Raw genomic sequence first — 288358 nt, 5'->3', positions numbered from 1 at the left:
AAATATAAATGTTTCTAAGCATTTAAATTAAAAAATGGCAAAATGTTTACTATTACAACTTTCTTCGGAGAATTTAAATATGTCAATAAAAAAAGGTATAGGGAGGGAAAAAAAACTCAAGGTCTAGTTTTAAAATTCAAGTTTTTTTTCACCGTTACTTACTAAATTCAAGGCTTTTTCAAGGCCTTGAATTTGATAATGAAATTCAAGGTGTTTTTCAGGTGTTCAAGGTGGCTACGAACCCTGAATTGTAATTTACGTGCTTGATTAAAAATAACTGATACAATTACAATTAATATATGCTTTGCTTTTTAAAATGTTTTTTTTCACTTGTTTTTAAACCTAGCCTTAGATCTCTAAACCCTAACACTACGCATGGGCGTAGCCAGGGGGGTCAAACCCCCCTCCCCCCGAAATGAATTCCCACCTCTGCGGGGGGGGGGGATCGGAATTTAGTGACTGATTTGTTCTTTTGATTTTGTTTATTTAAGGTGAGATTTTAATACTAAACCATCACTTGCCCCAGCACAGCCAATAGTTTTTTAGTTTAAAACCCCTTACCTGGGGGTTTTGAGTTTAAAGTCCCCTACCAGGGGTTTTTGCAGTTAAACCCCCCTCTTCTATAAAACAAAACAAAAAAAATGCAAACGACAATCCCCACATTCCAAAGCACAGTTAAGGAAGATTTTGTTTTTAAAACCCTCTCCAAAATTTACGATAAACCCCCTCTTTAATAAAAAAAAAGCAAATTACGCACTCATAATGTTATGAGCGTAGCTAAATGGGTTTCGACTCAGTTTTGAGTTTAAACCCCCCTTCAACGGGGTTTGTAGGTAAAAATACCTCTTTAATATTAAAAACGAAGCATATTATACACTAAAAATTCTTTGAGTGTAGTCAAAGGGGTTTTGAGTTTAAACTCCCCTTCAGAGAGATTTGATGCAAAAAATCTCTTCAATATAAAAAAAAAGCAAATACACAATAAAATTATTTGAGCGTAGCCAAGCCAATTAAGGGTTTTGAGTTTAAACCCTTCTCCTACAGGTGGCTTTTTTTTTAAACCCCACCAGATGTTTTGAGTTTAAAATCCCCTTACAGAGGGTTTTGAGGTGGAAAACCTCTATCTTCAATATTATTCTAAAGCAAACTACAGTTATCAAATTCTATGACCGTAGCTAAATGGGATTTTGAATTTAAAAAAACAACTCCAGAGATTTTTTAGTTTAAAACCCCCAGCAGATGATTTTGACGATAAAACGTTCCTTTTCGATATAAAATCTAAAGCAAACTACAGTCGCCTAACTCCAAGAGCGTATTCAAGAGAGGTTACACATTTCTACCAGTGGCGGGGCTCCATTAATAAAGTGAAGCCGAAATTGAAAAAAACACAAAATGTGGCTCAACAAAGATGGCTAAGACAGATTTTAAGAGTCAGTTATAGAGATCGGGTCTAAATCAAGGAAATCCTATGCCGAACTGGGAGTCGACCCCTTAGTAAGATTGTGACAGAGCGTCGCATGAGGTTTGCGGGACATGTTCTCCGACAAAATGAACTACGCATAATAAGAGTTGCGATGACATCCTAGTACAACTTGGCTCCACACAATCATGGAGGTCCTCAGAGCAGGTGGGAAGAGGCTTCAGACATTACCAGAGACAGATTTTTGTGGAAACAGCTTGACTGCTAATGCGCCGAACGGCGCGGGAGGGTCTAAGTCAGTAAGAATAGCACAATAGGTTTTTGAAATAAAACTTTTTAATAGCAGGAAAATGCACTGTAGATACCTCCGAATATGCATTTTGTTGGCTTTCAATACCAGAAATTGTTCTTGGTGGCGGTATTCCGCCCCGCGCTGGGGGAGCTCCTAGCGTTCCCCTAGACCCCCTTGCTAGCAATGGCGGGGAGTCTACAATTTTTCCACTAACTCCAGGAAGAACCTATTTTAGGGCACAATAAACGTCTTCCGAAAGAATGAAGGGTCAGAATGTAATAAAGATTATGTACACAGACACACATACATACATATAAATTAATTTTTTTCGCTGTGGGGGGGGGGGGGGGCTTAGGGTAGAGACAAAAATCCCCCCCCCCCCCCGAAAAAAAATCCTATAACCCTACGCATACACACACGTATTTATATAGTTGGTGATTTTGCTGAATTATGACTTACTTATTAACATTCATGTAAGAGTATAATTTTCACTTTTAGTACATGTTTAATAAATTTCATTTATTAGCGGCCCCCGTAAGGGGATAAAGCCGCTATTAGGTTTGTGCAAAATCCCCGTCTGTCCATCTGTCACACTCAGAACTCGAAAACTAGAAGAGATATGAAAAATATTATTTCACCATTAAATGCGGCTTGAAATGTTTAGGTGCAACGTCTACTTTTGGTTTTCTAAAAGCAAACCGTTTAATTTATAAAATTAATTATGCAAGCGATTTTTTCATAAAAATACACCAATTCTAAAACAATTACATAAATGTAAGGGAGGCAATGTTACAATATGCCAGTGATTCCCAAAACGGTCTATATAGACCCCCAGGGGTCTACGAAGACTTCCAAGGGGTCTACGAAAGTTAAAATGGGAATTGGGGGTCTATGAGATGTGCTCGGGGGTCTACGATAAAGGATCGCAATTCAGCATGTCGTGACTTTAATTTTGAAAATAGGAATTTTTTCATCCACACATTTATGATTTGTACCTTAGGAAATCCTTAAAATTTTTATCCTGCTGATTAAATGAAATATTGTTTAATTTAATAACTATATTTAAATAGTGTAGTTTTGTCTAGTTATAAATTTAACCAAAAGAAATGTTGACTGTACAGCGTTAAGTATTTGAAATTGAACTTCATTACTTCCTAGTCAAACAAGCCTGTGTTAATGTGCTTTTTTTATGATGCTATGAAACCAATTAAGCTGTAGGATCATTTGAGATGATGCCAGCCTGATAAAAAGATAAAAGTTTGCAAAACTTTCAAACACTCAAAGATAAAGTTCAGAATACACCACAAAATCTCTCCTTGACCTGATATTGAGAAGATGATGATTATAGTAAAATACTGAAAACCTCACACGATATTGATTTTTACCAGCCGTTGAAGAAATTGTAAAAAAAACTCTTACACAAACTTATATCATTAAAAGAATTTCATGTTTGGGTTTTGTGGCCGGTGTCTTGTTTTGGGACTCTTGATGAAGAATGCAATTTTGAAGACATGGTTGGCATTCTCTGTTGAGACTCCAAAAGGGATAATTACAATGGTCCCAATTTTAAGCTTCCGGAACATATATTTTCTCATTATAATGTGTACGGTTCTGATGTGAACAGTTATAGGTGGTCCTATTGGATAGTTTATAATAGGTTTCATCTTCCTTGTATATCGAATAAGAGCTTGTCCATTTCTCGTTTTTACAATTCACTATTAGTTTCTTCATTTCTTCCTGATAGAGTGCTATGTTCAAGTGTGTATTTGTTTTCTCACATTTGGCAAGTCAATCAGCCTTCTATTTCCTTCTATTTCAACATTGGAGAACAGTGCTCTTGATGTTGTTGTGCTTTACAAGGTCACACAATATGTTTTGTACAAAATCTTTGGACGCTCCTTCAGATTATGTGGATAATTACATCCAATCCCAAATCTCCCGGACGGGAGATGCGAGCAGGCAAGTTGACAACCGAACGTCAGTCCAGGCATCATAAATTGTTTTATTTAGGAGGCATCAGAGTTTGTCAAGCCTTGAAGGACTATTTTTTTATTGTTCAAGAAATAAAAATTAACTGTTTGGCGAACTTTGTTGATTCACTAGAATGGTAGCTGTTAGCTCCAGTCCTCCTATTTCTTCTTTGTGGTTGTCATGGAGCTCATTAGTTACAATGAACTTATTTTTTAAATTATTTTTTCGCCATTGGGTCATTCAATGAGTATTCCAGCTCCTCCGTTTGTGGTGGATTTCTGAGAACCATCCATGCAAACTCTGACTTATCGGTTGTTAGGGCGATGGATTTGTAGAAGAGTTCACTAAATTCTTGAGCTCTGTTGGAATATAGTCAAATATTTCTTTCTTCTTATGTAAATCTTTGCAAACGACATATTTCTTCTATCAACATATTTCTCTATAAAGCTGGCTGAGTCAACCTTGTCTGGTAATGATTTTTTTATTCAAATTAATATGGCTCAAAAAATCCACGAATAACTGCTTTTTGTGAAAACTTTTACCGTAATACTTTAGGCACATTAATCTTTAATGTTTTGAAGAACTACTTCATAAAACAACAAATCTGTATATAAAAAATAATCTCCGTAGCAACGGATGGTGAGCTTGCAAGCTTTAAAAACAAATGTCTCCAATGTGTTTAGTGATTGTATGCTGTACGTGTTAACCATAAAATAATGGGTTGAAATTTGGTTAGATATTATTTTAAACAAAATGTGTAATTTGAAATTGATGAATTTTCAAAAAGGCAATATAACTTAAGCAGGGGGTCTACGGAAAACCAGAAAACATGGCAAGGGGTCTACGAGATAAAAAAGTTTGGGAACCATTGCAATATGCTAACAAAGATGGACAATTGTTGTGTATTTTCAGTATCATTAAGTCAAATATATTTATAAAATATACAAGAAATGTTTACAACAAATATAAATGATAGTTAAAGGTGTTTTTTTCTGGTCAACTAGCTGCTAAAATTAAAAGAAAACATTTCTGTTTGTTTATAAAGGCTAATAATGTACTTTGTATGTAAATATCACGCACATTTTTTTAATGGACTTTTTATGCAACGACTTTCGTGCAGTAGCGTAACGTCGCAACATGTAATGGTGCTAAACCAATTCCTTAAACTTTTTTTAAAAATCAGATTTTATTTATTTTTTGTTAAGTTCCCCCATCCGAATAAAAGAAGCTTATTTTTGTGCGTTTTGTCTGTAAGTCGGTCTGTCCGTCACGATTAGATTAACAAATTACACTAAAGGCTATTCAGGAATATTGCAATAGTTTTAAGTATCTATAATAGATTGTTCCGGATGTTTTGTGAAAAACAAATCAATGCCAACGAATATTTGTTTACTCTTCTAACTTGTATTAGATTTTATTTCCATGCTTCAACGTTGCTATAGAAACTGATCTTTAATATATTGTTCCGGTTTTTTAATGTAAATAGCTAATAAATGCTAAATAAAAATATCTATACTGATTTATATTTCATTAACTATAAAGTTGTTCCGGATATTGTTTTATAAAAAATAAATGATGTCAAATAATTGTTTAAAATCGCATAATTGATTAATATTACACTTATATTCTTTGACATACAAAAATAATAATTTTCTCATTTACGCAAATTGGTTGTTCCGGATTTTTAAAGAAAAATATTTTAACTCTATTTATGTAAAATCGCAATTCTCTCTTACACTACATTTAAATTTCTAGCTAAAACGTTAGAAAATCTAATTATCGTTAATATTATGTTCCGATTTTTAAGGAAAACAACTTCCTAACACCAAGTATGGTTTGAAAATATCTCCATAAGGCTATGGTACATCTAATTTTCATAACAGACCATCCCACAAATTTAATTAACGGTATATGATTAATCTGGAATTCTTATTTTCTCTCACTATAAATATATAAATATCCGGAACAACCTATTATAGAAAATTAAAACTAATGCGATGTTTCGGAAGGGAAATTAAATTTTAATCAGATTTTCAATAGCTTTTAGTCTTTTTTGTTCTCGCTAATAACATGACGGACAGACAGACTGACAGACAAAACAAAAAAAGCGTCTTTAATCCTTATATATATATATATATATATATATATATGTTTACGTGTTTAATGACAAGCTTCTATAGATGCCTCGTTTCTCCTTAAAAAATACTTCAATGCAAGGACCAAAGGTTTGGAACTCCATTCCCATTGATCTTATACATGATATATATATATATATATATATATATATATATATATATATATATATATGTAGTCTAACTAGCCCATCAAATGAAATGCTAAAAGAACTCACTCGGTGCAATGTCTATGAACCCTCGAGAAGCTGCTCGTATAGAAGACATTTTTTAGTCTAACTAGGACGTGTGAAAAAAAAATAATTTTTTTCCTTTTAAGTCATATGGAGTATTCTTTAAATGAAATGCTAAAAGAAATCACTCGGTGCACCAATGTCTATGAACCCTCAACAAGCTGCTCGTATAGAAGACATTTTTTAGCCTAACTAGGACGTGTGACGTAATAGAATTTTTTTCCTTTGACGTCATATGGAGTTAATTCTTTAAATGAAATACTTAAAGATCTCACTCGGTGCACCAATGTCTATGTACACTCGACAAGCTGCTCGTATAGATGACATTTTTTAGTCTAACTGGGCCGTGTGAAGTAGTGGATTTTTTTCCTTTAACGTCATATGGAATAAATTCTTTAAATGAAATGCTAAAACAACTCGGTATAGTAATTTTATTAGACTTCGTAATGTGACTCGCATTTCAAAAAGACATAATAGCTAGATTTAGATCTAATCTTGATTTTTTTACACTAGAGCTAGATTTTTTACACTAGATCTAGATTTTATTTTTTTTTACACTAGAGCTAGATTTTTTAAAATTAGTTTCAGGTGTAAGTTCTAATTAAAATCATTGTAGAATCTAGATCTAGAATTTCTTGGTCTAGTTTAGAATGTTTGTTGTTTTACATGTTTCGGATGTTCCTTCAGAGTTGTAGTCCAAACCTCCCGCAGGACGACGGGGGATGGGAGCGGGCAGGGTTTGAACCTGGGACCATCGATGAATCCAAACGACAGTCCAGCGCGCAAACTGCACTACCAGGCAACCATGATTTAGACTAGATCAAGATCTATAATTTTAATTTCTAGACTTAAAGTGTAGATTTTTATTTCTAAAGTCTAGATTGTCAATATGTCAATATTGCAATGTTATAAAATACTAAAACTAATATACTATTAATTGATTATCTAGTGTTTTTTTTTTACATAAAACTTATCTAAATTACATCTACATTATCCCAAATATATATTTTATATCTAGATCTAGTAGATATAGATATTAAGAGTGCTAAATTAGAAGTTTCATTTAGGTAGATCTACATCCTCATTCTAGTTCCATTTAAATGAAAATTCTCAATACCAAAAGATTATCTAAAATCGCTCTTCTGACATATTGTACATATCCGGTAGTTGTCATTCCGTAATGTGTAGGTATATTATCAATAACAGGCTATTTGTTTGTAACCAGTTTGTCATTAGGTTAAGAGCAATGCCTGGTCGTTAGCACGCAGGACTGATTATCTCTACGTTCTCTGTTTCATACCCTGCTCGATGCCATCCTCCGACGACCAGCGGGAGATTTTACATTAAAAAAATATTTTTTTTTAACGCCAAATGAATCTTTGAAACATTATTACTTTTAACAATGAAAACAAAATCACGTCTTGAATATTTCTTGCGAATATGCGGATGCATAAGGGATCCGTCGCCCACGGGGACCGCCTTTGAGTTTGTGTGGCAACACAAACTCTCTTTGTAATCTTGTTTTGTTATTTGAATTAGATTTGAATGTCAAAAACGTGTTGTCTTTGCTTTTTTTTAAAGAGTAGTAAATAAACAAAAAACACTTTAAACAAAACTTTTCTAAGGGGAAGAATTCTAAATTTACATCAATATCTCTCAGTAATGTATAATTTATTTCCCCTTTTCGATATCAAACAAAGTAGATAATTACCAACATTTAGTTGACTAATTGGTTAGTTTTATTTTTTATTTATTCATGTTTTATTCGGAACAATAAATAAGTGTGTGAAGTTTGTCAAATATTCAATCTCACAACACAGTAGACCATGACATAAGCTTTATAAATAGCGAAATATTCAATCTCACAGCACAGTAGACAAGACATAAGCTTTGTAAACAGCGAAATATTCAATCTCACAGCACAGTAGACACAATGATATAAGCTAAGTAAACAGCGAAATATTCAATCTCACAGCACAGTAGACAATGACATAAGCTTTGTAAACAGCGAAATATTCAATCTCACAGCACAGTAGAAACAATGATATAATCTAAGTAAACAGCGAAATATTCAATCTCACAGCACAGTAGACAATGATATAAGCTTTGTAAACAGCGAAATATTCAATCTCACAACACAGTAGACAATGATATAAGCTTTGTAAACAGCGAAATATTCAATCTCACAGCACAGTAGACACAATGATATAAGCTAAGTAAACAGCGAAATATTCAATCTCACAGCACAGTAGACAATGACATAAGCTTTGTAAACAGCGAAATATTCAATCTCACAGCACAGTACACACAATGATATAAGCTCTGTAAATAAGGAAATATTCTATCTCACAGCACAGTAGACACAATGATATAAGCTAAGTAAACAGCGAAATATTCAATCTCACAGCACAGTAGACACAATGATATAAGCTTTGTAAACAGCGAAATATTCAATCTCACAACACAGTAGACACAATGATATAAGCTTTGTAAACAGCGAAATATTCAATCTCACAACACAGTAGACACAATGATCTAAGCTTTGTAAACAGCGAAATATTCAATCTCACAGCACAGTAGACAATGACATAAGCTTTATAAACAGCGAAATATTCAATCTCACAGCACAGTAGACACAATGATATAAGCTAAGTAAACAGCGAAATATTCAATCTCACAGCACAGTAGACACAATGATATAAGCTTTGTAAACAGCGAAATATTCAATCTCACAACACATTAGACACAATGACATAAGCTTTGTAAACAGCGAAATATTCAATCTCACAGCACAGTACACACAATGATATAAGCTCTGTAAACAAGGAAATATTCTATCTCACAGCACAGTAGACACAATGATATAAGCTAAGTAAACAGCGAAATATTCAATCTCACAGCACAGTAGACACAATGATATAAGCTTTGTAAACAGCGAAATATTCAATCTCACAACACAGTAGACACAATGATATAAGCTTTGTAAACAGCGAAATATTCAATCTCACAGCACAGTAGACAATGACATAAGCTTTATAAACAGCGAAATATTCAATCTCACAGCACAGTAGACACAATGATATAAGCTAAGTAAACAGCGAAATATTCAATCTCACAGCACAGTAGACAATGACATAAGCTTTGTAAACAGCGAAATATTCAATCTCACAACACAGTAGACACAATGACATAAGCTTTGTAAACAGCGAAATATTCAATCTCACAACACAGTAGACAATGATATAAGCTTTGTAAACAGCGAAATATTCAATCTCACAGCACAGTAGACACAATGATATAAGCTAAGTAAACAGCGAAATATTCAATCTCACAGCACAGTAGACAATGACATAAGCTTTGTAAACAGCGAAATATTCAATCTCACAGCACAGTACACACAATGATATAAGCTCTGTAAACAAGGAAATATTCTATCTCACAGCACAGTAGACACAATGATATAAGCTAAGTAAACAGCGAAATATTCAATCTCACAGCACAGTAGACACAATGATATAAGCTAAGTAAACAGCGAAATATTCAATCTCACAGCACAGTAGACACAATGATATAAGCTTTGTAAACAGCGAAATATTCAATCTCACAACACATTAGACACAATGACATAAGCTTTGTAAACAGCGAAATATTCAATCTCACAACACAGTAGACACAATGATCTAAGCTTTGTAAACAGCGAAATATTCAATCTCACAGCACAGTAGACAATGACATAAGCTTTATAAACAGCGAAATATTCAATCTCACAGCACAGTAGACACAATGATATAAGCTAAGTAAACAGCGAAATATTCAATCTCACAGCACAGTAGACAATGACATAAGCTTTGTAAACAGCGAAATATTCAATCTCACAGCACAGTAGACACAATGATATAAGCTTTGTAAACAGCAAAATATTCAATCTCACAACACAGTAGACACAATGATATAAGCTAAGTAAACAGCGAAATATTCAATCTCACAGCACAGTAGACAATGACATAAGCTTTGTAAACAGCGAAATATTCAATCTCACAGCACAGTACACACAATGATATAAGCTCTGTAAATAAGGAAATATTCTATCTCACAGCACAGTAGACACAATGATATAAGCTAAGTAAACAGCGAAATATTCAATCTCACAGCACAGTAGACACAATGATATAAGCTTTGTAAACAGCGAAATATTCAATCTCACAACACAGTAGACACAATGATATAAGCTTTGTAAACAGCGAAATATTCAATCTCACAACACAGTAGACACAATGATCTAAGCTTTGTAAACAGCGAAATATTCAATCTCACAGCACAGTAGACAATGACATAAGCTTTATAAACAGCGAAATATTCAATCTCACAGCACAGTAGACACAATGATATAAGCTAAGTAAACAGCGAAATATTCAATCTCACAGCACAGTAGACACAATGATATAAGCTTTGTAAACAGCGAAATATTCAATCTCACAACACATTAGACACAATGACATAAGCTTTGTAAACAGCGAAATATTCAATCTCACAGCACAGTACACACAATGATATAAGCTCTGTAAACAAGGAAATATTCTATCTCACAGCACAGTAGACACAATGATATAAGCTAAGTAAACAGCGAAATATTCAATCTCACAGCACAGTAGACACAATGATATAAGCTTTGTAAACAGCGAAATATTCAATCTCACAACACAGTAGACACAATGATATAAGCTTTGTAAACAGCGAAATATTCAATCTCACAGCACAGTAGACAATGACATAAGCTTTATAAACAGCGAAATATTCAATCTCACAGCACAGTAGACACAATGATATAAGCTAAGTAAACAGCGAAATATTCAATCTCACAGCACAGTAGACAATGACATAAGCTTTGTAAACAGCGAAATATTCAATCTCACAACACAGTAGACACAATGACATAAGCTTTGTAAACAGCGAAATATTCAATCTCACAACACAGTAGACAATGATATAAGCTTTGTAAACAGCGAAATATTCAATCTCACAGCACAGTAGACACAATGATATAAGCTAAGTAAACAGCGAAATATTCAATCTCACAGCACAGTATACAATGACATAAGCTTTGTAAACAGCGAAATATTCAATCTCACAGCACAGTACACACAATGATATAAGCTCTGTAAACAAGGAAATATTCTATCTCACAGCACAGTAGACACAATGATATAAGCTAAGTAAACAGCGAAATATTCAATCTCACAGCACAGTAGACACAATGATATAAGCTTTGTAAACAGCGAAATATTCAATCTCACAACACAGTAGACACAATGATATAAGCTTTGTAAACAGCGAAATATTCAATCTCACAACACAGTAGACACAATGATCTAAGCTTTGTAAACAGCGAAATATTCAATCTCACAGCACAGTAGACAATGACATAAGCTTTATAAACAGCGAAATATTCAATCTCACAGCACAGTAGACACAATGATATAAGCTAAGTAAACAGCGAAATATTCAATCTCACAGCACAGTAGACAATGACATAAGCTTTGTAAACAGCGAAATATTCAATCTCACAGCACAGTAGACACAATGATATAAGCTTTGTAAACAGCAAAATATTCAATCTCACAACACAGTAGACACAATGACATAAGCTTTGTAAACAGCGAAATATTCTATCTCACAGCACAGTAGACACAATGATATAAGCTTTGTAAACAGCGAAATATTCAATCTCACAACACAGTAGACACAATGACATAAGCTTTGTAAACAGCGAAATATTCAATCTCACAACACAGTAGACAATGACATAAGCTTTGTAAACAGCGAAATATTCTATCTCACAGCACAGTAGACACAATGATATAAGCTAAGTAAACAGCGAAATATTCAATCTCACAGCACAGTAGACAATGACATAAGCTTTGTAAACAGCGAAATATTTAATCTCACAGCACAGTACACACAATGATATAAGCTTTGTAAACAAGGAAATATTCAATCTCACAGTACAGTAGACACAATGATATAAGCTAAGTAAACAGCGAAATATTCAATCTCACAGCACAGTAGACACAATGATATAAGCTAAGTAAACAGCGAAATATTCAATCTCACAACACAGTAGACACAATGATCTAAAATGTTCTTTGGGCGACCCTTTCTTCGTGCACCCTCCATTTATCTTGAAGAATGACTTTTGATAGTTTTACAATATGACCAAACCAGCTCAGCTTTCGTTATTAGTAAAACCAAATTTACAAAGGTGTGCTGGCGAATTAGTTTTCTCTGATCACTTAAGAACTATATAGTTTTAATATAAATAACAACAAAAACGTTGAAAGTTAGATTAGTAGCACTAATTGGCGCGAACAAGACTGATAAGTACATGTAGATATGAAACATATTTTCTATAGAAAACTTAGATTACTGTCGTAGTCTTGAGGCATTGAAATATGATAGTGTCTTGAAACATTAACTCAAAGGTCTACATTGTTTAAAGCATGCATGAATGATAACTATGTCTCATAATATTGTTATTGGTATCAAAGATGTATGAGAGGAAGAGAAAGTAAGTTCTAACATGTTGATTCAATTAACTCCTACTTTCTAAAATCAGATTTGTTAGTGAGATGAAAACCTCAACCAATAGACTGTAACTCTATCTAGAAACGGTTGAAATCTCTATTGACGAGACAAACACTGAGAATGAATGGAAGTGACTGTGCTGAAACTCTCTCTGCTTTTTGTTTGATTGTATCACTTTCTATGAACCTTACATTTAAAAAAAAAGCGGGGCATACTCAATGCGCTTTGTAAAAACTTTTTAAAAATATTTTTGAGCCTTTTCATCATTTCTCTTACAAACAAATGCTCCCCATTTTTTTTTATTTCGGCGAATGCTGCTATTTTTGGACGCTTGGGGACACCGCGTGGGAAATAGAAAGATAGAAGAGATATAAGCACTAACGTAGTTTCTAGTCAGTCAGAAGTAGGTGTCTCTTATTCAACAAGATAGTTAGTCCTGATTGGCTCAGATGATTGCTAATATTAGGATAGAAGTCAAATGTGGGATTAATAATAAAAATAATAACATTAATCAATTGCAAATATCAGCCATTTCTAACTTTTCTGTCCGAGAGATACTTTATGGAAGGTTTTACATTGGTGACACAAAATGTAATCAACAGTAAATGTAAATAATAAAAATGAAACTGTGGTTAGACAGAGAGATCTAAATATCAGAGGCCAAAACCTTTGATTCGGGTTCTAGTTTTTGTGATGCTAGAATTCCGGGCCAAAAGTAAGTGGGGGTGCGATAAAAGTGGGCCGTTCCAATGGAACGCAACCGATGATAAAATTTACGGGCAAAAAGTTTCATTAATCGGGAGTCGGGCAAAAAAAAAAAAAAAAAAAACTATGTGCGCGAGAGGAAAGAAAAAAAAAAGAAAAACAAAAGGGGGAGGGGCGGGGGCTTTGATTTTTCAGAAAGTGGATAAGAGAAAGAAAAAATAAAGGGGGGGGGGTAATCTAATAATGCTGAATTTTTTTATTTACAAATAAATAAACATTTTCCCACATACATACATATATAAATATATATAGAATTTCTAATTTGCGAATGTCGTCGTTTTCTCTATATGCAGAAAGATAAAGTTAACATTGTTCATTGAATGACACCGAACAAAGGCATGACTAGTTAGACCACTTACAATGTTTACATGTTTAATGACAAGCTTCTATAGATGCCTCGTTTCTCCTTAAAAAATACTTCAATGCAAGGACCAAAGGTTTGGAACTCCATTCCCATTGATCTCATATATATATATATATATATATATATATATATATATATATATATATATATATATATATATATATATATATATATATATATATATATATTGTTATAAACCTGGTGGTGGCACAGATGGGGGTAGTGGTGTAAGTGTAGTCAGCCGACGCAAATCGCCCCAGGCCAGCGCTAGACGAGCGGTCAACCGTGACGAGTTACGACGGTCAGCCGAGACGAGTGTCAACACGGCGGTTCGGGAAGGATCGACGGCGGTCCGGGAAGGATCGACGTCGTGAACAGAACTCAGGAGTGTCACGAAAGTTGTAGTCATCTGACCACCTAGAAACGTCGAGCGGCGTTCTGTCCGGTTCGAGAAGGCCAGTAGGGACCCTATATAAGAGCGGAGGTGTCGCAGTCAAGACGGTTCACGGCAGGGGTTCAGAGCCCGGTTCACTACAGTCCGGTCGACTACAGCACAGTTCAGCGGTGTGGTTCTGTACGGAGCATTACGACGGTTCAGGGCGGAGTACTGTCAAGTACAGTTGAGACGACTGGCGTCTTGATCTTGGTCTGCGATCGAGTCCGACACAACGAGCCTAGTGTGTGAAGTCAGTCCTGAACTGTTGAACCCAGTGCAAGCCCAGAACGAGACGGAGAGGCCAGTGCAAGAGTTGATACGGCGGAAAGGTGTTATCGGAGAGATATTTGTACAGTATACGTGTTGCCAATTGTACAATATTGGCTGTTATTTATTCAACTATTAAAGTGTTACGTTACTTTGGAGCCCTGAGTTGTCAAGTTCTTTAAGTTGGTGGTATCCAGAGAGCCTGGATAGTGAGATTCGTAACAATATATATATATATATATATATATATATATATATATATATATATATATATATATATATATATATATATATATATATATATATATATATATATATATATATATATAGTCTAACTAGCCCATCAAATAAATTCTGCTAAAAGAACACACTCGGTGCACCAATGTCTATGATCCCTCGAGAAGCTGCTCGTATAGAAGACATTTTTTAGTCTAACTAGGACGTGTGACGTAATGGATTTTTTTTCCTTTGACGTCATATGGAGTTAATTCTTTAAATGAAATGCTAAAAGATCTCACTCGGTGCACCAATGTCTATGAACACTCGACAGCTGCTCGTATAAATGACATTTTTTAGACTAACTAGGCCGTGTGACTTAGTGGATTTTTTCCTTTGACGTCATATGGAGTTAATTCTTTAAAAGAAATGCTAAAAGAAATCACTCGGTGCACCAATGTCTATGAACACTCGACAAACTGCTCGTATAGAAGACATTTTTTAGTCTAACTAGGCCGTGTGACGTAGTCATGGGCGTAGCCAGGGAGCGCCCCCCCCCCCCCCCCGAAATGAAATCCCTCCTGCGGGGGGATCGGAATTTAGTGACTGATTTTTTGCTTTGATCCTGTTTATTTTAGGTGAGATTTGTATACTAAACCATCACTTGCCCCAGTGCAGCCAATGGGGTTTTGAGTTTAAAACCCCTTACTAGGGAGTTTTGCAGTCAAATCCGCCTCTTCTATAAAACAAAACTAAAAAAAAAAAGAATGCAAACGACAACCCCCAATTTCCAAGAGCATAGCTAAGGAAGATTTTGATTTTAAAACCCCCTCCGAAATTTACGATAAAACCCCATCTTCAATATAAGACTATCCATACATCAGTCACCAGACTATGAGCGCAGCCAAGAGGGGTTTTGTGTTTAAACTCCCCCCCCCCCTCTCCAGCGGGGTTTAGAACTAAAAACCACCTCTTCAATATAAAAAAAAAGCAAACTACACACTCAAAGTTCTATGAGCGAAGCCAAAGGGTTTTTGAGTTTAAACCCCCCTTCAGCGGGGTTTGAAGCTTAAAAATACCTCTTCAATATAAAAAAAAAGGCAAATTACGCACTCAAAATGCTATGAGTGTAGCCAAAGGTTTTTTTAGTTTAAACCCCCCTTCAGAAAGGGTTTGAAGCTTAAAAAAAATACCTCTTCAATAAAAAAAAAAAAAAGCAAATTACACACTCAAAATTCTATGAGCGTAGCAAGACAAAGACGTTTTTGAGTTTAAACCCCCCTCCTCCAGAGGGCTTTTTTTTTAAGTTTAAAACCCCTCCTGATGGTTTTGAGTTTAAATACCCCCATACAGAGAGTTATGAGGTTGAAAGTCACCTAATTCTATGAGCGTAGCTCAGATAGATTTGAATTAAAAAAAAAAAAAAAAAAAAGCGCTCCCCCAGATCTCTTTGCTGGCAATGGCGGGGAGTCTACAATTTTTCCACTAACTCCAAGAAGGACCTATTCTAGGGTACAAAAAACATCTTCCGAAAGAATGAAGGGTCATAATGTAATAAAAAAAAAAGCAAATTACACACTCAAAATTCTATGAGCGTAGCAAGACAAAGACGTTTTTGAGTTTAAACCCCCCTCCTCCAGAGGGCTTTTTTTTTAAGTTTAAAACCCCTCCTGATGGTTTTGAGTTTAAATACCCCCATACAGAGAGTTATGAGGTTGAAAGTCACCTAATTCTATGAGCGTAGCTCAGATAGATTTGAATTAAAAAAAAAAAAAAAAAACAGCGCTCCCCCAGACCTCTTTGCTGGCAATGGCGGGGAGTCTACAATTTTTCCACTAACTCCAAGAAGGACCTATTCTAGGGTACAAAAAACATCTTCCGAAAGAATGAAGGGTCATAATGTAATGAAGATTAATTATGTACACACACATATATATAATTTCATAAAAGGGGGGGGGAGAAAAAAATTCCCACCCCCCCAAAAAAATCCTGGCTACGCCCGTGATTCAAGTTACAATTAGTTTAATATTTTAACTCTTTATGTCTGTTATATTACTATAGCCCCTTGAGCCTACATTATGTTTATAAATAAATTATTATTATAATATTTAGTAGCGTAATGAATAACGTTTATAACAGGACTCTTCAAAACTACCTATTCAGTAGAGAATAAATGGGTGCAACGTAATGTTTATATGAAAACAAATCATATTCAAATTCAAACCCATAGAAGCTCTTCAAATCTCCTTTTTCATTCTCTATATTTCTTAGCCCTCCACTTCCTTGATCAAATCTCACTATACCAGATCCTACCCATTCAATGACAGGAAAAAAATTAGAGCCAGATACTACACTTTAAAATGGATAAAGTTTGAATCACTTTAAAATGGATACAATTTTAGCCAGTTACTACACTTTCACTAAATGGATACAATTTTGCTGTAAAAAAAATCAAACAAAAAAACAACACTAGATTATTTCTTACCTTTAAATGTCTCTATATTTGGTTTCTAGGAATAACTCCAAAATGCTAATCTGGAATCAAAATCAATGAAGATGCAGTCCCTTTTTAATGTATTTTATTGATCCTTCTTTTTGAGCCTCTCGTATAAGATTGTCCATTCAAAGTTCATACACACTGTTCAATTTTGGAAGTCCACATTTGGAAACAAAACTCTATAGAACTCAAACTCTACACGAGGAGAATCTTGAATTTACTTAATTGTAGAATTTGCGGATGTGCTGAAACAAATGCAGACAGATATAAATAAATGAATCTGCTTTTTCTTTAATAACATTCTAATTTATAAGGTCACGTTTTCCTCTAAAAGACTAGCAATAAAATACGATAAGAGAGAAAAAGAAAAAACGATGTTCGAAAATGAAACAATGATGAATATGACAATAAATCTATAGAGTCTATCTACTCATTCAAATGACAATAGATCTATAGAGTCTATCTACTCATTCAAATGACAATAGATCTATAGAGTCTATCTACTCATTCAAATGACAATAGATCTATAGAGTGTATCTACTCATTCAAATGACAATAGATCTATAGAGTCTATCTACTCATTCAAATGACAATAGATCTATAGAGTGTATCTACTCATTCAAATGACAATAGATCTATAGAGTCTATCTACTCATTCAAATGACAATAGATCTATAGAGTCTATCTACTCCTTCAAACGCGGAGTATCACTATGTACTTCCATATTGATCAAAAATCTTAGCGTAGCATTTAAGTTTGTTGTCGTTGAATACAAATTTCCGATTTGTGACTTTTTTTTACAAAGCTTATATCAACTCACTCTGTCTGTCTGTCTGTTAAAAAGTTTGTACACGTTATTACTCAGACACCCAATCTCATATCAAGATGAAATTTTGCACAATTATTTCTTTTACCTGACAACACAAGAATCAATTTAAAAAAAAAAATAGTTTTTAATATTGGTAATTAATTATTTAGCTTGTTATCTCGAACAAGGGAAAGAAATTGTACTTCACTGAGGTGGTGATATAAGCTGAATCAGTCCCCTAAAAGCATGAGATAGCGCTAAACACAAATAATTGGTCAAAATATTTCTAATCCCACAGATGTATTGTTGTTGGTCTAGATCTATTACAAATTTAATGACATGACTGATACAGACTAATTGATACAACGGCGCTTAATATAAGCTTTGTTTTCATAAGTATTTGTAAATATTTTTTAAATTTGTTACTACTAATTATTACTATTATTCACCCTCTTGTTCCTTGGTCCCATTCACGGAACGTTGTTCCAAATAAGCGGACAGCATTACACGTATAAAATAGGATTTGGTTAGCTACTTTAAGATTTGGTTCGAACATACATATTATACGAACATAAAGGAGGACGGCGTGAACCCCCCCCTCCCCCGAAAGCGCTATGAAGATCAACTCAGATGCCATTTCACTAAGGCAAAAGACATAGAGGAATGGAGAAAGACGGTCGACAAAACTTGCATGATGCCCCAACAGACTAAGGGATAGGTCAAAGTAAAAGATAAGGTAACGGTTAAGGGGGAAGAAACTGGTTGCAGTCCCTGAAAGAGACGAAGTTCGAGGGACACACACTAAATACTAAAAGAAAAGCCCAAACCTAAGACAAGCGCAGACGACAAAAAGCAAACAACGGCTTTTTCGACATCAGATGCGGCAAAATATGCAGGCAATGTGAAACACTGCACTCTTAATCTTTGGAGTCGAAGACAATGCCTTATTATAAAACTTATATCAGTTAACTCTTTTGGTCTGGTAAAAAATTTGTACACGTTATGTCTCACACACCCTATCTCAGATCAAGCTGAAATTTGGCACAATTATTTCTTTTACCTGACAACACAAGAATCAATACAATACACAAAAGAATTAACCAATTCGTTTGTTAACTATTCGTAATTAATTATTTTGTTTGGTATCTCGAACAAGGGAAAGAAATTGAACTTTACTGTAAAGGTCTCGTCTGAGGTTTAATGAACACAAAGAAATAGAAACAATAGATAACTATACAATCATCCATGTTCATACGCTCTTCGCCAGCAGAGTGGCTACCGTGTTGGCTTGAGAAGCCTGAAAAGGCTTAAGCTCACGAATTCGAAATACATTTTAAAAAAAACATCACCAGATACCCCGTTCTTTCTCCCCCACAATTTCCAACTGGTCCAGACAAATGATAGGATCATAGCATATTGAGAATGGAAAGATGTTTATTGTTAGTCTAAATGTATTAAAATTTAGTTACATGACTGATCCAAAATAACTGATAGAATCAATCTAGCTTTTTTTGTTAAAAAGTATTTTTCTTTTATTTTTGCTTGTTTTATATGTCTCCATTTATAAACAACTCTCAAGAGGGTAGATCAAAATTATTTTTTTTTAATAAAATTAATGCTTCTAAACAACTAATAGATTGTTCAATGTAGAATTTAACTGACACACTAGACGTGACTGAGATGTGTAATATTAATGTTCCAGTTCCAGTTGTGTGACACTTAGACCTTTTCAAAACATACCGTCAAACAAACAAGGCGGGGTTTGCCAAAGGAAATGTTTCTGTACCAGCATTTAAATTGAACGACCTTCTTTCACAGATATAGTTGAAACAGTTTATATTGTACGTCTCAAAATGCTTGTTTGAAAAAGCCTGTATGCAGACCTATGATGTGTCAATCGAGTTATTCCCTAGTGCAATTATTTCTACTACGTCTTCCAACTATTGTAGCTCCTCATTCAATCTTTTCATTGAAACCTACAGTAGTCATGGTAGAGTTCCCATGTATTGGTTGAGACCAGGCAGAAAGAAATGTCTTGATAAAACGTGTTGCAAAGCAGTTTATTGAGAAGACTTCGTTTTTATTTCTCCTTTTAAAGATCCAGGACAGGAGTGATAAATAGAACATGGCTTCTACCCATAATGTTTATTTCAGGACATACACCATTAACACGAAATATCAAAGAATATTTGAGAGTTTCATCCTAAGATTGAAGAGATCTAGTTAATGTAAGGCAATCTAGGCCTGAGATTGAAGGATCCATTTTCTTTAAGGCAATTTAGGCCTGAGATTGAAGGATCCATTTTCTTTAAGGCAATTTAGGCCTGAGATTGAAGGATCCATTTTCTTTAAGGCAATTTAGGCCTGAGATTGAAGGATCCATTTTCTTTAAGGCAATCTAGGCCTGAGATTGAAGGATCCATTTTCTTTAAGGCAATCTAGGCCTGAGATTATAAAGATCCAGCTTTATCAAGACATCTAGGCCAAAGATTCAAGAGATTCCACTGCATAAATAGCGGTGTCCATTCAAGATCTACAGATGTGATCATACATTTACATGTTTTGTAGAAATGCCGAGGGGGGGGGGGGATCTATATTTTATATTTGCTACAAAGCTATTGAACTTCTCTTCATCATAAAATTATTTGTTTTTGTGTGGAGTTAGGGTTATGGTTTCAATAATGTGTTGTTTTGTTATAAAATTTTAATAAATTGTTTTCAAGTTTAGAACTTAGACCTAATTTCTATTAAAAATTTTAAATATTTCTTTAAAAAATGAACGTCCTTATTCACTTCCAATGTAACAAAAACCAGTGAGGTAGGCTTATTGTTTGGTTCTCATTGAGATCTAGAACAGGGAGACGCAAACTGTAACAGAAAATATAAAGCACAGGATTTTACCTTCTTTATCTTTTGTTGTTAAGTTATCGACTAGATAAACCTCCGTTTTGTTTCGGTATTTCACGGCTATGCTATAAATCTAATTGTATGAACTATTAAAACTAAATGTCAATACGCTAACAAGGCCAATGTCATGTAATGACGGAATGCTACGAATGACCGACTAAACACGCGCACATTGTTTTCTCTATGCAGCCTTATAAATAGCTAACCACCGACACAGAATGAACGCAACACATACACACGTGCTATTTGTAAGGCACTAAAAATAGCTCGAATGAAGAAAAGCCAGTTGTAGCTCCTGTTGGCTTGTTCAGGCTTTAGATAATAGCCTCGACACCGATTGCAGTCACGGGATTTCACATTTTAAAAAATCGAATAAGTGAACAGAGTTCACCACCATAGTGACACAACAACTGAGTACACATCCATACCAACTGCTTCGAAAGCTACACAATGCGAGAGTGTGAGCACTTGCTGACCTAGTTTTTGAGTGGTTATAGACTTTCACTCTCTCTCACACACACATATTTTATATTTAGTGTCACACAAAACTTGGACTGAATCAAGCAGACAAGTTACCATAGTATGACGGCCAAATTTATAAAAAGATGTGTGGTGGGACTCGTGTTCCATCGAATAATGGTGGTGGTACATTTCAACAAAAACATTTTTGAGTTCTGCGACTCTCCAGTCACGTGGTACAGTTGTGTAATGTAAACACATGAAAAGGGGGGTCGTTGAAAAATATGTAAAGGGAGCTGTTTTTTTTTTTTTTTTTTTGTTTCTCTGAAGGACGAATATTTTTAACGCAAGACACTAAAGGTAAAAGGTCAGAAGTCCAAAATGAAACATTGTGTAGGCCAACATAAATGCTGGCTATGTTTTGAGTTTAAACATAGAGATAAATGCAGGGCATGGTTTGGAAAGTTTTATTTTTCAAATAACAACTTCAACTGACTTCTAAGAGACATTTTAGCTTCAAGGAAAGTTTTTTTTAAAAAAAAAGCTTATATCAACTGTCTGTGTTTATCTGTCTGTCTGGTAAACAATTAGTAAACGTTATTTCTCCCACACCCATTCTCGGATCAAGTTGAAACTTTGCACATTTATTCATTGGCAAAGACAATACATGAATAATTTTTTAAAAATTACCAATTAGTCAATAAATTGCTGGTAATTAAATTTTTTATTTGATACGAACAAGGGAAATTAATCATTCAGTATTCATAGATACGGCTAAATATGTAGGGTTTCGTTCCCTTCAAAAATTGATCACGTTATTACTTCCACACCCATTCTCAGATTAAGTTGAAACTTTAAAAAATTATTTATTGACCTAATAAAACATGAAATAAATTTAAAAAACTAACTTGTCGTCTTGTAGGTGCTAATGCATTGATAGTGCTGAGAAGTGCTAAAGTTGTAAACTCTTTCTTGAGATGTCAGATGTTACAAGAAATTACTGTGGCGTGCAGGGGATTCTATAGATCAGTGGTCTTCAACGGGGGCGATATCGCCCCCTTGGGGGCGTTTTCGAGATTTTGGGGGGCGCTGGGAGCCAAAGGGGCGGTAGAGGGGCGCTGGGCACAATAGGGGGCGGTAATGGGGCGTTGGACATAAAGGGGGAAAGAAAAAACTTAAGGTGCACTGAACAAAAGAAATGTTAAAATATCCTTCAAAATTAAAGCTGCCAAATTACACATAGACAAGCTCTAGTTAGCTTGCTTCTAATTTAAGAACAGAAACAACGCTAGAAGTTGAGTTCGGGAATCCCATTTTCTATTTTTAAATTTCTTACTCTTTTGCTGTAATTGTAGGGCATCTATTGTCCTTATATCTTGCGCGCGTAAACGTTTATGATTTGAGAAACAAACTAGGTAATACGCCTTTTAGATTATAGTTTATTTCATCTACATATGTTAATATATAATATGTAAATGTTAATTGAAAAAAAAACCGTTAAAGCTAACATTCAAATAGAAAAATTTTACCTTTTTTTTAAAACAAAAACATTGACAAAGTGTTGTTACGACAACTCGATGGTATGTAATGTCATATTGTTAAGAGTTTTAGTGTATTGCCACTAGATAAAAAGTATTCCGATGTTTTACTTTGAATGACGGCATTTTCAGATGAGGTTATATGAAACCAACTCGGTTTCACGAACAGAGCAATATCCAAAAATAACTTAAGAATGTTCATGAACAATTATAAACATCTACAATTAAACAATATATATATATATATATCATAAGACTTAGAAAAAGCTATGCATTTTTCTAAGAAGCCAATATATATATATATATATATATATATATATATATATATATATATATATATATATATATATATATATATATATATTTATATATATATATATTTATATATATATATATATATATATATATATATATATATATATATATATATATATATATACATACATATATATATATATATATATATATTGGCTTCTTAGAAAAATGCATAGCTTTTTCTAAGTCTTATGATATTGTTTGAAAAGTGATTAAAACTAAAATTATTTTTTTTTAACATATGTTACACAAAAAGACATTTTTAGCGGCCCCCGTAAGGGGAAAAAGCCGCTATTAGGTTTGTGCAAAATGTCCGTCTGTCCGTCTGTCACACTCAGATCTCGAAAACTAGAAGAGATATGAAAAATATTATTTCATCATTAAATCCGGCTTGAAAAGTTTAGGTGCAACGGCTACTTTTGGTTTTCTAAAAGCAAACCGTTTAATTTATAAAATTAATTATGCAAGCGATTTTTTCATAAAAATACACCAATTCTAAAACAATTACGTAAATGTAAGGGAGGCAATGTTACAATATGCTAACAAAGATGGACAATTTTTGTGTTTTTTCAGTATCACTAAGTCAAATATATTTTTAAAATGTACAGGAAATGTTTACAACAAATACAAATAATAGTTAAAGACGTTTTTTCTGGTCAACTAGCTGCTAAAATTAAAAGAAAACATTTCTGTTTGTTTATAAAGGCTAATAATGCACTTTGTATGTAAATATCACGCACATTTTTTTAAATGGACTTTTTATGCAGCGATTTTCGTGCAGTAGCGTAACGTCGCAACATGATCAGGTGCTAAACCAATTCCTTAAACTTTTAAAAAAAAAACGGTTTTTATTTATTTTTTGTTTAGTGCCCCCATCCGAATAAAAGAAGCTTATTTTTGTGCGTTTTGTCTGTTGGTCGGTCTGTCCGTCACGATTAGATTTAAAAAACTAGAACTCTAAAAGCTATTGAAAATCTGATTTACCCTTTAATGTTCCTGCCATAACATCTCAATAGTTTTAAGTATCTAAAATTGATTGTTCCGGATTTTTTTGTGCAAAACTAATCAACGCCAACAAATGTTTGTTTGCTCTTCTAACTTATATTACATTCAATTTCCATGCTTAAACGTTGCAAAAACACATTTTCAATAATATGTTGTTCCGTTTTTTATGTAAATAGCATATTAATGCTAAATCATAATCTCTATACTGACTTATATTTCATTAATTGTAAAAATGTTCCGGATATTGTTTTATAAAACATGAATTATGCCTAATGATTGTTTGAAATCGCATAAGGCTTTTAAAAAAAGTAATTTACTAGCATTGATTACTGAAAATTACTTTTTAGACATTTAATTTTCTTGTAAAACATAACATAGAAGTTTTGTAATCGATAAAGAAAGTTCCGGATTTTGTTTCTTACAAATCGTCGCCAGAAAATTCCGAATTTATTTAAAAATCTACTAACGCCAAATAATCATTTGAACTCCCTCTTCTAATTAATAAACAAATAATCTTCTCATTTACGAAATAATGTTTTTACGGATTTTTATGAAAAATATTTTAACTCACTACTCTCTTACAGTACATTTAACTTTCTACCTAAAACATTAAAAAATCTAATTATCGTTAATATTATGTTCCGATTTTTAAGGAAAACAGAATCCAAACACCAAAGTAAGGTATGAAAATCTCTCCACGTGGCTGTAGTACATCTAATTTTTATACGAGACCATCCAAAAAATGTAATTAACGGTATTACATTTATCTGAAATTCTCTTTTTCTTTTACTATTTATACAAACATCCGGAACAATCTATTATATAAACTTTTCAATTGTGTTCATACCTAAAAATTATTGCGATGTTTTGAAACGTAAAATAAAGGTTAATCAATTTTTAATAACTTTTAGTTGTTTTTTTTTTATATCAAGATAACGGACAGACCGACTGACAGACAAAACGCAAAAACAATGTGGCTTTGATCCTTTTTAAATAATATCTATTAGAACTCAGTGCACCAATGTCTATGAACCCTCGTTAAATATCTCGTGTAAATAAAGACATTTTTTTTATGGTACCGGTAATAGCCTATTGTGAGGTAATGGAATTTTTTTTCTTTGACGTCATATGAAAGGACTCTTTAAATGTAATGTTAAAAGAACGCACTCGGTGCACCAATGTCTATTAACCCTCGAAAAAATTGCTTGTATTAATGAAAACATATTTTAGTCTAACTAAGCCGTGTGACATAGTGTTTTTTTTTCCTTTGACGTCACATGGAATGAATTCTTTAAATGAAATGCTAAAAGAACGCACTCGGTGCACCAATGTCTATGAACACTCGAGAAATGGCTCGTGTTGATAAAGGTGATTTTTAGTCTAGCTAGGCCTTGTGACGTAGTGTTTTTTTTCCTTTGACGTCATATGGAATGAATTCTTTAAATGAAATGCTTAAAGAACGCACTCGGTGCACCAAAGTCTATGAACACTCGATAAATGGCTCTTATAGATGAAGGCGATTTTTATTCTTGCTAGGCCGTGTGACGTACTGTTTTTTTTTTCCTCTGACGTTATATGGAATTAATTCTTCAAATGAAATGAAAAAAGAACTCGGTATAGTAATGTTTATTAAGCCTCGTTATGTGACTCGCGTTTAAAAAAGGAATGATATCTTGATTTAGATCTAATCTAGATTTTTTAAACTAGATCTAGATTTTTATTACAGTATATCTAGATCTGGATTTATATTCTAATTAAAATTATTTTAGAGTCTAGATCTAGAATTTCTAGATCTAGTTTAGACTAAAATAGACTAGATTAAGATGTACAATTTCAATTTCTAAACTTAAAGTGTAAAAAAAAAGTGTAGATTTTCATTTCCAAACGTTTTGATCAATATTGTAATGTTTTAATATACTAAAACTAATCTACTATTTTTTTATTAAATTTAAATTTAAATTTACGGCAAATGAATCTTTGAAACATTATTACTTTTGACCATCGGATGGCTGCCTGGTCGTGCGGTTTGCGCGCTGGACTGTCGTTCAGATTTATGGATGGCCCAGGGTTCAAACCCTGCCCGCTCCCATCCCCCGTCGTCCTGCTGGAGGTTTGGACTAGGAAGTAATTATCTTCAACTCTGAAGGAACATCCGAAACGTGTAAAACATTTTACATCAAAATTAAATCACCTCTTGAATATTATTTGCGAATATGCAGATCCGACAGGGATCCGACTTCGACGGGGGCCGCCTCTGAGTTTGTGTAACACAAACTCTCTTTGTAATCTTGTTTCTGTTTGTGATGAAATTTTATTTCAAACTTGTCTAGTTCTGTAGCTTATAAAGACATATAGGGAACCATCAATGGTTGAACAATGGCTTCAAAAGTAATATAGAAATACAGAACATAACTATTCACTATTCACCTTGGGAGTTATGATACACAGGCAACATCTTAAGAAAAGTTTAGCCCGCAATTTCATTTCTATTTGAATCTAATTATAAAAATTGTAAATAAAATAGAAACCCATGCAGAAAATAATCTCATCCTTCAACAGCTTTGTGAAACAAATGATGACAAAGATGTTAGACTCTTGTTGTAAACTGAAGTTCGCTGGATTTCGAAAGGGGTTTGTTATTGCTCGTTTTGTTCAACTGTTGGCGGTGACTTAAAGCTGGCTAAAAAAATGGTTCTTCATGGTAGGAATCTAACGCAAATAAATGAAACCAACCTTCGACTGCAAGGAAAGAAATGTATTTTACAATTACACCTGAAAACAGTAGGCCCTAATTTTCCAAAATTTAAAAGGGGACTATTCTTAAGATTTGAAAGAAAGTCATAACAATCAGATTCATTTTTGTGTGTAATCACAGCAAATTAATTGACAATTTTTGTATACTGATAATATTGGTATTGTCTTCGATTCCGAAGAATACGACTGAGTTCAGTGTTTCACATAACTATGCAAACCCAGTTTCGACCTGCATATTTTCCAGAATTTTGTGCAGACAAAGTTGTTGTCTGCTGGCGGTCTATTTAAATTTTCTTTCCGTATTTAGCGCCTGTCTTCAATAATGGCTTTTCTTTAAGTCTCAAATGTTTGTCCCGAAGCTTTTGTGAGAGCTTTCCAACTGTCTCTCTCAGAGACCATCTGCTGCCAGAGAATGTTGCCAGTTACTTTCATCTCTGCCAGTGAGGCATCTTTATAGCGCTTACGGGGGCACCTCTGTTACTCCGTCCTACTCTAAGCTCGCCAAAGAAGATCGCCTTTGGCATGCGGTCGTCTCCTATGCGGGATAAGTGTTATTGACAGCATAAAAGTTAATAAAAATATGATATTTTGTTCAAATTTGCCTTCTCGCGCTTCTTTATAAGTGTTTTTCTTATAGGGGGGCACTGGCTGATTTTTTTTAAAAGAAAAAATACGAAAAGGGGGCGGTAGGCCAAAAAAGGTTGAAGACCACTGCTATAGATGTATATCTCTAGATTTAAATACTATCTTAGCGATTCAATAAATGAAGATCCTTTTAAACTCAAATACGGAACTTTAATACAAAACTTGGAATCACTATTTGTACAGAAACAAAACTGTATCAGATAAATAACTTTGTTTCAAAGTTCAATGATAAAAATATTCAAACTTACTACTAAATCTAATAAAATACAAGACTTTTCTCTACAAATTCTAACTCAAAACTAAAATACGTCCTATCTCTACAAAATTTACATTCCGACTGAAGGTTCTCGATGGCGCCTTTTCTAACTTTCAATTTGAAATTATTTTCTTCAACCAATCAAAATCACTTCCTGTGAGGTGTCACCTACTTGATTGACATATGTCATGGATATTTCCGACACCTGCAGTCGGTTATCCCGTACTTGCCATAGTTTATTTTAAATTATACTTTGGTTTATTAAATTGATACGTGACACAATTAAATGATCTTTCTCCGAGTGGAGGATTAGGACAGCTTCATTTCGTTAGCTTTTCTTCACTCAGTCGTTCTCTTTAGACCACTCCAATTTAGAGAGGAAGTTAAGATGGCTTGTCTTCAGAACTAATAAGTAGGTCTACCATCTATAATTGTCTCATAAGGAAAAGCCCAAGTTACTTTGTGATGTCTGTCCGTCTGTCACACTTAGATATTCAAAAAATCGTCTTCTATCACTTTTGCTTTTCTCGTGTTTGAAATAGATGCGAAGGCTACTTTTGGTCACCTGAATGTGTTTAAATTAATTATCCAAATATATTCACATTTCTGTAATCATGTTATTTGTATTTTACTACACATCTTTAAAAGAAGAAAAATCATAAAATAATATTTACAAAAAGACAATGCCTCCATCATACAACTGAAAATAAAATTAAAAAAAAAAAAGAAATTAAAAATTAAAAGAAAAATAGGTCAAGCTGGGTATGAAGCTTATACTTTGGAATCGCAGCTCGCTTTACCTACGTCTCTACCCATTAGGCCAGAGCTACTTTGTAGAATTGTAAATATTCATTGGCACTTTCATTCTATAGGCATCTAGAACTAGAACGAGACTGCTGATTTAGAAATATTAAAGTTTAGAACTAGATCTACTTCTAGATCTAGAATCTAGATGTAATGTAGTCTTATGTAGATGTAGCGTGGGCGTAGCTAGGAGTTTTTTCGGCGAGGGTGGTAATTTTTTATGTCACTAGTTCATACAAATATATTGTTATAACTCTGCCATGCGCACAGCCATCCAGGCTAGTGCTAGAAGGTGCGCACTGTGATAGACTAGATCTAAAAGGATGTCAACATTAGAGAGGAGAAGGATTTCCGCCCAAGTTGAGAGCCGAAGTGAAAAGACTGTGCCTAAGAAAGATGATGTTTTATGAACTTGTGATGTCGTGTAAATAAAGATATATGTGCCTCGTTGATTTGCCTCACTTAAGTTATTACAATATCTTTTTTTTTTTCATCCGGTATTACTATTGGTCTTTAAAAAAATGTCATACACATTGTTAAATGGTATTTTTACTATTAAATGTAATAATGTTGCACCGGATAGTACTTTTTTTTTATATCCAGCTGGAGCCGGATATGACCGGATAGTAAAATAGTATATCCGCCCGGAGCCGGATATCTACATGTCTTTTAAATATAGCTCGTCGTGTTACTGAAAATGATGTAAAATATGTAAATAACATACCTATATTCATATTTGTTATTACTTTTTTACCTTATTTTTTACAATTCTATTACAGACTTATGAACTAAAGTTGAACAACATTTATTAACGTATAACGGTGTGTGTGTCTGCTTCCGGAACTTGGCGTCTATAGCTTTATAGTACTTTATACTGATAGTTCTGTTAGTTTTGAGTGGGAATCTGAAGCGATGTACACCGATATTTACAGGTTTTAATTAGTCCATTACCGGTTTAAGACATTTTATGAACAGCCTTTTTATTGCTTCAACATTAGATGGTGCCGAAGCCTGTATTAAAGTCTAGTCTGTACTCTCTTTTTATTGCTTCAACATTAGATGGTGCCGAAGCCTGTATTAAATTCTAGTCTGTACACTCTTTTTATAGCTTCAACATTAGATGGTGCCGAAGCCTGTATAAAATGCTAGTCTGTAAGCCTATTGTTGAGATATAGGTCTAGATATAGAGATATAGATATAAGAGCATTAGAAAAACCAACTCTAGGGGAATAAAATATCATCCATCCTACCCAAAAGGTAACTAGACTGTGTATCCCACTGATTTTAACAACCTAGTCAGATAGACGTACACCCGTAGTCGGTGTCTGAAAATTTAGGAATTGGCAATTTATGCACCGAACATTGAGGCACCGGTAAATTTGGTACTTTTGACAAGTTGGAAAATTAGGAAGCGATAAATTAATTAGACACTCTTTAATAGTGACTTAAATTTTTAAGATGATAAAAAGATTAATGTATTTTCTTTATCCTTAAGGCGATTATATTTACCGTGAACACTCCCGATTCAACTATGTGTCTATTGTCATAATCTTTTCCTTTATAGCTGAGGTGGTAACATTTACTTACCTACCCTCACACTTGATTTTACATTTACTAAAGATTTATAAATTGCTGAATTTACATTAGAGAGAGGTAGCGATGTTATATATGATATATATATATATATATATATATATATATATATATATATATATATATATATATATATATATATATATATATATATATATATATATATATATATATATATATGTCACAATCATCAATAGTGCTGGTGTCACAATCTAAGATGGTGCCAGATGTTACGATTATACATGATTGTGCTAGGATAGATGTCACGTTGAAGATTATCTTGATCTATATCGCACTATCAATGACCGTGGTTGCCGAGGATTTAGAAATCGTCAGTTGATAAGATGATCATTAGAAGTTGCCAGTTGATAAGAGGATCATCTAGAAGTTACTAGTTGGCTTCTTGGTTTGGTATTGCATACGCCTCAGGCCACTTAGTAAAATAGTCAATCACCACTAGAACGTACATGTTTCCTCTCTGGGACTCAGGAAATGGTCCGGCTACATCGATCGCTATTCTTTCGAAGGGATTACCGACGTTGTATTGCTGCATACGTCCCCTCGTTCTCCTGTATGCACCGAACATTGCACACGCGTCGCAACTTCGACAACATTCTTCTACATCATCTCGGTAGCAGAACCAGTAAAACCGCTGGCGTACTTTTTCAAAGGTCTTGTTGACACCTAAATGTGACCCACTGGAATTATTATGGATTCCTTGCAACACCTCAGCAATTCTTACTTTAGGCAGCAACAGCTGCAAGCGATTGCGTGTCCCAGACCCTCTTGAGAACTCCATTGTCGATTGTCAGTGAGTCCCATTGCGCCCAATATGCCTTGGTAGCAGCTCCTTTATCAGAAAGGTGATGCCATTCCGGTCTTTGTCCGTCTTCCTTCATAAGCAGAATGGGAGCCAGATCTTCATCTTTTAACTGGTCTTCTCGGATTCTTTCGTCGGACCATGACCCACAAGCTTGTACTCCAAGACGTTGGCAATCAATGATAACTTCCTTTTCTTCAACCTTGCTGCAGTGTTTACATTCCATTCTGCAAGGTCGTTGAGACAGCGCGTCAGCATTCTGGTGAGTTTGTCCTTTTCGGTGCTGTGTCTGGAAGTCATAGGCTTGCAAACGTTCAATCCACCTGGCGACTTGTCCTTCGGGGACTTTTAAATGACAATAGCCATTGTAGAGCAGCATGATCTGTCCTGAGGATAAATTTTTGCCCATATAAGTATTTGTGAAAATGTTGTATGGCATCCACAACTGCCAGTAGTTCACGTCTTGTGACACAGTAGTTTCTCTCGGCTTTGGACAAGCTCCGACTGAAGTAAGCTATGACCCTCTCAGTTCCATCTACCTTTTGGGATAAGACAGCGCCTATTCCAGTATTGCTCGCATCGGTGTCAAGTATGAACGTCTCGCCTGGTATCGGGTAAGCCAGAATGGGTGATGAAACAAGAGCATTTTGAGGTTCTCAAAGGCTTCATGACATTCCTGTGTCCAAATAAACGGCCGTTTCGGTTCTGTCAATTGATGAAGGGCACTACAGAGGCTAGAGAAGTTTGGCATGAAACGTCTGTAATATGTGCAGAGTCCAAGAAAGCTCCTTAACTCCTGGATATTAGCGGGGATCGGCCATCCCTTTACGGCTTCAACCTTATCCGGGTCTGTGCTGACCCCCTCCTTCGACACGATGTGCCCAAGGTACTTGACGCTTCTCCTGAACAAGAAGCACTTCTTTGGATTCAATTTCCTTCCAGCGTTTCTAATTCGTTCAAACACTCCCTTCAGGTTTGCAATATGTTCCTCGAAGGTTCTGCCTATGACGATAATGTCATCTAAGTAAACAAGACACGTGGTCAAGTTGAGTCCTCTTAGCACATGTTCCATTAGTCTTTCGAAGGTGGCTGGGGCGTTGCAGAGGCCAAACGGCATAACGGTAAATTGCCAGAGACCATTACCAGCAGAGAAGGCCGTTTTATCTCTGTCCTCGGGATGTAGTCCCACTTGCCAGTAACCACTCTTCAGGTCAAGGGTGGAGAAGATCTGTGACCCAGCAAGTGTGTCCAATGTGTCGTCAATCCTAGGAAGCGGATAGCTGTCCTTGTGTGTGGCGTCATTTAATAATCTATAGTCGACACAAAATCGCGTGGATACATCTTTCTTCTTTACCAAGACGATGGGTGAACACCACGGACTGTTGGATGGTTCAACAACCCCTGCTCCCTCATTCGTTCTATCATGTCTATAGCTTCTTGGTGTTTTGCTAGCGGCAGGCGACGTGGTTGCTGTCGGATAGGCCTTGTGTTCCCTGTGTCTATTCTATGCTGGATCAGGTTTGTTCGCCCAAAGTCCATTTCATCAGATGGCAATATGTCAGAAAACTCTCTGAGGAATTGTTCTGCTTTGGTGTACTATTCTTTCGACAAGATCATTTAACTTCTGACAGAAGTTTAGTAACCTGCGGTTCTCTGGACTCGAGTCTTTCGTCGGGGTTCTCACTGCTACAGTTTCTTATCATCTCCAGACCATGGCAACCAGCGATGAAGCTACCTTCCCGTAAATGCTTCTCTACTGTGCCGAGGTTCATAATTCTTACGGGTACCTTTTGGTCTTTCCCAATTATTTATTATTTATTAATTTTATTTTAATTATTTCCCCGTTCTATCCCCAATTTCATCACCCGCCCCACCTTTTTCTCTTCTCACTAGACTGAGTGCACCACTTTGGCGATAGCTAGGCCGAGTCTTTCCACTTATCTCCCCTTGACCGGGGGGAAACTAAACACTCAGTCTCGTACTTTGGTCTTAGGCGCCAGATGTCCGGCTTTCCAGTCGAAGCCACCTTTGATGGAACACGCTTCATTATTTGTTCTACCCCACCCACGTCTCTCTTTGATCAAAGAGATCACTCGGATCAACACGCCCCTCGACACTCCAAGGTGCGACTCCCATCTCGAGTCAAATTCACCCACGTGAAAGATAATCTTTAGCCTAGGACATTTCCTGTTTCCGCCCACCTCTTCCAGACCGTTGTAAGGTAGAATAAGTTCTCCTGAACAGTCGAGTCTGGACTATTTCATTTATTCTTACTCCTAGAGGAATACCTGGTGCCTCCCTCAGGTGTTTGCCTATTTATCGGATCACTTGCCTACTGCTTTCTAGTATCACCTATTTACTTGGCGCTATCGGCTCTACTTGCCTGACTATTTGACTGTTCACTTCACTTGTCAACCTATTAGGCACGACGTCCGTATAGACCACGCGTCTGTGCGAGACGTCATAGCTCCGCCAGATCTCCGCAACTCACTGGACTTATCCTGTTAACTACGCTGCCCACGGCAGATCCGCTCTGCCCGCAGTACACGTGCCCACGGTAGCCGGCCACCCGCCCTACTGTGCCTACTACAGATATCAGCACTTTGGATTGAGACTTAACAAGAACTGAATCACCGGTGTCCCTCTACCCGCTAGAGCGCCACCTCCAGATGCAGTAACCTCAAACTAGGACAAAGCCAGCTGCGACCCAAGCAGGACAACAAGCTAAGTTCAGAAGACAAAGTGATATAATCTCTTATTAAGTGCAAGAGTGATGATTAAATATAGTATTGATTAGAGATAGATGCAAACCCTCCCCTTTTTATTCTTCTATGTAAATATTTATCTAAATAAATATTCTTCTATTTTAACTTTGTATCTCTCTTTCATTGCTTGTCTCGTTGCGTGCCTGCTCCCGATTTATATGCTGATGTTGGTGTGTGATAGCTTCAAAAATTATCATCCCCTAGACATTAAACAAGACAAACACACGTCAGACGCGAAAACCTAAAGATTACTCTGTCGGAAAGAAAGTGAGAGTTCGTCTAGGACAAACATGGCAGAAAGCAGTTGTCATAAAAAAAAACATGTATCACCCAGATCTTACATCATAAAGACAAACGATGGAAAAACATACAGAATAGATCAACGCTTTTTGAACAAGAGTTTCGATGAAAACATCTCTGGGTACTATGATACTGATGAAGACAATGAACAGCAAACTGTTGGAACAAACGAAACAGACAGATAGACCAACGTCTATAAAACTTGTACCAGTCAAGACAACCAGAAGTGGTCGAATTGTTAAATTTCTTAGTAGATATCAGTCTTAAGAACTTTAAAAGGAAGGATGTGATAATAACTTAAAAAGGAAGAATGTGCTAATATTATATGATATTAGGTCATTGTTTGTTGTTTATGTTTTGTGCGAAAGCAAAAGGATTTGACGGAAATAAAAAGTGAGTCTTCTATGTCTACTTTGATAATCACATTCTCCGTTATAATTATCATTAATTAATGTCTACAGTATGTTAATGTTAATATATCTGTGACAACAGAACAGATTCTGCTTCTAGTATCCATTCTTTCAGTTGTTGATTCAAAAAGGTTCTCCAACAGTATGATGATTTCGTCGAGATGCAAGGAAACTGCTGACGTAGCTTCTTTCTTGTATTACTATTTTTTTTCTCGGCTTCATCTTCTTTCAGTTTGGCCCATCTCTGAGGTTAATTTGGAAAAAAAAAGTTGAACAATTCATGTACAGTTCCAAAAAAGATGACAATTGTTGGATCTATCTCAGCAAAATGAAAAGTTGCCATGTTGAGAGAGTGATTATCACAGTTTAGAAATGTTGCCTTTGGATTTATGCCCAACAGACGTATTCGCAGGCTAAACAGACGGCCACTCATTGTGGCTGCGTTATCATAGGTTTAACCTTTGCGTCACGCTGTTTTGTAGCTCCACTCTGGTCAACTCGGCATGGGGGAAGTTATGCCATGATTGTGAAATTTCCTCTTACGAAAAGACATACATTTAGGTTTTTTGATTAATTTTCCCACCTTTGCAATTCACTCTTTTATCACTCTATAAAAACGGTTTGTTTGTTGTTTTTTTTAAGTTAGAAAAACATGTGTCCATTGGATTGAGGAAAGATGAATAAAGGGGTAATAACTCGAGTGTGAAGTTTAATTCTGAAATTATAGAAGCCAAACCCGAATAATGGACAATTCTAGCATTATTAAGAATAACTATTGGATCTGTTATACCCGATTCTGTAAATTTTGCTTCAAGGTTAATAAGCGTAACCTTAAAAAAATTCGCCATTTAAATCTATTATTAGTAAAGGTAGCAAGATACCTGGAATTCTCTGTATATCATATAGCTTTTATATAGCGCTACTTTCATGCTTATAGAATGCTCAGCGCGCTTTGGTCCAATCTCATTTGTGGACCAGTGGGGGGGGGGGGGGTATCTAGGAGTTGGTTTTCCGTGCTGCCTTTAGGCGCTCAGCAAACACAACCTCGAGCCCCCTTCTAGGTATCCAAGCCAAGCCAAGTTCAAGCGCACTTAGCCTCTCGACCACGCTTCCCATCATGTTTGATCTCTTTTAAAAGGAAAATAAATCAGCAACAAATCTATTAAAGATTTGCATTTCAAAATGTAAAACTAAAAAAACAACAACTTTGATCTCTGTGGGAAAAAATATTTTTAAAATGTCAAGAAAGTCAACGTACTGATAGACCTAGATCTAGGTTTAGTCTTTGTGATAAATTTAATCCATAAATGTTGAAAAAGAAGACACCCGTTGACACTATTTGTCAATCAAATATATTAATTTATGTATTTACAAACAAATTTCGGACACCCATTTGGAGGCCCCCCTCAATTGGGGCCCGGGGGTATCTTCAAATTCTCCCCCATCCCCCCTTAGCTACGCCACTGCCAATAGCTCGCAGCTTAAAAATACAATTTTCGTTAAAATTTAAAAAATTATCTTTAACATTAAGGTCGCTATAAAAAAATGCCTAATTTTCCGCCTTCTCGAAAAGTGTTCAATTTACTGGTGCCTAAATTTCGGGGTGCCTAAATTTCGGGGTGCCTAAATTGCCGGTACTTAAATTACCAGTGTCTTCATTTCCTAAATTCATGTAGGCCTCTACGTGTAGTGTGTAGGGTTTAGGATGATGACCACCACGGGATTTTTTCCTTGCGCATACGAAATAGTGTTTCATAACACTCGAGTAATTTCTTTGTTCTTCGGTCACTAGATCTAAATGAAAAGATCTGGATTAATTTCTTTTATGAAATTTTAAACTTTACTTGTAAGATTTTCCGTTAATTCAATAGAAAAAAAAATTAAAGTAACTTTTTTTCGAAAGGTTCAAAGCAAAAATGTATATACACACATTCTTTTTTTTACAATACCTCTAAATATTTCAATGTGATTTAAACTAACATTCATTAGTTATAAAACATGGTGTAGTCAGCCGTAGTGTACCGACAACTGAGGTTTATTAAACGGATTTCGCGGGGTCAAGTTTGGGTAAGGGAAGCGGATAATAAATGAAATTTAAGAGTTTGTATCAGAAAATACAATGCGACTATGCATTTTATTCATTCTTTACTACTTACAGAATTACTTTACGAGCCTTGCGTGTAGCAAAGTCATACAGTATATCATAATAATTCTTTTTATTACATAGATCACGCTCAATAGCAAGAATTACCAAACGTTTCAATCTATCTTTGAGAATTTTTGACCTCAAGTAATTCTTTATTAGTTTGAGGCGCGAGAAGCTTCTTTCACCAGATTACACAATTACGGCTAATGCATAATGCCGTTTTTATCTATCGCGCGTAGGATTGGAGTTTTCCATATTGAATGACACCCCAAAATGACAATTTTTGTCCACATATTTCCGTATGTTTTAAGGACTTTTTCGTATATTTTGCAATTTCGGGAGATTTCCAGGTGGGCGCGGGAAATCTGTTTTAAGTTATCAAATGGTTTAATTTAATAATTTATACAACTTGAATTAGCGCGGGTCCTATGAAAGTGCGGGACCCACTGAGGTCGCATTGGTTGCAGTCGCCTAAGATTGGTCCTGCAAAATATCGGCGTATGCTACGCCGCCGGTCGACTAGTATAATATAATTCAATGTCCGTCGTCCTGAGGGGTAGCAACGTTTATACAAGGTGCTTATGGTGTCAAAATCACTAAATCACGACTTCGGTTTGAGCTGAATATATAATTTTTTCTTCATATTATAAGTTGTAAATATATACCAGATGATCCATTGTCTAGCTAGATCTATGTCTAGTTTGTATGACAAATGACAATGGAGATATTAATTTTTATTTGCGAGGGGAAAGTCTTGTTGTCATTTGTACACAATTGTAGCTTAAAGTAGCTTCAAGAATATTTTTTTTCTTGTTGCCAATTTATTAAATTTTGTAAGAAGAATAAATCTTTTTTTAGTTTCTATTTATTGCATGTAATATGTTATTAATTTTGAATGTATGGATAAGGTTAATAATTTTTATTTTAAAAAAATTAAGTGTACGCTAAATGAATATATGGAGATGCTGTGGCTGAGGGGTAAAGCACTTGGAACCGGAAGTCCCGTGTTGGAATCCAGGTGAAGACTCTAGGTGTACCACTTCGGGGGCCGATTTTGAGTTTGTGTTTCCACACAAACTGTCTTTGTAACCTTGTTTTTTCTTGTTATTGTGCTAGAAACATCTTTCTCATTACTGATTTTATTGTGGAGAAAGATTTCTACAATGACAAAGAATTAGATCGAAGTGTATGACTACAGCTATATGGATTAGATTAGATAGAATGTTAATAAATGGTGTTAAACTTTTCCCCTAACGCTACCCTTCTTCCCTAGTTGCATGAATCAGCAAAGAAAACCAACGACTTGCATGACTAGATTGATCTAGGGACACGTGTAGGACGTAATCCTCTTTTTTTAAAGTAACGTCTGTATTTTATAAGATAAGAAGATAATCTAAGTCTAGACTCTAGACCAGGCATGTCAAACATTGCGTTCGCTTGGCCACTTTAAGAATTATCAAAATAATTCTCAGGTAAAATATAAACTGGAAAAAAAAACTAAAACGTAACAATCGTTGAACTGATTAAGTATTATTTAATGATCCGATTTTTTAAAACAAATAATGTTTGAAAAATTTATTTTAAATTGAATTAGATGTGGAAATTTCATTTATTAATTAACTTAGAATCATCTTACACCAAGAAAATGAGAGATGACAAACTACTTGAATAGAGAAATAGTTTAAAATGCAACAGTTTTTGTTAAACTAAAAAATGACAATGAGTCTGCAGTGAAAGCCAGCTACATTTTGTCAAACTTAATTGCAAGCCATAGCAAATTATTTATTGAAGGTGATTTTATTAAGGAGTGTGTCGTTAAAGCTGTCGAAGTAATTAGTCCAGAAAAGGTGAAAGCATTCAACGAAATAGCGTTAACTAGGAACACTGTGGCAGAGAGGATAAATGACATGTCAGTCAGCGTGCGTGTACAATTAAAGAACAAAATAGTTGATTTTGAATTCTTTTCATTGGTTCTCGTTGAGTTACCTGGTGTAACGGGCGTAGCCCAGTTGGCTATATTCATAAGAGACTGTGACAGGAATTCTATTATATTCTGTTCTATGCATAACACTATAACAAGAGAGGACATTTTGAGAAATTACAGGAAGTGATTTTGCTGTACTATTTACCTTTGGTAAAGCTAGCTTTGAATGTGTGTGTGTGTAAATGTGTGTGAATCTTTGAAATCAAAGACCGCATCACAAACCAAGAGATTAGAGACAGGGTCACTGGAGCGATTGGACCCCATGATGACCTGCTAACTATCTTTAAAAAACGCAAGCTAAAAAGCTATGACCATATTACCAGATCTTCGGGGCTCGCTAAGACCTTCCGTTAAGGAACAGTACCAGGAAAAAGGAGAAGAGGCAGACAGCGAAAGCTATGGGAGGATAACATAAAAAAAATGGATGGGGATGCCGTTGATGAGGTTCTAACTAAGGCAAAGGACAGAGAGGAATGGAGAAGGACGGTCGACGAATTTTGCATTGTGCCGCAACGGTCCAGCAGACTAAGGGATAGGTAAAGGTAAAAAAAAGCTAGCTAGTCTAGCAACGAATGGCGCAAAAACATGATTGTAGGATAGAAATGGTGTTGGTACAAAGCTGCTTGCAAAAATAAGAGAGACTGATGCTAATTTTAAATTTGCTCATTTTCAGTGCATCATTCACTAAGAAGCATAATTTGCAAAGCCATGACAGTTCCAACATGTACTAAGACAAGTTTCAGTCGCTATCAATTTTATTCTTGCCCGCCAATTTTCAATGTTTCTGGATGACATTGGACACGAATTTGATTATGTTCCCTACTACACAGAAGTCCGCTGGCTCTCCTGTCATTAAGTATTGAAGAGATTTTTTGCACTGCGTTAGGATATTGTATTGTTTCTGAACATGAAAGGTGAACCTGTTGAACATTTCCAAACTGACGAATGAGTTCAGGATTTTGGCATTTACAGTTGATTTCACTGGTCACGTGCAAGACTTGAATTTGAAACTTCAAGGTAAAGACAAAATTGTCACAATTGCTTGTAATGATGTCAAGTGCCTTCAAGGAAAGTTACGACTTTGGATAAACTAAATATCAATAGAAAACCTTGTTCATTTCTCAAAGTGTCAGGAACGAAAATGATTAAATACGACTGCAACATTTGGTAAATATGTCCTACACCTGGAATCGTTATTAGATGCTTTCAATAACCGTTTTCGTGACTTCTTTTTATACGAGCAAAAATGTTCGTTGTTTTTATCTCCATTTTCATTTGCTTTTGAAAATGTTGCTAATGTGCAACTAGATTTGATAGAATTGCAGTCAGATTCTTTGTTGAAAGGGAAGTATATAGAAATTTTTTACCTGAACGGTACGTTGAATTGCGGAAATTTGCAGCATTTATCTCTGTGAGCAGTTCTTTTCCATAATGAAAGCTACAAAAACACCTCACCTTTCGAGATTATGTGATTAAAATTTGTCATCAGTGAGGAAAGTGTCAGTGGCAAACAAACTTCAACCTGACATAATAAAATTGTATCACAGAAAAGATGTTAAGCATCAGGACAACGAAAATAATGCGTAATCAAAGTAATTTTTAATGAAGAAAATAGTACTACAAATTTAGCTAAGGGACAGGTATTCCATTAATTACTGCATTATATTTTATTGTTTCTAATTTACATAAAACTAGTAGGTTATGTTTTCCAACTGATTTTTAGCTGCGGTCCTTCAGGTCCTAGTAAGTTTTTCTATGTGGCCCATACACCTTAATGAGTTTGACATGCCTACTCTATACCCCCCAAAAAGTTTGAGAAGTTGTCAAAGTTTTAATTTTTTCTTTGTTTTATTTTTTTTTCTGGTAATTGGTAAACTTCTAGTTCAACTACTTTATTTTAATTTAAACTTAGTTGTAGCATCATTTTTAGTGGCCCCCGAAAGAAAAATGGCCGCTAATAGTTTTGTGTGATCTTTCCGTCCGTTTGTCCCGGTTAGATCTAAAAATTCCAAAGGAAATTGAAATCCGATATCGTGATATTTTAGATTATTTTTTTTTGTATTCTGAAAGCGAAAATCTTAATTTTTAAAATTCACTATGCAAGCAGTTTTTTTTTTTAAATCTACAATTTTTACAACTATTTATTATTAATAGTAAAAAAAAAAAAAACTAAACAAACACGGAAGACTATTTAGTAAGGTAAATGTATTTGCAGCATATTTTTTACAAATTTATGCAAACACTTTTTTTTTAATGTTAAAAAAAATGTTATTACTTAGTTTAAAATATTCTGTCACACAAGATACTTCTATTTGAAATAAAATGTTCACTTTTGTTTGAAAACAGAAAAAAACACATTTAGTATGCATATAAGTTGAATATAATTTTAAACAACAATTAATAAGCCGTAAAGTGAAGTGCACTGCGAAATAGATTCAACATAGCTCTTGAATTTAGTATTTGTCACAGATCTTTCTGCTACAGGAGTAGATTAATGTTAAGCTACAGGAAATGAAATCAATTTACTGACATCTGGAGCCGCCTTAAATGTTTCAAACGACAAGCTTTTTCTATTTGCTAATTAGCTCAAAATGACTAGTATGTTTAGAGGTTAAATTCACTGACTGATTTAAAGGAAGACAAAATGAGGAAAAATGACTTTAACTTGAGGGGATTTGATGTAGAATTAGAAGAAAGATTTCAAGACTTCGTAGTGAAAAAGATTTGTCCAATTTCATTCTGCTTATTAGTATGAAGTGTGAAGAAAATGCAGCTTGAAGTCATTAAAATTCAATGTAACAATTATCTTTAAAAAAAAATTCTAAATCTACCAAAATTATAGTTCTTCGAGGGCTTGTTGAAATTCATTATTTCTAGTTGAATATCACATACTCAAAGAATTAGTGCAATGTTTCCTTCTTCAAGTAGGTTTATTTATTTGTGCGAATTTTACTTCCAACAAAAAAACTTTGAGAAATAGAAATAGTCAGAAATAGTTTACTCTTAAGAACCAGATTATGACGAATTATTCTCAGTTTCATGCATTGCTTTAGCTTAAAGTTGATATTCTGAAATCTAAAACTAAATAAATGTATTTTCTTTATAAAGAAAATATAAAAATATAAGTTTGCCCCCGGTGCTAAAAAAGTTTGACCATCACTGGACTAAACAAATAAAGGGGAGGGGTGGATAGACCTGCACCGCTAGACGATATTACAGTGTACTTTTTATTATCCGATCAACTATCATACAGTGATATCGGGCCGGAGCCTAATATGACCTTATAGTACAAAAGAAAAGGCCAATGCAACCCTAAAACATTTTGAAACAACGATATCTATTTTGTTTATAATGCGAAGCGAAGTAAAATAAAAAAAAAATTTTGTCTAGAATTTTTTAATAAAAAAAACAGTATAAATAGTATATAGATCTCTACTGTCACCGATTAAGCTGGACTTCTCCGACCTCACTATGCAAATGCTATTTCCGGATGTTACTTCTAAAATAGGTCATGGAATTTCGTTAAATGTCTCACAACTCACAAATAATCTGACCAAAGAACTAGGTCAAAGAGTGTCAGGTTAAATTAAAAGCTTTTCAAGTTCAAGGTCAAATAAGAGCCTCATTATAATTCTGTTTAACGGGAGTTAACTAATAGACGATTTGCATCACGCACTAAATATTTTACAACTTTAAGTAACCAAAACGGTCTGTTAAGACAAAAAAAAAATAAATTAAAAAATTATTATCCTTTATGTACTAGTGAGCGATATATAAGTAAAAAAAATAAGAGTAAAAAATACTAGATCTAAATGTTTTAACCTTAAACCTCTCCTCCCCCAACCCCTTGGATACGCTCGTGGAATTTAGTAGGCTAACTGTAGTTTTGCTTTATTTTTTTTTTTTTTAATTATTAGGGTGATTGAATCTCACTGCCCATCCCCCCTCCCCTTTTTTTTTTTTAAATTATTTTGGAAACTTGCTGACTGTAGTTTGCTGTTCGATTGAAAACAATGGGCTATGTTGGACTAGTCCGTTTCGTTTCTTTGATTAAAAAGTTGAATCACAAATTGGGCCCGAAGTTGCTTTTTTCCTTATATATCTTTGCATTTTTCAGTTCTCTTTTCAAATTAAACTGACATTATTATGCTATAATTTTAAGTGTAACTGATAGAGAAAAAAATTCTGCACAAAAATACGGGTAGTTGGGATATAACCCGATAGAGGCTATAAAAATAAAAGACCTGAAACTAGCGCGTGAAACTACACATTTACAGTACTTTATTTGATGAGTATTTTACCCAAGATCTGTGTTGGCTTTTTAGGACTAGCTTATTTCAAGTACCCGGCATTTTCCGATACACAATTTCATACACAAATAATTGTTGAAAAAAAAATTGTAGTGATTTTAAACTTTAAATGATTACTTAAAAAGGTGTTACTCTAATCAATTTTGAATATTAGTTTGTTATGAATGTCACTGTTTATTTTGTGTCTGTTCGTTTCTTAAATTTTTCTTGAGTAAAGGGGTCGTGTTTTCTCCTAATGGGTATACCTGATTTCTCCAAGCAGCCTTTGTAGAATATTGGTCCTAAATAATGCTATGTTTATAAACGAAAAATCACATGGCTACATTATGATGAATGTACGTGTTAGTTCAATATATTTTATATTACTAGGTAACTATAAATAACCGCATAAATAAACGTAAGTTTCTTTTTTTTTTCTGTTAGACAAAGTCATATGGCAAATTTTTGTTTATATCCTAATTCTAAAAAGGAATAATAATAGAATTATACAGTAAAAGTAATCACTAAGTTTTTATTTTTATTTTTAATAGTTTTGAAAGTCTAACTGATAAGGTTACAAAGAGTGATTGTGTTTTTGCAAATGTACACAAGGTACAATATGAGTCAGTCAATCTCTTCTAATTGTTTAGCAATGAGTGTACAAATGTAGGCTTCGATATTTTTAGCCTGAATTTAAGAAGTTATAAACTTCAAACAACTCTTCCATAAAACTTTGTATTTAAAAAAATAAATGTATCCAATGCTCGAGATCCTGCTTGTATAATTAGGCCCTATATGAATCGATCCGGTATCAATGTATTAAGTAGCAATAAACGCACAAAAAAAATTAAATGAAAGAAGATTGAGATATAAATATATTTTTGTGACGGTACGCACCGGTACGGGGTACCGGCACCTTTTTTCAATGTCGGGAAAAATTATTACTTTTCTTGTATTTCAACGTTAATTGTTAATGTATTAGTAGTTGAAAGTTAGGCAATCTATCACTAAGTACATTATCTATTTTTTTTACAAAAAAACAACTCACTTTATATATGTATACTTTGTATACAGCTTACTTTCGGCCGACATGCCGTATTATTAACAACACCTATATGTGAAAGTCTGAATCATTTAGAGTGTTAGACAGTCATTATTTTAGACTAGATTTAAGTGGAATCTAGACCTAGATATAGTAGGCCTATTACTACAAAAAAATAAAAATAATCAGTCATTAGACATATCATTAGCATTTTATTATTAGGTCTAGGCATTGAAAAGTAAATCTATTAATAAACTATAATAGATCTAAGTCTAAGTACTAACTTATTAAATAAGTAGAAGTATTATAATGCATATTGTATAGATCTAGATTGACTAGATTATAGATAGATCTATAGATAGGCCTAGATCTTTAGCCTAGTAGATAAAGTATAGAGTATAGTAAATGTATTACATTATTATTAGATCCAAGTCATATGTCTATATCTAATAATTAATAAACTTTAGTCTTTAGTTATATCTTGACTATATTCTAATAAAAACTGACTATATGCATAGCACAGGCTAGACTCGGCAATCTAGTCTCAAGATAGAATCTATACTATTTTTAGATCTATTCGATTTTTATATATAGATCTAGTCATCTAGACTAAAATTAGATTATAGATCTAAATATACTAACGGAGAGATGATATGCGGTGTTAGCTAATAGCGTTGCACAAGAAACGAACCTGGGTTTTTCTAAACTCTAATACTTGGTATGTAATAGTAAAACAGCACCTACCTAAATAAATCGTAACTAGAAATCAAAAACCTATATTTATTGTAGTATATATAGGTCTGTGGTTGTATATTATATAGCCTTTGTAACTTCTTCTATAGAGAAATGCCTTTTGTAATTTCTTTTACTGAAAAATTGGGCTATTCGCGTCTGACACATATATAATTTTTATGTTCAGCAACAAAGCCCTTTTTCATCACTTTGTTTTAATTTTTTTTTTCGGAAAAAAAAAAACGAATTTATAATCATCACACATTTTAGACGTTTTTAAAAATTATATTTGTTTCCAATATTTTGTGTATGTTTTAACAGCATGACATGGGTGTAGTCAATATGGAGTGTTTGGCCAGTTGGTGGCAAAACCTCATCATCCCCCCCCTCAAAATAAAATACTTCTTCACACAATCCCCTGTTTTTCTACCAGTCGCTGGGCTTAATTAAAAAAGTAAAACTACGAGGAATCAAGCAACAGTTTTTAGTAAAACAAGAGCAAACTATAGTCAGCAAGTTTCCAAAATAAAAAAGGAGCGGTGAGATTCAATCACCCCTATTTAAAAAAAACAAAAGCTAAAGCAAAACTACAGTTACTAAATTTCTTGAGCCTTTACAATGGGTGGGGGGAGAGGTTTAAGATTCAAACCCCTTTCAATAAAAAAACAAAAACGCACAAATACAGTGACCAAATTCCAATGCCAAAAAATAAACACAACTTCCTACTGTTTTTTCATCTTTCTATCAGTTGCAGGAAACCATTAATAAAGTCAATTCAAACAAAGGCCTGAGAAAAAAACTGGGAAGGGTGTTGTTGGTATATATATTCATAACTACACATTTTTAACATGCAACAAACCCTGACCCCTTCCTATTTTACCAGCACGTGACGCTAGGGTAGCAGTCTCCATGATTGGAGAAGTGCTCGGTTCAAGAATCGGTCTACTTACAAGTTATAATTTTTGTCTTGTAAGGAATAGAGTGAGATATGCGCTCCCAAGGGATATTATCGAACTGTTTTGGTTACTGTGGTAGTTTTGATTAGGGTTACCAGACACACGTACACCCAAAATATGACAAAAGTCTTACAATGAGGACAAAAGTCTTACAATGAGGACAAAAGTCTTACAATGAGGACAAAAAACAAACAAAATCTTCTTAAAACGCTTATGTAACGGAAACTACTGATCATTTACAGCCATATCTATCAACACAATAAGATTTATTTCCCTTATTGATTTCCCTTATTGAAATTATGAACTAAATTAATTCATTACCAATAACTCATTGACTAATTATTTAATTGTTTAATTTATTCATGTTTTGTTAGGTTCAATAAATAAATGTATCATGTTTCAACTTGAAACATTATCTCAGGAGACGAAAGCCCACATGTTAATACCGAAGGATTAATTTCACTTGTTGGTATCAAACAAAGTAAAATCCCCTTTTAGACCTTTCGATCTATAGGGTCACCTGTCACAGTAGCCCACGTCTAACGAGGGTGCCATGTGACCAGTATCTCATTTGGTTAATATATGACTATCGTAATTGATGACAGGTTGACAATGATCTAAGCTAAGCCTCGACTGTCGAAGACGCAAAGATTCTTTCCTGGTTTAACATTTGCTTCAAAATAGTCTAGGAAATCAGATTTGGAAGTCGTATAACGTTTTCTGCTAAATGTCAACTAGCTGAACAGCTAACTCAAAATACCTCATTTATTGAGCACAGTCCTAACAAATGTAGAATAACTAAATTGCGTATTATTATTAAAAAATAAATACTTAAAAACAAATCTTATATCGAATGAGATTGATCGTATAATTAATTAGACTAACAATAATAAATTTGTTCGATTGGAAATAGTTTTTTAATTGTTTTTGTTAAGTGCAATTTTCATGATTATAGCAAGTTCAGTGCGCTTTAGACCAATCACTTTTGTGGACCAGTTGAGGGGGAGGCGAGTGAAATTTCTGTACTGTATTTTCAAAAGCAATTTTATTTTTCAAAAAGGGCTGCTCTAGTCTGAAACGGAACTCCATGTCTCGAGCCTCCATGATGGAAGTTCGACGTGCTAGCAACAGAGCTATTGAAGTCACTAGAAAAATAGAAGGTTTTATAGACTTTTGTTAGTTTAATTTTTTTTTATCTTCTTTAAGCTTAGTACGCTCTCAATATAAAACAAAATGAATCAATGACGAACATCTGATAAACGGATAAACGGATTGATTAATTCTATGTTGTGATCGACAAGGAATAATTGTGCAAAGTTTCAACTTGATACGAGAATGGGAAGTTGGAGAAATAACGTGTACAAAGATTCCAGCCAGACGGAGTTAAACAAGCTTTGTAAATATATATAATATCAGGTGACCGAGCCTCGCTCGGATGAATAATTTGTTAAGGAAGGATATATACCCGAAGTCATTTTGAGAATATTTTTGTACCAGGTGGCCGAACCTCGCTCTGTTAAATAATTTCGGAAGGTTATATACCCGAAGTCATTTTGGGAATATTCTTGTAATTACGAAAATGAACGATCGGATAAAGACTACTAATCTGAAGAGTTGTTTTAGTGTTCTGTTAGTTCTAATTGTAGGCCTAATTGTACATGTCGATTAAATTTAAAGTCCTCCTACAGTCTAGACAAACTACAGCTCACGTCCGTCTTATAGTTTTACAATCCATCTTTTGCGTAAAACTATTGTAGGCTTACTATTATTGTCTTGGAAGAAAGTCTTTGCAATGTAACTTCTCTACGTTATAGGGTAAAACATGCACTTAGTGACAAAGTAAAATGGCGCATTTTTTCTTATTAGACTTAAATCATGGCATTAGTTTTCTAAAGAAACGTTTCCGTGGGGCACCTCTGTTACGCCAAACAATATGCTCGTTACCCATACGGGTTACGTGCCCTGCCCAGCCTGACTGTCGGACTATAGGAAGTTCATACCGGCTTTTGCCATCCATCCATCCTAGTGGTGCTATGGCCTGCTTTTACACATCCATCCATTCAGATCTCTCCTGGCCCTAACTCCAAGCTTTTTACCGAGGTTTATAGTTAAATCAAAAGAGGCTGCAGTGTACGCAAACTCGTTGACCGCTAGATGGATATCATGTTTAGTGTGAGCAAGTAAGGCGTAGAGAAGTTGTGTTATGACTATTTCCTTTGTTTTGGTACAGGAGAGCTAGACACTGAAGCATGAACACATGGTAATAATTCACCAGCAAAATAATAATAATAATAAGGCTTGTCTTAGAGTCCGAAAATTAATAATAAGGCTTGTCTTAGAGTCCGAAAATTAATGAGGATTGCAGCTGTGACCTACATATCTTGCCACATCCAGGGCAAGCATAACCATTGTCCGCGATGCTCGATTAAGATTTTCTTTTAGCGTCTGCGTCTGTCATCGGCAGCAAATTTTCTTTTGGTCTCAAATGTGTATCCGCGGCCTTTGTATAGAGGGAATTCTTAAAGTCCGACAGTTACGCTGGACAGAGCAGTATCCTGTATGGGAGACGAATCTCAGACGAACGCATGCCAAAGGCAGTCTTTTTTGGTGAGCTAAAAAGTGGTCGACGTAACACCGAAACCCTTAAATGACCAGCTTATGGCGCAAACTTGACTTAGCTGACATAGAAGAGAGCACATGGTTGCATGCAACCTCAGAACGAGACAGCTGGAGGTCACCAGCAAAATAAACAACAAAGTAAAAGGTATCTACACCGCTCTACACAATTAAAGTGTAAACAACTTATTAAGCACTTAAAACACAATAACTAATCATATATCGGCACATTTAAGGCGTAGAGAAGTTGTGTTATGACTATTTCCTTTGTTTTGGTACAGGAGAGCTAGACACTGAAGCATGAACACTATAGTTCATAGTTCTATAATAAATCAATCTACAGTAAGATGGTGCGCAAATGTTTAATTAGGTCTATTGATCCTTTAAAACTCGTTATTGTTTGCAAAGACATATTTTAGTATACTGCGGTAAGCCTAGTGACGTAAACAGCGTTTTTCCCGTTTACGTCATAGAAAATTTTCATTCATAAAACATTCTAGCCAAAATTAATTTTTCGATAATGAGGCATTTTCAAACCGATATAACGGTCGACCTCGAGTTTTCCCGATGCGGCCAATGAGTTGAGAATTTTTTTCTCACTAATATGCACATACCTTGAAATTTTAAAGAAAATCGTTAGAGCCGTTTTCGAAATAAAATTTATATATATATATAAATATAAATATATATACATACATACATACAAGAATTGCTCGCTTAAGAGTATAGGATATAACACATTTGTGCAGTAAACTACAAACATATGTTGTCATCCGGCTAGATTACATAAGCGCTACTAGACTATAAAATACATAAGTGAGATCTACCTAGTCCTTTTATTCCCACGTTCATATTTAAGTAATAAATTGTGTTCAATAATACTGTATGAAACTTCGTTTTGTTACGAAAATAGAATAGCCTTGAAAAGCTCTGTTGCAAATTTGGGACAAATAAAGGAGAATGAAGTAGACCTGTACTGCTAATTTTTTTATTTTTTTTTTTAAGCAAAATAGAATAAATAGATTAAAATATCAAAAAGTAGCATATATCACATAATTTTTTTTATTCCCAATTTTTAATAATAAACTTCTTAATTAATTTCTGCACAAAAATTAAACCCATCCCCCACCCGAAGCTTATGGTCTGTGTGTGGGAAGGGGATAGAGCGTAGATGCAATGCTCGGTCACACATTCCAGAAAGGGGCGACATAATAGAAACATTGATCACAATGTAAATAATGAATACAGCCAGCAGGTCCTGTTGGTTTTAGACCTTTCATCCCCCCCCCCCCAAATCAGAACTATTAGGTTACGTCTTAATCCTTGTGTAGAACAGCAGGGAAGGGGACGGTGCGAGCTCTAGATCATCGTCAGGACTGTCACAGACCACGTGATCACTTGGCTACTACGTCCAAAAACAAACACATTTTTTTTTGGTTCATTGCTTACATTTTCAGAACTTTTTCCATATCTCCTATTGTGCTTCCTCTTTATTTTGGTACTTCATTACTAAACCATGAGATACCACCTGTGTGGAAGTCATCTATAATTGTACCTGTGCCAAAGGTTTCCAAACCGAAGGAAATGAATGACTATAGACCTGTTCACTTACTTACATTGTGTCTAAATGTTTAGAAAAATTGGTTAAAATGTTTCTTCTGAATGATCTTTGTTGTAAGTTAGACCCTTTACAATTTGCTTACCAAAAGGGTAAAGGTGTAGACGATGCCATCCTAAATATTTTAAATTTTGTCTACAAACATCTGGACTTACCGAACACTTATGTAAGATTGTTCTTTATTGATTTCTCATCAGCTTTTAACTCTATACAGCTTCATTTACTCATTGAAAAGATGAAAGCGTTGAAGATTAGTCCATACATAATACTATGGGCTAATGAAATTTTGACCCAGAGATCACAAAAGAGATACAAGACACCTATGGCAAAAACAAACAGACACAAACACTCTTTTGTTCCCCTGGCAATCAAATCAATTAAATAAGAACAATCTGATATATACTTTGTCATATGTAAATTATGAATGCGTCTGGTGTGAATGTACACTTTGGTTTCTTATAGTTAGGGCCTGTTACGTCTTCATATTGGATGAGACTCTTTAGACATGAAAACGACAAATCACAGTTTATAAATACTTTAATCTTTATTAATACTGAAAACACTTTCTTGTTCATATTCCTCCATTTTGGTTCTTCTTCTCCTTTCAACACGCATTCGCACCATTTCACATTTACACTAAGATGCGCACGTAACACCCCCCCCCCCCGTTTAACAAGTTCGATGCACATCGAACGTCCAAAATACAAATCACTGAATATATTATCAGACTATTCCAAGTTTTAAAAAATCGGTAACATATAAAACCATAATGTAATAACTAAACAAAATCTAACACAATGTCATGTTAATACCAATACAATTCCAACATTTTAACATGTATCTATAAGTAATCATATTTCTATTAATATAACTCCCCACTCATAATTTTATGCCTGTACAAAACACCATCATTCCTGTCGCAATCAAATAGTTAACAAACAAAGTCTATCTTGCTCCATGCATATTGTAACAACAATATTCAATTCATTACACATATATTTATTCATTGTAGAATAGAACAATAATTAGTGTCCATCATTCCTACCTTTTCTAATCATATCTATATAATTCTAACATTATTGACATGCCATCCTTTCCGCTTCCCTCCTTTGCAATGATGTCCCATTGTGATCCTACTACCGAATGTTCTAGCTGTACTGTTTTCTAGGCTGCTAATATCCCTCTCTTTTCTCGTATACGCCTCTTCACTATTGTACCTTGAATCCTTAATTCTAATTAACTGTTGACACTGTCTTCTAATATGCCCCCTTCTCCCACAATTAAAGCATAAGATGTATGGACTTGTACGTCTATATGTGGGTTTAAATCGCTTTCTCTGTACCACTGATTGCCTTACTTTACTTTGATTTGGACCCATTCCTATTGCATTGCTTTCTACCTTATCTGTTAATTCTTTCTTCTCGTGCTCTCTGCTACCCATGTCATCTGATGTATGATATCTTATGTCTTCTTCCACATCCCTATTTCTACCTCGCGTAGACATTATCACATAATATTTCTTCCAATTCTCAATCTCCCTTACTGAACATATTTTCACCCCATGAATATTTCCAATAATTAAATCTATCTCACCCTGATCTACAACACAAGCTTCCACTGTCCCCTTAAAATACGGTGTGTCTATACTAACTTTAGCAATCGGTAATTGTACAATATTCCCATTAAACATAACACACTTCCTAGATTCGCCTGTATATTCATGGTCTTCCACTAAATTCTTATTCACTCCAATAATAGTGCTCCCTGTATCCCTGGTGGTCTTGGCTGCCTTGTTCCCTACGAATGTCTGAAAAATCTCCAATGTTCCAGTATCAGATGACAATGATAAGCCTTGCTCTATTCTACCTTTCTCCCAGTCCTTTCTTTCCTGTCTGTTTCCTTGATATCTTCCGTTGCGGCTATCATTTTGTCTTTCATATGTACCACTTCTATACTGTCTATCCTGTGTCTCCCTTGTTCTGTGAGAGTTATTCTGTGTCTCACATGTTCTGTTAAAGGCAACTATTTCTTCTATATCACTGCCTCTAGATAATTTCTTCTCGGGATGTGCCACTTTATAAGCCCTTACCAGTCTTACTATGTCTTCTATGGATTTCGGTTTCCTCTCCAACAGAAATATTTTTAATTCCTCCTGACACTCGTACATCACTTTGTCCAGTATGAGAAATGTCTTAAGACTGTCAAAGAATTTTTCTACCTCAGCGGTTTCTATCCAGTTATCGAAATGGCTGCTCATTTTGTCCAAGAAGGTCTGCGGATCATCCTCTGGTTCTATCTCACAATTAACAAACTGTTGGCGATAGAAAGCTTCTGTTTTCCCGAAAGTTCGAAGTAGTTGTTCTTTCACAATGCTGTAGTTACCCTGGTTCATACATATTTTTGAAGGCACCTCCGCTGTAAATGATCTCGACAATAAGAATGTCCATTTGTCTTCAGGGTACTCCAGTTCTCTCATTTCTATCTCGAACTTCTTCAAAAAAATGTCTATGTCCATTTTGTCTTCGTTGAATATCAATCCTTTATATTTTGCCAGTTTATTCCCTGTAGAGTCACTCTTTCTTTTATCATCCTCTTTTCCTTGGTCTGTTTTTAACTTTTTCTCTGCTGTCTCTTTTTCAAACGCTAATCTTTCTCTTTCAATGGCGACTAATTCATTTTTCTTTTCCCTTTCAATTGCTACTATCTCCTTATCCTTTTCTCTTTCTCTTTTGTCCTCCTTATCTAATCTCTCCTTTTCTTTTTCTCTTTCCATCGCTAATCTCTCCTTTTCTTTTTCTCTTTCCATCGCTAATCTCTCCTTTTCTTTTTCCCTTTCTCTTTTGTCCTCCTTATCTAATCTCTCCTTTTCTTTGTCTCTTCCCATCGCTAATCTCTCCTTTTCTTTTTCTCTTTCCATTACTAATCTCTCCCTCTCCATCAACCTTTCTTGTACGTATTTTCTTAGTTCTGCCCCTTCAAGCTCCAACAACCTTCCCTCTTCCTTCAACGCTGCTACCTCAGCCTTGTCCGCCATAGTCTATTACTAATAATATCGAATCGAATGTTCTCCTGTCTCTAGATCTAGACTTTACTATCTCTACTGTCTGTTGACAGGAGATCCACTGTGTATAGAGGGATACGTGGGTTTTACCTTTGCGTTGGGCGCCACTTGTTACGTCTTCATATTGGATGAGACTCTTTAGACATGAAAACGACAAATCACAGTTTATAAATACTTTAATCTTTATTAATACTGAAAACACTTTCTTGTTCATATTCCTCCATTTTGGTTCTTCTTCTCCTTTCAACACGCATTCGCACCATTTCACATTTACACTAAGATGCGCACGTAACAGGGCCTATAATGTTTTTTTTTTGTTTGGTGTAATGCACAAATTGTAAGACAAAGTTCCATACGGACAATAAAGATTATTATTATTATTATTTATCATTATTGGAAAAAAAAAGCGGGATAAAATTGCCGGCGAAACTCATGTAACAGGTTGAATCCTAATTTCTAAATGCATGTTCCGAAAAACAAAGGTAATACATGAACTCAAGGGCATAGCCAGTTTTCAGTTCGTCTACCAGCCACTGAGATCCATTATTGAAATTAAAAGTAAATCTGCAAGAATTCGGAAAAAAAAACTAAAACAAACTACAATCACCAAAGTCCATGGGCGTAGACACGGGGGTTGAGCCCTCCATCAGTTCAGAGTTAATAAAACATTTCACATATTGATATGTTTTCCTACCAGTCGTTGGGTTCCATTTATACAGTGAGTGAAGAGCTGATAACCTGCACTCTTTGGGGGACAAGAATAGCAAGATATAGAAAATTCCGAATACAGGAAAAAACGCTCTGCCCCAGACACCGCTCAAAGGAAAACTAAGATCCCTAGTTGACAACGGAAGGGGTATCTGCTGTCATTTCATAAAACTTATTCTATGGTTAAAAAAATAGAACGGACTAGATGTAAAAAAAAATGTGTATATTATATTTATGTGTGTGTGTTGCATGTGTACACGCTAAGAAAAAAACTGTAATTTATTTTAACCCCCCCAACCCCGGAAAACAATTGTCTAATGCAATGATAATGCAAGATTTTGAGAGACAACGATTTAAAGTATGTCTTTTGTTAACTATAAGTGAAACGATTCATCACAGTACAACGAAATACCTGGTTTACTCTGTTATAGTAGAGATAATAATAAACTTTATTTTAGAGTTAATATCTTAAAATTTTGAGCTGATGTAGTTGTAACTGTGGTTTGAAGTGGTGTAACTTTGTAATTGTATCGGCTCTGTATCGAGAAAATGTAGAACTTCATAGTCGTTCACACTGTCATGCTTGAGCTTTAGTTTTGCCTACAAATGTTCAATGAATGGGCACATAGAGAAAGGTGCAGTCCCATATGTTTGATCAAACGTTCGAAAACAATCTTCCTGTCAAGGAAGGTGCGGGCCCATGGGTTTGATCAAACATTACATGCCCACATATTTGATCAAATGTTCTAAAACAATCTTACAGTCTAGGAAGGTACGGGCCCACATGTTTGATCAAACGTTCGAAAACAATCTTCCTGAATTGACTTTTTATCAATTAATTCGATGACCAAAAGTTTAGCTTCTGAAACGAAGTTAAGAATTGAAATTTCAATAATGTAGGCTAAATGTTTTTTAAAGATATCATATAATACCGCCACCTGAATAGTGTATTGGAATTTATAGTTTAATATTCTTTACAATTACATGCAATATCAGATAATGGCATGAATTAATAAGATCTCAACAGAATTATTTGAAAGGGCAACAAAACACGACTAGTTTTATCACAATGATCACTTGCACAGAAACTAGTGAGAGGGACTAGATCTACTTCTAGATCTAGGTCTTTATGTTCTTCTCTCTATAATGTGAAGTTCAACAAATGTTATAATCTGGAGTCATAGATCTAAATGGGTGCCTTTTTAAAAAAAATAGTTTTAATAGTAACTGTATAAAACTTGTTTTGAGAGAAAAACAAAATCAGCAGTCATGTTCCAGTATTCGCGCGTTTTGACTTCTAAATCGAGACCTATATATAGATCTATAAACCAGTGTATCTGAATTATCATTAGGACCACACCAAGTAAGCTAAACGTATTAATTCTCCTGACTTGCTGTGACCGTCCCTGATAGATTGGAATTGACTTACCTACGATCATTAGATCACCGTTAATCCCACATAGATTTAGGTATCGAAGAGTTAGTCCATTTTATTCGTATACACACAAACAAAGCTATTTGTGATTATTTAAAACTCTTCGCTCCGTACAAATGTGAAATAGGATATGAAGAAGACCGACACTAAAGACCCTTTACGTGTAGACCTGCTGTGCACGTATTAACAAGTGTTCGGTTTAGTAGAACAGTTGCCACAGTGTTGCATATGACTGTGTAGTTTTCTTTCACAGCGTCGCGAGCACTGTGTACCCTAATGGTGTGTTGTTCTGAAACCATTACAGGAGAAAAAGGAGAGGTGTAGAAGGGCAACACATTTAAGTTGATGTGGAGCATGGTCTAGATCTATAGTTTACGCGTCAAGATTTCTATCCTATTAGTTTTAATTGACACTGTATTTTGTCTTTCTTCTTTATTTTCCAAATAAAACGGCCAATCCTTGACCTTGTAACATCCCTGCATTAAAAAAAAATGCATCTGCAACAGTCGACTTATAGGATGACACAGATGTTTAGTGGACCATGTCCATTTAGCGGGTTACACATATAGCTACCAACTCTGAAGAATGAAAGAATCTGTAGCGAGTGGGAGATTTCCCTTCAGCAGGAAGGATCGTAGATTAAGACCGTACACACGAGTCCCTGTTATTAAATAGAGCGAGGTAAATCAAGCCAGTTGAAGCGAAAATGGCGGAGATAAATAAAATAGGCGAGTACCCAACTTCCCCAATGTAGGAGAAATGACAAGAATGGCACAAGAACTTTTAAGGGTAAAGTAGGCAATATATAGACATTCTTAAATGCCCATTAGGCGAGCATACATACTTATTATCAAAAAGGGGGAGGGAGAGTAAATGGGAGAGAGGATATCTAAAATCAAATACTAGAACGTCCATTTAAAAAATAAAAAAGGTTAGGTCAGTTAGGTGGACACAGGGATAAAATTGTACAAAGCAAAAAAAACACAAACACACACACACACACACACACAAAACAACGATATGTCAAAGGGCCTAATTTTTTTGAAAATACCTTAAGAGTTTTTCCTTTCTTATTCACTGATACAAAATGGTTGAGAAAAAACAAAAATAAAATAGGGCAGGGGTAATGGCAAATCTGCGCTGTATAGGCCTACTATCCTGTGCACAAACAGTGCTCTGTATGTTAAGCTTCTATTTAGAACCATTCGTAACTCACCTCTCCTCATAAATATGTTAACCTTAATACTGCATAAGAAAACTTAACTTATGAATGTAAGAAATAATGGGTTTACGTAACATTATATTTCGAAATGTAGCTTACCTGGTAAGCTATATAAAATGATAATAAAACCCAAATCTAAATGAGTAAAAATAATTAATAGTCCAAGAACAACCTTAATAAGTTTACATAGGACACTTTATTTAAACATTTTTGATATTTTTTGGTAGCGGTAGGTATTATAAAGCAGAACACAACACCTGATCACAAAGAGAGTTCGTGTTATACACAAACTCAGAGCCAGTAATGTATCCCCGTGCGCCCAGGAATCTCTACTTATCCACAGCTGTTTTTTTTCTTGAAAACATTTCTTGATTTAAATCAATGTGCTAGGCGATGTTTCGATTTCTTTCGCCGTCAATAACCAATGTTGTTACCCAAAGCAGTCCAAATAATTGTAAAAGTTTTTCTAGAGTTCGAATGTTGAAAGCTATAGTTGAAAATTATGACTAAGCTAGCATTGTGTCTTACCCCAAGCCAGTAGCTGGGGACATTAAAGACATCCGATCTAGGTACACTACTTTGCATTTGGTTCGAGGGCCCTTCTGGATCCGGCACACATCATCGTCAGCCTTGTCCAGAGGACATATTAGTGGGACAAGTTGGCAACACTCCACTTGCGAAGGTCCCTCATCTTCTGCATCAGGCTCTAGTTGACTTCCTTGACCACAATCAGGGCTTCTCTCTCTGGTCTGGGCAGCTGGACAAACGTCTGTTGGGTGCAGACCTTGCCAATGGGTTTCTTGGAGATTGCGTTCTCTCTGCGAAACTTGACACGTAAAGTTCTTGCCCAACATCGGTGTGCAGCCATCAAGATTTGAGTTACTCTCATCAGCACTGACAGATTTACAGATGTCTTTAATGTCCACAGCTAAAGGCTTGGGGTAAGACACAACGTTGTCTTGTTCTATCTGGCTGATGGAGGCACTCACATCAGGTACGTCTACAGCAAAAGCGTTGGTTGAACTAGTGGTTTCTTCATCTGTCTCTTTCTGCGAGTCACCCTTGATCACATTCTGAAAGCCAGCCAACATCTGTTCTTGAAAGGTGATCAAGAGCTCTACCAGATCGGGTTTGAGTTCAAAAAGGCTTGCCGGAGACGTTCTTTAAAAGTTTCGTTGTTCCTTTCGTAGTACTTCAGTCCTTGCCATTTCAGCTCTTGTTTCAGTTCTTTCAGATTCAGTTCATCTAGCAGTTTTACAGAAGCCATAGGAAATCCAACTTCTGACATCAGTGTTACGATTCTCTCTCCTACTCAGACTTCTGTAAACACTGCTAAACACAACAAAGCACATCTAACACATCAAGAACCTGACAACAAGTCTCCAAATAATCTGGTACTTTAATAAGGGTCAAATAAAACAGCCAATATGACACAATCGGCAACACAATCTAGCTCATATAGAACTAGAAGGAAATGAGAAGGCTGACACACTCGCCAAGAGTGGGAGAACTAACTCACTAATAAACTCTGCACTCTATCCAGAAAAATTGAAGAAATTAATTGTAAATAAAATAAATGAGAAATGGACGAGCTCTCATCCAAATCACAAAAAAGATGGCGCTTACTATAAGCTATCCCGACAAGACCAATGTCTAATCTTTCGACTCAGGACCAGACACAACAGAATGCGACAACACATGTTCCGGAAGCTCAAAATTAGAACCAGTGAAATCTGCCCATGTGGAGTATCACCAGAGAATGCCGACCACGTCCTCCAAAACTGCTCTCTTTACCAAGAGGTCCGTATAAGACATTGGCTCCAAATCACCCCAATAGAAAGAAAACTATATGGAGAGCTCCCTGATTTGGAAACCACTGCGCAGTTTATCTCATGTATTGGTCTAGTCATCTGAATACTCCAACATAACAACGAGAACGAAGAAAAAGAAGAAGAAGAAGGCAACACAATCAACTAATACAACGTTAGACTGTATATCACTGTACTAAACTCATAAACTCTACTGTCTCTTCCTGGACTCGTACGTTTCACTGGAGGACTGCACCAGGACCGACTTCATTAATTTTGCCTTTTCTTGTCCGTTTTTGTCTAACACCATCACATAGATCTCAAAGTTCAGGAGTGTCAATTTGGATTGTAAGCCTAAATCAACTTCCCTTCTCTCCCAAGCACACCCTTCATGAGACAAGAATATAAACCTCACCCCTTCCTCTCTTTATGGCACACTCTTTTCCAGGACAAAAATAAATCAGCAGTTGTTTTTTTTTTCTTAAACGGTGTGTAAATCTGACAAGTATTGAAGTATCTTTGTTTTTGAAGTGCACTTTGGGAATTTAAATAAATGCTATATTTTGAAATATTCATTATAAATTATTATAATCTAGCACAATGTTTGCATATTTATATTTTAAGAAAAACAAACTGTTTCCTGCAAAATAACAGACAAATAAAGATAACATTCAAATAATTTTTTCCCCTCTATTCAAATTTGACTTTATCTAATGTGTCACAACGTGTGTTGTGGTGCCAGGGATTTCACTTGAATTAAAATAGTTGAATAAATGACGATCTAGGATTCACAATAAAAGATTCTTTGTTAAAACACAACTCTGGAACTTTATTTAAATATAAAACGTAAGTACAGCTTATGTACAAGTTACAGATCAACAAGCACGAAAAAACATTACAAAGGCTTTTAAATCAGAGCTCTTAGAAAACGCGACTGTCTACTAGGAAATTCTTTCATCGACTGGCGTTCTTTCTACTCTCGTCAATTCTCTGGCGCTAACTCTTTTAAAAAAAATGTCTTTATTTATTTTCAAATTAACCAATAGATTTGCAACATCGTAATTACGTCTCGGGTAAAACCTGAGGCGCTGTCAAGGATCTAGATTTGTGGGGTAATTCCTGAGGCTCAGTCAAGGGTTTATATTTCTATTTACACACAAACTTTTAAATGTGAAATATACAAATAAATCTATAATGGCATCTGTAACATATTACCCCCCCCCTCCATTTAGCATTTGTATGGTAATAGAAATGCACATATGTATTAAAATATTTAAATATATATAAGATACCATACATGAAATTATAGAAAAATGGTTGAGGTAACATATGACAATGCTCTGAAAAATAAAGTCAACTTGAAGATAACATTTTTAAAAATGTAAATGCAGTGTCAGGTATATGAGAACAAAATTATTGATGACTTAGAACACCTGTTTCACTATTCAAGTGGTTATGAAAATGAGACAATATCAAAAGTTGTACAAAGCATAATACTTGAATAAATTAAATCTTGAATTGAATGAGTTACTTCTCTTCATGGTGCTTCATGATAAAATTAAAATATGACAATACAAAACTGATATACTACCACTGTGGAAGAAAAATATATACACAATTATGTAAAGAATTAAATACATCTGGAAAGTGTGTCAGCGAAAACATTCTCACGTCCAGGTAAATGTGAAATATACACAATTATGTAAAGAATTAAATACATCTGGAAAGTGTGTCAGCGAAAACATTCTCACGTCCAGGAATTGTCTTGACCTCAAATTGGTAGTCTGTGAGTTGTAGACTCCAACGAGTTAAACGACTGTTCGCTAACTTCTTTGAGTTCAGAAATGCTTGTGGTGCATGATCAGTTAGGAGTGTGAAATGAGCCCCTAGTAGATATCTGGAGAACTTGGCTATGGCCCATACAATGGCTAGACATTCACGTTCGATGGTTGAGTATCTGGTTTCAGCTGGTGACAACTTCCTGCTGATGAAAAATACTGGGTGCAAAGTCTCTTGGCATTTCTGTGAAATGTCTTGGTATTTCTGCATTAGGCATGCACCTATAGCTGAAGATGAAGCATCTGTGGCGAGGTAAAATTGTTTCTCTGGATTCGGAAGTTTGAGAATAGTGTCTCTTGAGAATTCAGCTTTAATGTTCTCAATAGTGGTATGTAACTTTGTAGACCATGGAATCTTCGTTGGCTGTCCTTTCTTAGTGAGTTCAATCAATGGAGCTATGAGTGCTGTGTAACCTGGTATGAAATGTCTGTAGAAATTACACAGACCCAAAATACTTCTCACTTGCTTTTTACTGGTGGGGACTTTGATGTCTAGTATGCGTTGAATAATGTTCTCTTGTGGTCTCAGCGAATTGTAGCTGACTCTATAACCCAGGAAGGATATTTCTGACATGGCTAGTTCTACCTTACTAGGCTTTATGGTAAAACCATGTTGTTTCAGTATGCTGAAAACTTCTTGTAGTCCTTTGATATGTTCGTTCCATGTCTTATGGAATATGCAAATGTCATCTATATATGACACTGTGTCAGAGCGATTGCCTAGTATGCTGTGAATGGCTCTATTAAAGGTGCTGCTGGCGTTGACTAGACCAAATGGCATGAAGTTGAAATGGAATAGCCCATAAGCTGTGGTGAATGCCGTAAACTGTTTGCATTCTTGTCTGACTGGTATTTGGTAATAACCTCTGGACAGGTCTATTTTGGTGAAGAACTTTGCCTCTGAAAATTTGGTCATAAGATCTTCAGGATTTGGCATAGGATATGAGTCGAGTTGGGTTATTTTATTCAACTGTCTGAAGTCGACACACATTCTTGGAGTTGTCGTTTGCTTCCGTTTGACAAGAACTATTGGTGCGGCATATGGAGAGTTAGAATGTTCAATGATTCCTTGCTCTAATAGTTGGTTAATTTCTTGTTTAAGAAAGTCTCTGTAGTGTACTGGTAATGGGTAAGGTCTTGCTTTTGTAGGCTTGGAATCAGTAAGTATTATATTGTGTTCCGTAATTGACGTTTTGCCTGGAACATGTGTAAATATGTCTGAATTTTCTTTGAGAATGGTAGTCAGTTCTTTCTGCTTTTGCGGTGTCATTGAATTGAGTTTGATGTCTTGCCAAAATTCAGTTTGTTTGGTAGTTGTTTGTGGCATATTGATGTGGTCAAATTCAGACGTGTCATTTTCATCTTCTTCTGGTATGACTGCAAGACATGATATGGCTCTTTCATTTTGTTCTGGGCTTGTGGTACCTTCTGTTATTGTGTTATATTTTTGTAACATGTTGACGTGATAGATTTTCTTTTTGTTGTGTATGTCTATCTCATAGTCAACATCTGTTATCTTTCTGAGTACGGAGAATGGACCTTGCCATTTGATGAATAGTCTGTTGCTTTTGTCTGGTAGTAACAGACATACTTGATCTCCTGGTTCAAATTGTTTCAGTGTTCTGTTTCTATTGACTCTCATTCTGGTATTGGAGTTTGCTATGGCTGTGGCTTCATTTGCTTTTTCACATGCAGATATGACTATGTTTCTGGTATCTTGCACATGTTGAAACGCTGTCTTGGTTTCTGAAGAGATTGAGTTTTGGCGAATAATAGCTTCTTTGAGGATTGCCATCGGTCCTCGTGGGTTGGCGCCATAAACCATCTCGAAAGGTGAGAATCCTGTGGTTTCTTGAGGACTTTCTCTGTATGCAAACAGAGCTGCTGGTAGCAATAAGTCCCAATTCTGCGGATTGTCGTGTGCCATTTTTGAAATGCACCTCTTCAAAGTACCGTTGAATCGTTCGCAAAGCCCGTTGCTTTGGGGATGGTAGGGCGTTGTGAACTTCCTCTTGATGTGGTACATGTTCATGAAGTCTTTGGTAATGTCAGCTGTAAACTGTGTGCCTCTGTCGGAGAGGATAACTTCTGGGAAACCAATTCTGGAAAATATCTCTGACAAAGCTCTGGTGATGTCAAGCGCTGTAATGTTGACTAGAGGTACTGCTTCTGTCCATCTTGTACATGTGTCAATCAATGTCAGGACATATCGATGGTTTCTTGCTGAAGCTACTGGCATAGGACCAATCAAATCAACTGAGACTTTTTGGAATGGCTTGTCTGTCAATTTCATATCTTGAATTGGTGCCTGTGATTTGTTGTTCTTAGGTCCTTTGACTTGGCAAATATGACATGACTTCACGTATTTCTTGACGTCTTTAATGATACTTGGCCAATAAAATTCTTTGAGGATTCTGGCTTTAGTTTTGACTACACCCATATGGCTGGCGTGTGGAATGTTATGTCCTGTTTCCAGTATTTCTTTCCTGTATTTCTGTGGCACTATTATTTGCTGAATGGTATTGTCTTTATGCATGGCATTCTTCACCAGGAGGCCATCTTGAAAATATGGTTTATTTGGTAGATTCAGCTGTTTGTTTGCTTGAGCCTTCTGATAAAGTATTTGCAATGTTGGATCTCGTTTCTGTTCTTCTTTGAAGTCATCATGTGTGAAATATGACTTGTCTTGATGGACTTCAGTTTGACCAGTTAGAGTTCTTGTATCATTGTTAGAGACTCTGGGCATGTAGTCTTGTTCTTCAAAGTTCAACAATGGACATTCGGGAATTGGAGGTGGACTTATGAGCGGTAGGGATGGGCTTGATGTAACTGGGGGTGTCCATGTTGAATGTTCTTGATTGTTGCTGGCTACTGGACTAGTAACTGGTTCTGTTGCATTCTGCATAACTTGCGTAACTGAGGTAGCCATGTGATTATTTTGGCTAACTTGTTCAGGTGCCAAATGTTCTTGTTGTCTGGACATGGATCTTGTCATTACTGCCAAACATTTTTGACCTTGCTCTATGGCATTTGTCCATTCAGTAAGTTCTTGAGGAGTGCATTCTTTAACTCCCTCTATGTTTTCAATGATTAGGTCCACTGGTAGATTGGGTGTTACTAATGCTTTTGTTTGACCACTGAAGAATGGTGTAGTAACATAAATGATGGCTTCAGGTAACTTGCTGACAGTTCCGTTGAAGGCAGTGGCTTGGACGTGGTTGCCTGTGAAACGGTTTGCGTGTACGAAGCGTTCATGTACTAATGTGGACGTGCTTCCGGTGTCACGAAGAACTTCCACCTTCTTGTCTCCTACAAAGCCTGGATAAAATTTGAGACCATTGGACTTTGCAATGACTGTCATAGTTGAATGCTCATTGTAATATCTTCTGTTATATGAGCTTCTGTCTGGCATATATTGTGGTCTGGAGTCCTGTGAATGACTTCTGTAGCGAGGTTTGTTATCTGGTTTATTATTTCCAGGTGCTTTGTTGAGATTGTATTGCTCTCTATTGCTATATCTTTGAGTTGGTGATGTGGGTCTATCAAAATTTTGATTTTTGGAGACTGCCTGTTTTTTCCAACATTCATGAGTTTGGTGACCCTTTTTATGGCAATATGAACATTCTGTGGTTCTGCTGCGGCATTGAGACGTGAAATGCCCTAGTTTATGACATTTGTTGCATTTGATTTTGTCATCTGACTTATATCTTGCATTTTTGTCTTGAGCAAAGCAGACAAAATTTTCTTCAACAGATGGTTTGACTGGCTTGTTTGGATAGGCTGCTTTATATTGTCTGATGATCTTGGTTAATGTCTGGATATCAGTAGGATTTTTCTCTATAATGTAGGATTGAATATCTTCTGAGTGAGCATGGGTGATGTTGTCGATAATAATATGTTGACGAAGAGCTTGGTAACTTTCTTCTATTTTGGCCATGGATACCCATCTATCAAACCACATTGACATATTAGCTACAAAAATTTGAGGATCATCATTTTGCTGTGGCCTTTCATTATAGAATTTCTTTCTATAGTTGGCTGAAGTTGCTCCGTATTGGCGCAGTAGAGCTTCCTTGATATCAGAGTAAGTGCTGCGTTCATTGATGGACAGTTGTGAGCAAATGTTGACAGCTTTTCCAGTCAATAGGGTGAGGAGTGAGCTCGACCAATGTGCTTCAGGTAGACCGGATGTTGTAGCTATTTCTTCAAATCTTATGAGATACGAGTCCATATTGTCAATGTTTTCGTTGAAAGCCGATATTTTGTTCATTAATCTGTATTTGTCAAACATATTTGAGTGACCTTGAGTTGGAATGCTTTCTTTATTTTCTTTATTTTGTTTTTCGAATTCCATTTTTTCTTTTTCATGTTGCCTTTGTTTTTCAGCTTCTTGCCTTTGTTTTTCAGATTCTTGCTCTTGATATTCTTTCTCTTCTTGGCGTTCTGCCCACAGGTCTGGCTTAGGAATTTGCTTCTCTTTTGCTAATTCCATCAATTCAAGGAGTCGTTGTGTTCTAGAACCGGAAGCCATATTTAATTTTTTTTTGTTAGTTTCTTGTATTGGAGCAAAATGTACAATATCTGGATTTTGGCTTTATCTCAGATATAATAATAATATAGTGACAAAGTTCTTGAAGCCTCAATTTGCTAATAATGCTTGACAGTAAAATTGTATTTCACTGGAGTCGTAAGCTTCGATATATAGATCTATTGAGCCGAGTACTTTTTTTACTGGTTTAACAGTTGGTTAAATCTGGTCTTCTGTTTACTTTGTGCCAGACAAATGATTATTTACTGGTCTTCTTTATAATGACTATAATGCCAGTTATTTGCTTTACTGGTCTTTTATATTGCCAGTTATTTGCTTTACTGGTCTTTTTTATAATGCCAGTTATTATGTATATTGGTCTTATTCCTTTGGCCAATTACATATATTAATAGATTTCGTGAGTTAGACGTAACTCTAACGAAAATCTTTATAAAAGAATTATCGATAACCAACTGACCTGTTAAACACAGAAATTCTGTCCTCCGTTAAATAAGAATGAAGTTCCTTTGAAGAGTTTAGAAATTGGTCCTAGATCTTGAATAAATTTCGTCAGAAGTTGTCCATAAACTTTTATTAGTCGGAGTGCCAGATGTCACAACGTGTGTTGTGGTGCCAGGGATTTCACTTGAATTAAAATAGTTGAATAAATGACGATCTAGGATTCACAATAAAAGATTCTTTGTTAAAACACAACTCTGGAACTTTATTTAAATATAAAACGTAAGTACAGCTTATGTACAAGTTACAGATCAACAAGCACGAAAAAACATTACAAAGGCTTTTAAATCAGAGCTCTTAGAAAACGCGACTGTCTACTAGGAAATTCTTTCATCGACTGGCGTTCTTTCTACTCTCGTCAATTCTCTGGCGCTAACTCTTTTAAAAAAAATGTCTTTATTTATTTTCAAATTAACCAATAGATTTGCAACATCGTAATTACGTCTCGGGTAAAACCTGAGGCGCTGTCAAGGATCTAGATTTGTGGGGTAATTCCTGAGGCTCAGTCAAGGGTTTATATTTCTATTTACACACAAGCTTTTAAATGTGAAATATACAAATAAATCTATAATGGCATCTGTGACATAATGTATTTCTTGCAAACTGACTGAAAAATATTTTTTGCACGCTATGTTGTAGGCGCCAATTTGTTCACGCTATTTTGTCGCGCTATTGTGTACACGCTACTTTGTCGGGGAGCCCATTCATTGCGCTTTATTAATGGACCCCTGTGACTGGTAGAAATTTGTAACCCCTCTTGACTTGGCTTATGAAATTTGGTGACTAGTTTGCTTTAGATTTTATATCGAAAAGGGAAGTTTTATAGTTAAAACCATCTGTGGGGAGTTTTAAACTAAAAAAATCTCTGGAGTTTTTTTTTAACAAACTCAAAACCCCTTAGCTACGCTCATACAATTTGGTGACTGTAGTTTGTTAAGGATAATATTGAAGAGGGGATTTTTAACCTCAAAACTCTCTGCATGATGGTTTATTTAAAGCCCTCTGGCTACGATCATAGAATTTTGTGACTGTAGCTTTCTTTAATTTTATATTGAAGAAGTCATTTTTAGCTTCAAACCCCGCTGGATGGGGGTTATAAACTCAAAACCATCTGGAGAGGGTTTAACTTAAAGCCCCTGGGGGGGGGGGGTTAACTCAAAACCCCTCTAGGCTACGCTCAAAGAAACCGGTGACTGTTGTATGCTTTAGAGGGGGTTTTATCGTTAAAAAAATTTGGAGGGGATTTTAAACTCGAAATCCACCTTGGCTATACGCTCATAGAATTTAGTGACTGTTATTTGCATTTTAATTTGTTTTTCACCCCCCCCCACCCCTTTTTAGAATGCGCTAGTGCAAATGATGATTTAACATCTCACCTAAAGTAAACTAAATTAATTAATTAAAGCAAAAATTCAGTCACAAAATTCCGCCCCCCCGCCCCGGTTTCATTGGGGGGGGGGGATGTTATATAAACATCTAGAACTAGATCTAGATTGCTGATTTAGAATTCTTAAAGCTTAAGGTCTAAATCTAGATCTACCTCTACATCTAGAGTCTAGTTGTCTAGAAATTAGATTTGCGTAAAAATCTAAGCAAAGCTTTGATAGGCCTTTAGAAGACGATGCGCAAAATTTTCCTGAACATTAATTTATTAAACTCTAGAAGCAATAAAGCCTTACATTCAGACATTCACGAAACCGATAGTCCTTTGATGTTGGATCTAGCTCTAGTTCTCTAGCAAAATGTAGGCCCTACATTTATCTATTTTTTTTTTTAACTTGAAAAAAATATAACGATCAAGGTAGAGTTTTCCCTTGTGGCTAACGAACAAGTAATTATTTTCTCAGCGATATACATCAACTTTTACATTTCTAAGAAAATCGTTAGAGTCGTTTTAGATATTAGTATTCAGCGAGGTTTCTCAGAAATCTCCATGAAATTATTGTAAAAAAAATTTTTTTAAATGAAAATCCTTTTTTTTTTCAAGTCAATACCTACTTTATATAACTTATAGACTTTATAAAATTCCATTAATAGTCCTTTAGATCTAGACTCATAAGACGATGCGCAAAATGTTCCTAAACACTAATTAATTAAACTTTTGAATAAATAATCATGAAATAATGTCTACACGCTTAAATACCCTGAGGCTATGACGTGAGTCCGTTCAAGATAACTATTTTCTCGTTTTCTAGCAAAATTAAAATTTATTTCTATTTTTACTTTGAAAAATTATAACGTTCGAACTAGAGTTTTCCCAGTGATACCAACGAGGCAGTTTTTTTTCCCGACGATATACAGCTACTGTATTTTTTGGAAAATCGTTAGAACCGTTTTCGAGATCCGTGTCCAGGTTTTTGAGCCCATCCACCCAGTTTCCGCGAAGGTATTAGTTGGATTGTAATCGTATTTTAATAAAAAATGTGTGCTAGTGGAAAAACCACCCAATGCAGTCGATACAAATTTTAATTAAGAATTTAGTTTGAAAACTTGTTAAAATTTGTTTTGATTTGGTAAACAAATATATGTCATTTATAAATCTGATAGGCCTATTAATCTTTTCAGGGCTAATGACAAACTATCTCCAGTTTAGATAGCTTAGAATAATTAACTTAGTCCTGTTTTATTTTGCTGGTTAATTATTACTGAACATGCTCTTCAGCTCGCGGTCAACCAATTTGCGTACTCTCTCGCCTCTTTTAATTTAACTATAAACCTCGGGAAAACAGATGCCATGGTTCAGAAACCACCCAATAAAATCTACCGTGCAAGATTTTAGACCCATTTCGCAACAATTAGGTTTAAGTGATCTTACCATACTTCAAACAATTGTGAGCTGTATGTGTGTGTATGCACTAGGGTTACGATTCTGTTACAAAAGCTGTAGAGTTATTTTCTTTACAAAATCAACTCAGTCTGTCTGATATAAAGTTTGTACACGTTATTTCTCCCACACCCGATCTCGGATTATGCTGAAATGTTGCTTTTTTTTTTCCTTTTACCTCAAAACACAAGAATCAATAAAAACGAAAACAAAAAAACACCAATTAGTTAATTAACTATTGGTATTGGTATCTCGAACAAGGAAAAGAAGCTTTACTAGACTGAATTGGTGGTATAAGCTGAGTTAGTCCCCCTTATAGGTCGCCACTCTAAATTGTAATGAACCATATATAACTTTATATTCTCTAGTCATAACAATCTCACTTGCAGAGTGATTTACCTGTCTGCCCGAGGAATGTCGTGAGCGATGAATTTGAATTCAGCACGATCACTTTTAAAAAAAAAATGCTTTTAAAATCCAATGACGAAAAAATCCGCCCAGATAACCCTTTCTTTCTATCCCCCCTCCCAACTGGTCTAGACTTGTGATAGGATCAAAACGTAGTGAGAAAGCTAAAAGCATGAAATAGCGCTAAACAAAAACAATTGGTAAAAATATTATTAATCGCACAGATGTATTGTTGTTGGTCTAAATCTATTACAAATTTAATTACATGACTGATCCAAACTAATTGATACAATTACACCTCGTATAAGCTTTTTTTAAAAAGTATTTTCGCTTAAGGGGAAAAGCCGCTATTAGGTTTGTGCAAAATGTCCGTCTGTCACACTCAGATCTCGAAAAAAAAAAAATTATTCCACCATGCGATGCAGCTTGAAAAGTTTAAATGCAACGGCTACTTTTGGTTTTCTAAAAGCAAACCGTTTAATTTATCAAATTAATTATGCAAGCGATTATTTCATATACCAATTCTAAAACAATACATAAATGTAAGGGAGATAATGTTCCAATTTTTTAACAAAGAAATACGATATATGTGTATTTTCAGTATCACTAAGTCAAATATATTTCTAAAATGTATAAAAAATGTTCACAACAAATATAAATATTGGTTACAGGTGTTGTTTTTTTCTGGTCAACTAACTGCTAAAATTAAAAGAAACATTAATGTTTGTTTATAAAGACTAAGAATGTACTTTGTATGTAAGTATCACGCACATTTGTTTAAAATGGACTTCTTATGCAGCGACTTTCGTGCAGTAACGTGACAAGTAGCAGCAAGACACGTAATAATCAGTTCCCTCAAAATTTTTTAAATAATCATATTATTTTTTGCGCTTTGTCTGTCGGTCGGTCTGTCCGTCAGGTTTAGATAAAAAACAATAACTCTAAAAGCTATTGAAAATCTGATTTAACCTTTAATGTTCCTCCCGTAACATGTTAGACACCTTATTTATAGTTTAGTTATTTAGCGACGCACCATAGAAGACGCATATTGAACGGGACTAGTGACGTTTGGGATATGTTGGGTTAGAGACCGGAAAATCAGTTAGCGATAGAATACTCCAGGGTAACGACGTGTTTAGTGACAGAGACTTCTACTGTGGCCTTTTATTAGAATAAATCTATGTGAAGTTGTTCATCAGTGTTGACTACATCTCTTCACTAGTTAAAACCGATGTTTCTTTGTTTGTCTGGCTTGTTGTTCAACTACACGGAATACACCCGAACAATTACACCCAAACGCCTGCAGAGTAATTGCGTTGAAATTCAACAGTCATCCATAGTTGACCTCAAGACAGCCTGAACAAGCAACATCACAGTGGCGACCCCGAACCTCGACGCCCGAACATCGAACCGGACCTCGAAGCTGAACGTTTACTCAGGTGAGGGTCGTGCACTCGAAGATATAAAGTTTCATCGGAGTACGGCTGAACACAGCATCATCGCAGAGTGACTTTGTTCTAGATCTACATGCAGTCGTCGCCTATTTGATCGTACGTTCAACGAGCCGTTAACTCAGGGTGACCTTCGTCAGGACAGTAATCATCGTAACGTCTGGTCTACTCAACCAGTATATTATCAACGCCTGATCTTCGTATGCCCAATCGACCTACAACCAGAGAAACCGTTCATTCATAACGGGTGAGAGATCGTTAGTGAACCTGTTGGACATATTTTTTCTTCGCTTGAGAAAACAGTCGTAGGAGCCACATCGAGTATCAAGTTTTACCTCGTCAGTTTTGAGAAGGACAGTTTGCCCGCTGTCAGAAGCATTGTGAGTACCGGTACTACAAGTTTGGTAGCTAACTAAATCGCTCTGTCGTCTTACCCTTTGAGAGATTCTTGTGGAGCAGTTTGCTCATTGAACCGGTTGCTTGCCACTTTTATAACGGTCACTGTGTTTAACCTTTGGAAGGTTAGTGAAATCGTATTTATCATTGCTGAACATTGATCTATTTAGTATAAGTTAATCTAGACCATATCTAGACTTGTTGATATTGAAGTAGTGGAAACAGCTACATCCACTTAATTTTGTTGAAAACCGTTAATCGTATAACGGAACGTCGTCGGAGGTGACCTTGGTCTCACCTAGTCTACATTGGACATTTTGGTCTAGTGAAGCAGCATACAACAGCAAACTTCGTCATACTACCAGAGTAGCAGCAGAAGCAGTGAACTATTTTAGAGAACCGTTATTCGTCAGCCCAGATCAAGTCATCGTCAAAGTCGTTAATCGTCAGCCCAGATCAAGTCATCGTCAAAGTCGTTAATCGTCAGCCCAGATCAAGTCATCGTCAAGAAATTCGTTATTCGTCAGTCGTCCAGATCAAGTTGCCGTCAAGAGACTGTTATTTGTCAGTAGTCGTCTACGCAAATCAAGTCGTCGCCAGGAGAACCGTTAACCTATTCGTCAGTAACTGTGTACACAAAGTCGTCGGAACTACACATACGGTCATCAACAGTCGTCGAAGAAACTGAAACATTTTGCTGTGGCATATCAGGACATCTGTGGCATTACGTGGGATACTCGACACGGATTGTATCCACTGGTAGCACCGGAGAACAGAGTCAGAACTGGAAGAGAGGCAGTGGAATTTGTTGTGATCTAGCATATTCGGGAGTCCGAACAAAGGGATCTTTCTTATCAAAAGCTAAGTGCCATTTTTCTTATTAGTATATGTTTAGATTGCCCTTAGAAATAGATTTTGTCTAAATTTGGTATGTTAGCCTGAGTAAAATTCAGGTGGTGGTGAAGCCTTAAAACCCGTTCGGGGTAGAAGACATAATTTAGATGAAAAGCTATATTATACGTTTAGGGTTGTGATTGTTTTGTTTGTGTAAACGTCATATCCGTTGTTGCTTAGTTACTTCGTGACGTTATCAATGTATGCCATATTGTCATATCCCAACCCATAGCGATAGTCTCATTTAATTATTTCATTTGTGTATATTATTTTAAATTATTTATTTTTATTAATTTAATTAGATCTGTATTTTTTTTTCACTTAATGATAGAAAGTACAGGTAGGATTCTTTTAGTGTAAATCAGACTAAAATAATTTTAGTTTGAGCGGTTAAAATCAAATATGATTTTGCCATGAGAATAATGCCGAAACTGGCATCGTAGTCAAACACTGTCGTCTGGCTAAATTTAGATCTACAAATTTTTATACATCTATTAGGTACATTTAATCATCTAGACTCTAATTTGAGAATATTATTATTAATTGAAAGAGGAATGAAGGTAGTACATTCTAGATATATATCTTGTTGAAGATATATTTGACATTGTATAAACATATTTGTTTCATATGGTTAAATAGAACCATAATCTACTCTAGTCTCTAGATCTAGACAGTCTTAGAGTCTACTGAGTACTCTATAGTAATAGACACTTCAGTCACATCAAATTTTAAAATTGATCATAGTTATTCATACTAATTATCATAGTGCTCTTGATAACTGTAGATCTAAATGGTATTATTATATATACTATAATATACTAGATTTAAATTTGTGTGATACTAGATCTAACATACAGATCTGAATATAACTCAGACTAGATTTACTCATTTACTAAATCTATAGATAGAGACATAACACTTAAAACTTGTATAAAAGTGTGTAAAAAACTTAAATATAAAATAAGTTTAAAGTATAGCCATAATCAATATAGGCTAATTAAAAATATATAAATTTGGGTGAAAATAAAATACAATGGCTACATCATCATATGTGGACCTTAAGGAGATTAAGGAAACAGCTATGCAGGATGGAAAGGCTATGGAGTTAAAAGGAAAGGACTTAGCAGATTATGTACAGCAAGTTGTGAGGGAAGAAACAGAACGTCAAAGACAAGAGATAGAAAGACAAGAAGAACATCAAAGACAAGAGATAGAGAGACAAGATAGGATCAGAAAGGAAGAATATGAGAAGCAAAAAGAGGACCAAGAAAGGCAGAGAGAACATGAAGCTAAAATGGAGAAGATGAGATTGGATGCAGCACAAGCCAGAGCTCAAACTGAACAAGGAAATAACACAAATAACTCAAATAATTATACCACTCAAAGAGACAACCCTAATTCACAAACATGGCTAAAGAGAAAAATACAAAGTTTTGATGAACAGAAGGATGACATTGGTGATTTCCTGAAAAGATATGAGGCAAAAATGTCTACATTTAATATGCCTGAAGAAGAATGGTCTGAAATACTGATAGACTTTGTTCATGGTCAAGCTCTAACAATATGTCAAAATCATGACCATCATATTGATGATAGCTATCAGGTTTTGAAAAGAGAGTTGTTGAATGCCTATGGTCATAATGCTACAACTTTCAGAAAGAAATACTTTGACAATATACCATCATTAGGAATAGAACCCCAAACTACCATTAATATGGAAAAGGATTTTTTCAATAAGTGGGTAAAATTAGAAAAAGTGACAAACTCTTATGAAGGATTAAAAAATTTTATTCTAGTGGACAACTTTGTAAATAAATGGGATCCTCAACTACAATCTTTTATTAGAGAAAGAAACCCAAAAACTATAGATGAAATAACAGAGATAATGAGAGTATACAAAAATGCCTATCCAAATAAACCATTTTCTGATAGGGATAAGAGCAAAGTAGATTTAATAGGATACACCAAAGAAAATGTTGATAGAAGTAGAAATAGAAACAGATCAAATAGTGGAAATAGAAAATATAATGAAATAACCTGTTTTAAATGTCAAGGAAAAGGTCATATAGCAGCTAACTGTAGAAGAGGGAATAGTAGGTCTGGAAGTAGAAATAGATACAATGAACAAAATAACAGTAGATATAGGAGTAGAGATAGGAATGACAGGGGAAATTATAGAAATAGGAGTTACAGTAGGGAATACAAAAATAAAGGTACAGATAGGGTATATTTCATGGAAGGAAATAGGAACAATTTTGCAGTGTACCCAGGGTTTGTAGATAGAATTCCGGTGGAATTAATCAGGGATTCAGGTTGTAACACTTTGGCAGTAAAAACTAAATTTGTCAAACCTCATTGGTATAAAGGGTTTACTAGGAAAGTAGAATTAGCAGATGGCACCGTAAGGGAATTTTAAGCTATAAGGGTATACATTGAAACTCCATTTTTCACTGGTTATTGTGATGGCATTGCAATACCAGAAATGAGATATGATATGTTAGTAGGAAACATAAAAGGAGTTAAAGAATGTTCAAGAAAAGAATTAGAAGACTGGCAAAACAAATACAAAAACATAAGACAAAATCATGAAAACATAGAAACACAAAATATAACAAGTATGGTAATAACAAGATCAATGGATAAACAAGATGAGAAACAAGAAAATACAATAAATGTAATAAGTAATGATGAAGAAAAAGAAACCAGTAATGTAATACAAATAGAAAATACAGATGTTAAGGAAAGAGAGATAGAAAATGAAACACAAAATAGTCTTGAAACACAAATATCTCAAAGTGAAAAAGAAACAATACCCACATTTGCATTAGAACAAATGAATGACAATATTATTGGGAAAATATATTCAAGAGTATTAGATAAAAACAATAATAATCCAATGGAGAAATTTTGTATAGAGAATAAAATATTATTTAGACAAACAAGTAATGATAACAAGAAAATAAAACAACTTGTCTTACCACAGAAATATTGGAAAGATGTTTTGATCATGACACATGATAATAATTTAGCAGGACATAGGGGAGTAAAGAAATGTTATAGGAATTTGTCAAAACAAGTATTTTGGCCCAAAATGAAAGCAACAATCAATAAATACATAAACTCATGTGACATATGTCAAAAGAGATCTAACAAAAGCCTAGTGAATAAAGCACCCATTCAAGAAATGGATGAACCTACAGAACCATTTCAGAAAGTATCTATTGATTTAATAGGTCCTTTAATTCAAACTGAAAATAATAACAAATACATTCTAACAGTAATAGACATGTTTAGTAGATACCCAGAGGCAATCCCATTATCAAATACAAGTGCAGAGAATATCATTAATGCCATAACTCAAAAAGTAATTACAAGACATGGTATACCTAAAATTATATTGAGTGATCAGGGATCTCAGTTTAAGTCAGAACAATTTAAGAAATGGACTAAACAATACAATATACAACACATATACTCTTCAGTTTACCACCCAGAGAGTAACGGTTTATGTGAACGGTATGGTGGTTCATTAAAAAGATCACTAACAAAAATAATTCAGAATAATCAGAACAAGTGGGATCATTACATTAACTATGTACTATTTGCTCATAGAAACAACATCCATGAAGCAACACAATTTTCACCATATGAAATAATACATGGAAGAAAACCCAGAGATGAATTAGATGTTTTTAAAGAAAATCTAATAGGCAATGAGAATAAATTAAATAATGACAGTGAAACAACAATCACAACAGAATTGAAAGAAATATGGACTCAAGCATATAACAACAATAAGAAGTACAAACAAAGTGCTCATGAGAATCTAAATAAGAAAAGACAATTGAAAACACTAGAAGTAGGAAACAATGTATTAATATTAATAAATGACCTGAAAAATAAAATTAGTAAACAATGGAAAGGTCCATTTAAGGTGATAAAGCAAATTAGTGATGTGAATTATCAAATTGAAATAAATGGGAAAATTAAAACATATCACATAAATAATTTGAAACTATATCATGATAGAGAAGATGAGTTGATACAAAACATTCAGGAGGAAATAGAAAATACATTTTCAGAAAGAGAAGAATGCTTGATGATAATAACAAATGAAAATCACAATGAAAATGATACTAAGGAAATACCTGTAATAGAAACAAAAGAGAATCAAACTTGGCAAAAGATTAATCTTAATAATTTAACTAAGGAAAAGTCAAAAGATATAACTAAAATAATACAGGAATACAAAGAAATTTTTTCCAGCATACCAGGAAAAACAAATATTATTAAACATGACATTAAAGTAACAGACCCAAAACCTATCAAGCTTAAGCCATATAGAATACCGCTACATTTACAAGACAAAGTAAAAAAAGAAATAGACAATTTACTAGAGTCAGGTATAATTGAACCATCAACATCTCCTTATGCTTCACCAATTGTGATAGCCAAAAAGAAAAATGGAGATATACGGTTATGTATTGATTATAGGAAACTTAACAACATCACAGAATTTGACCCATATCCAATGCCAAATATAGAGGATATTTTACATAAATTAAATGGAGCAAAATTTTTTACTAAATTGGATTTAACTAAAGGTTATTGGCAAATACCTTTAACAGAAAATGCAAAACCTTACACAGCATTTGTAACACCATATGGTATTTTTCAATGGAATTATATGAGTTTTGGATTAGTAAATGCACCTGCCACATTTAATAGAATGATGAACATGATAATTGGAAACAAAGAAAATGTTATTTGTTATTTGGATGACATATGTATTTTTAATAATAGTTGGGAGGAACATTTGGTAGATGTAAAAGAAGTGTTCAAAATAATAAAAGAAAGTGGACTTACAATTCAGGCAGAAAAAGTAGAAATAGGATTGGAGGAAATCATTTTCTTAGGACATAAAGTAAATAACAACATGATTAGCCCTATTGAAGATAACATAAAGAAAGTACTTAATATTGAAATACCTACAACAAAAAGACAAATTAAAAGCATATTAGGAATAGTAAATTATTACAGAAAGTTTATAAAGAACTTAGCAGAAATAGTGAATCCATTAAATGACTTACTTAAAAAAGGAAAACCTCAAAAAGTAGTCGGTAATGAGGAATGTGTGAAAGCTATTGACAGAATTAAAGATGTTTTTAGTCATGAATTAATATTAAGACTACCCGATAAAGACAAAATATTTTATGTCACAACTGATGCATCTGGTAATGCTATTGGTGGTTGTCTAATGCAGAACTATGATAACTTACATCCTATATTATATGTAAGTAGAAAATTATCAGAGGCAGAGAAAAAATAGTGTCATTGAACAAGAAGCCTTAGCTGTAATATGGGTAATTACTAAGCTAGAGAGTTATCTAATAGGAAGGAAATTCATATTATTAACTGATCATAAACCTATTCAGTATATACAGCAAAAGAGCATGAAAAACAGTCGTGTTTATAGATGGTTCCTAGCACTACAGGAATATAAATTTGAAGTGAAAGCTATTAGTGGATCTGTGAATATTGTAGCTGATCTATTGTCTAGAATGACATTGAAATGAAATAATGTTGTAAATAAACTATGATTATATTGAGTATGTAATATATATTAATATATTGGCACAACTTATATGTTATGGAAAAGGGAGATAAGTAAATTTGATGTTAAGCATTTGAAAGTAAGTATGGATATTTTTTTTGTGTGAATCATTTCATATATCATTGACGAAAGTTAGTTCTATGGAAAAGGGTGAGTATAAAAGAAAAATGGACAAAAGCGTATAAAAGGGTAGTAAGGAAAAACTTATTGAATGTGGAAATAAAGTCTATAATTGTTTTTTTGAAATATTGTATTTTATCAGATTACTGCCAGTGAAGAACATTTGTGAGTGTATGACGTGCCCATAAGATGCCACATTTTCTTTCATGATGAACTGTGTACTAATGAAGATGATTCTGGAATGTTATGAACATTGACATGAATATGAGGAACTGTCTGGTCAAGATGAAGATGTCAAGATTTTATGTTTGTTGTCTTCCCCTTAAATTGAAAATGCCCTTGTAAGACTTGACAGTAGTGGAAAAATATTGACATATTTTTTTTTCAAGGGGGGGAGGAATCTGTTAGACACCTTATTTATATAGGTTAGTTATTTAGCGACGCACCATAGAAGACGCATATTGAATGGGACTAGTGACGTTTGGAATATGTTGGGTTAGAGACCGGAAAATCAGTTAGCGATAGAATACTCCAGGGTAACGACGTGTTTAGTGACAGAGACTTCTACTGTGGCCTTTTATCAGAATAAATCGATGTGAAATTGTTCATCAGTGTTGACTACATCTCTTCACTAGTTACAATCGATGTTGTTTTATTCTATATGTATTGTTGTTCAACTACACGGAATACACCCGAACATCTATACCCAAACGCTTGCAGAGTAATTGGTTGACTTCAAGACAGCCTGAATAAGCAACATCACAACATGCACTATTTACATTAGATTTTTACCAAATATTTAAATTTTTACTACCTTTACTATTTTAACTGTGAATAGACCTTGATTTTAATGATATGACTATAGAATCTGGCCCTTGTTGTGTAGAGAGAGAGTAGTCCTTAAGGGACTGCAGGCACGACATGGCCTAAATTGTGCCTCAAATCAAAATCAAATCCTATAGTGCATGATTCCTAATTGTACTTTAGGGGTACAAACCTGTGCGAATATGAAAGGGGAAAAATGGATTGGTCTACAAAAGATCGATTCCATCTCAGTCTTAATTTGGATTATTTTTCTAGAAAAAAAAAAGGGGGGGGGGTGACATTTTAAATTTGGCACGCAGACGGCCACCACCCTCGTGGAGACCCTGAATTTCTTTATCAATAATAGGTTAATTAGTTTGTAACCAGTTTGTTATTAAGTTAACAGCAATGCCTGGTCGTGCGGTTAGCGTGATGGACTGATTATCTCGACGGTCCCGGGTTCATACCCTGCTCGCTGCCATCCACCATCGTCCAGCGGGAGGTTTGGACAAGGAAGTTAATTATCTTTAACTTTGAAAGAATATCCGAAACATGTAAAACAGAAAAAATTATTTCTTTTACAACAGCAAATAAATCTTTGAAACATTACTTTTAATTATCAAAATAAAATCGTCTTGAATATTCCTTGCAAATAGGCGGATCCGACAGGGATCCAATGGGGCCGCCTCTGAGTTTGTGTGATAACACTAACTCTTTGTAATCTTGTTTTTTGTTAGGTTTTTCTTTTTCATTTTATGTTAAGCCATTTAAAGTTAAGCTGTGATTTTTAAAAAATTAAAAGTAAAATTCCCATTTCACACCTTGTGATCTTTAGGTCATCTGTTTCTTTGGCCAATGGTTAATGAGCAGGGTGGCATGTGGTTAGTGCAATGACCAACCACCTTTACTTTCCCAAACTAAGTCTGGTACATATTAGATACATATCAGATGACTACTGTTTTACTAGACATGGTCTTATCATTGTCCAACATTTTCACAAATGAGAAAATATGAAACATAATTCTCCTGGCTATTGTTATGGTCAAGAAAAGTCACATTACACTTTATTCTTGACAAAGAAACTTCTTTTTATTGTGAACAAGAAGTTTAAAAAATAAAAAGATAGCAAAGAAAAAAGAAGACAAATTCTGTTCTTCTATAGTTGACTCCTACAATACTTACAAAGAGTTCAGTCATTTTAGTTCATTTCTGTAATCTTAACAGAATAGCACATAATTATATGGTATGTCTTGGTTTTTAAGGAAGGTCCTTTCTAATTATAATCATTGTTTGTGGTTAGGACTAAATATAGATGAAATGGAAACAAAAATTCTGACTATTTTTAAGTTACTTGTAAAACTGTAGAAATCCCCATCAATATCTAGTCAATAGAATTTATGTTCTAGACATTCATGACTCCTTATTGTTTTTTTTTTCTCTTGTTAGTTAGACAGCTGCCTTTAAAATGCTAAGTATTGTTGTTCTTGCCAACTGTCCTTCAATGTAAAGCTAACAATCAAACATCTATAAAAAGAAAACCACATTTTCTTAGAACTCAAACTAAACTGCACCAGTACTCATAATTGTCCTTGAACAAAATGTTCACTGCTACATATAAAGGTGTATGGTGCATGTTTACACACTGCTTAATACAGATCTGACATGGATTCTAGATGTAAAATCTAAAAAGATTGTTACACAATCCTCAATTAAGAAAGAGTCATGTGATAACTGATGATACTCCAGCTAAATCAAGTTCTTTGCACATACAAAAAAAAATAGCTTTCTAAATACAATTAGTTAATAATCAACTGAATTTCTCACTTGACCTAAATAATTGTGACTATATGAATAATAGATAGAGATTTACTGGTGTAATGTGCCATGGTAAACTATTCTAAAAAGAAACACAATAAACATAAGGGAAATAACGATGGACCAAAAAATAGTACCTAGATAATAATAATAATAATCTTTATTATCCGTAAGGAAATTTGTCTTACAATTTGTGCATTACACCAAACAAAAAACATTATAACTATAAGAAACCAAAGTGTACATTCACACCAGACTCACTCATAATTTACATGTGACAAAGTTTATACCAGATTGTTCTTATTTAATAATTTGATTGCCAGGGGAACAAAAGAGTGTTTGTGTCTGTTTGTCTTTGCTATCGGTGTCTTGTATCTCTTTTGTGATGGTAATACTCCATATTTTAATTTTTTTATGTACAGCTTATAATTTACAAACCCTAAATGATCTGTAACTAAACACCCTAGTCATGCACATTATTGCACATAATCATTTGTAAAACTTTTCTTTTCATTTATGAACATTACAGAATAAGGTTTTGGGATATTCTGTTTAAACATGTATGCTTTGGCATAGAAAACTAATCTGCATGCATGCACGTACACACAAAAGTAAGATCATGGTCTGAATTACTTTACATATTTTTTTTTATTGTGATGTCATTGTTTAAATACATTGAAATCAAGAATATATATTTACTTTCAGAAAACATCAAAGGATCATATGTGATAGTTTCTCTCCCAAGGAATGTTTAAGAGTAGTTTTAACTCTATTCACTTGCCAGAATGGTTTGTAAAAATATTGTTTTTTGTTTGGTGTAATGCACAAATTGTAAGACAAATTTCCATACGGACAATAAAGATTATTATTATTATTATTATTGTTTTACATTATGTTATTTATTATGTTATATGTGATTGAGTTGATTCCATGAATTTTAATGATATTTGACTTTATAGTTTGTACCTACACATCAGTCTCACATTTGAATGAAATTGAAAAAAATCATTTTGCCTTTATTATTTCAATATTGTGGTAGTATTACCAACATTCTTTCACACAAAAATGTTTTAGAAAGACCTACAACTACTATATTTGTTTAAAAAATAACAACATTCTATTCATTTAGCAATTTAAATAAAAGTTTTTAAGTACCATTTTACCAAACGTACATATTGTACACACAAGTCTCCTAGTTATAATAAACAAATATTTATAGAAATAAATAAACCTATAATACATATTTCTACATAAATTGTGGTTGAAAATGCCAGTCTCTACAAGAAATGTGTACATGGACCAAAAGATGAACTTTATATTACAGTTTATTTACAGGTTTTATAAAATAAAGCTAAGCCAATGCTAGTGAATGTCATAGCCATAGTAGTCATCCTCATCGTCATATGCTGAAACTAAAAGAAATATAATAGGCTAATTAAAATTTGCACTTATTCAAAACATCACATTAAAAATGTACGATAAAAACTATTAGAGAAGCTATGAGAATAAAAAAGAGACCAAATACTTTATACATAATTTCATAATGTTTTACTGGGGAAGGTGAGTCAATAGTTAACAAGGAAATCTACTTAACATGTAGAGTCAACAGTAAACTCCTAATGTTGTACAATGTGGTAGGAACTTCTTTTTTTAAACTATTGAATAAGAAGAGCTCTTCATGAATTGGAAGCTAATTTCTTTTTAGGGAAAACCTGATGTTTATATCAGCTCTTTTCAGTAGTATGTTTTTCAATAAATTTTTTAAACAAAACTGCTGATTCTGTAATGCATCAGGGCAAACCATAGAAATGGAATCTTTGGGGCTTTTTTTTTTTTTTTGGTTTCCAATCTAAATTTCATTAAAAGTACACATAATGTTAAACTAGATTAACTCTATCTTTTAAATATTTTTTTCTGTATTATAGCTTATTATGACAGCTAAAGCAATTTTAAAAAATCAGAAATTAGGGGTTAAATGTGTTAATGGTACAGCTGGTGTCAATTTTAGCTTTCATGGTAATATATTTAATCAGAGAACCAAGATAAAACCAGATAGAACCCTTACCTTCCTGACTTAGTAACTGACGAGCACTGAGTATTTTAGCACTGTCTTCATCCTCATCATATTCATCATCTTCATCCTCCTCATCTTCTACATCCTCTAGACCATCTTAACAAGAAAAAAAATTAATTTAAATTAATAACAAATGGTAATATTTAGATTCAAGTTTCTTTGATATTGATAATAAGATTTAAGTGTTCAAATCTGCCAGCTATTGCAATATGTTAAATAAAGAAAAGGAAAAAAAAACATTGACAATGTTTCCATCCTTTCAATTACTGCTGTACTTCCCTCAGATGACTGCTTGGGAAAGGGGTGGGGGAGAAAGAAGGGGGTATCTGGGGTATTCAGTGATAGTTAAGGCTGAGCAGGACGTATGATCTTTAAGCCCTCACAGCATATGTCCTCTTCCTATGACTATTTTAAATGAGCAACTTGTGTCTATGTAGCTTGGAATAGTTGATATCACTGAAAATGTGAAGATATTTGAGACAAATTTTACATGATCAATTTAATGGCTAGTATGTTTCAGACATTTCATTAGAAATGGAAGATTATTTGTCCTAGTCCAAACATTCTCCTGCAGGAAAAGAGTGATGATTTGATAATACACAGTCCAAGCTACTATAAAGATCAACAGCTAATAATAAATGACAGACTAACCATCTTCTTCTAATGGTAACACAGAAGAATTCTGGTCAATAATAATGACTGGCTTCAGTTCTTCTTGTGTGGTGATTTTTGGTTTCTTCTCTTCTATTTCTCCCTTATCTTGTAGTCTAACTCTCTTGTTGCTTGGTTTCTACAAATAAATACAAGAAAAGCAAAAATTTTAAGTCTAGAGATTTTGTGACATTTTTTGCATCCACTTCTTATTTTCTGATGGAATGATTAAAGAAAAGTGAACACATTTTTTTGGACACTACTGTAATAACTGAAGGAGGCAACTCAAAGAGGCAATGATATTTCTTTACACAAGGACATCACAGATACGTAAAACATGAGCTCTTCATGAGCTCTAGACTAGGGCAGAACTTGTTCTCTTCCTTCTAATGTCAACATCCTTCTCAGTCTAGTCTCTAATAGTGCACACCATCTGCACTATCTTGGATGGCGGTGTGCAAGACAAGGTTATAACACAATATTATGAAGCTGATTTTATATTTTTGTATATTATATATTATGCAGTTTCAAAGAAATACAAAAGAGAAAAGAAAACTTTAAAAAAAACAACAGTTTTATCAGTGTCAGGTCTGGAAAAATATGGTAGGTTAATTCTGAAAAAGACAATACCTTATTATTCTGAGCCGAGTTACAAAATGAGAAAGAACCAATGGTTCTTGAATAGAGGTTTCAAAGTGCAGTCAGTACAATTTATAAAAAAATATGGTCATAATGCAGAATGGTTCACTAATAAGTTGTGACAAAGATACTTTGAAAAAATGTAATCATAAACAAATTTCTGGTTTCAAGGTTTCCTAACAGGATATGCCATTTCAGATGCAATTTAAATATTTTCTTTGTTAGCTGCAGAATGTCTAGCAGAATTTATTAGATTTATAAAAAATTTCTTGTTACTAAAATGAAGTTTATTTTAAACCAAATAATTTTCTCTAAAGCAATCAGTATTATAAGAATGATGTACGGTTAAAATTACAGCATTAAAATACATGTTTGATGTACCTGATAAACATTGTTTTTTTTGCTTACAAAGCTTGTATCAACTCCCTTTGTTAAATATTTAAAACTTTTTCTTATTTTTAGCGGCCCCCGAAAGGGGAAAAGACACTAATAGTTTTAGGTGGCCTGTCTGTCCTGTTTATATCTCAGAAACTAGAAGAGAAAACGAAAATCATGATTTTAGATCATTCAAAGTTCTGATGCAATGGCTAATTTTTTCTATTCTGAAAGTGAACCATCGAATTTTTTAAAATTATATATGTAAGCTGATTTTTCAAAAAATTACACCACTTTTCAATGAAAAACTTCAGGGGAAGTAAGTCTTTTAAAAAGGTCACAGACTTCTTCATTAATAAATCAAGCTTCATTCATAGATTTGAGCATTGGTACAAAAACAGTTGCATCTAAGGTCACAATAGAAAAAGTATCAATGGATTATTATAAAATAGATTTTCCATTTATTTACTAACTCATGGAATAGAATACTGATTTAAATGTTGCTTTTAAAAACAATTTTAATACGAACTTCATTTTAGTTATAAGTTCAAAAATAATGAACTACTTTTGTAGCGCGCAGTTTTGACATAGGCCTATCCTCATTATAGGGGCCTACACTTGACAGTCTAAATAAGACTAAATAGAGCCCAGATCTAAATATATTTATAATAAATGTATTAAATCTAATAATTTGAGCAAAATTTTAATTATTAAGGCAATAACTGATCTTCTGACAGCTAAAGGGTGTAGATGTATTTATTATGTAAATAATAGTATTACATTAAGAAATGAATCGAATATGAACAGCATAGTTCACCATGGGTAATGGCATTACCCAGCAACAAAACTTACAAAGGCCTACTATTCATACATTGGCATAGGTCTAGTAATTTTAAGATTAAATGTGTAAATTCATAGAGTTCTAGTCTAGATATAGTAGATCTAGAATTAGATTCAGATCTAAAACTAGGTCTAGAGATCTAGCTAGATCTTAGTCTAGTTTGTATGACAAATGACAATGGAGATATTTATTTTATTTTTGCGAGGGGAATGTCTGGTCCAAGTAGGCTACTTCAAGTCTTTCAAAGTCATTTCTAGTTAGCTCATACCTAACTAAAATAAGTCAAGACTTTTTTTTCGTGTTGCCAATTTATCTAATTTTGTAAAAAGAATAAATCTTTTTTAGTTTCTCTTTATTACATGTAACATGTTATTTATTGTGAATGTATGGATAAGGTTAATAATTATTATTTAAAAAAATATTAAGTGTACGCTAAATGAATATATGGAGATGCTGTGGCTGAGTGGTAAAGCACTTGGAACCAGAAGTCCTGTGTTCGAATCCTGGTGAAGATTCTAGGCAGATTACTTTGGGGGCCGATTTTGAGTTTGTGTTTCCACACAAATTATACCTTGAGTGTTTTCTAAAAAACTGACATGGCACCAAAACGTCATAGCATCAAAATATTCAAAAAGATATAGATTTATTTCTTTTTTTAGAGCAAGAACTATTATGATTGTGCTGTTTGCATGTGCAAATAAGACTACTTTACTCTGTAACACTGTCTTACCCTACATCTAGAGCTACATTTCTTCTAGACCAAGATCTAGAATTTAGAATACACAGAATTGTTACTGAATTAATTTGAGGAATTATTCACAGACTTTTTAAAATTATAAATGTACTTGATCCTCTTTAAAATCAAAAGATATGTGTGATTATTTGTGGAACTTGAGTATTTTTTCTACGATTGTTTCATTTTGATTTTGTTTGTAGATTAGAATAATTACATTTTTAATGACAAATAATGCACATACAAAAATCCCACTAAATATATCCGCAAACAAAAAAAAATTAAGATTAATCAAAGAAAATGAACAGAAACACAAACACATGGATGCCCAAAATGATGAGCTTCATTCATTAAAACCAACACAACATAAAAAACATTTTGATGTGGATTTGCATAACAAAATATTTTGGGAAAAACAGTTTGACACATAAAAAAATATATATATGCCAGCTTTACATACTGGCTACACCAGTTAATTTGTTCCAAGGCTATACATTTGTTTAATTTAACCAGAAAATAACTTTTTTTTTTAAACTTCGAATAAGTTCCAGTATTTGGATCAAACCAACATTTTGAATTGCTTACATAATTTTCTATACTGATAAGGTCAAAACTAAAATTTCAATAAAAAATGCAAAATAATCGTACCTTAACTTCATTGATCTCTAGACCTGACTTCTTCAACCTTAAAAAAACAAAATACAAATGTCTAAATAATAAGACTGCAAACATGTCAGCATACATGTAATAAAGGTTACCACTTAGTATTATTATTATCACTGACAAAAACTGACAAAGTGGTATTTTGTAGGAGATGTGTGTGGGCAATGATTAATAAAACTTAAAGACAAAGCGTGTAAATTATCTATTTATTCATTGAAGGCAAAAGCTACCTGTTATCCTTTTGTACTTCCTTGACATTATCATCTAATATTTCAATAGGTGTTTGAATGACAGGTTCACTCTGAGATGGAAAAGCATCTAGTGTATTAAGGACATTGTAGTTGATCTTATCTGAGAACTTCTTTTCTCTCATGTCTTTTTTTAGTATCTCCATACACTCCGCCAACTCTGTCTCTAAGTCATAGCCACCTTTTTTTTTCTTTTTTTTTGTCTTGGGCTAAAAAAATATAATATTTACAAATAATAACATTTAAAGTAATTTAAATAATAAAAAAAATATTTAAAATACATCATATAACAGCTCTGTATTAAGTTTAACATTGAAAACTAGAATTTTTGAGTTTGAAACTTTAGTGCTGAAGCAAATATTGAATAAAACCGACATATATCTTAAAATAGCAGCATTCACATACAAATTCTATATCAGAGTCAACACATATTGAAGCCCATGGTTCTTACAAACAAACAATTACCCTGTTTAAATTTAAATACCTGCTGACAGAGCATTCCTCGATTGAATAATTTATTATGGAAAGATGATTACTCAAACTCATTTTAGAAACATTTTTGTAATGAGCGATTGAGTAAAGACTACCAATCTGAAGAGTTGGTAGGGATTGAAATAGAAAGTCTCTAAAGTCCCCCTAAAGTCTAAAAAAAAACTGCAGCTTATGTCGTGTCATTTTACATCACATCTTTTGCGTAAAACTATTGGCCTATTATTGGCTTGGAAGAAAGTCTTTGCAGTTTTACTTTTCAAATGGTTACATTCAGATATTTAATATTGCAATAAGTATATCCATTATGGCTTTAGTATGAAACATCAAGTGATGCAAAATCTATAGGGTAAAACGTGCACTTTGTAACAAAGTAAAATGCAATTTTCTCCTAAGAGACTTAAAAACATTCGATAGAAGCTTTTCCGTGAGGCAACTTTGTTACACCTACCACCTTTCAGCTCACTAAAAAAAAGATTGCCTTTGGCATCCATTTGCCCCCCATATGGGATACATGACGTGCCCAGCATAGCTGTTGGACTAGGACTTTAAGAAGTCCATAACAGCATTCGCAACAACATTGCTATTAGTAGTACAGTCTTGCCCCTGTATGTCCATGATGGAGTGCAAACATCTTTGGTGAAAAGTGTTCAAGAAGTCTGAGTTGGTTTCTATATTGTCTCCATGTCCTATATAGAGGAGTTGAGAGAACCACAACTTGGTAGACACTGATTTTTGTAGGCAGGCGGAGCGATTTATTTTACCACACTCTCACTTAGAAAGCACTACTGGCCTAGATCAGATGGTTATCAACCTCCCTTAAAAGCAATGCGTAATTTGCTTCCCAAAAATGTAAAGTGGTCTACCACGTTAAGAGGGTGTCCTTCACTGTTATCTTTGGGGATGAGTAAATTTTATTGGGTGACTTCTGGAACATGACTTCTGTTTTTCCAAGGTTTATAGTTAAACCGAAAGAGACGGCACCGTTCGCAAATTCCTTGATCGTGAGCTGAAGATCATGTTCAATGTGAGCAAAGAGGTCAGCAGCTGATCTTAGCAGGATGTTATAAAGAAAAAGTAAAGGATATTTTGTGCAACCAGGTACCAAAGTAACATCTACTTAGACCACGTGAATCTCCATAAAATATCTTTAAGTCAGTATTGTCATCGGGCCTCTGGGTAGTGATGCAGGAACTGTGGTTCGAGTCCTCCTTAGGGCTCATTTATATTTTACAATATTTTATTTACCTTCTTCTCTCAATAACCTTGTACCTTTGTACTGCTATTATATGTTAGATGTAATGTTTATTCATAATTTGTTTTAGCACTATGTTTGCGCTGGATGTGGCAAAGTATGTAGGTCGCAGCTGGGACAGCGTAGCCATGGGAAATACTGCATTCCTCATTAATCTTCGGACTCGAAGACAGGTCTTATTATTACTATTAAAAACTTTAAACTTCATTTATGTTTCAGTTCAATTGCTACCACTTCTTAGCTATCTATATATAATTTATTAATGTCATCTAGTATTGTTAGAAAGAGATAGATGCAATTTAAATTAGGGTCTTTGTTAGAAGCCTCGGGCTTCAATATGCGTTGTCCCTGAATAAATAATTGTTTGCTAGGACAATTATGGAGAAATGAAGGCAGGCTCTAGGAGGGGTGCGACCCTGGATAGCGATGTAGAGGCCAGGTTACAATAATGACTTAGAGACTTAAAAGATCTTTTACTAGACAATGCTGACATATATGTCATCCTGGCATATGTCGAGTTTTGGCATATTTTTTTCACCTTCTTTCAATAACCTTGGTACCTTAATGCTTCTATTATATGTTACATGCCTTTTGAATTTCAGTAGTCTTCACAAATTTTAGCTGCTCAATACTCACATTTTTTTCTTTTCTTTTTGCTGTAGCTTCTTCTTTAATTCTTCTTTTTTCTTCTCTGTCTATAATTACAATAAGAAATAGAAAGTGATCAGAAACAAACATTTATTTACAATTTTTTATTTCGTTTGCACTATTGAGAAATATAAAGAATCCCAATGTCATCAATTTTCTATTGCAAATGTTAGTTAAAGAATGCTGAAAAAAAAATGTTTTAGTAATATAAACAGTCTATTATACCTCTGACAATTTCCATATGAGCCCCAAACTCTAAATCAAACCATTTAGCTTTGTGACTTGCTTCTTCTTCAGTTACTATCAGCTGATCAATGTATTGAAAGAAAATATTTTTAAAAATTGAACATGAGATATACTTAATTTTACAATAGCAAATTCTGTTATTTACAAAGACCAACTGTTTAGCCAGCCTGATCTCTAAACACTTCCTTTATTAAGCTCCTAAATTTACTTCATAAATTGGTAGCTCAACAAAAGGTATCATGTTTCCAGTTTAAATCCTGTTTAGTAAAGTCCTGCAAACTTTGTCAGATACTTAATAAATATTAAGATAGTTAATGATTGTACTGGCCACAAGCACTAGCCATTCATTGAAACATTCAGGGACTTATGTACTTACCTCAGACAACTGACTATGTGGGTGAGTAAAATAAACTCACATGGGGGGGTTGAGTAACATAAACTCACGAGGGGGGTTGAGTTTGTATCCCAACTCAAGCTGAGTTGTGTTTGCTGAGAGCCTAAAGATAGCCCAGAAACCTTATCCCAGTAAGGGTTGGTTCTGTAAGGTTGTTATTGCCAGAAGTCATAGTTGATATAAGCAAAATGCTTCCAATGGCATGCATCTCAAATAGCTTCTGACAACCAGCATAACTCCTAGCCTTCATGTGTTGCTCAGATTTTGAGTTCGGTGGAACTGCTAGCACTGACAAGCAAGCAACTGGCACCAAAACCAGTAAGCTTCGAGCAGGAGAAGCTATTTTAGTTTTGGCTGACTACCCACCTTTACACCTATTCCTTAGTCTGTTGGACCGTTGGGGCACAAAGCAAGACCGACATTCTTCATTCGTATGTCTTTTGCCTTGTTTAGAACCTCTTTCAATGGCAGGCCCGTCCATTCTTTAATGTTGTCCTCACATCACTTTCTCTGTCTGCCTCTTCTTCTTTTTCTCTGAAGGAAGGTCTTTGCGAGCAATGAAGATCTTGTAATATGGCCATAGATTTTAAGCTTGTGTTTTTTTACTATAGTTAGCAGGTCATCGTGAGGTCCGATTGCTGCAGTAACCCTGTCTCTAATCTCTTGGTTTGTGATGCGATCTTTGAATGTGATACCAAGGATCCTTCTGTAGCATCTCAATTCCATTGCTAGGATCCTCCTCTCTAGCTCTGCAGATAAGCATATAAAAATGTGGCCATGACCAGGGAGCACATCAGTCTAATTTTGGTGCCGAGGGTTAAGCTTTTGTCTTTCCATATTATTTTATGTTTTGAAATGGCTGCTGTTGACTTTGCTATTCAGGCCAATAGATCGGGTTTCGTTCCCTCATCTGAGACAACAGCTCCGAGGTATTTGAAGCTGCTAACACTTGTCAGCTTTTCACCTCCAACACTGATGCCGCTTTTAAAGCCCTGTTGGAAATTGGTCATAATTTAGTGTTTTTTTTTGGCATTTATTTGCATACTATATGCTGCGGAAGTCTTGTCAATGTGCATTACCAGGTCAGCTAGTTCTTTTACTGTCCCTGCTAGGCCATTAATGTCATCTGCGAAGTGCAAGTTAGTAATTCTTCTTCCTCCAATGCTTACAGTACCTTCCATTATCCTTTTATTGAAGAGTGTTGGTGAAAGTAGGCAGCCTAGTCTTACTCCAACTGTGGTAAACAATAATATAAGGGACTGGTTCAAAACCACAGTTGGACTACCCACCTAGAAGAAGGAAAACTGCCTTGCGGCTATACCTAAAATATAAAAGGATTCAGGAGTCAATCCTGAAAAAAAAATCAGGAGCTGGTCACCTTAACCAGCTTGTGCTACACCCTGGCAGAAACTGAAACTATATCAGCACTTACTGTTCCTTTGGAGACATCAGTTGCCCAGACTTTCAGCTCATTTTTATGTATGTATATATAAATACATATCTATATATATAATTCTCTCAAGAGTTTGGACATCAAGTAATGGAAAGATCACTCTTTTATTTCTGCAAGTCGGACGACGAGTTACCCCACGTAATCTTAAGAGGCGAAAAAAAAAAAGGGGGGGGGGTGAGGAACAAGTAGTATTCACCCGTCACTAAATAGCTGTGCTTAACCATTGTGACCAAGAAGTCATGGAAAGAGAACAAGTAATCTACTCTGTCACTAAATAGCAGGGCTGACTTAACCATTGTGGATTTCGCGGGGCCCAGCTTGGTAGAGATACGGATAATAAGTGAAAATTAAGAGTTTGTATTACAAAATATATTCGTCTTTGCATTTTATTCATTCTTTACTACGCATAGAATTACTACACTTGCGTGTGGCGAAGTCATACAGTCATAAGAATTCTGTTTCCTACATAGATCACGCTCAATAGCAAGAATTACTGTATGTTTCAATCTATCTTTGAGAATTGTTGACCTCAAGTATTCTTCATTAGTTTGAGGCGCGAGAAGCTTCTTTCACTAGATTCCACAATTACGGGTATTGCATAATGCCGTTTTTTTTAATCGCGCGTTGTCCATATTGAATGGCACCCCAAAATGACAATTTTTGGCTATATATTTCAGGAGATTTGTATGAGTTTCCAAAAGATTTTAATAATTTCCTGATATTTCCAGGACTTTTTCGTATATTTTGCGATTTCAGGAGATTTCCAGGAACTCAAGGTAAATCAACAGGAGACAGCAGGAAATCCGTTATAAGTTATACAATGGTTTAATTTAATAATTTATACACCTAGAATTAGCGCGGGTCCTATGAAAGTGTGGGGCCCACTGCGGTCACATAGGTTGCAGTGGCCTAAGGCCGGTCCTGCAAAATAGAGGCGTATGCTACGCCGCCGGTCGACTAGTAGGAATAAATCTTTTAAGAGTATAAGATTTAGATGACATTCTATTAACTGAATATTTGTGTATAGTACAAAAACTGATGATGTGACAGTGATAGGGTAATCCCTCATCAGGCAGAGACCAAAGAGAACGCTCGAAGGATAGCAACCTAACATAAAAGAGGAAAAATAAAAATAAATTTTAAGTTAACTTTTCTTGTTATGTAACAGTATTTTTTTTTTAATTTCATTTTTTAGAATATTTATGGATATTAGATTTTAAAAAATCTTAATGGACAACTGATAGTTGTCAATTAAAATATCAAAATTCACTAAATAACCACTTTTCCATAATGTCAAACTGTAACTATTATTTTGAAAGGCTTAAATTTAATATCTTTATCATACTCCCACACAATCACAGCTAACAAGGCTTCTGATAATATTTTCTGTTCTAATAAAATCTTGCAAGTTGATCAGGAGTGTAAATAGCCTGAGAAAACCCTTTACTTAGATACCTTGATGTGTATCTCTTTTTTTAAAAGGTTTTCACTATTTCAATTTTTTTTTTTTTATAATTTAACAATATAGATTCTCTAGATGAGTATTAGTAGTTGTTTTAGAGTCTAGAAGTAATCGATTTACATGAAATCATTTGTTTTAATCAGTTTTGCCTTAATGGTAGTGGATAATTCAACCTAGGTTTAACTATTAAGAAAAAAATCAATTTTTTAATTTTAAATTCTCTTTATCACCTTATCAAGTTCCTCATCATCAATACCAGTCAAGTCTAGTTCCCCATCTTCAACAACATTAGAGTTTTTTGTTAAGTCAACTTCACCAGTTGGACTGTGTGACTGCTGGGGCTCGTCTACTATCTTTCCACCTGTCAAATAAAAGCATTAACCACTTAATCCAGAAGCACAAACTGCTTAAAGTTTGTTTATAAATTGTGTATTTGACATTGCTATAAAGATATGATCTATCAATTACAACCAAAGTACCAACAAAGAAGCTCCTTCTAATTTTATAATTGCCTATTACATAATATTGATGTGAAAAAAAAAAACAGAATGCTTTCACCTCTTAATGATCAAAGAATTTTTTAAGTGTACCAAATAATGATGTATGATGTCAACAGTAAGCCAAAACAGAACACTTACAAGAGTTGCTAGTTTCTGTGGTACAATCAGCAGTCAAGTCAAGACTTTCGTTCACATGATAACCTTGCCCCTCTAATCCAGACCACTCTCCTTTAGTCAAATCTTCTTGAGCAATTTGCAGGATAGTCTCCTCATCTATAATCTTCACTGCTTTATCTACATCTGTTATACTTTCAAGGGCATCCTCTACATACAAAATTCAGAAGTTAGTTTAAAAAAATAAAAAGCTGAAACTATAGTATCTCAACCTACATGTACAGATCTTTTTGGCTGGGTGTAATTTGGCACTGCTTTGTACAAAGAAAGAAACTCAACAGTTATGCTGGATTGTTTTTCATTGATTTTTCATCAACTTTCAATAACAATACAAATTCTTATTGAAAAACTTCCTCTATGTGCATTTTAGTGTAACAAAAACAGATTTATGGTATCCCTTACAAGAGTCATAGATGATCTAGCAATTGGCATGCCTGGTGTAGTGTGAATGAAAATAGTCTGCATAAAAACTACTTATGAGCAAAATGTTACCTTTCTGTACAATTATATACATATTTCTCTATAGATTGTATCAATGCAGCATTATAAACCAATATCAAAATTACACTATCCAAAGCAGGGCTGAAAACTATTTTAGTATATGAAGTTATATTGTACATACATCCAACCATATGACTTCAGAAAGTCCTGTGCTGAAGAAAACTACTTTATTGCTGACCAATGGGATTGTATAATTGATCAATGATGATTAATGACTCACAGTTCAATTCTTTTTCTTCATTGTTCTCATTATAATGTAGGAGCATTCAGACGCATAGACCAATATATGAGATAACTGCACAGTTGACCAATATATGAGATAACTGCGCAGTTGTTTCCAAATCAGGGAGCTCTCCATATAGTTTTCTTTCTATAGGGGTGTTTTGGGGCCAGTGTCTTCTTCAGCCCTCTTGATAAAGAAACAGTTCAATTGAAGGCAGTTGTATTTGTTATATTGTATGTATTATTGAAAGCAATGCTAATTGCTGATCTCAATTTCACATGTAATGTTTGAGTGAAACTGTGGCATGAACATGTATTTTATTGACTATTGTTTTAATGTTTGTTATGTGTAATATACAATTGTAAGACACATTTTTTAAAAATTTAATAAAGATGTAATTACAATTATTATATATTGGCTTGGTTTGTTGAATGCTTCATTTAAGACCAATAATTTCCTTTAATATAGTCAACTCAGTGGCGTAGCAAGGTACCAGTGGGCCTGGGTTCAAGAATATGATTGTGGGGCACCCTCCCCTACATTGAGTAAAACAAAAACAAATCAAACCATCAAGTAAGCATCAGTACATTTAAAAACAAAACAAAACATTCTTTTGTTGGCACTACTTTCTAGAAGTAATGGAGTCATTCAATGCACTTCTTAGACGCTTACTTAAACTTAGGTCCTCCCGTGCTGTTCAACCCAGAAATCGGTCTCAAACAGAAATCAATCTCAATGGTAAACGTCGTGTAGCTTTTTTTGCTATATCTATTTTAGAACTATAATAACACTAAGTAAATTATATAAGGATTGATACATTCAAATTCTTACAGTCATTAACTTTGTTTTCAATTTTTTAAAGTACTTTTGTGGCAGGACTGAACTACACATAATAAAATAATGGATTATTTACCCAAAGTTATTGGTTTTCTCTTCAAGGATTTACTGATATTTTTTTCAAATTTGTTCATCTCCTTGATCATAGTGTCTGGTATTTCTTCCTTCAACTGAAATGTTGACAATAATATAAAACAGTTTACATTCTATGTACCTTATAAAAAGACACAAATATTTCAGTAAATTACAGAAGTTAAAAGCCTTTTCCTTACTTGTGCCAATTTTGCTTTTTTTTTCCCTTCAGTGAAACATGGGGGATCCTGTTCTTCCTCTAAATCAACATTGTCAAACTCTTCAATAGTTAGTTGAGCAGATGGGGTACTCTCAAATTCCAGCAATCTTAACAAAACACAATTACCAATTATTTCAACATAGCAAAATACAGATACCAGCTAGCTAGTTATAAATGTAGTCCAGCTTTGATTAAATTTTTTTATTTATGTGTTTTCCAAGAATATTTAGTTGGAATGTTTCTAAGACCCAAAGAAATTCAACAAAGAAAAAAAAATATTGCAACATTAGTATGCAGTTCATTCTAAAGAATTTCTCATTCCACAACACCATCAAGATATCAGATTTTAGTTTCAATAAGTATGTTTGCAAAAAGATGAATGTGGAAAACTTGAAATAACAAGAATGGTGCTGGTACAGAGGTGCATATTAAAAATTAATACTAGCAGTTGACAGCAGTTTGGATATTTATTTTTTCATGTTCATATTTAAGAACCTTATACTGATTTTTTTTTCAAGCTTATTATATATGGAGGATTTTTGAAGCAGCACTTACAGAAAGTGAAAGGTGCTATGCTAAATTACCTTTTTCTAACAGTACTCTCACATACTTTGACCACTCTTATAATCTGATCAATAGTCCTGTTAAAGTTGTGCATTCTCGATGAGATGAGTAGTGCTAGAAATATTTAAAAAAAACAGTAGATTACAGCAAATTTAGAATTATTTGAATAATTCAAGTACAAATGAAAAACAACATAGCCTTTAAAAAAGACATTAAAAAGAAACTAAAGCATAGCATATTTACAAAAAATATAATAAATGAGCCAAAAAAACTGTGCTGAGTGAATATGTAAAAAATATAATCAATAAGGGGGAAAAAAATCTGAAATCTAAATACAAGAAAATGAAAACAATAAGAAAAGGCTCATTTAAATGACAAGATCATTTAACTCAGAATGATACAGCAAATGAAATAATTACTTTGCATCAAGATCAGAAGAAAAATGCCCCCTACTTAACTTAAGATTTATGGTGAACATAAAATATAAAGTCAAATAAACATATGAACTGGATGGCATCCTACTTAGATTGCTCAAACAATGAATTAATGATATAGCCACAAGTATTCAAATACTTACTCATGTCTGAATATCAAAATCATTATCAACTACATAAACATTATCTTTAACAACATCAACAAGGCTATAAACAATTTTGATACTATGAGTTTGATAGATGATTTCTCAAACTGAGAAAATTACTGATCAGTTTCACTTAACAAACATAATATGTAGCAGTCATCATGAATAACAAAGATAAACATAATGTTCTAATTTCATGAATTTAGGAAATTTGACCATATGAGATTCAAAAATAGGTATAAAACATCATTTTCACATTGAAGAGACACATTCTGCAATTATCTCAGTCTGTGCTGACCAAAAGCACTGTTGGAATTTGAGAGGCGGTTGTCTATTTCTCTGGACAGTGGGGCATTATTGGACACTGTGCAGCCTAGATAGGTTAAGTGATCAACAACATTAGGGAGATGGCTATTAACATTTATTTGTGGATCTGGATTAGTTCACATTAGGGACTTCTGAAACATGACCTCCAGTATTTTTAGTTTGATGGACAGTCCAAACAAAGCTGCAACCTCAGCAAAGTCATGTTCAGTGTGAGCAAGAAGGGTGCAATTGTCCACATAGAGTAGATTAAATATGTTACCATCAGTGCGTAACCTGATGTAGATGCCCTCATGCAGGCGTCACCTCATTTTATTTATCATTGCTCCTAAGAAAATTGCTAAGAGTGCCAGAGCTTGCACACAACCCTGCTTCACAACATTCACACTGACTTTCAGAAAGCACACTGCCTACTATAGAGTATCCAGGCAAAGATCTTACCCACCACTGACAGTAAGATAATGCCACAGTCATAGGAGCAGTCTGATTTGTCGCCTTTTTTGTACAAGGATATGATTGTAGCATCTTCCAGTTCTGGCTGGATAGTAGATGTGTGTCAGTATAGGGTGAAGAGGTCTGTTAACCTTTCTGTGAGAGCAGCACCACCCTATATTAAAAACTTCTGCCAGGAGTTTTATGACTTTTGAGCTTCCCGATTGTCATTTCAACCTCAAAAAGTCTTGGATATTCGTTGAGTTCCATTTTTGCTATTTCTTGTGGGATTTCAGTAAGAGATTCCTCAGACACAACATTTTTTCGCTAAAAAGAAAGCTATATTTCCCAGTTAAGATAGTCTACTATACATGGTTATATTTTATTTTGCTGTTGAATTATCACAATGTGTTTAAGCTTCAAAGTCTACTGTCCCATACATAAACAAGATTACAAAGAGAGTTGGTGTTGCCACACAAACTCAGAGGCGGCCCCGTGGGAGACGGATCCCTTACGCATCCGCATATTCGCAAGGAATATTCAAGACGTGATTTTGTTTTGATTGTTAAAAGTAATAATGTTTCAAAGATTCATTTTTTTAATGCAAAATCTCCCGCTGGTCGACGGAGGATGGCATCAAGCAGGGTATGAAACCGAGACCGTAGAGATAATCAGTCCTGCGCGCTAACCGCACGACCAGGCATTGCTCTTAACCTAATGACAAACTGGTTACAAGTTAATAGCCTATTATTGATAATATACCTACACATTACGGAATGACAACTACCGGATATGTACAATATGTCAGAAGAGCGATTTTAGATAATCTTTTGGTATTGAGCATTTTCATTTAAATGGAACTAGAATGAGGATGTAGATCTACCTAAATTAAACTTCTTATTTAGCACTCTCAATATCTATATCTACTAGATCTAGATATAAAATATATATTTGGGATAATGTAGATGTAATTTAGATAAGATTTATGTAAAAAAAACGGTGGCCCATCAAAATAGCGCGGACAAAATAGCGCGAAATTTCCCGACAAAATAGCGCGGACGTATATATATGTGTATAAAAGTACCGGATTATTAGTAATTTGTATGAATATTGCGAGGACAACTATATTGATCGCCAGAGACGAGACCGCAGAGTGACTCCAAGATTTCGATAGCATAATGGAATGTTAGAGATCGTGTGCAGGACAATCTACCATGAACAAAAAATTCAGTGGAGAGAAAGTACCATGCATTTATCTCACTATTGACGGTCATCACCCTAATGTGTACAAGTTAATCTCTCACTTCCTCAGAGAACAGAGAACAATTTAACTGACGACTTGAAGATATATTGGCAATGTACGGAAACAAGCCAGTGATGGAATTTCTACGTGACATTTCCTATAATTTAACTTTGTTAAAGTTTGTGTGTGTGTATAAATAAATTTGACACGTGTCTTTGCGTGTTTTTACAGTACACTTTTATAATGTAAATAAATGCTATATTTTGAAATAATTCATTTTACCTTATTATGATTTTTGCTTACTTATGTTTTAAGATATCTAAAGTGTTTTCTGCAAAAAGACTAAAATATTTTTTTTTTCTGCGCTATTTTTGTCGGCGCTATTTTGTTTGCGCTATTTTGTCCGCGATATTTTGACGGGGTACCAAAAAAAACAACACTAGATTTAATAGACTAATTGCAATATTAAATTTTAAAATAGTAGATTAGTTTTAGTATTTTATAATATTGCAATTATAGATCTTGATCTAGTCTAAATCATGGCTGTCTGGTAGTGGGGTTTGCGCGCTGGACTGTTGCTTGGATTCATCGATGGTCCCAGGTTCAAACACTTCCCCCTTGCCATCCCCCATCGTCCTGCGGGAGGTTTGGACTACAACTCTGAAGGAACATCAGAAACATGTAAAACAACAAACATTCTAAACTAGACCAAGAAATTCTAGATCTAGATTCTACAATGATTTTAATTAGAACTTAAATATAAATCTAGTTTAAAAAATCTAGCTCTAGTGTAAAAAAAAATCTAGATCTAGTGTAACAAATCTAGCTCTAGTTTAAAAAAAAATCTAGATCTAGTGTAAAAAATCTAGATTAGATATAAATCTAGCTATTATGTCTTTTTAAAATGTCACATTACGAGGTTTAATAAACATTACTATACCGAGTTGTTTTAGCATTTCATTTAAAGAATTTATTCCATATGATATCAAAGGAAAAAAAACCCACTACTTCATACGGCCTAGTTAGACTAAAAAATATCATCTATACGATCAGCTTGTTGAGGGTTCATAGACATTGGTGCACTGAGTGAAATCTTTAAGCATTTCATTTAATGAATTAACTCCATATGACGTCAAAGGAAAAAAATTCCACACGTCCTAGTTAGACTAAAAAATGTCTTCTATATGAGCAGCTTCTAGATGGTTCATAGACATTGGTGCACCGAGTGTGTTCTTTTATCATTTCATTTGATGGGCTAGTTAGACTAAATATATATATATAAAAGGATTAAAGACGCTTTTTTTTTTGTCTGTCAGTCTGTCTGACCATCTTGTTAATAGCGATGAAAAAAAAAGACTAAAAGCTATTGAAAATCTGATTAAAATGTAATTTCCCTTCCGAAACATTGCATTAGTTTTAAGTTTCTATAATAGATTGTTCCGGATGTTTATATATTTTTAGTGAGAGAAAATAAGAATTACAGATTAATCAAATACCATTAATTAAATTTATGGAATGGTCTGTTATGAAAATTTGATGTACCATAGATGTACCATAGCCTTATGGAGAGATTTTAGCTAGAAAGTTAAATGTAGTGTAAAAGAGAAGTGCAATTTTACATAAATAGAGTTAAAATATTTTTCATAAAAAATACGGAACAACCAATTTTCGTAATTGAGAAAATTATTTGTTTTATTTATTAGAAGAGGAATTTCAAACATTTATTAGCGTTATTTGATTTTTCATATAAAATTCGGATCATTTTTGGCGATGATTTGTAAGAAAATTAAAGTAAAGTAGGTAGATTTCTTTTTCGAAACAAAATCCGGAACATTCTTTACTAATTAAACAACTTTTATTATGTTTCGGCAATAAAATAAACTGTAAAATAAGTCTAAAAAGAGATTTTCAATAATCATTTCTAGTAAATTACTTTCTTATTTTAAAATCCTGAACAACATATTGTCAATATTTTTGAAAAAAATAAAGTCATTTGACATAAATTTGTTTTAAGTTAAAAATTCTGAACAATTGATATTGATAAATAAACTATAGTGACGTAATGTCAAAGAATATAAGTGTAATATTACTCAATTATGCGATTTCAAACAATCATTAGACATAATTTATTTTTTATAAAACAATATCTGGAACAACTTTATATTTAATAAAATATAAATCAGTATAGATATTTTTATTTAGCATTTATATGCTATTTACATTAAAAAAACGGAACAATGTATTAAAGATCATGTGTTTATTGCAACGTTTAAGCATGGAAATAAAATCTAATATAAGTTAGAAGAGCAAACAAATATTCGTTGGCATTGATTTGTTTTTCAACAAACATCCGGAACAATCTATTATTGATACTTAAAACTATTGCAATATTCCTGAATGAAAAATTAAAGATTAAATCAGATTTACAATAGCCTTTAGAGTTATTTGTTAATCTAATCATGAAGGACAGACCGACCAACAGACAAAACGCACAAAAATAAGTTTCTTTTATTCGGATGGGGGCACTAAACAAAAAATAAATAAAATCTGATTTTTAAAAAAAGTTTAAGGAATTGGTTTAGCACCATAACATGTTGCGACGTTACGCTACTGCAAGAAAGTCGCTCCATAAAAAGTCAATTTTAAAAAATGTGCGTGTTACTTACATACAAAGTGCATTATTAGCCTTTATAAACAAACAGAAATGTTTTCTTTTAATTGTAGCAGCTAGTTGACCAAAAAAAAACACCTTTAACTATTATTTATATTTGTTGTAAACATTTCTTGTACATTTTATAAATATATTTGACTTAGTGATGCTGAAATTACACAAATACTGTCCATCCTTGTTAGCATATTGTAACATTGCCTCCCTTACATTTACGTAATTGTTTTAGAATTGGTGTATTTTTATGAAAAAAACGCTTGCATAATTAATTTTATAAATTAAACGGTTTGCTTTTAGAAAACCAAAAGTAGCCGTTGCACCTAAACTTTTCAAGCCGCATTTAATGGTAAATTAATATTTTTCATATCTCTTCTAGTTTTCGAGACCTGAGTGTGACAGACGGACATTTTGCACAAACCTAATAGCGGCTTTATCCCCTTACAGAGGCCGTTAAAAAAGGAAATGGTCATAACACAGCTTCTCTATGCCTAAACTTACACTGAACATGATATCCTACTTGCGGTCAATAATATGCGTATGCTGAAGCCTCTTTTGGTTTAGCTATAAACCTTAGTAAAACAGAAGTCATGTTCCAAAAGAATCACTCAATAAAATCTACTCAGCCCAAAAGATCACAGTGAATGTACACCCATGGTAGACTACTTTACATGTCTGGGAAGCGTAGTATCAAATGACGCATTGCTTTTAAGGGAAGTTGATAAGCGTCTGATCAGGGTTAGTCGTGCTTTTGGACGCCTACAAGTGAGTGTGGCAAAATAAATCACTCCGCCTGCCTATAAAAATCTGTGTCTACCAAGAAGTGGTTCTCTAAACCCCTCTTTGAGGATCTGAGACATAGGTACTTTACAGAAAACAACTAAGACTTCTTGAACGCTTTCGCCAAAGATGTTTGCACACCATCATGAATATATGAAAGGCAAGACTGCACTACAAACAGCGATGTTCTTGCAAATGCTGGTATGAACTTCTTATAGTCTGACAGTCATGCTGGACAGGGTGATGAAAATAATCCAAAGGCAATCTTTTTTAGAGAGCTGAAAGGTGGTCGGCATAAGAGAGATGCCCCACAGAAACATTTTTTAGAATACTAATGCAATGCTTTTAAGTCTCTTAGGAAAAAATGCGCCATTTTACTTTGTTACAAAATGCATGTTTTACCCAATAACGTAGATATTTTGCATAACTTGATTTTCGTACTAAAGCCATAATGAATATACTAATTGCAATATTAAAGGTCTGAACACAACAATTTAAGTAACACTGCAATGTCTTTCTTCCAAGCCAATTATAGGCCAATAGTTTTAAGCAAAAGATGCAATGTAAAATGACAAGACTTGAGCTGTGGGTTTACTATATTGTTGGGCAACTAACAGAACACAAAAGCAGCTCTTTAGATAGTCTTTACCTGATCTTTCATTTTTCGAATTACACAAATATTCCTAAAATGACTTCGGGCGAGGCTCAGTCACCTGGTACTAGCACTAATGTAAGTGTCAAAAACATTTTGATCATTCTTACAATAAAAAAAATTGTAAGGTAAGATAATGTCATTCTCTAGTGACTCATAAACTCTAATAATCATGGAAAATTTAAACTAATATGTGTTCTCGTTTCTAGTATGACTAAAATTAGAGCAAGAAATTCCTGTGACATTATCTCATGCCAAGACAAATCAAAATTTTAAAAAGTATATATATATATATATATATATATAATATATAAAGTAGAAAGTAAGGCGTATGTATGTATTGTTATGACCCTATTGGCGGCGCAAAAGGGTTAACTATAGGCTCAGCTGACACACACGTGAATCACTCAGGTCAGCGGGGCCATAGACAAGGGATAGTACTACGATTACACGCAAATATGACCAATGTTATGGTCATGTGATCGAAAGCCTGCGTGTACGAGTGACACAGTGTGTAGGAAAGCGGCAGTTCAAGACCGGAGAGCGTCGAGACCGGGACTGTTAGTCGGCCATGAAGTCGGTCCTGGTTGAGTCCTCATGTGTTGATGTACAAGTCCAGAAAGAGAGACAGTAGAGTTTTGTACGGTGATGTACAGAGTGACATTTTAGTTGTTGATGTTTGATGCCAATTGTCTAGTATTGGCTGTTATCTACTTATTCATTCATTATTAAAGTACCAGATTATTTGGAGCCTTGTTGTCAAGTTCTTGATGTGTTGATGTGTTGTGTTGTGTTTAGCAGTGTTTACAGAAGGCCTGATTAGGAGAGAGAATCGTAACAGTATGTATGTATGTCCCCGTATAGAAATGAAAACCGTTTGACCAATCTTGATAAAACTTGGCAAAAATGTTCCTTGGGTACTAACTTAGACCGTAGTGTATGTATTGTAGCCCTAAAACAAACTTAAGACCCTCAAAAAAAAAAAGTTGACCAGCTCTATGAAAGCATTATAACATCATCGAACTAGGCCATGTTTACATGATAAAAGATTGAAAGGATCTAGATCTAATTTTAAAAACTACACTTTACGCAGTTTTTTACTTTGACACATGAAAATACAAAATATAGTTCATTGATTTCATTATTTAATAAAATTAACCTTCAAATTTGTGTTTCAAAAGCATTTTTTAATTAACATGAACATATTAATTATAGTCCATTCATTTCATATTTTAATCAAATTAACATTCAAATTGGTTTTTCTAAAGCATTTTTCATGCATTCGTTCGCTAAAGCTGCGAAGCAGTGTTAAGATATATTCTAATAGTTTCATTCATTTGCGTACATCTAATTAAAAAGGTCACGCATGCGCAAGTGCAATATTTAACTCTAGATCTAGGTCTAACTCAAGATCTACTTTATTCTTTAACACATGAACATACAAAATTAAGTCTATATTCATTTCAAATTTTAATCAAATATATGTAGGCCTACAAGCAAATGGTTTTATTTGAAAAAATGGATTTAAGTAAGTCGATTAGCTATTTTGACAGCACAATTCATATTATGATACTATTTTTACATTTACATATTCGCTTTACTTATAACATTATTATTTCGATAAATTGTTTACAAACCACTCTCAATGTCTCATCGACAGTAATACGCAAACAAAAAACCAGCGGGCCGCGGGTAATATATGACTAGTGTATATAAATATATATATACATATATATATATATATATATATATATATATATATATATATATATATATAAACATTTTAAAGAATACATTTTTTACATTTATAATAAAATAAATTGTAAAATTTTTTTTTATTATTTTAGCTCAAACCGGGTATCAAATTCATGATTTTGACAATGTCAGTTCTTTGTACGAACAATGCTACCCACTAGGCCAGTGGGCAATGCATATGCTAATAAAAATTTAATGGTACTTTTATTGTATAGACATCTAGAACTAGAACTTCTCGATCTAGTATCTACATGTAATCTACATTAGATTTAAATAAAAATAAAAGAAAGCTTAGATAATCTATCAATAAACTGTAAACAACTTTATTTTAATAAACAACTTAGTTATCGGTATACTGTGGATGACTATGCCATATTTTTAAAAATTGTTTTTCTCCTAATAACTTATGAATGTTACTTAAAAAAAATAATGGAACATTTTTTACCCTTTCCCATCGTCGTTTTGCCCGAGAAAGAATCTTGATTAAACGAATGTATATAGATCTACTAGACTTTATAATATTCCAATGAAAGGCCTTTTGATCTAGATTTAGAAGATGATGTGGACAATTTTCCTTAACATTAATTTATTAAACACTTGAAGCAATAAAATCTTACATTCAAGAACGCAATAGTCCTTTCAGAACTGATGTCTTGATCTAGATCTAGTTCTCTATCTAGCCAAATTTACATTTATTTATTTTTGATAAATTATAATAATCAAACTAGTTTTCCCCAAGCTAGTAATTCTTTTCTCAGCGATATACATCAACTGTTAAATTTCTAGGAAAATTGTTAGAGCCTTTCTGAGATAAGTGTTCCAGGTTTGATTGATTTTGATTTGGGCACATCGGCACAATTTAGGCCTCAAGGGCCACTCTCCCTCCACACAACAAGGGCCAAATTCCATAGTCAAATCATTAAAATAGTAGAGGTAGTAAAAATTTAATTTGGTAAAAATCTAATGTAAATAGTACGTTTACAAATTCATAAATCAGATCTGTGTTCCAGGTTTCATGTGAATTTAATTTTGTGATTCAAAGATATAACTATTCTCTTTTTAGATTTATTTAATTGAAGTGTTAAAAATTTCCATTTGTGCATTAATGATCTTTGCTATATATGCGAAGACAAAGAGTCCATTATTTACATCTAATCAATGCAACTTGAGATCTACACAATTCAGAATAGCACAAAGCAAAAGTAAGTCTTGTCAAAGTCAGGTGAGGTATTACATGGCAACTACTCAAGGATTTTGAGAACTTCTAGTGTACAATTTACATAAACAAGAAAATGATATTTAAATGTAACAAACTAAGGTTGGTTTTAAAATATGCAAAAATTGATTACTGAGTTACCTGCACCACAAAGTCCAGCTGGACGACGGCCAGTGTGCATCCAATCTCTCTTCATCCTAGCTACCAAGCGAGATGCTGATTCCACCACTCTATTAAGTTTATCTCCAAAATGTAGTTGATTAGCAAAACGTCTAATGTAAATTATAGGATCTGTAGAAACATACAAATGATTTTTGTTTTTAATTAAAATCTATTGATAAATGATCATTATTTATAATATAATCATGATCAAAAGCAAAATACTATTAACAAAAAATGATTAACAATATAAATATCATAAATAAAATAACATACCAACTATTCTGATATTCTGTGATAGTTCTGTTGCAAGCTGTACAAAGATTCTACCCAGTACATGAACATTTACCTATTGGTTGAAACAAGAGAAAAGATGAGACTTTTTACTCTAACATTTTCTTTTATGCATGAGCAATAATCCTACTTGGTGAAGGTCATTTCATCCCCAATTAAATATTTTCTTTTTTCATTATTTAATTGTGCTGTTAAGGCTTTGACTTTAAGCCCCCATTTCATCTAATATATAAATACATGGGCGGACTGGCTATATGGGCAAACGCCCGGTGGGCCAGTCTGGTCGCAACCAAAGAAAAAAAAATTTCAAATGCAGACAACTTAAAAAAAAAATGACAGCAGCGAGACACAGATGCCCGAACACGTTTTTTTTTTTTTTTTAAATAAATAAATTATTATTACACTTAATTTTGTTTGAAATTCAACAAGAATTTTTAAAAATTTACACTATACACTGTAGCCTACGTATTATCACTTGCAAAATGTTAGAGCGTACTTTTTGCTATGCACGAGCGGCATGAACTTCAATACAGCTTTGATGTCTTCGAGGTTGTGTTTGGCCTAATCATTTTTCTGGTCAGCATGGACATTAGATGGTACTCCGTTTTTGGTGGTTCTTTCCCTCCCGTGTCTTTTGATGGTTCCATTTCCAGTTAACGAAAAATCGGGATGATAAAGGTTAAGTTAGAAAACATTAATATAACGCAGAAAGAAAATTGGGGCGATAATTAGCTCTTTAACATATACATTGGATACCAGCACATATAGAACTAGAAGGAAATGAGAAGGCTGACACACTTGGCAAGAGCGAAGAAACTAATAGTAAATAAAATAAATGAGAAATCGACAAGCTCTCATCCGAACCACAAGAAAGATGATGCCTTTTATAAGCTATCCTGACAAGATCAACATCTTATCTTACGACTCAGGACTGGACACAACAGAATGAGACAACATGTCCTTCAGAACTGTTCTCTTTACCATGTTTTGATTGACAGCAGTTGCCCACTTCGCAACGACCTGACGTAGTTCTGATGGAGCGGGTGGCCGTTGTGTTCCAAGATTTTTTCGATTTTTCTTAGGCACTTTTGTTCAAAAAGTTCCTTTAAATGTGGTAATGCTGTGAGTGTAATTTTTGATGCTTTTTTATGATGTTTTCTAGATGTCGCAACAGTTTAGATGAGACGTTGCCTTGCCAACAAGTTATTCCGTATGTTAGCAGATTTTGTATAGTCGAGCTGTAAAAAGTCTCAAGGATCTTCTTGTTTAGTTTAAAGCTATTGAGTTTGTATAGAAAAAAGAGTCGCTGGGCTGTTTTCTTTGTCAGAGTTCCAAGGTGGTCTTCCCATGAAAGCTTGTTGTTGATGATAACGCCTAGATATTTATATGCCTTTACTTGTTCTATAGATGTAGTGTTTATTTGCAGTTCACGTATAGTTTGTTTTTTTCGTTCTAAAATCCATTATAAGTTCTTTAGTTTTTGTGACATTCAGTTCTAGAAAGTTGTTGGTGCACCAGTTTGTAAACTCTTCTATCGAGCTTCGATACTGAGTTTCATCTCCTGAAATAAGACTGACTATGAGTTAAACTGAGTCATAGATGCTTCTTATGTCATTAGTGTAAAGAGTGTACAGTACAGGAGAAAGTACACAACCTTGTGGAGCACCCATACATAGTACTCGAGTTGACGATTTGGTGTTGTTGACTTTAACATACTGAGGGCGTTGGGTTAAAATGTTTAGAACCCATGCTTGTAAGTAAGGGCTTACATTTAAGTTAGTCAGTTTGTTTATCATTAGATGTGGCTGTATGGTATTGAAAGCCGAGGAGAAATCTACGAAGAGTACTCGTGTTTTGGGTATATTGAGATGCTTATAAAGCTGGTCCAAAAGCAATAGAACGGCATCCTCGTTTCCTCTAGCTGCTTTGTATGCAAATTGGTGAGGGTCTAGGCTGTTATTGACTTTTGCTACAAGTTGTTTAAGCATATATTTTTCAAAACATTTCCTTTAATATGTGTGTAGCCAAGAGGTGGGGGGTTCAAATCATCACTTACCTCAGACCTCATTGTCTAAAAAGGAAACTTTACTTAATGCCCCAGTGCAGCCAACTTAAGCAAACTACAGCCACCGAATTTCCTAAGTGTAGCCAAAAGGGGTTTTTGGTTATCCTTCCGCTTCAATATGAAAACTAAAGCAAAACTATAGTTACCATTTTCTACCAGTTGCTGGACTCCATTAATTAAGTGCAGTGAATAGTAGATTTGGTTTTTGAATTTTTTAGCGGAAGAGTAGCAAGCTAATTGCACTGTAGATACCTCAGAATATGTATTTTTAAAGCTTAAAATAACGGAAATAATGCTTGGGTTCGGGGCGAACAGCTGGGGAAGCTCACAGCGCTTCCCCAGTCTCCCTAGCTGGCGTGTACTGTCTTTTCACTAATTAAAAGAAGAACCTATTCCAGGCTAAAAAAAAACGCCAGAAATAATGAAAGGTCAGAATGCAATGAAGATTAATTACATACATATACATTGCAGAGGGGGTAGAAAAAAATCCCCCCCCCCCCAAAAAAAAATCATGGCAACGCCCATGATATGACATGCCATTCATTTGTGGGCCAGTTCATATGGTAATGCTCGGTCCGATTTTGATACCCAGTCCGCCCCTGTATAAATATGATTATGTAGAATGCTTTTTGATATTTTTTGACATGTTACTAATGCGTTTATAGTGTTTCCTCTTCCACTTTAAATTCTTCATGAGAAATCTTATAATATATTGTAAATCTGAGTGTGTACTTAGTTATAGTGCTTCTGTTGGATGTGAGGGATGTAATATTATAATATTATCCTGCGCATGACGTAATGTTCAATGGCCAAGGTTTATCATCAAAGGCCAAGTAGTGGAAATCTTTTGAGAGATAGAAGTGCGATTAGAATAATAATGACCGTGCCACTGATAACTTATCACCAAAGGCCAGGGTGTGGTGGAAGTACGACCATGTTTCACTTTATTTTATTTTTCAATCGCTCTTTCTTGAAATTGGGCGCGCCATTTTTAGCCTTGAAATAAGGTTTTATTTTTTTTTTGCTAATAAAGGCTGACTTTACCCATATCAGAATAACACTTTTTAAAATTACCTCTATATTTATACATAAATTTTTATAGTTTATAATGGCATTTAATTTTTATTTTATTCTTATCGAATGTGTTACACTTTTTGACATTTAAATAAAAATAAATATTGCTGATTTCATGATTTTAACAATTACTATTTTTAGATAAAATAATCAGATGATGAAGTGACCAGGGTATGAAATGACCAGGGTATGAAATGACCAGGGTATGAAATGACTGGGGATGAAGTGACCGGGGATGAAATGACAGGGAACCAAAATTTTGTAGTTTTCACAAAAGGGATCTTCTTTTTGTATACAAATAGTTCAGGGTCTGGATGGTTTCCCCTTAGATTACAAAAATGCATGCTAACTGTTTTGGAGTCGGAAAATTTAAAACCATTATCATTTGCCCAATTTTGAATTTTATTTAAACATAATTGTAATTTTCTTTCTAAAAGTATTCATGTTTTTGCCATGTGTAAAAAGGACAAAATCATCAACATACAGAGAGCACTCTATGCCAGGGGGCAGAGCCTTTATAATGCTGTTTAATGTTAAACAGGGTTACTGAGAGAATGCTGCCCTGGGGTACATCCATTTCCTGGTCATAAGTGTCATAAGTGGAGTTGCCCAATCGAACCTGAAATTTCTGGTTCTTTAGGAATTCCCTCACAAATCAGGGAAGGTGTCCTTTAAGCCCCATAAGCTCCAGGTCACGTAGAATGCCATGTTTCCAGGTTGTATCACAGCCTTTTCTATATCGAAAAATACAGCTACTAGATGTTCTCGTCTAAGAAATGCATTTCTGATGAAAGCTTCCAGCCTTACCAGATGGTCAGTTATTGTCCGCCACTGCCGGAATCTGCACTGGTAGTTGGAGATTATTTTATTTCTCTCAATTTATCATCCTTTCCATGGTTTTGCAGAAGCAGCTTGTTAGTGCTATTGGGCGGTAGTTAGCTGGGTCAGACCCCTCTCTTCCCAGTTTAGATATCGGTATAACTGTGGCTTTTCTCCAGCTGTTTGGGAAAGCACCTGTTTGCCATACACAGTTATAGATTTTTAGCAGGGTTGCCATGAGGGTTCGGGAATATGCTTGAGGAACTGATAATGGATTTCATCTTCTCCTGGCGCTGTGTCATGTGATTTGTCCAGCGAGTCCCTCAGTTCTTCAAGTGAGAATGGTTTGTTATAATCTTTATTGTTCTCTGATAAGAAGTCAATGGGGTGTCTTTCCTCCCTTATTTTAACTTTTTGGAATTCTGGCGTGTAGTGTGCAGTGGATGATTTATCTGCTTTTGAAGATGCAAGGCAGTCAGCTAAATCTCTGGGGGACGTAACAGTTCGTCCTTGGTTTTTCAAATGCCCTATTGTATTTGATTCTTTCTCTTTGATTCGCCTTACTACCTTCCAAACCGCTCTAGCAGAAGTTTTGGCATCCAGACTTCGCTCTAGCTATCCTGAATAGCTTTAGATTTTTCTGGGAAGGGTTCTTTAGAAATGCAGCCAGCCATTTTTTCCTATCGCCAATAGCACTTTTGCAAGTTGTGTCAAACCATGGTTTGCTAGGCCATTTTGGATTTGCAGAGGTTAGGGGAACAACTTTCCAGGTAATATCAAGTAGCTTGCTTGCAAAGGTATCAGCTGGATTCTGTTCATTAAGGATATTTTCTGTGATATCCACGGAGCATCTTTTTTGGAATTGTTTCCAGTCTGCTTTGTTCAGCTTCCACCACTGAGGTCGTCCCAATGAGGGGAGATTGTTAGCAATGATGATTGGGAAGTGATCACTTCATCGTAGATCATTGCTTACTGACGATTTAAAATCGTCCAGAAGTCCGAGGACACATACGGTGAGGTCAATGCATGTGAGAGATCCAGTCCCTGGGTGCAAGTAGATCGGTGTGCATCATTAAGTATGCATAAATCATGTTGGAGGAAGATATCCTCCACCATACGACCTTGTGTCAGTGTTGCTCGACCCCCACTTAGTGTTATGGGCATTGAAATCCCCAAGAATTATATAGGACAGAGGGAGTTGTTTTATGAGGTTCTCCATGTCTGTATGGTTGCCCTAGCTGCTACGGCCTAAAGTGTGGTCTGTAACTCTCCGCTCTCATGGGGGACGCTGTCCTTCACAAGGATACAGACTCCACCTGATGCTCTCTCCGCATCCTCAACAGTCCTGCAGTAAGTGCTATAGCTTTGGAAACTGATGTTATCTTTCAGTAATGTTTCCTGTAAGCAGAGAGCTACAGGAGTCTCCAAGTCCATCAGTAGCTGCATTCCTCATAATTGGACTTGAAGCCTTTACAGTTCCACTGCATAATCCTGGAATTCATGGCTTGTTCTAAATAACCTACTTGGAGCTATTAGGCCTTGGGAGGCCCCCAGAGTGGTTTCCCTTTATTCCAGTCACTTTGTATTTTTAGAATTGGGTTTGGAAGAAGAGGACACCCCCCTTTTCCTCCTCCCTCACTTCGGGTAACTTCTTTGATTTGATTTCTCCCCTTAGGGAGATGGTCAACCTCTAACTCACTAGAGATTGGGATGTCTGGCTGGGTTCTCTGAGGAGAACCTGAGTCAGACATAATGTCTCCGGGTTCTCCTGGAGTGTTGGTTTTGACATGCTGCTCAGTCTCCATGCTCTCATCAGCGAGCACAGAGAACCTGTTCTTTAGCATGACAACAGGGCTTCCTTGTCTCTTTGGAGGTGTCTTCATTGGTGGTGTTTTCTTCTGAGCTGGAGGAGCTGGAGGGGGTGGTGGGGTTCAATGTGTCCGTCTGTGTGGCTATGGATTTCCCTATCTTAACCACAGCCTGGGCGTAGGTCTTGTCAAGCCGAATTGGCCATTAGGTAGGACCAATACAGCCGATTTTGCCTGGCTGAAGGTACATCCATTTCTTGCCTTGTACTCCTGCAAAGCAACCTCCTGTTTCCACAAAGGGCAGTCCTTGGAGTAGGCTGAGTGGCCACCATGACAGTTTGGGCATTTGAACTGGGCTGTGCAGCCCTTGTCCTCATGACCCTCTCCAGCACATCTGGCACACACAGTGTTCCTCTTGCAGACTGCCGCACCATGTCCATAACCCTGGCACTTGAAGCACCTAATGGGGTTAGGTATGTAGGGCCTCACTGGAACTCATAGGTATCCTGCCTTCACATACTCTGGCGGTGTCCTAATTCCGAATGTGAGGATAATAGTGGCAGTTTTGACCTCCTCACCATCCCTGCACCTGGTAATGTGCTGGGCATGGGTGACTCCTTCAATTCCCTTCCATCCACTATTTCCTTCTCGGAACATTCCAGCAAGTCTCTAGAGCTGATTACACCTCTGCTGGTATTCAGACTCTTTATGTGGCATGACTTCCACATGGAGATCACAGATTCTTCTGCATCATAGAAGCCCATCAGAGTGTATCTTACTATCAACTTCTGCGAGAAGTTCTGATGACTTGTGCAGCTTAGATACACTCTTGGGCTCTCCCACTACTGACTTCAGTCCCTTGTAGATGAGAAAAGGGCTCATCTTTGTCAGGCTTTCCCCCTCTTCTGTGCACCTGATGGCCAGGTAGTACAGCTTCTTGTGGCCTCCTCCTTTTTCGCCTCTAGTTTTTTTTGGGGGTTTTTGTCCATGGTCATTAGTAGTAATTCAGCACCTGTGCTCCCCACCCATCATCGAGTCCAACAATGGGATGGGCCATTCGGATGTCCAGAATGAGCCTGCCAGGGCTACACTGGTGCTATACTCAGTCAGCTGCTGCATCGGACATGTGTCCGATACAGCTGCTCCCTGATTGACCCTCCAGCCACTGCCCTCCTGCATAGGTTGATGACCTATGCTGGTAGCTCAGCGTGACAACCAGTTGACCCTTAGTGGGCCATCTGGGCCTCAGGTCTAGAAGAACGTAGAGCCAATTACTGTATTGTGGTAGTTTATCCTCGGATAGACACCTACTCAAATACCAGGATCTCTTTATCCCCCCTTACCCGTTTCAGTCCACTGCAAACGGACTGGTCTAAGACATAGGGAGATTTTAAAGTTAAGTAGACAGAGTGATGGGTAATGAAGGCAGACTGAGAAAGAGGAGGCAGACACAATGATAGAAAAGAAGTAGGGCACTTTTGAGCTCCAAAAGTGCTAAGGAAAGAGGAGCGCAGTTTAATGTCATGTCTCGGGATGCCCAAGTTGGACAGAAAAGCTGCTTTTAGATTATGCATTGTCACTGTCTGAACTATTAATCTTACAGAAAGATCAAATATGAAATAGCATTCCCCATACATCAGGGGATGTTGGAACTTAGTTATTTGTATATTTTAAGAAAACCAGGTTTCAATTCTATCTTGAAGTGCTAAAGAAACACTAATCATTTTGAGTTAAATCACTAAATTTGTAGCATCAATCAGGATTTGTACTCATAATCATGTTCTGCGACATGACATTTTGCACCATTTAGCCATTACAATCTTTATCCAATATTAGAAAATTAGCAAATGTATTGGAGATAATTTTTACTCTTTATAATAAGCTGACAATAACTTTTATTTAATTCATTTTTATCTAAATACAGTTTTCCTAAAATGTAATATTAAAAGAATAGATTTAAAATAATTATAAATGATAAAGTTGTGTTGTTATCACAAAAAAAAAAGCATATTGAATGCTAACAACTAACCTGTATTAAATCACTGAAATCTATTAACATCAGTACAGAGAGCGTTAAGGCTTACATTTACTAAAATACAACCACAGACAGTTGATAAATATAAAAAATAGTTTTAAATTAAATAAAAATGTTATGTATGCAGCTAGTTATGTAAGCCTGATCATAAGCTTAAACAAAACTACATGAACATTGTTTAAAGGATATATTCCAGATCTTCACTGCCTCCAGGATCCACTCTGCAAACAAGATATAGGCATGAGGCCAGAACATATTCCATCTTTCTTCCACTTGTGAATCTATGAGCCACTGCCAACTTAAAGAAACCAAATGCTGTTTCAATGCTACTGTGATGCATTCGAAGCTGGCTGCCTATTTCCTTTAACCGTCTATAACCTAGGCAAATATAAACAATAATATTACTACAAGAAAATTCCAAATAAAAATAGATAACAAAAGTAATTTGTGTTTTTACATTAACTCATAGGCCATCCACTATTTGGTTAGCAAAGCAGTTTAAAAAAGGCGATTTTTTTAAATATTAGCATGATGGGTTAAATTTACAATAGTGCTTTCATGTTTTTTTTAAGGTGAATATGTAGCTAGTGACCTAATGTAGTAATAGTTTTATTTTAAAGAACTAAGATGACATTTGGGTAAAAGAAAAAGTCAAAGGAAATATTCATATATGGAATCAGAAAATATGTATGTTGCACTGTCAAAAACCACAATCTTCCATACAAAATGTACATGTAAAACATGATTACTTATGATTACAACTGGTGATATTAATGCTTGTCGCCTGCCTAAACTACAATCAGTGTTACTATGTCAACAAAGAGCTGGGTGGATTGTGATCACCACAGGAGTACTGGTGATCTACATACAACTATTAAACAACACAAGCTGCCTTAAAACTAAAAGTTGTATTAAAAACTGTTTGTGCATAGGTGCCTACAAGGCAGATACTTAGAATTTTTTACAATTCCTCTTATCAGCTTGCAAATTCTTCAAGGGAACAGGAATCATAAAAAACCTGAACAGGTCTAACTATTTTCTTGGAAATTTTGAGTTTATGTATATCTTTGGGAATAGGCCACACAAGGAAAACTCTGGTTGACTATTATAATTTTTCAAAATGTAATCATCTTAACATTAAATTTTGTCTGGAGATGTGTATCTTGAACACGTCAGTGGAAAGTCCACCTTTTAATTATTCACTAAAGAGTTAAATAAACAGACTTCAGGAAGTAAAACATGTTCCTATTTTTTAAAATCTAAAATTCATGAGTTATTGTGAGCAAAGTAATCGCTGTATAAGTTGTATAAAAAGGTATTGTCTTTTAACAAAAGTTAGTTTTTTTTTGTTTTTCTTGTTATGTATCGGAGATGCCTACATGGCATAATGGAAACGAGTATTTCCAGACCTGAAAATATGTATTTTGAGGGGCAAATGTGTATTTTCCTAATTATAAAGAAATATATTCAGGAAAGACTAAAATCATTCAAGCATGTAACATACACGAAATGCAGCAATCCAAATAATTAACATAGCATAAAGTTAAATATAAAGTTAAATATATAAAATATGACATTCTGTACATTTTTCAAAATATTTACAAATTTAGTATTTGTCCTAAACTTTTCTTATCTCCCTTATCCATCACAGTCAACGGCAAAGGAACTGGTCTAAAATGTAGGGGGAAGTGATATGCTAGAATGTTGCTATTCTTGTCACTTGGCAATGACTTTATGATCATAGTAACACAACAGAAAATCTTAAGCCAGATGCAATGGTTTGCTTGGCTGGATAGGTGACATCTAGTTTTGTTAATGGGCGATTTCCTTACAAGGTTTGCAGACACTGGAGATATTTTAACACATTTTGAAAGCATTCACATTTTCTTCTTTCAGATCATTCTTTGCAGAGTCAGCAATGAAAGCTTAATTTGGCATCCTCTACAATCACTAATAAAAAAAATTGAAGATTTGTTTTCAGATAGATAATCCTTATTAGTCATTGAACTTGTTCGCAATATAGAATCTGGGCTATTGAGTCTGCTAAATATATAAACTCCCTAGCTGTTATAAGATAAAGCTTTTTATTCTGGGTTCTGATGTTTGAAGTTTTTTTTTAGAAAACATGTGTTGAAGGAGGGCGCAAGGAATCAAGAATTGGATGCTTTTTTTTCTGCATAAGCAAAAACATTTCTTTTGTAAATAAACTCAGCCTTCAATGTCCCTGATTTCATGTCATAAGTAATGGTAGCTATAGATCTGTCTACTTTATGTAATTCTTTGTCATGCTATTTCTTCCAATCTGTCATTCTTAATTTTTTATCTCCCAACTTTGGTGGTTTAAAAAAAATCAAATTTAGATCTAGAGGCAGCTTCATTAACAGTTGATAGGTTTTAATATGCATATGCTATTTAAAGGTATTTTAACAATCCTAAGGCATTGTAGGCCACTGTTTGAATGTAAAATACTAGATCTAGAAGTAGATCAATATAAAGTTAGAAAAGCCATTTTTTTAAATTTTAGATTCCATAAATGATAAGAAAGGAAATTAATACATCTCTTTATGAGATGGCAGAAGTTGCTGCACACTTTTGAGTATATCTAGATCTAGTTACTGATATCTAGATATAGATCCTAAACCTACTAGATCTGTCTAAATCTAGATCAATAATTAGATCTACTTTGATCTAGATTAGTTCTCTCTAGCACACCTGATCATATCTAGATCTAGAAAACAAGACTATTCTAAATCTAGATTTACCTAAATTTGTGGTGTCTGTCACCCTAAATCTTTTTAATGCAATCCTAGATCTATAAAAGTCTAATAAATCAGAACAAAACAATCAATAAATTCCCAATAAGTTTAGATATACAGTCTAGAAATAAACTGACACAATGTAAGGAATTCTGTTTCATTTGCATCAGTAAGTTCTAGATCTAGAAATTAATTTAAATCTTCGCGAGCGAAAAAGGTATATCTCATAATATAGAATAGTCTATTTCTGGGCATTGACACACTTATATATATATAAATCTATATGATAGCAGCAACTTTTTTTTTATTTTTTTTTTTTGCTTTTGCAGGGGAAATGCATATTTTTAGATGATAAACCATACTCACAAATTGTTATGTCCATTTGCTTACAAAGTATGCAAGATGCATACCTGTAGGCATCTATGAATGTTACTTGAACAAAATTTTTTAAAATCAAATTGTAATTTCCCTTCAATGTAATTTCCTCCCTTCCATAGCTATTTTTGGTGCATATCAGTACATGATAAGACATATGAATTGTTTTAAAAATGATGTATGTATATAAAAAAAAAAGTTTTGAAAATTTAATTTTAAAAACAAAAAGGTTTGAGAAGATTAAAAGCAGCAGTTGCAACTTTGCATGCTATAGAATATGAAGAAATTGAATTCTCAAAAGCAGTTAGTTTTTGAGATTTAACATAACAGACTCAAAACAAAGAGCAGCTTTTCCTCTTTCTGGAAAGCTAAAAAGAAGTGCTAGCTGGGACATGTTTATTTTACCATTTTCTAAGGTCAGCTTCCTAGAATCTTCAGAGCTGAAACCATGACCATAAGCTCCACGGAATGTCTGTGCTCTTGAACCTGTCATTTAAAAAATTTGTGTTAATCAAATTTTTTTAAAGAAATTTTTAAGTAGCTAAAAAAAAAAAAAAAAAAAAAAAAAAAAAAAAAAAAAAAAAAAGAAGAAAAAAAAAAAAAAGGAAATTGCAGTATTTAACTGCATTGCAAGTACATTGTAAGTTCAAGAAAAAAAAATGTCTCGAAAATAGGCTGTGATATACTAACTTAGTATGAAAGGTGTTGAATTGTAAAATGCAATATTGAAGAACATTGAAGTAAAATTTGCTTTTTCATTTTTTTTTTACTTCAGATTGCTAGTTGAGTCTTTTTTTAAATGCCTTGCAGGCGATATTAAGCTTAATTCCATTATATATTTATACTGCTAGCAACAACCCAGCATAAATGACTCAGTGCGGCAGAGTGGAGAAACTGATAAAAAACATTATTTTTTCATTGCTTTACAAAAGAATCTATAGCTCAAATGAAAAAAAGATGGTTAGAGGAAAAATACTGCTAGGACACACAAGAGTGATAATCATACAAGCATTTATAAAATCATAGCAAATTAAGAAATAAACCTTTTTAATTAGAATGAAATGCCACATTTTTATAATGTCTCTAAAAGTGGTCTAAGACCTGACGGAGATTCCATTTCATTTGGTTCAAAATAAACCCACGCAAATATGATATTAATGTAATATTTTTTTTAAAAGGTAATATGTGTTCAATGCCAATGCTGCTAATCTTTTATTCTGTTTATATGGTAATTTTTCTAAAGAAATATGCCAATGGCTTATTAGTAGGTATATATGGCTCACTATGAGATATTCTTTTATTTTTTTATTTATATTTTTTTTAGTTTGGATTTTTTAAATGAAAAAAAAAAGATTTAAAAACTAGTCAAGCAGTTAAGATAATTAACTCTATCAAAAAATAAATTTGCATGTGTGCCCTATATAAATATGTAAATTGGTTAACTCCTTTTATTCCTTGAATCTTGACAATGTTGTTTGTTTGTATTGTTTACTTAAAAAACAACAAAAGACGTTTTTTTTAAAGTCATCTAACTGGCTTATCAAGCAAAATTTGCCGTTTGTCCATTTTTCTTTAAATAATTGTTGGCCAGCAAGGAATTTTTTAAAATTATTGACCGTGAAAAATTAATGAGAATATGAACCAATATAAAGAGTTATTGTACAGAATTTGTATTTTATTTGAAGACTTAAGAGACTTTAAGGAGCACAAAGCCCAAAACAACTTCCAAAAAGAAAAACAAAAAGCAAAAAAAAACTTCAATTGTAGAAATTATAAAACCACTTTTTTTTTATCAGAATAAAAGAGATTTTAATATATTGTGTGTAAGAATAGAAAAGACATCCATATGTTCAAATTTTCTAAATGAAAATAGTGAATGCAATAAAGCCTGAAGTAAAGTGATGGTTTTCTTTTTTTAACAATCATTTTAAATATCTAAACTACAAAATATAATTATACTTATCTTCTTATCTTATATAATACAGACGTTACTTCAAAAAAGAAGATGATTACGTCCTACACGTCATGCATTTAGTCATGCATATTAACCAATGACTTAAATTCTGCCAAGTCACTGGTTTTTCTGGCTAGCTTAGGCAACCCATTCCATGCTCTAATAGCACTAGGGAAGAAGGAGTATTTGTACAAATTTGTCCTAGCATATGGGATGAGGAATGTGCCTTTATCTTTGTGTCTTTCAGAGTATTTTATTAAATTTTGTTTTTGTATTTGAAGATTATGGTTCAGTGTTTTATGTATAATAGCTACTTTACTTTTGAGTCTTCTGTCCTGAAGGCTTTCTAAATTTAGTGATTTTACTAAAGGTGTTACTCTAGTCAAATGTGAATATTTGTTTGTTATGAATCTCACTGCTCTATTTTGTGTCTGTTCCACAGTCAAATGTGAATATTTGTTTGTTATGAATCTCACTGCCCTATTTTGTGTCTGTTCCAGTTTCTTAATGTTTTCTTGAGTTGAGGGGTCCCAAACGGAGGATGCATATTCTATTATTGGCCTAACCAAGGTTAAATAACATTTTAGTTTTATGTTCTTATTTGATTTATAGAAATTTCTTTTAATAAATCCTAATGTTTTGTTTGATTTTTTTATAGTTTCATCAATATGTGGATTCCATGACAGTTTTTCATTTATTATAACACCTAGGTATTTTGCATTTTTAGTCTGTGTTACTGGTTTGCCATGAATAAGATAAGTGGAATTAATTTGTTTTAGTTTTTTTGTTACTCATAACAACTGACATTTTTCTGGGTGGAAAGACATGCTCCAATTTGATTCCCATTTCTGTAATTCATCTAATTCTCTTTGTAAAATATCTGTGTCTTGTGTTGTTTTTATTGTTCTATATATTATGCAATCGTCTGCAAATAATCTGACTTTTGTTCCTGAAGTAATGCAATTCGGTAAATCATTTATGTAAATTAAAAATAGTTGTGGACCCAAGACTGTTCCTTGAGGTACACCTGAGTTTACTGTTATCGGTGTTGATTTAGAGCCATTTATTATTACAGTTTGTTCTCTCCCTATCAGAAAATCTTTAATCCACTGATGCAGTGGACCATTAATGCCGAAATATTTTAATTTTTTAAGCAAACTATGGTGGTGAACTTTGTCAAAAGTCTTAGAAAAAACTAGTAAGATAGCATCTATTTGTTCACTATTATCTAAACCTTTTGAAAAATCATCCCTTAGTCCTATTAGTTGTGTTTCACATGATCTATGTTGGTATGGGGTGAGGACATTATGTTTGTCTAAGTGGTTTATGATGTTGCTACATATTATGTGTTCTAGGATTTTACATGTGATGCTGGTAAGTGATACTGGTCTGTAGTTTCCTGGGTCAGATAGGGGGGTGACATTAGCTTCTTTCCAGTCCTTTGGTACTCTGCCCTGGTTAAGCGATGCCTGAAAGAGTATTTTGAACACTGGTGCTAGCTCAATGCTTAGTTCTTTGAGTAATCTAGCTGGAATACCATCAGGTCCAGACGCTTTATTTGGTTTGGTGTTTGCTAATAGTTTTTGAATTTCATTTTCTTGTACTACTATATCTTCTATGTTGTCTACTTGGTTCAAATTAAGTAATATGTCTTTTGTCTCCTGGGGCTGAGAATGCTGATGCAAAGTATTTGTTTAGGATGTTTGCTTTAGTTTCATTATCATTATGTATTATGTTATGTTCATTTTTAATGGCGCTATGCCTGTTGTTTCCATTTTCTTAGACTTAATGTATGACCATAGGTTTTTGTTGTTATCTTTAGATATTACATTGTTTATGTATTCACTCTGCAGCTGTCTGCTTACTTTTTGGGTTAAGTGTTTAATTTTTATATACTTTTTGTAAACTCTTTCTGCCTTAGTTTCTTTAAATTTTCTATATAGGTTTTCCTTCTGTTTACAAAGCTTCTTTAGTCTATTATTAAACCAGCATTTATTTATTTTGTTTCATGTGTATTTGGTATATGATTTTCTATAATGCTTTTAAGATGGTTTTTTATGAAATTCCATAGGTCATTGACTGGTTGGTTAATGTCATTTTCTAATAAGAAAGTTTGTTGAAAGTTTAATGCAGCTTGGTGTAGTTGTGTTAGGTTACATTTATTCCAGAGTAAGATTTTTCTTTTGGGTTTTGTATTTGCTACTGCTTTTATCTGTGTATTTTTATGATCTCATGTAGGATTAATGCCAAAATCAATTAATGGTTAATACAACTGTCACCACCTCAAAGTTGGTACCACAAGTTTAAAACCACAACATCAATACTTAGTGAGCTAAACTCACTACATTTATGGATTTTAGAGTGAATCAACTTAACCTTCTGAATCCTGGTTAAGACTGGGATTTTTTATTTCAGGAGCTTCGGGCGCCTCTGTGTCCACCCAGCTCTAATGGATACCTGACATTAGTTGGGGAAAGTAAAGGCAGTTGGTCATTGTGCTGGCAACATGACACCCTCGTTAACTGTAAGCCACAGAATCAGATGATCTTTACATCATCTGCTCTATAGACCACAAGGTCTGAAAGGGGAACTTTTTTTTTTACTACATTAATTTGTGTACTATAGTGGATTATGTGGTGTCTATGAATAAATATATATATATATATATATATATATATATAAATATTTCAACATCATCATAATAAATGTCTTGTCTGCTACATGAAAAGTTGCTCAGTCATTAAAGTAGATGTCTGAAAGTTTGATACAAGTTATATCGTACGGTTATCCATCCTTACGAATGGATTTGGATTTTGAATTTTGGGACATTGGCACAATTTAGGCCATGTCATGCCCATAATCCCTCAAGGGTTACTTTCCCTATGTTGGTCAAGTACTAAGAGTTACACAACTGAGGTATTAAAAATAAGGTCCACTCACAACTCAAATAGTAAAATTCTTAATAATCTAATAAAAATCTGTTGTTAATATGTATATAGTTATAAGTACTTTGATTTTTTTTTATTTTTTTTTATTTTTGATTTTAGGCACATCGGCACAATTTAGGCCATGTCGTGCCTGCAGTCCCTTGAGGACTACTCTCTCTCTAAACAACAAGGGCCAGATTCTATACAGTCATATCATTAAAATCAAGGTCTATTCACAGTTAAAATGTTAAAATAGTAAAGGTAGTAAAAATTTAATTATTTGGTAAAAATCTAATGTAAATAGTACATGTCCACAAACTCATAAATCAGATCTTCGTAGATAGCCCCACCTCCCGGATAAAGCCCAGTACCCTCCCAGGGTCGACGTTATCAAATAGTGCTTTTAAATTAGTGGCTCTGAAATATTTCTCCCTGACATCCTAATATCTGGGGCAATCAACGAGGATATGTTCCATGGTGAGGCGAGAGTCACAGTACTCACAAAGTGGGGGCTCCTCTCTCTTCAGTACAAAAGAGTGCGTGATGTAGGTGTGGCCAATCCTAAGTCTGGACATGGTCGTGCTACCACGCCTTGTCAGACCCTTAGATGTGGGCCGCCACCTGACATCCGCCACAATCTGCCTGAGTTTACAGTGAGTCTCAGCCTCCCATCGGTTCTGCCACTCTCAATAGGTGGTAGAGGCAATACTTGATTTGATTTGATTTTGATTTGAGGCACATCGGCACAATTTAGGCCATGTCGTGCCTGCAGTCCCCTAAGGATCCCTCTCTCTCTAAACAACAAGGGCCAGATTCTATACAGTAATATCATTAAAATCAAGGTCTATTCACAGTTAAAATAGTAAAGGTAGTAAAAATTTAAATATTTGGTAAAAATCTAATGTAAATAGTGCATATTCACAAATTCATAAATCAGATCTTTGTAGATAGCCCCACTTCCCGGATAAAGCCCAGTACCTTCCCAGGGTCGACATTATCAAATAGTGTATTTAAATTAGTGACTCTATAATATTTCGCCCTGACATCCTGGTATCTGGGGCAATCAACGAGGATATGTTCCACGGTGAGGCGAGAGTCACAGTACTCACAAAGTGGGGGCTCCTCTCTCTTCAGTACAAAAGAGTGCGTGATGTAGGTGTGGCCAATCCTAAGTCTGGACATGGTCGTGCTACCACGCCTTGTCAGACCCTTAGATGTGGGCCGCCACCTGACATCCGCCACAATCTGCATGAGTTTACTGTGAGTCTCAGCCTCCCATCGGTTCTGCCACTCTCGATAGGTGGTAGAGGCAATACTTGATTTGATTTTGATTTGAGGCACATCGGCACAATTTAGGCCATGTCGTGCCTGCAGTCCCCTAAGGAACCACTCTCGATAGGTGGAAGAGGCAATACTTTGTCTCAGGTCCGAGTAGGGAATTTGGGTTCCTGACACCGCATGATTTAGGGCTCTCTTTGCTTCTCTGTCTGCGGCTTCGTTTCCCTCAATGCCAACATGGGAGGGGACCCAGATGAAGGTGACATCCCTACGGTCAGCTGTTATTTGGTCCAACAGCTTCAGGCTCTTATGTACCAATGGGATGTCAGTCTTCATCCGCCCCAAAGCTTTCAATGCAGATTTGGAGTCGGAGCAGATTATAAATTTCCTCCTTTCTGATGCTTTTACGGCCATAAGTGCAAGCAATATTGCGTGCAATTCGGCCGTAAAGATGGAGCAGCCATCGGGGAGTCTACGGGAGATTGTTTTGTTCCGAAAGGAGCAGGCACATGTGACCTTTCCCTCCATTTTGGATCCGTCTGTGTAGATGGTGCCACAATCTCCGTAGCTCTCCTGCAGTTCCCTAAAGTGGACTTGTAGTATGCTTGGGTCTGTATTTTCTTTTTTGAAATTGAGGAGGGATAAATTTAATTTGGGTTTATTCATTAGCCAAGGAGGGTTCTGAGGGGTTTCTATTTTAGAGATTTGGTAAATGGGTGGGGTTAAATTTTGGATGGGTTCTCTCATTCGAAGGCCCAACGGCTGTATGACGTTAGGCCTTCGATTGTATAATTCTACCTCTGTGGGGTTAAATATGGAGTCAAAAGCAGGGTTCGTGGGGTTGGATTTTAGCTTGACTATATACTGCATTGCAAGCTTTTTCATTCTTATATCCATGGGGAGTTCTCCAGCCTCCACATGGAGACTTGGGATAGGTGATGTATGAAACGCGCCGAGACAGAGACGCAGGGCAGCATTTTGTATTGGTTCCAGTATTTTTAGGTACGACTTCCTTGCTGCTCCATATATTATGGATCCGTAGTCTAGCTTGGATCGAATTAGACTCCGATAGAGCAGCAGCAAGGTATCTCTGTCAGCTCCCCAGTCCGTATGGCTGAGTACTCTTAGTATTTTTAATGACTTTTGGCATTTCTTCTTAAGTTCCTTAATGTGGGGGAGAAAATTAAATTTGGAATCTAAGGTGAGGCCTAAAAATTTTGTAGTTTTCATGACAGGGATCTTCTTTTTGTGTATAAATAGTTCAGGGTCTGGGTGGAGTCCCCTTAGATTACAAAAATGCATACTAACTGTTTTGGAGTCTGAGAATTTGAAACCATTATAGTTTGCCCAACCCTGAATTTTGTTTAAACATAACTGTAATTTTCTTTCTAAGGTGTTCATGTTTTTCCCATAAGTAAGAATGACAAAGTCATCAACATACAGAGAGCACTCTATGCCAGGGGACAGCGCATTTATGATGCTATTTATTTTAATGTTGAACAGGGTGACTGACAGAATGCTGCCCTGGGGTACACCCATTTCCTGGTCATGAGTGTCAGAAGCGGAGTTGCCCACTCGAACCTGAAATTTTCGATCTTTCAGGAATTCCTCCACAAAACGGGGGAGGTGTCCCTTAAGCCCCATAAGTGCCAGGTCACGTAGAATGCCATGTTTCCAGGTTGTGTCATAGGCCTTTTCTATATCGAAGAATACAGCTACTAGATGTTCTCTTCTGAGTAATGCATTTCTAATATAAGCTTCCAGCCTTACCTGGTGGTCAGTTGTTGTCCGCCCCTGCCGGAATCCGCACTGGTAGTTTGAGATCACTTTATTCCTTTCCAGGTACCAGACCAGCCTACTGTTAATCATTCTTTCCATGGTTTTGCAGATGCAGCTTGTTAGTGCTATTGGTCGATAGTTAGCTGGGTCAGAGCCGTCTCTTCCCGGTTTAGGTATCGGTATAACTGTGGCTTTCCTCCAGCTGTTTGGGAAAGCGCCTGTTTGCCACACACAGTTATAGACCCCTAGCAGGACTGCCAATGAGGGTTCGGGAAGGTGCTTGAGGAACTGGTAATGGATTTCGTCTTCTCCAGGCGCTGTGTCATGTGACTTGTCCAGCGATTCCCTCAGTTCCTCAAGCGAGAACGGTTTGTTGTAGTCTTCATTGTTCTCTGACCTGAAATCAATGGGGTGTCTTTCCTCCCTGGTTTTGACTTTTTGGAACTCTGGCGTGTAGTGTGCAGTGGATGATTTTTCTGCTATTGAGGATGCAAGGCAGTCAGCTATTTCTCTGGGGGACGTGACAGTTCGTCCTTGGTTTTTCAAATGCCCTATTGCATTTGATTCTTTCCCTTTGATTCGCCTTACTGCCTTCCAAACTGCTCTAGCAGAAGTTTTGGCATCCAGACTGCCGACAAAACTTCTCCAGGAATTCCTTTTGGCTGACCGTATGGTTTGTCTAGCCTTTGCTCTAGCTATCCTGAATAGTTTTAGGTTTTCCTGGGAAGGATTCTTTATAAATGCAGCCAGTCGTTTTTTCCTATCGCAAATAGCACTTTTGCAAGCTGTATCAAACCATGGTTTGCTAGGCCGTTTTGGATTTGCAGAGGTTAGGGGTACAACTTTCCTGGCTATACTTAGTAGCTTGCTAGCAAAGGTATCAGCTGGGTTCTGTTCATCGAGGATATTTTCTGTGATATCCTCGGAGCATCTTTTTTGGAATTGTTCCCAATCGGCCTTATTCAGTTTCCACCGCTGAGGTCGTCCTAATGAAGGGAGATTGTTAGTAATGATGATTGGGAAGTGATCACTTCCCCGTAGATCATTGCTAACTGACCATTTAAAGTCGTCCAGAAGTCCGGGGACGCATACGGTGAGGTCAATGCATGTGAGTGATCCAGTTCCTGGGTGCAAGTAGGTCGGTGATGCATCATTAAGTATGCATAAATCATGTTGGAGGAAGATATCCTCCAGCATACGACCTCTTGTGTCGGTATTGTTGGATCCCCACATGGTGTTATGGGCATTGAAATCCCCAAGGATTAAATAAGGCCGGGGGAGTTGTTTCAATAGGTCCTCCATGTCTGTTCGGTTTAATGGAGCGCCTGGTGGTAGATACAGGCTGCAGCAAGTGATAACCTTGTGAAGGGTTATCCTAGCTGCTACGGCCTGTAGTGTGGTCTGTAGTTCTACCCTCTCATGGGGGATGCTATCCTTCACAAGGATACAGACTCCACCTAATGCTCTCTCTGCATCCTCAACATTCTTGCTATAAGCACGGTAGCTTCGGAAGCTGATGCTATCTTTCAGAAATGTTTCCTGTAAGCAGACAGCTACAGGAGTCTCAGAGTCCATCAGTAGCTGCATTTCCTCGTAATTGGCCTTGAGGCCTCTACAATTCCACTGTACAATTCTGGAATCCATGGCTTATTCTAGATGACCTACTTGGAGCTATTTGGCCTTGGGAGGCCCCCGGAGGGGTTTCCCTTTATTCCAGTGACCTTGGTATTTTTATTCTTGGGTTTGGATGGAGAGGAGGACAACCCCCTTTTGGGGGAAGTCTTTCTCTCTGGAGAGGGGAGATCCCTCTGGTTAGAGCGGAGGTTATTTCCTCCTCTCTCACCTCGGGCATCCTCTCTGCTTTGATTTCTCCCCTTAGGGAGTTGGTCAACCTCTAACTCTGTAGAGGTTGGGGTGTCTGGCTGGGTTCTCTGAGGAGAACCTGTGTCAGACATGATGTCTCCGGGTTCTCCCGGAGTATTGGTTTTGACATGCTGCTCAGTCTCCATGCTCTCATCAGCGAGCACAGAGAACCTGTTCTTTAGCATGACAACAGGGCTTTCTTGTTTCTTCAGAGGTGTGTTCTTTGGCGGTGTTTTCTTCTGAGTTGGAGGAGGAGGAGGGGGTGGTGGGGTCAATGTGTCCGTCTGTGTGGCTATGGATCTTCCTATCTTAGCAACAGCCTGGGCGTAGGTCTTTGTCAAGCCGAATTGGCCATTGGGTAGGGCCAGTACAGCCGATTTCGCCTGGCTAAAGGTACATCCCTTTCTTGCCTTGTACTCCTGCACGGCAACCTCCTGTTTCCACACAGGGCAGTCCTTGGAGTAGGCTGAGTGGCCAGCTTGACAGTTTGGGCATTTGAACTGGGCTGTGCAGCCCTTGTCCTCATGACCTTCTCCAGCACATCTGGCACACACAGTGTTCCTCTTGCAGACTGCCGCGTCGTGTCCATAACCCTGGCACTTGAAGCACCTCATGGGGTTAGGTATGTAGGGCCTCACTGGAACTCGTAGGTATCCTCCCTTCACATACTCTGGCGGTGTCCTAGTTCCGAATGTGAGGATAATAGTGGCGGTTTTGACCTCCTCACCCTCCCTGCGCCTGGTAATGCGCCGGGCATGGGTGACTCCTTCTATGCCCTCCACTATTTCCTTCTCGGAACATTCCAGTAGGTCCCTAGAGCTGATTACACCTCTGCTGGTGTTCAGACTCTTCTGCATCTTAAAAGCCCATCAGAGTGTGTCTTGCTGTCTACTTCTACAAGGAGTTCCATTGATTTGTGTAGCTTAGACACACTCTTGGGCTCTCCCACTACTGACTTGAGTCCCTTATAGATAATAAAAGGGCTCAACTTTGTCAGGCTTTTTCCCTCCTCTGTGCACCTAACCACCAGAAATGATGGCCAGGTGGCACAGCTTTTTGGGACCTCCTCTTTTTTATCATCAATTCGACGTTTCTTGCCCAGACATAGGTCTGGGGCAAGTAGTTTTGTGTGTGTTTTTTTGTCCATATATATTTTTGTTAATTCGGCACCTGCGCTCCCCACCCGCCATCGAGTCCGACAAGGGGACGGGCCATTCGGATGTCCAGAATGAGCCCGCCAGGGCTACACAGGTGCTATACTCAGTCAGCTGCTACATCGGACATGTGTCCGATACAGCAGCTCCCTGATTGACCCTCCAGCCACCGCCCTCCAGCATAGGTCGTCGACCTATGCTGGTAGCTCGGCATGACCAGCCGGTTGACCCAGAGCGGGCCATCTGGGTCTCAGGTCTAGGGGAACTTGGAGCCAAAGTATTGTGTTGTTGTGGTTTATCCTCAGATAGCCACCACTCAAACACCAGGATCTCTTTATACCCCCTTACCCGTCGCAGTCCACGGCAAACGGACTGGTCTAGGACGTAGTGAGAATTTAAAGTTAAGGAGACAGTGTGATGATCAATGAAGGCAGACTTAGGAAAAGAGGAGGCAGACACAATGATAGAAAAGAAGTAGGGCACTTTTGAGCTCCAAAAGTGCTAAGGAAAGAGGAGCGAAGTTTAACGTCATGTCTCGGGACGATATAAGTACTTTGTCCGATCTCAACCTCAATTTTAGTAGTCAAAGTAGTCAATCCCACCTTCAGATAAAGCCCAGTATTTTCACAAGATCAACGCAATCAGTGTTTTGAGGTTCTAAAATATTTCTCTCTAACATCCTGGTATCTGGGGCAGTCAAGGAGGATATGCTCTATGGTGAATTAGGAGTCACAGTGATCACACAGTGGAGGCTCCTTCCCATTAGAACAAAGGAGTGCTCAATATAGGTGTGGCCAATCCTAAGTTTGGACATGGTCTTGCTTCCAAGCTGTGTCAGTCCTTTAGATGTGCACCAATGCCTGACATCTGCCACAACCCGTCTTAGCTTGTTGTGGGTCTCAGCCTCCCACCAATCCTGTCACTCTCGGTGGGTGGCAGTTAATATATTTGATATTTTGAATTTTTAGCACATCGGCACAATTTAGGGCCATGTTGTGCCCATAATCCCTCAAGGGTTATTTCCCCTTCATAGGACAAGTGCTAAAAGTTACACAACTCCAATCACAACTCAACTACTAAAATTTTTAATAATGTAATAAAATCTGTTGTTAATATGTATATATATATATGTTTATAAGTACTTTGCCAGATCTCCACTTAAATTTTAGAGGTCGACCCCACATCCCGGATAAAGCCTAGTATTTTCCCAGGGTCAATGCAATCAGAGTTTTGAGGTTATCTCTTCTTAAATATTTCCCTCTAATATCCTGGTATCTGGGGCAGCCAAGGAGGATATGCTCTATGGTGAGATAAGAGTCACAGTGATCACACAGTGGGGGCTCCTTCCCTTTAGAACACAGGAGTTTGTGATGTAGGTGTGGCCAATCCTAAGTCTGGACATCCGTAACAACCTGTCTTAGCTTGTTGTGGGTCTCAGTCTCCCACTGATCCTGCCACATTGTCTCAGGTCCCAGCAGGGATGCTTCATTTAGGGCTCTCTTTGCTTCTCTGTCTGCCGTTTCATTTCCTTCATGAAGGAGACATCCCTATGGTCAGCTGTTATTTGCTCTAAAACCTTTAGGCTTTTATGTAACAATTGAATGTCTGCCTTCTTCTTCCCTAAAGCTTGCAATGCAGAAATGGAGTCAGAGCACATGAGGAATTTTCTCCTGTCTGATACTTATACAGCCACAAGTGCAGAACTTGGCAGTGAAGATGAGCAGCCACAGGGGAGTCTACGGAAGATAGTTTTGTTCCTAAAAGAACAGGCACATGCAACCTTTCCATCCATCTTGGATTTGTCAATGTAAATGGTGTCACAATCTCCATAGGTGTCCTGCAGTTCCCTAAATTGGACTTGTAGTGTGTTAGGGTTTGTATTTTCTTTTTTAAAATTAAGAAGGAATAAATTTAATTTAGGTTTATTCATCAACCAAGGAGGATTCTGAGGGATTTCTATTATTGAGACTTGGTCAATGGGTGGGGTTAAATTTTGAATGGATTCTCTCATTCGAAGGCCCAAAAGCTGTATGACGTTAGACCTCTGATTGTATAGTTCTACATCAGAATGGTTAAATATTGAGTCGAAAAATGAGTTTGTGGAGTTGTATTTTAGCTTGACTATAAAATGCATTGCAAGCTTTTTCATTCTGATGTCCATGAGGAGTTCTCCAGTCTCCACATGGAGACTTGGGATTAGTGATGTTCAAAATGCACAGAGACAGAGCAGCAGGGCAGCATTTTGTATTGGCTTCAATATTTTAAGGCACAATTTCAATTTCAAGTGCTCCATACATTATAGATCCATAGTCTAACTTGGATCAAATCAGACTCCCTTTTAGCAACAGCAAGGTATCTCTGTCACAGTACTGACAGTGCTCTAAGTATGTTTAATGACTTTTGGCATTTCTTCTTTAGTTCTTTAATATGGAGGAGAAAATTTAATATTGAATCTATGGTAAGGCCCAAAATTTAGTAGTTTTAACAATGATCTTCTTTTAGTCTAAAAATAAATCAGGGTCTGGATGAATTCGCTTAAATTACAAAAATGCATGCTAACTACTCAAATACCAGATCTCCAAAAGTGCTAAGCAATGAGGAGTGCAGTTTAATGTCATATCTCGGAACAAACCATCATAATGAAGCCTACAAATACATTTATAAACCTGAACCAAATGTCACACATATAAAACACACCGGTCACAACAAATAATTAGTAACTTAGAGGCATCAATTTTAAGTGAAATAAAATGCCTATGTGAAAATAGTGCTTAAATTTTTATCAGTTCAGCTTTTTAAATAAGTTGGAATTCCAATTTACATACTTTAGTCATAGTTCATGTATAGTATAAATTAATTTTTATAAAAATCATAAGAAAAAAATGTATAGAGAAAAGAAACATTGAATGACGTCCATTAATATGTTGCCTTTTAATGAGACAATTTTTTTCATTCTGAAGACTAAAATTATTTTGGAAAGAAAAAAATTATTATCCCAATCCAATATCTATTAGTGAAAATAAAATTAAACAAATAAAGAAAAAAAAAGACATCCATTAAATTATTGTGGGTGTGAAAAACAACAGTTGTTTTATATCTAATAAAAAAAAAACATAAATTACAAATACCATCATTTGAGACAAATTGGCCAATCACAGAAGCCCCTCCAGCTGCATTCTCTTGATATTGTACTTCTGAGACAATAATTTGATCCTCTAGAACTGTACCACAATTAGTACACACTGCATCTCCTCTGACTGGATCAGCATCAATTTCTGTACATCCACATTGTGAACATGCCCTAGGCATTTTTAAATATCAGGTATCTGAAAAAACAATTATACCCAGTTTTTTGTTGTAAAACTACTAACCAATAATTCAGATAATAGATTTGTATTTGTAAAACTCTTGAAGTAAACTAGTAGCTATCGTAAAGTATAGATTTCTTAAAACTAAATGGGCAGTATATGACATTAGGGATTTGTATATTTTGATAGTAATTTATAAATTAAAACTTCATCCCAAAGAATAATTTAGAGTTTAGGATATTGTAAAAGTATTTTCTAAAAATTATGAATGATTTAAATTAGCATGAGAATCTGGTATACTAGAACGGATTGCGCCAAAAAACCCAACAACATAGAGCCTATATAAGATTCATTTTGTGTTATTGTTTTTTCATTAGGAGGTGTGGGGGGAGTAGGGGAAAAGTCATACAATAATTCACAGGTCCAAAGCATGTTTGTGTATGTGTGTGGTTGAGAGACATTATAAAGTGGCTGATTCCAATTCACCTAAAAAATCTAAGAGGGAATGCATTATGATGAGCAGGAACAAAAAAAAGGGTTCCGGAAAGAGAGAGACGTAAAGTGAGATATGATAATAATAATAATAAGGCTTGTCTTAAGATCTTCGGACTGCAGTATTTCCCATGGCTACGCAACCCTAGCTGTGACCTACATATTTTGCCACATCCAGGAAAAGCATGACCATTGTCCGCCCGTGGTGGGTTAAGATTTTCTTTTCACTGTCTGTGTCTGCCCTCGGCAGCGAATTTGGTCTCAAATGTGTAAACAGAGATAAAGACACAGTCAAAATGAATGGAAACAATTAATACAAGTAAATTTATGAATAGATCTATATATCGTCTAGATCTAGAACTAAGAATCAAAACAATTAGAGTTATTGTAAATGATTATTAAATGTCTTGTTAGAAGGGGATATTATTATGTATTTTAAGTTCACCACAGTAGTTGAGGTGTTTTATGATATGAGTTACAATTAAAGGGAATAATTAAAACTTTTTTTTTAGTGCTTAACTATCTTTTGTTCCAGTTTTTCTATGTTTATTTTCACACATTTTCTCTTTCTTTATTTTAGATCTAGATTTGGAAAAGGTTGAAATAAACAATAACAATTAATAAAATTGAATGAAAAGATCTACATCTACTTTTGACCAACGTACGTGTATAGATAAGATTCAAAGAAGAGTGTGCTGTGTTTAAAGCTGTAAATTACTCGCCTTTTGAGTAAAGGATGCAAAAAACAAAAACAAAAAAGGGTGAAATTGATTCTAGATCTAGATCTATATTATTATTGAAGAGATCTAAATCTTATATAGATCTATCAGTTTCATATTTCTCACGGCTATGGCCAAACTTTGACGAACAATGCCCCGCTGCCGGAAAGAAGAGGAAACCCTGTCTCATATTCTTGTTGACTGCCTGAGACTTGCTCCATCTTGAGAGGTCTGGGAAACCAAAAATTCTTGACATGTAAATTTTCATGAAAAGCTGAATCTAGTTTCCGTAGCTTGTTTGGGTAGCAAATTTTTCTCAGACCGGTTCTGCTGACTAGGTCAAAAGCTTTGGTCACATCGATCCCAATGCTCTACCGGAGGACTAATCCTTCCAGCCTTGCTATAAATTGGAGTTCAACTCAGGTCACATTGATAAATGTTATAAAGAGGGGCTGTTTTTGTTCTCTGTTCTTCTCCTGTAGCTGCTGCAAGTACAAAATCAAATCTGTTGTATATCTACCTGCCCTAAAGCCACACTGTGACTCAGGATAAACTAGTTCCGACACAATCTGTAGCCACTTTAGTATTACTCTTGCATAAGCCTTTCTGACTATGCTCAACACTATTCGGCATCTTCTTTTTACTTGCCCTCACCAGTGCTTTTAAATCCCTGGAAGATGGAGTATGCATCCACAATAGATCTAATGGAAAGCTTTAGAACCTGGCTCATTTAAATGCCAAAACAAAAAGACAGTGTATCTTGATTGGGAAAATGCTGTTTGACATAAGATGCAGCATTTACATCTCATTCACAAGAAAGATTACAAAGGCTAATAAATGCTTTGACAGATGCATGTCAAGAGTTCAGTCTTACAATAAGACTCACCAAGAATGAATTTCTGGCACAAGATGTCACAGAAACATCCAAGATACATATTGGAAATCACACCCTTACACTGGTGCAGGAATTTACCAACCTGAGATTAACTATCACCAGTACCCTAAATTTAGACACTGTGTTGACAAAAAGAATTGGAAAGGTTTCTGCAGCAATGGCATAACTCCAATTGTGTCTGGAAAAATGAGAAATTGACCAAAGCAACCATAAATGTTAGTCTACAATGCTTGTTTAGTGAGCACTTTTCTATATAGCAATGAGGGCTGGTCAAAATGCTATACATGTATCAAGGAGCATAGATTGTTTTTATATGCGCTGCCTGTAATGCATAATGTGCATCTCCTGTAGGAATCATATCTCCAATCAGGACATTTTCAAACTGGCCAATAAGTACAGTACCAATGCTCTTTTGACACAGAGAAGGCTATGTTGGCTTGGATATGTCACCCACATGCCAGATGGAAGAATTTTTAAAGACATCTTCTATGCTGAGCTTGTGGAAGGAGTTAGACCCAAGAGACTAACCTACAGAGATATCTGCAAGCAAGACATGAGAACTTCAGGCATAAATGAAAGTATGTAGGAGGAAATAGCTCAAGATTGGACAGCACGGAGACAGACTGCATGCTGGTACAAACCTCAAAGAGAGAAAAAGAAATTAAATTGCCTAATTCAAGAGAAAGCCCTTAAAGAGATACATTCACATGCAAGAACTATTGCAAATTTTGCAGCTCCAGAATTGGCTTGATTAGTGACACCTGATTCTGCCCCGTCTCAAGAAGAAACTAAAACAATGACTAATCTGGGCACATCCATCGTCTTTCAAGACATAATGAGCCATGATATAGAATCTATCGAGGCGACAGGGCACGCTCAAGAGTTTGGACACCATGGAAAGATCACTCTTTTATTTTTGCAACTCGGACAGAGGGAGTTATCCAAGATATTTAAGAGGCAAAAAAAAAAGAGGGGGGGGGGGGGGAAATAGTATTCATCTGTCACTAAGTAGCAGAACCGGACTTAACCATTGTAGAGCCCTATGCGAAATGGATTTCGCGGGGCCAAGTTTGGATAAGGATACGGATAATAAGTGAAAATTAAGAGTTTGTATTAGAAAATAAATTCGTCTTTGCATTTTATTCATTCTTTACGACGTACAGAATTAATTTACGAGCCTTGCATGTAGCAAAGTCATACAGTACATCATAAAAATTCTATTTCCTACATAGATCACTCTCAATAGCAAGAATTACCAAATGTTTCAATCTATCTACGAGAATTGTTGATCTTAAGTAATTCTTCATTATTTTGAGGTGCGAGAAGCTTCTTTCACTAGATTCCACAATAGCGGGTATTGCATAATGCTGGGTTTTTTTTTATCGCGCGTAGGATTATCGTTTTCCATATTGAATGACACCCCAAAATGACAATTTTCGTCTATATAATTCAGGAGATTTGTATGAATTTTCAAAAGATTTTAATAATTCCCGGATATTTCCAGAACTTTTTCGTATATTTTGCAATTTCAGGAGATTTCCAGGACCTCCGGTTAAATCGACAGGAGTAAGCAGGTAATCTGTTAAAGTTATAAAATGGTTTCATTTAATAATTTATACACCTAAAATTAGCGTGGGTCCTATAAAAGTGCAGGCCCATATGTTGCAGTGGCCTAATGTCGGCCCTGCAAAATCGCGGCGTATGGTACGCCGCCGGTCGACTAGTCTATCTATACTAGTCATAGTGACTCATTGTATAGAACGCTTTAGACTATAGATCAATATAATAACATATAAAGATAGTATATTATAGATTAAATACATAGATCTAGGTCTAGAGCCTAGAGTACAGTTACAGTAGATTATTCTAGACTTAGACATAAAGTAACTACTCTAGTAACTAGAGTCTGGATTCTAGACCTAGGTCTAGAGCCTAGGGCCTAGAGTTACAGTAGAGTATTCTAGACATAGACACAAAGTAACTACTCTACTAACTAAAATTAACTAGACTTAGGACTTAATGTCAACCTTAACATCAACAGCAAGGAAAGTGGATTCCAGCACACAATGAATTAGAAGGCAATGAAAAAGCAGACATACTCACCATAGTGGCCAAATATGGAAGAATGAACAAACAAATGAAAATCCCTCTCTACCAAGAAGAAATGATGAAAATAGTAGAGTGTAGAAAAAATGAGAATTGGACCAGCTCACATCCCAATTACAAGAAAAAGGACACCTATTATAAGCTATCTCGACATGACCAATGCATAATTTTTCGACTCAGAACTGGACACAACAGAATGAGATAACATATGTTCCGGAAGCTAAAAGTCGGGACTAGCGAAACCTGCCCTTGTGGAACATCACCAGAGAATGCTGACCATGTCCTTCAATGCTGCATACTATACTATATCAAGAGACCTGAACAAAACTCTGGCCCCAAAACCCTCCTATAGAAGAAAAACTATGTACAGAGAACTGCCTGATCTAGAAACCACTGCATAGTTCATCTCAGATAGGATTACTGATCTGAATAGAACCCTCTTGATTCATTAATGACAGTACCATACTTTAATTACTTACATACTATCTAGTCTACTCTATGTCTACTAGCCAGATCTAGATCTATAATAATTTATAATTCTATTCTTACTTAATTCTATAAAAGACTATAGTTATAGTATATATATATATATATATATATATATATATATAAATATATAATTATATATATAATATATATATCTATAGATAATATTATTATAATATTATCTACATTGATTCGAGCAAACACCAATGCTACTGTAGCCTACTCAGTAACTCTACTTTACTTAGTTAAAGACTCTACTAAACTAGATTCCTAAATGACAAATACTTACTAACTTACTGCTAGTTAGAGACAGTAGAGAAGGATAAAAAAAATATTAAAAATAAAATGCTAAAAATAGATCTAGTAAATAGATTTTTTCTAGATCTAGATTTAAAATTTAAAAGATGAAATTTCAAAAGACTCAATCACTTTTAACAATCTTATTCTTACTCGAGTCAAGTGAGTAAGTTGTCAAGTGAGTCAAGTGTATCGATTCGAACTAAACTCACTATACAATAAGAATATAAGAGTATACTTTATTAATTTTATACTAACTAAAAATACTAGGTTACTAGACAAGTGACTAGATCTAGAATTGCTAGATTAGTCAAAATCTACTGATTCTAAAAAAAAGTGCACTGAGTACCACTCACATCAAGTGATGATCAAGTATGATTAAGCATATAATATATATAAATATAAATTATATCATATTGATCATATTCATTATATTGAGTCATTAAATTTTTTTTTATTCATATATATATATAATTATGATATCTAGAAAAGATCTATAAAGTATAATACATTAATACTAATACTATTCACTGAATTCAGCCTCAGAGGCTCAGTATTGACAATGAATTATTGACAATCATATGGAGATGGTCATGGACGTCATGGTCAATATAATGGATATGATCCGATAAAGTTGATAAAGCGATATGGATATGACTGATATTCAGTCATCAGTGTTATCAGATATGGCATAGATCCGATATAATCTAGATCTATAGACTCTAGTCAAGAATTCTAGATCGAAGTACAGAGATATCTCTAGACTAGAGACCACTAGAGTCACTCTAGAGTCTAGAGACAACATGTATAATATATAAATGTATATAGGTATGTGCTACAAAAAAAATTATATGTACATATCTATGTATCTTGATCACCGATCTATATAGATCTAAAGATATTGAATATTTTCATACATGGAGGAAAAACTATAAATAGCTAGCTTTTTTGGTGTTTCCGCTGCATAATCAAAGATGTTATTCCGGAAGCGCTATCCCGGGACGCACATTTGAGGCCCTCAGAAGGGGCCGGGCGTTGCCGAAGACATGCGCAGATGACGAAATGAAAAAATAATGGCGTAGTCTGTAATTAATCATTAATGTGGTAAAATATTCAGGTTGCAACTGGGGTCGCGTGGTCATATAAAGTAGGCCTACTGCACTCATTCTTAATCTTATAAATTCCTTTTTGAATATTAAGTAAAAAAAACAAAAACTAGACGGCCCCCATCGAAGTCATCAATGGACCATAGTCTTGTTTTGATCGTTTAAATTGATAAAATAGTAAAATATTGTTATAACCCTAGTGACGGACTGAAAGGGTTAATGTTAATGAAAAGGCCTACTGACACACATGATTCACACAGGTCAAGGGCTGTTGAACAAGGGACATTACTGCTAATGCACGCAATATGACCAATGTAATGGTCATGCGACCAAAAAGCCTTTACAGACGAGAGACTGTGTTAGAAAGGACAGTTGAGTCCAGGACGCAAGGCAGTAAGGAGGACAGTGTGCTACAAAGTGAGTCCTTGAAAAAGTAGCTGTACGAGTCTAGAAGTAGACAGAGAAAGACTTGTAGTGTTCAAATGTGTTAAAGCATTTGAATTTGATGTAGCCAATTGTGTTGTATTGGCTTTTCATGTATTAGTCATTAAACCGCCACATTGTTACTTGAGACTTGTTGTCAAGTTATTGTGTAAGATGTGCTGTGTTGTGTTTAGAAGTGTTTACAGAAGGCCTGGTAGAGAATATCGTAACACTGGTGTCAGAAGTGGGATTGCTTATGGCTTCTGTGAAACTGCTGGATGAACTAGATCTAAAAGAGCTTCGGTGTCGTGGACTGAAATGCTTTGAAAGAAACAATGAAACTCTTAAAGAACGCCTCCGACAAGCTTTGCTGGACGATGGTGAAGATCCGGACACCTACATGTTCGAGTTAGAACCCAATGTTGTAGAGCTCTTGATCACCTTTCAAGAACAGATGTTAGCTGGCTTCCAGAATGTGATCAACGGTGACTTGCAGAAAGAGACAGGTGAAGAAACACGAGAGGAGACCAATAGCTCAACCAACGCTTTTGCTGCAGACGTACCTAATGTGAGTGCCTCCGTCAGCCAGACAGAACAAGACAACGTTGTGTCTTACCCCAAGCTTGTAGCTGAGGACATTCATCTGGCAATATGCCAGAGCTGATGAGAGGAACTCAAATCTTGATGGCTGCACCCAGATGTTTGTCAAGAACTGTGCTGACGGGGCCGCCTCGCAGGGAGGGTGCGAGCACCGGAAGACTTATCAACAAAGTCTTGACCAAACCGACGTTTGTCCTGTAACCAGTATCAGCAAGAGAAGCGCTGATGGTGGTGTAGCAGATGGACTTGTGCACATAAAACGTTACCCACTTGCCCCACAGACATTTCCAGACACACTTGAAGATTATGCAGTGTTTACAGAAGTTCTGATAGAGAAGATCGTAACAATATCATTTAGCGATTTTTTTCACATAAAAGCAAACAGGATAACACTTCGTGTTTGATAAGAATCTTCTAAATCTTCTGGAATAAGTAGAGATCCAACTGATCACCTAAAAGTAGAGTAGAGATCCAACTGGTCACATAAAAACAGAATGGAAACCTCCCAGACAGTGTCGGTGGCACCTGGTGCGGTAGCTCAGGGTGTGATCCCTTCCCATCAACTTTCTTCAAATATGTTCCAATAAACACTATTGCTAATTAGTTCTTTTTGTTGAACAAATACAGTGAGCTGATTACCTACTATTATTGATTTTTACTTAAATGTAAAATGAGTGTATTATATAATCCCACTGTTTATGTCATTTATTCAAATGTTATTGCAAATTTTATAATGATATTTAATTAAAATTAGAAACAGACTTAACATCACCTGAACAGGTTACTTTTGTTATACTTTAAGACAGAAGTAGTATAACGTTGTGCTTTGACATTTAAACTTAAACTACCATCTAGACGTGTCTAGGCATGTTTGGGCATATATTTAGAGATTTTAATATAATTATCTTTTTCGATGTGTCTGCTTCTGCCTAGATATAATTTTTTTTTCAACTTGGTTGTCATCCTCAAAATGGTTTCACCCGGTGCGACCGCAGCCTTCGCACCCCCCCCCCCCCACCCCCAGGACGCTACAGCTCCAAGATACGTACCTCTCCCCAACAATGTCGATTACTATTTAAAAAATTAGCCCGCACAAATAAAATCAACCGATTTCCCATGCGAACAGCATAGTGCACTATTACCCACTAAAGCAGGCCTACTAATCCTGATTCCTGATCATAATCGCTCTATCTACTTTATAGGTCTAGACTCGAGTCTAGACTATAGTGTATATAGGCCTACTATAGCCTATTATATAGCTCTAGAATATAGAATAGGCTATATATAGAATCTAGAGCTAGAATAGATCTAGAATATATCTAAAATTAAGAGCTAGACTAGATCTAAATTTCTAGACTAGTTCTAGATGTCTAGATATCTAGGTCTAGACCTAGATCTAGTATCTAGCTAGACTAGGACTACTCTAGATCTCGAATCTAGACTAAATCTAGAATCCAGGCTATATAAAGGGGCCTATTTAGAATCTAGACTAGAATCTACACTAAACCTAGATATATAATCTAGATCTAGAATAGAATTCGTATGACTTTAAATCTTAAAATTACTAGATCTAGAGTTAGGCCAATATTATGATCAGGATTATATAGAATCATGATTTATCATGTAGATCTAGATTCTAGTAGCCGTATTCTCTAACTATTTTCCATAGTCAGTGATTCTCGGTGGACACTATCAAACGCTTTTTTGAAGTCCACGAAACTGAGCGTTATTATATTATGCCGTTGCTGGTACTCAAGACTTTGTTCTATGATATTTCGTAGAACGAAAATCTGCTATGTACATGATCTGCCTCTTCGGAAACCTGCTTGTTCTTCTCTGAGCCTTTCATCCAGTGGCGTAGCTAGAGTATATGATGCCTGGTGCGGTACCTCATCTTGATGCCCCCCCCCCCAAAAAAAAACAATAACATTTAACTAATTAATAACATTGCAAAACCTTACTTTTTTTTCAAAATAATATGTATTCATTAATCAAATATTGTTAATTCTTTCATGACCTTAATGACCTTTCATGACTGCAGCATTATCATAGCCTTGACCCCTGCAGTCCATTATGTCTAAGCCATCCAAACGCAATTTCTCTAGAATCATCTCAGCGATTCCAGCATCATGCGTGTCCTTTGTGTCGATGAAGTCAACAAAAGGCTCACGAACCTGCGCCCCGTCATTCTCCATGACAACATATATACCGTAAAATTTGGGAAATTTGATCCAGCTCTGAAATGTCAGGTGTACTGTCAAAAATAATAGAGAAATATTTGGCTTGTTTTACTTGCTGTATGATTTGTTTTTTAGCGTGATCCCCCAATATTGTAATAAATTCATTTTGTATTTGTGGAGACATATGTATGTATTCGGTCTGGAACAAAGCTTAGTTCGAAGCACATGCTCCCTCAAGAGTGGATCGTACTTTGATAGTAATTTTACTAACTCTCCAGGTTTTCGTCTCTTGTATAATCAAATCTTGGGCCTTGTTGTCAATATTGTTCCCTACTCTCAAGCAAACTTCAAGTTCCCTCCAAGCAAGCGATGACTAATTGTGAGCTCTGCTAGTCTCAAGTTTTTCTATTTTCGAGGATAACCTTCACCACTCATTGAATCCATCTTTGGATTTAAATGAAGATTTGGTACTTGATCTTGTTGAGAAGAATGTGCATGGGAAGCAAAATAAGGATTCTTTTTTTTTTGGGCGAATAACACATCCACTTTCTAAGAACTTTCTCGCCGTTTGACATTTGCCGGAAAAACCAAGCCTTTGAAAGCTTTCTAGCCTTTCCTTTTGCTGATTCTTGATGTATATACGCCTCTCCGAATTGACTGTCCATACGCTGAACTGTTTCAGATCCTTGAGTGAGAAGGGGTATGCGAATATTATCTGTGATGACATCAGGCCAATCTCCAATGTCGTTCAGTCTAGAGTTTATTATCCTGCTTTCTGTATTGTTTACACTGTCTGATGGTTCAGCTTCTTCAGTATGAATTTTTGAGGACATGCTTGTGTGCTGTCCTTTAGTCTCTAGAACCTGCGGTATTGAAGTATTTTCTTCTTTTCACGATGTCGGCCTCATCATTTTTTTCTGGATTCAATGATAACCGTCTCATCTTGCTTTGTTGCTTTTTAATTGTTCAGTTAAAGTTCATACCCATTAACAGCTCGCCTATAGTCGGTGGACTCTGGCAATGATGTGACTTGAAATTGTCTCGATGCTTCTTTAGACTACAAATTTAAGAAACGCACCTCACTGCGGTCAAAGAAACTGCTTTATGCGGATGACATTGTCCTCTGGTCAACCGGCAAGAAAGCCAACCAAATACAGGCGCATTACAAGCAGACCTCCTCGTATTGCGACAAATGACAGATTCAGATAAACGTTGCCAAAACGACCTGGTCCCTGTTCAGCCTACGGATCGACATTCTTAAGGCTCTATTCGAGCTTCAACTCGGTGGGCTGCGACTCCAACGTGAAAACACGCCAAATATCTAGGGGTAACCCTGGATAGAAAGTTGTCAATGCTCCAGCACGTCCAGGAAGTTGAAAGAAAAGCCTCGGAGAAGTTAGCGTTACTAAGAAAGCTGGCCAGCACAAAGTGGGGTGCCAAAGCTTACATGCTACGCACATTGTACTTAGGGGCAGTCAAATCACAAATTGAGTACAGCTCAAGTATATGCTAGTAAAACTGCCCTCGAATCACTCGACCAAGTACAATCACAGGCACTAAGGTTCATTTGTGGCACCTTTCGAACAAACCCAACAAACGCTGCTGAAATCTTAACAAACGTGGCCCCTTTACATTTAAGGAGGGAGAGGGCGATACTTACAGCCTATGAGCGCTATAAAAGGGGCAACTCTAGGCTACCCACCTCAATATTAGTGCGACAGTGGAGAGAGAGGAACCGCATAAAATGCGATCGCTCCTCCACATTGCGGCCAATTTGTCAAAATCAGCTGGGCTCTCCACTGACAGAATCCCAATTGGAATAATTAGTACTTGCCCTCCGTGGAGGAGAAGTCGGCCCACAAATAAGCATGTCCCTTATAGGGCAAGAGGGAGCCACCAAGAGGCGATTAGCACCTGCCATACTCCAAAACTTGGCAACAGCTACACTAAAGTCCTACCCATCAGATGCCATTTTCTGTCATACCGATGGGTCGGTAATAAGGGACCCCGATAGATCTGGGTATGGGGCCCTTATGGTCTACCCAGACCGGACAGAACCAGAGATGCCGATTTCTCCGTCTGAGCTTAAAAGGGGTTTTGAGGCGCCAACCAGACTAGTTAGTCTTGAGCATTGTTCATCATTTTGTTTACGTTACAGTATTACAATTAATTATGAGCTTGCGTTCCCAGAGATATTTTTATATGTATTTTTGTTGTATAGGTTAGATCTATATTTATATACTTTATTTGTATAGGTTAGTGTCAGATTTTATAATTGTACTCCCGCATATTTATATAGGTTAGTGCGGGATAGTATAAAAGTGATGTACTACATGCTGTCTTAAAACAGTTCAGTGTACAGTTGACCAGTGGTCAGTACCATATCTGTCTGTGTGACAGCTGAAGATCTTTGGTCTGTCGTCTAATTATTTTATTATTCTGTACCTGGCACGGCCTGTAAGTTTGCTATTACTATTGCTTTTAGCTGCTGATTATAGCTGCTGTGTTACTGCTGCTATTACTCTGCTGTTTTAAACTGCTTTTAGCTGCTGAATGTAACTGCTGTTTTAACTGCTGTGTTATTGCTGCTGTAGAGTGTAGATCTAGGCTAGGAAATCTAGTGTTATTTTCATAGTTTGTTTCTGTAGTGTTGCCTTAGTCAAGCTTATTATAGTGGCTTAGTTATAGTCTTGTTCTGTTCTTATTTATCTTTTTGTTTTATTTATCTTGGGGGAGCTACCACCTTCTACCAAGCGCGTCCCCAGGTGGCGGATAGGGGAAAGACCCTTAGATATAAGGGTTAGCTGTGAATAGCAAATAAACAGCCGCGGACCAACTGGTTTGCAGTCATGGAGGATGAGGTGAAGTATTCCAGTGGTTAGAATATTTACTAAAAACATCTCAGAAATCCAGGGAAATGATTGCAAAAGGCGAGTATAGGGCGCTCTAACTCTAAACCCGGGTAGATGAAACCCGTTAGCTAGGGATAGCAGTTCATCTAGGAGAGAAAACTCCGAAAATAAACACCTGCTGCCTTGCAGATGATCTTGGATGATCAAAGGCTATGGGAGCACACCCAGAAAGAAAAGCAGGCTGAAGTCGGAGTCAATGGGCCTCCTGGCGCATAACACATTGACACGCAACCTCATCTATGTTGGAGTTCAGTAACGATTCTAATAGATGTGGCGTCCTGCCTGTGGAATCCCGCCGCGCAGGTAGGGGGCCGGGCTCTCCGCCTCGAAGGAGCCCACACAAGCGAGACCAAGAGGCCCGTATAAGACATTGGCCCCAAATCACCCCAATAGAAAGAAAACTGTATGGAGAGCTCCCTGATTTGGAAACCACTGCGCAGTTCATCTCATGTATTGGTCTAGTCATATGAACACTCCAACATAACAATGAGAACGATGAAGAAGAAGAAGAAGAAGTTTTATTTATTTTGAAGTAAAGTTTCGTTATCTTGCTTTCATTTAGTTTAGGTTAGTATGTCTGGTTACTTAGGCGACTCTAGCCCCTTGGTCACCATACCGAGGTGCACAGATTGAGCCCACCCAGTAGCGCTAAATCTGACTACTGTTTAAATAATTTAATGTTGAGCAGCAGAGAATAGGTCTCTCCCACTCGCGCCTGCCTGACCTGCTCACATTTTTGGTGTCTTGAGTGGCCAGATACGCATATTTTTTTTTTTTTGGGATTAGGATAGATTAGGTTCGTGTTAGAGTTCATTGATATGAAGTAGAGCTAGTGGAAGTAGATCTAGGTAGCTCGATTTCCGCGTATAAACACCGGAAGTAGTATTCCATTTTTCCTTTCAAAGTCTGCCTAGGTCCAAAACGATTGTATTTTGAATTTCATAGTAAAATTAAAATTTCTTAATTTTTTGTACAAAATTTGTGCTCAATGTAACCTGGAATGTTGATATTTTTAAAAGGAATGTCCCGATTACGCCAGTGTTGGCTTGTTTTTATTTGTTTGAAGATCAAATGACTGCATATTTTTGTTTTTATGTTTGTCAATTGAATTAGTCCACTTGCCAAGCTATTCTCAACCTAATTCAATTAAAAAAACGACTTACAGTGAAGTCTTCTCGATTCACTCAAATTTGTGACCAATTATTGATAGTTGACATTTTCAGCACTGAACACTATATTTTATGACAGAGTTGGCAGAAATATTTTTATCCATGAAATCAAGAGCTTTGTTAGAACATATATACAGCCATCACTGTCAGTACACATTTAAATCCTTCTCAATCAGCCCCCTATTTATAACCATCTATGATTTGAATATTTTCTTTTTAAAAGCAATTGATTAATCTACATATAAAATTTAATATTTTTACATAAGGTTAAATATTTTTCTAATTATTCCAATTCAGTCAGATTGTCTTTCTAACAGACGTGAAAACAACCCTCCAAAGCTTGCAAAACTCTTGATTCCCCTTGTATTAAAAACCTCAGAACAGCACTTACAAAGCTCAACAACAACAGCAAAAAAACTGTTATTCAATGGATACCAGCTCACATACAACTAGCAGGAAATGAGAAGGCTGACACACTCGCCAAGATAAAATAAATGAGAAATGGACGAGCTCCCATCCAAATCACAAGAAAGATGACGCTTGCTAAAAGCTATCCCGACGAGACCAATGTCTAATCTTTCGACTCAGGACCGGACACAACAGAATGCGACAACACATGTACCGGAAGCTCAAAATTGGAACCAGTGAAATCTGCCCATGTGGAGTATCACCAGAGGAACACGTCCTCCAAAACTGCTCTCTCTACCAAGAGGCCCGTATAAGACATTGGCACCAAATCACCCCAATAGAAAGAAAACTATATGGAGAGCTCCCTGATTTGGAAACCACTGCGCAGTTCATCTCATGTATTGGTCTAGTCATATGAACACTCCAACATAACAATGAGAGCGATGAAGAAGAAGAAATTCCTATTCAATACAGTATAGGATTTGATGTGATCTATTAGGGTAGTTCTGTATAATTTTAAACAAAAATTCTTAGTTATCTTTTAAATTAGTTTGTACCACTAGTAATATTCATAGAATTTAATCTTTGTTTTCATCACATAATGATCAACTACTCTAGATAAGTTATTATAATTATTTTACTATTACTATTATTATTATATTTTACACTATTAATTTAAAGATTTTTTTTATTAACAATATTATATAGCTATTATTGTTTTATACAAAAATATAATAAATTTAATTAAATTTTAAAGGCAATACTATGATAGTTTTTTCATATTTAGGTGAAAGATATCAAGGACCCTTTACATTCCATTAAAAATTGCTAGATTCGCAAGAGTTGCTATTTAACTCTCTGATGAATGCTTTTGGTTGTCCTCTAATTAATTATTAAACCATGATATCTCCTATTAGTAAACTCCACTTAATTTTTAAATCAAACTCAGTCTACACTGGACATACTAATGAGACAGTTTCCTCATCCAGACCTGCCTACCGTTACGCAAAATCTCCCAAAAAATGACCGTCAGTACGCAAATACACATTGAACCCGTCACGTTACGCATTTCGTATCCTTTTTTTTTTTCCTCTCTTGACTAGCTTACGAGCGGTCACGGAGGTCACGCTAAGCCGTCCTGTTGGGGGGGGGGGAACAGAAAAAGGTGGGGGAACACATTGTGTCCAGATCTATACGTTGATTGGTTCTTAAAAGCAATTAGGTTTAGTCTAGAAATGAAGAACGCGAGAGTGAGGGAGTGGCGGGTTGGTACCGTCAGTTAGCTGATACACCAACGTGAATTTTTTTTTTTTGTAAGTTCATTAGTAGAAATTAATTATGTTTAATCCCTGATTCCCGTATTTATTTCTATAGAAAACAAATATCGAAGTGCTATCAATTCAAAACACATTGAGTGACATTGTAGATATCTAGTCTAGATCTAGAATGTAGATAACATTATTAACATGTTATACAGGAATAGATCTAGCTAGAGTCTAGCTAGTCATGTGCTTACGTTATGTCATGATTTTCTACATTACTCTACTCTACAATCTAGATCCAATTTAGTTGTAGTATGATTTAGATTGACTAGATCTAGATCGATAACTATACTACCATCTAGTCTAGATCTAGACTAGATTCTTAGTCTTAGTATAGGATAGATCAAGAATGAAGGTAGGCCTACGAAAGTTTGGAGTAGACCTACGTTTGTAGCGGATCAACGGCATCGGTAACACTCTTGAGCCCAGATCTAGAGTAGATTATATTCATTATATAGACATAGATCCAGATCTAGTCTAGATATCATCTCTATTGTCGTATTGATTTAGATTATAGATCTAATCATGACATCTAGATCTAATATATATATATATATATATATATATATATATATATATATATATATATATATATATATATATATATATATATATATATATATATATATATATATGACAAAATAGTGGATCGCGTAAGTGTTACGCATTCTGGTGCCAAAATACGCATTATGACCATCAGCGTTACGCATTTGGACTTTTTTTGGTAGGCAGGTCTGCATTACTAAGGGATATATCAGACTCATCAGTGGGTACAAAATGAATGTGCTTCACAACACAATGCTTGGGCTGAAAGAATCTGAAGTTTCTTAATTTATTATCATGAAAAGCACCAAATGCTAAAGTGGCTATTTTTAGATGGTAAGACAAAAGTCAAGGGCAACAACTTTCATTATCTTTGCACTAAAAGAGAGATGAGCCAAACACAAATTTTCATTTTGTTTATTGAGAAAAAGATTTGTGGAAATTATTATGGATTAATTAATTGAGAGTGGACAGATGAGAAAGAAATGAAATGGCAAATGAAATAAAAGCTGCTTTCAAAGACAATGGTGTGCCAAATCCTCAAACACATGTTTTGATCAAAGAAAATATATTGTTTACAAAAGCAAATAATCTAAGAATCTGTGACATTCGCAATATCTTTTTGGGAAAAATATGAGGATGATGCTGCGATTATATTTATTCTTTAATTGTGATACTATTTTACATCTCTCTAAATGTATTTTAATTTTATTTGATTGATTTGCTAATGAGTGATAATTGTAAAGTTTATTTATTATTTATCTCCGAAAACGGATGGAGAAAACTCACGCTCTAGCCCGCAGGAACATCAAGATCATCAGTGACTAGGTGAAGACAAGGTACGACAAACGGGCCAATGCCGCTGGGTTTCAGGAGAACGATCTGGTGTGGCTTTACAACCCACAAAGACGAAAAGGCAAGTCCCCAAAGCTTCAAAAAGACTGGGAATTGCCCTACCGAGTGATAAAAAGAATCAACGATGTTGTGTATCGAATACAGAAGAGCCCAAGGTCGAAACTGAAGGTCGTCAACATTGACAGACTCAACAAGTACTATGGTGAAGCTGGATCTGCCCGGGACGGACAGATCTAAGGAGGGGGCAGTGTTATAAACCTGGTGGTGGCACAGATGGGGGTAGTGGTGTGTATGTGTAGTCAGCCGACGCAAATCGCCCCAGGCCAGCGCTAGACAAGCGGTCAACCGTGACGAGTTACGACGGTCGGCCGAGACGAGTGTCAACAAGATGGTTCGGGAAGGATCGTCGTCGTGAACAGAGCTCAGGAGCATCACCCAGAATGGTCGAGCGACGTTCGGTCCGGTTCGAGAAGGCCAGCAGGGATCCTGTATAAAGAGCGAAGGTATCAGAGACCAGTCAGTCACAACTTCCCGATCTACAGTTCGTTACAACGGCTGAGTACAAGTCCGAGACGAGACAGAGAGACCAGTGCAAGAATTGATACGGCGGAGATATATTAGTACAGTCTTGTGTTACGTGCTGCCAATTGTACAGTATTGGCTGTTATTTATTGACATTAAACTATTACGTTATTTTGGAGCCCTGAGTTGTCAAGTTCTTTAAGTTGGTGGTGTCGTTTGGTGCAGTTTGCAGAGAGCCTGGATATTGAGATTCGTAACAATATATATATATCTAAACTCAACAGGCTAACGGGAGATTAACCTTGTGTGGCAAATAAGTTGTATTTTTTTAAAAGATATATATACGCTTATAGATCGTCCTTCGTGATCGAAGATGAGCACATTTCTCATTTCCTATGGACTCGAAGATGACTGTAAAGTCAAATCCTCGCATTAAAAAGCCGTCCGCATACCTGACAAGGGTGGGTTTGGTCAGTTGCAGATAGGCCTGCATCTTCTCTCAGCTTTTTGTTGGTTTGGCGCTTTTTCACGCTGGCCACTCTTCTTGCTTCAAATCTTGATATTCTGATACTCACAGCTTCAAACCATGAGGAGCAATCGAGAGAGTGCTTCCCAGCCGTGAATGTCGATATCGCATTCCTTGAAGGAGCTCCTAAGAGTGTCTTTGTAGCGCTTGTATTGACCTCCCTTAGAGCGCTTTTCTGCACACAACTCCCCGCACAGAAGGGGAGATAAGCCACGTGTAAAGAATTAGACAATAAGAATAAAAAGATAATTAAATGTTAATGTAAAGATTATATCAAAGACTGTATGTATAAGAATTAATTATTAAGACAACTTTGTATAGGATTTGTTAATTAAAGTTGTCTTAAAGTTTTTATTGAATTATTTAAACAATTTTTTTCGCATGTTTTTAAATACCAAAATATATGTTCATGAGACAATTAGTTTTTGTTTTATTAAAATATTTCTATTGATTGGAAATACAATGTCAGTGTTGGTTAGAAGTTACAAAAAAATGTTTAAAAAATTAATAGATATAGTTCAACATTTGAGTTTTAATCAGAATCATGAGATGTTAAAATCTGGTTTACTTTTAAAGAAATTAATGAATAAAAAAGTGAAATCAATTAAGAATATCAATCAATCAAAGATCATAACAAAAAAAGATATGTTTAAAAGCATTTCTGAAAGAATCTACAATGAAACTAATAAGTAACACTTTTATAAATGCTGCTCAACTCTCAATGTTTCAAATTAAACGTAAATAAAAGTCTATACACAATACTATAAATCTATATATTAGTATCATCATTCCATAGATTATGCTAGCGACACTCAAGAAAATATTGATGATGATACAATTTAAAGCAGCTCTTCCTTATTAAGCTGCTCTGCTTCATCAACAGTAAGTACTGTTAGCTGTGTTACATTTGGACCAAGCAAAGATATAGCATTACTTTTATAAGCAAACATATGGTTGGTAATCTGCAATTTTAAATGAAGCCATTCTTTGAGCAAACGTGGTAAGGTATCCCATCCTTCTTTAGTTACCTTTTTATTTTTGTACACAGCATGCAAACAGAGCCTGGGAACAAAAAGTGATCACATATCAGGGGTAAAATTAAAAGAAATAGGCTACTCAATAACTAAAAAAAAAAGTAATTAAAAATAATAACATTGAAATTTCGATGCTCTAAAAATGATGAAGGAATCTTTCCAGTTCCTTCCTTTCTCCTTCAGAATATTATAAAAGATCAGGGGCGAACTGGCCTTGTGAGTTCCAAGCCTCATCGTCTATAAAAGAACTGGTGCAAACTGGCCTTGTGAGTTCTGGGTATATTCCAAGCCTCATTGTCTATAAAAGATCAGGGGCAAACTGGCCTTGTGAGTTCAGGGTATATTACAAGCCTCATCGCCCCCCCCCCCTACTTCTGAGTTGAAATGTCTTGTTGAGAAAGACAAATAGACTAACTGGGATGGAAGACTGCCTCCAGTGGTCTCCCACAGTTCTAGCAAACAAGCATTGCACATAGGGAGGATGAAAGAAAGGTGACAATAAGGAGCGTACCAGGTGGCACACACACAATATCACCCTGTTGCAAAGCAGACATTTAAAAAAAAGATACCCAGACATTCTTATGTACGTTTATATTATTATTTTTTTTTTGGTTACAACTAATTTTTGTAGAAATGCTAAGAAAATATCACAACTTTACACCTTCCTTTTAATCGCTTGATTAAACAATGCTTTCCCTTATGCATTAGCACATGGGTTTCAACACTGATTTGATGCAAAGAACTGGTGTCATTGAGATCATTATCATCTTATCTTATAAATTACAGATGATTTTACATTTCGCCTATACATGATGATGTTGACATTTGATGCCATTTTGTCCCATTTTCAGCTTTCCCCTATATTTCAATAGATCCATCAATAATGTTATTGAAAATTGTGAATGCTGTGTAATTAAAAAAAAAAAAATTAATAAATAAATAATATGAATTAGTTCTTACACAAATCTGCAAATGACCAAAACTGACAGATAAATGAGAGTGTTATGCTTATGTCAAATATGAGACATACAAATTAGTTTTCTATCCATTCACTAGAAGCTTCACATGTGACAAAAGGCCAAATTAGATACAATGGTGACTTATCTGACTTATCTGATCATTTCCCCACAGGGAATGGGGTAAAGCAATGCTGAGTACTTGCCTATACTCTGTTTGCAAGAAGGCATATAATTTACTTATAAAATACTTGTAAAGACACAAAGATAGAGGCACACTCCTTATTCCATACCCTAAAACAAAGTCGTACAAGTGCTCCTTCTTCCCTAGTGCCATTGGAGAATGGAATGGGTTGCCTGAATCAACCAGGAAAACCAAGAATTTACAAAGTCTTAGTCATTTGGTTAATATGAATAGATTGACACATGAAATGCATAGGACGTGCATAGGACGTACTTATCTTCTATTTTGAAGTAACGTCTGTAATATATAAAATAAATCTGTTTTCAATAACAAAGCTTTAGAGTTTCTTCAATAAATAAACTCTCTGTTTAATTCTGTTACATTTCTTGAATTAATTAAAAAAAACAACAACACTAACTTTATAATGTCATAATGGTGACTTAACATTAACTACTAAATCATCTATTGTAACATAAATGCATTTAAAAATTTTTAATTATGCATTTTTACAAAACTTATATCAACTCTGTCTGTCTAGTAAAAAGTTTGTACACACTAGTTCTCACATATCCATTCTTCGACAAAGTTGAATTAACTATTCATTGGCATAGACAAGACATGAATCAATAAAAAAAATTAACCAAATAGTTAATAACTGATAATTAATTATTTTGTTTGATACCAACAAGGGAAATTAATCCTATAGTATTAAAAGATACAGTTAAATATGTAGGGTTCCATCCCCTAGGATAATTGAACACATTTAGTACTTCAACACCCATTCTTAGATCACGTTGAAACTTTAAACAATTATTTATTGTACCTATTGTATTGTACCTACCAAATCATGATCAATTCATTTTAGTAATCAATAATTTATTGAAAAAGGGTGATAATCTCTACCATACTGAGAGATATTGTTGTAAGTACAGAGTTCTTTCCCTTAGATTTTTTTTTTTAAAAAGGACTTTAAACAAAATCTTGTAAATATTACTGTTTATATTGTTTCTCTATCCACTAGTTCTTAATATTATTCTTATAGGCCTAACAGTATACCCAACCTTTTACTTGATTTATTTAGAGCATAATTTATTAAGATTTCAAAGATTATTTAGCTCTTTCAGTGCAAATCATTTTGATAAAAAAAATAAAAAATTTGAGTTTTCCAGGATGAACAAAAATTTTCAAGGGGGGTAGACTTACTATAACTAACATAACTTTTTTACTTTATTAAATAATCTAACATATTTGATTTTAACTTAAAGAAAAATAAATTGGCTACAAAAGTATAATAATTAAAATAAATTATTTAAAACATTTTTTTTTTCATTTATTTTAAACTGATCATGGAAAATGAAAAATTTCTAAAATTTATTGAAAAATCAATATACTGAAAGATTTAACCTTTTAATTAATCATTTAATCTATAAATATTGAAAAATCACAAAACTAAACACATTTAATCCACTAAGAAATTGTATTATTTACATTTTTCGGGTCCCGGGAAATAAACTAAAAAAGAGGAACCATTAACACAATGTTGTCTTTTTGAAAGAAAAAATGTTGGTACTCCATTGAATTTACTACCAAAACAAAGAAAAATCACTCCCTCATCCGGAAAATAAAAAAAAAAGAGAAATAAAAAATTTAACATAAAAAAGATAGTGAAATAAATATTATAAACCAAGTTACTCGCTGAGTATAACGCTGCACTCACCAGTACTAGCGAAGTTACTCACTGAGCGTAACGCTGCACTGAAAGAGTTAAGATATGAATATGAAAACAAATATTTACCTCTCCAGTGTGAATGGAGTTCTTCTAAGTACAATCACCTGGTCACTGGTGATCTATTTATGTTGACATGCACATGTTGAGACATAACAAAATGAAATGAAAATGTTTGTGTACATTTTAAATGGTTCTAGTAGTTATACAAACAATTCTGATAATTTTGTAATACTATATTACACTATCATGTTCAGATAGTCCAGGGATAATGTCATAACCTATCACTAATCCAGGTCTGTTAGTTAAGATGAGATCTAATGTGTTGTTTAATCTGGGGCAAAAACATCTGGACATGATGGTATTCCAGCTAGTTTGCTCAAGTAACTAAGCTACGAGCTAGTACCAGTGTTCAAAATACTTTTTTCAGGTATAACTTAATAAAGGAAAGAATCAAATGTCCCCTATTTAAAAAAGGAAAAAAATCTGATTCGGGAAACTGCGGCGTACCACTACCACCTTATCGTAGTTGCAGCATGAACACCATGCTCTACCAAGGGTGTCGTACTGGTTGCTCGCTACGGATGGACGGACCAGCAGCGAGTGTTTATGTCAAGCCTTCCCCCCGTATGTCTTAAGGGCAATGGTAATAGAAACAGAAGGCTCTCCGAAAAGCAGATAGCGCTGGACACCAGCTCGAAGGTTAATAGGGTTATCCTGGGACTTGGCTCATTTGTGGGCCTCTCCAATGGGCAAAGCTGGGTTGTCTGGTGTGGCCTTCCAGGACTTTGTTGGGCGACCTGGTTGAGCCCACAAACTAAACTATAAATAGCCTATCGCCTTTAAGGTAGTAGAGGAACATGCTGTTCAATTAGCACTTCTGATACTAGGGATATAAAAAAATCCATATGAAACCCTCCTCTTTCGACATACAGAAAGTGGAGCTACACCAAGGCTAACTGGCTAGCTTACAGTGGGGAAGACTGTTGACCCTCGTAATGGACCACTGCAGGGATGCCTGTACTGGGTTAGACCTTCAGGATACCCCGAAAACTTGGAGCTTTTTACGAAATCATGAGGCCAATGATATGGCGTGTACAACCACCCGATTATTCACGCTAAGTGGGGATTGGGCCTAGACTGACAAAATAAAAGGCACTGGAAAGCTACAAAAGGGGGGAACCAAGGCTAAGAACCCACAGAGTTGTAACTCATTGGAGAGAGAGAGACACCAGATCCAACGGAAATTTTCATGCACATTGCGACCAATTTCAGCGTGGAAGCTGGATTCTCCACTGAGCAGCTCCCAATCCGTAGGCACATGCTCCGCCTGAAGGTGTGTTAACACTTAACAGGTAGGAGAGGCAACAAAAAGACACACACTCCAAGACCTTCTTAGAAAAATGGCGTTAAACACATTAAAGACACACCCAATGGATGTCATTTTCTGAAGGACCCCATGAGAACCGGATTCAGGGCCTACATCAATTATTCACATCTTAGTCCAACTGTTTTTGGTGTTAATTTAAAGCCATTTATTATTACAGTTCTCTTCCTACTACGAAATCCTGAATCCATTGATGTAATGAACTATTAATGCCAAAGTATTTTAGTTTTTTTAAGCAGGCCAAGCGCTGAACTTCGTCTACTAAAATTGCATCTATTTGCTCACTATTATCTAATCACTTTGAAAAATCATCAAATGATCCTATTAAGTGAAACTAATCACTTTGAAAAATCATCATAATCCTATTAGTTGAGTTTCACATGACCTATATTTCCTAAAGCTATGTTAGTATGGAGTGAGGACATTATGTTTATCTAAGTGATTTATGATATTGGAACATATTATGTGTTCTAGAATTTTACATGTGATGCTGGTGAGAGATACTGGTCTGAAGTTCCCCAGATCAGATTTTTCTCCTTTTTTAAGTAGAGGTGTGACATTAGCTTCTTTCCAGTTCATCGGTACCTGCCCTGATTTTGTGATACCTTAAAAAGTATTTTGAACACTGGTGCTAGCTTGTGGCTTAGCTTAGAGTAATCTAGCTGGAATGCAATCAGGTCCAGAAACTTTATTTGGTTTTATGCTAGCTAATAGTTTTTGGATCCCTTTTTCTTGTACATTAATATCTCCTATGTTTTCTACTTGGTTTAAATTTATTAATATGCCTTTGTCTCCTGGGGCTGAAAATGTTGATGCAAAATGTTAAGAATGTGAGTTTAATATCATTATCGCTATGTGATATCTTCACTTTTTAATAGGGATACTCTTGTTTCCAATTTCTTTAATATATGGCCATACATTTTTATTGTTATCTTAGATATTTCTTTATCTATGTATTCATTCTGCAGCTGTCTGCTTTTGGGTTAGGTATTGGATTTTAAGGTACTTTTTATGGACTTTCTTCCTTAGTTTCTTTAATTTTTTAAAATAGGTTTTCTTTCTATTTGCAAAGTTTCAGCATTTATTTATTTTGTTTGATGAGTATTAAGTTGGATTTTGATTTTCTATAATGTTTTTAAGATGGCTTTAATGTTTTACACAAATAGTGTACTTGGGATAAAAATACCTAAGATGGAACAAAGTAAAAACCTTTTGAGAAGGCAGCAGATTACTTGTTTACCTTAATTTGCAATAGATTGATATGGTTGTCTATGAATTTGCCAAGTGATTCCTGTATCTATTTTTAATAATAACATTTTATGGTATGTGGAATTTTAGGAGAATATTGATATGGAATAGTACAGGCCAGTGGTCACTGGTAACTAGTTGATCTGTAAATGCTCTTGTACTATTTTGTGTAAATTATTGCTTAGATTAGTTTACACTAACCAGATTTTGGAGAATAAGATTAACTAGCCAACCTTCTGTGTAGCATACACCGCTATTTAGTGACGGGTTAACACTTCCTGAAAGACACATTTGTCTAAATGGGTTGGTTTGGGCATGTCTGGAGAGCAAGGAAGGCGCGGGTGCAGGCGGGTGGAAGGAGGGTTAAAGAGTTGGCGTGCGTGTATGGTGTCCCGCATGGTTGGGCAACACAGAGAATTATATATACAGACAGAAGATCGCTTGTTCTCCCCCCCCCCTATTTTTTTTTCTGAGCCGCGCTCTCTGTCGCCGCGAAAGTTATGTGGAGTAACTCTAGTCTAGGCTTGCAGAAATAAAAGACTTTTTCATCAAGGGTTAGAGTCAGCGTGCGTGCATGCGTGGTGTCCCGCATGGTTGGGCGACGTAGAGAATTATAAATACAGATTTAGAGTCAAGTTTATTTATTAGAATAAGTGTATTTCTTGCTTGTTATTTTTGTCTATTTTTCCTCTGGCATTGAGATGTGGATATACTTAACCCAGAGTGTGACTGTTAATATCTCCATAATCAAAATTCTTCAATGTTAATAATTACTTGTATATAGTCATGCTGAAGACTCTTATCTGGTCGACAGTAATAGCACAAGATATTTAGTATTCTCTCAGTAATAAGATTTGATTTCTTTTTACAGAATCTGTTGAATTAAATTTCATTGAATTGTGATACCATTTTTAGTTTGGATACTTTATTTTGTCTAATCTTCTCAGGAAGATGTGTTTCTTGGTTGTTGTTTTTTTTTGTCTATAATTACTTCTTATCCATAACTTACAAATACAAAAATTAACCAAATAAAATACTCAGAAAGATACTATGATAATAACAATAGACATGATAAAATTAACTCATGTGTAAAAGAATGTTTGTAAATCTTATGATCAAATAAATATTTCACACCAAAACACACAATTTTACCAATCTTTCTGTGTCCTCCAGAATGTTACTGCAACAACCACCATAGATTAAAATATCCCCATACATATTAAGTGATGCACTGTGCCACAATCTAGGTTGACCTGTGCCATGCACCAAAAGAGTCCAGGTAAAAGATTGCACATCCAGTAACCATAGATCATCTTCAAAAATAGAAAACAAAAATAGTTTTAAAAAGTTACAATATTCTCCATTATACAGCTAACCAACCTTTATGACTTTTGTAACTATTTGAATCTTAATAACTAATTAATAATAGAATTTTAAAAAATGAAACATTTGTTCAAACCCCCCCCCCTCCCCAATCCCCTGAAAAAAAAATCTAGTTAAACATTTGTATAAATCTACTCAGGATAAATAAAATTTGAATGATAGGCCTACAGAAGCAGACTAAGAAGATAGTGACCAAAATGAATGTCTATTTATTTATTTAACTCTTTAAACATGAATAGTATAGAGTTCTCCTTTCAGATCGTGTGCAATATAGGGCAGATAATGTTAAAGTCATCTTCTTCTTTGGCCAACGGTTAACTAGCAGGGTGTCATGTGGCCAGCACAATGACCAACCACCTTTTCTTTCCCCAACTAAAGTCAGGTACCCATTAGAGTTGGGCGAACTCAGGGGCGCCCTAAAAATCCAGAAATTCAAAATCCCAGTTTTCACCAAGATTCAAACCCAGGACCCCAGGTTTGGAAGTCAAGCGCTTAACCACTCAGCCACCAGGCCCCCTTTAATCGTGAATACGTATGGGAATACCTCTAGAAGTATGTATGTTCAAAATATAGAATATAAATATTTGATTATTATATTTTAAAAAATCATAACAGTCAAATCAGAGTTTTCCCTGTGAGGCCAATCAGCAAGTAATTCTTTTCCCAAAGATATACATAAACTGTTAAATTTCTATGAAAATTGTTAGAGCTGTTTTTTGAGATCCAAGTCCACCCAGGTAGATTCCCCCATGAATTTGCAAGCTAATAAGAGGAATTGTGAAAATTGTTGTTTATAATATGCATTACATCCTTTAGTATATAGTACTATCCTTAAAAGAGAAAAAATAATTTACAAGATAACATTCAGTCTATGTATTAATAACTTTAACAAATATACAGATGTGTAAATAGGAGAGGTTATTACAGGCCTGAGCATTTAAAAAAATAGATGGAACAAGAAAAAAAAAAACTTCTTAAAAAACTACAGTACCTCCTTTATACAACTTATAGAGTGATTATTTTTCTATTAATAACTATATCTAGATTGATAAGAGGATGCCCAAAATGCTGCTTAACATTAATTTATTAACCTCTTTAATGAATGAGTAAATACCCATATAGTCCATTGTCAGAACTGAGTTCTGGTCAGCCTGGGTCTCCTGTTAACTGTAGAGGAGAAGGGGGGCAATTCAGGATGTTGACTTCAAAACTGTTATTGTTTTGGATTGTTTTACTTGGTGAGATGTTTTTTTGAATGGAATGTAACTCATAATAAAGGAGTGGGTTTTGTTCCTAGTCCAGGACAGTTGGACTTTTTGGATATAGATAGAGTTGAAGTGTAGACTCTAATTATTTTCTGAATAGTCATTATTCATTCTATGGGATATTGAGCTGTTTTAATTGATACTGGATATTTCATTTGTCTGAACTGAGCCTGTATTATAGTACAGCGTGATGTTTTGGCAACGCCGTTTTGGCGACAGGGCGTTTTGGCGCGAGCCGTTTTGGCGCGAGATATCATTTGACAATAATTTAATAAGCACGTAGCTTTTTTTTAATGAACCCTTGAATTCCAGCGACTTAGGCAAATAACCATGGTGTCTATGTATACTTAACTGAAAGTATTTTCAGAAACATGGTACATGTATTATATTTTTACTTATTAATAGCAAGTGTTTGGTATGTATAGCTGGAGATACCATATTATATACAGTCATTAAATAAACCAATGATAATGTAAACAAATAATTGCATCAATTTTTAGTCTATCATCGTTTCATTTTGTTTTTAATTTTAAAGTAATATCTTAAAAAACTTTTTTGAAAATAAAAGTGTGCCTCTTAATAAACACACATACACAAGCCAAAATGTTTATTTTTAAGAAAATGATGTGAAAAACAAACACACATTTACATTTAGTACGTGAAAAATATGTCTTAAGACAAACACTCATGCAAAACATAGATATGAATAATTCTTTTAAAAGAAATAATACAATAAACGTACATAATGTATTTCGCGCCAAAACGGCTCGCGCCTAAACGACCTTCGCGCCAAAACGGCGGCGCCAAAACGTCCTGCTTCGGTAATAAACATGTTATATGTCTGTGAATTGGCATTCTGAATCTTTATTCTGTCATTATATGTGTCATTATGGTATTGCCCAGGACTTGGGTACATTTAGTAATCAGCATTGAAGTACACATACGTATATTAGAGAAGAAAAAGAGCCTTGACAAGATAAATATTTTCTAGTTCTCTAGACAAATTTTTTTTAATACTTTGAAAAATTATAAGGGTCAAATAAAGTTTTCCTTGTGTGGCCAACGAACTAGTAGTTCATTTCTCAATTATTTACATAAACTGTCAAATTTCAAGGAAAATTGTTAAAACAAGATAGATGTCCAGAGTAGTCCGAGAAGGTTACAGGAAGAGACTAGTTGAATAGAGGTATTGTAATATAAGGAAATAGCTCTTGCCTCACTTTCCTGGACTGTGTATTACTCAAAGAGATTAGATAGATAGAGATTCTGCACATGTTACAAAAGAACAGTATTTATGAACTAAGATGTGCTAAAAAAGGTTATCCTTAAGGGTGATAGTCAACTTCCTGAACAACTATTGTTATAGGGAGCTATGCAAGGGAATGTATGCAGAAAAAGGCAAGGACAGACAAGAAGACTTAATGCAAAGTTGAATCATGCCTATATGTGACTGGACTTTCAAAACATGTGCACAAAGGAAAACAAAAGTGTTAAAAAGGTAGATACAGATAAAATGATCAATTCAACTTTAAATAGCAAATACATAATTTTCACCTTAAAGGGAAACTCCAATGGTTTTTCAAATTTGAGTTACTGACATATTTAAATTCTGTGTAATAAGTTGTAAAAGTAAACAATTTACCATTTTTTATTTATATGCTTAGAAACATTTATATTTAATAAATTAGTAAGTAAATTCTAGACATCTAAAAAAAACCCCGGAGTTCTTTGAGATTTTGTTTTTAGCTTAGACAAACCTCACTTCCCTCAACAATACTGAAAAGGAAACCAGATTTAACGAATCGTATCGCTTTATTCTTACAGTAGCTGTTAGGCTTAGTGACGGCCTAGTCCAGAGCTATGGTACAGTTATATATATATATATATATATATATATATATATATATATATATATATATATATATATACATTCTGTGGCATTTTACGTCTCGAGAGATGATCTTTTCCCTTTGCAACTTCTTGTGTGACTAAAGAGGCCAATCCTTGATACACAGCTGCGATCGCAGGTTGGGCATATATAGGCCTAATCATCAGGTGCTGTTGCATTTTCACCATTCTTTCTGCTTCTGTTGTGTATGACATCTGCTATCCGTGACCCTTCCTTTATGCTCGCTCTCCATGTGGATCTATCCAGTGCCACCTCTTCCCAGCTGCCATTGTCGATTTTGAAGAGCTTCATGTCGCGTTTGCATACATTCATACATCTAAAAGCATTAGGATAACCAACTCGAGAAAAAAAGTAACATTTTCATCTTAGCCCCTCCCTGTCCCAAAAAATAAATAGATCATGTGTCTGACTGATTCTAACAAACTGGTCAGTGTAAGACTATTCTAGACTACGTGTAGTTGGTTATGACAAGACAATCAAGCGATAGTGTTTGTTGTGTGTTGAGTGGTAAGGCGAGAAAATATGCACTGCCGTGGTTAGTCAAGCATGTAAATCTACTTTTAACACAAATTTTTTTCTTTGCTTACAAGATCTAGATCTAACAGCATAGACAAAGATATATTTCTTTTACGAAAATGTAAACTTTACTGTATGGTTTTCCGTTATACAGTAAGTCAATAGATTAAATTAATAGGTTTGTGTGACATCACACATATAAACCCGATGAAAGTCTGACCGTTTTGGATGTGCAGGAAAATTACGTCATTAAAACATCAATTACTAAGTTATTATTGCAAATAAAAAAAAAAATAATAATATAGGGCCTATTTATTATCTGTAAATCAAAACACATATTATATAAAAAATTGTCAAAACCATAGGAGTTTTCCTTTAATTAGTAGACACTGAGTGAGTAACCTAACCTTGAACACTGTTTACTACCAAGAAAAGTTGCCATTAGTAAGACTTAAATGTAGACCTACCTGTGGTAATAAGAAAGGAGAAACAAGCAAAATATAAAAATCCTTCTTTAAAAAAAAAAACAACAAAGCTTATCTAAAGGGGAAGAACTCTGCCTTTAAAACTATATCAATCAATAATATACAAGTTATTTCTCATATTTGATATCAAACAAAATAATTAATTACAAATATGTTGGCCTCCTTCAGTTGTAACGACTATGGTTAATCTCGTAGAACACTTTTTCATGTGACTGTGAGCCCTGTTTTGGAGAGAAGCTCCCGTCCAAATATATCGCAATAATTAATTGACTAATTGGGTATTTTTTATATTGATAAATGTTTTGTTAGGTAAAAGAAATAATTGTTTTAAGTATCAATTTGATTGGAAAATGCGTGAGGGAGAAATAGCAGTAACAATTATTTAAGGGGACTAAACCCAACAAATTTGTGAGTGAATACTGAACAATTAGTTTTCCTTGTTGGTATCAAACAAAATAATTAATTACCATTAATTAATTGACTAATTTGTTACTTTTGAAAAATTGATTCATGTCTTGTATATGCCAATGAATAATTGTGCGAAATTTCAACTTGATTTTAATAGGTGTGGGAGAGAAAAAACGTGTAGACACTTATTACCTAACAGAGACAGAGTGTGTTGATATAAGCTTTGTAGAAATTAGCTTGTTACCTCAGATCCCATGTCTCTAGTAGAATTGACTAGTATAGATAGAGCTAAGTCAGCAATGTCTTCTTATGTCATAATGTGTTCTCAGCACTAGACTTATGAAAATAGTATCAAATGAAAGTAAGCTGACGGTTGAGGTTCATAGTTTCAGTTGATTAGTTTAATTACTAGTTTGGTTTAACAAATTTATTTTATCTGATTTCAATTCTGTGATTTAAACATACATATATGATTATTCACGTTGGATGCATTAATTAAAATCATTTGGAATTTCTACTCTTGTAAGTGCACTTTATTCATGTAGTATTTTTGTAGTGTACACATTAAGATAAAGAATAAAAGCAAAGAAATTTCTAAATATGCTAAAATATATATATATATATATATATATTCCAGTGTGTGTGTGTGTATGTATGTGTATGTGCAAAGAATACAAAGGGAACCAAATTTCAAACCTCCTGAAAAAAATCCTAGCCAAGGCTGAGACTACATACAAACAAGCAAGGCATAAAAAATTTAAAAAATTTATATAATCCAAATAAGAATAGAAGTATTTATACAGAAAGATCTTATATTTAAATTAGAGCCACACTTGAAATCACAAGACTCAAATTCTTCTCTTCATTATATACCTTAGCAAAGGGGTGGCCAACCTTTTGCTTTGGTGCGCCAATTTTTTTAACTTCTAATTCAGATGCACCACTTAAAATTTAACAAGTTTTCAGTCCTTTAAAGTATGGTGATTTGTACATATTTGGTTAGTTATACATATTTGTGTACATTTGTGTAAAATTTGGATACATCAGCTGCGTGGAGAGGGGCGACAACGTTCCGACCACAGCTAATGCCCAGGCATTCATCTCACCAAGATGATCCATAGTCGCTTCGCGACTGAAGGAGGCCATAGAGAGAGACATATTTGTGTGTAGTAGAGGAAGGGCTTTAAGAAAAAACTTTGCTTATTAGTTTGAATCTATAATAGACTTGTCCTTCTAGACTTTGTTCTTTTAAATATGGGAATCGGATTATATTTTTTTTTAATGAAAGATAAACAGTTTCAACTTCATTTTGAATCAGTGATATCATTTACAAAGCTATAAATCAATGTGTCAGTTTAAGATTTACATCATTGAGATGTCTAGTATCATCAACTAAAAGTGCTTAATTAAACATCCATTTTTAATCACACAGAAAAGATGTCTTTTCTTCTGGCAGAAAATCATGTGTGATATTTTTCAGTTTCCCAAATCTTCTGAGACCTTTTCCTCTAGAAAGTTAATGCACCTCATAATAAAAGGTTCTTACAAATCACAGTTTTCTCTGAATTCTCTTTTTCCTAATTTTATTTAAACATTTCACCATAAGATGCTACAAGTTCAGCAATGATATCTCAGAAGTGGATAATATAAAATTATTTTAAGCAAGATTACAGTAACTCTACCAGTCATTGATGGCTTAGTTTACCTTAGTTAACATTTAATTGATGATTTGCTAGACATGACTTTGCTTCCTCAAATATGTCTGACCTTATGGTTGTTTTTCCTACTCTAGAGATTTTTTAGTGTAAAATCCCTCAACAGATGATCTTGACGATAAAACTTTCCTTTTCAATATAAAATCTAAAGCAAACTTTAGTCACCTAATTCCAAGAGCGTAGCCAAGAAAGGTTACAAATTTCTACCAGTGGCTGAGCTCCGCTAATAAAGTACAGTGAATAGTCCGCCAAAATTGAAAAAGACTAAATGTGGCTCAACAAAGATAGCTAAGACGAATTTTATGAGTCAGTAATAGAAAACGGGTCTCAATAAAAAAAATCCTATGCCGAAGTGGGGTAAGTAAGGTTTTCACAGAGCATCGCATGAGGTTTGCGGGGTTTGTTCTCTTCCAAAATGAATTACGCATAATAAGAGTTGCGATGACATGGAGGCCAATACGAGGAAAGCGCAAACAGGGACATCCTAGTACAACTTCACGCCACACTTTCATGGAGGTTCTCAGTGCAGGTGGGAAGAGGCTTCAGACATTGCCAGTGATAGATTTTTGTGGAAACAGCTTTCCGCCCAATGCGCCGAAGGATCTTAGTTAGTAATATATAATTTATTTTTATCGGGGGAGGGGGGGGGGGGGGCCAAAAAAAAATGTCTACGCCCATGCTCTAGATATATTACAAATTTAATTACATGACTGATCCAAACTGATTGATCTAATTGATACACTTAATATAAGCTTGTTGTTTTTTTTTAAAGTATTTTTTGCTTTAAATTTATCTTGTTGTCTTACTAATCTGATGTAACAAAATACAGAAATTACAATGTTTCATTGTAAATAAATAGTCATTGAAAAAAAAACTTCTACTATTCTACTATTTTTATAGATAAAACCAAAAATTCAAAGAATTACAAGATTAAAACATAACTCATTTATTTTTAGTATCATTTTATAGAAAGGAGAAAATTATATATATATATATATATATATATTATTTTTTTAATGGACTAGAACATTGGTCGGCAAACTTGTCAGCTAATAGAGTTCAATATAACAAAGTAAAGAATTGAGGTTAATTCAAAGAGCCAAGCCATTTTTATTTTAAACTTAAACTTTATTATTAGAGACTTTTTATTTTCTTTATAATATAATAATAATAATCTTTATTTTTATCCATAATGAAATTTGTCTTACAATTTGTGCATTACACAAAATATTATAACTATAGTAAACCAAAATATACATTATTAATTTTTAATAAGTATGGCAAAAGAATAAGAATTTCTCTTTAAAATATTAGGTAAAAAGGGGTTATTTGTTTTCAAATGAAATTACTTATGGATTTAAAAAGTTGTGCTTCCATTTCCCTGTAACATATAATTAAACTGATTTAGATAAGAAATAACATCCCCAATGAAATAAAACTTCTCAATCCACAGATCATACATGAAGTCTGCATATGCATAGTGAACACTCTTCTCAAGAAGAAATACTTTTATTTCAGTAAACAATAAAGCTAATCATTTTAAATCTGACCTCTCAATGTATTAACTTTGCAAATTTCTTTTGGAAATGTCTGTGCACATGGTGCTTCCTAATGAATAATACAATGATTGGTAAGTAGCGCCTATCTTGTGATCAATTTTTTTTTATTTCAAAATAGGGACAACCCCATTTCTAGCAAGTCATTCTTTTTGCTCCATCTTTTAAAATTGAGACAATTAATTTTTTCTAATTGAATTTGATGTTTTTCTAAGAACTCAAATAAAAATGGCTATATTTACTTCACAGGTTTGTCTTTTGAGTTGCAATAGTAATAATAGTTCCTCTTTAGGGCCTTTAGTGTAGATAACATCTCAGTAAAAATGCATGTGGCTCTTCTGTTAACACCCTTTGTTTCAGCATGCATGTGAACAACTACAGATGCTATTGCTGTTTTCTAAAAATGTGCCTCCCTCTTTTTTTGTATGCTTTCTGTAGACTTATGTTTAAAAAATGTCAACTCGTCTCTTACAAGGCAAGATAAAAATAATATTTGTGCATGCATTTATCATTGAAAGAGATTTTATCCAAGGCTAAAATTAGAAAAGAAGCAAGATGATAGACAGATCTTGTATAGTGCCTCAACTGTTCAACAGACTAAGAGATAGGTGAAGGTGAAGTTGATACATTTTTTTTTAATTCCAGAAAAAAAATAAAGCAAACATCTCACCAAGTGGAACATTGTCATTACTGAAGCCTCCATACATAATTAGTTCTGACTTGTTAATAGCAGTCATACTGTGCCAGGATCTTTCTATAGGGAGATTTCCTCTACAATATTTGCTATATAATAAAAGAAAAAAACAAAATTTAAAACATTGGTGATAAAAGGAAACATGCTTCCACCAAGGTTTTATTCTTCCATTTTTTTTCACAATAGGTGTGCTGAACCAGCTTCTTTTTAAGGCTCTCAGAGTAAATTTCCTGTTTTAATTAAGGGCAACATATGTTGACGTATGTTTTACATCACAATAAATAATTTTCAAATAAAATTAAAATTAATCCTTAAGATTACATTAGTATGCTTGCAAATCTTAGAACTAATCATAGAATTAGAGAGGATAATCCTAGCAATGGAATTGAGATGCTATAGAAGGATACTAGGTATCTCCTACAATGACTGCATCCCAAATCAGATTTAAAACAGGATCATAATGACCTCTGATCAATGTAAAAAAATGCAAAAAAAACTTTATGGCCATATCCCTAGGTCTTCAGGGCTTACAAAGATATTCTTTTGGAGAAAAGTACCACAAAAAAGAAGAATAGGCAGACAGAGAAAGACAACATTAAACAAGGTTACAAAGACAGTTTGTGTGGAAACACAAACTGAAAATCGGCCCCTGAAGTGGTCCACCCAGGTAGGTAAAAAGGCAGGTTTCAATATTATCAGAATGAAATTCTATCAAAGACAAATGACAGAAAATAATGGAGAAAAATGATTGACAGATCTTGTGTGGTGCCCCAGCAGACCAAAGGATAGGTAAAAGTGAATGTGAAATTAGATGTGAACCTGGCCTAACTGATGTCTTATAATGAATATCTAATTGATCTAATTGTTTTGTAAAGGGCCAATCTCTTATTCCTCAAGAATAAAACATTTCTGTAAAAAAAAAAAAATCCCCCCCCCCCCGGCCAAAAAATTTTTTTTTTCTTTGATTAGATGTTCTATAACAACTGCAACTGATCTAAATGGGACGGACGGATGGACAGACAGGCCACACAAAACTAATAGCATCTTTTCCCCTTTCAGGGGCCGCTAAGAATGGATGGACCAGTCATTGAAAAATATTCTATTTAAGGAAAAAGAAGAGGCAGACAGAGAAACTGATGGGAAGACATTTAAGAATGAATGAACCTGTCATTAAAAAAAATTTTGTTCAAAGCAAAAGACAGAGAGAAATGGAGAAAAACAGTTGAAATATCATGGTTCAAAAGACAGGTGAAAGTGAAAAATAGAAAAGACAAATATGAGATTTAAGCTTTGAAAAAAAAAAGGAAGTAAAAATCCCCTATGTTGTCTATGTTTCTGTAGCCCACAGTTAATGAGGGTGTCATGTGGCTAACCACCTTTATTTTTCCCTAACTAATGTTACAGCTGGGTGGACTTATAGACGCCCTAAAGATCCCAAAATAAAAAATCAGAGTCTTGACCAGGATTTGAAATTGGTTCAGAAGCCAAGCACTTTACCACTCAGACACCATTTAAAAAAAAGGGTAACAATAATTGTTCTTACACTGGCAAAATGTTGATTTTGCACCTCAATTTCAGAAGTGGGTATTGCAGATCAATAACATTCTATTTATCACAAAACTATTAATGCGATTTGTGTAGAATTGAATGATTAACAATGACATCAATGGTTCTGTAAAATTTTGATTTCGAAAGTCTTCTCTGCATCTTGAGTAATTAGAATTTGATAGGAGTGAAAACTTAATTAATCTTAATTACTACGACACTGGCTATGAGCCTCTAGTGGTCATGACACCAGGTTCATTGAACTCCTTCGTGCCATGGATACTACGCCACTGTCCTCAATGATTGCAGGATGCTCAGAAACGATATCATGTATGGCTATTAAATGTATGTCAAGACGGATAAGTCACAACATGAGGGAAAGAATCTAGGTTAATTTTATTAATGAAATGAATGGACTATATTTTGTATGTTCATGTGTTAAAGTAAAAAACTCTCTTTGCGAAGAGTAGACCCATTATCTTAGATCTAGGCTTAGAGAGATTTTCTGCACATGCATGACCTTTTGGTCTTGTCTCATGACATGTGTTATATGACCTAGATCCATGAAACAGTAATACTTTTTTTTTTAGGGTCTTAAGTTTGTTTTAGGGCTACTTTACATATGTTACTTTTCTAGTTAGTATCCAAAGAACATTTATGCCAAGTTATATAAAGATTGGTCAAACAGTTTTGATTTCTATTCAGGACATACATACGCCTTACTTTCTGCTTTATATTATAAGATAGTAATACACATAAGTAAATATAATTTTATTTAGTTTCTTTTAACTAGACTACAATGAGAAATTAAAAGATGCAGAAGCACTGTGCATAGTTATCATATAAAAGTGTTTACACGTAACAGCAACACAGGATCAAAGAAACTCATAATCCACTTGAAGTCTGCTCATTTTTTAAAAATATTTTCATTAGTTTAGTCTTCAAAGACTAAATGTGGCTCAACAAAGATGGCTGAGATGGATTTTGGGAGTCAGTTACACAGACCGGATGTCAAACAAGGAAATCCTATGCCGAACTGGGAGTCGAACACATAGTGAGGTTGTGACTGAGCATCGCATGAGGTTTGCGGGACATGTTCTACGTCAAAATGAATTACGCACGCCAAGAGTTGTGATAACATGGAAGCCAAAACGAGGAAAGCGCAAACAGGGACGTCCTCGTATTACCTGGCGACAAACCTTCATGGAGGACCTCAGAACAATGGACACCAGGTGGGAGGAGGCTTCAGACATTGCCAGTGACAGATCATTAAGGAGACAGCTTGCCGCCCAATGCGCCGAACAGCGCGGGAGGACCTAAGTCTAAGTAAGTCTTCAATATAAATGTAAAAATCCAAACAACAATGTTCAAATCAGTTGTCTTAATTGATATAATGAAAGGGTAATACAAATAAGATCTGTCAATCAACAAAACAAATCGCAACTAGCACTACTGTTTCTTATTTATTGAATTTCCAAACTCTTTCTCAGTCTATCCTTCTTATAAATTATCTAATGTTTAGAAAAAAACAATGTGAGACCCACTGATGCTTACCAGACACCCTAAAACCCATAGGAGGACAAAAACAGACAAAGTGTTATAAAGGAGGACAGAAAATAAAAACAAGACAAAGTTAACTCTAAAAACTTGACTTATAAAATATTTAATGAAAAATGCTGGTTGATCATAAGCTGTAAAATTACATATTATGTTTAGCACATATTTTTCTGATTAAGTGACGTTTTACACCAATGTATGGTTCATGCAAAAAAAAAAAAAAAGTACATATGGAATTCCATATCCTACAAGTTTTCTTTTCACTGTGGAATGTTTTTCTATCTTTTTTTTTTACCTGGTAAATAACCAAACACCTTATTTTAAATTTAAAAATTTCTAACATAAACCACAGAGTTGATTATACAGTTCAATTTCAAGGCGACTTTGGTTTGACTTAGGTTATAGTACACAACATTGTTTTTTTTCAATGGCCAAATCTGTGTCAAATATTTCAGACTAAAATGAATTGCACTGAAACCTTGTCTAACATAATAAATGAACTTTTGTTTTCTAGGATTAGTAAAACAAAATGTTTTACCAGCTTTTAAATCAAGATTATATAGTTAAGTGGTTCCTTCTTAGTTATTGCTTGGTTACATATTCTTTACTTTCACCTTTCATACAACATAACATGAAACATCTTTTATATCACTTATTTACCTAGCACAATAATGTTGTACAAAGCATACACACTTAGACAATCTTTATTAAACAATCTCCACCCTTAAAGAACAGAACTAAATTATTTAGATTACTAATCATATTCAGATAAACTTATATTATTAATAAAATACTTTAGATCAACATTTTATAGAATGCCTAAGCATATATATGTTTGTATCTATCTATATTATGTATGTATGTATGTGTGTCGATGTGCATGTGTGTGTGTAGGCTATTCTAGAGAGATTAATATTAATCTGAGTCAAACACAACAGAGTTGTGTTCAATTCATTGTAAATCTGATTGTTCAACTTTTTTTAGTTAACTTTGAAGAGTTTATAATATGACACCATCATCTGAATATACAGCTGCAACACCAATTGTTTGTAAGGTCACAGAAATGTTTTAGTGAAATATCATCAAAGAAATAGCTCCATATTGAATGTTGCCAAAAATCAGACTTATGCTTAGTACTTTGCCAAAACAACTGAGCTAATGTTGGTTTTGAAAGAACAAAACTGAAACATAAGAGCAAAAAGAAAATGTTGCTGTAAGTCTGTTTCTATTGGCAAGAAATAATGTGTACCTTCCACTCCATGTCTGGGATTCTAAATTTAGGCAATGCAGATCATTCATTCTTTGAGTCTGATGACGCCCTCCAAACAAGTAGACTGTACTGTCAACACATACAGTAGAGTGAGCTGCTCTACCTTTAGGTTTGTTTCCCTAAAACAACATTTGTTGAAATATACAAATAACAATTTTATTTCATGACTATTAATTTTAATATTATCTCTAGAAAAAATCTAATTAATATAATGGTATACCTCTGCCATGCGCATCGCCATCCATGGTAAGTGCAGAAGGTGCGCACTTCTAGAAACCAGACTAGGAAGTATGTTTACATTAGGAAGAAGAGAACGATTTCGCCCAAGTCAAGACCCGAAGTGAAAAGACTGTGCTAGAGATAGATGTTGTTATAATGTATTTGTGATGTCCTGTGAATAAACATCCCTGCCTCCTAGAGTTGCCTCCCTTAAGTTATTACATTTGTGTCAGAAGTGGGATTGGGCGACTCAACAGAGGGCTTAGGTAGGAGCTTATTTAAAATGACATCTATGAAACGGCTAGATGAGCTGGAATTGAAGGAACTGAAAGTAGAGCTCGAGTGGAGGCGTCTGAAACGCTTTGAAAAGAATAAAGACATTCTTAGAGCACGTCTTCTGCAGGCTCTGGCTGATGAAGAAGAGGATCCGGAAACATATTTGTTTGTGGTGGATCCAGTCTATCCAGATATCGGTGACTTTCTGAAAACTATGAAATTGCTACAAGACATATTTGACTTGATGCGTGAAGAAATGAAAATAATGGTGACCATGATCAGGAACAAGGTGGATGAGATTGTATTGAAAAAAGAAGGCCAAATAGACCCAAGTGATAAAATGGTGTCGCAATCGAAAGAAGGAATAGACTCGTTAATGAAGGAGCAGTTACCTGGTCAGGACTGTGGCTGCACAAACAGTGGTGATGGAGGCGCTGGGGATTGTAGCGCCGCCTGTGACTGTTGTGGGTAAGTCTTGTGGGGGTGACTTTCAAGACGAGAAACTTGACGACGATTGCTGCGACGATCATAACGGGATGTTTCGAATCGAAATGAAAGAAACAAATGAAGAAACTAGGGAAGTCTGCTATGTGCCTGAAGCTTTTGTTCCTAATGTATCTGCAACAAGTACCTCAATGAACAGATCAAAACAACGTTGGCTGTGCGTCCAAGCTTGCTGGTGTGGACTTTAAAGACCACTGTTTATCTGTCGGTACTTTTGACGAGAACTCAAACCATGAAAGCTTGAAGACCGTTGCTGATTCGTTGCCTTGGATGTCATCGGGTGAAATTGTGAATATGGGCCGAGACAGAAACAACAAATTTGACTTTGCCTGCGGCATAAGAGAGAACTCGATGCTTGACAACTGCATCCAGGCGATTGACAAGAATTGTAAATGCGACGTTCAGCGGGGACAGTGCCCATGCCAAGAAACCCAGCAACAAGGTCTGAACTTAACAGTCATTTGTACTTCTGCCTACAGCAGTGAGAGTGACTTGAAGGATGGTGAATCGATTCCAGCAGAACCTGATGCAGTGGTGGATGAACATTCGCTTATGGAACATTACAAGAGTGCTTCATGGACATACCTTACAGAAAACTGTACAGATGGCTTCGTGGGCCACAGGCTCCCTGCCATCAGTGGCTCCCACCGATTGACCTACTCCTGAACTGTCAAACCTCCAAGGCACTGTTTCTTTTCGGGACGAAAAGCGCTAAGAAGGGGGCAATGTTATAACCCCGCCATGCACACCACCATTCAAGATAGTGCAGAAGGTGTGCACTGCCAGAAACTAGACAGAAAAGGATGTTGACATTAGAAGAGAACGAAGTCTAGAGAGCCGAAATAAAGATGCTGTGTTCAAGGCAGATGTCGTATGTGTTTGTCATGTCTCCGTGTAAATAAACATTTATATTTCGTTGAATAGCCTACCTTAAGTTATTACAATATCATGACTATTAACATATCTCTAGAAAAAAATCTTATTAATATATCTCTAGAAAAAAATCTAGAAATCTAGTAAAATCTATGTTAATTTTATGATACAAGAAAAAAAAATATGGGGGAATTAAATTTTAAAAAGAAAAACAATATTAAGTGTAATTGTATCAATTAGTTTGGATCAGTCATATAATTAAACTTATAAATGATCTAGACCAGGGATGGCCAACCTTTTGGTTCCCAAGTTTTTTAACTTCTGATTCAGAACCGCCACTTAAAATTTTACAAGTTTCAGTCTTGAAAGTATGGTCATTTGTACATATTTCATTTGTTATTAATTTTTGTGTATAGTAGATGAGGGGATTAAAAAAAAACAACAACTTAACATATACAGTCTTTCTTTGTTAACATTTTTAGTTTGCATTTACAATTTTAATTTATTACTTCTGTATGACCTATACACTAATTATAATTTCTGAACACTGATAGCAATTTTAAATCTAAAAAATAAAAACAAACAGGCAATATATTTTTCAATATGCATGTCTTTCTCTAGATCTTTATATTAAGAGTTAATTTCATGACCTAAGTTTATTTTTGATCATTTTCAGGCATGAAAATGTATGCTGGAATCTGTAACTTAGAGGCATAAGCAAGATTACAGTTCCAGTAACTCTAAAAGTCATTGACGACAGCTTAGTTTACTTTAGTTAACTTTATTTAATTGATGATTTCCTAGACGTGACTTTGCTTACTTAATTATTCTGACCATCTGGTTTTATTTAGACTACTTTATATTGACTTAAGACCAATAAGGTCTTTTAAAATGTTGTAATTATCTTCATTTTTTCTAATAACCAAAAGCTTAAATAGGTAACATAAAAAATAATGAAAAGATAGAGTATACATATTCACATGAAAGATCCGATGCAAACAGTTACATTAAGCCATCGTGTTCTTTGTTTTTTGGTCTGATTAATTTTATAAATATTACAGTCAATTTGGGCGTCTTAGTAGCTAGTAAATTAAATTCCTGTCAAACTTTTTTTTCTAAAAATTCTTTATTATCTTTTTTTGCAAACAGGCATGCTTTTTCTTTATTTTTTTTTTGTCTGAGTGCAATGAACCACTTTTGGCACATGTGACATAGGTTGGCCACCCCTCATCTAGACTAACAATAATGAGTCTGTGCAATTAGAAATATTTTTACAGAATCTTTTTTTTTTTTTTTTTGTTTAGTACAATTTCATGATATTAGCTTTCTCAATGTCTTGTCAGTTGGGAAAAGATGGGGGGAGGGGGGGGGGAGAGAAAAAAAAGGGTGAATATTGGGTGAAGGTTATTGTGATAGCTTTTAAAATGGCTCCTCACTAATCACTGTAACAACGGAATGTTTCATAGCTATCTATTGTTAATTTCAAACTTTTATATGACAACCTAACTCTCTGCAAAAAGTATAAAGGGAACCAAATCAGCTTATACCGCTACATCAGTCAAGAGCTATTTCTTTCCCTTGTTCAATACAAATAAAATAATTAATTACCAATAATAAATTAATTAATTGGTAAATTTTTAAAATAGATTCTTGTTTCATCAGAAACAGAATTAATTGTGCAAAGTTTAAACTTGATCCGAAAATGGGTTTGGGAGAAATAATGTGTACAAAAGTTTTACTAGACAGACAAACAGAGTGAGTTGATATAAACTTTGTAAAAACCAGCACAAGACTATTTTGATGATGAAACATTTTTAGACATTTTTGTAAAGTTCAAAGTCAATAACATAACTTATCTTGTGGATTTTTTCTTTGTTTAATTTTAGTAACATTAAACTAATAATCATACCTTGCATTGAACCAAAACCCATTCAAGTTTCTCTGCATCAAAATACAATAGTTGATCATTCCAACCTCTATTGTTCTAAAAGTGAAAATGAAAGTTCAGTCATCTCAGCATTATTTTTGTATATATACTGGTATAGATTAATTATTGTAAATTTGTTAAACTGACTTTACAATGTCTTGGTTGAATCAACACATGACCAATAAATGACAATACAGTTTAACTTCATTGCAACAGCTTTTCCAGTACATCTTTATGTACATTGTGTATGTTGCTTTTTTGTTTGTTTGTTCTAGAAACATCCCTGGACATCAGTTATCACTACAGTCAGTATGACAGTGAAAAAATATCATCAGGCACGATAAAATAAACTTCATATTACATCTGATAAAAAAAATAAAGTCATTGAATTTTATATTATTTCTTTTTAATATACAATGAGTCTTGTGTGGCGCCATGTCAGAAGTGGATAATTCCTAATTTAAATTTTAATATTAAAACAGATGTTCAAATTAAATTAACAAGAAGGCTTTAAGATCCTTGCTTAATAATAAGAAATCACTTTAAAGATAGTATTACAAAGTATATAAAGAGTTTACTCATGCTACAAGATCATCATTGTTCATATTCATGTAGTTCAAATATTCAAACAGTAGATAACTTCCTTTTGGAGCTGAACCATTGGCTAGCCCCCCTTTATTCCATGAATATTCCAGTCACAGCCAGACTCAGATGTCCTTTACGCTTCAACATAAGAGCAACAAGCAAGACCAAAAACTTACTTCAAATGCAGGAATTTTTCTAAAAAGCCTAAGGACCCCTCCACACACACACACTCCCTCACATTCATACAAACTCAGACATTTCCTCCTAATTGGCTACCTGTTAAAAGTCAACTATTGGAAATAATAAATAGAGAAACAGCAGGCACCTGAACATTTTACAACTTAACATCCTAAGTTTATGGAACAAGATAACAGAACTCAAACATATGGGCATGATGCACACATAGTGCTCCTACAAGAAACTAATCCTTCCAAATGGAGTTCATCTCAGGTCACTGGCAATCTCTGAAGCCTCTTCACACCTGGTGTCCACTGCTCTGAGGTCCTCCATGAAAGTGTAGCGCCAAATTAAACTAGCATTTCTCTGTTTCCACTTTCATTGTGATGGCCTTCATGTCATTGCAACTCTTGGTATGCGTAATTCATTTTGTCAGAGAACATCACTGCTACGTATGTAATACGAATTTATAATGTAAAGTCTAGTCTACCCCCCCCCCCCCCCAATAACAAACCTAGTTCCCTCGTGTGACCTCTAGAGAGTGCTTACGTCCATCGTATCTGACTTGGGGTCACCTATCAATCAATGAACTCAATGTGATGGGCTAAACAAATAAAAGGGGGAGGGAGTTGTTCATCTAGAAATCTACCTGGTTACCTTAGAGGTGTGGCTCTTGTAGTCCAGCCCCCCCCCCCCCCCCCCCCCCCAATAAAGATTAACTACTAAGTAAACAAACTCAGTTCCCTCGAAAGGTGTATCCACTAGAGAGTGTCAATACGCGGACATTAAACCTACGTCCATCGCATTTAACTTGTGGTTACCCGCCCATAAAAAACTCAATGTGATGGACTAAACAAATAAAAGGGGGTGGGAGTTGTTCATCTCTACCTCTGGAGATATACCCGCACAGCTAGACAGACGTCTGGTCAGCATGACGTAGTCAAGGAATGTAGCATTTTAACATGTTAACTAACTTACTCAAAGGTCAAGACAAATTGAAAAAAGTGCCAGCCATTGTTGCTCTGTATGTAAAGCGCATTTATGATGTAAAGTTTCATCTCTATTTATATTAAGTTATTAACACGCCTTGTCTTTATAATAAACGATGTTTGGTGCATATTCATAATGGCTCTATTTTTTAAGCACATTATTTTGTTTTCATATAAACATTAATACATTCTATAACAGACAGTAATGGAACGAGGTCCACTTTATGCATATTAAATTATGTACTTTTTACTATCCGGTAGTGATATCCGACCGGAGCCGAATAGCACCGGATAGTAAAAAATGCCGGATATTCGGCAGAAGCCGGAGCCGGAGGGACTATCCGGTGCACCCCTAGTTTATAGTGTTTCCTCTTCCACTTTGTATTCTTAATGAGAAATCTTATATTATATTGTAAATCTGGGTGTGTACTTAGCTATAGTGCTTCTATTGGATGTGGGGGATGTAATATTATAATATCATCCTAATCAAAGGCCAGGATTTGGTGGAAGTAGTGAAAAATCATTTGAGAGATAGAAGTGTGATTACAATAATTATGATCATGCCGCTGATAACTTATCATCAAAGGCCAAGGTGTGGTGAAAGTACGACCACATTTCACTTTATTTTATATTGCTCTTTCTTGAAAATGGGCGCGTCATTTTTAGCCTTGAAATAAGATTTTATTTTTTTCTAATAAAGGCGGAGTTCACCCATCCTCGGGATATCATGTCGCCTGTATAAGTTTTGCTTTAATTCCTTTAAAACATTAACGTGTTACAATTTTGTCATATAAATAAAAAATGAATACATTAAATATTGCTCATGTCATGATTTTTAAAATTACAATTTGTAAGATAAAAATGATCAGATGATGAAAATATCAGGGGATGAAATGACCGGGGATGAAGTGACCAGGGGATGAAATGACCGGGTATGAAGTGACCAGGGATGAAATGACCAGGAACCCAAAATTCCACCCTTCCCCTGGGGGGAGGGGGGGGGTGTCATGGACAAGAACCCCCCTGGCTACGCCCATGTTCAATTACCACATTAAACAAAGTCAAGAATAGCAGTTAACCTCCCCCTTCTAGACTACCTACACTAATACATGACAAAGAAATAGAAGATATAGTAAACAAATTTAATCTACCATTCCACTTCCAACAACTATTTCATAGAGGACCTAACTTTTAGATCAACTGATATTATCAACATCTCTAGACACACATTTCTTGAAAACATAGGTAGTGACCACAGGCCTATCCTATACTCTTAAGCGAGCAATTCTTGTATATATATATATATATATATATATATATATATATATATATATATATATATATATATATATATATATATGTATATTATTTTTTTAAATTTTTTTTTTAATTTCGAAAATGGCTCTAACGATTTTCTTTAAAATTTCAAGTGTATATTAAAGAGAAAAAAATTTTCAACTCAAATAGACATCGGTAAAGCTCAAGGTCGACCGTTATTTCGGGTTGAAAATGTCTCATTATCGAAAAATCAATTTTGGCTAGAATGTTTTATGAATGAACATTTTGACATCAAAGGGAAAAAATTTGATACCGCTTACATCACTAGGCTCACAGCAGTACACTAAAACATTTATTCGCAAACAAGAACAAATTTTTATGAATCAATTCGCCTAATTCAACATTTGCACACCATCTTATTGTAGTGTAGATTGATCTATTATGAAACCATGGAAGAAAAATAATGAAATTAAATTTGTTGATGTATGATTAGTTATTGTGTTTTAAAGGCTTTAATTGTGTAGACCCGTAGGTAGCTTTTACTTTGTTATTATTTTGCTGGTGAATTATTGCGATGTGTTCAAGCTTCGAAGTCTCCTGTCCCACACCAAAACATAGGAAATGGTCATAAAACAGCTTATCTATGCCTTACTTGCACTAAGTGAACATGATACCCAGGGCCGGCCCAAACATTTGAGGGGCCCTATGTGAAATGGATTGCGCGCAGCCCAGTCAAGGTAGGGATATAGATAATATGTGAAAATTAAGATTTTGTATTAAAACATTTTATTTAATGAAAGCTGACGATGCCATTTTTTAAATCAGAATTGACATTTACCTTATTGATTGACACTCCAAAATGACAATATTGTCTATTTTAAGGACATTTTTATGAGTTTCAGAAGATTTCCAGGAGCTCCTTGAAAACAAGGAGACCACGGCAACCCTGTTATAAAATATAATGGCTTAATTTAATAATTTACTCCTAGAATTAGCGCGGGGCTTATCAAAGTTCAGGGCCCAAAGCAGCCGCATAGGTTGCAGCGGCCTAACGCGGCTCTAATGATATCAAGCTCTCAGTCAATGAATTTTCATTACGCTACCGCCTCTTTTGGTTTAGCTATAGACTTCTGTAAAACGGAAGACATATTCCAGAAGTCACCCAATAAAATCTACTCAGCCCCAAAGATCACAGCGAATAGGTATCCCTTAAAGTGGTAGACAACTTCACATATCTGGGAAGCATAGTATCGAATGACACATTACTTTAAAGGGAGGTTGATTTGTGATCAGTATAGATTTTGTATAACTTGATGCTTCTTGCTAAAGCCATAATTAATATACTAATTGTAATATTAAATGTCAGAACATAACTATTTTAGAAGTTACACTGCAAAGACTTTCTTCCAAGCCAAAAGTAGCCCAATAGTTTTTAAGTAAAAGATGCAATGTAAAACGCTACGGCCTGAGCTGTGGTTTTCCATACTGTTGGGGGGACTTAAGAGACATTATATTTTAATCACCATGTACAATTACATTGAGAATTAACAGAACAAAAAAACAACTCTTCAGATTGATAGTCTTTATCCGATCGTTCATTTTCGTAATTACAAAAATGACTTAGGGTATATATCCTTCCTTAACAAATTATTCATCCGAGCGAGGCTCGGTCACCTGGTACTTCTTCTTAAAAGGAAACATGCAAATTAACTAGATGGAATTGAAAACAAAATCCAACTGGGAAGCACATGAAACACACAGCTGATACAAATAAATCACATCCAATGCATTTGTAGTCTTAGCATTTTAGAAGCAGCCAAAAAGCACATTCCTTGAGACAAAAATTAAAAAATAGAAACCTTCTTGAACACCTGATTTAACTTAATTAGTAAAAGAAAGAAAGAAAAGCTAGGAAGACAATAAAATAAACCCTAATAAAGAAAATAAGACAATCTACAACAGGTTCAATGGGCTAATTAGGTAAAAAAAAAATTGAATCAAAGAATGTGAACAACAATATCTTAACAAGGATGTTCAAAACAAAATTCCTGGACCCTACTTCTTTCTAGCAAGAAAGAAGCAAATAACAAACCCCCAGCCTGTAAAAAGCTTGAAGGACTAAAAACAAAAACTTTCAAAAAGCCGAAATCTTCAATAAATAATTAATACTTCGGTAGCATCAACAAGGAACAATCAACACTGTGTTGGTTTTATAGCCCACAAAGAGAAAACTAATTGCATTATAAGCTGTAAACCTGTTAACAACAGGATAATTGCCATACAATTTGGAGCTAGAACTCTCAATATAATTATTATTCAAGTGTATGCCCCAACCTCGGATTATGAAGAGGAGGTAGTAGAGAACTTCTACAATGAAATATATGACTGCATCAAGGAAGTTCTGAAAAATCATTATTGACTGGGAGATTGGAACGCCAGGATAGGAAAGGATGCATTTGAGCAATGTGCAGGAACTACTGGACATTTTGGATTAGAAGAAACTAAAAGAGGAATGAGGCTCTTAGAGTTTGCCAGCAGCTATAAACTCACTAACACCTTATTTCCACACAAACCATCCAAAACAACTATGTGGCATACACCAAATAACAAAACGCACAGTCAGATCGACTATATAATGTTTCCTTTGAGGTTTAAATCAAGCATCAACAAAGCAAAAACCAGAACTTTCCCTGGAGCGGACATTGGCAGTGACCATGACATGGTTTTGATGACTGAAATTGAAATTAAAAAAGAATCGCAAGCCTACAAACCCACGCATTAAATAAAACTTTGAAAAAAAATTCAAAGATCTAAACATTGATGCCACCATGGGAAGGAATTGCAGCTCTTAACTTTGCACACGATGACATTGACTCACTTATAGATAGTATCAATACAGTATTACACGAGTCAGCTTCTGAGGTCCTACGATAAAAGCAACGGAAAATTAAGCCATAGATCACAAACAACATTGATTTATGTGATGCAAAAAGACAATTAAAATAGAAAAAGAAAGTCAATCCCTTGCTGGTAGAAGAGTACAGTTCAATCAACAAGGAAATATGTATGAAAATGAAGTCAGCTAAAGAAAAATGGATCAGTGACCAGAGCACTATAATTGATAGTAGCTTGAAAGTTGGCAATAGCAAAAAAGCATATGAAACATTAAAAGCTTTAACCAGCACAAGACAAGTTAAGAACCACACTGATTTAAAACAATGATGGAACTCTTTTGACTGAAGAAGCAGATGTGCTTAGAAGGTGGACAGAATATTGCAAAGATCTGTATAACTCAAGAGATAAATTCCAACTACAGTCTAATCAACAAAACACCTAGGGACAACAGAAAACTTAAGCAAGGCTCCGATTCTAGAGTCAGAAGTAGTAGGAGCAATAAAATCACTTATAGGTATAGGTGGCAAGTTGCCTGGAACTGATAACATACCATTAGAACTTTTAAAACATGGAGCTCACATATAATTAAATGTTTCAGGACAATCTGTCAGAAAATATGGGATGAAAAATCATGGTCAAAAGAATCAATCATTAATTAATGCACTGCCCAAGAAAGGAAACTTGAGACAATGAAACTGGTAGACAACTTCATAGACTTCAAAAAAGCTTTTGACTGGATTAGGCATGATGGCAATTGATGAGGGAGTTCAACATAGATAAAAACATTACTGATGCAATCACTGCCCTATATCAAAATGCAAATATCTCAGTACTTCTGAACAACCAAATTGGAGAAAGTTTTAGGACATCCATAGGAGTGCGGATTAACAGCTCTTTTTAACTTATTTCAGGAGCATATTATGAGGGAAACTCTCACAGCTGAGTACCACCAATTAGGTGGTTATGAACACATGGGAACAAATTTTTACATTTTCACCTAAACAGAATAAGCCTCACTGGGAACACCCTTATGGACCTTTCTATCATACACTCTCTGAATGCCTCAATTCAATTCACCTGACATACTTTTTCTATGGCAAGGACCATGCATAACAAACACTATACAGCAGTACAGAGCAGCTGAGAACAATCAACTATTTTTCCATGGCACAGATGGCAAAAGACCTTACATCTCAGGATAAATAGCTGGCAAGATGAAGGAGAAGAATGAGGAATCCACACAAGGGTTTTGATATATATATTATATATATCTTACCAACATTTCCAGTGTATATTTATCATATTCTTCATTCCAAAGACAATTGGTTGGTCGTGAGCCAAAACCACCAAAACAGTATATTCTAAGGAATAGAGAAAAATGTGTATTACTACTGCTATTATACAACTACATGCTATATTTTAATATTTATATTTATTTTCTAGCAAAAAATCTTTGAAAAAAAAAAGTATAACTTTAATTACAAAGTACCGGTACATTTTATTTCTGCCTTAGCACAACAGAGAAAAAAAAAACATCATAGAGAATGCAAGAGTGAATGAGAGCTAGAAAAAAAGAGAAAAATAGAGAGAAATCTAATTAATTTGTTATTTATTAGTTTGGCCCATGGTTTTACTAATCATTAATTTTGAGCCTCAAAGAGAAAAATCTAGTAGAGATGTACAATTATACTGTATTGTCAGAAACAATCTTGCTATTTACTTAGAAAGTACAGAAATTTAGTATTAGATGTAATGATATCAAAATTAAACTAATGTAATATATGTGTCTTTGTCTAGCAATAACAATTTTTTGGGAAATAATATCAACAAAAGTTAGGGCCTAAAATGTATCAATCCCCTGTATGTACTTTTAATGTAAATAAATTAAGCATGCAATGAGAATATAATATTAACTATATGTTACTAAGTGAAGCGTATATTGGTGAAAAATTTGTTGGTGAACCAACTGCCAGTGAACAATTTATTGTGTGAACCATTTGTCAGTGAACAAGTTGTCGGTGAATGATATGTGGGGTGAATAAATAGTCAGGTGAACAATTTGTTGATAAACTAAATGTCTGTAAACAATTTGCTGTGAAACTCTTTTTTACGTTCACATCTATGAGTAGCGTTGATACAATCTCACAGAGTAAGGAACAAGCAAGTTTTTGTAGTGTTAAGATCTTGCCTACTTCGCAATAACTTGAAGTAATTATGATGGAGTGGAATGCAGTGGGTCTTCTAAAATTCTTCCAACTTTGCTAAGACATCTTTGTTGAAATAGTTCGTTCAAACTTTATAGGATAGTGCATTTGGTTTTTGACGCTCTTTTTATAAGACTGTCCAAGTGAGACAACAGTTTAGATGACTTGTTACTTTGCCAACAAGTTATAGCATATGATATAAGATTTTGTATCTTTGCACTGTAAAAATTGTAAAGTAAAGAATGTTCTTTTGTAATTTGAAGCAGTTCAGTTTTGACTAGAAAAATAGCCGCTGTGTGACATCAAAGTTTCATTATTGGAAAAAAAAAGCTTCTCACAAACGTATGAAGATGCACATATTGTACCTATTCCCTGAGCATGAATATTAAATATGGAAAACTTGATTTCAACTTGCCCTAGTACAACCCTACTTTTGTAACATTAAGAAATAATTGCTAGAGATGATTATTACATTGAAGGTCAATTAATCCAGGATGTAAGTCTAGTTTTCTTTATTTACAATCCACATAATGGCATACTGAAAATATCTACATCTTTTGCAATAACACTGAAATCTTGAAATCTTCTGTCAAATTTACCATCAAGTTGCCCCTACTTATCTAGATCTACACAACTCCTAAACTGGTTTCTTTCTCAACAGTCATTGAATTTTATCTGGTGATTTTTTGCTAGCAAATTGGCAAACCTTCTTCCAGATAAACCTCCTTCCACCACTTGTCAACAAAAGTGATTGAACCATAGCGCACTGAAAATGCGTATAAGCATGTCAGTGTAACATTTATAAGTTCTGGTCATCAAGGTAACGTTTATGTATTGGTGTGTGTGAGTGTTGATAACGTAATTTATATTAATGAACTTGTCCTGTTTTCTCTTGATATTTCATTATTTTCTGCTAACGCGAATGTGGTGTAGAGCTTATAACTTGAGTAGCACAACAGATATTAAAATTCACTAAGTAACACACTTGTCAGCAGACAATATATTTTTTGATCTAAAACAATAATAAATAGGTGATTCAGCCATGAAGGCACAATATATAAGTGAATAATAGTTTCAAGAACAAATTACAAATCCAACGTAGGAATACACTTTATAATAATACTTAATAATAATCTACTGCTTACAACAAATAACTTAACTATATCATGCGTCCTGCCTCTCAGAGGACCAAGTAACAACTGCCGTTCTACCTCGTGTTTTCAACTCAGACCGAGATCTTTTTCCACGTGAGAAGAACACGAAATATTATAAGTGATCACAAGTCATTACCTGTCATAAGAGTCTCAAACGAGGCTGTGAAAATTAGTCTAGATCTATTTAAAATTAATTACATGACTGGTTCAAAATAATTTATGCAATTTCACTCAATATAGGCTTTTATTTGTGAAAAAGGTCTTTTTAAAAATTGCACTTGTTATTTATTTTCTAAGCTTATATTAAGCTTGGTTCCCTACTACTCTATAATTTAAACGATCCTTTGAAATTCTGAAGTAAAAATATAATTAAAATTTATATATTTAATTATTTCCCTAAAATTTTTTAACATTTTTGATATGACCCAAAGGATCCTAAAAGAGGTTTTGGTTGCTATGATACAAAAAGAACATGTTTTACATATGTTAATGAATCGACCTGTATACATGACAGTGGTAAAAATCATTTGTTAAATAGATGTGTTTATAATATGAATATGTATATTTAAAATAATTAGTTTTGTTTTATCTGATATAAACATTTCATATTTAAATCTTGTGTGAATGTATATTTTGGTTTTCTATAGTTATAATGTTTTTTTTTGGTATAATACACACATTGTAAGACAAATTTTCGTAAGGATAAAAAAGATTATTATTATTATTTAGGTCAACCTTATCCACAAATCTTCTACAAACCAGACACATAAAAAATCAGAAAAAGAGCTCTGTTTGAACAAATTTGTTTATTGAATATCAGATTTCTTTTCAATGAATTAAAGCAACTAAAGTTGTCTGACAATCACATCAAGAAGTAAAAAAAAATAGATAAGTGTATAAAACTGACCTATTTCTGTAGACCCATGATGAAGCTTTGTCTCGTGGAGATATTAGAAGTCCTGAAGGGTTAAGTTTCTCCCATACGAGAGTAACAAGATTCAACCTATGTATATCATTAGTGTCCCCTTCAAAGACATGACCACACAGTATGTACCAGAATGGCCAAATTAATGCACTTATGGCACCTGATCTATTCTTTGGTATCAGTCCTCTAGTTTTTACACAGGTCCTTATTTAAAGAAAAAGAAGATTTATTGATAACAGTTTCTTGATAACAGCTCTGGATCTATAACAGTGCATCTACCAAGGGCCTTACCCTCCACAACATCTAATTCAGTCTTAATGCTAATTAGTTTTATCTAATATATATCAATTTCCTAAGGTTCATAGTCTTTACTAGGCGAGTTTGCTCAATAGGTCACAGCTCTTATTTGTAAGTTAGTTGGTTGAGTAGATGAGTACTTCTATAATTTCTCTCAGCTAACTTACAAATAAGTTCTCTCATTATTTATATTATAATTTCAGGTATTTGAATGTAGGCAAACAACATGGTAGCAAGGTCTGCCCATTGATATCAGTTTTTCAACTTAGTTTTTCTGAATGGTGCTCTAAAAAAAATGTTACAGTCTGGTAAAAGTACAAACTTTGTGCCACTTTTATTAATGTGCATACTTTATTTACAAATAATATTGGCTGAACATGACTTCTTTTTTATTCTGAGTTTGATAGACCAAATGAGGCAGTAGCTTTAGTTTGTCTGCTCAGTGTTTGCAAGAAGGGCCAATCATCCACAAAGGAAAGCTCTCTGACAATCATCTATTAAATTTTGGTATTGTATTGGTATTGGAGAGTAGGTGCTGTAAGTTAGATAGGTTGCCATCAGTATGGACTTTATGGCTTTGTGGAATTTGACATAGATGCTAAAATACAGACACAACTTCATTTTATTTAGCATTACTCCAAAGAATATAGCAAAAAGTGTTGGAGCAACTACACACCCCTGCTTTACACCACTTTCTACAAAGAAATGAGCTGATAAGTGACCAATGATAGATTAGTCTTTTTTCAATGAAGCCAGAAGAATGATTTTGTGGAAGTATTTTGTAACATTAACTTATCCTTCTTTTCAATAACTTATTTCATTTCAAAAAGATATGACATAGCTGGATTAGTAGAGCTGAAAGATTAATTAATTTGATTTTAGAAAGCTTAAAATAAATATAAATTTCTGAAAAAGGTTTGACAAACCTATTTAGGTTTTCATTTCTGAAGGAAGTCATTTGTTTTTAAATTGCATTAAAAAAAATCTTTTTATAATTAAAACTACAACTAATCTTCCTTCCCTACTCCTTGGTATGTATTTATTATTTAGACAAATTAAATAAATACTGTAAATACCAGATATCCATGTCCAGATTGTAATTCCAAAGTAGATCTTTTTCACAGTAAGTTGATCCTAGATTAGGTGTATCCTGTTAGAGATAACAAATATAAGTACAAAAAAATAAGGGACAGTATATGAAACTGCAACAGAAATTAAAATACATTTTAAAAAGTTGCTTAAGAGAAAACAGGAACATTCTTACAATAATGTATTAATATTTAAAATTGTAAAATATTCATAGCATATTTTTTCTGAGGCCTTCAAATGGTTTTAAAAATGTTTAGTAATGAAGTTTTAAGATTAACTAAACTTATATGAGCACATATGTATTAGCACTTCTGGCCACAGATTGGTCCAATCTTTGATGTTGTATAATAAGCTTTTCTACTGATGACTTTGTCTACATAATCTTTACTTTGATGAACTGAGACAGTGAATCATGTACCATCATATTTCTAACTGCCAAATTACAATTAGAGTAGTAAAGTGAAAAAGTTTATTTTTTTAATGAAACCATTCCTTCTTAGTACTATAATACCTGAATTTTTTTTATCTACACCATTAATCCACAAATCATCACAAGGGCTGATTATATTAACAGACTTTTCCATGTATCTATATGAATTCTTTAGACATTTAAGAAACAGGGAATGGAAAAGTCTCTGGAGTTTAAAGGTAATTTTTCAAACTTTTTATTCATACAGCAAAAAATGTCATTTTATCAGAGATTATTTGGTCATAACTATTGATACTGTTTAATAAGAGATTTTTGCTAATATTACATGTGTGCACTTTTAGTAGCCAATATAGTATCAGTAGATGCTGATCAAACTTAATGAATGGTAAAGATCTCTTTGGAAAAATACTTATTCACATACTACCAGTACTTGAAAATTAAATATGTGCTCCTGTCACCACCTCAAAGTTGGTGCCATACAGTAGGACACCCTATTTTGATATTTGAAAGTAATTCAAAACACCCATGTTTCTAAGAATGAATACTTTTAACCTTGAGCTATCCAGATTTATTACAATCATACATTTATCCTAATGCCTACAATGTCACCAATGACCATCCAAAATAACCTGGTGACAGTTTCGATGTTTCTCAACTGAACCTTCTTATGTAATCATATATCATTGTATCTCACTATACATTTTATATGGGATACTTGCAACATTGCATAAAATTAGAGATACTCACATTATATCCTCCCCAAATCAATAGTTCATCATTTATACAAACTGCATTGTGACCACATCTTTCAGGACAAAAGAAGACATCCTGTTCATGTGCTGACTGCCACGTTTTCAAAGAGCGAAGACTTTTAAGTTGCAATGCCATAATTTGAAGCTATTAATATGTCTTTTGTAGTTTGACAATATTAGGCATGATGTGTCCATAATATTTTAAAAAGTGTTTACAGTTCTCTAGAAATAAAAAAAAAATCATTTTAATAGCATATCTAATTATAGAAGTAATTGTAATGTTTGCATAGGCATTTTCTTGCTTTCACCCACTCTCCCCACAGTAACTCGATAAAGAAAATATATGTACAGGCAGTGATGGTTCCTCCATGGAACGAGATGCTACAGTATAGGAATATGAAGTTTGTCCCCTACAAAAGATCTTTTAAAATAAATCTTGATGCATGTCCTATATCTTTTCACGTCCCTCTTGTCAGCTTGTCATGCTCAGCAAGTCAAGAAATCTGATTTAAAGGAAGCGTGTTTGAGAGAAAGCCCTTCCAAGTAGGTCTTCAAATTAAAAAAAAAAACATGTATATTAAGTAATTATTCTAAAGTAATAAATTACATTTAATACATATTTAACTTTGTTTTTTATAAAGCATTAATTAGTCTAGCAAAGATCTGAAAAAAAAAACAACAACACCATTGCTACTATACTAAAATACTGTTTTTGTGTTTGCAGTAGAAACAGGGGGGCAGTCAAGTGGCAATACTCAATCAGGTACGAATAAATAGCTATTATAAGTAGAATATATTATTTAAATTATTAACTTATTATTTACAGAAACTTGGAGAGTCACTAAAACAAATATGGAAAAGCTCCAGACCTTTGTTAACAGATGCCACGCCAGATATTAGGAATTAGGTGGCCAGAAAAGATAACTACTATCGATTTGTGGGAGAGAACTAGACAAAAGCCCATAGCCCAAGACATCACAAAAACGAAAATGGAGCTGGATAGGACACACCCTGCGAAAACCAGCTACCAATGTTGCAAGGCAGGCACTTGACTGGAACCCACAAGGAAAGAGGAAAGTGGGCAGACCCAAGCAAACCAGTCATCAGTGAAGCTGAGGGCACTGGAATGACATGGGAGCAAATGAAGAAAGCTGCTCAGAAGCGAGTTCGGTGGAGAGGTGTGGTTGCGGCCCTATGCTCCCCTGGGAGTGCACAGGATTAAGTCAAGTATTTACACAAATTGTTTAATCCCTACACATTGTCGCAGTTACTAAAGTAACTCCATACGGTAGTCAGGACAATCAAATGTAAATAATGCCGAGTTCAACACGTTTGATGACGTCATTGTGTTTATTTTCCTCCAAGTATTTTGTTTAGCAGGTTTTGTCCCTTGGTTACTGCTCATCAATTTTTTGACTAATACTCACACGCTACTAGTGACGTAGTGGACGGTCTGTCTATCTCTTTTCCATCTTGTAGTCTAGAGACAAGACGTCTTTTGAGGGAGCTCTGATTTTCGCCTTGTACTTCAATACTGGATAGCCTTATTGTTGTGTCTTGGTTGATAATCAGATTATTCTTGAATTGGATTATCTTGACCCCTGTGTAGGGTGAGTTTAATTTTCCCATTGAATAATTATTCTATCTGATTCGATCGTAGTTGTTATTCGATTTGTAGATTAGAAAATTAGAAGACTCCGTTCTTTTATCTTTCTACAGGGTCTTATTTTAGGTTTTAGTTTCAGGCTTCAGATTGGTTCTAGCCTTGGACTATTGAACTAAGTTTTCATCTTGGAGTTCTCTGTCTGATGTGTGGTGGTAAGGCGGAGGGTACCGTTACAGACTTCGGGTGACTGTATTCAGACCTGTTGTTGGATTATGAAGTTCCAGCCTTTGATGGTATTGTGACCTGCGCTGTGGACTATTGATGAAGATTGCTCTACGCGTATTGTTAGTTGTTATTTGGACAACTACCTAGGCATACTTATTGAGTTATTGAAGTTAAGTGATTATATTATTTGTATTGAAATAGCCAATTACTTGGGATGAATTAGAGCATATTATTTCATATCAAGTATGTATATACCTTATTGTTAACTCACCTCATTATTATCATTCATACCCTTACCTTTACCTATCCCTTAGTCTGTTGGACCGTTGGGGCACCAGGCAAGATTTGTCGACCGTCTTTCTCCATTCCTCCCTTTTTTTTGCCTTGTTCAGAACCTCTCTCAATGGCAGGCCTGTCCATTCTTTAATGTTGTCCTCCCATCTCTTTTTCTGTCTGCCTCTTCTTCTTTTCCCTGGCACTGTTCCCTGAAGAAAGGTCTTTGCGAGCCCCGTAGATCTCGTAATGTGGCCAAAGGTTTTAAGCTTTCGTTTTTTCACAATAGTAAGCAGGTCGTCATGAGCTCCGATCGCTACAGTAACCCTGTCTCTGATTTCTTGGTTTGTGATGCGGTCTTTGAATGTGATGCCTAGGATCCTTCTGTAGCATCTCAATTCCATTGCTAGGATCCTCCTCTCAAGCTCTGCATTCAACGTCCACGACTCACAAGCATATAAAAATGTGGCCATGACCAGAGAGCGCATCAGTCTAATTTTGGTGCCGAGGGCTAAGCCCTTATCTTTCCATATTATTTTAAGTTTTGAAAGGGCTGCTGTGGACTGTGCTATTCGGGCCAATAATTCGGGTTTTGTTCCCTCATCTGAGACAATAGCTCCGAGGTATTTGAAGCTGTTAACACTAGTTAGCTTTTCACCTCCAATACTGATGCCTCTTTTAAAGCCATGATGGCTATTGGTCATAATTTGAGTTTTTTCGGCATTTATTTGTGGTTTTGAACCAGTCCCCAATATTATTGTTGAAGTACACCGCACTGGTGGCCTCCTTGTAGAGGTTCTGGATAACTTTGATTATGTTTTTATTAATGTTGTACTTTTCCATTGTCGCCCAGAGTGCTCCGTGCCATACTCGATCGAAAGCTTTCTTGAAATCAATAAAGACATGAAAAAGATTCTCTTGGTGTTGGAGATATTTCTCACAGAGTATTCTGAGGTTTAGGATTTGCTCTGTTGTGCTGCGACCTTGTCTAAAACCTGTTTGTTCTTCTGATATGATGTTGTCTGCTATCGGTTTTAGCCGGTTTAATATGATTTTTAACAGTACTTTGCTGGGATGACTTATGAGGCTGATGGTGCGATAGTTTTGACAGAGTTGTAAGTTGCCTTTCTTTGGAAGGGTTATTATGAGTGATTGGGTCCAGGGTTTGGGCCAATCTCCTGATTGCCAGATCTTGTTGCAAATCATATAGAGTGCGTTTATCATAGTTTCTCCTCCCGCCTGAAGAAGTTCGCCAGGAATGTTGTCAACTCCGGCCGATTTTCCCTTTTTCAGGGCTTTTACTGCTGCTGCTACTTCCGAGCGAAGAATCGGATAGTCGTCAATGTTGGAAACTGTCGGGACATTTAGTATCTCTGGATCTCCTGAGATTTCAAAGTTATACAACTCTGAACAGTATTCCGTCCATCTTTTCAACACATCTTTGTCCTCGGTTAAGCATTTGTTGTTTTTGTCTTGTATTGTGTTGGTTCTTCCATGCTTTGAAGTAGTGAGGTCCTTTACTAATTGGTACGCTTTTTTGCTGTTGTTTCTATTAAGTCCCTGTTCAATTTCTTGACACTTATTCTCTATCCACTTTTTCTTCGCTTCTTTCATTCCCTTTCTAATCCGTTTGTTGACGCTTTTGTATTCTTGGACATATTTTGGGTCGGACAGCTTTTTCCCTTTAAGCTCCCGTCGCTTGTCACAGAGTTGGAGTATATCCTCTGTTACCCAGGGTTTTTTGGGCGGGCGGAGCTTCCCTAATATTTCCAGGGCTGTATCTGTGACTGCTGTGTTTAGCATATTGACTTGCGTATCGATATCCTGGTCATTGGAGCCCAAGATGTTGAGGGCTGCAAAGCGTCCTCCTACTTGTGCCTCGAATATGGCAGCTACTTGGGGGTCTTTCAGCTTGTCCAGGTCAAATTTTATCCTGGTAGGTCCTTGTTTTGTTACCTTTTTTAGGTGTACTTTAAGGGTCGTCATAACAAGGTCATGGTCGCTTCCAATGTCAGCTCCAGGAAAACTTCTTGTTTTAGCTGTATGGATGCTTGTCTTAAAACGCTGTTGCACCATGATATAGTCGATCTGGTTGTGGTGCTCTCCGTTCGGACTGTGCCATGTGGTTATACGCGATTTTTTGTGGCATCCTAGTGTGTTAGCCAGTAAGAGATTGTTGTATTTCGCAAATTCTAACAGTCTTCGACCTCGTTCATTGGTTGAGAGGTTACTGTATTTTCCACAAGTGCCTTTCCATTCATACCCACTCAGTGTATATAATTCATTGTATTAAATTCATAATTTTATTTAAAATCATCATACACATTGTTTATTACTTTATGCATAACTGAATGTGTATGGTGTGACTGTCGGGCTGAGCTCGGGCCTAAATTTATTACAAGTTAGTAATTAATATCAATAAAACAAGAAAAATCAAGATATTTAATTCTAAATTAACTGTAATACCTAGACACATTTCGCAATATATACTTTATTAATACATGAACACATTAATTCATAGTAATAATTCATCAAAGACCTGACACACATGAATTCCTTGCCTGCCTCCATAAGGGGTTGAGTTGGGGAGACATTCAAACAGACACCATTCTTTTTTTTTTTTGCATCATTAAATTGACTTTAAGCTACAATAGAGGCCAAAAAATTCATAAAATTATATTTCTTTGAAAAAAAAGAAACATCATGAAACTAATAAAATTCAATGATGCAGGTCATACACACTAAAATTTCATTTTGATATATTAAAACTTTCAACTAGGAGGCTTTTTTAAATATCGAAAATAGAAAATTAAAATAAGCTTCACCTGTACCAACGCCTATTTGACTGTTTGGGCTTCACAAATAATCTGTTGAGCAGACCCATCACCTGCTTTTTCCTGCGATCTTTAGGGTCTAATATCCAGTTCAAGAGACTAAGTGTCATATAAAAAAGTGCTCATAATCATTGCTTTGGGAGTGCTGCTAAGGTCTGGGAAGTTTCAGTGATTGCCTGTTTTAAACATAATGCAAATTAAGTTAAGACTTATAATAATGAGTCAGATTAGATTTTAGAACTTTAAAGAGAAAGAAAGAATGATATAACTTTTTATGTTGATGTGTATCTTACACAAAAAAAGGGAAACATTACAGAAAGTTATAACTGCAAATTCTATGCATATCAAATACAAATTGTACAAAGAAAGTATGACAAAAGAATTATGGTTATTATACTGATAATATTCATAAACTTGAGAGAGTAGAAAGCTATGATATTGCACTGACTACTGTTGCAAGTTTTGTGGGCATGCGTCTTGTTTGTTTATTTTACAAGTTTTAGACATTTCTTCTGAAATAAAGATTATTACATCCTAGTTCAGATCTCATGCAGGACAGCAGGGGATGATGGCAAGTTGGGTTTAAACTCAGGATCATTGTAACAACAGTCTGAAGCACAAATCCATACAAAATACAGCCACCCTTAATTGATAGCGAGACACAGCATGTTTGTGGTCTAACATGTTCAGGTTGATTGAAGTCATTTTATTTCTAGATTCAATGCTTATTTATAGTCACATATCAATTTATAAACCAAAGTCTAGTTTAAAATAAACTTAAAATATTTATGTCCAGTACGTGCAAGTGTCAAAATTTCCCATGTCACATCTGGTGACATCTTGACTGCTAGTGCGGAGTAATTTGATTGGTTAAAGGCAAGTGTCTAGGGGAGAGGCTAAGGAAACACGGAATCTTGAGTTTTCAGTTGTGGAGAAAATTTCATAGAGATAAGACGTATTATAGTTTTGAGTTGTAACTTGCAGTGACCAGTCTTGTATTTTATTAGATCTAGTATTAATCTGAATATATTTTATTATTAAGCTTTGAAAGAAGATATTCATCTGATACAGTTTTATTTCTGTAAATACTGTACATTGTTGTGATTTCCAGTTATTGAATTTTTTAAGTTCTGTATTTGAATTAAAAGGATCTATTGAATCTCTAAGACATATTTAGATCTAGAGATACATCTACAGAATCCCCGGCATCACAGTTACATATATATATTAGCACCCCTGACGAATTTTGGCAAAGATCAACAACGAATTCAACTAACAAGAGAGAAACTTACAAACTGTGACATCTGGCTCTTTAACTGTGATATTTACTATCTAAGACTAGAGATGACAGGTGTCTAAGCATCACATCCCCAAGAAAGAAAGGATTCTGTGACTTGGAGCATCTAATAGATCATTACTGGATCTAGATTTAATGATCTATTATTATTATTATTCTAGATTTAGAGTTAAGGGATAATGGGTTCAAGAGCCCAACTACCTATAAAATGCTTCCAGTGCATTGCTGCCATATCTAAACATAAGAAAGGCTTTGGAAGACAACCCTGAAGTAAAAATCAGAAGCTGACAACCCTCAGGCAGCTTGCAGCACACAATATATATACCATAATTAATGTCCAGGCTTTCATTTCGTTTTCTCTACAAGACAAACCAATGTTGATCTGCGACTGAAGGATACCAACTGAATATTTTTGTTTAAATATAAGGCAGCTTGTGGCCCACAGTGCTACAGCCTGGCAGAACATGGGAAGCAACTGACCCCAAACTGTATTGGAAATTTGTAGTTTCATTTGGACACATCAGGTCTGTGGAGAGGCTTACTCAGGGCAGGCTTACAGCTCTTTTTCTCTGACCCAGGAAAGGATTTTATCCAGGATGAGGAATCGACTATTCACCATTTGCCTATATATGTGCCACTGCTCCCTACTGAGATACTAGATCTAGATTCAATCTACATGTTCATGATGTCAGTTCTCAACTTCCACTTCTTGAATCTGATTTACACTAGATCCATATACATTAAACTAATATAATGTAAATGTAGACTCTGTATATTATGATATGATATGATGTATATATAGGCTATATTATATTTATAGATATATAATTCGTAGATATAGGCCCTAATATATAATATATATATAATATAACATATACATACATATTATTTATATAAATCTAGATTTAGATCTAGGCACTAGTTCTTTAGCAGTGGAGTAGCAAGGTACTAGTAGGCCCGGGTTCTAGTCTAGAATATGATGGTGGGCCCCTCCCCCCCCCCCTTTACAAAATTATGACAAAAGCATATCTAGAGGTCTCAAATGCATCAGTGGATTTAAAAAAAATGTCAACCATTTCTATGTGGGTAGGTTTATCACCTTCTGAAAGTTATAGTGTAATGACTCTCAATTAAATTACAAATTTTGACAAGTAGGCCTAATTAAATTGCCTCATGACACTAAGCACTTGTAATTTACTGTATCTAACTAATACTACTTCTTAAATTAAAAGTAACTAGATCTATCAGAATCTATCTTGTGTTTTATTTTAACAAACAAATGTTTTAATACAGATCTAGGTCTATATTCTCTGATCCAAGTAGATGAGTTACTAAGAAAAGTATTTTGTAAACACTAAAACTTTGATTTAAAAAAAGCAGAGATATAATTATTATATAACAATATGATGAATGAATGGCTTAATAAAAATACATAAAAATACATAAGAATTTAAAACATTTAAATTAAATTCAACACATTTTTTCCAACTTTTTAGTGCCCTCATGGGCCCCTATTCCTATTCTATTGGTATTGGTCATGGGCCAGGTTCATTGAAATTGAACCCCTTCGGCCAGTGGCGTAGCATCCATGGTGCGAAGGGGCGCAATGAACCCGGGCCCACGACCATTAGGGACCACTGCGCTTGGGCCCATAACTCTTGACTTGTTGAGAACTTGGGGGTGACACCAAAGTGAAAAACTAAAATAGAATTTAAAAAGCTTCCTCAAAATTTCCTGGACGTTGTATCATATCAACATTAATATTAACTTCAAAACCAGTGTTTGAAGCTTTAATGTAAGGATTTGCTTTGAATCAGGTTTTGTAAATTGTACTGGTGGCTAGCCCTAACCGTGAGTTTAGGGTGACAATCGTTTCCATATTGTCCCATTCTTTTTTTTTCCTTGTCTGTTCATAAAACCATAGGATGTATTACAGGAATGGAGGGAGATGGGAAGAGTTTGGTTAAGAAACAGGGATAGTCCTGATTGTCACTAATTAAAATTTTGATACAGCTGAAAATTATTACATTTTCTCAAAGCTCAATATGTTTTTATTTTGTTTTGTATTTAAAATATGTAATATCAATCTTTTTCTCATTAATACAGTTGTTTCTTCCCATCTTAGCGTTCAGGCTGATCCGTCAGCTGGTAAACGCACAAACAAAATCATTAACTTTATAATTGATGAACTCCATCGGGTATATTACAATGAACAGTGTATTTGATCATGAACTTTATACAACTTCTCAATAACCTTGACTGCTCAATAGTATTATATGCTCGTATATCTGCGACTATGAACTGATAATTGATGAACTGCAGCAGGTATATTAGTTTGAACAGTGTAAATGATCAGGAACTAAATACAACTTTTCAATAACCTTGACAGCTCAACGTGGATGCGTTAACCTGTTTGTCTTGTGTGCTATTGTAAGTGAAAGTGGTAGTCTGACAAAAACAAAATTAGTCTGACATAAAGAAAAATTTGTCTGACATAAAAAAAACTATTGAATCTGAAGAAGTTTACATTGTGAAATAGTGTAAGACATTCAATCAAGACGATGCGTCCTCGAAAGTCATCTTATTTTTTTGTTGTCTTCTGTATTGTATACAAAATGTTAATGTAATCATTATATCATAATAAAGAGGAGATGAACTCTAAACAAAAAAAAAAATAACATTAAACATTTAGCAAGTCAAAGAAACATCAGAGTGTTAACATAGGAATTGTTAAATTTGAATAGGTTTTTGTAGTGCTATTGCAATGAATGAGGAAACTGACTTGGGGAGCAGGTTTATAACAAGATCTAGAAGATAGGTAACTAAATGTATCATGGAATAGTGCCTTTCACTGACCAATGCTTAGTATTTGGTTAAAACTTGGTTCATTGCTCTTAAAGAAATTTAACACCATATATTTATACAAAAACATCAGAAAATTCTAAGAATATTCAAATTTGACAAGAAATCAAAGCCCAACAGATTCAAAACGAGATAATATATCTGTTGGGCAATGCAGTTCTGGAAAAAATACTGGTACTATAGGATATCAATTCTGTAACATTTTTCTCTTTCATTGGTGGCAGCGCTCAAGACAAATAAATAAATACTGTTCAGTGATCTCCGTTGACGGAACATTCAACAGAAATAGAAATTAGTAATTTAGAGGTTTTCATATAGAATAGTTTATGCTATTCGGACACCTATAGGCCCAAATTTGAAAGTTTGACTTTGACAGCGCATTATTTGACAATGGTTCGACATAGAAAAGAAAATGAAGTATCAAAATCTTCTTTAGTTTAAGGAGAATAAGGATGACTACTTATATTTGTACCCCTAGCCTATATTTGTTATCATATTTAAGGTCAAAGAGGCTGTGTGTTTTCATTAAATTTGGACAAATTTGACCCACATTATTTGATTCCGGACACCATAAGTCCTTTTCGGACTTTCTCTATATTTAGGCATCAATAAACTCAGATTTTAATGCTATATTAACATTAACTAAATTTTAAGATTCCCAGGCATAGCCCCTCACATTAAATCATTTAGATGTTTGGAAATTATGCATAAATACGAACACAAAAAATAAAAATATGAACACACTTATTCTACCTAAATTAGGTCACTGGGATACTGACTTCTATACCGACTTTTAGACTTATTTTATGTTTGCATGATTTGTTATGTTTGCATGATTAGATGTGTGTTGAATGTTTTGTGTTTTTTGTTTATTAATTTAATAAATTTCTAATACAGATGATCTTTTGTAGTATAGTACAGGTAAGGACTATAGCCATTCTTGCCTAACTGAATCCTCTATATTCTCTCTATATAAATCTAGATCTATCTAGTAGGTCTAGATCTAAGCATTTAACTTCATTCAGTGTACCAAGCTCACTACAATTAGATTTATTCTCTATTAAAAAAACAACAACAAACGAACAAATATAATACAAGATCATTTTTATTGATGTCCAAAACTGGCTGTCCGAAATAAATTTTGGTAAGAAAATCTTAATTAATTAATTCGGACACCCTATTAATTTTTTTTTGTATGGAATCAAACAACTTGGCTTATGAATCAAATAAATCATCTCCAAAAACAGAATAAATATTGCCGGGCTCATTAGTACAGACTTAGCAAATCAAAAAATATAGTCTTAACCCTAGGAAGAGTTAAAGTCATCCGGGTGATATAGGAAAATACAACAACCTGACTAACAAATTTGAAATTCATTTTTCTTACATAAAAAGACAGCTAAATGGAAGGAAATTGGGTCAGAATCATTGGAAAATGGACAAGCACATTATACAGCACGCTAGTTTTATAATAAATATTAAAATAATTATTTAATGACCACAAAAACAGTGAATGTCCGAATTCATGTAATGTCCGAATTAAATAAAAACTACTATATGTTTGTATCAAACGTCAGCAGAATTTGCTGAACAAATGCTCCAAGTAATTAAAAAAAAATATATTTATTCTTAAATAAACTACTAGGCTAAAGCTATGAAGCACCCAATATGATTGGATACTAGAATGGCTTTTGGGCTTTGTATTATCAGAAGAAGCCGCTCACACATTAAGAAATAGATGCACTGGTTTCTTACTTTGCTACTTAGAAGGCCAGAGAAATGTTCAGTTAATAAATATTCAATCTATTTACTGTTAAATAATGGACGTAGAACTAGATACTAGTTTCTTGTATCAATGTTTGAAAGCGTGACACTTAGAAGTGTTTTAGTAATGTTATGTGTAGAATGGGAACTTGGACTCATAAAACATTTCTCTATATACCGGTATTTGAAACTCCGTTAACTCGTTTCATTCTGTTCAAAATTTGTACAAACATTGACTTTTAATTCGTGTTGGAGTTCTAACAGAGTCAAACGTAATAAGATTATTAAATAAAAAGCTACTCGACTTGCATTGGAATGTCTTTTGGTCAATGCATTCAGATAACTCAATTGTTTTGTCATACATTGTATTTGTCTTATTGGGGGAGGGGGCCCACTAATCATGTATTCTTGAACCCGGACACCATGGATGCTACGCCTACAGCTACGCCACTGTTCACTAGTACTTTTACTATAGTGTCGTCTATAGCCTATAGTACTAGATCTAGATATAAATAATTTATTATAATAATAATAATAATCTTTATTATCCGTAAGGACATTTGTCTTTCAATAGTCTCTCCAGCTACAGAAACAATATCATTTTCCTTCTTGTCCCTACGAAAATCGATTATCATTTCTTTGTTTTTTTTTACATTTAATATAATAGAATATAATAATAATATTAAAATTAATACTATAGAATAGAACTGAGTATTCTTAGTGTCTCAGTCTCTCAGTAAGAGTCAGTAGTCTCAGTGTCACTACTACTAGTACATCTAGAATAATCTACTTCTAGATCTAGTAAGAGTAAGACTACTACTTACACTACTCACTACTACTACTACTAGTCGACTAGGGAGTCCATACAATAATTATAATTAATACATTATAATCTAGATCTAATAGAAGTAGAAGAATAGATACATCTAGAATCTAGACTCTATAAATTCTATATACTTATAATAACTATTACTATAGTAGTCTATAGAGTTAATAGAGATCTAGATCATGATTAGTGATTAGATCTAGAATAACTAATAAATTATTAAATAATCTAGACTAGATCACTAGAATCCAGTAAGAGACTTAAGACACTTAAGTCTTAAGTCTTAAGAGTCTAGTTTACAATCTTAGACTCATACTACTCATAACTCATAGATCTAGTCATAGTCATAGTCGACATAGTAATGATAGTAGTTAAGTAGTCATACTAGATCTAGATGTAGATCTAGTATCTAGTCATACTCATAGTGACTCATATAGAATAATATAGATCTAGATGTAGTAACTTACGTTTATCGAACAAGTTACGCTCATTCGCCGACATTTTTTATGTTTGAATTTGTGTATCTCCGTAAAAATTAGACCTAGAAAAAAACTGATTGTATCTGTGAACTCCTCATCCATTTTTCTTAAAAAGTAGACATGTTTTATTCTATTACTACTCATAGTTAAACTTATATTTGATGTTAAAGTGGGTCAGGTTGATGATTTCCAAAGCTTAAATTATCGAACACTTTTTTTTTTTTACCTTTATATTATCTTATCGAACATATTAAGAACTTATCGAACACACGAGAAGTATGGTGTTTTAAGAGTGTTATAATCTTAAAATTTTGTAAAAAGTATGGTGTTTCAAAAGTGTTATAATCTATTTTTATTTACATCATTTTCTTTCAAGACAGTCAGACAGATTTTAGTCATTTTCACATGGTCATGGTCCACATCGAAGGAATCTATCACTGATCAGCTCTGCTTAGAAACTGACGGTGCTAAGCCCAGTAACGCATTACCGTAGTACTTATTTAGGTCTAAGCCCCTAAGCTATTTTGAGACATATATAATAAGGCCATTAATAAATTAAATCCAGATATTATTTATTTGAGGGAGAGCCTAATAAGCTTTGGTAGCCAATAGATAATCCCGCCCTCCCCAAGTCATTGCAGGACACAACAGTTTACTTGGTTGACCTAAAAACAAAACATACGGTACGCAGCCCTACGTAACTAGCCACCGATCTAGCCGGCGCCTTTGACAATGAGATAAATATATTAAATTGACTTAAACGAAACAGGACTAAATGTTATGTGTGTAATAAGGCCATCAATAAGAAGACCATGTCACTTTTTATGGACTTTCTAAATTAAGTATTGTCTACCCACATGCTGCAGATTCCTGCTTATAAGTTATTGACCATGTACACTACATATATTTAAAGGTTTAAGATACAATGGGATAAATCAAAAAGATGAAAATATTTCTTTTAACTTTCCTAATTTTAATGATTCATCAAAACATCATAAAGGTTCTCTAACACTTTTTCAGAATTTAAATAGAGGCTATAAAAGTACTTGGAAAAATTTTTGGCCAGAGGTTATTATAGGGTAATAAATTAGGATCCTATTATTTTCTGGAATGTTTTGATGATTGGTTTACTGTAAGTCTAACTGTTAGATGTTATATTATGGGTAATTATCTTGTTTTTTTGAAGTAACTTGTGTAATCTATAAGATATATTGCTGGTTATTATGTTCATGTGGTTCTAAAGAAATTTAATGACTGCATGACTGGGGATGGGAGCGGTCAGGGTTTGAACTTGGGACCATCAATAAACCTAAACAACAGGCTGGAGCGCAAACCGCTCGACCAGGCAGCCATCCATATATTGTCAAGCTGAATGTTGCTGGGTATAACTCTAGTGTGTAGTGATGTGTTGAGATCTCTTCTTGCCTCGTAATTATCAAACCTTTGCTCTGGCCACTTCAGCCATCACGTAGTATTACTGTGTACTAAGCCTATGACACACTTACATGTAAATATATAGAACGTAACTCCACAGATGCAGACGAGGAAAGTTTAATTACACAAAATACATGACAATAAATACTGGCTGCTCATTCCATGTAGACAGAGTAATCACATCAATGAAATATTAGCAATATTAATCCAAGGAAATCTTCAAAGTTTACACTTGATCAAATTTATCACAGTACACATTACAGACAGAGAAAATTATATTACAGCCACTCTCTGCTGGAGTTCTTCACTAACTGATTAACATTGACCCTTATTTTATAGTCCCTAAAACTTATTCTCGTGCTTTCAGCACGGAATATTAAAATAGGTGACTGGGTGTCACTTCATGTCACAGGAGTTCTAAAACTGCATGACTGGGGATGGGAGCGGCCAGGGTTTGAACTTGGGACCATCAATAAACCTAAACAACAGGCTGGAGCGCAAACCGCTCGACCAGGCAGCCATCCATATATATATATGGATAATATAAAATTTAGATAACATTAACATTATATGAAATCATTGTATTTTTAAAATGTGTATTGTAAATTATTTGAATATCTATTTTTTCTCCATATGTTCATTAAGCAATTGCAATAAAAACTTAACTCATTAAAGTGGCATCTTTTGTCTGCAAATAAAATTGCTATATAACACCACACGTTTGTTTTCATGTTGTGTTATTTCTGTTGTGATGCTTGTTTTCATTAGTGTGTACATTAAGTTGCAAAGCAACTTATCAATTTTATATTCTAATAACAATTATGTAGGTGTAATACTATTTATAGAAAAGTCATAACATACATGACAGTTATTGAGTTACAGACTATACCACTTAGCCTAAGCACTAATGCAAACTTTCAGCCAGATGTGCTACCGTTCAGTTTACAACACACTACAGTTTACAACACACACAAAACATTCTTCAGTCACTTAGTGTGTATATTAAGTAAATACATAAAGTGTAGACCTAGTAATTTGTCTACTTTAATAATACGTCTGTTTATAGTTATGAGGATCTAAGTCTAGATCTAGTAATTTATCTACTTTAATAATACGTCTGTTTATAGTAATGAGGATAACAACTACACGTTGGTTGTGTTACATTTTACAACACTTCGCCTAAGCGCTAATGCTAACACGGAGTCAGGCTCTGGTTACGATAAAAAACAATGGTCGCTGACCTACTACGTCACGAACCAGCCTTACGGCCTGGGGTCACGGAGGTCACGATCTAGCACGCTCAGTGTATGTAACAGCCCAAAAGTCAGTGCTAAATATTTTTCGATCTGGGCGGGGAAGGGGGGGGGGTGCTGAAAAGCTATGGTAGCTTGCGAGCTGTGTTACCTATAGATGTAGATAGATCCGCCCTCCCTAAACCACCTGGTTGACCAAAAAAAAAAAAAAACACCGTATTTTAGAGCACGCTTTGTTCTGCTGTGACAGATTAATAATAAATTACTGTAGACGTTACTAATTAATAATGATAATAACGAGACTGTCTTTATCAAGGTAGACATATATAACTAACTTTTATTTCCGTCCGATTCTTTGCTTTCGCATAAAACATAAACAACAAACAATTACGTAATATCTTCTAATATTAGCACACGCTTAGTATTTGTCACACACACACAAACAACATATCTATACATCTATCACGCCTAGTGTTTGTGACCTAATTAGCGGCTTGACCGTAGGTACTCGAATGATGGCTCCACCCCCTTTCCTCTCAACATTGTTCTTACTACAACTTGAACAATGTTTTGGGGCTGTGTTGGTGGCCTGGTTTACACTTGTGTGTTGGGCTATCACTGACCATTTTTTTTGTTGTGTGTTAGTTTGGTGGCTACGTTTGGATTGAGTCTTGAAATTTACGTTGTTACTTTGCACTGAAAAAGTGTGAATGTTGGAGAGTGGAATTGTGTCTAGAAGAAAGCGCAGGTAAGGGGCCGGGTGTAGGCAGAATAAGAGAGTGGTTAAATGTGTTATTGTTATTATTTTGAGTATTTGTGATGTTTCAAAGGAGTGTCTTAATTTGTAGCGCATTATGAGCTTTATCATACTTTATGGAATATATATATATATATATATATATAATTTTATAGACCACACGACACGTCTAGACGAGAAGCACAACTGACTATGTATTTGAGGCTGACGTCACATTTTAATAGTTGATCAATTATTGATGATCTCTTGATACAGAGTCTTGACTGTTTCTCTCCCCCCCCCCCCCCTTTTTTTTTTTGTTTTATCTACCAAAGACATTTTTATTTCAAAATACCTTATCTACATTCTATACCTCCCCCTTAGCCCTTTCGTTTTATTAATATCTCTTCACATCAAGCACATGCGCTCTAGGTATTTGTTTATAACACATAATTCAGAAGTTAATAGAATGGGGCATCTGAAAAAAAAACACAACTGGATATATTCTAAATTCATTGTTCCTGTGTTATAATGTTATATTCTAAATTCATTAATTGTGTGTGTTGTTCTTGATGTCGACAGTGATAGTAGCATCAAACTATAGGCCTAGTCTATGTGTCATAAAATCAAGCTTTTAAAATGGGTACAATTAGTGCATATCGATGTAAATCTATTTACTTAGAAAAATATAGCACATTTACGGTAAACCACAAAAAGCTGATACAAATTGTAACACATGGGTAATTTATATATAGTAGAGTCACTATTGCGGAGCAGGCATGTTTGCGGAACAGCTCGTCGAAATTAGTTAAAATCTACTTTATTTTCAAATTTTCTGCTAAACTATACTGTAACAGTACTGCGCATGGTCCATTTCTCTACATTTCCAGTATAAGGGTTTTCCTTTCACAGCAGAAAATTAATTTTGACTACAGGTTAAAGTTGACAGGTGTGGAATCGTCCATTATTTTTCACGTACCAGGTGAACCGCATAGGCCATGGCTTAAGGCTTTTTAAAAATGATAATGACACATCACATGCATGATACACATATTTTTCGGTTTATAAATGGATGAGGAAAAACTTCATTTCATAGCTATCTACCAAGAATTCAATTTAAAAAAAAATAGGAGGTGTTTATCCTGTTTATACCTTTTTAAAGATAGTCACAATTGTGGAACACTATAGATGTTATTTATTTGACCTGCGCATTTACTATCATTTAGCTTAATATTTACATAGTGATTTAGATATCGGAATTTAAATATGAGATTGTATTAGTATACATAAATTTAAAAACATTTAGAGAATAATATTACATATAATATATAATTTATGATTACCAGACGTCCAGCAAAACGAAAAATCATAATACCATATATATATATAATATTAATATAACAAAAAAGAATTAAAGAATAGTGGAAAAAAAAAAACATGTAAGGAAAATCAGGGTAGTGTGACATCAAGTACATTAAAGAAGAGGTAAAGAATCAAAAAGTGACAATGTGTGTCTTAATCTTTAATAAAATAAAGTTAATGTAAAGGATAAGGAGTTCAAGTATTAGACTAATAAAATATATGCTTTAAATAGGTTTTGTTCCGACATTTTTACAGTGTTCCGCAATTGTGACTTCCTTAAAAATCCTGTTCCGTAATTGTGACTACCCATATCTCAGTCGAATTGAATGTAAAATTTAAATATCTGTTGAAAAACTAAACAATGCGTCTATTTTTATCGGAAAATGGATGGGCAATGCCTAGATACTTTTAGTTTTTCCATAGGTCTAACCATTACGGAGCAAAAAATTGAAAACTAAAAGTAGCTGCAAACTGTTCCGCAATAGTGACTCTACTCTATGTACTTTGCATTACATTATTTAAAAAATATATAATTTAAATATTTTGTCTTCTTTGGGTTATATCCCTTTGATGTTTATTTTTAACATTAAAATGGTGTTCGATATCTTACGAAGCTGAGATTGCTTAAATATAAAAACAGCTATTACCGAACACCCCCTTTTTAAACCTCAATTTTCATGTTTAGGTAGCAAAGGACACTTTCAAAAAAAATTGTTGTAAATATTTCTCAGCCTAATTAGAAGCGTATTATATAGGTTTTGTTGAGCTGAAGCATCATTGGCATTAAAAAATACCCTTAACCCGAGACTCACTTCACTCTTCCCAAGAGGTAAAAAAAAGTGAAATTTTTATACCAATATTACTAGAATCTAATGCACTTTGAATATAAGTAAAAAAAAATGATCCTCGTGTGAAAATGAAACTAAATATAATTTAACTATAAAGAAATGGACGATGCACAATAGGAAAGGACTAGTTTCGTCATAATCATCGAAATAAAGGAGAATTTTTAAAAATACAATGGGGTGTTCGATAAGTACCTTAAAACGAAGGTGTTCGATAGATGTAAGTTACTCTATTTACCTCAGGAGTTACCAAATTAATATATAAATAATAAGATCTAGATCTAGATATATATATAGATCTAGTTATATAGATCTAGTATTATACTAGATCTAATTATAGAATAATGAATAATCTAGATTCTAGATCTTATATCTAGATTCTAGTCTAGATCTAGACTATCTATATCACACTTACTTGACTTACTTCTTCAGATGGCAATATTTAATGTTTTTAAACTTCAAAATAAACTTTGGAGAAGAGTGTTGTGATAACAAAATACTAGACTAGATCTAGACTCTAGATCTATATATATCTATATCTAGAACTACTAACTAGATCTATTCGTTGATCGAAAGCTGGAGTCTAAGTCTAGCAAAATCTAGACTAGATAGTGAGATCTGGATATCTAGATCTAAATTACCTAATCTAAACTAATATTCAAGCTAAAATCAAAATGTTTAGCAACTCAGTCTTGCTGGAGGTCGTCATTCTCACACCTAGATTGGTTGGATGTTCTAGAACATCTACTAGAAAATTGCATTGCAGTTTTCAAAGTCCTACCCCAAAAAAAGATGCAAGTTATTAAGATGCAAATTTAAAATTTAATTAACATTCAATGATTCATATAATGTAATTTATAATATGAGTGTTTCTCCAGTACTGGTATCAAAAAGTGTTAACATTATCATTAGGCTAAATTAGGTCAAAAATTAAAATGGAAGTTTTTGGTTTCATTTTAAGTGTATTCATTTCTTCACCCATTGTACTTTAAGAATTTATCAATAGAAAATGAATGGACCTCATTCACCAATCGTAAACAAACAACATTTAGTCATGTGATCTTATTGATAAAACAACGGAAAAAACTGTCACATGACAACCATCATGAATTAAACACATGAGATCGTAAATAATATAGAAGATATAGAGCACCACGTGCTAAATGTTGTTTGTTTACGATTGGTGAATGAGGTCCAATGGAATACATACATTTCCTCAGCAGTGCTGGCAAAAGGGGTACCCACTATTCATCACTATTGCATTTCAGGTGCATCACTGGGACACCATTGATGATTAAAGTACAACAAACTGTTAATTTGTTTGCTTTCTTAGCATAATTTGAATGTTTCTATTGTATTAAGCAGCTAGATAGAGAAATTGAAGTTTTTGAGCACTTACATTATAATGTTTGCGCTTTGAATGTTTCTATTGTATTAAGCAGCTAGATAGAGAAATTGAAGTTTTTGAGCACTTACATTATAATGTTTGCGCTCAATTTAAAAAATGGGACACCATAGCACCTCTAACACTACTGGTAAAAGTTTTTTAAATAAGATTTTTTATAAGAAAATAGAATTTATGCTATACTTGCATTGTAGCTAAATATATAGGCTATTATTTGCTGCAATATTTCAACAATAATTTAAGCATTTATTATAACATAACTATTATATCACAAGATGTTGCGGGTGCTACAACGGGACACCAATATGAAGTTATATATAGTTTTTTTTGTTAATACACATGCTGAAATACAATTTTTTTAAAGTCTGTAAATACATTACCAATTATTCTTTTATCAATGATTCACAAAATAATTTTCTATAACCACAAATGGATGTACTAGACCTTTGTGTGTGTGTGTTCAATAATCATTTTAAAATATATTAGACATAACTGCCTCAAACATGACCTAATCATAGACTAAAGCAGCTTTATGACTTTCAATGCACCAAGAACAAGATCCAAAACTAGATTTACATATAAATTGAAATATAGAGTAGATTTAAATCTACACAAGACCTTTATATCTAGATCAAGACTTGTTTAGTGTCCCATGAAGCACCACTGACAATGATAAAACAATAAGGTTAACATTAAAAAATAGTATTCTATGTATTTTAGATCAAACTTGAGAATAATAAGCTTAATTCTCATTATAATTCAAAACTTTGGTGAGAAAACTAATTATATCTAGATCTCTGAGATTTTCTGGTATCATTCAACATGAGGCGTTTCGGGTGCTACAATGAAAAAATGTGGGACACCATGTCTATTAATGTCTCCTGTTAATTACTATGTAGCCTTTTCCCAAGAAAATGGAGCTTATTGTGCACTAAGCAGTATCAGAGATACCATTAAGTAATTCCCATCTCATTAATTACTTTGTTTAAAAAAATATTGTTCTTTTTGTTAAGAGCGTTTGAGGTGCTTCACCTGGGACACCAAGAGCTATTTTACTAAAATTATATAAATTTTTACAGTTTTAAAGAAAAATTACACTGTGTAAATTAATCATAGATGCTTTTAGTAACAGAGACACAATTGAGAGTAGAATCCTTTACTTTGTTTACAATTGAGAAAGGTTTAAAATTTCAAGTTAAGTGGGACACCATGTGATGCACCTGTGACACATTTTTTACGGCAAAATCTAAGTAATACTAAAGTAACTATAAAATAAAAAGATATAGATAATGCAATAACATTATATTGTTAACCTATTTCAACAAAAATGTCTGTTGAATAATCTTTGCTTTTAGTAGAGTATTACTTCAACCTAAGCCTGGTATTCCATGTTACATCAAAAGATGCCATTTTGTGCACTATTTCACACATTTTCTACAATTTTAAAATTCCACAATGCACCTTTCAAGCTCAAAATATCACAATTTATAGATAAACCATTTCTAAGTGAAATGAAAAGAAAATTGTGACATTTTAATAAGAAGTTTTTGAGTTATAGACTTTTTAGTGAGCCAATACCTATTTGTCACCAGTACTGAAGAAACACTCATATATAATATATTAATATATATATAAATAGAAGGGTTGCATGCAGCATCGAAACGAGACAGCTGGAAATCACTCACAGGATACACATTTGAGACCAAAAGAAAATCCGCTGCCCAGGAGAGACGCAGACAGCGAAAAGAAAATCTAAATCAACCACTGCAGACAATGGTTATGCTTGTCCTGGGTGTGGCAAAATATGTAGGTCACAGCTGCACAGCCACGAGAAATACTGCATTCCTCATTAACCATTTGGCAACTAGAGTCGCCGGGAGTCGCCTCTACCGGTAGACAACTAGAGTCGCCGGGAGTCGCCGATTTTAGGTTGTTTCGTTACCGGCGCTATTCCGAGTTTTTAATAATTGATTTTATACCTTTTCTAACTCTGACATTAGAGAGCGATAACAGTGCTATTTTTACATGCTTATTTGATGATACTAGCTTAAACGATCGACTTTTTGTGAATTTTTGAAAATTGTCTTTTTTTTTGCCATCGGGGGAAAATGGAAGATATTTTGAGTATGTTTAGAGACTATACTGGATACGATTACGAAGGTAATACACAAGTTTTAGATCTAGAACCTGAAAATAATGATGGGGAAAGTGATATTGACATTTCATTGGAGCCATTTGGGTCCGATTCTAGTGATAGTGAAGATGAAACTAGCCTAGATCTAGTAGATCTAAACAATGACAGTGGAGATTGGAGTGCTACTACTACTGATGTTGTGGTAGAGAATTTTACTGAAATATGTGGACCTACACATGATCTACCATATGATGCTACTCCTTTTGATTATTTTAGCCTTCTAATACCTGAAAACTTTTATGAGCATATAGCTGTGCAAACTAACTTATATGCCAATTATCGTCAACAAAAAGAAGGCAAAGTCGACAGAGCATGGCAGCCTACAACTGCTTCAGAAATCAAGCTGCTGTTTCATATCTACATTACTATGGGTATTCATGTTTTACCTGAATACAAAATGTACTGGGCATCAGATGAACGCCTGAGAGTTGATGGGGTGGCTGGTTCTATGGGAAAAACAAGATTTGAAAAACTATCCCAGTATTTTCACCTCAACGATGCGACAACATTTGTACCTCGAGGTCACCCTGGCCATGATCCCCTACACAAAGTCAGACCTTTTTTAGACCTAATTAGGACTAATATTGCTACAAGATTTGCTGCTGGCAAAAATATTAGCCTAGATGAGGCAATGATACCTTTCAATGGGAGACTCATGTGGAAGCAGTACATCAAAGGAAAACCTAACCCTTGGGGCATCAAGGTCTGGTGCGCAACAGATGCATCTACGGGGTATCTGTTGAATTTCAGTATTTATACTGGTAAAGTTGAGGATCCTATGCCTCATGGAACTGGACATTATATAGTTACTCAATTAGGTGAAAGGTTTTTAGGAAAGAGACATCATTTCTTCTTTGACAATTATTTTAGCTCAGTTCAGTTAGCAGAGGACCTTTTGCGTCAGCAAACCTATTGCTGTTCAACAATAAGACCTAACAGAAAAGGTTGGCCTCTTGATCTCAAACCCAAGGCATTAAAAAAATTTAAAAAGGGTGACGTCATGGTTAGGCAGAAAGGGAATCTCGTTGCTACAGCCTGGAAGGATAAACGTTGTGTCACTCTTTTGAGTACCAACACCACTTCAGGTACCGCTGAAATTACTCGCCGAGGACCAGGTGGCAACTTTCAAGTGAAAGTCCCATCTGCTGTTAATACCTACAACAAATCAATGGGAGGTGTTGACAGATTTGATCAGCTCTCATCCTACTATCCAGTAGGAAGGAAATCTGTCAAATGGTGGAGATACATTTTTCGATTTCTCCTCCAGACTGCTGTCATCAACAGCTGGATCATTTATGCTACCTCTCACAGGCCCAGACCCAAAAGCCTATCACTAGGACATCTAGAGTTTCGGCTTGAGATAAGCACAGCCCTTCTAAAGGGAAACATTGTTCGTAAAAGGAAGCAAAGTGATCTCCAACCATCAACTCAAGGAGTTGGCATGAGTGATCTTCTTGAGCATAGGCTCATTCGAATGGTGGGAAACAAACGTGCCTGCCATTGGTGTATGAAGAACAAACAATTTGGAAAAAGAAACAGAGCACATGAAACTGTTTATGGATGTAATCTCTGTCAAATAAGACTCTGTAAAGGAGAATGTTTCTCTAAATTTCATAACTCACTGACACTTCCAAGTCATGTTTAACGTCAAGTGCTCCATAAACATTTTTTTTTGTTGTACTTTTGTCTTATATTGGCATTGTTTTTGGTTTATATTAAACTTTATCCATTTGTCTTTAATCTTTTCAAAATTTGACTTAATTTGCTTCATTAGTTTTTTTTCTGTGAATTTTTAAAAAACATATGTTGTCAAAAATACGGAGTTATGCCCCTTTTGTTAGGGATGGGACAGTTATTGGTAGGCAACTGCATAGTGATGAAAGGGTTAATCTTCAGCCTCGAAGACAAGCCTAAGCCTTATTTATCATAGAAGGGGATTTATATATATATATATAGTATATACAAATATATATATATATATTTTTTTTTAATTATATATATTGCTTTTTTTGTAAAAAAATAAGTGCCAGTACTTAGTGATGGATTGCTTAACTTTTAACTACTAATAAATTAATAATAAACGTTAAAATACAAGAAAAGTAATAATTTTTTCCCCCATATTGAAAAAGGTGCTGGCACGCCGTACATGTGCATACCGTCACAAAAAAAGCATATTATATAGCCTATATATTATACCTAGATATTAGATTCTAAATCTAATTAATATATAATATCGTAGATCTAGATCTAAATTAATTAAATTCTAGTTTAAAGTCTTTAAAGTTTCATTTCCAGTAGCCTGTTATCATAATATAGATAGAGTTATAGCCTAATATATACAAATTATTATATATATATTATATTATAACAACATTTTAAGATTATAACATTTTTAAAACACCATACTTATCATTATGTGTTCGAGAGTTTCTTAAAATCCAATTGAAGGAAGCGGTAAAAAAATGTTCAAAACTTTAAGCACTTGAAAGCATTGACCTGACCCACTTTAACATCAAATCTAATTTAGCTATAAGTAGCAATACAATAAAACATATCTACTTTTATTGACAAATGGATGAGGAGTTCATAGATACAATCAGTTTTTTTCCTAGATCTTATCATTAGGAGATATACAAATTCTAACGTAAAAAATGTCAGCAACTGAGCTTAACTTGTTCAATTTACGTATGGTACTCTATATGACTTTTGGTTATTATCATTTCTCCCCATTATTATCCTTCCCATTTTTACATTTTCAATCATTAAATCTCTTTTAGGGGCGTGTTGGCTGAGTGGTATAGGACTTGGCTTCTGAACAGAGGGACCCTGGGTTCAAATTCTGGTGAAGACTGGGATATTTGATTTTGGGATCTTAATGGTGCCTCTGAGTTCACCCAACTCTATGGGTACCTTACATTAGGGAACTCAAAGTAAATGTGGATGGGCATTTTACTGGCCATATGACACACCTGTTAACCATGGGCCACAGAAACAGATGACCTTTACTTGCCCCATAGATCGCAAGGTTTTACAGGGGAACTTAAATTTACTAAATCTTTTTTATTGTACTTCATCTGTGTGTCTGTTTCCCAAACCTTGAATGTGTGCTTGTCTATGGTTTGCTACTTCGATAAAGTCCAGTAGGGAATTGGTGCAAAGGCGCCATTATCCCATTGATTGCTGAAAAGGCTTTTTCCAATGAACAGGCTTAGATTGGGAGCTCTTCACCCATAGTCCTTTCTTAAGGCTTCCAGCAGTATGGCCATTGGCGGAACTGGGAACTGCACTGCATACACAATGAGTCAAGCCTCAGTACTGGGTCCACTGAAGACAACTCTAGCCATGGGAAATTTACCTCATGTTCCTATACTGTGACCACAACATTTTGTGCCGGGACTGCCACTCCAGCTCATGGGACACTGATGTCAGCCCCTTTGCGGAATGGTGTGGCGGACTTTTTTGGTTGCTGGCTTTTGTTCCACCCCCACCCCGAGTGAATTAAAAAAAACAATAAGCTCACCCAGAGTATCCTGCCGGAGCCTTGTTCACTTCCCATTCTTAGCCTATCTAGTTCTACTACTAGACGTTTCCACGTAGGTGCCACACTGAGGTGACGGGGGCTGAATCCTCCAATGGTTTGCTCTAGAACCCTCTAAACCTAGCATCACAATCTATAAATAAATACCTACCATAATTAGTTTAATTAAATCACGTCAGTGTCACAATATATTATAAATCTACTTGTGTAATTGTACAGGGCAAATACATTGCCTAGGCATTCAAAAGGCTAAGCACAGGAAACTATAGCAGAAAGAAGTAAAAATAAAAAAGACCCAGGCATAGAAAAGCATAGGAAAAAAGATTATATGAACCACAATTGAAGGAAATGGAGAATTCTGCAAACACAAAAAAATAAGCATTTTAAATCAAAATACCAACACAGGATTTGATGAACAAATGTCTAAAATGGCAACATTAAAAAAAAACAAGGACAATATAGATTGGTACCGGTACCTTATTAAATGCAGTTTGAATAGCTAGCTAAAGCATCAGTACTTCCAGAAGATCATAAGTCCAGAAAGCTTATGAGTCTACTAACTAGCAAGGTCATAGACATTTCATACAGTTGCCAGTGCAGGACCTGAAACCAAATGTGAAAGAAGCCTTACTACATCAATATGAAGCCTCTTAAGATGCCTAGCACATGCTTTATCATGAAATGTCAAACAAAAAGATGGTCACAAATATTTGTCTCAAACATGACAATGTGGTTCAACTAATGGACACTGCTCTCTAGAATTAAATGTCATTCAAAGTCTTGCAAGAACAAATTATAATTGACACCATCACTGATGCTCATGCTGAAGACATCTACCATTTATCATCAAGAGAAATCCTAAAGATCCATGGGCGTAGCCAGGGGTGGGGGGAAGTTGGGGTTAACACCCCCCCCCCCCCCGAAATGAAATCCCCCAGGGGGAATCGGAATTTAGTGAATGATTTTTTGCTTTGATTTTGTTTATTTTAGGTGAGATTTTAATACTAAAACATCACTTGCCCCAGCACAACCAATGGGGTTTTGAGTTTAAAACCCCCTACCAGGGGGTTTTGAGTTTAAAACCCCCTACCAGGGGGTCTCGAGTTTAAAAACCCCTACCAGGGGGTCTCGAGTTTAAAAACCCCTACCAGGGGGTCTCAAGTTTAAAATCCCCTACCAGGGGTTTTGAGTTTTAAACCCCCTACTTGGGGTTTTTGCAGTTAACTCCCCCTCTTCTATAAAACAAAACAAAAAAAATGCAAACGAAAATCCCCTAATTCCAAGAGCACGGTTAAGGGAGATTTTGATTTTAAAACCCCCTCCAAAATTTACGATAAACCCCCTCTTCAATATAAAAAAAAAGCTAATTACGCACTCAAAATGTTATGAGCGTAGCTAAATGGGTTTTGACTTAGTTTTGAGTTTAAACCCCATTTCAGCTGGGTTTGAAGGTAAAAAATACCTCTTTAATAATAAAAACAAAGCAAATTATACACTCAAAATGTTATGAGTGTAGTCAAAGGGGTTTTGAGTTTTAACTCCCCTCCAGTGGAGTTTTAAGCTAAAAAGTACCTCTTCAATATAAATAAAAGCAAATTACTCACTCTAAAATCTATGAGCGTAGCCAAAGGGGTTTTGAGTTTAAACCCCCCGCCAGGGGGGTTTGACGCTAAAAAAAAATCTTCAGTGTAAGAAAAAAAGCAAATTACGCACTCAAAATGCTATGAGCGTTGCCAAAAGGGGTTTTGAGTTTAAACCCCCATTCAGAGGGGTTTGATGCTAAAAAAGACCTCTTCAATATATAAAAAAAAAGCAAATTACACAATAAAATTATTTGAGCGTAGCCAATCCAATCAGGGGTTTTGAGTTTAAACCCCTCTTCTACAGATGGCGTTTTTTTTTAAGTTTAAAACCCCTTTAAATGATTTTGAGTTTAAGATCCCCCCTACAGAGCATTTTGAGGTGGAAAACCCACAACAGATGATTTTGACGATACAACTTCTCTTTTCGATATAAAATCTAAAACAAACTACAGTCACTTAATTCCTAGAGCGTATTCAAGAGAGGTTACACATTTTTACCAGTGGCAGGGCTCCCTTAATAAACTGCAGTGAATAGTCATCTGCCGAAATTGAAAAACACTAAATGTGGCTCAACAAAGATGGCTAAGACAGATTTTAGGAGTCAGTTATAGAGATCGGGTTTAAATCAAGGAAATCCTAGCCCGAACTGGGAGTAGACCCCATAGTAAGATTGTGAGAGAGCGACGCATGAGGTTTGCGGGACATGTTCTCCGGCAAAATGAATTACGCATAAGAAGAGTTGCAATGATATCCTAGTACAACTTGACGCCACTCATTTATTGAGGTCCTCATGGCAGGTGGGAAGAGGCTTCAGACATTACCAGTGACAGGTTTTTATGGAAACAGCTTGACGTCAAATGCTCCGAACGGCGCGGGAGGGTCTATGTCAGTAAGAATAGCACATTAGGTTTTTGAAATAAAACTTTTTAATAGCAGGAAAATGCACTGTAGATAGCTCAAAATATGCATTTTGTTGGCTTTCAATATCAGAAATAGTGCTTGGCGGCGGGGCTTTGCCCCGCGCTGGGGGAGCTCCTAGCGCTCCCCCAGACCTCCTTGCTAGTAATGGCGGGGAATCTACAATTTTTCCACTAATTCGTGGCAGAACCTATTCTAGGGCACAATAAACGTCTTCTGAAAGAATGAAGGGTCAGAATGCAATAAAGATTATGTACACACACACACACATAAATACATATAAAAAAAACAAATCCCCCCCCCCCAAACCCCCCCCCCCCCCCCCCCCCCCCCCGAAAAAAAAAAATCCTGGCTACGCCCATGTAAAGATCTATAAACATAATCTCAAATAATAAAGACATTACAAAGTTGCAAGGTGCCATCGGTCAATTTAACTATAGATGTTTATTTACTTTGAGTGTATTTCAGTTGCAATATTAAATTCCAGCAGATTTTGTGTCTTTGTGTAATGTAACTTGACTTCAAAATGAATAAAGCACACAAAAATTCAGGAAAAGAAACCCAGAACACTTAAATCCATAACTACACAAATTAAAGTTGTATTGTAACAATGAATTGAATCTCAAGTAATATAATTAAGTCAAACTATTGGTATTCCATCCACAAATTGTGGAATCTGGTGAAAGAAGCTTCTCGGGCCTCAAACTAATGAAGAATTACTTGAGGCGCAACAATTCTCAAAGATAGATTGAAACATTTGGTAATTCTTGCTATTGAGCTTGATCTATTTAGGAAACAGAATTTTTATGATATATTGTATGACTTTGCTACATGCAAGCTCGTAAAGTAATTCTGTACTGAAAGAATGAAATGAATAAAAAATGCAAGGACAAATTTATTTTCTAATACAAACTCTTAATTTTCACTTATTATCCATATCCCTACACAAACTTAGCCCCGCGAAATCCATTTTGCATTGGGCCCTGCGATGGTTAAGTCCGGCCCTGCAATTTAGTGATTGGTGAATACAGAGTAGATTACTTGTTACCCCCCCCCCTTTTTTTTTGCCCCTAAAGTTACTTGAGGTAACTCTAGTACAACTTGAAGAAATAAAAGAGTGATCTTTCCATTACTTCTTGATCACAATGGTTAAGTCAGGCCATGCTATTTAGTGATGGGTGAATACTACTTGTTCTCTTCCCCCTCTTTTGTTTTTGCCATTTAAGTTAGTGGAGTAACTCTAGTCCTACTTGAAGAAATAAAAGAGTGATCTCTTCTTTACTTCTTGGTGTCCAAACTGTAAAGCCATGATGAGAATTATATATATAGATACCAGGTACTTGAATATTCTTTAAATATTCCAGAATGAGGCTAAGTTTTAACAAGTAAATTCAAAGCAAATGTAGTTCAACAGAGTATACCTTTCCAGTCTAAATTAATCTACACAAAATTATTATATTTTTCTTAATGACATTAATAGTCAGTTGTTCTTGTTGCGTTCTGTGACAACCATATTAAAAAAATAATGAACTGGTTAAGTCACAGCATTTAAATCAAAGACATTTAAACTAGTTCTTTATATATATATATATATATATAAAACAAATATTAATAATATACCATTTGCTTCTGTTTAATAGCCCAAAAAACTAAAGATTCAACAGCAGCCTCCTGTGAGTGGAAAATTTGATTTAATTGGTCCTCCAGATCCAATATCAAATATCAGACCTATTCAGTTTCATGTTCCTTTGAAAGAGACAGCAACAGAGAAGTCATTTCGATTGAGGCGCTCTAAAATTCTTCAGTGGAATCAAAACTTTTGGGCCCATCATAATTCATCATTTTTCAAAGTTTGTATTTCTTTAGATGACTTTTTAATTTTTAACAATTTTTTTTGCAAATTTATTTTTGAAGTAACAATAATTTAAAGTCCTCTTTTAGACAATGGTTTATAGGCTTTATGTTCACTATGACGCACATTTTGGTTCTGGACTATTTAGCACTGGAAGTTTTTATTATTAGTCAGAAAGTAAAGCTTTATGTATTATTTAACTTACTAAAACTATCATTATCTACATTTATATAACCCTATATTATCAAACTCTTTACTAAGTTAAGCCTAACTACGGAATAAATAGCATTTTAGTTTTTTGTTCCTGTTTTATTTGTAAAAAATATTCTTTTTATAAACCCTTTTGATCTTTAATAATTTTATAAATATGAGAGTTCCATGATAAGTTTTCATTTATTATTACATCTAGATATTTTGAGTTTTTAGTCTGTGTAACTGGTTTACCATGAATAAAATAATCAGTTTTTAATTGTTGTAGTTGATTTTTGTTACTCTTTAACTCTTAATTTCAGGGTGACATCCAATTGGGAAAAATTATATCTTGGCAAAAGCAGACACACACACACAAATAAAATCTATAGATATATACCCATACATGCCTATGCACATCCACTGTAGTAATCTAGATCACAATATTTCTTTAGGTATTTTTTGTTGTTGTTGTTGTAACAAATGTCCCAAACATTAATTTTCTTTTATAAACAAATAATCAGTTGTTTTAGCATTATAGTTATTTTACATTTTAGTAATGATCAGGTAAAAAAAAAATAATCAAATTTTAAGAAATTAAATTATAATTTAACGAATGTCCTTTAATCTTCTAAGTAGAACTTTTCTACCTTAGCAACATGATCGATTCAAAAACATTTTTGTGTGAACAGAACAAACAAACCCACTACAAGATACCTTGCTAAACATCATGATCTTTGGACAATAAATCCATTACAAACTTGCATTATCTACTACAGCTTTTCTTAGCCCTTTAGACGCGTGTGGTTCTTTAGCCTCTAAACACTAGCATTGTAAATCCATGTTTTTTTATACTCATTGTAAAAAAGCTCAGCACTTTAAGGGTTAAGTTGTGGGGGCACATTATGTGGGTCTGCAACATTCTCTTAAGGGATGTGCGACATCCTGACTTATGGGGGTGAAGCCGTTCAAATTTTATTACAAGGGTAAAATTAAAAAGTTATATTTTCATTTCAATGAACGTTTAAATATTAACCCTGTAAAATAAAATATTTATCAATGTTTAAAAGTTAAAATATTGTAAGTTACATCTTGTGATAAGGACCTTTTAAAATATCTGAAACAACAATATAGATTAAAACTTTTTGAAGAAGACATTTCAAAACTTTGATATGGGCTCTTCTTACTACAGGAAGAAAAATGTGTCGTAGACATCAGAGAAAGAATTTATGAAGCTCAGAACACAGGAAAATGCTTGGCAGGGCTAATGGCACTTTTCCCAGATTACATTGCTGTGTGGAGAGGGAACCTGATGCCTAATACTATCACAGAAATTTCTGAAAAGACAAAAAATCTATGTTTAGCAGGGTGCCAATGGTAAAAGTTTGAGAAATTAAGATTTAAGAAATCGGATTAAGTCAGATGTCTATCACACTTCAGATATGGCTAGTCCCGGGGTGTATGGGGTATCTAGGAGGGGAAGCACCTCTAGTGGACAGGCAGTCGTACCCTCTTTTTGATGGTAGCTTGGCTCACTCTTGTTCCCCACTCGGTACCCAACTCTCACCTGTGGCTCCCAGAAGCTGTAGCATGCGCAGCGGCCACACCCCGGAAACGGCTTTGACTGGCCGGCTAAACCAGGTAGAGGGTATATGACATGTCCATGGCACTCAGTACACTGAGGTTCTGTCAAACCTAGCATGTGAAGTCTGGACTTGGCGGCCTGTGCGTAACATCACAAAACTTGACTAAACGGACAGTAAGGCAAGTACCAGCACAGTGCTGTGGAGTACTCAAGAGCAGGACTAGACACACAGAAAGTCTCTGGTCATCCACTGCACCCAAACTTGTCCCTGGACGTCTTGACCAAATCTTGCTTCCGGAAAAGGACGGGCTTTAGGGCGAGAGAGTGAGGTCGACGTGTTGCGCGAATCCTCATCACTTAAATCCAAATTCCGTCGCAAGTCACTTGTCACCCCCCCCCCCCCAAATGCATCCTACAAACACAAAGCTAGGGGTCTATAGAGCCGTCATCCTCCCCACATTGCTCTATGCCTCAGAAACATGGACAGTGTACAGTAAACATGCAAAGAAACTGAACCACTTCCACATGACATGTCTGAGAAAAATACCAAATGGCAAGACAAAATACCAGATACTGAAGTCCTTCGAAGAGCGTGTCTGCAAAGCATCCACACAATCCTGATGCAGTCCTAGCTGCGATGGGCAGGTCACGTCTACAGAATGGAAGACCACCGCATCCCTAAACGACTCTTGTATGGCCAACTAAGCGAAGGAAAGCGCTCGCAAGGTGGTCAAAGAAAGCGTTTCAGGGACACTCTCAAAGCTTCTCTGAAGGCGTTCAGCATAGACCCAGGCACCTGGGAGACAGAAGCACATGACAGAGCATCATGGCGTCGCGCTGTGAAAACTGGCGCACAGGTTGCTGAGGAAAAAAGAACAAAGCTGGCAGAAGAAAAACGCCAGAAAAGAAAAGCAGGGCCCACGACACTAGCTCCAGCTGGAATAACCTGCCCAGTGTGCGGCCGAAACTTCCGGGCTCACATAGGTCTCACCAGCCACATGAGGAGGCATAAAACCCCAGTGCAAAGCCCTCAGCCCCCTGGATGACAAAGTGGTCATCATCGAACCACGATGGACGAACTTTATATATATGGCTAGTCCCACACTTAATTCTTTGTGACTTGCAATTTTCTTACTAGGAGAATTAGTACAAGCTAGACTAAAGGAGTGTTTCTGAAGCTCAGAAATGCTGAAAAGAGCTTGGTGCCCAGGGGTCATCAAGGACTCTGCTTTGGGAGCTTTAAGTGCTCCCCCAGACCAATGGCCTACTAAGAGAAGGCAAACCTACATTTTTCCTGTCTAGATGGTCTTCGAATAACACATCATAATGTTATACCATTTCCATCTAAAATTCTAACAAAGTAAATAGGTTTAAGTGATATTGAAGATGTTTCTAATTTGGTTCATCAAATAGAACAAACTAACTATAGTGTTTATTGGGAAATGCTCAGAGAAAATTGCTTTTTTTTAGGGGGGGTGGGGACACGCTAACCACATTGAGTGACACCTACTATGGTTGTGAACTTTGTCAAATGAGTTAGAAAAGTGTGATAAAATGGCATCTGTATGCTCATTATTAAGCCTTTTGAAAACTCTTTTATTAGTTGAGTTTCACATGACCTATTTTTCCTAAAGCCATGTTGGTAAGGAGTAAGGACATTTCATTATCACAAGTTATAATAAAGGAAAACCCGGAACCTATCAAGAAATCCCCATATTGATGAAACTATTAAAAAATCAAATAAAGCATTAATGTTTATCAAAAGAAATTTCTACTAATCAAAAACATAAAGGCAGCACTAGTGGCTACATTTTTTTAAATGAGACCAGCACTAGTGACCGCATTTTTTAAAAATGAGACCAGCACAAGTGATCACATTTTTAAAAAATGAGACCAGCACTAGTGGCCACATTTTTTTTAAGGAGACCAGCACTAGTGACTACATTTTTTGTAACGAGACCAGCACTAGTGACTACATTTTTTTTTTATGAGACCAGCACTAGTGACCACATTTTTTAAAAATGAGACCAGCACTAGTGGCCACATTTTTTTTAAGGAGACCAGCACTAGTGACTACATTTTTTGTAACGAGACCAGCACTAGTGACTACATTTTTTTTTTAATGAGACCAGCACTAGTGACCACATTTTTTAAAAATGAGACCAGCACTAGTGGCCACATTTTTTTTAAGGAGACCAGCACTAGTGACCACAATTTTTTTAAGGAGACCAGCACTAGTGACTACATTTTTTAAAATGAGACCAGCAGTAGTGACCACATTTTTTAAATGAGACCAGCACTAGTGACCACATTTTTAAAAAATGAGACCTGCACTAGTGACTACATTTTTTTTTAATGCGACCAGCACTAGTAACTACATTTTTTTTAATGAGACCAGCACTAGTGACCACATTTTTTTTTAAGGAGACCAGCACTAGTGACCACATTTTTTTTAAGGAGACCAGCACTAGCGACTACATTTTTTGTAATGAGACCAGCACTAGTGACCACATTTTTTTTAAGGAGACCAGCACTAGTGACCACATTTTTTGTAATGAGACCAGCACTAGTGACCACATTTTTTTTAATGAGAACAGCACTAGTGACCACATTTTTTTAAAAGGGGACCAGCACTAGTGACCACATTTTTTTTAAGGAGACCATCACTAGTGACTACATTTTTGTAATGAGACCAGCACTAGTGGCTACATTTTTTTTTAATGAGACCAGCACTAGTGACTACATTTTTTAAAATGAGACCAGCAGTAGTGACCACATTTTTTTAAATGAGAGAAAATAGTGAATGAAATATAATGAACTAAGGAGCTGCACAGACTACGGAACGAACCAGTGACTCCCAATATGGTAACTCCACCTAGCAGCAACGCAGTTGCTGTCCCTTTGGACAACAGATATATGGTTATATATAACATCTTTAAAATATGAAAACATATAAAGGTAAAGATAATGCAGCACCAATATCTTGTAAAGTCTTACAAAGGCTACTAGACACTAATTTGTCCCTAGTGCTGCCTTTAGATATATAAATATGTATGCATTAAAATTAGTAGTTTTATTATAATTTTCTCAATTAGTATCTTTCTAAACTTAAAAACTAAACAAAAAAGTAAACACCAAATATTTTATTATCTAACATTTTCTGTTAATATTTTTTTCTTTGTTTTATTTCTACAGGAAAAAGAGAATTACATTCTTGAGCATCAAGAAATAGATAGTGATGGTAAAACAAGTATCTCAGCAGAGAAATTGTCAGTATTCTATAAAAGGTTTTTAGATGAGAATCGTATCTCTCACCTGAATTATAATAGGTAAGTTTGTCTTAAATTCTTAAAATTCCTCGATCTTCAATTGAAGTATTTCTAATACTGCCTTATGTTTTGAATAAATATGCTGATGACTTTTTAATTGCATTATCTACCCTCACTAGACATGTGATCTGGTTCCCGGTCATTTCATCCCCGGTCACTTCATCCCCGGTCACTTCATCCCCGGTCATTTCATCCCCGGTCACTTCATCCCTGGTCACTTCATCCCCGGTCATTTCATCCTCTGGTCACTTCATCCCCGGTCACTTCATCCCCGGTCATTTCATCCCCTGGTCACTTCATCCCCGGTCATTTCATCCCCTGATATTTTCATCATCTGATCATTTTTATCTAACAAATTGTAATTTAAAAAGCAATATTTAATATATTCATTTTTTATTTAAATGACAAAATTGTAACACGTTAATGTTTAAAAGGAATTAAAGCAAAACTTATACAGGCGACATGATATCCCGAGGATGGGTGAACTCCGACTTTATTAGAAAAAAATAAAACCTTATTTCAAGGCTAAAAATGACCGCCCATTTTCAAAAATAAAAGATCGATTGAAAAATAAAATCAAGTGAAACATGGTCGTACTTTCACCACAGCTTGGCCTTTGATGGTTAGTTATCAGCGGCACGGTCATAATTATTTTAATCGCACTTCTATCTCTCAAAAGATTTTCACTACTTGCACTACACCTTGGCCTTTGATGATAAGTTATCTGCGGTATGATCATAATTATTCTAATCGCAATTCTATCTCTCAAAAGATTTCCACTACTTGCACTACACCTTGGCCTTTGATGATAAGTTATCTGCGGCATGATCATAATTATTCTAATCGCACTTCTATCTCTCAAAAGATTTCCACTACTTGCACTACACCTTGGCCTTTGATAATAAGTTATCTGCGGCATGATCATAATTATTCTAATCGCACTTCTATCTCTCAAATGATTTTTACTACTTCCACCAAACCTTGGCCTTCGATCCGGAAAATATTATGATATCACAACCTACACATCCAATAGAAGCGCTATAGCTAAGTACACACCCAGATTTACAATATAATATAAGATTTCTCTTTAAAAAAACAAAGTGGAAGAGGAAACACTATAAACGCATTAGTAACAAGTCATAAAATGTCAAAAAGCATTCTACACAATCATATTTATATATAAAATATTTAATTGGGGATGAAATGACCGGGGATGAAGTGACCGGGGGATGAAGTGACCAGGAGATGAAGTGACCAGGGGATGAAATGACCAGGGATGAAGTGACCGGGGATGAAGTGACCAGGGATGAAGTGACCGGTCACCTGTGATCTCTTAGTAGAGAAATTGGTGATGATTAAGTTTAGTTTAGTAAATGTCTTTCAAGAACTATGTGTACATTAAACAAAAATATATAATTTGGCAATTCCAGTTAGATTTAAGTGGTGAAACTTTGATATCACTTCTGATTATAAGAGTTTTAAAGACCACGTACAGCTTCTGGACCTGATACTAATAGTGGCTAAGTGCATATCGTGGGTAGTAGTGAGGAATTACTTGACACTCCCAAATTATTGAGTAAGATTCGAAGTTAACACATTTAGAAAAGTATTATTTATTTTTACAAAATAATGCATAACACTAATGTACACAAATCTGACCATAGTGTACTTTTATGTAAATCAAAACTAGATACTGAATTATACTCGTGGTTTGTGTGACAAAAAATGTGAAGCTGACATGTCTAGTTGTGTGTCCCGCCCCCCTAATTGACATTTATCTCCAAGTTATCAAAGTCAGTGCAACCATGATTTCTGTCAACATGTCTTAACAAGTTGCATTAATCCATTCTGACTGTGAAGGACTAAACAAATAAGGGGAAAGACTATTCAGTTCTCCCTCGCCCTGCACCGCGTGACCGACGACTGGTTAGTGTCATTTAATGAATCAAACAGTAGCACTCCCAGCTCAAGACAAACTAAAAAAAATAAAAGGTATCTAGAGTTTAGACCGTGACAGCCATTACAGTTATGTAATAGTGTTGCAGCGTGTAAACTGCCACATGTATCTTGTGTATTTGCATTAATAATGTAAAGCTTCATTTCTATTCATATTTAGCAGGCGCATTTAGATTAACTACTCTTACTACCAATTAGTACTATTATTAATAATAATTTATTTTGCAATAATAGATATGTGGCGCATTTTCATAAATTTAAAAGCACATTTGTTTATTTTAGATTGATATGTTTATAACATTGTGAAAATACCTTAATGTTAATACATTTAAGAAGAAAAATGGATCAGTGATAGTAGCTTGAAAATTGGCAATAGCAAGGAAGCATATGATACATTATAATCTTTAACCGACACAAGACAAGCTAGAAACCAGTGATTGAAAACTGCGATGAAATTCTTCTGACTGAAGAAGCAAATGTGCTTGGAAGGTGGACAGAATATTGCAAAGATCTGTATAATTTCGAGATAAATCCCAACTTCAGTCTAATCAACAAAACACCTTGGGACAACAGAGAACTTTGCAAGGTTCCGATTTTAGAGTCAGAAGTAAGCAACAAAATCACAAGGTGGCAAGTCACCTGGAATCGATAACATACCATAATAACTTTTAAAATTTGGCATCTCACATATAGCTAATTGTCTTAGGACAATCTGCTAGAAAATATGGGACGAAAAAACATGGCCAAAATTATTCATTATTCCACTGTCCAAAAAGGAAACTTGAGACAATGCCAAAACTATAGAACGATTAGTCTGATCAGTCACCCAAGCAAGATAATGCTAAGAATAATTCTAAGTAGACTCAAGAGAAAAGCCAGGAAGGTCCTTTCCAAAGAACAGGGAGACTTCAGAGTAGGTAGAAGCACTGTTGAACAAATATTTAACTGTTTAATGAAAAATGTCTTTAACACTAAAAGAAATCAGTACACAACTTCATAGACTTAAAAAAAGCTTCCGACCGGGTTAGGCATGATGGCACTTGGCAAGTGATGAGGGAGTTCAACATAGATAAAAACATTACTGATGTTATCAAAGCCCTAGATCAAAATGCGAATATCTCGGTACTTCTGAACAAATTAGAGAAAGTTTTAAGACCTCCATAGGAGTGCTGCAAGGATGCATTCTCTCTCCAGCTCTTTTTAACATATTTCTTGAGCATATTATGATGGAAACTCTAGAAGGATTTACTCCTAGAGTGATCATAGGGCGGCCTATTTCCAATCTATAGACTTCTTTGGAGAAAATGCAGCTCAGGTATAAGATCTTACGTAAGCGTGGCATCTGCTGCCATGACCAAACTGTGAAGAATCTTGAATAGTAAAATTAGTTTCCAGCAAAATTAAAACTGTATTTTTCTCTAGTAGTCTCGGTACTGCTATATGGTTGTGAAAGTTGGACACTAAACGCTGAGGTGTAAAAAAAAGAATGCAAGCTTTTGAGAGTAAATGCTACAGAAAAAGAACTGGGTTTCAGTTACAAGGAAAAGAAGACAAGTCAATACTCTGGCTGGCAAGAAGGAAGAACTCTCAATACTGTGAAGAGATGAAAGCTGAGCTGGTTTGTATTGTAAGACATGACTCACTATGAAAAGTCATTCTTCAAGGTCCAATGGATGGAGCACGAAGAAATGGTCGTCCAAAGAAAAGCTGGCTAGATAATTTTAAAAAATGGACCTGCCTCTTTCTCTCTTGATATCTCTTGATATCCTGCTTAGAACAGATGCTGATCGGGAAAGTGGAAGGATTTGTTTACTCGAACTGTCACTATACCTACCTTCAGAAAGTGGAGTAAGTAGGTCAGCTAGACCTCAGGAGGGAACGGTCAATACTAACTTGCTTTGAGCGTTACAAAAGGCTAGATGAATACCTCCCAGCTAGAAAACTAGTCGATGGTTGGAGATGCAGAAGACGTACCCAGATGCAGTCTTGTATGCATCATGCCACTAGACTATCTGATAAAGTTGGCCTCTCCACTAACAGACAAAACATTCAACGTTTTCCCACCTTCACCTTGTTGTTAATGGCCCCAAACATTCTATATCAATGCCTTCAAGCCCAATGCCGTTTTTGCATATACTGATGGGTCAGCATAAGAGCATGCTATGGAGCCTACATTAAATTTCTTGGTTCTGACTCAGGTTAAAATCTTTGGACCATGTGGTAGTGTTTGTTGTTTTGTGGCGGAGGCCACTGTGATCTGTGAAGCCAATAGCTAGGCGAAGGACATGTGAGAGCAACACAGATTGTTCCTTTCACTGACTCAAAACCTGTCATCATGGCTTTACACAATATAAACCAACGTTATGGCACCTGGGTAATAATGCAGTGGGTACCAAGTCACATAGAGGCGTGACTGGCAACACCATTGATGACTCCTTAGTCCACAAGGGAGAGCTAACACCACCTTCCGAGCAGGCTTTGAGTTTCCATCATGTTCTAGCAACAATAAAAAAAATGGTTTGAGTGTTGGCACAAGTCCCAAAAAGCCTGCGAAGTCTGGGAGCACATGACGCACACTGACCGCGTTTTTCTTTGGTGGAGGCTGTGCACTGTCCCATTGGCTCATCTTTCGCACGGCTTGCAAATATTTGACTCACGGTGCTTCTGCTGCAGGGAAGAAGATGAAACCGTGTCTCATATTTTTTTTGACTACCCCAGACTTGATGATCTCCATCTTGACAGGTCTGGGAAGCCACAAATTTTCGATCTGTATATTGACATACATGCAATACACAAAGAGTTTCTGTCCTGGGCTTTTGCAAGAGAAGATTTGAATCTCTCAAGCCCTCACTCAAATGGAGTATGATGATGATGACTTCTAGAATTGGTACGACAATAAAAATGCCCTAATACTTTTACCTATTGTTTGTGTGCCTACAACTCATTATGTGCAATATATTAGAGATTTGATAATAACATTTTGATTATGTTCACAGAGAGTGGTACAAACAAAATATCTCCTTATTGTGGCCAGCTCTGAAAGTTACATTTATTCGTCTGACAAGGAAATTTGATAGGAATTCTTAGAATAACATTGGGTTTACCTAACTTTTGCATTACATGTGTATAAGTAACCAAAAATTTTTTTTTCAGCCAGCTTAAACTTCATTAGATTGTAGAGTTGAGTGATGAACAAGATATGGGCTAATATTAAATGCAAATCTTATGAATTTGTAATTTTGCTTGTGTTTAAAATATTTAAAAAATAAATAAAAAAAGTAGTATCAAAGTGTCAATTGAAAATGTTAATTTAAAAGAAAAATATGTGAATTTATAAAGTATCTTTTACTGTACATGTTGCATTGTAGCATATTGTTTCATTTCATTTTCAAGCTGATTTGTTTTAAAAAATTATTTTATAATTACATACTCCCTATGTAGTTTGTTATTAATTTTGATTTCAACTTTTTTTTATCGGTCTCAAAAGAGAGATATGAAATGTCTTGTTTGAAATGATATAATTGATCATTCTATTGAATAGTGTCAGCTTAGATATTTGTTAAAGACTTCCCCCCCCCCCCCCCCCAATTTTATGTACTTTGTCATTGTTATGTCTTAGTAAAGAAAATAAAGATTGGTATAAAGTGATATAATTTTACATTTACATATAACAATCATACTTGGATTATATATGTTCATAAATTATTGTGTTTTATCATAGTTTTGTACTTTTATTAATGTTATTTATTAAACCAGAATTCATTTATTTTGATGAATAACTAACTTGGCACCGGTACAGGGTATTAAACTTTCCCTGGTGTTTTTGGAAAAGTTTTTTTGTAATGAAAGTTCCTCAGATTTTTGCAAAAGTGTTTAGTTCAATTGCACTCTCACAATTCGATGACCCTGATGAGAACAGTTGTTAGCAGTGGCGGCGCAAGGTTTAGGCGAAGAGGGTCTCACGCCTCAGAGGTTTATGTATTTTACAATACATGCATGATCACTTTAATTCACAAATTCAGATTCTATTCAAAATAACCACACAACACAGATTTAAATAACCACACAACACAGATGTCAATAACAGTTACAGATCAAGTGATTCATAAGGTGATAGAGGCAAAATATAATCCTTTTTTTTACACCAATGCACTGGAAACTCTTGTTGATTTTTAGCTAAAGCTAAAAGTTGGGACTAGAAAGTTGCCCTTGTGAGCATCACCAGAGAATGCTAACCATGTCCTTCAAAGTTGCATACTATATCAAGGAGCCAGAACGAGACTCTGGCCCCAAAAGCCTCCTATAGAAGAAAAACTATACGGGTAACTGCCTGATCTGGAAAGCACTGTGCGGTTTATCTCAGATATAGGAGGAATGATCTGAACGGTCCAACATTTAAAATGAGAACGTTGAAGAAAAGGAAATAATTTGTGTACACTTTTCAGAGTCATTCCGTTTGTAACGTTTTCATTCTTAGTATTCTTATTATTTAGTTGGCAACATTGATACTCTTTCTAGTTGATCATGAGAGTCACCAATAAAAATTACTTTGCCCTTGTCCAAAACCTAAGATACGAGGTCGTACACAATTACTTTTACCGGGTATTTATAACGTTATTAGTTAGGTTGTATGTCTAGTTCGGTAGCCTTTGAAACTTGCACTCATAGGCGTAGAAGTAGACTTTCAAACAAGTCTTGAATGAAGTTCAGAAAACATGTTTTAATCAAAATAAACTTGACTTTATTGAACAGATTTCAATGTAGATATGTCTAAGAAAAATCCACTAATTGAACTGGTATGACCACACATACCAGACTGAAATCTATTCGTGCTTCAAAAAATACCAAGGTCCTTTACGGTAGCCAGATTGTTGACTTTTAAAAAAGTACAAACTCATTTTGTTTCTTTTCCTTGTATCTGATATCTTGCAGTTTTCTAACAGAATATAGAGCCTCATTCTAGAATTATGAAATTCGAAATTATTTTATCGCAAAGTTTGTAACTGCATTTAAGATTTCTAATTTCGATTACTATATTGTAGTAGACGGGCTAGAAAATTTAAAAAAATTAGCCGCACAAGTAACCTGTTTCCCTTGTGAACAGCTTAGTGCACTATTTCCCACTATTAGGTTTACACGCCTCCTAATAATCATGATCATAATCGCTCTATCTATTTTATAGGTTTAGACCAGGGGTCGGCAAACTGCGACTTGCGAGCCACATGCGGCTCTTTGGATGTTAAGCTGCGGCTATTTAGTTCAGGGGTCGGTAACCTTTTGATTCGGAAGAGCCAGAAATTACATTTTAAAAAATTTCAAATTTTTTAAAGAGCCACAAAGTTGCCAAATATAAATAGTTCTCACGCAATGAATTTTTTTAATGAAAAAAAAAACGAATTCATATAAGCAGTGTTTTTCACAACAAATTAGAAAATATATATACCGGCATGGGCGTAGCCGGGGAAGGGGGGTTGAAGTTCAACCCCCCCCCCCGAAATGAAATTCCCCCCTGCAGGGGGGGGGGGTGTCGGAGTTTAGTGACTGATCTTTTGCTTTAATTTTGTTTATTTTAGGTGAAATTTTAATACTAAACCATCACTTGCCCTAGCACTGCCAAGGGGGTTTTGAGTTGGAAACCCCCTACCAGGGGGTTTTGAGTTTGAAACCCCCTACCAGGGGTTTTTAGTTTGAAAACCCCCTACCAGGGAGTTTTGAGTTTGAAACCCACTACCAGGGGGTTTTGCATTTAAATCTCCCTCTCTATAAAACAAAAAAAAAATGCAAACGACAATTCCAAGAATTCCAAGGAAGATTTTGATTTTAAACCCCTATCCAAAATTTACGATAAACCCCTCTTCAATATAAAAAAGCAAATTACACACTCAAAATTGTATGAGCGTAGCCAAAAGGGTTTTGAGTTTAAACCCCTCTTCAGCTGGGTTTGAAGCTAAAAATACCTTTTCAATATAAAAAAAAAAAATTACGCACACAACATGCTATGAGCATAGCCAAAGGGGTATGAAGCTAAAAAATTAATCTTCAAATTAAAAAAAAAAAAACATTTCTATGAGCGTTGCCAAGCCTATTGAGTTTAAATTTGCCTTCAGAGGGATTTGATGCTAAAAAAATACTTCTTCAATATAAAAAAAAAAAGCAAATTACATACTAAAATTCTTTGAGCGTAGCCAAGCTAATGGGGGTATGGAGTTTCAACCCCTCTCCTCCAGATGGCTTTTTTAAAAGTTTAAAACCTCTCAAGATAGTTTTGAGTTTAAAATCCCCCTACAGAACGTTGAAAGCCTCTCTCTTCAGTATTATTTCTAAAGCAAACTAGTCACCAAATCTATGACCGTCGGTAAATGTGGTTTTGAAGTAAAAAAAAACAACAAACAACTCCAGAAATATTTTAGTTTAACCCCCCCCCCCCCCAACATTATAAAAAAAATCCCCCGCCCCCCGAAAAAAATCCTGGCTATGCCCATGTATACCTTGTAAGGCATTATTAGATAATTATTTTTTAATTCGGTAACTACTAAAGAAGTAAAACATTTACTTACAATACTAACTTGTACTTCAACAACAAAGCAATTGAGGAAAAAAATTCAATGGGAGCGATGGCTTTAGTTTTAGAAAGTTTGAATACATTTGGCTCATAACTTGTTTTTAGTTTCAAACACGACTCTAAATTTTCAATTGTTAGTTGGCTTCTTGCTTTACTTTTAATTATATTCATGTAAGAAAACAAAGGCTTGCAGGAATATGTTGATCCATAGATAGTCATCACTCCAAATGCGCGGAATCAACTCGCGGCATTACTTTTAATTAAAGCTGTTCACTTTTGCTGCGTTACGTACATTTCTGGACCTTCAACTTGTAAATTTTCCACCCCACGTAGCTTTACTTTTTAAATCGATCAATTGCATTTCTACATATCCAGTATCAATTTGAATTTCAAATGGATTAATGTGGATTTCGTTACTATTTGTATTGAGAAGATTTACTAGGAATGCTAGAAGGTTTTGTTGGTTTTGAACTGCTCAAATCTGTCAAGAAATTCATCTTTGATTTTTTTTATTTACAACTGTGTTGAAGTAATTTGTGCCACTGATTTTATCGCGATACTGCTTTAGACATTCAAAATGAAGTAATTGACTGCTTTGAATATCTTCGGCAAAATAATTAATTTTTCTTCAAACCAAACCAATTCTTCTACCAAAACATAGGCTGGGTTTCCCTTTCCTTGCAGTTTTAAATTCAGCGGTTGTAGGCCTATCAATCATGAAGTTAAATTTTTGCAACTATTTGTCGATCTCTAATTCGGTGTGATAAATGTCTTTTTCATTTAGAAATGTATTGATTTCATTCAAGGACAAAGCAAAACGTTTCATCACCTTACCTTTGGAAAGTCATAGCACTTTCTTGGGAATACTGAGTCTCCATTTCCTTTAAGTGGTAGAGTGCTTTTTACAAGATGCTGTTAACAATCTCTATTACCAAATTCATGACCTCATCTATTTCGGTCGGAATTGGGCACAAAGCGCTTCTTGGTGCATTATTTAGTGAAACGTAAGAATTTCTTGGTTTATTTTGCTTCGACGAATCGTTGTTGCTCTTTTATTTTTTCCTGTCATACCTCTGGCTCTATCAGTTGCTATTTAAATAATTTTATTTAAATCGATCTTATTGTCTTCAAGGTATTTTCGCATAGTATTCGCTCTATCGTCCCTTCTAGTTTGTCATGAGAGCGGTAGCAATCCTAGGGAAGACATATACCTGACAAAATGGGCAACTTGGGCCGTGTCTTTATGTCGCAAGACTAATCTATAGCAAGTGATAAGGCAGAAGAAAGTTGAATACATTCCACCTGCAAATATTTTACATTTAAAGACGTTTTAGCCATACGGTACTGTCTTGTACTGTTTTAGCGGATCGCGGCGTTCCAGTACCACCTCATCGTGGTCGCCGCGTGAACACTCCGCTCTTCTGGAGTGGCCAAGGGTACTGGTTGCTTGCCGCTGATGAATGAGCAGCCGGCAAGTGTAAAAGGAACTCAAAAGGGTTATGTCCAGCCCCCCCCCCCTTGTGGGGCCCCGGGGCAACGGTTAGTAAGAGACTCACGGGTTCTCCGAAAAGCGGATAGCGCTGGACACCAACTCGAAGGTAGGTCGGGTTCTCCTAGGACTCGGCTGATTCGCGGGTCTCTCTTTGGGCAACGACTGGACTGACTGGCGCGGGCTGCGTCGGGCGGACCGGTTGGCGTCCACGAGCTAGGCTCTATCTAGCCCGTTCCCTGGCGCGCTAGTGGAGGAATCCGCCGCGACCAATGGCAACTCTGACAGTGGGAATGTCGAGAAACGCGCGCCGCCCCACTCCTGCCTTGCAGGAAACTTATATGCCAAACTGTGGCGGTGATTGCTTGGGCAGGTCTTTGCCTTGCCCTTAGTGGCGACACAAGTATAGGCCATGCACGCTGCTGCATTAGAGCAGTAACTAAGGCCGCCAATGGCCTTAACCATACAACTATGATAGGCACAGACACAGAAAAAAGCGGGCACGAGCAGACCCGAACAGGCTCCGTGCGCCGGGTAGTGGGCGTCAGGCCTGGACACGAAAAGTCAGCTACTAGTCGCCCCGCAACCTCGATGAGGGGGAATTTGTCAGGTCGTGAAAAGTTAGCTAAAATTCCTCCACCAAAACCCTCTTCTTAACGAACACTGCATTCGTACCTCCTTCGGAGGTCCGATTCGTACAAGGTTGATGGAAGTCTGCCACAACCTCCTGCCGACCTAGATACACGGCAGGCAAATATGACTGGAAGCGAAATAGTGACGGGAGCCTCCGGCCCCCAAACAACCCAAACTGACACTAGTGGGACTCAACCCACTCCAGGGACTAAGCCCATAAACACTAGGTCCCTCCTGATCTTACAAATTAACATCTGTGGGGTAATATCCAAGGTGTTAGAGCTCTCAAAACTCCTCCACGAGAGGGCAATAGACGTGGCTTTACTACAAGAGACATTAACTGGCAAACGCAATGCCAGTATCACCGGTTATACTGCATTTAAGTGCAAATGCACAGACTGCCGGGGGCTTATTACTTATGTACGCAAGAACGTGGTTGCTACACAAGTCCCCGGTCCACGAGTGCATGGTCGTACCGACGCCATCACCCTTGAAGTACATAAACTCGGTCGTAAACTCACGGTAACTAATCTGTACAACCCCCCCCCCCAAGCACGAAATTAGTCTCGAATATGACTGTACTAATATCAATACTCACAACGTCATCGCAGGAGACTTTAACGCTAAGTCTCAACAGTGGGGCTATGATTCAACCGACTGTCGGGACATAAAATTCACGAATTCCTAAATAACTCTAATTTGTTCTGTCTGCAAAATAAACATATTCCCCAACTCTATACCATACCGGAAAATGCAGCCAATCTAGACCAGACCTTACTCTAATTACAGCTAATTTAGAATCTCATATTCAGTTTCAAGTCTTAGACGACATTGGAAGTTACCATAGACCCATACTAGTCACAATTGCCCTCAGAGGCCAGTGGTGTAACCCCAAAAGCTCCGCGTAGGTGGAGTTACACCAAGGCGAACTGGCCAGCCTACAAGGCAGCAGTCGACACTGCCCTTATGAATCTAGCAGTGGAGGATAGGGACGTTGACATCATATACGGCGAAATAACAGCAGCTATGTTGGGTGCGGCTAAGAGGTTTGTCCCGCGGACTTATTCTGGCGTAAGGCAGAAACGCGTGTGGTCTCAGGAATTGAATAAGCTGGTCCTGAGACGTAAGCGAGCACGGAGGCTTGCTGAACGGAAGGGTACCCCTGAAATCCGGCGGGAGTACAATCGGCTTTGCAGAGCCACGAGTGAACTGACTGGCCCGACGCGTCCGGTCGGACCACTGGAACGCTGCCTACGCCGGGATGGATCTTCGGGACTCCTCGAAAGCCTGGCGTCTTCTGCGAAACCTAGAGGCCAAAGACACAGCGCGAACGGCTGCCCCTCTATTGTCACCCAGAGGGCCGGTCTCTACGGTAACCAAAATGGCCGGCTTGTTGAATCGACATTTTGCTAAAATCAGCAAGCCCGAAAAGAAGTCTGCCATGCCCAAGGCCCTCAACAAAGAACGTAAGAAGCTCGAGAGGGAAACAGATGAGCCGGAAAGCCAAGCAACGTGCAACGCGCCCTTCTGTCGTGCTGAGCTGGACAGAGCGATAGCTAAGTGCAAAAACCGAAAAGCTCCGGGGCCAGACAAGGTTACCCCCGAGATGGTAAAACACCTTGGGGGCATTGCGAGAGGTAAACTCCTGGAGTTTATGAATCGAACCTGGGCAGAGTCCAGACTGCCCGGGGCCTGGAGGAGTGCTGTCATTGTGCCAGTCCTTAAGAAGGGAAAAGACGCGACTAACGTGGAGTCCTATAGACCCATTTCACTAACCTCAACTCTTGGCAAAGTTGCTGGGCGAATGGTTAACGAGCGGATAGTTTGGTCCTTTGAGAGTGCCGGTAACCTGGCGCCAGAGCAGGCCGGATTTAGGGCAGTCTTGAGCCCGATCGACCAGGTCACAACATTTGCACAGGAGGTGGCCGACGGGTTCCAGAGGTCCGAGAGAACATACGCAGTGTTCATAGACCTAAAACAGGCTTACGACCGTGTGTGGAAGCAAGGCCTCCAGGGGCGGACTGGCTATATGGGCAAACGGGCAAATGCCCGGTGGGCCGGTACCAAATGGGCCGGTCTGGTCGCGACCAAAGAAAAAAAAATTAAATGCAGACAACTTAAACAATTAATTTTGTTTGAAATTCAACAAGAACAAAATTTAAGAATTACACTATACACTGTACGTGTTATCATTTGTAAAACGTTAGACCGTACTTTCTGCTATGCACGAGCGGCATGACCTTCAACACTACTTTGATGTCTTCAAGACTGTTTGGCCTGATCATTTTGCTGGTCGGCATGGGCCTTTGATGGCACTCCTATTTTTGTTTTACTCCTTCCCTCACCCGTTTTTTTTTATGGTTCCATTGAAAGTTAACGAAAAAGAGGGATGGGAGAGGTTAAGTTAGAAAACATTGATATAATTCGTCAAAAGGGGAGACAATTAGCTCGTTAACAAAACTTAATAGAAGTTAACTTAAACACATACACACAGCCGCGAAATAGCAAACCACTCAACTTATTCATAGCTCAATATGGGTATAACCGTATAAAGTTTCTAGTTTTTGCGATTTGAAAAGAAAAAAGTACGTTTCTTGTTTATTTGTAATAACATAGATCTAAAAATACTACACTTAAGGCTTACGAAAAAAAAATATTTTAATTAAAACATAAATCTAGATCGAAACCGGTATTCTCCCATATTCTTATCTTATATAATACAGACGTTACTTCAAAAAAGAAAAATATGTACCGTTATGATTATATAATTAATGGCAAACTTATGCTTAGTATGAAGTCATTGATGATGAAAATTATTACAATAATTTATATAGCGCTGTCACATCCGATATTTAATGAAAGATTTAGAATCATTTATATTTTAAATAATATATTCATATACAAATCGCGTTTTTGAGAATGTACTAGGACGAAGCAAGAGCTTTTCACATTTAGAAGTACCTCTCTAATCGTTCTGCTTTCTCTTATCTTGTAAAGGAATATATATAGTTCGCCCATCGTAGTTCGATTATGACCACTTTGTCATCCAGGGGGCTGAGGACCTTGCACTGGGGTTTTATGTCTCCTCGTGTGGCTGGTAAGACCTATGTGAGCCCGGAATGTTCGGCTGCACACTAGGCAGGTTATTCCAGCTGGAGCTAGTGTCATTGGCGTTGCTTTTCTTCTCTGGCGTTTTTCTTCTACCATCTTTGTTCTCTTTTCCTCAGCAACCTGTGCGCCGGTTTTCACAGTGTCATGTGCCTCTGTCTGCCAGGTGGCTGGGTCTATGCTGAACCCCTTCAGAGAAGCTTTGAGAGTGTCCCTGAAACGCTTTCTTTGACCACCTTGCGAGCGCTTTCCTTCGCTTAGTTGGCCATACAAGAGTCGTTTAGGGATGCGGTGGTCTTCCATTCTGTAGACGTGACCTGCCCATCGCAGCTAGGACTGCATCAGGATTGTGTGGATGCTTTGCAGACACGCTCTTCGAAGGACTTCAGTATCTGGTATTTTGTCTTGCCATTTGACATTCAGTATTTTTCACAGACATGTCGTGGTAGTGATTCAGTTTCTTTGCATGTTAACTGTACACTATCCATGTTTCTGAGCCATAGAGCAATGTAGGGACGACGACGGCTCGATAGACCCCTAGTTTTGTATTTGTGGTGATACCACTTTAAAAGAATGGGTTGCCTGAGTCAGCCAGGAAAATCAATGACTTAGCATATTTTAAGTCACAGATCAACATGCATGACTAGATTGACACATGAAATGCGTAGGACCTAATTATTTTTATTTTTTTGAAGAAACGTCTGTAATCTATAAGTAATATCAAAAAGTTTGAAACTCATTAAGGCTGCTATTGTAGTGCTTATAGTTTTCAGACTACATACATGTATAAATAGAATACATTATGTAAGCCTACGAAAGCATACATCCAGTTTTCGATGCGTTATCAAACTTTATATATTTTAAATAGAATTAGGCTTACACCTATGTTAAAACACATGGGCGTAGCCGAGAGGGGAGGAGTTCAAACCATCACCGGCCTCAGATCTCATTGTCTGAAAGGGAAACTTTACTTACTTCCCCATTGCAGTCAACTTAAGCAAACTACAGTCACCAAATTTCATGAGCGTAGCCAAAAGGGGTTTTGTGGTTCACCCCCCACCTACAATACAAAAACTAAATCATTTTACCTTTTTCAACCAGTCGCTGGACTCCACTGAATAGAAGATTTAGTTTTTGATTTTTTTAGCGGAAGAATAGCAGGCTAATTGCACTGTAGATACCTCAAAATATGCATTTTTTAAAACTTAAAATAACGTAAATAATGCTTGGATCCGGGGCTTCGCCTCGGACCCCACTGGGGGAGCTTATAGCGCTCCCCCAGACTCCCTAGCTGTCCCTTGGCGGTATATACTGCCTTTCACTAATTATAGGGAGTATTCTAGGGTAGAAAAAACGTTTGAAATAATGAAAGATAAGAATGTAATGAAGATTAATTACATATACACAGACACTAATATATATATTAATTTGGGAGAGGTTTAAAATCCCCCCCCCCCACACACACACCGAAAATATATGACATGACATTTGTGGGCCGGTTTATATGGTAATGCCCGGGCCGGTTTTGATACCCAGTCTGCCCTTGAAGGCCTCTATCTTAAGCTAAGAGCTATGGGTGTGCGGGGCAAGATATACAATTGGATACAATCTTTTCTGTCTGGGAGGAGCACACGTACAAAATACCAGCACTCCCTTAGCAAGCCAAAACAACAACTCAATTGCCTGCCTCAGGGCTCCGCCCTGTCCTGTACACTTTTCATAGCCTTTCTTAATAATTTGCCCAGCTCACTACGATCCAAAAAACTGCTATATGCTGATGATATTGTCCTCTGGTCAACCGGGAAGAAAGCCGACCAAATTCAGGCGGCACTTCAAGCAGACCTCCATACCATCTCCTCGTATTGCGAGGAGATTCAGATAAACGTTGCCAAAACAACCTGGTCCCTGTTCAGCCTAGGGATCGACATTCTTTAGGCTCCATTCGAGCTTCAACTCGGTGGGCTGCGACTCCAACGTGAAAATACGCCAAAATATCTAGGGGTGACCCTGGATAGAAAACTGTCAATGCTCCAGCACGTCCAGAATATTGAACGAAAAGCCTCGGAGAAGTTAGCGTTACTAAGAAAGCTGGCCAGCACAAAGTGGGGTGCCAAAGCTGACATGCTACGCACATTGTACTTAGGGGCAGTCAGATCACAAATAGAGTACAGCTATACAGTTCAAGATTACGCTAGTAAAACTGCCCTCGAATCACTCGACCGAGTACAAGCACAGGCCCTACGGTTCATTTGTGGCACCTTTAGGACAAGCCCAACAAACGCTGCTGAAATCTTAACAAACGTGGCACCCTTACATCTTAGGAGGGAGAGGGCAGTACTTACGGCCTACGAGCGCTACAAAAGGGGCGACTCTAGGCTACCCACCTCAATTTTAGTGCGACAGTGGAGAGAGAGGAACCACATCAAAATGCGATCGTTCCTCCATATTGCGGCCAATTTGTCTAAATCAGCTGGGCTCTCCACTGATAGAATCCCTATTAGGAGAATTAGTACGTGCCCTCCGTGGAGGAGATTTCCGGCCCCACAAATAAACCTGTCCCTGATAGGGCAAGAGGGAGCCACCAAGAGGCGATTAACACCTGCCATTCTTCAAAACTTGGCATCCATAACCATAAAATCCTACCCATCAGATGCCATTTTCTGCTATACCGATGGGTCGGTACTGAGGGACCCCGACAGATCGGGGTATGGGGCCCTTATCGTCTACCCCAACCAGATTGAACCAGATAGGCTCTCTGGTCCATGCGGCTATGCCGAACTCACAGGGATAACTAGGGCGTTCGAGGCCATTAGGGCCCGAATGCTCCAACGCGAGACTAGTACCACTACGGTGGTGCTGGTCACTGACTCTCGCTCCAGTCTCCAAGCTATGGGTGGCGGCGGGGGAGGGTTGCCCGTAATAGAAGAGGCAATCGGCGCCGCAGATAACATCCGCCGAGCTATTGGAGCTGTCGTTTTCATTCAGTGGGGGCCTTTACATTGCGGCGTGAAGGGCAATGAAACGGCAGACGCCCTCGCAAGGGAGGGTGCTATGGCAGCCACACACCTCGAAGCACCAAGCACGTACTTACAAGCAACGGCACAAATCCGAGCACTCATTCGTGAGAAGTGGTTAAACCGCATGCGTCACCCAGATCGCGACGATCCATGGTGGCGACTGAGGAGGTCAGAGCAGTCAATATTTGCGCAGTGCAGGACGGAACATTGTCCTATTTGGGCATACTTTGCCCGGTTCCGCACTAACTTTGACTCCCGATGCCGTCACTGTGGAGAGAGCGTCGAAACAGTGTCGCATGTCTTGTACGAGTGTCCCCAGCTCCGCGAGCTAAGGGGGGACTTGCCTGTGCAGTCACTCGACTTGTATGGTAGCTATGAGGCACTACGCCGGACGGCTAAGTTTCTTGCCAGAGCACTACGGGAGGACTAGTCCTTCCTGCTCTGATGTTTCAATAGGAGTTCATCTCAGGTTTCAGCGGATAGTGGCAAATGTTTGATTTTTTTTTTCAAGATTTCTGGTTTGTTTTTGAAATCTCGAAACAGTTCTTCAGATGTACGTAGGAAGCAGTCTATGACATACTAATCATCTGTAAATGGTATGCGTTTTTGTGCAATTTCTAGTGGTGCCGCAAAGCTTGCCAGAAAAGCATTACTTGAAGTTTGCTTCTAATTTTGAGAAGATAATTATCTTGTAACTCATTTACTGGAAACAACAAACTATACGTCACAGTCAAAGCACGTGATTAAGATGCCAATTCGTCTTGCGTCAAAGCGAATTAAAACCTACATAGAAACATCCAACGACGGTCAAGAGCTTCCGACGGACTGACAACAGTGACGACGTGTGTAATGGGAGAGGGGTGTGGTGAAAAGCGAGTACAAGTGGCTGAAAGATCGAATAGGCACCTCATTTTCGTTAAAAGATTCAGAACTATTTTTTTTTAAGTTTTGATTTAAAAAATATTTGCGTATGTATTATGGTTCGCGATCCGCATATGGTTCGTGATCCGCAGGTTGCCGACCCCGGGGGTTAGGGTTTGGTGTACTATTAGCTCATTAATTAAGGATTTTTTTTTATTGCTTGTTAAAAAAGCCCCTTGATAGTGCCTCATGTCACCTATTCGGAATCGCAAGATGATTGCTTGGTACAGACTTAGAGTGTGAAATAAACTCAATTATTGCGAACGTGTAGCTGTAAAAATGTTTTTAAAACACAAGATTCATAGGCGTAGTGAGGGAGTCAAGGTGGCATCATGCCCAGGGTGCCACTCAGAGGAGCGCCAAAAGATTTTCAAGACAAATAGGCCTATGATTTGCTGGAAATTTTTTATTTAAAAAAATCAACTTCGTATCGTCTTGCATTTTAGGTAGGTTATTGCATTGTAATGAAACAACTCTACTAAAATTACCAATATCTTGGCTTTATTCAACAATATAACATTGAACAAGCACAAAAATGTCACACATGTCTGATTGTTTAAAGTACTATGAACACAATATGTACATGACCTTCTGACACGCGCACACGCAGAAAATAAACAACTCGGTTACACTACATCCATCATTAAGGTCATTGTGTTAGGATAGTAGCCTATACACAGGGCCGGTCTTAGGCCACTGCAACCTATACGGCCGTAGTGGGCCCCGCGCGAATTCTAGATGTAAAGTATTAAATTAAACCATTTTAACTTATTATTAAAAGGGTTCCTGGAATTCTGAAATTGCAAAATATACGAAAAAGTCATGAAAATCTGAAATTATTAAAATCTGAAAACTCATGCAAATCTTCTTTTAAAAAATACATTGTTACAGTCGTAGCGCATCACGGTGTGCATGAATAATGGTGCGAATTTGTGTAATGGATGGAAGGGATGTGTAAAAGAGGAAGCCGGGAGAAATTGACAGGAAGAGAAATGAAATGTTCGTATTTACATAACTTGTACTATTAAAGTATTTATAGAGTAATAACCTGAGAGTGTATTATTATTTCGAAGAGTCTTGTGTCGTAACAAGTGGCGCCCAACAGAAAAGGCAAGACCTGAGTTATATCGGTATCTAATTCCTGTCTACTGAGGCATTACTAGTACTACAAAGTGTAACAAAATCTCTAGATCTCTAGATCTATTAAGATTGAGTTAGCGTCATCTAAATCTCTAAAGCTATGTACTAGACTCACTGGTAAACATAAACCTTTATGTGAGCTGGCGCTCCTAGATCTAATTTTTATCTATTTTTATCTTTATTTTAATTTGTAATTTATATAGGCCAGGGCTATGATGTTTGTAATTTAGTGTCTTTTTAGTTTATATAGTTCAGTGCTGAGTATTTTGTAGTTTCCGCTATTTATAACTTTCTGCTAGTTTTAGTCTTTTTCTGTTATTTGTGTTTTACTCGTAGAGGAAAAGTAGTTTTTAAAATAGTTAACTAGCCTTAAAGCTGTGGATGTTCTTTCCTATTTTTTGTCCCTGCTTAGTTCTACTTTCAGTTTAGGTGCAGGTCTGTAAACGGTATAGAGCCCCCGTATGAGTTTAGAATAGAAATAACTTTTTATCTTCCTTTTTGTATTTTTGTAAAATTAAATTTTAAGATTTTCTTTTTAATTCTATTTAATTTGGTATATAATGTTGTGTAGTCCGTGTCTTTAGTAATTTGCTAGATTTTATTATAGCGTACGGCTAGGTACAAATTAGGGAAATCAGTAGTCCAGTTTTTAATATGTATGGCTTTTATGAAGGTGATTGTTATTACCTGCGTAGATTGTTTTGAGTGTGTGTTAGTCTAGATCTAGTCCATCATTGGCATTATAATGATTATTTTATATATTTTTCATATGTCTTATGTTTGTTTATTTTGTATAATTGCAGGCTATAATTCCTGCCAACAGTTTGTGTCGTTATTGCTACTGTCGTTATTTGTACTGCCTAACGGCTCTTACTGCTGCCATAGCTGCCGTAGTACTTATAGCTGTTGCCTTATAGCTGTTGCCCTATAGCTGTTGTTTTATTGCTGCTGTACAGCTGTCATTATTTCTGTGTAGTAGCTTACGGCGGTAGTTCTGCCGAATAGCTGCTTTATTTGTTAGGTTCAGTTCGGTAGGGTTGATTAGTTGTTTGTAGTGTGTATATTTAGTTTTTGCTTATGTCTAAGTTTATTTCCATTTTCGTACTCACATATATTTTTATTACTGTTGTTTTGGTTTCATGTAAATAAAGTGTATATAAGTTTTGTTTTATAAATTTAGTTGGTTGTTTCTTTTAGTTAGCTAGATTAGTTTAGTTTAGTTTAATTGTGCTGTCTGGTTGCTTAGGTGACTCTAGCCCCTTGGTCGCTGACCGAGGTGCACAGATTGGGCCCATCCAGTAGAGCTACCACCTGCATACTGTAAAATATTGAATAAATGTTGAGTAGCAGATAACAAATAGGCCTCACTCAAAAGCGCCACCCTGACCTGCTCACATTTAGTTGAAACTTAACTAAAAACATTATTGCTGAATTAATCAATTGGATTAACATTTAAATTTAGATTTATATCATTATAATTATTATGACGGTCAATTCTCTACATTCACCAATGTGAAAACGTCAGGAATTACCCACTGTATTTGGATGTGCTATGAATTTATTGAAAAAAAATAATTTAAAAAAATCATGTCAGTGGCTGCTGAAGTACATGTTCATTATTCTGGCTGGTCATAGTTCTCAACAATAACCTTTAACATTCAATATTGATGGAAATGTGTACGATTATTAGCACTGCTGTGGGCAACACTAGTGAATTTTGACTGCGGTAGAGAACAGTGCCCATTTAGGACCAACGGATATACACTGACTACAGCATATAGACAAACAACGAAAGATTCATATCACCGGCGGAGAATATGCACTAGCATTGGAAGTTATACCAGCAGGAAGAAGAGTATTCCGGGATGTAGATACATATTTGTATTCGAATAACATTAAACGTTTGGTTCATTACATTACATTTAGATATGAACATTGTTGGGTCCAGGCATTAAGTATATGAGAATCAAATATATTTAATTGATATGGTCAGATAACTCTATAAAGAAAAATTACAAATGGCGGAAAAAGCTGAGATAGTTGCTTTGAAAGAAGAAGGGAGACTATTGGAATTAGAAGGAGCAGAGCTGAGAAAATATGTACAAGAAAGATTAATAGAAAGAGAGAAACTAGTCAAGGAAAAGGAAATAGAGAAAGAGAAGTTAGCCATGGAAAAGGAAATAGAGAAAGAGAAGTTAGCCATGGAAAAAGAAAGGGAGAAAGAGAAGTTAGTCAAGGAAAAGGAAATAGAGAAAGAGAAGTTAGCCATGGAAAAAGAAAGGGAGAAAGAGAAGTTAGTCAAGGAAAAGGAAATAGAGAAAGAGAAGTTAGCCATGTAAAAAGAAAGAGAGAAAGAGAAGTTAACTATTGATAAAGATAAATTAGCAATGGATAAAGAAATAGAGAAAGAGAAGTTGGCTATCAGTAAAGAGAAATTAGTTACGGATAAAGAAATTGAGAAAGAGAAGCTAGCTATGGAGAAAGAAAGGTTAGCCATAGAGAAAGAAAAGTTGGAAATAAAAAAAGGAAAAGCTAAAGTGTCTGGAAATAAATTGGCAAAATATAAAGGTACAATGTTTGATGAGAATAAAATAGACATAGATATTTTCTTAAAGAAGTTTGAAATTGAAATGAAAGAATTGGCTTTTCCTGAAGATAAATGGACATTTTTGTTATCGAAGTCATTTGCAGCGGAGGTACCGACAAAGATTTGCATGAATCAGAATAATTACCAAATAGTAAAGGAGCAATTACTACGAACATTTGGAAAAACTGAGGCTTTTTATCGTCAACAATATGTTAATTGCACCATTGAAACCAACGAGGATCCCCAAACATTTTTAGACAAGATGAATAGCTACTTTGACAATTGGACAGAGTCATCAAAAATAGAGAAGACGTTTAATGGACTAAAGGTATTTCTTATGCTGGATAAAGTCATTTATGAGAGTCAGGACGAACTAAAAATATTCCTGCTGGAGAGAAAGCCAAAATCTGTAGATGATATTGTAAAATTAATAAGGGCTTACAAAGTGGCACATCCTGAAAAAAAGTTAAACAGAGGTAGCGATATTGAAGAAATACTAGCATTTAATAGAGCTAGAGAAACACAAGACAGTTATAGCAACAATAGAAGATTTAGATATGAAGGACAGAATAGGTTTAGAGGACAAGGAAGGAGCCAAATAGATAGTAGACAAGGCCAGTATAATAGCTACAGAGGAAGATATCAAGGAAACAGACAAGGAAGATATGACGGCAGAAGAAATGGAAGAGATCAAAGTTTGTCGTTATTGTCGAGTTCAGGAAGTCTAGATTGTTTTCAAACATTTGTAGGAAATAAGGCTGCAAGAACAATAAGGGATACTGGGAGCACTATTGTTGGAATAAACAGAAAATTGGTTGAAGATCATGAATATACTGGAAAAAACAAAGCATGTATTATGTTTGATAGTAAAAACAGTTCGATTACCCGTGGCCCGAGTGAACATTAAAACACTGTATTATACAGGGATGTGTTAGAGATCATGATCAAATTGATTTGATTATTGGCAATATACCAAACATAAAGAAGTGCACGGAAAATGAGATAGAAGTTTGGAAAAATTGTTGTGGAATGGCCACTACTCGATATTGTAGTAAAGATGTAGAGGAAGGAGATTTAGCAAAATTGTTCGAGTTATCAACTAAGGAAAATGGGCAAGATGAAGAACAACATGAAAATACAGAAACAATTGAAATCAAAGACATAGGATTTAACAAAGAAAAAATTATCACAAAACAAAAAAATGATCCGGAGTTACGCCAACTAGCAAAGAGGTAGAGGAGGAATATTCTATGTAGAAAGAGGAACTCTTGTTAGAGAGATTGAATGGCATGGAAAAAAAGTAATCCAGTTTGTGGTACCCAGAGAATGCAGGCAGCTTGTAATGGAAAATGGACACGATATAGCACACACAGAACATCTGGGACTACACAAAACAAAACAAAGAATATTCCAGAATTTTTATTGGCCATCAATTAATAAGGACATAAAAAGTTATGTGACTTCGTGCCAACTATGTTCTAGAAAAGGAGCAAGAAACATAAAAGCACCATTACAAAGGGTGGATGTACCAGATAGACCATTTAGTAAAATAGCGATTGATTTAATCGGTCCAATGCCAGTGATATCAAATAGGGGTCACCGTTATATCCTAACTGTGATAGACGTGTGCTCCAGATGGCCGGAAGCTCTCCCACTCAAACGAATTGAAGCCAGAGACATAGTACAAGCATTATAAACGTTGTTTACAAGATTTGGATTTCCTAAAGAAATATTGTCAGATAGGGGCACTCAATTCAACTGTCAATTGGCTACAACATTCTTGAACATGTTTGGGATCCAGCAAAGGTTTACAACCTCGTATTATCCACAGAGCACTTGTGAACGTTTTAATGTCAATCTAAAGAAATAATGAAATAAAGTAATGGATGATAAACCCAAAGAGTGGGATATGGCAATACCGTCGATACTATTTGCATACAGGGAGAGTCGTAATGAAACAACAGGGTTTTCACCATTTCAAATGATTTATGGAGGAAATCCACGAGGTCCAATGACAATATTGAAAGATTTGATAATCCCACATGATCATGTAGTAACTAATGACAGTTATGATATTGTGACAGAAACTAGAAATCAGATTATAAAGACATGTGAAGAAGCGGATAGAAAGATGCTAGAGAGAAATGAATTAACACATTCCAGAGTGAAGGAACATAGAAAAATGACGGAATTAGAGGTAGGACAAGATGTTCTGGTCTTACATAAGGATAACAATAATGCTTTGGGCACAAATTGGCTGGGACCATACAAAGTAGCAAGGAAAATTAGCGATATGGATTATGAAATAGACATTGATTCGATGTTAAAAATATTTCATGTGGATTTGTTAAAAGAGTTTACACCAAGACAAAGAAGTGAAGAAAGGAGTAAAGATGAGTCAATGACAATGAGTGCCTGTGTGACGGAAGAAACGGAGAGAGGAAAAGTTTAGATCAATAGAGACAGTGGTAACAGAAAGTAGGCAAACATGGAAGGATGTCGCGGTGAATGGAGTTTCTCTTGAAAGAGCTAAAGAAATCAAGGCACTAATTGAGGATTATAAGAATATTTTTACGGATTTACCCGGTAAAACAAGTATTATAGAACATGACATCAAGTTAACTGGCAAAGTTCCAAATAAACTGCCACAATATACGATCCCATTACACCATAGAGAAGTATTACAGAAGGAAATTGATGAGCTACTAACACTGGGAGTGATAGAACCATCTAGTTCACCATGTGCTGCACCAGTCGTGCTTGTTAAAAAAAAGTGTGGCAACTTAAGATTGTGTGTGGATTATCGACAGTTGAATAAAGTCACAGAATTTGATCCATTTCCAATGCCACAAGCAGAAGAAATGTTTACTAAGCTAAAAAATGCAAAGATTTTTAGCACGTAGGATCTGTCTAGAGGATACTGGCAAGTACCTCTAAAACAAGAAGCTAAACCTTTATCGGCATTTAAGACACCTTCGGACATATATCAATGGAATGTGATGAGCTTTGGCTTGGTAAATGCTCCAGACACTTTTTAACAGAATGATGGCCAAATTATTCAGCCATAGAAGAGACACAATTTGTTATTTAGATGATATATGCATTTTTAGTGAGCAATGGGATGAGCATATACAAAGCCTTGGAGAAGTATTTAAAATTATCACTGGCCTCAGTGAAATTTCATTTTTGGGGTATAAGATTAAAAATGAGTACATTACACCACTGGAAGAAACATTATAAAAAATATTGGACATTAAGGCACAAAAGACAAAGAAGCAAATTAGAACCCTTTGGGTCTATGCAACTTTAATAGAAAATTTATCTCAAATTTTTCAGAAATAATTGAACCACTAACAAATCTAACAAAGAAAGGACGGAAGAATGTCAAGAAGCACTGGACATAATTAAAACTTTCTTTTCTGGAGCACCGATTTTGAAATTACCTGACAATACTAAAGAATTTATTTTGGCTACAGATGCATCAACCATTGCAATAGGAGGCTGTCTAATGCAAAAATGGAATGGTGTCCCACATCCTGTTTTATATGTGAGTATATATATAGTTCGTCCATCGTGGTTCGATGATGACCACTTTGTCATCCAGGGGGCTGAGGGCTTTGCACTGGGGTTTTATGCCTCCTCATGTGGCTGGTGAGACCTATGTGAGCCCGGAAGTTTCGGCCGCACACTGGGCAGGTTATTCCAGCTGGAGCTAGTGTCGTGGGCCCTGCTTTTCTTTTCTGGAGTTTTTCTTCTGCCAGCTTTGTTCTTTTTTCCTCAGCAACCTGTGCGCCAGTTTTCACAGCGCGACGCCATGATGCTCTGTCATGTGCCTCTGTCTCCCAGGTGCCTGGGTCTATGCTGAACGCCTTCAGAGAAACTTTGAGAGTGTCCCTGAAACGCTTTCTTTGACCACCTTGCGAGCGCTTTCCTTCGCTTAGTTGGCCATACAAGAGTCGTTTAGGGATGCGGTGGTCTTCCATTCTGTAGACGTGACCTGCCCATCGCAGCTGGGACTGCATCAGGATTGTGTGGATGCTTTGCAGACACGCTCTTCGAAGGACTTTTGTATCTGGTATTTTGTCTTGCCATTTGACATTTAGTATTTTTCACAGACATGTCATGTGGAAGTGGTTTAGTTTCTTTGCATGTTTACTGTACACTGTCCATGTTTCTGAGGCATATAGCAATGTAGTGTGAGCTGGCGATCCTAGATTTAATTTTTATCTATTTTTATCTGTATTTTAATTTTTTTAATCTAGGCTAGTGCTGAGTGCATGCCTGTCTCTCGCCAGCTCTTTTACTTTAGAAGTTAGTTTGTACGAGTCATGACCTGGCTCTATAAATAGAAAAGGTGCGGTCAGTTCTTCCTTTTTCCGGTTTAGACCACTGGTCAGTATTAAGCTGGTCTGTGTAACCATGTAGTTATTTTCTTGTAGTGTAAATTTCAGCTGGGACCGCCTGTAAGTTGAGAAATTGTTTTATTTTTACTTGATATATTTTAATTAGGATTGATTGTTGTTAGATTGTTTTGATGTAAACCGATTAGTGCCGTGCATCACCGGCTTAATTACTCATCCATTGTCTATGGTGGAACCAGAAGCTCCATTAATCTGGATAGCGTCACCCCTCCCCCCCTCCCAGCTATCCCTAATAATCCCCTTGTTGCTTTTCTATACTATGTCTATTTTTTAATGTTTCTAAAAGTATTTCCATTAATATTATAATGATTATTTTATATATATTTTTTATGTTTGTTTATATTTGTAATTGCAGGCTATCAGGGGCGGACTGGATGTCAAAATCGGCCAAGGCATTTCTATACCATCCGGCCCACACATTGTATATCATATGACGGGCATCCGATTATAGGTCTATCTTTCCTCAAAATCATTAGGTATCTATAACTGTATGCATGCCTACAATGAACTCCATAGCTTCAAATGATATATAAGCCTTATAATGTTGCTTTTTGATAGCTAAGTGTGTTGGTCCTAAAAGGAGGAAGCCTAAAAGTAGCGGGTGTAGGTTATCTCATTATTTGGGAAAATGTGTTAGATTAAATTAGTAGTACACTGTAGAGTCTGTTAATTTTTCTTTAAACACGATTCTCAAAGGGTCACTTTAATCAGAAAATAGTATAAAACCTACATAGTGGCATCCATGCGGTCCTTTCTGTGGCCCTGCCGGCCCATTTGGGTACCGGCCCACCGGGCATTTGCCCGAATGCCCATATAGCCAGTCCGCCCCTGCAGGCGGTAGTGCTGTCGTTACGTCTACTGTCTGCCTGTCGTTACGTATACTGTCTACCATTAGTCTGCCATCGCCTTCTTGTACCTTTTTTTTGTTGTATTTTAAGCTTAGGTCTAGTGGGTATTTAGAGTTGTTTGGTAACTGATAGATCTAGGTAGTAGGCAGGAATTAGAGTATTTTATTGGGGTTTGCCAGTTTTGGGTTTAGTCGGAGTTTATTTTTTTTAGCTTTTAGGTTAAGTAAAGTAAGTACTAGTTTATTGTTTTGTGTTCCATTGATTAGGGTTGATCGAGTGGAGTATTTTGGTATTTAAGCTTTTAATTGATTTATTATTATTGTTTTGTTTAATTTCTTTAAGAGATAATGTAGTTGTCTTAGGGTTTATTTGTTTGATATACATATATTATTGATTTTAGGTTAATTCGTGTAGTGTAAATAAAAGTGTATATAAATTGTCTGATAAATCTAGTTTCATCATTTCCTTTAAATAGCTTAGTTTAGTTTAGCTCAAGTTGATAGTTAATTGTGCGGTCTGATCGCCCAGTCGAAGGCCACCCTTTGGTCGCAGACCGGAGTGCACAGATCGGACCCACACGGTAGAGTTACCACCAACCTACTGGTTAAATAAAATCTGTTTAGCAGAAAAAGGTCTAGTGCCTCCTGACCTGCTAACAGTTGGGAGGATGACGGCTCTATAGACCCCTAGCTTGGTATTTGTGGTGATACCACGTCTGTTCCAGACATTTGTAGACAGTCTGCCGTAGGATGCACTGGCCTTGGCGATACGCAGGTCGATTTCACTATCGATTTTTCCATTTCTGGATTGTGTGCTGCCAAGATCTGTGAATTTGTCCACTGCGTTTATATCCTGTCCATTTATAGTAATGCTTGGATCCGAGTAGGCTTTCCCAGGAGCAGGTAGATATAAGACTTCAGTCTTGTTCGTATTGATGGTAAGGCCAAAGTCTGAGCATGCTCTTGAGAAGTCACTGACGATGCTCTGCAGATCGTTTTCAGAGCAGGCATTTAGGGCACAGTCGTCAGCTAATAGCAAGTCTCTGATTACTGCTGCGTTTGTTTTTGTTTTTGCTTTAAGCCGCCTTGGGTTGAATAGGCCACCATCAAATCTGTATGATATATTTATCCCGTTGTTTTCTCTATTTGTGAATGCATTTGTCAGCATAGCGGAGAACATGATACTGAACAGTGTAGGTGCTAGGATACAGCCTTATTTTACCCCGTTTGATACTTCGAAGGGCTCTGATGGTTCTCCACTTTCTTGGACACGAGCCTTCATGCCATCATGAAATAGTCTCACCATGGTTATGAATTTTTGTGGACAGCCATACTTTGACATGATTTTCCTTCTCTGCTAACAGTGTCGAATGCCTTTGTTAAGTCGACATATATTGAGAACAGGTCAGCATTTTGTTCTTGGCATTTTTCCTGGAGCTGCCTTGCTGCAAAGATCATGTCAATGGTTCCACGCTCTTTTCTGAAGCCGCACTGGCTTTCTGGTAGTAGACCATATTCTATGTGTTGCATATGTGATTAGAAAACTGACAGCAGCTGAGTTGAAATATGCCACCATTGAAAAGGAGGGACTAGCCATTGTATGGTGTATAACAAAATTAGGGTTCTATCTACTGGGAGCTAAATTTGAACTATGGACTGATCACGCTCCCTTAGCCTTCATTAATACAAATAAATTAGGTAACAATAGAATAGCCAGGTGGGCATTACAACTTATGGATTATAACTTTGAGGTCAGGACAATACCAGGGAAAGACAATGTGATAGCTGACACATTATCACGGTGTACCTAAGAAGGAGAAGAAATGGAAGTAAGGAAAGGAGCTTGGCCACGTCAATTTTGTTTCTGTTGGTTGGTCAAAAGAATAATGTCAGTAAAATCATTTTGGTGAGAACACAATGAACAGCAGTCTCACTGGCAGTGTAATGAATAGACATCTATAACAGATTGGAACATTTTGTAAATATACACATATTACATGTATATGTAATCGAAGACTGTATGGATTGACGAAGCTTTGTTACATGTGTGAGGTGTCGAGATATTAATATATGGTGTTATATTGAGAATTTGATGAAACCATTGTTAGAAATGTAAAATAGAGTATTACGGTTACATGGTTAATTATAGTTTATAATTGTGAATTATGAGATTTACTCTGATTGGTTCGTTGGGGAAGTCTGGACATTATACATTGGGATGGATGTAAGTAATTTTGAACCTAAAATAATAATGTAGAGAATGGTGATATTTAATTTTGCTGTTGGGGGTGTTTTTTTTTTTTGTTTTTGTTGGTTTTTACCTGGGTTAACAGAATGAGAATTAATGAAGATAATATAATAATAAATATATTGAACAGCGGGTTATCATTTTATTTGATATTTAAAAGACGTTCGATGTACATCGAACTTGGCAAACAAGGGGGGTGTTACGGTCGTAGCGCAGCACGGTAGAATAATGGTGCGAATTGGTGTAATGAATGGAAGTGATGTTGAAAAGGGGAAGCCGGGAGAAACTGACAGGAAGAGAAATGAAATGTTCGTATTTACATAACTTGTTGTAATATTAAAGTATTTATAGAGTAATAACCTGATAGTGTATTATTATTTCGAGTCTTGTGTCGTAACATACATAATTATTATTTCTGGGTGTCATTCAATATTTAAAACGCCAATTCTTCTCGCAATAAAAAAAATACGCATTGTCATGATTGTCCGCTTTCATTTAATAAAAATGTAATAATAAGGTGAATACAAATATAGATCTAAATCTATATCGATCTCTTAAAAAGCGATATTTTGCTAGTCATAGTAGGCCTAAATCTAAAAGGCAGATATGAATGTTTATAGTCTTTTTGTTGGAAAACTACTATCTACTATAGATAGCTCATTAAGTTAATTTGACAGTGATTTTGTACTTAGTAAAGTATGGATAAAATGCAAAGACGAATTCAATTTCTAATACAAAATCTTAATTTTCATTTATTATCCTTATCCCTACCCATACTGTGCACCACGCAATCAGTTTCGCACAGGGCCCCGCAATCTGTAGGACCGGCCCCGAGAATACATACTCCTTACAATTAGCTTTATATTACATAAATATATATATATATATATAGTTATGACATTTTTGTTTGCCAAGTCTACAGAAAAAGGTGCATGTTGAGTCTATACCTGCAGATGTTTAAAGGCCAGACTTTTAACCTTCTCTCATTTTCATCAGATATTTATTGCCAAATTTCATCAGGATCCTGTAAGTAAAAAAATGTCCAAAAAAATATCTATATCTTAAAGTTCATACTTAGCTAGTGTCGTAGGCGGCTCACAATATTTCACCACAAATGTAAAGTTTAGAATTTAACTCGTGCGTAATGTTCCGGAACTGTGGAACGAGCTTACTGGTTGTTATCAGTGGCGTCAATAGGATGGGTGTCACCTGGTGTGGTAAGATCAGGGTATCACCTCTCCCCCCCCCCCCCAGCGTTCCACTTATTCTCCCCAATAAAAACTATCGTTGTTTAGTTGTTTTATTTGCGCTTTAATACAGTTCGTTGATTAGACACAGTTAAAATGAGTGTCGAGTCTATTTTCAAAATGTGTTGTTTCTGACATGTTATCATTAGTTATTATTAGTTATTACACAGATTTTAAAATAAGAAACAAATTAAACATCAACTGAACACGTTTTTCTTAGTAAACATTAAACAGCTTCTATTACTCTTAATGGGAACCTTTTAACATTATAGTGGTAGTTTCCTGAGGACGATTAACGAAAAAAATTCAACTTAACGAAAAGTATAGGCCTATATCGATTGATACAAAAACTTGAAAAGTGTTACGTCTTCATATTGGATGAGACTCTTTAGACATGAAAACGACAAATCACAGTTTATAAATACTTTAATCTTTATTAATACTGAAAACACTTTCTTGTTCATATTCCTCCATTTTGATTCTTCCTTCCTTTTAACACGCAATCGCACCATTTCACATTCACACTAAGATGCGCACGTAACACCCCCCCTGTTTAACAAGTTCGATGCACATCGAACGTCCAAAATACAAATCACTGAATATATTATCAGACTATTCCAAGTTAAAAAAAAATCGGTAACATATAAAACCATAATGTAATAACTAAACAAAATAAAACACAATGTCATGTTAATACCAATACAATCCCAACATGAAATAACAATTATATTCATCACAATAATAACTGTTATTATGAGCAATTGAAACCACTTCTGTTAACATTTATCTATAAGTAATCATATTTCTATCAATACAACTCCCCACTCATAATTGTATGCCTGTACAAAACACCATCATTCCAGTCGTAATCAAATAGTTAACAAACAAAGTCTATCTTGCTCCATGCATATTGTAACAACAATATTCAATTCATTACACATATATTTATTCATTGTAGAATAGAACAATAAATAATGTCCATCATTCCTACCTTTTCTAATCATATCTATATAATTCTAACATTATTGACATGCCATCCTTTCCGCTTCCCTCCTTTGCAATGATGTCCCATTGTGATTCTACTACCTAATGATCTAGCTGTACTGTTTTCTAGACTGCTAATATCCCTCTCTTTTCTCGTATACGCCTCTTCACTATTGTACCTTGAATCCTTAATTCTAATTAACTGTTGACACTGTCTTCTAATATGCCCCCTTCTCCCACAATTAAAGCATAAGATGTATGGATTTGTACGTCTGTATGTGGGCTTATATCGCTTTCCCTGTACCACTGATTGCCTTACTTTTTTTTAATTTGGACCCATTCCTATTGCATTGCTTTCTACCTTATCTGTTAATTCTTTCTTCTCGTGCTCTCTGCTACCCATGTCATCTGATGTATGAGATCTTATGTCTTCTTCCACATCCCCATTTCTACCTCGCGTAGACTTTATCCCATAATATTTCTTCCAATTCTCAATCTCCCTTACTGAACATATTTTCACCCCATGGATATTCCCAATAATTAAATCTATCTCACCCTGATCTACAACACAAGCTTCCACTGTCCCCTTAACATACGGTGTGTCTATACTAACTTTAGCAATCGGTAATTGTACAATATTCCCATTAAACATAACACACTTCCTAGATTCGCCTGTATATTCATGGTCTTCCACTAAATTCTGATTCACTCCAATAATAGTGCTCCCAGTATCCCTGATGGTCTTGGCTGCCTTGTTCCCTACGAATGTCTGAAAAATCTCCAATGTTCCAGTATCAGATGACAATGATAAGCCTTGCTCTATTCTACCTTTCTCCCAGTCCTTTCTTTCCTGTCTGTTTCCTTGATATCTTCCGTTGCGGCTATCATTTTGTCTTTCATATGTACCACTTCTATACTGTCTATCCTGTGTCTCCCTTGTTCTGTAAGAGTTATTCTGTGTCTCACATGTTCTGTTAAAGGCAACTATTTCTTCTATATCACTGCCTCTAGATAATTTCTTCTCGGGATGTGCCACTTTATAAGCCCTTATCAGTCTTACTATGTCTTTTATGGATTTCGGTTTCCTCTCCAACAGAAATATTTTTAATTCCTCCTGACACTCGTACATCACTTTGTCCAGCATGAGAAATGTCTTAAGACTGTCAAAGGTTTTTTCTACCTCAGCGGTTTCTATCCAGTTATCGAAATGGCTGCTCATTTTGTCCAAGAAGGTCTGCGGGTCATCCTCTGGTTCTATCTCACAATTAACAAACTGTTGGCGATAGAAAGCTTCTGTTTTCCCGAAAGTTCTAAGTAGTTGTTCTTTCACAATGCTGTAGTTACCCTGGTTCATACATATTTTTGAAGGCACCTCCGCTGTAAATGATCTCGACAATAAGAATGTCCATTTGTCTTCAGGGTACTCCAGTTCTCTCATTTCTATCTCGAACTTCTTCAAAAAAATGTCTATGTCCATTTTGTCTTCGTTGAATATCAAACCTTTATATTTTGCCAGTTTATTCCCTGTAGAGTCACTCTTTCTTTTATCATTCTCTTTTCCTTGGTCTGTTTTTAACTTTTTCTCTGCTGTCTCTTTTTCAAATGCTAATCTTTCTCTTTCAATGGCGACCAATTCATTTTTCTTTTCTTTGTCTCTTTCCATCGCTAATCTCTCCTTTTCTTTGTCTCTTTCCATCGCTAATCTCTCCTTTTCTTTTTCCCTTTCTCTTTTGTCCTCCTTATCTAATCTCTCCTTTTCTTTGTCTCTTTCCATCGCTAATCTCTCCTTTTCTTTGTCTCTTTCCATCGCTAATCTCTCCCTCTCCATCAACCTTTCTTGTACGTATTTTCTTAGTTCTGCCCCTTCAAGCTCCAACAACCTTCCCTCTTCCTTCAACGCTGCTATCTCAGCCTTGTCCGCCATAGTTGATTACTAATAATATCGAATCGAATGTTCTCCTGTCTCTAGATCTAGACTATACTATCTCTACTGTCTGCTGACAGGAGATCCCCTGTGAATAGAGGGATACGTGGGTTACCTTTGCGTTGGGCGCCACTTGTTACGTCTTCATATTGGATGAGACTCTTTAGACATGAAAACGACAAATCACAGTTTATAAATACTTTAATCTTTATTAATACTGAAAACACTTTCTTGTTCATATTCCTCCATTTTGATTCTTCCTTCCTTTTAACACGCAATCGCACCATTTCACATTCACACTAAGATGCGCACGTAACAAAAAGAAAATTTTTATTCATCTTTTTGTTTATATTTCAAATTTGAAAAAAGTATAAATAACTTTAAACTCAATATCTTTTGCAACTTCGTTTTCAATGACAGAATTGCTTGATTTGAATTCATTTTTAAAAAAATTTGCAATAGTTGTTAAGTAATGAACTTTAGTTTTGAAAAGCTTCGCCACTTACACATGCCACGTAGACTTGCTTTTGGATGGAAACAGTTAAAGGCTCAAATCAAAGGCTGGTAGAGATTCGTTGAAATCCTTCCTATTGAAACTTGCTGAAACTTCTGTTCAAATATCTTGTCGTCTGGTTCAGTATAAAAGAGATAGATGCACTCAGCAATTAAACTTTTCTTCTCTGTTTGGATAGTGAATCCGGCATCTTCTTATTACTCTCCAGATATTTTCATATTGTTAAAACGTATTTTTATGTTGCAATAATATGCTAGTTTGAGTTGACAAAAGTTATCTCAATAACATTTTGAGCTAACTTGTCACACATTTCGAAGAGTAAATGTTTAAGTGCTCTAGCTTAGCCACCAATTAGCCAAGAATTAACACTTTAATATGAAGCTACTCTTGTGTTGTGTTGACTTTTTCCTCAGTACATCTGCCAACAAGAAAGTAAAGCTTCTCTTGTGCACACTTTAATAAAATCATTCTTTCATGGTTCTAACAGCGACACGATGAGACTCACTCATAATTTACATGTGACAAAGTTTATACCAGATTGTTCTTATTTAATGATTTGATTGCCAGGGGAACAAAAGAGTGTTTGTGTCTGTTTGTCTTTGCTATCCTGTGTCTTGTATCTCTTTTGTGATGGTAAAATCACAAAATCCTGACACAAAGGGTGATTCTTTATTTCGAGGATCTTGTTAGCTTTTTTAGAGATATTTGTCTCAAACAACTGCCCAAATGGGGTTTGTTTTTTGCCAATGATTTTGCCAGCAGCATTTAGGATTCTATAAAGTTTATTTTTATTTTTAATGCTCAGGTTGCCATACCAGGCAGTGATATTGAAACTTAAAATATTGCAGATGTGAGCGTGATAAAACAAAGCCAAGGCCTTTTCGCTGACATTAAACGAGAACAGTTTTCTTAGTAATCGTAATCTTTGCTGCCCTTTTTTGCTGATATAATCAGTATTTGCAGTAAAATTTAGTTTATTGTCTAGGATAGTACCCAACTATTTAAAGGTTTGCACAATTTCAATAGTCTCTCCAGCTATAGAAACAATATCATTTTCCTTCTTGTCCCTAAGAAAATCGATTATCATTTCTTTGTTTTTTTTTTTTACATTTAATAATAAAAAAATTATCTTTACAGAATTTTTCAATGTGTTCTATTTCTTTGAAATACTCATTTACGTCTGAGCTCATCATATCAATCTCGTTCCAGGCGTTTTAAATTATCAGAACTGATACCATCAACTTTCGGATCACTTAAAGAGGAATATCCTACAACATTTCAGTCATTTGAACATTACCATTGCTACTGTTAATATATCTTACAACTTCAGAGATCTATGTTATGTTTGCTGTGATACAAGATACCATAGTACCTTGCAACATTTATGTCTCTGATAAGTATATCCCTTAAGCGAGTTTCTCATTGCCCACTGTCTATCAAACAAGAAAACCTTGCTATTAATTTTTTCCCCATTAAGAAAAATTTTATTCAACCATTCCAATGCTTTATGATCTAGCTTCTGTCACATTTTTAAATTTTTAAATAATTTTATTTTGGGGAAAGCATTTTTTCCACTTGGGTGTCACCCCCTATTGGCCCGCACCCCCCGCATCAGCCTAGTGACGCCACTGGTTGTTATCTTTGTGAATGCTTTCAAATTACAGTCAGCCAGCATTGACATGTTCTTACACTTATTTATAATTTTAAAAAAGGCTTGTTCACAGATGGATGTGGACTCAAATATTGTGAACGTTTAGCAGCAAAGTTCTGTAAGTTTGGATATGCCACTTCCGGCACCATAAAACTCCCGTGACTTGAACTTCTTTCTCCTAATTTTTCTGCAGGTATGACTTGAAGTTGTTGAAGTCTGAACATTTGCTTTCGAATTCTATAATCAAGAAATTCAAATAAATCTTGTACTTTTCAATCATTTCCCTAAAAATAGTTTCCCCTTTCATCAAAGGAAAATGACAAAGCCTGTTTTCATTGACTGCCTGGTCGTGCGGTTTGCGCGCTGGACTGTCGTTCGGACTTATCGATGGTCCCGGGTTCAAACCCTGCCCGCTATCATCCCCTGTCATCCTGCGTGAGGTTTGGACTAGGAAGTAAATTATCTTCAACTTTGAAGGAACATCCATAACATGAAAAACATTTAACATTTGTTGTCACAATTGTGATAGCTTTGTTTGAAAAGATGCATATACATGTGCTAACAACCCATTGTAAAAATGTCGATGGCAAAAATGATGTCTCTCTTTCACTCTTCAATAGAAATATCAGAAACAAAGTCACAATCAATATCCTTCAGGGAAACAACAAATTCTTCCTTGATATTACATATTCTTCTCAATACCTTGGCCACGCAAAGCCAGCAGATGCTACTGTGGTAACGAACATCGAAAACAGTCTTTGGTTAAGATCAATGCAGCTTTCTACAAACTTTCCCGAGTTCTTTAATTTTATTAGCAAACCAATGTTTTTTTTTTCCAGATCGAAGCACGGGCTCCATCATTTGTTACACCTGCCACATATTTCCATGCCAACTCAAAACTTTCAACACAGTCGTCATAGCATTGAATAAATACTTGTCTGAGTTTGCATTTTATAAAATGAATGTTTTGACATATTTCTAATTAGATTATTCACTTGAACCTTTTTTTAGAATCACATGTATGGACAATATTTATGTAGCCTCTACATCATATCATAAGAATAAGAAATTTCTTTGGGCACACCTAATAATTATAGGTGTCCGCGGGCCGCATAAAACGCTCCGGCTTAATTTGCCCACCCTTGTGTTAGAGGCATAGGAATCATAATTAATCAGTGGCGTAATACCCAGTACGGCTAATCCTCACGAAGCCCCCTACTCAAACGAAGGAAAACAGCGAAAAGCCTTTTTTAAAAATATTAAATGAAATAAAATAAAATACAATAATATGTCTGACAAATGATACGTGACAGTCATACATGAAGGCCACAGAGCGTTGATCAGTGACAAGGGTAAAGCGATTACCTACTAAGTAGTGTTGCCATTTCCTTAAAGATTCTACAATGGCGTAGGCATCTTTTTCTATTGCTGAGTGCCGCCTTTCACTTTTGGAGAGTGTTCTCGAAAAGAACGCCACGAGGAGGCCATCCTGGTTGAGAGTGGCTGCTATTGCAATATCGAGGCGTCCGTTTCAACCGTCAGAGGTCGAGTATAGTCAAGGGTAAAGATGGCAGCTTTCTCCAGCTCCTGCTTTAATTCGTTAAGGGCTGTCTTCACTGTTTCTGAAAGTATGTATGACGTATTATTTGCCAAAACATTTATTTTGTTTGAAAAATTTGGGATCTACTGCCAGTAGTACGCCAACATGCCCACGATTCGTTTTTGTGAGCGCATATCATGAGGAGGAGGAAGGTTTCTTAAAGCCTGGAATCTTTCAGGGACTGGCTTGAGTAGGTCTTTAGAAATTTCATACCCCAATAGGCAAACTTTGTTAGTGGCTATCGTACTTTTGTCTTCATTAAATGTGATCCCATACTTTCTAGAAGCATCAAGAAATCTTTGCAGATTCTCATCGTGCGACGTACTAAAAACGGAATAGTTGGATATCCGTTCTACCAGTTCATCGACTCGGGGCATTGGGTATGCATCCAATAAGGTGAAGCGATTTATTGTTTGACTGTAATCAATGACCATCCTTCTTTTATGTCTCTCGTTTGTTGTCACAAGCACCTGTGCTCTCCAGGGAGACTTTGAAGGTTGAATGATTTTGTCCGCGAGGAGTTTTCTAACTTCAGACTCAATAAATTTGTTATCCCCTATTGAGTGCTTTCGGGACTTAGTAGCCACCGGTCTGCAGTCAGAAGTTAGATTACTGAATAGGCTAGGTGTTTCGACTCTTATCTTATCTTATATAATACAGACGTTACTTCAAAAAAGAAGATGATTATTCCTACGCGTCATGCATTTAGTCATGCATATTAACCAATGACTTAAACTCTGCAAAGTCACTGGTTTTCCTGACTAGCTCAGGCAACCCATTCCATGCTCTAATAGCACTAGGGAAGAAGGAGTATTTGTACAAATTTGTCCTAGCATATGGGACGAGGAATGTGCCTTAATCTTTGTGTCTTTCAGAGTATTTGATTAAATTCTGTTTTTGTATTTGAAGATTTCAGTGTTTTAAGTAATTGCTACTTTACTTTTGAGTCTTCTGTCCTGGAGGCTTTCTAAATTTAGTGATTTTACTAAAGGTGTTACTCTAGTCAAATGTGAATATTCGTTTGTTATGAATCTCACTGCTCTATTTTGCGTCTGTTCCAGTTTCTTAATGTTTTCTTGAGTTAAAGGGTCCCAAACGGAGGATGCATATTCTATTATTGGCCTAACCAAGGTTAAATAACATTTTAGTTTTATGTTCTTATTTGATTTATAGAAATTTCTTTTAATAAATCCTAATGCTTTGTTTGATTTTTTAATAGTTTCATCAATATGTGGATACCATGACAGTTTTTCATTTATTATAACACCTAGGTATTTAGCGTTTTTAGTCTGTGTTACTGATTTGCCATGAATAAGATAAGTGGAATTAATTTGTTTTAGTTTTTTTGTTACTCTTAACAACTGACATTTTTCTGGGTGGAAAGACATTCTCCAATTTGATTCCCATTTCTGTAATTCATCTAATTCTCTTTGTAAAATATCTGTGTCTTGTGTTGTTTTTATTGTTCTATATATTATGCAATCGTCTGCAAATAATCTGACTTTTGTTCCTGAAGTAATGCAATTTGGTAAATCATTTATGTAAATTAAAAATAGTAGTGGACCCAAGACTGTTCCTTGAGGTACACCTGAGTTTACTGTTATCGGTGTTGATTTAGAACCATTTATTATTACAGTTTGTTCTCTCCCTATCAGAAAATCTTTAATCCACTGATGCAGTGGACCATTAATGCCAAAATATTTTAATTTTTTAAGCAAACAATGGTGGTGAACTTTGTCAAAAGCCTTAGAAAAATCTAGTAAGATAGCATCTATTTGTTCACTATTATCTAAAACTTTTGAAAAATCATCAATTAGTCCTATTAGTTGTGTTTCACATGATCTATATTTTCTAAAGCCATGTTGGTATGGTGTGAGGACATTATGTTTGTCTAAGTGGTTTATAATGTTGCTACATATTATGTGTTCTAGGATTTTACATGTGATGCTGGTAAGTGATACTGGTCTGTAGTTTCCTGGGTCAGATTTTTCTCCTTTTTTAATTAGCTTCTTTCCAGTCCTTTGGTACTCTGCCCTGGTTAAGCGAAGCCTGAAAGAGTATTTTGAACACTGGGGCTAGCTCATTGCTTAGTTCTTTGAGTAATCTAGCTGGAATACCATCAGGGTATTCCTGAAAGAGTATTTTGAACACTGGGGCAAGCTCATTGCTTAGTTCTTTGAGTAATCTAGCTGGAATACCATCAGGTCCAGACGCTTTATTTGGTCTGGTGTTGGCTAATAGTTTTTGGATTCCATTTTCTTGTACTACTATATCTTTTATGTTGTCTACTTGGTTCAAATTCAGTAATATGTCTTTGTCTCCTGAGGCTGAGAATGCTGATGTATTAGTATTAGTTTAGGATGTTTGCTTTAGTTTCATTATCATTATGTATTATGTTATGTTCATCTTTTAATGGCGCTATGCCTGTTGTTTCCATTTTCTTAGACTTAATGTATGACCATAGGTTTTTGTTGTTATCTTTAGATATTACATTGTTTATGTATTCACTCTGCAGCTGTCTGCTTACTTTTTGGGTTAAGTGTTTAATTTTTATATACTTTTTGTAAACTCTTTGTGCCTTAGTTTCTTAAAATTTTCTATATAGGTTTCCTTCTGTTTACAAAGCTTCTTTAGTCTATTATTAAACCAGCATTTATTTACTCGTGCTGCTTTAAGACCACAGATGTGTAGAGGATTGCGTTTTTCTCCGTACGGTATGGTCTATTCCTGATGAAGACTTATAAAGTCTACACCAAGTATTACATCCGAGCACAATCCAGCAAGTACAGAAAGTTTGACCTTTTCGTAGTGTTCTCCCTTGTATTGGACATCGGCAAATGTATGTCCTAGTGTCTTTTCAGAAAGATGTGTAGTGGCCATGAATATTCTGTTTGTAGAAGGACGTACTGGCCATTTATTTTTCTTGATGGCTTCTGATATGTAGCTTTCACAGCTGCCAGTGTCTATACGAGCTTGCAACAGAGAAATGTGTTGATGACAAGGTACATGGAGCTATCACACTTGTCAGTGATAATTTGCTGCCAGCTATGGTGGCTGTTGTTTTACTTGATTTAAAAACGGTTCGGAAGTGTCCCTTTTTTCCGCACTGATAACAGTGCATTTTGAGCAGGACATTCAGTCCTAGAGTGTCTACTTCTACCACAGAAGTAGCATAGTGACTTAATGGCATTTGGTCTTCACTAGATATGGATGTTTCTAGATGGGAGTGAGTTGGCGTTTTCATAGCCCCACAAGAGATTTCGTTCGTTGAATTGTAAGCCAGCATTTCTTAGAGTAGCCGCTGTCTACTAGTGTTGGATGCCAGACCATTTATAAAGGCGTCTCTAATACTAATGTCTCTGTGCTGTTTTGCAGTTACTTCTTTAAAGTCACAGTCCTGGGCCAGGCTTCGCAACTTTAGCATAAGTGACTCGGCCGTTTTGCCCAGCTGCTGTTTACATGTAGCAACCAAATATGTAGCAACAATTCATTCTTTACCTTAATGTTAGTAGTCTTGAGTGTGTCAATGGCCATTGAGTAGGACAAGACATCACTAATGAGCATGTAAATCGTAGAGGAACAGTGATTCTTCAACAACTATAAAAGTCTTCGTTAATATATTTGATGAACGACAGAAAATTCTGAAATGTGTCAGTGAATCAATTTTTTGGAGGCAAGAGGTTATTGGGCTCAATGTCGAACTCTTTCGGTCTGAGTAGTTTTTCCATTGTTGATTAAGAATTCCAACACTAATCCAGACACATAATCTTGTCGAATAAATTGTAAAGGAATAACAAGTAATAGAATTGCAATACCATGGCTTTATTCGACAAGATTGCAGTAGACAGTCAAAGAGACAAGCACATCTCGCACGACATTTCTTAACTTCCATGAATACACACACACACACTGGACATGGCCGTGACCTTATGACACGCTGGACACACGCAGAAAATAAAAATAAACAACTGTTACACTACCCTTACGAATAGTGCATGGGCGTTTAGGCTAGAACTGTAATAATATTTTAAAATATAACAATTTGTCAGCCGACTTAGACATTACCCAGTAATCTAAAACAACTCAAAAGAGAAATGAATTATTCCCTTCACACTCTATGGGAATAGAAACAAAACACAGAAACCTGCTCCCGAGCAGATCAGCACACCAACTGACTAGACTGACCACTAGATACCTTAACATGATTTACCCCCTTGAAAACCCCGTGATCAAACAATTCACAACTAACAAACACACACATATCTCACATTTTATGCACCCTTGCTCTCGATAAAGACATCAAAAAGATGACTATTAAGTGTGACAAACTGTTTTGTCTTTTCTTATCTAACCCTCCCGACTACAACTTTAAAAAGTCTCAAACTTTTATCTAAAAATGTATCTAACAGTGCGCACCTCGCCCTGAAATCTCTGCCTCTCTCTTTCGCACCGTGCGCACCCTCACTCTCTTTCGCACCGTGCGCACTTCGCCCTGCGTTCTCTGCTTCTCTCTTTCGCACCGTGCGCACCTCGCCCTGCGATCTCTATCTCTCTCTTTCGCACCGTGCGCACCCTCACTCTCTTTCGCACCGTGCGCACTTCGCCCTGCGATCTCTGCCTCTCTCTTTCACACCGTGCGCACCTCGCCCTGCGATCTCTGTCTCTCTCTTTCGCACCGTACGATCTCTGCCTCTCTCTTTCGCACCGTGCGCACCTCGCCCTGCGATCTCTGCCTCTCTCTTTCGCACCGTGCGCACCTCGCCCTGCGATCTCTGCCTCTCTCTTTCGCACCGTGCGGTCTCTGCCTCTGTCTTTCGCACCGTGCACACCCTCACTCTCTTTCGCACCGTGCGGTCTCTGCCTCTGTCTTTCGCACCGTGCACACCCTCACTCTCTTTCGCACCGTGCACACCCTCACTCTCTTTCACACCGTGCGATCTCTGTCTTTGTCTTTCTCACCGTGCACACTCTCACTCTCTTTCGCACCGTGCGCTCTCTGTCTTTCGCACCGTGCACATTCTCACTCTCTTTCACACCATGCGATCTCTGTCTCTTCTTCACACGTGCTCACCTCACCCTGCGATCTCTCTCTTTCGTTTCCTCTGTAACTATGTATCTGCGAAACCTCTCTTTCTCTCTTTCATGCCTACTTTATTCATGCCCCCATTATTGATTATTTTTTTGATTGAACTTATTATTAAATTACTTTTCTATTTAGAACTGACTAATTTTTTTCAGATTTTTATTTATCTTTTTATGAATTAAGACTCTTTATTTAATTTTGAGAATTAAGAAATACCACTCTGCTCGAACTGGATTCGTACCCGAAACCCCATGACTGAGATTTGTTTGAGAGACAAACGCTTTAGCCACTAAGCCACATATCCATATGAGATCTGACAGAAAGACAACATAAGAAGCTGGAGAATAGTTATGACAAGAAAATTTGGGTTAGAAATATTTACAATAAATTAACTTTTCTTAAATAATCCAAATATCCATAATCTACAATTTTATGTGAGAAAAAAAAAAGAATTAAATATAGCAAGAAAAAAAAACGGATTTCTTCGAGAAGTTCTAATAATGTCAAGATGGCGTCCAATAATTCTAGACACCACTAAACACTGCCTACAATACATCTCGTGCTAGTTGTAATTTGGAAAATTTTGTAGTACATGAGTTTTTTTGTTGGTGTTTTTTTTTTGTTGGTAGAATTGATCAGAATCAAACCTTTTTGTTTGAAAACACGTAGGCCTACGATTCATTTGTACTTTTGTAAAAATTGTTGTTTTTGAAGGGGAGGAGGGATTAGCCATACTTTAGGAATGAAATGACATTGTATTCGAAAAAAAAAAGCTTTTCGCTGTTTTCCTTCGTTTTTTTGTTTGTTTGCGTTGGGGGCTTTATGAGGATTAGCCGCACCGGGTATTAAACACTTTAGCTGCGCCAATGGTTAATTACAATACTTATGCCTATAAAACAAGGGTGGGCAAATTACGCAGGAGCGTTTCATGCGGCCCGTGGACACCTACAATCTAAGATTTTCAACTTAATCCAAGAATGGGTGTGGGAAAAAATTGAACCAGGCAGAGTTGATACAAGCTTTGTAATAAAGAAATCTACTTTCTCTAAGTAGCAGTCATCTTAGGCAATAGTTTCTTTGTTATTTGATGAATCTTTATGATCTTTCAGAGATGTTTATGTTTCTGACATATGTTTCTCCTTTTTTTTTACCTTTAGTCTGGGGATTTCAAGTAACTTTTCAAATGTAGAGTGAATACCTTCGCATGATCTTTAGATTGCATGGTGTTTAAGCATTTAAATAGATCTTAAAGTATAATGAACTAAATTGGTTTATTCAAAGCATTAATGCCCGTTTTTATTTTATTACTAGAATAAAACATTAAAATTCTCCAGGTGCTCTATGCCTTTTTCACCCTGCCATAATAAGCCAGCAGATGTGACATTCACTAATCTTCCCAGCATGCTGTGCTGCTGTTGATCAACTTCTGGCATTGCATTGCATGGCATGTCTAGTGCGTTAATGTTACTCAGTTCTCTTTTCAGCTCCATAAAGAAAATCGCCTTTGGCATGCGGTCGTCTCGTATACGGGATAATTGTTTCACCCAGAGCAGCTGTCGAATGGTAATAGTGCTTCTATACTGTCCACACCCGGTGTGGCGAATCCTAAGTCTGGACATGATTGTGCTACCACGCCTTGTCAGACCCTTAGATATGGGCCGCCACCTGACATCCGCCACAATCTGCCTGAGTTTATTGTGAGTTTCTGTCACCTATCGAGAGTGGCAGAACCGATGAGAGACTTTTCCAGGAATTCCTTTTGGCTGACCGTATGGTTTGTCTAGCCTTTGCTTTAGCTATCCTGAATAGCTTTAGGTTTTCCTGGGAAGGATTCTTTATAAATGCAGCCAGTCGTTTTTTCCTCTCGCCAATAGCACTTTTGCAAGCTGTATCAAACCATGGTTTGCTATGCCGTTTTGGATTTGCGGAGGTTAGGGGTACAACTTTCCTGGCTATACTAAGTAGCTTGCTAGCAAAGGTATCAGCTGGGATCTGTTCATTTAGGATATTTTCTGTGATATCCTCGGAGCATCTTTATTGGAATTGTTCCCACTCGGCCTTATTCAGTTTCCACCGTTGAGGTCGTCCCAATGAGGGGAGATTTTTAGCAATGATGATTGGAAAGTGATCACTTCCCCGTAGATCATTGCTAGCTGACCATTTGAGAAGTCGTCCAGAAGTCCGGGGACGCATACGGTGAGGTCAATGCATGTGAGAGATCCAGTTCCTGTGTGCAAGTAGGTCGGTGATGCTTCATTAATATGCATAATCATGTTGGAGGAAGATATCCTCCAGCATACGACCTCTTGTGTCAGTATTGTTGGATCCCCACATGGTGTTTTGGGCATTGAAATCCCCAAGGATTATATAAGGCCGGGGGAGTAGTTTCAATAGGTCCTCCATGTCTGTTGGGTTAATGGACCGACTGGTGGTAGATACAGGCTGCAGCAAGTGATAACATTGTGTAGGGTTATCCTAGCTGCCTGATGCTCTCTCTGCATCCTCAACATTCTTGCTGTAGACAGACAGCTACAGGAGACAGCATGTCCATCAGTAGCTGCATTTCCTCATAATTGGCCTTGAGGCCTCTACAATTCCACTGTACAATTCTGGAATCCATGGCTTATTCTAAATGACCTACTTGGAGCTGTTAGGCCTTTGAACCCCGGAGTAGGTCGGTGATGCATCATTAAGTATGCATAAATCATGGTTGGATCTATTAGGAAAACGAACTCTTTGTGATCTAAGTTTTTACAAAGCTTATATCAACTTACTCTCCCTGTCTGATAAAAATCTCGAATCAAGCTGACATTTTGCATTCTTATTTCTTTTACCTGACAAAAATTAACCAACTAGCAATTTAACTATTGGTAACTAATTATTTTGTTTGATATTTCGAACAAGGGAAAGAAATTGTACTTGTCTGAAGTGCTGGAATAGACTAAATTGTTGCTTTTCAGGTCTAAGTAGTTTTATAACTATGCAAATACAATCTACTTAAGAGCCTTTGCCTAGAATTTATGGGCGCCATTTTGACATTTTCTATATACCCACTATTAGACTATCTCGCAAAATTCCGTTTTTTTGTTGTCAAATTATACTGAATTGATATAGAATCTAGATCTATAGTTAATTCAATTTTTCAATTTCCAGAGTTATAAAATATGAATATCTCTGACTTTATAACACGTTAATTTAATATCTTAAATAAATGTGAAAGCTTCCTTATCATTCACCTGTTCATTATCCAGTTGATTCAAATTCCATCCATTCTTATGTTATTTTTCTGTCACATCTCACATGGATGTGTGGCTTAGTGGTTAAATCGTTTGTCTCTTAATCAAACTTCTATCTAAGGGGGTCCGGTACGAAACCCGAATGCGGCACAGTTTTTCACAAACATTTAAGAAAAAAAAATCTCAATCTAATCATCATCAAAGCGGGATTAGGGTTAGGATGCATTAGGAATGGTTCTAAAAAAATTACAAAATAACTAACATGTGTTGTACATTGTGTGTGGGGGTAGGTGTGGTGCATGTGTTGTACATATGCAGGTGCAAGTGTGTGTGTGTGGGGAGGTAGGTGTAGGACATGTGTTGTGTGTGTGTGTGGGTAGGTGTGGGACATGTTGTGGATATGCAGATGATTGTGTGTGTGTGGTGCATGTGTTGTTCATATGCAGATAGTGTGGGGGTTAGGTGTGGGACATGTGTGGGACATGTGTGGTGCATATGTACATATGCAAGTGTGCGTGTGTGAGGGTTACGTGTGTTGTACATGTGTGCAGGTGTGCTTGTGTGTGATGTACGTATGTGAGGTGGGGGTGGGATTAGATTACGTGGGACGTGTGTTGTACACGTGTATCACGTGTACAGGTGTGTGGTAAATGTGTTGTGAGGGTGGGGGTGGGATTAAATTTGGTGCATGTGTTGTACATATGCAAGTGCGTGAGTGTGTGAATGGAGTAGGTGTGGGATATGTGTTCTACATATGCAGGTGTGTGTGGGGGGTTAGGGAGTGTGTGTGAATAGATGTACATATGCAGGTGTGCGTGTGGGGTTAGGTGTGGTGCATGTGTTGTACATATGCAAGTGTGCTCGTGTGTGTGTGTGTATGTGCTTGATAAGCGTGTGTTGTACATATGCAGGTGTGTGTGTGTGAAGAAGTGGTAGATGTGGTACGTGTCTTGTACATATACAGGTTTGTGGGGGGGGATTAGGTGTTGGTGCATGTGTTTTACATATGTGTGTTAGGTGTGGTGCATGTGTTGTACATCTAGTGTACACTAGAAGGTCTTCTGCTGTAATAACAATTTAGGAAAAATTTAGTTACTATACCAGAGGTTTGCCAGATTTTTTTTTCTAAATCTAAGGCTGTCAGATTTCGTAAATAGAAATAATACTGGAAAATTTAATCAATGTGTTCATCGTATGTATTGGAGTTGTTTTCCTTTGCGTTGGTACTACAGAGGATACAAAAGACATCTCTCTTAGGAGATCATAGCTATCATAGTTTCGTACATATGACTCTATCTTTGTCAGGCTTTCACCCTCTTCTGTGCACCCGACCACCAGAAATCATGGCCAGATAGTGTCCTCCTCCTCGCTATTACTCTATGGTGTGATTATTGTACTTTGGGCTCTACTTCCCCCCCCCCCCCCCCAAAAAAAAAAAATCCTTCTTATTTTTATTTCATTGACCTAATTAGTTAGGCGACCTTTTGATATTTTTCCCGCTGCAAAAAACCCATTCCATACGTACATAGACTATAGACTCGGACAATAATTGATACTATGATGTTTTTTTCTGTCATGGTCACAACTGTGACATGAAGTAATTTGTGGGTACGACTGACACGCCAGTCCGACTACGAGTTTGTGGTACAGGATGTCATGAGCATTTAATTTCTCCACGTATCGTAACTCTTGTTTTACTTAACAATGATTTGCAGTTATTGCAGTTAGTTCCCTTAATGAAGCTAATGGGAACTAAAGTGAATGAAATTTTTTGTGAGATGTAAATAAAGCTGATATTTTTTTTTTTGAATTACAGTTTATAGATAGTGGGACATTGTGAGACTATATTCCTTTTGACTGGCCGTATGGTTTGTTTAGCCTTCGCACTAGCTAGTCTGAATAGCTTTAGATTTTCCTGGGAAGGATTCTTTATGAATGCAGCCAGTCGTTTTTTCCTATCGCCAATAGCACTCTTGCAAGCTGTATCAAACCATGGTTTGCTAGGTCGTTTTTTATTTCGGAGGTTAGGGGTACAATTTTCCTGGCAATATCAAGTAGCTTGCTAGCAAAAGTATCAGCTGAACTCCGTTCATTAAGGATATTTTCTGTGATATCCTCGGAGCATTTTTTTTGGAATTGTTCTCAATTATCCCCAATGAGGGGAGATTTTTAGCAATGATGATTGGAAAGTGATCACTTCCCCGTAGATCATTGCTTACTGATCATTTAAAATCGTCCAGAAGTCCGGGGACGCAGACGGTGAGATCAATGCAAGTGAGAGATCCAGTTCCTGGATGCAAGTAGGTCGGTGATGCATCATTAAATATGCATAAATCATGTTGAAGAGTTATGGGCATTGAAATCCCCAAGGATTATATAGGGCCGAAGGAGTTGTTTCAATAGGTTCTCCATGTCTTTTGGGATTAATGGAGCGCCTGGTGGTAGATACAGGCTGCAGCAAGTGATAACCTTGTGTAGGGTTATCCTAGCTGCAACGACCTGGAGTGTGGTTTGTAGTTCTACCCTCTTATGGGGATGCTGTCCTTCACAATAATACAGACTCCACCTGATGCTCTCTCCAATCCTCAACAGTCCTGCTGATACTATCTTTCAGAAATGTTTCCTGTAAGCAGACAGGAGTCTCAGAGTCCATCAGTAGCTGCATTTCCTCATAATTGGCCTGAGGCCGCTACAGTTCCACTGCACAATCCTGGAATCCATGACTTATTCTAAATGACCTACTTGGAGCTATTAGGCCTTGGGAGGCCCCCGAAGGGGTTTCCCTTTATTCCAGTGACCTTAGTATTTTTAGACTCTTTCCTCACTTCGGGTATCTCCCTTAGTCAACCTCTAACTCAATAGAGGTTGGGGTGTCTGGCACGGTTCTCTGAGGAGTGTTCATTTTGTCATGCTGCTCTCATCAGCCAGCACAGAGAATCTGTTCTTTAGCGTGACAACAGGGCTTTCATTTTGATTAGGAGATGTACATTGTGGCGGTGTTTTCTTCTGAGTTGGAGTAGGATAGGGAGGGGTCAATGTGTCCGTCGGTGTGGCTATGGATTTCCTTTCTTAATTACAGCCTTGGCGTAGGTCTTGTTTGGCATGACTTCCACAAAGAGATCACGGATTCTTCTACATCAGAGTGTATCTTACTATCAACTTCTACGAGAAGTTCTGATGGCTTGTGCAGCTTTGATACACTCTTGGGCTCTCCCACTACTAAGTCCGTTGTAGATGAAAAAAGGGCTCATCTTTGTCAGGCTTTCCCCCTCTGCTGTGCACCCGACCACCAGAAATCATGGCCAGATAGTGTTCTCCTCCTTTCTTTCATTCTACATTTTTTGCCCAAACATAAATCTGGGACAAGTAGTTTTTCATGTTTTTATAGAGTAATCCAATGCAGTGGCGTCACTAGAGTGGGTGTCACCCGGTGCGGTCAGCTCAGGGTATCACCCCCCCTTCAATTTCCAATTTTTTTCGTTAAGCCACAACACAAGCCCTTGTGCGTCAGAATAAGTCATTAACGGGTAGATAGATACATTGTAACAGACGGAATTCTAAAATAGAATCAACACTTATTTTTTAGTTATTTAATAATTAATTAATGTCGGTAATTATATAGTTCAATTTTGCAGCAATGCGGTCTTAAGTTAATTACAATTTTTTTCTTTTCTGGATTTTAAACTTGAAAACTTATCTATAAATTTTAAAGTCTATCTTAAATATTTCTTAACCTTAATTTATTTAAAAAAAAATATTTCACATGACGTCACATATACGCAGCTGATGACAAATAGTTGAAAGCTTTGTTAACTAATTCAGAGATGATCGTGCACTATTAATTTTTAATTTCTTCAAGAAAAATTTTATTGCCTTTAGATTTCTTCTCAATCTGCTTAAATGTCGATTTTTTGGAGAATCAACAAATACGCTAATAATTTTAAACTTACTTCTACAATACTGCGTCATTCGTTGAAATAAAAATTTTGGTTTATCTGCTACATCTATGATTACTTCAAGTATAAAGTCCAGCAGTATAAAACGATCCAAAACACTTGACTTCCGAACCGGGGGTCCCGGGTTCTATCCTGGTGAAGGCTGTGATTTTAATTTGGAGTACACCCAGTTTGGTCGTTGTGCTGGCCACATGACAACCTCGTTAACCGAGGGCCACAGAAACAGATGACCTTTATAATATCTGCCCAATTGACCGCAAGGTTTGAAAGGGGTACTTGTTACTAAACAGTAAGTCTGACATCTTGTGATTTCTCGCCTGACATTTTCTTCTTGTTTTTTTTTTCTATTGAATCACAAGTCTCATCCGCGTTTTTTCTCCCTTAAAATCTTACAACTTCTGAATCTGATCAGTGTCTGCTATGTCAGCTGTGCTGCCCAACAAAATGCACAGGTTTTTACAGTTATATTCAGCCTTTAATGTTGTTTGCTTTTGATCCTTATAGATGTACTTTCAGTTATGGAATGTAGTTCCATTTCCATCATATCAAGGAAATTCTTTATTCAATTTAGTTACGTCGTTAATATGATCACACAAGGTCAATTATTCTGCTTTTATTAAAATAATGTGTGCAATATATCCTTCCATTTTTTTTTACAGCAATCACAGCAACGAGTTCTTTGTTATTCGTATTTGTAGCCGGATGTCTTTATTTTCCAAACCAGCCGAATATTCTTCATACGTCTTTTGAAATTCCAATTTTAGACATTTCTATAGAACTGGATGAAACTAGTTGAAAAGAAAAACAATAACGTTTTTGAGTCATTCATTCCATTAATAAGTCTTTTATTGAACTGGTGTACATTTCCTTGAGCTACGGATAGTTACCTTCATAAATTATGTGAATTAGGCACATGCCAAGAAGAAAAATCCCCTAAAAAATTAAAGTCTTCATCATTCAACTGACTCATTGTAACATTTTCTTCATCTTGGCTAAAGCCACTTTTAAAGTCAACTTCTGAAATTACATCTTTTTTTTAGAAATCTCGATTGTCACTTAGTTACTCTGCAAAATTTTATTAGTGGTATGTGAAAGTTTTGTAATATTTTATGCCTGAAGAATGTCATCATTTGATAAACAGTGATTATTGGTTGGCATCTTGTATTACGATGCTAGCTAGTAGCTACTACTTTATTCATTTCTATAAAATAGATTCGATAAAATATTTTTAAATCAAAGCAGTGTTCATGTTGCTGGTATACAGCTGAAATTTTCGTTTATGATATAAAGTATAAACTATTTGATAGTATTTAATGTAAAAAAAATATTAAAATATGTTTAGCGGAGACTTAAAATACAATGTACACAGATATATTTAATAAGTGTGAATAACATGCTCCAAGCCATTCATTTTTATTTATTGAACATTGCATTTTTTTACTTGGGTGTCACCCCCTAACAAGTGTTACCCAGTGCCGACCGCGCCCCCCCCCCCGCGTGACGCCACTGAAGCAATGTATAGAGTAATGCGATGTATAGAGTAGTGTATAGAGTTGTGTATAGAGTAGTATGTAGATTAGTGCAATGTATAGAGTTCAGTAAAGAACAGTTTATAGAGTAGTTTATAGAGTAATACATTGTATAGAGTAGTGTATACAGTAATGCAATGTATAGACTTGTGTATAGAAAAGTACATAGCGCTCCCCCAGACCCCCTTGCTGGCAATAGAGGGGAGTCTAAAATGTGTCGACTAACTCCAGGAAGAACCTATTCGAAAGAATGAAGGGTCAGAATGTAATAAAGATTAATTATGTACACACATACACGCACATATGAATTTTTTTTTGCCGGGGGTATGGGAGAAAATCTCTCCACCCCCAGCCCCCAAAAAATTCTGGCTACGCCCATTATATATACATATATTATTCACACATTAATTTATTACATTTTTCAAGAGTACTAATTCAATCCCTTTGCAAGCTACACTTAATTTATATTTTTCCTAGTTCGTGATCAAAGATGAGCACATTTCTAATCTATAATTTTAAACTCAAAGCTTGTAGAGTACAATGTAGACAATTTAAAGGTAGTGTGTTAATTCCTCTTCCCCGACATTTTTTTTTTGGGGGGGGGGGGGGCTTATAGGAATGATTTTCATTTGGTTCATTTATTTGAACTGTCGTTTTTGAACCTAGTTACAAAACATCTTTGTCATTAATATTGAATTTTTTTTTCATTTCACTATATTTTGATAATTAACTTTAATTATCTCACCCTAATTATTTTTACGTGCTCGAAATGAATTATTCAATTTTCCCATTTGTATTTCACTAGCCTGTCAGGGTTAAACTTCGAAATGTTTTTCTTTTAATCAGAAAATGTTATAATTGGTAGAGATAAATGGATGTCTTTTTTATAGAACACAAATCAAAGTTTATTTAATGATGTCAAATCAACGATGTTAGATGTTATCGTCATTCAGGAGAGAAAGAGTTTATAATGAACTTTTATTGTGCCATGTATATATGTGACTGAGATCATTTTGTTATTTTTAATTTCTTTTTGTGTTTGTAACAAAATATTTGTGTATATTAATCTTTTTAAAATCAAGCTACACATGTTTGCAGTATATATAATACTATCATATAATAAAAACTAATACAATATAATTACAATATAATTAAATAACAAACTAAAGAAGGATCATTTCACTCATTTAATATCTAATAATTTGTAGACATTTTCAAAACAATAAAACATGAGTGGTCAGGAAATTACAATTCATAATTCTAATAATTTGTAGACATTTTCAAAACAATAAAATATGAGTGGTCAAGAAATTACAATTAATTTAATATCTAATAATTTGTAGACATTTTCAACATAATAAAACTTGAGTAGTTAAGAAATTATAATTCATTTTATTGTTAAATTACTGATTTTATTATTTCTATTCCTAGATAACACTATGACCTGAGGGAAAAAAAAGATTAATTGCACTCTGTGCTGCAAACTGCCTATGGGTCACCAGCTCCTGATTTTTCCTCAGGGAGGACTCCCAATTCTCATGTTGGAGTATGGTTGCAAGGCAGCAGAAGTTTGGTAGCTGGTCAAAGCCCTCCTGCATGAAGCTTACAGGTATAAGTTACTCATGTTAATGATAATAGTTCTGTTGGACCCAATATCTAAGCTACACATGAAGGCCAGGAGTTGGGCTGCTATTAGAGAAGCATGCCATTAAGAAGCATTTTATATTCTTTACCAGTGACATGAAAATGAATTGATATTAAATAAAATAAGGAATTACAGAATTACAAAAAATGAAGACAGAATAAAAAAATTTCCCTGATTTAAGCAGAATGCAATGATTAAAATTAGAACAAGAATTACTAACAATGTTTTTTTTAGAAATAACAGTGTTCAACAGAAGTGTCAGTCTTTAATTTGTGTCATTTTTCAACTAGCATTTGAGCTCAAATAAAAACATAGATCATCATTTACAAAAGATCCTTTTTAAAAAAAAATTTGGTAGTACATTTGACATTGAACATTTTGATTAATAACAAACAGATTTCACTCATGTATTTCGACAGTCAGCCAAGACTGTTGTCCAGGGTGTGGCACGAGGAGCCATACATGAGCTAGGTAGATGGGAATTTTAAGCTTTTGACTATTCTAAAGAATATTGTTGTCAAGTTACCTTTAAGGTTTCTGACTATTCTAAAGAATATGGCTGTCAATTCACTTTTCCCATCACCCTACACCCCATGTCACAAACAGTCTGTCTCCCTAAATGTTGCAAATGATGTCAGGTCAATATGCGTCATGGAGGTCAACATGCACTAAGTCACCAACAAAACTTTGGAGACATCCACAAACATTAACAGAACAAGTTGTAGAAAAACAAAATTAGACACAAACAAGATGACATAAGACATTAAAATAGGGTCTAATAACTTCAGCAGAAAATTTCTTACAGGTTTTCTTTCAACTAGAATGTTAAAGAGATCCAGTCAGAACTCACATTACAAGCTATAACAGCTTGCGGTGCAAAAGAATAATTCAAATGTCAACGTTTTACAAAAAAACGGTCTGGACAATGATATCAAGCAGTTAGATCTAGGTTCTGGAGTTTTTATTAAGTCCTTAAAATAAATTTTTGAATTAAAAGTAAACTGAATTGAAAGTTTTTGTTTTTTAAATGATCCATTAGATATTTATTTAATAATTTTTGGCTTTTTTTGTAAATCCCTAAAAATTACTGCACATTAACCCCACTTTCAGACATGATTTATTAAAAATGGTTTCTAATGACTCTTGCTATGACATAAATCATGTATTTATTTCTATGATTTAAACTATTCATATTAGATTCTCACTGTAAGGAGGAAAAAAAAAAAGTACAAGATGAAAATTTGAAAAGTTTAAAGCATAACTAAGAAAAAAAAAAAGAATAGATCATGTTGAAAGGAAATGCCTTGAAAATAACAGAAACACTGAAAGTATCAGCAAATAAGAATAATTAAGCAAGAAAAAGTAAAGTTCTAGAATGATGACATGTTTAATATTTATGTATAATCTAGGTAGTAAATGTCTTTTATAATAATAGATAGGCTAAAATTTAGAATGTTGAAGACAATATTTCACTTGAGAAGTGCTCAGCATGACAAAAATAAAATTAGAGAAAAGAAACTATTATTGAAAGAAAATGTCATGAACACTATATAAGTAAGGAGGAAATGCTTTAATCAATCAATATATCTAGAAATTAGGTGGATAGTAAGGCTAAAATAAACGTTTTTTAGAGTTAACTGGCCTTGAACTTATTTTTATCAATAAGAACTTGTGATGGTTAAGAAAGGTGATTAATGGACATTTTCTAATTTAGTTCTAAAAATGCCAATAAATGTCCACACACTAAAGAAAAGCAGAAAATTAATTTAGATATTTTTTTTTATTTATTGAATAAACTAGTCCTCCAGGTAAGACCTGTAGGTTTGGAAATAAATATTCTGTTTCACAAATTTCTTTGTTTTATGAAAAAAAGAATCACTTGATCTTTGCATAAACTTCATCTCATCAGCACTCATATAGACTTTTTAGTTTTGGCTCTGAAAAGAACCTTTGTATTGGAATTTATATAACCTGTTCTGGTTCTAGTTGGATGACAGTAAGTGGTTTTCTTATGGCCCTGAAAAGGACCCTTTTAACTTCTACAGTTGAAAATAAATATATTTCAATTTATTTTCTCAGGTCTTTGTTTTAACTTGATCAGCGTCATGTGCATTGAGCCCTCAAAAGGACTTGTTTAACTTCTGTAGTGTCTAAATTATTTATCTACTCTGCATAAAGAGATGTACATATCAGTTGAGACAAAACAAACAAAAAAAACTGTTGTAATGTTATAATGTTACATTATGATGATAGACTGGATCTAAGTTAGTCAGAACTATTCCTCCTCAAATGAAGAAAATATCAACAAAGAATCTGTCAAACAGTAAAAATGTTTTAAAATACTGAAGTTAGCAGTTGTAATAAATAGAATAATAAGCTCAATTTTGAAATATAGTTTATGGCATAATGATAGAAAATAGGCCATTTTAATCAGTGGAAATGATCCTAAAAAGGCAATATTGTTCCTTTAGAGTCTACGTTGGTCAGGACTACTCCTCCCAAAGAGAAGAAAAGATCAACAAAGAATCTGTCAGAGTGGAAAAAAAAAAGAAATGATGTAGTTAGTTGTAAAAAAGTTTAGTTTTGGAATACGGCACATCTATGGAAAATGGGCTATTTCATCCAGAACAAAGAATCAAGACAAATGAATACATTGAAATAGAGTCTAAGTTGGTCAGAACCACTCCTCCCCAAGAGTAGAAAAGATCAACAAAGAGGACAAATAATAAAAAAATGATGTAAATAGTAATAGTAAATAAAATGATTAGTTTAGTTTTGAAATAAGGCACAGAAACAGAAATCAGCCAATTCACCTAAAGAAAACATTGAAAGAAAACATTGAGAAGAATGAATAGATTAAAATTTACATTTACAAACAATATATATTATCTAATTTGCATTTAAAAAACGTTTAAAGACAAGAGTCAGCATAGATATGGAAATACTGAAAGGCTTTAATCTATCAAGAACAAAGTTTACCATAAAAAATATGCAATTCTGACAGCCAAATACTGAAATTCAGAATAAAAGAACAATATTCCATGTTAAACAGATTTATTATTTAAGAGTTTATAGTTAGAACTGACTGCAAGCAAAAGGACTGAGGAAGCCATAGAGAAGAGGAAAGAGTACAGCCTGGAGACAAAGTCAGTACTATGTATAAACTGAAGAAATTGTAGCCATACCAGAATTGGTTTGGTCACAGCAGAGTCTGTCCTGATTCAGAAGAGGCAATCAGCACAGCAATTATCAGTATGCACCCATTGTTTTTCAAGACATTTTAGTTCTGTTAAGAATCCTCAGTTAAATTTTCTTTAACTTTTTTTTCAAAGAACTAAATACAGATAAATGCAATAGAAAAGTCTAATGACAATGATGGAATTTAAGTCTGATTGTTCATTTAATGCTTTCATAATTGTAAGTTGCCTTTTAAAAAAATAAAATAGCTTGTTCATATAATAAAGTAAACTAAAGTTAATAACCCTTTCAACTTCTATTGTCTGATTTTGGTTAGAAAAACATCAATTTCACTGCCTGATGACTTTATGGTCATTGTCAAAAAACTGTATGAGAATTATGAGACCCTTAGGGCTTGCAAAGACTTTTTTGTAGAGAAAAAGAAGTAGAGGCAATCAAAAGAAGCAATAGGAGGACAACTTTAAAGAATGGACGGGCCTGTCTATAGCAGAGATTCTATACCCGGCAAAACAAAAGAGGAAAGGAGAGAGGCAGTTGTCAGATCATGTGTGGTGTCCATGTCCATCATGCCCACCATACTAATAGAAAGGTGAATGTGAGTTGGTCAAAACACCCTCTGAAATGATGTCCACAGTCTAATGGAAAGGTGCAAATGATGATCAAAACACCTTCTGAAATGATGTCCACAGTCTAATGGACACATGAAAATGAGTTGATCAGAACACCCTCAGAAACGATGTCCACAGTCTAATGGACAGATGAATGTGAGTTGATCAAAACACCCTCTGAAATGATGTCCACAGTCTAATGGACACGTGAAAATGAGTTGATCAGAACACCCTCTGAAATGATGTCCACAGACTCACAGATGAGTGAAGATGAGTTGACCAGAACACCCTTTGAGATGATGTCCACAGTCTAATGGACACATGAAAATGAGTTGATCAGAACACCCTCAGAAATGATGTCCACAGTCTAATGGACAGGTGAATGTGAGTTGATCAGAACACCCTCTGAAATGATGTCCACAGTCTAATGGACGGGTGAAGCTGAGTTGATCAGAACACCCTCTGAAATGATGTCCACAGTCTATTGGACAGGTGAAGGTGAGTTGATCAGAACACCCTCTAAAATGATTCCACAGTCTAATGGACAGGTGAAGGTGAGTTGATCAGAACACCCTCTGAAATGATTCCATAGTCTAATGGACAGGTGAAGGTGATTTGATCAGAACACCCTCTAAAATGATTCCACAGTCTAATGGACATGTAAAAATGACTTGATCAGAACACCCTCTGAAATGATGTCCACAGACTAATGGATAGGTGAAGGTGAGTTGATCAGAACACATTCTGAAATGATTTCAACCATCGAACGGACAGGTGAAGGTGAAATGATGTCCACAGACTATAGGACAGGTATAGCTCATTTCATGCTCTTAAATAATGATTTTAAATAATTTTCATTTTAGTTCTTATAGCCAGCAATGAACAAAGTATTAGGATTCAAACTTGAAGTATTTTTGTCATCATTAATAGCATTGTAAAGGTTTAATTATTACATAATAGCTCTTACTTACAAAATACTATTTTAGCAAGAAGTTGAAGAATTTTTTTCTCTTTAATAATAAAGTATCTTCTAGGGTCTGAAGAGAGCAATATTTTCTGTGACTAGACAGACCCAGTTATGATCTACATATTTTTTTTTCACATCTAATGTAGAAAAGCCATTTCCTACTCATTGATATGCATTTCTCAATTTACAAACATTCACAAAATATTTTTACAAAGTTGAATATAGAGACCAGTTGTAAACATTATCATTTTTTTTCTGTAGCTATCTCACATAACACTGATATTGTAGAACTTATTTTTTTTTACAGAGGTCGAATTGCCAAATTCTCTATTGAATGGTGTTTCAAATTATTCAACAATTAATTACTTATTTAGGTTTACACATTAAAATAAAGTTTAATAAATGATTGAACTTTTGACTTGCATAATAGCCATGCTGTGATAATATGCAATAATAAAGTTCACCAGTTTTATGGATCAGTTGCTACAGTTCCTACCCCCATTAGGTTATCAGGAGAAGAAAACCAGATCATATATATTCTACTAACTGCAGAACCAGGGCTGTTGCAAGAGAGGATTTGAACCTCTCAAGCCCTTACTCAATGGAGTTGGTTGATGAAGATAATGACGAAATGAAACCAATTTCAAAGAGAATGAAATTATTAAATTCAGAACAAGTGGTGTTAATGTATAAAATATGTTGATTCAATAAATGTTCTTTAAATAATGTACAAGTCACTTGTCTTCCTCCTGTAAAGAATTATGAAAAAAAGGAACAGACTCTAAATGCTTGTGCAAGACATAAAGGTGTGAAACTTGCTCTCTATACCACTACATAAATCTTTTATGTATTTTATCAAGGAATCATTTTTTTCAAATGTCTTTAAAAAATTCTGAACTTGTAGCACAAATTACTCATATATATCAACAAGAGTGTGTCCAGATTACTCATGAATACAAGATCCCAGTTCTCTATACAGCTAAGCCTCATGTAGCATGTCTTTAACATGATGCCTGATACAATTTTGTAGTCATGGCAACCAATGTATGGAATTTGCTCCTCAACAAGCTCATGTCAACCATATTGCTTTACAATGTACCTTGAAAAAAATTGTATACATTTTCTTCCATGGTACCAAAGATTTTTTTCTCTCATCTTTGAAATCCCCAAGATGTCTTGGCTATTAAAACCTAATAAACTGAGAAACTGGTTTTAGAAGCGTAGCTAGGGTTGGGGAGGGAGGGGGAGAATTTGAAAATCCCCCCCCCCCCCCGGCCACAACTTGAGGGGGGCCACCAAATGAGTGTTTTTTACATTAAATATTTAATATTACGCAAAATGCAAGGGCTCCTAAAGAGGTCAAGCCCATGGGCCCCCAAATGATGGCAAATTCCTAGCTATGCCACTGACTGGTTTTCTTCTCCTGAGCTGTTGGACAACAGATTCTAAATACACTGCACCCTATATGTACCCACCACTAACTCAGCAACAGGTAACAAGACTTGATATCCAAAACAGAGATGTTGGCAGCATGCTTTCAATCCTTATCCAAGAGTGACTATGATAATAGTCACTGAGTACAAAATGTACTACCACCTTCATCAAGAAAAAAATACTGATGATCTTTGAAGGGTTGGCTCCCATCTAGTCTGCCACTGCAGGTTCATCAATACCCACAGAGGGTAAAGACCCTTACTGATAAAGCCACTATATGCTACCAGCATTAAGGATGGTTCCCTCAAATCAGATTATGAAAAAAACACAAAAAAAAGATAAGACAAATATTAAGTGAGTCTCTACCTGGCTGATCAAACTTAAGACCAAAGAAAAAGGAAAATGACAAGTGATAGAAAAGAATGACTAATGAAGAATTAAATGGATGATAGTAGTATGTGTTTTGCAGTTAATACAACACTTAACACTAAAGAAATTAATGCTAACAACCCTAAATACTATGTGTTAGTACAACAACCAAAGCACTAGAAGTTTGTGAAATGACCCTAAACACTAGAGCAATTAGTGTTAACAACCCTATACACTATGTGCTAATGAAACAACCCTAAACACTGTGTGTTAGTGAAACAGCCCTAGACACTATGTGCAAGTGAAACAACCCTAGACACTGTGTTAGTGAAACAACCCTAAACACTGTGTGTTAGTGCAACAACCCTAAATACTATGTGTTAATGCAACAACCCTAAACAATAAAACTTTGAGCTATTGTGATAAACTAAAGCACAAGTAATTAACACAATAAAATAAAATTTATGCAACAACGTAAACCTGTGTCACGGTATATAAGAAATAGCAAACAGAAAGAAACAAGCGAAATAGTTTGATCAGCTCAACAAACCCTTGTGTGCCAGAATGTAGCAATCTTCAAAGAAGAAAAGCCAATAAAGCAGAAAGAATAAAGATAGGAAAAGTGTTCAAATTAGTAGAACTTATTCTAAAATTAACTTTAATATTATATAGAAAATGTTTAACATGACCTTTTCAAAAGTTCCTAACATCTTGTCATAAAGTTCCTATCAACTTGGGTAGATCAAGATCTTGTTATGAAGTTCCTATCAGCTTAGGTAGATCAACATCTTGTTATAAAGTTTCCCAAGGCTTCTGAAATATTATATATGAAATATTAAGATTAATTTTGTGATTTATTTGTGTAACCTTCCACATACACAATAATTAAAGATGTTAACAAATCAGTAAAGTTAGCTAGTTTTTTGTGGTCAGCCAAAGAAAAAATATTTCAAAACAAAATTCAGATTTGAGTTTATAGAGGATTGAAATAAACAAATCCATAAGCACACACTTACACTCAAAATAATGATTTAATAAAACAAAATCCCCTTGATCTAAGAACATAGATGCACTGCTAGATTTAAAACATATGGATATGTCTTCTTATTTTATAAAACACAGATGCTACTTCAAAAAAGAAAATGATTACGTCCCATCCTATAATATCCAAGTCCCTAGGCCAATCTAGTCATGCATGTTAATCAAGGCATTGGTTTTCCAGGCTGATCTTCAAATTAGTACATCAACTTATCCAAAAGTACCTCAGTATCTAAATCAGTACTAGAGGATTAGAATGTTGAAAAATGTTAAAATAACTTCACCTTAATGGTAATGACACAATGAAATGTTCAGTCTTGGAGTCCACTTCACTATCTTGTTTCTTGATCTGAAACAGAAAAGAAAAGTTATAAATTTTAAAATAAACAGATATTTTTCTTTGCACTTAAAGTATAAGTATATCTCAAAATAATTATGGTTTGAAATATTGAGGCTAACTAGTGTCTGCAAATATTTAAATATATAATTTCTAAAAAATAAAAAAAGGGAAATAACAAAAAGATAAAGAAGATTTTTTCTCCAAAAGTTTAATAAACTGAAAGGATCAAACTAAACTTAAGTAAAATATAAAGAAGCGAATTCAAAACAATATAAGAGGCAAATAAATAAATAAATAGATGGTAAAACAAAATCATTCTTCAGATGGCCATAATTACAAAACAATTCACAAACAAAACAAGACGTTTTATGAATGTTGAATAATGTATCAATAACTTTACCTTAATGGTAATGTGGAGGTGGTATGTAGAGTTCTGAAGAGCTCTCTTCACTTTCTTGTTTCTGCATCTGAAACATCTCAAATTAATTTTATTGAAATCATGAGGCCCACTAAAGTCTAAAAAAAGGTAAGTTCCCCTTTTCAGACCTTGTAATGTATATAAGGGCAGGAAATGTTAAGGTCATCTTTTTAAATTGCTCAAAAGTTTATGAGCAGGGCATTATGTAGCCAGAACAACGACAAACTGCCTTTAATTTTCCCAACTAAAGTCAGGTACTAATAAGAGTTGGGTAAACTCAGGGTTGCACTTAAATATACTGTGATTTTAAATCCAATTGTTCACTGAGATTTGAACTCAGGACACTAGGTTCTGAAGCCATGCACTTAACCACTCAGCCACCACATCATAAACTAGTGTCTACAAATATTTTAATATATATTTTTCTAGAATGAAAAAGAGAAATAACAAAAAGATCTTACCTGTTCTACTTCCATATAACACTGTCAAAGACTGGAAACCTCTAAAAAAATACTTTCAAATTGAAAGAATTAGACTTTTTCTCCAAAGTATTTAAACAAAAACTAAACTAAAATAATCAAAAAACATTTAGAGAGAAGGCTACATCATGAAGCACTTTTAAACTCTAAAAGTGCCAAACAAAGAGGAGCGCAGTTTAACATTATGTCTCAGGACATTACAATTATATTAATTTTCACTATCATATTTGTTTTAATTATGACTATTAGTTTAAATAAATAGTTTTTATTAGTATTTTATGGCTTTTTAGTTTCTTATTAAAAGTTTTAATGTAGTTTACATTTAGATTTAACTTTAGATTGCTTTTAAATGTTAGGGAAAAATAGTTTAACTTAAATTTATTTAAAATGATTAAAAGCTTTAATTTTACTTTAAGATTAAAATATACATTGCTTTAGAATGTCAGGGGAACTAATATAAGAAATGTTCTATTTAAGTTTATCTATTAAATATATATTAAAAGATTGTTATGGATGAAAAGCCATTGTATTGCTTAGGCTGTCCAACACAATGAAATTTTAGATATAAGGTTTAATACATATTTTAAAAGCATTTTATTCTACTACATTTATGTGTAATATAATATTACTTTTAAAGAGGAGGAAGACATATAATTATTACTTATTAGTTACTTATTAAACGTTTTAATGTAGTTTACTTTTAGATTAAACTATACATTGCTTTAAAATGTTAGGGGAAAATAGTCTAACTTAAATTTATTCCTAATTTTAGTTATGTTCTTTTTTAGTTTATCTATTAAATATACATTAAAAGATTTTTATGGATGAAATGCCATTGTATTGCTTAGGCTGTCCAACACAATGACATTTTAAATTTAAGGTTTAATACATATTTTAAAAGCATTTTATTCTACTACATTTATGTGTAAGTTAATATTACTTTAATAGAGGAGGAAGACATGATGATAGAAAAGAAGAAAAGCACTTTTGAGCTCCAAAAGTGCCAGAATAAGAGGACCGCAGTTTAACGTCATGTCTCAGGACATTAAAATTATTTTAATGTTGACTATTAGTTTCTATCTACAGTTTTTATTAGTATTTTATGGCTATTAAGTTACTTATTAAAAGTTTTAATGTAATTTTACTTTTAGATTAAACTATACATTGCTTTAAAAAGTTAGGGGAAAATAGTTTACCTTAAATTTATTCCTAATTTTAGTTATGTTCTTTTTTAGTTTATGTATTAAATATATATTAAAAGATTTTTATGGATGAAATGCCATTGTATTGCTTAGGCTGTCCAACACAATGACATTTTAGATATAAGGTTTAATACATATATGAAAAGCATTTTATTCTACTACATTTATGTGTAAGTTAATATTACTTTGATAGAGGAGGAAGACATGATGATAGAAAAGAAGAAAGCACTTTTGAGCTCCAAAAGTGCCAAAATAAGAGGATCGCAGTTTAACGTCATGTCTCGGGACATTAAAATTATTTTAATGTTGACTATTAGTTTCTATCTACAGTTTTTATTAGTATTTTATGGCTATTAAGTTACTTATTAAAAGTTTTAATGTAATTTTACTTTTAGATTAAACTATACATTGCTTTAAAAAGTTAGGGGAAAATAGTTTACCTGAAATTTATTCCTAATTTTAGTTATGTTCTTTTTTAGTTTATGTATTAAATATATATTAAAAGATTTTTATGGATGAAATGCCATTGTATTGCTTAGGCTGCCCAACACAATGGCATTTTTTATTTAAGGTTTAATACATATTTTAAAAGCATTTTATTCTACTACATTTATGTATAAGATAATATTACTTTGATAGAGGAGGAAGACATATAATGATTATTACTTATTAGCGCTTTAAAATGTTATTGGAAAATAGTTTACCTTAAATTTATACCTAATTTTAGTTATGTTCTTTTTTAGTTTATGTATTAAATATATATTAAAAGATTTTTATGGATGAAATGCCATTGTATTGCTTAGGCTGTCCATTACAATGGCATTTTTTATTTAAGGTTTAATACATATTTTAAAAGCATTTTATTCTACTACATTTATGTGTAAGATAATATTACTTTTATAGAGGAGGAAGACTTGATGACAGAAAACAAGAAAAGCACTTTTGAGCTCCAAAAGTGCCAAAATAAGAGGATCGCAGTTTATTGTCATGTCTCGGGACATTAAAATTATTTTAATGTTGACTATTAGTTTCTATCTACAGTTTTTATTAGTATTTTATGGCTATTAAGTTACTTATTAAAAGTTTTAATGTAATTTTACTTTTAGTTTAAACTATACATTGCTTTAAAAAGTTAGGGGAAAATAGTTTACCTTAAATTTATTCCTAATTTTAGTTATGTTCTTATTTAGTTTATGTATTAAATATATATTAAAAGATTTTTATGGATGAAATGCCATTGTATTGCTTAGGCTGTCCAACACAATGACATTTTAGATATAAGGTTTAATACATATATGAAAAGCATTTTATTCTACTACATTTATGTGTAAGTTAATATTACTTTGATAGAGGAGGAAGACATGATGATAGAAAGAAGAAAGCACTTTTGAGCTCCAAAAGTGCCAAAATAAGAGGATCGCAGTTTAACGTCATGTCTCGGGACATTAAAATTATTTTAATGTTGACTATTAGTTTCTATCTACAGTTTTTATTAGTATTTTATGGCTATTAAGTTACTTATTAATAGTTTTAATGTAATTTTACTTTTAGATTAAACTATACATTGCTTTAAAAAGTTAGGGGAAAATAGTTTACCTTAAATTTATTCCTAATTTTAGTTATGTTCTTTTTTAGTTTATGTATTAAATATATATTAAAAGATTTTTATGGATGAAATGCCATTGTATTGCTTAGGCTGTCCAACACAATGGTATTTTTTATTTAAGGTTTAATACATATTTTAAAAGCATTTTATTCTACTACATTTATGTGTAAGATAATATTACTTTTATAGAGGAGGAAGACTTGATGACAGAAAAGAAGGAAAGCACTTTTGAGCTCCAAAAAAGCCGAAATAAGAGGATCGCAGTTTAACGTCATGTCTCGGGACATTAAAATTATTTTAATGTTGACTATTAGTTTCTATCTACAGTTTTTATTAGTATTTTATGGCTGTTAAGTTACTTATTAAAAGTTTTAATGTAATTTTACTTTTAGATTTAACTATACATTGCTTTTAAATGTTAAGGGAAAATAGTTTACCTTAAATTTATTACTAATTTTAGTTCTGTTATTTTAAGTTTATGTATTAAATATGTATTCAAAAATTTTTATGGATGAAATGCCATTGTATTGCTTAGGCTGCCCAACACAATGGCATTTTTAATTTAAGGTTTAATACATATTTTAAAAGCATTTTATTCTACTACATTTATGTGTAAGATAATATTACTTTTAAAGAGGAGGAAGACATATAATGATTATTACTTATTAGCGCTTTAAAATGTTATTGGAAAATAGTCTAACTTAAATTTATTTCTAATTTTAGTTATGTTCTTTTTTATTTTATGTATTAAATATATATTAAAAGATTTTTATGGATGAAATGACATTGTATTGCTTAGGCTGTCCAACACAATGACATTTTAGATATAAGGTTTAATACATATATGAAAAGCATTTTATTCTACTACATTTATGTGTAATTTAATATTACTTTGATAGAGGAGGAAGACATGATGATAGAAAGAAGAAAGCACTTTTGAGCTCCAAAAGTGCCAAAATAAGAGGATCGCAGTTTAACGTCATGTCTCGGGACATTAAAATTATTTTAATGTTGACTATTAGTTTCTATCTACAGTTTTTATTAGTATTTTATGGCTATTAAGTTACTTATTAATAGTTTTAATGTAATTTTACTTTTACTTTCAAACTAAAAGAATTAGATTTATTCACGAAAAGATTTAAACAATAACTATATACTAAAAGAATCAAAGTAAACTTTAAGAAAACAATTTTTAAAAATATAAAAAGCATGCACTAAATAAACACTAAAAGACAATATAATAACATTTGTTGACGGCCGCCATGACAACACAATTCACAAACAAAACAAGATATTATATGAAAAAAGAATAATGTTTAAATAACTTCACCTTAATGGTAATGTCACAATGACATGTACAGTTCTGGAGAGCTCTCTTCACTTCCTTGTTTCTTGATCTTAAACAGAATAGTTATTGTGTTGAAATTTATATAAAAATATTCATGTGCACTTACAGAATAAAATTATTTAAAAAAAATTTTTTTGAATTCATGGGGCTAATTGGGTTTGGTGGCTGAGCAGTTAAACACCCGGCTTCTGAACTATAGGTCCAAAGTTTGAATCCTTGTGAAATGAGGGATTTTAAATTTTGGGATCTTTCATTGCTTCTATGTCCACCCAGCTCTTATAGTAACTTAACATAAGAAGGAGAAAAATTAAGGTGGTCGGTCGTTGTGCTGGCCACATGACACCCTCTTTAACTGTGGGCCACAGAAACAGATGACTTGAGCATTATCTTCCCTATTGGTTGCAAGGTGTGTAGGAAAATTTTACTTTGGGACTAACTAGTATCTACAAATATTTAAATTTATTATTTCTTAAATTAAAAAAAAGGGGAAATAACCAAAAGATCTCACCTTTTTCACTTCCAAATAAGACTGTCTTTAACTGGAAACCTCTGAAAATAATACTTTAAAACTAAAAGAATTAGATTATTCACGAAAAGATTTAAACAATAACTATATACTAAAAGAATGAAAGTAAACTTTAAGAAAACAATTTTTAAAAATATAAAAAGCATGCACTAAATAAACACTAAAAGACAATATAATAACATTTGTTGACGGCCTCCATGACAACACAATTCACAAACAAAACAAGATATTATATGAAAAAAGAATAATGTTTAAATAACTTCACCTTAATGGTAATGTCACAATGACATGTACAGTTCTGGAGAGCTCTCTTCACTTCCTTGTTTCTTGATCTTAAACAGAATAGTTATTGTGTTGAAATTTATATAAAAATATTCATGTGCACTTACAGAATAAAATTATTTTAAAAAATTTTATTTGAATTCATGGGGCTAATTAGGTTTGGTGGCTGATCAGTTAAACACCCGGCTTCAGAACTATAGGTCCAAAGTTTGAATCCTTGTGAAATGAGGGATTTTAAATTTTGGGATCTTTCATTGCTTCTATGTCCACCCAGCTCTTATAGTAACTTAACATAAGAAGGAGAAAAATAAAGGTGGTCGGTCGTTGTGCTGGCCACATGACACCCTCATTAACTGTGGGCCACAAAAATAGATGACTTGAGCATTATCTTCCCTATTGGTTGCAAGGTGTGAAGGAAAATTTTACTTTGGGACTAACTAGTTTCTACAAATATTTAAATTTATTATTTCTTAAATTAAAAAAAAGGAGAAATAACCAAAAGATCTCACCTTTTTCACTTCCAAATAAGACTTTCTTTAACTGGAAACCTCTGAAAATAATACTTTAAAACTAAAAGAATTAGACTTTTTCACCAAAAGATTTAAACAAAAACTATATACTAAAAGAATGAAAGTAAACTTTAAGAAAACAATTTTTAAAAATATAAAAAGCATGCACTAAATGGACAATAAAAGACAAAATGAAAATATTTGTTGACGGCCGCCATGACAACACAATTCACAAACAAAACAAGATATTATATGAAAAAAGAATAATGTTTAAATAACTTCACCTTAATGGTAATGTCACAATGACATGTACAGTTCTGGAGAGCTCTCTTCACTTCCTTGTTTCTTGATCTTAAACAGAATAGTTATTGTGTTGAAATTTATATAAAAATATTCATGTGCACTTAGAGAATAAAATTATTTTAAAAAAATTTTTTTGAATTCATGGGGCTAATTAGGTATGGTGGCTGAGCAGTTAAACACCCGGCTTCAGAACTATAGGTCCAAAGTTTGAATCCTTGTGAAATGAGGGATTTTAAATTTTGGGATCTTTCATTGCTTCTATGTCCACCCAGCTCTTATAGTAACTTAACATAAGAAGGAGAAAAATAAAGGTGGTCGGTCGTTGTGCTGGCCACATGACACCCTCATTAACTGTGGGCCACAGAAACAGATGACTTGAACATTATCTTCCCTATTGGTTGCAAGGTGTGAAGGAAAATTTTACTTTGGGACTAACTAGTATCTACAAATATTTAAATTTATTATTTCTTAAATTTAAAAAAAAGGGGAAATAACCAAAAGATCTCACCTTTTTCACTTCCAAATAAGACTGTCTTTAACTGGAAACCTCTGAAAAGAATACTTTAAAACTAAAAGAATTAGATTTATTCACGAAAAGATTTAAACAATAACTATATACTAAAAGAATGAAAGTAAACTTTAAGAAAACAATTTTTAAAAATATAAAAAGCATGCACTAAATAAACACTAAAAGACAATATAATAACATTTGTTGACGGCCGCCATGACAACACAATTCACAAACAAAACAAGATATTATATGAAAAAAGAATAATGTTTAAATAACTTCACCTTAATGGTAATGTCACAATGACATGTACAGTTCTGGAGAGCTCTCTTCACTTCCTTGTTTCTTGATCTTAAACAGAATAGTTATTGTGTTGAAATTTATATAAAAATATTCATGTGCACTTACAGAATAAAATTATTTAAAAAAAAATTTTTTGAATTCATGGGGCTAATTAGGTTTGGTGGCTGAGCAGTTAAACACCCGGCTTCAGAACTATAGGTCCAAAGTTTGAATCCTTGTGAAATGAGGGATTTTAAATTTTGGGATCTTTCATTGCTTCTATGTCCACCCAGCTCTTATAGTAACTTAACATAAGAAGGAGAAAAATAAAGGTGGTCAGTCGTTGTGCTGCCCACATGACACCCTCATTAACTGTGGGCCACAGAAACAGATGACTGGAACATTATCTTCCCTATTGGTTGCAAGGTGTGAAGGAAAATTTTACTTTGGGACTAACTAGTTTCTACAAATATTTAAATTTATTATTTCTTAAATTAAAAAAAAGGGGAAATAACCAAAAGATCTCACCTTTTTCACTTCCAAATAAGACTGTCTTTAACTGGAAACCTCTGAAAATAATACTTTAAAACTAAAAGAATTAGATTTATTCACGAAAAGATTTAAACAATAACTATATACTAAAAGAATGAAAGTAAACTTTAAGAAAACAATTTTTAAAAATATAAAAAGCATGCACTAAATAAACACTAAAAGACAATATAATAACATTTGTTGACGGCCGCCATGACAACACAATTCACAAACAAAACAAGATATTATATAAAAAAGAATAATGTTTAAATAACTTCACCTTAATGGTAATGTCACAATGACATGTACAGTTCAGGAGAGCTCTCTTCACTTCGTTGTTTCTTGATCTTAAACAGAATAGTTATTGTGTTGAAATTTATATAAAAATATTCATGTGCACTTACAGAATAAAATTATTAAAAAAAAATTTTTTTGAATTCATGGGGCTAATTGGGTTTGGTGGCTGAGCAGTTAAACACCCGGCTTCTGAACTATAGGTCCAAAGTTTGAATCCTTGTGAAATGAGGGATTTTAAATTTTGGGATCTTTCATTGCTTCTATGTCCACCCAGCTCTTATAGTAACTTAACATAAGAAGGAGAAAAATTAAGGTGGTCGGTCGTTGTGCTGGCCACATGACACCCTCATTAACTGTGGGCCACAGAAACAGATGACTTGAGCATTATCTTCCCTATTGGTTGCAAGGTGTGTAGGAAAATTTTACTTTGGGACTAACTAGTATCTACAAATATTTAAATTTATTATTTCTTAAATTAAAAAAAAGGGGAAATAACCAAAAGATCTCACCTTTT

The 288358-nt window shown here is 35.2% G+C and overlaps 4 protein-coding genes and 1 long non-coding RNA gene across 21 annotated transcripts; 3 read left to right on the top strand and 2 right to left on the bottom strand.

Annotated features, from left to right (window-relative positions):
* The first annotated feature begins 71377 nt into the window (after nucleotides 1–71377).
* Nucleotides 71378–77369, top strand: LOC129925235 (uncharacterized). Its single transcript, XR_008777043.1, has 2 exons — nucleotides 71378–71589; nucleotides 76906–77369. It is a non-coding gene; the product is annotated as an uncharacterized LOC129925235 (long non-coding RNA).
* A 2155-nt stretch (nucleotides 77370–79524) lies between these two features.
* Nucleotides 79525–143409, bottom strand: LOC106057125 (transcription factor IIIB 90 kDa subunit-like). 9 transcript variants are annotated; one of them, XM_056024491.1, is made up of 19 exons: nucleotides 143319–143409; nucleotides 129760–129957; nucleotides 116082–116162; nucleotides 112735–112923; nucleotides 112540–112571; nucleotides 104727–104799; nucleotides 104433–104582; nucleotides 94665–94758; nucleotides 94061–94187; nucleotides 93865–93958; nucleotides 92192–92377; nucleotides 91784–91914; nucleotides 88224–88305; nucleotides 87987–88045; nucleotides 85589–85815; nucleotides 85344–85404; nucleotides 82108–82246; nucleotides 81448–81552; nucleotides 79525–80794 (listed from the first exon to the last, which is right to left on the bottom strand). In XM_056024491.1, exons 2-19 carry the CDS (start codon nucleotides 129938–129940, stop codon nucleotides 80745–80747), a joined length of 2061 nt encoding a protein of 686 aa, XP_055880466.1. In that variant the 5' UTR covers nucleotides 129941–129957; nucleotides 143319–143409; the 3' UTR covers nucleotides 79525–80744. The 9 variants fall into 9 exon arrangements, with proteins under 9 accessions (XP_055880466.1, XP_055880468.1, XP_055880467.1 ...); XM_056024493.1 differs by lacking the exon at nucleotides 143319–143409 and adding an exon at nucleotides 135852–135867; XM_056024492.1 differs by lacking the exon at nucleotides 143319–143409 and adding an exon at nucleotides 135792–135807.
* Nucleotides 143410–148012: 4603 nt separating this feature from the next.
* On the bottom strand, nucleotides 148013–228754 carry LOC106065551 (kelch domain-containing protein 2-like). 7 transcript variants are annotated; one of them, XM_056024502.1, is made up of 13 exons: nucleotides 228654–228754; nucleotides 210322–210448; nucleotides 189842–190026; nucleotides 184908–185134; nucleotides 183718–183791; nucleotides 182327–182548; nucleotides 179338–179422; nucleotides 172120–172194; nucleotides 168318–168457; nucleotides 163943–164055; nucleotides 155188–155348; nucleotides 151470–151522; nucleotides 148013–148562 (listed from the first exon to the last, which is right to left on the bottom strand). In XM_056024502.1, exons 4-13 carry the CDS (start codon nucleotides 185046–185048, stop codon nucleotides 148340–148342), a joined length of 1287 nt encoding a protein of 428 aa, XP_055880477.1. In that variant the 5' UTR covers nucleotides 185049–185134; nucleotides 189842–190026; nucleotides 210322–210448; nucleotides 228654–228754; the 3' UTR covers nucleotides 148013–148339. The 7 variants fall into 7 exon arrangements, with proteins under 7 accessions (XP_055880477.1, XP_055880473.1, XP_055880476.1 ...); XM_056024498.1 differs by lacking the exons at nucleotides 210322–210448; nucleotides 228654–228754 and adding an exon at nucleotides 203124–203235; XM_056024501.1 differs by lacking the exons at nucleotides 210322–210448; nucleotides 228654–228754 and adding an exon at nucleotides 197067–197240.
* LOC106077304 (COA8 family protein Y39B6A.34, mitochondrial-like) lies at nucleotides 202787–224975 on the top strand. 2 transcript variants are annotated; one of them, XM_056024507.1, is made up of 4 exons: nucleotides 202787–202928; nucleotides 213987–214196; nucleotides 219168–219301; nucleotides 224254–224975. In XM_056024507.1, exons 1-4 carry the CDS (start codon nucleotides 202884–202886, stop codon nucleotides 224342–224344), a joined length of 480 nt encoding a protein of 159 aa, XP_055880482.1. In that variant the 5' UTR covers nucleotides 202787–202883; the 3' UTR covers nucleotides 224345–224975. The 2 variants fall into 2 exon arrangements, with proteins under 2 accessions (XP_055880482.1, XP_055880481.1); XM_056024506.1 differs by lacking the exon at nucleotides 202787–202928 and adding an exon at nucleotides 203368–203502.
* Nucleotides 228755–229196: 442 nt separating the features above from the next.
* Nucleotides 229197–272583, top strand: LOC129925234 (uncharacterized). Of its 2 annotated transcripts, XM_056024497.1 has the most exons (6): nucleotides 229197–237986; nucleotides 244051–244261; nucleotides 245491–245611; nucleotides 249146–249256; nucleotides 271386–271563; nucleotides 272405–272583. In XM_056024497.1, exon 1 carries the CDS (start codon nucleotides 235075–235077, stop codon nucleotides 236494–236496), a length of 1422 nt encoding a protein of 473 aa, XP_055880472.1. In that variant the 5' UTR covers nucleotides 229197–235074; the 3' UTR covers nucleotides 236497–237986; nucleotides 244051–244261; nucleotides 245491–245611; nucleotides 249146–249256; nucleotides 271386–271563; nucleotides 272405–272583. The 2 variants fall into 2 exon arrangements, with proteins under 2 accessions (XP_055880472.1, XP_055880471.1); XM_056024496.1 differs by lacking the exon at nucleotides 272405–272583 and having other exon boundaries at nucleotides 271386–272325.
* The last annotated feature ends 15775 nt before the right edge of the window (nucleotides 272584–288358 follow it).

The sequence above is a fragment of the Biomphalaria glabrata genome, chromosome 3 (genome assembly GCF_947242115.1).
Source record: "Biomphalaria glabrata chromosome 3, xgBioGlab47.1, whole genome shotgun sequence".
In the NCBI taxonomy this organism is placed as follows: Eukaryota; Metazoa; Mollusca; class Gastropoda; family Planorbidae; genus Biomphalaria; species Biomphalaria glabrata.
This window is presented reverse-complemented; position numbering and strand designations above follow the sequence as displayed.

Excerpts from the sequence above, each read along its gene's own strand:
- LOC106077304 (XM_056024506.1), top strand. The coding sequence starts at position 203,383 with ATGTTTAGCAACTCAGTCTTGCTGGAGGTCGTCATTCTCACACCTAGA. Across the intron at positions 203,503-213,986 it reads GTCCTACCCCAAAAAAAGAT|CCCAAAAAACTAAAGATTCA; the intron begins GCAAGTTATTAA and ends TCTGTTTAATAG. Across the intron at positions 214,197-219,167 it reads ATAATTCATCATTTTTCAAA|GAAAAAGAGAATTACATTCT; the intron begins GTTTGTATTTCT and ends TTATTTCTACAG.
- LOC106065551 (XM_056024502.1), bottom strand. The coding sequence starts at position 185,048 with ATGGCATTGCAACTTAAAAGTCTTCGCTCTTTGAAAACGTGGCAGTCA. Across the intron at positions 179,423-182,326 it reads TCATGGGTCTACAGAAATAG|AATATACTGTTTTGGTGGTT; the intron begins GTCAGTTTTATA and ends TCTATTCCTTAG. Across the intron at positions 164,056-168,317 it reads TCCCAGACATGGAGTGGAAG|CAAATATTGTAGAGGAAATC; the intron begins GTACACATTATT and ends TTTATTATATAG.
- LOC106057125 (XM_056024491.1), bottom strand. The coding sequence starts at position 129,940 with ATGCCTAGGGCATGTTCACAATGTGGATGTACAGAAATTGATGCTGAT. Across the intron at positions 91,915-92,191 it reads CACAGAAACTAGCAACTCTT|GTGGAAAGATAGTAGACGAG; the intron begins GTAAGTGTTCTG and ends TTTATTTGACAG. Across the intron at positions 88,046-88,223 it reads TCATATGGAAATTGTCAGAG|ACAGAGAAGAAAAAAGAAGA; the intron begins GTATAATAGACT and ends TTGTAATTATAG.
- LOC129925234 (XM_056024497.1), top strand. The coding sequence starts at position 235,075 with ATGCTCCAGCACGTCCAGAATATTGAACGAAAAGCCTCGGAGAAGTTA.